General features: G+C 41.7%; 3 protein-coding genes across 3 annotated transcripts; 1 reads left to right on the top strand and 2 right to left on the bottom strand.

The window, feature by feature from the left end:
• Positions 1–15,787: 15,787 nt before the first annotated feature.
• On the top strand, positions 15,788–142,430 carry LOC142935530 (transmembrane protein 132C). The gene is made up of 10 exons (XM_076079939.1): positions 15,788–16,118; positions 16,478–16,717; positions 56,775–57,699; positions 85,181–85,324; positions 109,513–109,702; positions 124,310–124,453; positions 130,232–130,440; positions 133,737–134,040; positions 139,379–139,570; positions 140,073–142,430. The coding sequence occupies exons 2-10, from the start codon at positions 16,651–16,653 to the stop codon at positions 141,153–141,155; spliced, it is 3,258 nt and encodes a 1,085-aa protein (XP_075936054.1). The 5' UTR covers positions 15,788–16,118; positions 16,478–16,650; the 3' UTR covers positions 141,156–142,430.
• Positions 142,431–172,370: 29,940 nt separating this feature from the next.
• LOC142935469 (transmembrane protein 132D-like) lies at positions 172,371–196,583 on the bottom strand. Its single transcript, XM_076079858.1, has 10 exons — positions 196,514–196,583; positions 192,092–193,019; positions 187,345–187,491; positions 183,985–184,156; positions 182,332–182,475; positions 179,150–179,358; positions 175,850–176,030; positions 175,591–175,704; positions 175,260–175,451; positions 172,371–173,870 (listed from the first exon to the last, which is right to left on the bottom strand). The coding sequence occupies exons 1-10, from the start codon at positions 196,581–196,583 to the stop codon at positions 172,371–172,373; spliced, it is 3,657 nt and encodes a 1,218-aa protein (XP_075935973.1).
• A 9,692-nt stretch (positions 196,584–206,275) lies between these two features.
• rimbp2a (RIMS binding protein 2a) lies at positions 206,276–226,477 on the bottom strand. The gene is made up of 19 exons (XM_076079974.1): positions 226,376–226,477; positions 222,461–222,665; positions 221,346–221,503; positions 221,084–221,163; positions 220,831–220,940; positions 218,188–219,003; positions 217,899–217,922; positions 216,590–216,741; positions 215,121–215,915; positions 214,648–214,803; positions 214,227–214,373; positions 213,087–213,189; positions 212,511–212,633; positions 210,837–211,006; positions 210,246–210,414; positions 210,019–210,119; positions 209,774–209,845; positions 208,910–209,074; positions 206,276–206,509 (listed from the first exon to the last, which is right to left on the bottom strand). The coding sequence occupies exons 1-19, from the start codon at positions 226,475–226,477 to the stop codon at positions 206,276–206,278; spliced, it is 3,882 nt and encodes a 1,293-aa protein (XP_075936089.1).
• Between the last annotated feature and the right edge of the window lie 15,298 nt (positions 226,478–241,775).

The raw sequence follows: 241,775 nt of genomic DNA, 5'->3' as shown, positions 1-241,775 counted from the left end.
CTCTTCGCCATGAACTAAACTAAACTGAACAAACCACTTATTATGATAATCTTAGTCTTCCATAAAAACGTTTCTGCTTTACTTTACTAGCACAGGACTCCATTAGATTAGGGGTTGATGATGCACCTTAAGACATTCATACCTTTTCTTCACTTGAGTGGGTTTCATGCATATGGTGACCTTCCATTGGTGGGATATTTGAAGGAAGGGCATCCTTTTGCACAGAAAATGTTGAGTCACAATTCATTTTCAATTTCAATGGGTGTAATATAATTGTATATGTAAATAAAGCACGAGTTTTCTACTGTAGATAAGAGAATTGAACTTTCCAAACAATAGTATTCATTAGTCATTGGTTGTCTTTATCTGAATGTTTCTTTATCTACTGTGTGTCTTGGTATCATTGAGACTAAATTTGGACAAATATATGCATGGTACTATTTTGCCTTGCAACAGATTACAGATCCCTGCAATTCAAAAATCCTTGCGAAAAATATGTTCGGGTTTGAAGTATGCAAACATATATTATTGTATATATATTTCCACAATTTAGAACAAAAATTATACTTTTTATTCAGAAGCCAATTTCAAACCGTCACCCAAGGACAATGTACAAATCATAATTAAAGGTCAACAAATTTATACAAGCAGCGGAAACCATACAAAATTAAAATGAAAAACACAGAAAACAAGACAAGTGGATCAGTCAAGGATAGCCAGCCGCATTTTATGTATGCAGATTAAAAAGCCTGGGGGAGAGCTTATTTAAAAAGATGAGTTTTCAGTTTTGTCTTAAAAAAAGCAACAGATGTGTATTGATGCAAGATGCAGAGCTGATGAAATGCTTGGAGCCCTAAAAGCCGTGTCCCCATACAGGAAAGGCTACACGGAATGTTATGAGGTATTGTCTACAGCCATGCTAGTAACTCTGTGAGCCAGTTCTTAGGCAATGCATTGAGTGAAATGTTAACGTCGGCATGCTAACATGCTCACACAAACAATGCTAACATTCTGATGTCAAGCAGGTATAATGTCCGCCATGTTGGCGTTTTGAATTTAGCATGTTAGCATGCTAACATTTGCACGGAACACAACCGGACAAACACGAAGCACGGCACTGGCATCTATCTCTATTGAGAGGGAGCGGCTCATTCATTTTAAGCAGGAGGCACAACTGGATGATAGAACATTTCATCAGAAAGGATGAATTTCATTTAGAAGTTATGTGTGAGTTCTACTTTGTTTGTACTTTGTGTTTAAAAGATGTAAAGTTAGTGCTGTGGTTTATACACGTTGCTTATTGTTAAGGTTGTGTATATTTAGCATTTCAACTGAACTGGCTTAGTACCACTAGCATGGCTAAAAAAAAAATGCAAAAAGTGCCAGGTTGCACGTGAACAAGACAATTTCTTGCAGGATATAAACCGTCATCAGTCAAGAGTTTATTAGTGTATTAGCTTTAGCGTTGAAGACTCCTGAATTGTAAGGAATTATGCTGACTAATTCTAATTAGCATCAAAAAGCCCTAATCAGCTTAATACTAGTTCACGACATGATACTATTTCAGTGTACGAATATTGTACAATAGTGGTACGTAGTTAATGACATTTGATATGCTTTGTACACCTATAATTAAATGTTTTATCAAGATTGTATAATTGCTTTCTAGAATATTAAATAAAGCAAAAAGGTGGATAAATCCATAAGTTAGTACACAAACTGAAATAATTGAAAAGAGGCAGTGAAAGGTAAAGTGTTGCCAGTAAAGATAATTGCACGGGCTGATGAATAAACTGTCTGATTAAATCTTGCTTTTGTGTTTGTGGCAGTCTAAAGCAGGAAACCTGTTTCATCTTCCTCCCCCAAGAGCCTCTCCTTACTATTCATCAGGATGCTCTTCATAATGAATGAGACTCTTAATTGTACCTGAGTCCTCCAGAGCCAAATTAATCATAAAATACATCCATATGTGATTGTGTCACCATTGTGCTGACTAAACAACAGGCTGGGTTGGCTGCATTTATGTCATGGTGACATGGTGAGTGGTTGTATGGTAACGAAGGTTACAATATTGTAACTCTAGTTTTATAAGCCGCCTTCTGGACTCTATTGGTGAAAAGAAGAAACAAAGAAAGAAAGAAAAGATGTGAAACTCTTTCAATCACAAGCATGCAATAGCCCACTGAAAAATTGCATAAGCGTAGTCTGCCAATCAGGACATGCCTTCGCAAATACGCACTGACCCCAACAGTATATAAGGCATCAGATAACGCTGTATACCATCCTCCACTATCTTAGGAGTGACAGGGCCCCCTTGGTAGGGGTTTTGTCTGTGCTTATAGAACTATGGTTACAATATCGTAACCTTCATTCTAACTCACACAGGCTGTGTAGGTGGAGCCTGACGAATGCATGCCCTGCAAAGACATAACATCGGCCAAGCCATATTGATCCTGACCGGCTAGACGTTAGTAGCTGCAGCCCACCTACTTCTCTACAACCAACCACAACCGACACACACCCCCACCCTTTTTATTAGTCCAGTTCAGTTATCACACATCCTAAAGAGCCCGAAATGTCCAAGAGATAGAATCCTATGAACAAACAAGGCACTGACCGCAAGGTTGGGCTGAGATTGTGTGAGTTAGAATTTCAGTACAGTACTCGTAGACACTGTACATAGATTTATTTATCCCGGTTAAAGTGGAAAAAGGAAGTTTAAGCTGAGTGTGGTATCAGGTGATATTTAGGTTACAAAAGCTTTGATCGATGAGCTAATATGAAATAATATTTCAGTTATTTTACTCAAGAACGACTAGAACTACTTACAGTAAAAGCAGAGAAACTGCCTCTGGCTTCTGTTTTATTATTTCATAGACAATTGACTTGATCTTAAACTTAAACTCTGACAGCTCTACTGCAGTATTTCTTGATGGTGTTGCCTTATTCTAAACTGTGACAAAACTAACCGCCAAAAGCAAAAGCCAATGCATATTTTTCTGCAGATCAAGCATGACTTTATCAAAGTAATTTACATTTGTATCTGGCGAGATGAGAGACGCACTTAAAATCTCTGTTCATCCTCTTTTTCTTCACGCCAGAAAAAGAGGAAAGATATGTATTGTTTATTAAGCTAAACCTGGATGATTGTACATTGGTCTTTGGTTGAAGGATAGTGCGCTCCTGGCGAATGTGATTAGCCGGCGGGCTTTATTACCCTCTGTAAAACACCCCACACTTTAATGTTCTTTCTTTATGTTGCTGCAGTGCTCCCTCTTCTCTTCTCATTACAAACATGCTGCTCCTGCATTTGAACACCTCTTCAACCTCATCTCCAGTAGCCCCACTGCCTCCTTGAGTTTAAGCACTTTCATATGTCACTATGACATATCCATGGGCTGGAGGGTAAGCACTTTGGCAGGCTATTGCTTCCCCCGTTAGACATTTCATCAGATGTCATGTTTAGTGTGGTGGACAGCGGGCATTGTATCAACCTGTCTAGACAAAGTGACACAAACATGGCAACACCGTTTTCCCCAATAACATCTCCTTTTGGGAGTATTTGTGGTTCAGGACACATTTTGTATCTCTGCCCTGTTGTTGCAGCTCCATACGGTTGTTTGAATGTTCTCAGCCAACTGTTATGAGGGTATATGTGAATTTAGAAGCCATTAACATGCATCTCAGGTGACTGGTCTGAAGTCAGCACGTGACCACATCATAAAAAAAAAGAGAAACTGTAAGTCCACCCAGGACACAGATTGTGATCTCACTGCACGAAACAAGCAGATGGTCAGGAACACGCTATGACCACGTTGATCATATGCGCACGTGCAAATGCCAATTCACATGCAAAAGCAATACACACTTAATTAACTGGCCGTCTCTGTTGTCTCCAGCATGTATCTGTGTGGGCCTCTTGCTCTGTTTCAAGATGCAAGTGTAATGCCCACTCAAGGACACCTCCACCAATAGCATAGCTGTCTCGAAATGGTCTCTTTGAGTTGATGTTTTGTAGAGCTACTTGAGTAAACATCACCTGATCGGATTGTGCCAGCTATCTTTCAATGGTGTCGCACAGGGGTCAGAAGAGAACACCAGTGTTGTATGCGGCTGTCGTTGGGATTGGATCAGTGCAATGGTGATGCAAAATGTCAACAGGCATAGGAAGGCCCAGAAAACCTGTTTTGTCTATTAACAACTATGAGCAATATGAACACACCAAAGTTAGAACCGTTTTTGTTATTTCACATTTGTTTAACATTGTACAGAATGTGTTTTTGCTTTTTTCTGTGCTCCTCTCATTGGTTTTGAGTGGGAAGGACTCATTTGGAAAAAAAAGGTGATGTCACATACTTTCATGTGCTTATCAGTGGCCTGTGATCACTATTTACATACACAATATTTGAAGCCATGTTTTAAGGGGCTTTAAAGGGGTCTTAGGGGTGACCTAACGTGACTCTGAGGCTTCAATATGATCTTGGTTTATAAAGAAAAAAATAATAAATCTAAATGAAATTTAAAAAAGCAAACACAATAAAATAAAATGAAATGGAATGAAATGAAATGAAATGAAATGAAATAAAATACTTCTAGTTGTTGTCACAAATAAATCCATTTTGCAGTCCATGCATGCATGGATTTTAATCATGGCTGGCTCAGGAATCAAAGTGCCCCTTGTAATATCAGAGATAATGTTTACCAATTACCCCTGTAGTAATTGAAAAAGTAATTGATACATATTTTGGAAGGTTACAGGCAAAGCTTGTAGCAGTTAGCCTTCTAAACAGCTCTGAGTGGATCACAGAGGCCTTAAGTATAGTAAATGGGCTGCATGGCAATCTGTTGCTGTCTATCCCACTTAGCCAGGGACTGCAATGGGGAGCTAATGTTTGGCGATGCTGCAAAGGGTGGGATTTGCAGACACAATAAAGAGGCTTTAGCCACCTAGGAGAATAACAGTGCTATTCTCTATGTCACAAGGCTGAAAAAGGAAATCTCTTGGCTCTGGGAGAAGCCTCCCACCATGTTGATCTATTACCAGATGTGTCAGCAGGTTCCTTTCCCATTTTCCCATGCTGTGTGATCAGAAAACAATCAGTATTCCTTCCTGTGCAGGGACTAGCACTTCCATATTACTGTCAGGCTGTTGAAACAGTATTACCTTACATTCCAGGTAGCTTACCATCCAATATAGCTGCAGTAACACTGTCAGTGTGTCTGACTGGCCCTGCATACAAATCACATACAGATGATTATCTCCGTCTGTCTGACGTTATAAAGTGTTATGTTTCCTTTTATGACTTTGAATAACTTCATGACAATGATTCATCAAACACTTTTTAATTGACGCCGACAATTGTCTCCGTCTCAAGGTGTATGGAATCAGGAGATGTAATTTACTGGCTGGAAGATTTTATATTAATTCAAAAGATGATGTGTACTTTCTGTCTAAAAATGATACCCTTGCTCATCTATTTAATTAAAGCAGTTTTTCATTCATTTCTTTGCACAAAGCTTGGTGCACCCCCAGTGAATATACATTAATTAAATTGAAATGTGGAGATTTCATTGTGAAGTGACTAAAGGTTCATTATGTTGTTCTTTGCTATTACATTGCTTTATATCAAAGTTCTGCATGAACTTGTGGGAGTCTGTGGAAAAACAATAAAACCAGTATTAATAATGATCACACTCCTATACATTATGTTTCGTTATTTTTAACAACGTGAGAGTGTTGAACTGACCTTTTGATTCTCATTAACCAACAACAGACATAATCATTCTGTAAGCATTCAGCTTTGTGAAAAAAGCTGTCCATGCTTTTCCAAGTAAAGTCAGAAGTACTGTCTTAATGGGCTTCACACCATGACCTGCAACATGAAGACTGTACCATGTTGCATGCATTACGTATGAGACATTGGGATTATACATGCACAGTTGTAACATACAGTAATTGCCAATATGCATGGTCAATCAGAGGTGTAACTCTCTGTTGTACTTTGCATCTGATTGCCTAACAAGAGGCGGCATGCCAGTGGGCCAGTCATTACAAACTCACACTGCGCAGCCAAAAATGGTTCAAACCCATAGCACCCCATCTAAATATCTAGTAGAGATATGTACTATGTCATTTCTGCAGTTTTTTTCTGTGTCTGTGCTCCTCTCACAGGTTTGAAATGGACAGGGCTTAGTTTGAAAAGGGTGATGTCACATAATACCATGCACCAGCTATAGGATTTAGCAACATTTGAGTAACGATTTGGTGGCAGTTGTTTGCTCAAGCAATAATCTTTGCAGATGATGTGGTTCTGTTGGCCAGACCGTGACCTTCAGCACACACAGGGGCGGTTTGCAGTTAAGTGTGAAGCCGTTCAGGGCAAAAAACGTAAATTACAAAATAATAACATATATCAACATTTGAAACTGTATACCTCCAAGTCTGAAGACATGGTTCTCTACCAGAAAACGATGTATTGTGCCCTCTGGGTTGGGAGTGAATCAATGCCCCAAGCGATGGAGTTCAGTTATCTTGGTCTTGTTCCCAAATGAGGGGCAAAATGGAGCGTGAGGACAGGCGGTTCAGTGCGTTGTACTGGGCCATTGTGGTGAAGAGGGAGCATAGCCGGAAGGCAAAGCTCTCGATTTACCACTCCATTAACGTTCAGACCCCCACCTATGGTCATGAGCAATGGGTAGTGAACGAAAGAATGAGATTACGGATTCAAGCGGCCCAGTTTGGAGTAGATCTGCTGTTCTTTCAGGTCGAAAGGGGCCAGCTGAGGTGGTTTGGACATCTAATCAGGATGACTCCTGGATGCCTCCCTTTCGAGGTTTTTCTGGGCACATCCAACTGGTAAGAAACCAAAGGTAGACCCAGAAAAGGCTGGCGGGATTTTATATCTAATCTGGCATGTGAACGACCCTGGGTTCCCCAGGAACAGCTGGAAAACGTTGCTGTGGAGAGGAACGTCTGGAATACCCTGCTAAACCTGCTGCCCCCGCAACCCAGCCCTGGATAAACGGAAAAGATAATGGATTGACTGGTAAACTATTCATAAACAATGACGTAGGGTGTATTGTTCCTTAACTTTGTTGCTTATGTAGTCATGAATGTTTAATGCTCTAGAGAAGTTCTTCAAATTTAAAATCATGTTTTCAGGGGCTTTAAAGCAACTGTATGACCTTTGAGGCCAAATATTGCTTGGTAGAAGTTTGAAGGCTGTGTGGTCTTTGTTGTTGGTTATCGATTCAATTATTTATCGTTATCCTGACTGTACACTAGTGGATTGGCCAATGCGTGTGTGAAGAAGAATGAAAGAGAACAGGAACGGAACAAAGGCAAGTATCATGAGACTGTGGTTACTATTGAAAACAAGGCACGGCCATACCACACCCAATTAGCAGGAAAATATATAGTTCATTATGTTGTAACACTGAATATTTCTACCCACAGTGCACCAAACGTGGTAGACCCATTAACTATACTGATGGCAGTGTGAGCATAAAGTCAGTTATTTTCTTTTTATTCAGGAATGGTAATGATCTTCTTTTCTTTTCTCCAATATATCATTTCTTATGTGGGTGCACATTAGATCTAATGGCTATATCGCTGGTCGTGAACTTTGCAAGTTGAGTCTGCCACATTAAATTGGCTGGTCACTCAGTATTACCAGCTCTACAGCATATAAGGGCAGCTGATGACAGTTCGGCCTTGATCGGAGCTCTTTCCCTGACTGCCTGTTGTTGGTAATGGCTGAGGGAGCCGTGTAGTGGGCAAGTAATGACCATTGCAGGTAACACATCATTATCCCCTTGTTGGGGGAAAGGTCTCTCTTTGAGACTGATAAATGTTAATTACTCCACCCTGACATCAGACGGAGAACGCAGCTGGAGCAGCAAGAAGAGGGCCTCATGATGTAATTACTGTTGAGCATACGCTTGTTTTTGCAGTTGTGACTGTATAGTTTGTACATCAATGTATGTGTATGTTCTTATTTTTATCATTTTCTGGGACTAAAGACACATCAAACGTGCTGGACCAGTAGAGTAAAGCATTTGCTTATATCTTGCTATCTGTTTCACTGCTGATTTCCTTTTATCTCAAAGCTGTGGGGAATATTGATATAACAAACCCAGAAGCTTTCAAAAAATGAATGCTGAAACATGGACAAGACAACACAAGAAGCATCTATTTGGAGTAGCAGCATATCCTCCATACATTTGTCCTCATTAATCAATACAGATCAGCTAGCAGCCTCGCTTCAAGTCTGCCCAATGGCAGCGGCAAGGATGTAATACAGATAATCAATACGTCAGTGATTTTGCCTGGAAGAGAACGCATGCTCTGTGTGTGAACCCGCTGATGCTGATCCTCGAAAAATACTAATAAGAGAAAAGCTGGAATCACAAGAGGAGAAATGTTTTCTTCAAATTATCTCACAGCCAGACTGTGTGTGTGTGTGTGTGTGAGAAAGAAGGTGAGAGAATTATAGTAAATAAACAGAAAGAGAGACAAAGATATGAGCCCTTATTAGAGACATTTATGATTGTTGATATAAAATATATATAATCAGGGCAAAATTGTGTCAAAATGTGTCAATCAGGTTGTCATCAGCACTTTGGGATTTAAATGGTAAGTGGACTGTACTAATGGACTGTACTTGTATAGCGTTTTTCTAGTCTTCCACTCAAAGCACTTTACTCTACATTCACCCATTCACACCCATTCATACACTACCATGCAAGGTGCCACCTGCCCATCAGGACTCTAACGCACATACACCTGCAGGAGAAATTTGGGGTTAAGTGTCTTGCCCAAGAACACATGGACTAGTGGAGCTGGGGGATTGAACCGCCGATCCTCTGATTGAAGGATGACCCTGCTTTACCACTGAGCCACAGTCGCCCCTATCTTTACTATGTGAGTTATAATAAACAACACATTGTTCTGATATATGGAAATAATTGAAGAGGTGGAGGTGAAAAACTCAACAATGCGAAGCAATAAGACTTCAGATATATTAAAGTTTAACCAGAGTTCCTCCAGTGAGAGATACACTACATTCAGTAATATGGCATGAAGCAGATGTGCTGTTGCCATGGTTTCCTGTAGTTTAACATGGGGGTGCATGAGTTAATGGAATATCCTACGGTTCTGAAAGTAAAGGTCCTATTAATTCCCTGCACTGTTGGAGCACTTGAAAGGCTTGAATGGGGAGGAAACTCTCAGCTGAATTATCATTACAAAAGATTTTCAACTGTTCGAAAACTGCTGGTTCTTTGATGAAAAAGACAAAGGTGGAAGCCCGTGTACGTTAAAAATGTGAAGAAAGATGTCAACTATGATGCAGGACTAAAATGAGTGACACTGATGCCGAGCAGAAGCTAAGTTTTACACTGATAATGATATGCTCTGACTCCACTTCTCGCTGGCTTCTTCTCTATGGTAGTGGCTGGCAGCTGAGTGATGGCTAATGTTGTGGTACTCGGAGCCATCCGCTACACCAAACTGACAGAAGAATCAATATTTCTGAAGTGTTAAATTATCCAGAAAGCTCCTGTGTTTCCATGTTGAGGAACATTAAAGCTATAATTGTTAAGAAATCTGAAATCAAACCACATACTTGATACTTTTTATACTCCATTTGCATTCAGTCTGTATCTTCCTCTCTACGTCGTAGATTTAATTGTTAGTGACGGAGTCCACCGTTTTAGCACTGTATTCAAATTGCCCTCACACGCACGCACAAGGGGATATGCAGGAAATGATGCATGAACATAATCGAGCATGACTGTTTTTCCCATTCATATCTGATTTACTTTCCTATAGCAATATCACAGCTGTATTAAGTTACAGCCAATGTAGACCCAAACATTTCCTACTGTTGCTGCTTCCAATGGAAAGCATATAAACCGCCGAAACACAGGGTGGCTTTTTTTTATTGTTGTTTGATGACCACAACCATCATCAAAAATGTGCCCACAAAACAAGACTACGGCCATTTATGATCGGCTTAACGTATTGCACGGGGTAATGGAACTAGAAGGAGCAGCTACAGCGAGCTTTCAGATGAAGAGCAGCAGGCGGCAGGCTGCACACCTCTAACTCCTCAGCAAGGCAACCAGCTCCTTTGGCTGTTCCCGCTGTCGTGTGGAAAACTACTCGCACCATGCTCAACAAGAAATCAGTTTTCAGTTGCTGATGGCATAATGGGAAAAAGCCAATTATAGTTGCTTGGCTGCGCTGTAAATAGATAGACCGATTGCTCTTCTGTCCTATTTCCGACAGAGTATACAACAGACCCAGGATTCTTAGACCTGTATTAAACCACCTGTGTCAACCTGGTCTGACATTTTGAAGGATTAGAACTTCAGGATATAATTAAAAGAAAACTACTTCTGAAACTGAATGTCGTCTACTTCATAACTCTATTCACACAGTGCACACGATTTAGATCAAATGTTGACCAGAACTGTGTTTGAGACGTCCTGTTATGCTACGACATAACATAAACCTGCAGTCCGGATTTTCCATGGTCATGCTGAAAGCAAGCGAGAACCGTATGGCTTCCTTGGACGCACGCAGTCATCATGCCAATGTGCATGTCGGCAAGAAGCACACGATAACTTCCCAGCAGAGTTTTACAGCGGTGCCTTACAGATAGATTGCATGTGCTGTGCTAATAGAAACCTTTGCGATGAGATAAATCAGGGCGCTTGACAACACGTTGACTTCACCAACGGTCCTCTCCAAGTGTTCCCGTTTCTCCGTGAATTTCAGTGACGCTCTTTGTCTCTAACCTCTCTGGTCCTTCGCGTGCGTTGAAGAATATCTAAAAAGGTGCCTCGCATTGAGAAAGATGATCTGCTTCACAGCAGCATCCGATCTTTTATTCATCACATTATCATTGTGCGTCTGCCTCTCTACTCTGATTCATCAGCACATTATGATATTGTTTTTGTTTGTGTCACTCCTAATGTGAGAAGGGCATACAACTATTTTCTTTTTAAATCTTGTTATCAGGTCAGCCTCTGGCAATGACCCCTTAAAAAGCATGAGTGTGTACAGTATGTGTGTGTGTGTGCGCGTTATATCAGTGACGCATCTACTGACTCATTCCTCCGCTCTCTTTTCTACTCTCTACGTAGGTGAGTTCAATATCTACTGCATTATGAAGAAATCAGTGTAACAGCTAACTCTTCTTGTTGTTAAAACTTAACAGTGCAGCCAGGCCTCCAGCTAACCTGCTCAATTAAACATTTATAGAGAGAGGCAGATGTGATTAATACTTCACTCAGCCCTTTAGGATTCCCTGCGTGTTAGCACTTGTGTTGCCGTGTTATGATGTAAGGGTCGCTGGCGGAGGAGATACTGACCGGGCCAGCTCAACTGGCAGCGCTACTTCACCCAAGCAACTACAACATCGGCTGTTTAGCAACAGAGCTCTGTGCACAGGCCCTTTAATGCCAGCAGTACCCGGCAAACAGATCGAACATGACGCGGTATCCAAGGCTCGCAAGCAAACACTCGTGTCCTCACTGTGACTCGAAACAGCACACACAGTCATTTAATCCATTGTTTTAATGAAAGATATTGATCATAGCTGCGTTAAATAGATCCATTTGAAGGAGGCGTGACCCCTTTAAAATAAACTCAGATATTAATGAAGTTTCAAACGTTTAACGTAGATCTAGAGGTGGATGAGACCAAAATGGCAAGATAGCGGATCAGTAAAAGAACCATGTTCGTAAGGTTTCCTGCATATCCACTTCGAATGCAGAGGACATCAACCAGCCTTAACTTGAAGCCTGTTTGAAGAACAAAAACAACCCATGAATCTCAGACCGCGTGTGTGTGAATTAATTGGCATGAACCACAGGCACGGTGTAGTTATGCCACATTTATAACACATATGTAACTCTTGACCTGACCCTAGTTTCCGCACGTGACTACTGTTGGAATTGTCACTGTCCGTGACATCATGTTGTCCAGATCTCCGGTCATGCCTTTTTACAAGACCCCTTATCTAATGAAAGGAATAGGAGATTGGGAGATTTCTTTTATGTGAGAGATTTCTACAAACTCAAGCTCATTCTATAAACCTCTCACCATTTTGCAAACTGAACTGCTGCCATGAAGCTTTCCAGCTTTAACAGCCCGTCCCCGAGCGAAAGGAAGAGACGCTCAGAGCCAACAGAGTGACATCCCATGGGACTCACCTCACCAGGAGGTAGACGCCTGTTAAAATTTCACAGCCCAGGATGTGTGTCTGCGCGAGGTCACGACGAGTCTTTCCCTTCCTCTCACACTTCCATCAGATAATCTGTTTTAAGTCTATTTTTGCCTCTTTCATCAGTAGCTTATTAAACAGTCACTGTGGGAACTAATGCGTGAAACAGGCAGAATTACTTCAGTCCTGTGAAATGAACTGCAGGGCATGTCTTTTACTGTATATTAAATAAGTAAGCTGAATTCAACATATATTTACAGATGAGGAATCAAAAATTATTTAAAATAAATGAATAAAGTTGTGTAAAAAGAGTCTTGGGTATACATATGTCTGTCTGTATTGTATATACAAATTGTAAAATAAAAAAAATGATTCGTAAGGAACAGAAAAGAGAAAGATTTCCTTTACTGTCGCTCAAGACAGAGATTTAACATTTTGTATTTTGGGCACGCAGCTAATGTTCTCAACAGTGAAACTTATACTGACTGCAATAAAGTTAAGTTCTTAGTTGACCAACATTACAAGCAGCTAGGGAGGATGGTAAAGGTCAGAGCCATGGCGTCCTCAGAATATTTATACGATTGTAGAACATAGTTAGAGATAAGCTTTGGGGGGGAAGTCAAAGTGGGCGACACAAAGGGGATATCCTGATGATGTAAAAATTCATTTAAAAAAGAAAAAAAAGCATTTCAACTGGTTACACTGATTTAATAGCTGCTGTTTTAACATGAATATTACAAACGACTTTTAGGTAATAACATGTTGTGGGACACATACTGGGTCCCATGAATAACGTGCAGAAAACAATACAATTCAATGTTTGGATTTTTTTAGGGCCAAGATCCAAGGAAGCAGCTGAAGTCAGATGTTATCATGGAAGTCAGAACTGTAAATAGAACAGCAACAATAACACGCACAGTCCTTATTTCATGTCAACTCATATATACGAATCGGCCATGTGTCATGGGAAGCCTTCCTCGAATGCTGTAATTCGACAATTCAGAATTGTTTCTTCTTTGATATCTCATTCTACTTGAATGGTGCTGGTGCAGCAGAAGGCCGGATGAAGAGGGGAGGATGAAGGAAGGAGCTCTCTCTTTCTTCCAAACCCACAGGGTCCCTCCTCTCCGCCGCCGATGGCCTGTAATTGGTGTTTAGCTCTGTTGTGGAGAGGCCTCAGCTGCCGGGTGGCTCCTCCGGCTGCCTTTTAACGTGTCACTGGTTTGTGTGTCCCATTGTGGCTTGTTCACTCTTCACTCGGGGAATAGCGAGCATGTACACGCGGGAAACTTGGGCTTTTCACCCAGCAGGGTGCAGGGGAAGCGAACCCACCAACAGCTGTGCTCCATCGTTCTTTGACGGAATGGAGGGATAGATGGGTAAAGATAGATTATTTCATCGAGTACACTAACTATTTTTTGAAAACTACTCTTTATACTGTATACCATTATTATCTTTGTTTTTTATTTACTTTCCTTAATGGTTGGTACTAACTGGCAGTGTAACTACATTTACTCAAGTACTGTGTACAATTGTAAAGTTCTTTTTTTAGTTTTTCTATTTTATACTACATTATTTGACCACAGTTACTAGTTTCTTACAGATTATTAATACAAAATCTAAATATACAAATTATTAAAAATATATATAATATAAATCACTAATTATAATCCAGTGACAAAATATATATTATTCTGAAATAAGTCATTCTGTATAATGAGTACTTCTACTTTAGGTACTTTAAGTATATTTTGATGTTAGTTCTGTACCTTTACTTAAAGTAAATTCTGAATGCAGGAGTTTTACTTGTAACAGAGTCATTTTAAACCATATTGCTACATTTACTTAAGTAAAAGGGCACTTCTTTCCCCACTGCTACTCAAAACAGTTGATAGTTTTATCAGAGTTCTCTTAACTTGGGCTAATATACAGTAGGATAACTAAACGGGTCTATCTAATGGGCACAGGCCCAGGGGCCCAACGTGTCAGTGACCCCCCCCCCCCCCCCCCCCCCCCCCCGGCCTTCACCTACAAAATGTCACTCAAAGAGAAAAGTACCAACCTGGAAGAGATCAAAACAAATACAACAAGATGCAAAACAGCTGCAAAGAGACACAAAGAGACATCATAGTGACTTACAACAACTATGAAAAGGGGCAAAACAACCACAAAGAGATAAAAAAATGACTACAAAGAGACATACAATGACCACAAAGACAACACAATAAAACTACAAAGACACGCAAAATTACTACAAAAGGCGCAAAACAACCACAGAGAAAAATGAATAAAAAAAAAGACCAAAACAATCACAAAGTAACACAAACTCACAGAGAGATGTGTAAAGACTACAAAGAGACACAAAACAACAGCAAAAAGAGGCTACGAATACAAAGTCTGTGTGTATTGCTCTGATGTATGAAAATGGATCCTTTTGCATGTCTGTGCCCAGGGGCCCAATGTCTCATAATCCACCCACGCTTAGGCTTGAGACTTCATATGTCGTACTTGAAAGTATTGGGCATGTACAGCGGCAGGGAGGGTTCAATGAAAGACGCCATTGAGCAGCATCAGGAAATTTGCAGGATCCATTGTTTTTGGAGGTTGACAGAGCTAAAAGTCAGGATATCTCGGGCCCTGTTGCATCACCTTTAACCAATTCTTAAAACAATCTGACTCTTGTGAGTCCTTTTGTGCCACTTAAGGAGTGACTGCTCCTTTTGCGTATATCACTATTTTCAGCCCACACTTGTTCTAAAGACGACTCATATGTATGCACCACTTCCACAAGTCTGAGGCATGAAGCTCACTGAGGGCAGCAGCTTGCAGTCAAGAGGTGCCCCATAGGTGGCACTGTTGGCTCTCATGAACGACCCGTGGCACAACAGGTTGCACCACTCCACTGCTCTCCTCACTGAATGGACACTAACGATCCATCCAGCAGGTTATGGGAGAGGTAAAATAAAAATGTAATGTGGGCTGTTTTATGTCATTGATAACCACTTTCCCCTTAGTTTGGAGCAATTTATTGCGTATCACACAAGCTCAGATTTCTGTTATGCATATTGTGGATTACTCTGGAGTATATGCCAAGCCTCTCCTTATTATTTGATGATTTAAAACAGTGTTAAAATAGTCCCGCCTTCATACCATATGAAATAAATACACCCGATGAAGTGTCTGTTTTACTGTGATTATTGTCTACCTCTCCCAGTCTCATGCTCATTTTCACCATTAAACATAGAATATATAGCTAATCAAAAAAAGATGAGGTGCGGAGCCCCTTTCTAATTTGCCAGGAACCTTCCCCCCCCCCCCCCCAACGGTTCGAAACCTTACATAAAAACGCAATTCCCATGTGATGCGAGGCGGGAATTGAATGGCATAATACTTGCTGACGTGACGCCTTCAAACCCTCTAATTTGCCAATCCAGCCCGGAGTGCGCGTCCCCCATACCCCCCCCCCCCCCCCCCCCCCCCCCCCCCACCGCTCCGTTCTGCACCAGCACTCTCTGAGTGCACAGCCACAGGGTGCAGAGCGGCCACGGCTCCTGAACCAGCTCACCTGCACGCCACCAGCACGCTCCTCCATCGCGTGGAAAGTTGGAGGACTAATTCATCAGATATCGCATGTGTTCACGTGCAACTTGCCGGGTGGTTTGTATCGCGGTAAATCCACCACTCTATGAAAAAGAAGAAGAAGAAGAAGAAGAAAACCAGATAGCTGCGCCTGTCATGAGATCTCTTTGAAAAGCAGAGATTGTTGAGGACTTTTTTTTTTTTGTTCGTTGGCTCGTTGGAGAAATGATTCCAGCCTGATAAAGAGGAGACGGTTGTATTTTGATGTCAGCATTGGATGAGACCGCAGCGCATCAGAGAAATATGGTAAGAAGCAAAGCAAAGAAAAACAAGCACTGCATCAATTTCTGAGACTTATTCTTATTTATATTCAATGATGTTTACGTTGCTTTTTTTGTAGCCTAGTGGTTGTTTTTACAAGTGTGCAAACAGACAGAGAGCTGTATAGGGAATCCACGACACGTTCACCACGCATTTGTCAAATATTACACATCCTGGGTGCTGTAGGGTGAGCTTGGTGACAGAAGCACCCCGGGGGGCACCTGTTTCAGCTTCAGAGAAAAACAAACTTATACCGTGGAGAATGAGATCAGTCCATTCATTATGTGTGCCGTGTGACTGTTGGGAGTGTATTCGACAAATGTGGGCTATCACTGTGTTTTCAGGGGACGATGCTGACCGTGCGTTCGTGTCTGTGATGGCAGGTGGTGTCGCACGGAATACAGCTGATTTGTTCTAAATGGAGAACTGCTCAAAGAGGATAAATTGCGTGCAAAGTTGTGCGGCTTTCTGCTGAGGGAGTTATCCAGCGCCCCCTCCCACAACCCCACGAATAAACATGAGTCCACGGCGAGACATGGGGCCGCTCCGCTGCGTGGGATTCACCGCGTTTCTCCTGTGCACAGGTAAGACCCCCAGAGACACCTAAGCTAATGCCAATGAGCACTTGTGTTCATACAGCTGCAACACGAATTATGGAAATGAAAGGTAATCGTCACATAATTAGAGCCACTCTAAATGCATCAACCTTCATCGAGTGGTTTTTATTCAGTTTGGAACATTTAATGAAATGCAAATGATTTCCTTTCTGCCAAGAGGACATATATGATTTATGAGACACATAATTAGCTGTAAGCTGCTGGGGCAGAATGCAAAATGACTTGTGATATTAACATGAATGAACTGTGACAGTTGCCTATGGGAGTGTGTGGGTTTGGGTGTTGTAGTTTGGGGGGTTGTAGCAGCACTTAAATGGGATGCGGTGTGCGAGAGTATGGCACTGCAGAGCACCAGGCACAACAACAGGCTGCAGAGCAGCAGACACAGCCCAGAAAAAGAGGAGTGCATCTTTTCACTAAGTTTAAGCAGTTCTGCACTTGTAAAAAACAACAACAACTTGTGTGTGGGTGAAATCTCTGTATCTATATGTGTTTTTGAGTGTGTGCATCTGCATGTTCTTGGGTGTGCCAGTGCATATATTTGCCTGTGAGAGTGTGGATGTTTGGGTGTTATGTGTGTTTTTTGTAAGACGTGTGGGATTGCGCAGACCTGTGATCACCAAAAAAATGAATATGTAGGAAAAATCATGTGTTTTCATCCTCGCTGTTTAGCTGCCAATCACGAGGCGTATGTAAAAAAGACTCTTTCTCACTCGGCTGTCGCTACGACAGATATCTTTGTCATAGTTAGATGATGGATAAATACTGTATACAGCGTGTATTTATAGGACATTTACTTATTTTATTTGTGTAGTTTTGTTTATCCTTCCATTATGGTCACATTTCATTTTTAAATTTCAATGCGGTAATCTTGGGATGCGGCAGCCTCTCTAAACCTGGGTCCATTAGCAACAAGAGCAGTCAGATTATTTGACGGACTGAAGCATTTATAATAAGTGCTTTAGATGGCTGAACAATTAAGTGACATATTTTGCAGAAGTAGGTAAAGAAGCCAACAACTGTTCTTCAATAAAAGTACAGTTCTTCTATAATAACCAGCGGCGTACAAGATTCTTCACTTTTATCCTGAAAACCTCACGGTGACGACACAATAGTCCTGCATATAATGTATAAACTTCTGTTGTTACACTTCTGTTTTTGTACGGATTAAACAAACAAGATACAATGTCTTAATTAGTGAGCTTTAGTTTAGTTTACAATGTTTATTAACCTTTGGACAGAGACAAGCTACCAGTTTCCTACTCTTTCCCGTCTTTGAGCTAAGCTACGCTAAGCTCTCCTGCCTGTAGATTTGACAGAGAGACGTGAGTCAGTGTTCTAATTAGTTAATTGCAATATTCCTCAAAATATGTATTGGAAAAAAAAAAAATCAGACCAGTTGAAAGCCACTCCACAAACATAAATATAGGTTGGCTGAAGATTCATCCGTATTACGCTGGTTCCCGTCAGCCACTTAATCTTTGCAGGTGAAAGTGGAGAGGAAGGGAAAAAAAAACCCAGACTCCCTCCTGTCAGTCAAACCCCCTGGTGTGCAGAGTCTCAGAGGATATTATAACTCTCCAGCCACCTGATTGCTTTCACCGAGAGGTTCTAGGTTGTCTCTTTAAGACACACGTACTGACAGGCACATACTGAGAAGGATGCCTACACACACTCGCATACTGTCAAACTGGCCATCAGGACATTTGGAAGAACTTCATATATGCCTGGCATGCAATAGGATGTGATGGAGTTGTTTTTTTAAAAAACATGACAGATTGGAGGATTGTCTCTTAGTCATATAGATAAAGTTTCAGGGGTGAAAAATTGCCTTGCTCACACTTAACATTGAGGCTACCACACACAAGTTGCAGGAACAACTTTATGACGTTATTAATCCCACACCTACCACATCGACCATTGTTTGCATACTGTGTAGTTTTCATCACCTGTTCACAAGTATTTGAGGATAAAGGGCGCTGTGCTTAACGAGAGTGGGAGGATTCTCACTCAGAGCTTTGCCTGCTCTTTTGTATATGTGTGGGCCCAGCCACGGTGGATCGGGATGGAAAGTTGAAAAGTTACAAAACCAAAAGCCTTTAGCCTTAATTTAATAATAGCTCTCTTATTCTCTCTCTCTCTCTCTCTCTCTCTCTCTCTCTCTCTCTCGCACACACACACACACACCCAAAGACACATCGAACTCTAACCAAAATAACATTACATATAGCACTCAAGGCACCACTGGTAATTTCAGATGTCTGATCACCACTACCTGTTTTGCTATGTTTGCTGACCAGAGAATGACTGCTGTAGGTAGCCCAGGGTGGTAATATAATCACTATTTATCAAGCCCTGTTGAACGCTCTTATTGTACGATAAGTTGTAAACGTGCAATGCCAACAATTTTCACATGCTGCTTTCCAAAATATCTGTGCATGACAATTATGTATGGCTGAGGTTAGAGGGAAAAAAACTGCCAAATTGTTAAATTAAACGATTAAATGGATAGTTTGGATTGGTCGAAGTGGGCTTGTATGAGTTACTTGTCCTAAGTCTGGGTATTACTTGCAGTAGATAGCGCTCGGCATGCCCCCAGTTTGGAGAAACAGACAGGAGAGCCAGCACAGAAGCAAAGCAATGTGCTGCTGTGGACAGGTGCAGCAGCGAAACACAGTTTAGCCACCTGGAAAAAAAAGCCCACCTAAAAAAAAAATAAGTCAATATCAGTTTAATTAAGTGTAGGCCTGCTCTATATTTAGAATATTTTCACTACTTTACCATGCCGGGGAACTGAAGCTGTGTTGTGTGACTTTGGTGTTTTAAAGGGCAAGTTTGGATTATATTGTGGTAGAACAGCAAATCCTGTGTTCTGCGAGGTAAAATGACCATATTATGGGACCATAATGTACTAAATGAACATCATGCTGTAGTGAAGAACACTTGAAACTAGCGATTGAGACCATAAAGTTGTAGGGTCATTTTCTCATAGATTTCCATACAATCAGACTTCTTTTTGCAAGTTTAAGGCAAATTCTCATTGGCTTCACTTTTCAGAACTGGAGGTTGTCGCCTGGTTAGGATTAGGCAACTAAATCCTCAAGGTTAGGGAAAGATAGCGGTGAGAAATAATAGAAATGATGTGATGGGCTGAACTCTGGTCGCCTGCATGAAAGTCAAACATGCTACACGCTTATCTGGCACCCCAACCTCCACACCCTCACGTTCTGCCTCTTTATATTAAAACACACACTACAACTTCAGCATCAGAAGTGAATGTGGGCAAATCATGAGGTCTAATGTGAAAGTAATTCCTATAGGACACAGGGCTGGGTTTTTTTAATGTTATAATATATACGTTCAACAAATAATGTTGAAAATGCCTCTTTTGCTCTCCACATGGACTGTTTACCTGTATTAAAACAAAGCCTGCTGATACGTGGTTGGTTAATACTGCTTGGACTCCAACGAAAACCAGAACACTTCTGATACCAAAATCCTATCCCGGTGCCTACGGTATCTACGTAGGGAGCAGGTCGTCTTCCACGGAGTCCGCCATCTTGCACCGCCATGTTTTTACAGCAACCCAGAACGGACACTGGCTCTAGCAAGAGCTTTTTGCATTTTAGGGATGCGTTCCAAAACCCGGTATTAAACAGGCCCTGGTGCATAGTAATTAAAGATTGTAGTATTGATAAGCCCCGATGTTACTGGTGCTTTTTATTAGTACTTTTTAATGTTTTGATGTAATTTATTATCATGCTGCTGCAGCATTTTCTCTGCTTTCTCTTTCGGGTTGAGCTCCTTCAACTACAAACACACATAGAAACAAACACACACGAAGTGCGAGCAGATAGGCCGCTGTGGTGAAGTAAACCAGGGGAAGTGAAGGACACCGGAGTTGACGGCAACTACACTTGTTACTGTACGTGCAATTAAATATTATAATATATATATATAATATAAAAGCCAATACTTTATCAATACATCTGTGAACATGTTAAAATGTGTTGAATGCTTTCCTATGTATGTATGTATATGTGTGTATCTACAAATTCATGTGTGTTTGGATGTGTGTATCTACATCTGTCTGTATGTATGCATGTTTATTATGTATGCATTCAGACTGGGAACAGGCCAGACCGATTATTCAAAAGAACAGATTACCAAAGATAATTTTTTTGAATTACCAATGCTGCCGTGACCGGCATCTGTTCACGTTTAGAGGCTGCAGTGGATTTAACACGACTAAGGGTCATTCTGTGGTGTGTTCTACCTAAGTTTCCACAGCAAGTGTTTAACAGTCTACTGACGAAACGGGCAAAAAAAAAAAAGAAAAAAAGGAAGACTTGAAACAGATTATCTCATGTCAATGTTAGGTGAGAGGAAGCTCACACACTGTACACACATTAATTCTGTTAAATCCAAAATGGCTTCTACCACCTGGAGAGCAAAGTCTCGTGGGTTATTACTTGTTGGCTTTGAGCATCTCCTGGTTTCATCGTAGGAGGAGATTGTCAGGGCTGAGAGCTGGTCCACAGTTCTGCTTCAAGAAAAAGAAGAGGCCAACAGAATAAGCTGACTTTGTAGGAACCCCATATGAAAATTGTCTCCCACTCTCTTCTTTTTTTTCACTCTTGGTTCTACTTAAATGCTTCAAAAGGCTTTTCTATGAGCTGTAATGTTCATTACCATAAAGCGAGAACTAGGATACCTCTCACTGGAGGCCTCGACCGGAACGCTAAAATTGAGTCTGTCTCTTGAACATCGTGAGTCTTTCCCGCAGCAGAAGAAAGCGTTTGACTTAGTTTATCACACTGAAAAGAACACATTTTGTCTGTAAAGCAAAAGCCCTATAGATAAATACACATTTAATAATAATTTGCCAAATCCAGTGCAAAAATGTATCGTCACTGAATGAAATGCTGTATTATAAAGTGATAGATGACGACTCGCTTGCCCCGTATGGCACTTACACAAGGCTCTAGAGAGCAGAGGGAAACGCTGCACCAGGGAGCCATATGTCATATTATATGGGTCATAACACACAGACAAAAGTCATGAAGTGAAAGGTCGTGTAAAGAACACTGTTGAGTACAATTTGTAGTACAAACCCAACATTTTGGTATGCTTAAAAAAGCTGGCATGAACTGGGGTCTGTAACAAAGCCAACTGAATCCCACTGAACAAATTTAACTGAGCCACTAGTTCTAAGACAAATGACAGCCGGGTTAGTATGGAAGCAGCTTTATTGTCCGGTTTAAAGGTGAGCTATAGTATAGCCTACTGTTGTTTGTTGTATCTACTTAAACACTGACTAACCTAAGTATTGTTACTTACATGCTCTCTTTAATTTATTATTATCCATATGGATTAAGAATTCCTTCGAAAAAAATCAAACATTAATTACACATATTTCAGCTCACACTTATTGTGTTTAAACTTGTGTTTAAAGCTGCAATCATTTATTTCATGGGCTACTTGGGGGCTCAGGAACAAGTTGTAAAAAACACACTGACATATAAAGTTGTCACAACAGATGTGTTCGGAAGTAACTGCCTAAATACAACACATACAGAGCAATATCAGCAGTCATCGGGAGTCATTTTCCTGTCCACCTGTAAAAGCCAATATTTACTCTCCCTTTAGCTGTTGTGGTCTCCACCAACTCCATGAGAGTAATATGTGAGTTTTTAGCTCGCCAGATGTTCGACTTTTCTCCCAAACGTTTTCTGTCTGCAATGTGGTGTTGAGCGTCTCATACAGTCGGTTTCACAGAGTTTCTTTTCTATGAAAACAAAACGCAGAATTTGAGATTGAAGAGCCGGACATTGCGGACCAGAAAACCCAAACAATGTGTAAAAAGATCGTAAAAAGCTTTTTTTAGTACTAAGAGGTACTGCATATTTGTGTGATAATTGTCAGTTTTTCCCTACGAGCAACACCTTTGCCTACAGTCATGTGATCCAATGTCGATATAAGAATATTGATTAATCAGTGCAGCTTTAAAATCGGCAATGACTCTTAACCAGCCACTGAACTACAATTTGGCAAATATTTTTATTGAGGAAAATAATGAAAGTATACCAAGGAGAGAAATCCCAATATGTATTTTCTAGTCTACAGCTACTGTAATTACGGATTAGCATTTTCCTACCAGCTGTGATACAGCTATTTATCCACTCAACTGCTATTTCTTCAGACGATGAAAGTGGATTTGTTTTCCTCTGAGGTCCACAAGTTTGCTTGTTGTCCCTGCAGACCCTTTTCAGATGGACCTCATGGTGAGAAATGATTGGTTACAGTCACGAGAGCTCAGCACCAGTCATTCCTCCTTGAAGGTTAAACTTGAGTTTCCGTGCATTTGCCGAGCAGCAATAGCTGATTGTCTTAACCTCGGTTTTGTGTAATGTTTTGCTTCCTGAATTATGTCCACGGGCAACATTTTTCCCCGACAGGAGGCAACAAAGTGCAGGACTTACACACCACCAGAGACCGGGTTCACAGTGCTGAGTGTGGTTTGGTTAAGGCAACAACGGGTTGTTTAAGGTGAGGGGAAAATTGTGGTTTTGATTAAATTGATTAAAATATATTTAAATGAATACATATTAAAGCAAATAGGTGATATGTGATACTTCAAGGACGACGGTCTTTCTGCTATGTGTGAGTTAAACATAACCATACCAATCAAGAAATCAATTGGGTTGAAATGCTTTCTCCCCTGACGACAGGAGGCTCATGTAAAGAACCTTACCATGGCAACTGTGGACCTACAGTAGAGGGAGAAAAGCTCAGTATTTGATTTAACATAAGGAATATTCAGTTGTTTATTGCATCCTTAAATCCAAAATGAAATGTTCATCAGAAAAAAAGTTTATTTCAAACACATACTGTAGATGAGCTATGCCTGGATGACCCAGATAAGCAGCTCTTCGTGGGGCTGCTGACACTAAAGGCCCTTTTGGCATTAAACAATTCTTAATTGATTCAGTGGATTTGAGGCAAATCTTGCCCCCTGCTGATACACCCTTTTCATCCACCTGGCAGACCTTATGATTTGTGGAGAAATGCTCAGAGCATCCAGAGTTCAAATACAAGCATATCATACCACCAAGGCATTTTACATTCGATTTAATTTGATACAAACAGAAGGCGGCCTTTGTTGTGTCTTTGTGTGGGTAAAGGTATAATACTGTGGGAAAGACGTCTGTTTCATCAGCAGAGCATGTCATAAACAGAGTCAGGCTTGGTGAGTAAGTGAAATGGATGGTGAAGTTGTTTGCCCCCCCCCTTAGTCAGCTAATGGCATTAGCTGATGTCATTAGCTGTGCAACCTAAGTGATTGACAGGAAACGGCTTTGATCTTGCACACTGATTGTACTGTACAAGGACGGTGCAGCACTCGTCTCTTTGCAGGGAATTCAAATTACAGGCGTAATGGTGGACATAAGTGAGTGTAGTCGCCAGGCAGGTCCTGGGGTTGCTCAGCTCAAATGAAAACACTGAGGCATACATTGAGTTAAATCTGAGAATTCAGAAAGGCGTGGGCTTTAGACAGCATGACAAATGAGGGGATTTTACTCTAACTATTTCCTCAGTCGCAGGACATGGTCATTTGCTTTCCCTGAAATCCACAGGATGTAATCCACTGGGGAGAAAGAAATGCGAAAAGTCTTTCTTTTTCCACAGGATTGGCTTTACTAATAGGATCAAAGATGGCAAAGGATGAGAAGAAGAAGAATCGATATATGACAGCATTAAGATGAAACATCGGCCTGCTTTCCTTCTTCACTCAGTGTTTGGAGAATTGGGAATACAATGCACCCAACCATGGCTGGCGCTTGAAGATCCGTGCTGATGCACCGCGACACACATAATTACACACAAACGCCCGTGTGCAGCATCACTAAAGCTTCTGTGACACATTGTAGCTGCGCACTGTAAACACACACACACACACACACACACACACACACACACACACACAAGACTCTGCTTGGGCAAACAACTTCACAGCCATCCAACTGGGAAGGGATGGCACTCTCTGGGAGGTCTGGAGGCAATTAGCATAACTAACAGAACACTCTGCGCAGTCCCAGCAAATCAGAGGGAAATGATAAAGAACCTAAGCAATCAGAGCGTAGAAAGAATGCTAACAGCATTTTTTTTGTCACTGCCTGTATGAAAGATTGACAGAGAGAGATCACATATCTCGCTTCATCAGCTTTGGTCCCACAAGACAGTGGAGGTACAGTACGTGCTCTCTTTTATTACTAGTCTGTCACCTGGGCTTCAACCCCCTGCTGAGATTGGCCTCGCACTGCCTCACTTTACAGAAGAGTCGTGGGGAAGTTTTTGCAATAAGTTGTCTGAGGAAGCCAATTACATTTTTCTTTCCCCGTGTTACTGAAGAGAATTCCGTCATTTTGTGTGTGAATGCCGCAGGTACCGGGGTAGAGATGATGACAGTGATGATGGGAGAGTTTTCTGGTAGTGCCGTTATCTTGCCAGGTCAGAGCAGGACGCCATCACCCAAGGTTTTTTTTTTTTTTTTTGTCCAAACATGACAAAATTGTTTCAGTTGAAACAAGAAAGGTGCACTCAGCAGAGTGCAGAGCTCCGACAGATGTGTCTGCAACGACCACTGCTGTACTGTGTGATTGAGTAATACAACCAGTGCTGTTTGACTTTATTCGAACTCAAAAACAAGAGACGTTTTTCATAGATGCACTCAGCTGTGTTATCACTAGCAGGTATAAAACAGGTGATAAAAGGTGCTCTGGGAAAGTGTGAGTCACCACGAGAGATCTTTGAGCATGCAGGCATAACTGGTCACCCACAATATTGTGCAGTCTACTGCATCAGAATGCGAGACAAGCCGTGGATAGACACAGAGGTGCACATTCGCTCAGTCACGGCCGGACGTACTTACACAGTCACGCATGCGACCGAACACACCACCTCTACCTCAGGCTTACGCCTGGCGGAGATAATGAACCTGGTGTGCGGCACACTGGCAGAATCAGAATCACCTTTATTGGCCAAGTATGAACTGGATAAATGTAGGTAAAGAATAGACGGGACTTTTATGTAGAAAAGTAAATATATGCATAAAAAGCCATGTGGAAGCTGTTTCTGTAGGTCTCCACAGCCACAGTCTGTCTGCCTCTATCTATCTGTCTCCACTCCGAGTGTCTGATTCCAGTTCAAAGCTGTTCTTCAACTCATTTGAATTCATTAAGAAATGAGAAAATAACCAGCCTCGCACAACAGCAAAAGAAATTGAGAAAAAGAGAAAAAAAACTCCACATGGGTGAATTATAATTTCAAACTTGATAGACATTTCAATATTGAAACCCGACGGGAAACTATTCCACACTTTTAGGAATGTGGTTCCCAAACCAAGACTCAATTCCCTTACCAATTTTCGGCAACACTGCCTCAAGAGAGGTAAACATTGCAGAGAGCTCCAGCCAATAAAACAAAATGTATTAGCAATAAGACTTCCATCTTCCAAAACCTATATCCACATAGGTGTTAAAAATTTGACGCGGGAAGCCAAGTGAGGCTGAGCACGTCAACCATAGTGATAAATAGATTAGAATAGCCTCAGCACTTTTCAAACGGAAATCATTGTGTTGTATTTGCTTCAGATTATCAGAAATGTGCAGTTGTGCATGTAACTTCTGATATACCAACGAAAGAGCTGCCAGTTTGCATGTTAATGTGCCAACTCTGCACAGTACACATGTGCTTCAAAGACATTTTAACAGAATAACAGTATATAACTTTGTGCAGGAACAAGCTATAGGGTCAAGCACAGTTTCGATTGCCTTTCAGTGGCTGTACGTACGTATGCGTGGTTTAGTTGTTCGGCTAATACATTGGGCAGCAGAATGAGACCCAGATATTGATCGATCTGTGGGCGTCAGGCCAGACCTGAGCACAAAACTGTTATTGGTCAATTTCTAGTTCACATTAAATGTGCTGATGGCCAGTGGGTTGGCCCTATTAGCTCGGAAAATTGAAATCTGTGGAGCAGCGGAACAGATGTCATTACAAAATGAGAAAAATATGCTTTTGAGCATCAACAATTGACCGCTGTGTGTGTGTGTGTGGGGCTGTGTAGATGTGTGCGTATTGACATACAAAGTCTCAGGTTCCCAATACAATCTTTCTACATTGTACTCCGCTCATATTCTCCCTCGCTCATCCTGCTCATCGTTCCCCTGCTTCACCCTCCTCTCCCCACTACGATTCTCCCCCTCAGCTTCACATCTCCGTCTCAGTTCTCCCCCCTTTCATCTACACCTCTTGTTTTCCCTCTTCATTTACTGTTTCTCATCTGTTTTAGTCTTTTCCATCAAAGAGCACAGCTAGATATACAAATAGGAACATATCATTGGCAAATCTAAGAGAAAGATTAAGAGCAAATTTTTTTGCCAGCAGCTTTTCTTCAAAACGGTAAATATATGGAAAGCTTGAATATTACCAGAAAAAACAAAGAACAGTTCATATGATCATTTCCTTCCAATAAGTTTAATGTCAGACGGTACAAAGGATTAATACGCTTATTCACTTTTTTTGCATGAATTGAATGAGAAGATCAACACCACTCTCATCCATCACTAGGCCAGAAAAATAATGTCGCAAAATGTCAAATTATTCCTTTAATTGCCAGGGATATGTAACAAGTGTTTATTAATGCATTTGTTATTTAAGTAGATGTAATGATGCTCTGTTTAACACACTGTCGGTGTATCTTGTGCTTGTCGTGTAAAAATTGATTTACTGAGGTATCATTTTTAATAATTTAACAATAAACATAAGATCACATGTAAAATGCTACAAATGTAACACAGACATTCATCCATCCCCTTGCAACTCTATTAAAATCTATTCAAAAGACCTAAAAATTTGGGCCTCTGCTTGTGCCAAAAGCAGTTTCACACTCTTTTGCCCATCACTGTTATGATCCGTCTCAGCTAGATATGCTTGATGCCTCATTTTATTACTCAAAAGTTAACTTGCCATTTCCTGGCGACTAGTGCATCAGGCTGTATTTCTGTAACCCACAAAAAGATCTTTCATCCACATTTCCACTCTGCATCCACAGCTCCGTCTCCATGCATTCATTCATTTTTCTCTCCTGCCACCCGTGGTCTTTACTTCTTAGAATGTAATTACCACGGGTTACAAGACCAACAAACATACATTCTTACCAGAATCAATCTGAATAGAGGAGAAACTGCCAATCAACTGCCTGCTCAGCCTGGTTGCTGCGACTCGACCAACAGAAAAAAAGTGACGAGAGAGCAGAGCTGATTTTCTTTCCCTATGTGCCTCCAGTGAAGGGATACCAAGTTATATGTAAAGAGAACCAAATCTCTGCCTCGATGTTTGGGGCTTTTGACTCATCTGAACACGGTTCCAACATTTGTCAACACAGAGGAGATTGAAAGGCATTGAAGGCAAACTGGTTGACCAGATTACTCTAAATATCAGATCACTTTCAGGCCATAACGTGTATTTTGAGTGCTTCAATCTGCGCTTAGCACGTGCCTGCGCCTTATCCAAAGCTATAAGAGTGATTTTACAATATCTCTTATTTAGTAATCCTGACCCTGTTTCCCTCATGAACAATGTGGTGTGCTGCTCTGAGCATGCCCAAGGCCAGATCTGGGCCTGGTGCCTTAGTAATAGAGGATAAATCAGTTTTTAAAAGGTTCATATAGGGGGAGGTGGGGGGGGGGGGAGCCGAAATGTATCCAAAGCCCAAGGATTTAAACAGAATCATGAAATCCCCTTTGTTTTGCTGTGAGCTTGAAGCTGAGGGAGTGAGCCTTCTGTGGGCTCCTGGTACCAGTCTGGGGCCTGTTGAGTGCCAGCATTTCCCAGCAGGTAATTGGGCCTCTCTGAGCCAGTGTGTGTGTGTGTGTGTGTGTGTGTGTGTGTGTGTGTAATCTCTCCATGAATACAGTGACTTTCACTTTCCAAATTAGGCATTGAGGGACACACAGCACTTTTATTTCAGGTAACTGATGAGGTGAACAGCTGGACTGACGTGGTCCACTCATGTCTTAACACTCCCAGCCTGATGTGTGATTTCTATCCGCACTTTCATTTTCTTCAGCATCTCATCCCCTTGTGGGAGATTCAAAGGCTGTTGTGGATTCTTGCTTTAAATAATATTGTATAAAAATAGGCTGGGGATATATCATCATCTCTATGTAGTCTCTGTGGAGCTCCCACCATGTTTTTTTAATAGAAGAGAATTCAAAAATATGACAAGCTCCAATTCACTTGACAACTTGCCATTTCTCTAATTGCTCAGGTCATGAGATTGCTTTAAACCAAAACAAATCTAATTCCAGGAGCCAGACAATGTTGAAAAAAATCCAGCACTATATTGATGTGCAGTACACAAGAAGCAACAGTACAGTGTGCTGCATGTTTACCCTTGTATTGAATTCCAATCTTTGTTCTACATCTCGCATGCAGGGTGCAGGATCAGGTAGCTTTTATCTATGCAGTGACTGTCTGTCCTGCTCAGTTATCTGCAACAGCAAATGTGCAAACAACAACAGTCTGTTAGAAAAGACAGATATCGCTGACTCAATGTCAGATAAACACAGTACAGGCACATTGCAGTAGTAGAGGTTATTAAAAGGGGCAGGATTGTTAAACGCTATCAAGTAGGGCTGCAGTGGTTAATTGTTAACCCTTTTAGATGTCAGAAATTGCTCATCACAAGCTCCCAGAGGCCCAAGCTAACGCTACAAAAGTATTTGTTTTGTCTGGCCAACAGACCGAAATCCTTAAAATCATTTAATTTATAATGATATAAAAAGGAAAAGCAGCAAAATCTAAATTGTAAGATAAACGCAATGCATTTTTCTTGATAAACGACTTGAAATTAGTTTTCAGATTAACAGCATGGTTCTAGGTACGGCAATGTCTGTCCATCGCTCTGTCTGTCGGTCCAATAGATTGCCACCGGTCAAAATGTTTACATATCCAGCAAAATATTTCAAGCACAAATGTTTTTACGGACATTCATGGTTCCCAGATTGATGTATCGTGATGATTTTTGATCCCTCCGTTAGCATTTAGTTCAAAGCACCAGTGTGCCTTAGTGCAACCTCACAGAGCCGCTATAGGGACTTGTTATTTTCTTCCGAACACCTATTAATTGATGAATCAGCTAAAAGTTCATCACTTATATAATGGTATCAGTATGTACGCACATTGCGAATCACTGGTAAAGAGTTCAAATATCCTGGAGAACAGTGAGAAAGCAAACATTTGCAAATCCTTTAAAGCCTCAATCTATATTGAGGCTGGTGTAAAACTTAAATGTGCAGAATACCCTTCATCATACAGAGGAAACACGCTATTCATAAACTGCAGTACATGAAGCTCTTGCGTCAAACACGTTGCTTTCCTGTAGTATATTCATGTGTCTACTCATCTCAAAAACATGTTAGCTCTGTTCTATTTGTCCATAGTGTATACGCACTGCAAATATGTATCTTGCCCGTCTTTGGTTGGATTTAGTCAAGCCAGGATATACCTTCAATCTGTAAAGCTAATTACTACCACTTCCATCCCGATGTACGGGGCAGAGGTTCTTTCATATGTAGATTTGATTAAATTATGCCATAGTGAGCTCATTAGATTGGATTTACATTTAGATATGTTTTTGTGCTCCGTCCCCTCTGAACCCACTCAACGCGAGCACTGCAATCACAGGATTCTGATGACATGACATTTCCCGGCCAGCTTTTCCACCGCGCGCCCACAAAGTCGTGTCTGCTCATCAAAGCTGGGAAATGGCACCATGCTGCTTTTAAATTCATGCTTCACTTTGCTATATTAAACACTCTCATGGTTTTGTAATGGGTCGAGCTTGTTAACTAAGTCGGTCAGAGAGCAGATCAAAGGCCGGCCTCGGTAGATATACTGTCAGTATTTTGGACCGAATCGGCTGTGAAGAGTCAGGACGCCAAATGTCAGTCAGGGTTGGGACACTTTCACTCTTTCTGTCTGCGGTCAGGCTTACATTTTTTTTCATATGTCCTAAATTTCAACATTAACCAGGAATCTTTACTTTTCCATACAATAGTCATTGCATCACAATTTATAATTATTTAAGTTGCTTTGCTTCAGGGTTTGAGCTGGGCATGAATGACTGTTTTAGGTTAGCTTGCTTAAAGAAAGCAGTGGATCTAATCGTGAGGGGGAAAAAAACAAGAGAGGTAGCCATCAATCATAAACCCCCGTTTTGTCCTGCTGTCAAATTACCTCTGCACCATCACACCACCCCCGACTGCAATTTCATAGCAAAAGAACACTTTATCTTTCCAGCTGTCAGAGGAATGATCAGCCTGTTGATTGTGACGTGAGCGTCGTGGTTCGCCGATTAAGTTTCCCTGTTCAACATTTAGGGATGAATAAGCTACCGCACACCCTGCAGTGCATACGGCATGCAAAACATGCAGGGATAAGGTAAGTGCATGAATATTAACATGATAAATTGACGCTGTATTTCCATTTGCTCGCACCTTTTCTTTCATAATGATTTTTTCTCCCCTTTTTTTTTTTTTTTTTGCTGATGTGATATTACATAGGAGAATAATAGCTGTAGAATAAAAGAGAGGATTGAGGGCTTATCTGGCACTGCAGGTGTGGTATTATACAGGCTTCTCAATGGGAATCAGACTTGTGGTGTGGAGTATAAGCTCCTGCACCGTGCAGAGCATTCTGCACGTAATCCCAGCGCACCTTCCCATAACTGGGAGCTGGGACGAAGGCACACAGTCTGTTGGCGGCGTGACACTGACAAGCGGCCACTGAGAGAGGGGCTCGAGTGCGTGTCGCTCTTTGTTGCGGTTGCGATGCTGCGGCCGCTCAGCGCCGCCACGGAGAAATCCTCTCCCAGCTAATGTAAAGGCCGCCTCTTTCTTCCTTTCAGTGTTAAATAACACACACAAAAGAGACATGATGGGCTGATAATGTTGTTAGAGGAGAAAAGGCAGGAGATGGTTCATTTTACTGTACTGCGGAAAGGGTTTAATGCGGCCAAAACTATTATCCTAGTAAATATAGCATTATCTTCAAACAAGCCAATTATATATTACTAGTGATGCTATACATGTAGATGCCTCATCCTTCAAAGCAGAGCAGGAAAGAGAAATTAATCCATTTTCATTATGTGTGCTAATCTATTTTTGTGCTGCACAGTGTTCGGCTCAGCTAATCAACAATCAGTCCACAAACTTCTGTTATCTATTTCCACTGCACATTGTGGTGAAATGAGACAGTGGATCTGGACCACTGAATATTCAGCGAGTCTTTGTAGACTAATTATAATGTGTGTCTTCATAAACTTGGGGACTGCATGCGGTGACTGAGTAAGGCAGAGCAGAAAATAAATTGATTTCTTGCTTTGATGCAGCTGTGTTGTGTGTGCGCAAGTGTCTGATGAGGGGCCGGGTGGAAGAAAGAAGTCTTAAGTCTTTATTTCTTTTGTATGATAATTTAGGCCAGCTAAAGTGCAATCGCGTCGTGCCGAATCCCTGCCTCAGCACAAGGATTGCAGGAAATCTATTCTGGGCCGTGATGAAATTAATGGAACATTTTATTGGTGCAGGTCATGTTTGTGGTGGTGCGGCATTGTAATGAAGAAGAATGTTGAGGAATGATGTTGAGGGGGTGGAACGTTACAATGCCCCCGGCAGGTTCTGCTCGCTGTTGAAAGGGAAATAAGTCTATCATGGGGAAAGCTCGCTCAAAACATGTAATGATTAATGTGAGTTTGTATGCTTTGTGCACACGTTTGATGATTGACTACATGCAACATGTGCAAACACACACACATCAAGACACATGCATACAAAATACACTCATATGAAAAAAAATGTCTTCACTCTTAGGCACCTCGCCCACATTTATTTACATACCGATAAACATAAAGGTTAGTCACAATAATGGGGGCCAAGGGGGCGTGCTGGATGGAAAACATGCTCTCACATCTCGAACCTGTATGTAAAATGCTTGTTTCTGTGTTTTCTTCCCATCACTTCTAAATTCAACTTTGAAGCCCATTTCCGCTCGCCTCTGAGACAACCAGACAGCCTAATGGATGAAGAAACTGCTCGTGTGTGTCCATCGATGTCAGCGAGCATAAAATTGAAACTTTAAATAGAACCGAGAAACTTTAAAAACCGCTGCATTTAGCAATTTCACAGCGGCAAAACATTGGCACACTCATCTTGAGACATTAGTGTAATTAATGCAAAGAAATGAGACCATTAGATCTCAGCCGCTATTGGCTTCGCTATTGCATTTTAAGATGCGAGTGAAATGCACTGAAGAGGCCGGTTAAGTTCTGTGTCTTAGCAGTTAGTGGAACAAATCAAACTTGCTTACTTAAAAATGAATCTCACAATGATCAAACTCATTTTGTCATTACATCATTGTTGTTATCGTCATGTTTAGAGTCTAGTTTTTCGTGAACCACGTCCACCAGCCAGTCATAATCACTCAGGGTTGCTTTCTTCTGCCAACTAGCTGGAGGCTAGCAAGGCAAACGTCAGCTATGAGTGGATCGTATATATATAAGATGAATAAACACCTGACGAAAACAGGATCCTGCAGGGCCACACGCCCTGTATCCTATGTTGCTTCCCTACAGCAAAAAGCGAGCGAGAGACCAGCTGTACAGCCATCTGCATTCAAGCAACCATTCCTTAGTGAGCCCTGAAGTCACAGTGCCGGCAGACAAAGTAACCGCACCGTCTCCAGGAATATGCGGTGATGAGGCTTCTGGGTTGCAGGACCACTCACACAGCCGCTCCGTACATGTCTGACATGGCCTTGGATGTGTTGTTTCAACTTGGAAAGCAGGGAAGAGCCGGTCCACATTCTGCATTGCAACTAGTCTTTATTTAGCCCTCCCATCCCTCTACAGAGGATGTGCACAGATACCACACACACACACACACACACACACACATCGCTGTCTCTGCCTTTTGTTGTCTCAAACACAGATTGTATGGAAATTCTGAATATTGTTTTTGCCGCTGAAATGTTAGTTGAAGGGATCTTAATTGGAAAAACAATCTGAAAAAAACAAAATCTGAAATGATACGGAAAAGAAGTAATACGGCTTACGGTCAGATTTCTCTTAAAAGATTGTTGAGGACACTGAATTTGAGACAAAAACTACTTACTTTGAACAGTAATACTTGAATCATTCTGATATGATAATAGGAATTGAAGCTATATTTAATGTCAGGGCCAAATGTGTATTATATCAACTGTGTTCTTTTGTTTCTTTACTTGGAGGCATTTCGGGTGTCACCGGCATAAGAACTGCATGTGAACTCCTGAAACAAAAGCTATGGCCCCGGCCAGTGTTAAAGTAAAGTCGTTATTGATTTCAAATCTGGCCAGAAGAGTTCGCTGGCATCCTCTGGATCTCTGCCCTGACTTCACGGCCCACAACAGTATATCACCAAGAGCAAAAATACATCTGAAAGTGCTCCATGTAGCAAGTCTACAATATAAAGAGAAACGTGGTCGTTATCCGAAGAAACAATAACTTTCTTAAATCACTATTTTAAGGATTTAACTGCCTTTTTTTTCTGGGTAAAAGGAAGTAGTGACTATTACAGTAGAATGACTCAGGCTTGAGTGATTGGGCATCACTGTGCACTGTTGCTGAGTCAGGTCAGTGTGAATCGCCAGAGGGCATCCAGTCAGAATATGGAGGCTGTTCTTGTGTTAATGAAGGGATTGTCCACCACCTCTTGTTCGAGCACTTCCTGTCGCTTGTTGAGTTTGCACAGATGGCAACACAATCAAACTACAAGTCAGCACATTACTATTATAACCTGAACTGCTATCACACCTTCTTTACACAGTATTTTAAGAGGAAGGTGTTTTTTTTTAAGAATTTGCTCTTAACTCACTGCTTCTTATACAGAACATGTAAGCCTACTGTAGGTGAGAAACAAGCTTCCCGACGGTTGCTTGAGTCACCTTCTAGCCCGCTCTCATTTGGGTGAGCAAATGCATGTTATTGCATTCTTTTTCTTTGTGATTCTGGGCCACTGGACCAGCTTAACCTATGTTTGTGCTCAGCACTTAAAGCAGCCACACGTTTTTTGCGTATCCTTCTCTGGTAATCCAGTTGAACGCTGTCACGGATTGACAGCATATTATGGACAGTTTAAGGGAGACCAAAAATAAGACATTTGAGCTTTCTTTTATGCCATTAGACAACTTTAAAGTGATGCTTTTCTGGCAGGTGGTGTGGGTTGTACACCAGTATTGATGCAAGGTCAAAATCTGAAGTTGAGTAGCCAGATATCATCCTTGTTTTTTTTTGCTTCCCAGAGGAAAACAAACAGCAGCAAACAAGGCTGTACTAACAGGACCATGTCAATGCACAATGCAAGATGAGCAAGTCAAACCGTCTGGAGTCTTTTGTGTACTCCAAACAATTGATTCTGCTCTCAAACCTCACTCCAGAGCGCGTGGGAGAGGACGTAGCCGAGCCTATTTATTCCACTTCCTGTAGTAACTTATACGCTAGCAGCCGAATTCTGCTGCCTGCTACTCACTTTTATCACAGGTCACTGCTGTCACCAGCTGGGGGGTCAATGAGCAGCATTTGGCTGCTCTGTTTGCTCATTCAGTGCAAACATTAACATCCTAACCTTTAGTGTAAGACAACAAAAACAAAGGCCTACCCCGCATGTTGAAATACGTACACACACACTAAAATACAAAATTGAGCATCCTCTTGACTGATGGTGGACGCGGTGGTCCCAGCTGCTGATAACTGAGAGGATAAAAACCATCTGTGTGTCAGGTGTGAAGCGTCACCTTTACAGGAGTGTGTGTTGCAGCGGCGAAATGACCAGCATGCTGCTAGCAGACAACAGACTAATGGCCAGGAGCGGCTCAGTGACCCGCAACACATACATACTGTAACAGTGTCAGAACAGCCATCTGGTCTGCCTCTATTGGTTCTATTATTACATCTCCTGACTAAGCAGTGGAGGAGATGAGTGGGGCATGCAGAATAGTTACATGTCAAAAGCTTATTTTTCTTACTTTTTCTCCCTATGTCTTCCTCACACACACACACACACACACACACACACTCCCTCTTCCAACAGCTGTGATGTGACACAATCGTCCACAGAGGCACAGATGACTCAGGGTCTCAAGCTGAGGGTGGCTTCCCACAAATATCTGGAATAAAATGTCGTCTGTGTTCCTTCATACTTTTGCCTTGCATCACTTTGATTTTGAGGGCTTGTTTAACTGCCAAGAAGTAAAACTTTGCTAGGACTCTTCAAAACTCTGACAAAGTTCTTCTTATGCAAACAAAAACTAACTTGTCAAAAGCGGGTTTTGAAAAGGGCACTGATTGTGATGGAGGAGTTATCAGCTGTATCTGTAAAAAAAAAAAGATTTTTGTTAAAAAGGGGAGAAAATGCTGGAAGTCACCTCAGGAGAGCCAGTTAGTTACAGATCCAGTTTACGCTCTATACTCGAAGTAATGCAAAAAAAAGAAGAAGCTCTCAATGGCATCGCAGTCGTACTTTTATCTTGATGCACTTGCTGATGAGCCGGTCACCAGAGATTGATTCCAGCAAGAAAACAGGAGAGGGGGGGGATTGTAACAGGAACCACAACAGAACTCTTTTTTTTTTTTTTTGGCACACCATAATTATATTTCAATCATGCAAATGAGCTTGGTTTTGGTAGTTAGAGGGCTGTTGAAGTGTGTAATTGAAAATGCAAAAGATTGTCTCGCATCAAAATGTCGAGGAACGCGCAGGCTGGCTGCTAATCAGAATTGCCCCTCTGTGCCGCGCACAGTGAATCGCTGCCTTGATCTCTCTAGAATTGAATCGTTTTATCTTAATTAACTGTGCAGAATCCATCCAGGTTTGTGAGAGTGCCAATTTCTTTCACCAGCCCTCTCTCTCTTTTTCCAGTGTGCAGTGGCAAAAAAGAATCATCTCTTTCCCCCACTTTAATAAATATTTCTGGGGCCGACTCAGATATCGACAATGGAGCAGTGATCGAAGGATGGGATGCTGTCAGTTTACCGTAACTGCACAGACTGTATCTTAAACAGATTGGCTGCTGGCTGCCTTCAGTGGAGCTGCAGTAACTTTGCTTGGTTGTTGAGCCACCCCTCCTCTCCCTTTATCACCGTGTGAGTGTGTTTTATTTCCTCCAGTGGAAATACCCAACACTTAACGTAAGGTGAAGGAAATTTTCCGTCCAGTTTAAAAGGCGAAGAAACAAAAAGTAAACGTTCCCCAAATCACATCAAAGGGAAATTCTTTACAACAGGTAAGCATCATCTGTTTTCCGGCTGTCCATTTTACTACTACACTCGTCTTTTCTTGTTTTTCTTTTACTAGCAACAGCTCTCCATTGACATCACCCCCATCAGTGTGCTTTTTTGGAGCTGCAGGAGTGTGTGAGATTTGTGTTTTCATTAGTATGTTCACATCCCTTCGCAAGCACAAATCTCCCGCTGTGAACTTCAGCACATTTTACGGCCGGGCACTTAGAATTAGAATAAAAACCTATTAGAGGAGAAATAAAGGAAATCAACATAACATGCAGTTTGTTCTTTAGAGTTGATTTTAAATGTCAATTTTAAACATTTCCCTTACCTACATGTCTTTATTGATTGATAACCCCAAGACACTGCGGAAAATGTCCTCAATAAGGAGCAATTAAATTAAATCATGTTCCCTGTCTGATCCCACCGCCCAACACTATCTGAACATGCAATTTCACAGCTTTAATGGCTTGCAGCAATTAAGTAGCCTTTGCTAATTGCTCCATCATGGACACATTGAACATAATTGATGAGAAATATCATTTCAATCCTGTTTTTGCCTTGCCCATAATCATTTAGAGAGGTCATTTTGTTATAGGAAATTGTGGTCAGCACTTAGCACTTAAAGCAGCCACAAGTTTTTGCGTATCCTTCTCTGGTAATCCAGTTGAACGCTGTCACGGATTGACAGCATATTATGGACAGTTTAAGGGAGACCAAAAATAAGACATTTGAGCTTTCTTTTATGCCATTAGACAACTTTAAAGTGATGCTTTTCTGGCAGGTGGTGTGGGTTGTACACCAGTATTGATGCAAGGTCAAAATCTGAAGTTGAGTAGCCAGATGTCATCCTTGTTTTTTTGTATGTTCTTTAGAAGAAATTGGCCCCAAAGGAAAGATCTAAAAAGCATCTAAAAAAAGGCTACTGCTAGTGCCCACAGCTCTTCCGTCAATTATAAAAGATCTGAATTTGAAATGAGAAAGTAAAAACATTTGGGCTTTAGAGCGTATAGTGTTGGATGTTGAGAAATAACAGAGAGAAAAGAGGTGGAAAATATGGAGGAAGAGACTGCAGCCCCCATAATCTCTGCACGACTATTACACAGCAGAACCCATCCATTTTTGCTCGGGAGCCAAGCTCACACCAGACGATTTTAACAGTAATTCCACACCTGACTTGACCATCGCAGCAACCTGGGCAGATTATCCCGTGGCGTGAACAGGGCGCAGGACCGCAGACTGTGGCGCTGCGGGGCTGACGAGATGTTTTCAAACGTGTCTGATTGTATCTGGTTCACGTAGTGTGAAGTGGTACAAGGCTCACCGAGGCTGAAATCTAAGAGCAGCATCAACAGCAGATAATCAGAGTTTAGGCACCCGGGAAGAGATGAGAAAGAGAATGAACTGGAGGTTTAACAAGAACGTTCACTCAAGCAGACGATTTGCAACACCGAGACTCATAGGTCTCGTGATAAGTTACAAATATATTGAAAAGAACACGGAAATGGCAAAGTCTGCCCACACAGTAATGTTGTGCAGTTCGCAAATACAGGCAAATTACATGTCACACAAAGTTCTTCATCAATGTAAAATCTGCAATAATGTCAGTTGACATTACATTACAATTCATTGGGCAGATGCTTTTGCCCAGTGTGTCTCACATTCGTTTAGTCACAGTGGAGGCAATTTGGGTTTTAGAGTCGTTCTCAAGCACACTTTGATATGGATAGTTTCGATTTTGGATATTCCATGTGACTGTAAAAGCATTATACCAGGGATTCAAGCATGCTATAGTTCATTGAAGTCAAACTGTGTACAATCTTCATAAGTACTACAGACAGTTTTCCATATGTTTGTATATTGATTTCCTCTTTTCCATGGCATATGTCATTTTTACAACCTGAACGTTTACTGTGTGGTTTTACCACTGATATCAACCTTACAGATCTGACAAACCCTATGCAAGCTTCTGTACCTGCCCAGCACCAAACCGCAAACAATGTTATCAACCAGGTGGTGAAGAAGTCGGGTCTTTAGCAGCTAAAGAGACAGATATTTCTCTCAGGAATTGGTGGAGACCAAAACGGAGCTAAAAGTAAAGTGAAATATGGGACTTAGTTTCATTAAATCAATGCCAATGCTGCTCTGTGTTGTGTGAATAGGCCATTGAATGCAAACATGTTGGCATTACCAACTATGTTTATTTGCGTGTTGGGGAGTGTGTATGCCTATAATCAATGCTTATCCATCAATAGAGTTAAAACAATCTTGTCAAAAGGTAAATCATTAAAGTGAACAACTTGACACGTTTTGTTTTTCTCAAATAATTAATAGAATTTATGTTAATGATGGAATCTGATATCCAAGACTTGAAAGTAGACTGCTGAGGAACTTTAACAATGTGCTGTCCGTTTGCCAGAACGCAAACAATGAACAAACCGGGGCATAGCGGGACGGATCATTTGAAAGCTTAATTGTAGCATTAAGACAGGCAAACAACAGCTTGACAACCCATGTAGAAACGTTTCTTAACATCTTCAGATGAAGAAATGGCAAACAAACAAAAGAACAAAACAAAACAGTTTTACTCTTTTTTTGGCACGGGCCCTGAGTGAAACCCAAAATGAAGGATGCTGCATCTGCTTGCATGCCTGTGATGCCTTTCCCACACTTCAAGCATGGCTAAATGAAAGACAAATGTGTCTAATTAGCCAGGCAGCAGGTGCAGTAAAATGGTTGGTTTTGGCGGCGGGGCGCATCTCCTCTGGCGGGCTGTAAATATTGACTGTTGTAGATTGGGTGTAGTGAGCAGAGCGCAGCTGACCGTGACAGTAGCTGTGACAGCCGCTGTACACTTCCTCTCAGCTTACCATACAAAGTCAGCGTTGTGTGTGTTTGGGGACGGATCCACTGTTCCTCTGTGTTTGTGTGTGCACGAGTGTCTGTTTGCCTCGGTCTGTCTCTCTTTGCGGTTGTATTTCGACAAAGTGTTCCCACTCTGTGCATGTGTGTCCACTGAACATACAGCACATGTACGTACATGCATGAGTCTACGTGCATTTTGTTTGTGTGTGTTTGTATACACATGTGACTGACAGGGTGTCAGGCTGTAATGTAAAGGGGTGACGCTGCAACGTCTCTGTGATGCGGTGCTGACAGGGGCCTGGGGGAGTCGAGTTCCTGTTTCTCCAGTGTTTCGCTGCAGGCTGAGTTAGAGAGGGAAGACGAAGAGAAGAAGATGAAGAGGGAAGGTGGAGGAGAGACAGGTGGATGAGGCAAGGTTTAAAAAGATAGATCAATTATATTCATTGGGAGGGATGAACAGAAGACAGAATACAAGATGGATAAAATAAGAAAAAGTTATTTTGCTCATATTTACTCTGCACGAACTCCCAAAATGTTTCAAGATGAGTACAAAATAATGCATTCAATGAAATGAATTGAAATGGATTTAATTATGTGTCAGCTGTAAAACCGGCAGAGTGTAAAGATTTATACATTTGTTTAAAAGTGTAATGCTGCTCACGACCGTGCCCAGCTGTAAATGCCATACCCATCTGAATCTGTCTGCCACATTTCATATATTTCAAGACAAAACAGTCGTACTGGTGTTGCCCATGTATTATTCATGAGTCAGAAGTGAATTCGTATATTAGCTCTGTCAATACAATGGGACAACTGAAAGGCAGAAGAAATGTGTGTGGGACTCGCACGCTGTCATTCGCTTTTAGCTGCTGGTGTACTGCCATAATCAATCACAATGAAGACTAGAATGGGCTTAATCTGATCACCCGTTATATCTTCATCGAGCCTTTGCTCTTTATGAGAAAGTGAACGCTCTCCCTGGAGCACTTTGACTTTAAATATTTATCTGAGGGGGAATAAAAGCTGTGAGACTGTCATCTCAAATATTACATGTTCTATACAAGAATTACTTATTATTACGTGCGATTCATCAATTAGTCAATTGACTAAATCAATGCAGAATTGAGATAATTTCATCCAGTTTAACCCTGGGGATCTTTGGAATCGAAAGCCACGGGTAACTACTCACAGAAATCATAGAAAAGAAGAGAAATCAATGCATGTTACTGAAAGGGGAACTTTCGATTTTACACATCAAAGTCTGTTTACAGGTCTTAAGGTGTATGTGAAAAAAAATAAATAGGTTGAAGGTGCACTGTGTAATGCCTGGCCGCCTGCTCCAAGCAAATAGGGGTCAGCATTTCACCGTTACCGCTGGGTCCTTACAATCTCAATTTACAGTCATCAGTTATAAAAGAAAAAAAGCCAATACACAGCAACAGCAGGTCACGCAAAATCAACCATTCGACCAAACAGTCGAAACTCTGAGAGCCAATCAAAATAACAATGCTATTTTATAATCTTCACGTGTAGCATCAGACTAGTTTACATGGGAGGACTAAACGAAATCCAATAAACAAAGTACGTGGACCCTGTACCTTCACATGCCCTCAGGCAGCTCTACTTCTTCGTCCTCTCATGTAAGACTGAGGGCAGACTGGACGCTGCAGTGACTTACTGTTGTCTCTCGAGGTACAAATGGTATTACAAGACAGGACGGGCCGGGGCTAGCTGTTCAGCATGCTCATTTCATAGATATCTTTGCGTCACATTACATAGACGTCTTTGACATAACGTCAACTCTGTTACCACTTCACATTCTGTCGATATCGTTAGTTCATTTCAATGTTTTTAAACTAAAAATTCTGGCCAGATCTTGCATGTTTCACCTTTAAAGCCTTTTGTGGCTATAGAGGGAGCTGCGTGAAATCTGATAAATCGCCTCAAGTGATGTCACTTAAGTTGAAAGTGAAACCCTAGAGATGTCCACTGTTGATTTGTATCCCACCAGTGAGATCAAGAGAGACACTATAACCACTGGGACTGTGTGTGTGTGTAATTCCAAGACCACCCTTGAGCTGCCGAATATTCTTTTTCATATCCAAGCAACTGAACAGTGTGTCCTGTCAGCTCGGTAGCAGTGTGTACTGGTAGAAACAGGCCCTCCTCTCCATGCCCCACTGATCTCTACAGGCGGCTGAGCACGGATCTGGAACACACACACACACACACACACACACACACACACACACGCAAAATGTTATAGAGTCCGTCCTTGTTATTTGCTGAGGTATTCATCTACGCTCACATTTATACAAAGGCTACAAATCTGGTACGTGCGCTAACACGTGTATGTTCACATACATGCACACACACACACACACACACACACACACACACACACACACACACACACACACACACACACACAGAGCTCCATACAGAAAACACCATACAGTGTGACCTTTGAAGCCATCTCATCTCTGACTGAATGAGGAGCATGAAACATCCTGTGTGGCAGAGAAATGAGTTCAGGGTGATGCAGAGCTGAGAATGAGTGCCCTGGAGAGATTGCCCGGCAATGAACACTGCCCTTGTGGGGATTTTGAGCCAGAGTTCTGTCGCCATTGACAGACCGTAATATGCTGTGATGGATGGGTGGTACGCAAGGTATGCACCGTTTAAAGCAGCCGCCAGTTCTGCCAAAGCATCTGTGTAAAAAGATCTGGCATTGTTCATTTATTTGTTCCTCCTTGTTTTATCTCTGCTTTTCATCTGCTTGAGGACAAATTTAATAAAATTTAATAAAATTTAATAAAATTTGCCATCAAATTGATTTCAGTCATTTATCAAGCAGAAATGCCAAACAATTGTTGGGTTTTAGTGTCTCAAACGTGCGAGAATTAGCTGTTTTTTCATTGTTTTATGGGTCTTTGGGTTACTTGGGTTACAAGCTGGTAGAAAACATTTTCCATCATGCTATAGACTTAATAGATGTCGACAATGCAGGGAATGATAAATCACCTAATTGAAAAAAATAAATGACTGAATAAATGACTAAATGAGATTCATTGAAAATTTAAATTGTTCTTGGTCACAGCCCTATTTCACAAATTGATCCGCATTGTAAGCTAATCCATCAGAATAATCATACTGACAGCTCAATGAGCTTGTGTTGTTGCTTTTTAAAATGAATTTATACAGTCAGTTTATTATATTTAACTTATTCCTGACAAGGATCCTCTTAGTGGTTAAAGCATACATTATTTATACATGGTCATTCAAATTGTTAATGCATTGTATGCATTTTATCACGTCTCATTAAGAGATGCCATAACTAGCCTGACTTCTGCATTTCATTTGCCTGAATCTGTCGCTAAATTTGAGTTCTGCTCAGGGGCTATTTTTGTCTCCAAAGCCCAGATCTGTACTTCTAGCGGTTAAAATTGCATGACTGTTGTCTCTGTGTGACAAAGAGCAACTGTGCTTTTATCTTTGATGGCTCTTTGCTGCTGAAGTGAGAATATAAAAACAACAAGAGCTCACTGGCGGCCAGGGGAGCTATGCCAAGCTGCCAAGAGTTGCGAGGCATGATGCCCAAAATGGCGCTCATGAACCTCTCGACTGGGTTGTTAAAACACAACTAGCCGTTGAATGTGAGCCTTAAATAAAGACGTTGCTCGTAAATCACCTGCAGTTACCGGTGAAAAAAACAATACTGGCTTTGTTTATTTCCTCAGTGGAACTCCTCCTGTCTTGCCTGGCTGGCCATCAGCTCTGGTATATATTTCGTCCTGGGAGCCGTGATCAAAAGTCGGGGAGAGTCTTTGTTTTAACAGGGCCTGTGTGAATACAATGAATTTGTTCAGGGCACACATTCGTGTCAGATCGATGCAAGCTAACATAAACAAGCGAGTTCTCTTGGGCTGGTATTTAGGAAAGGTCATTAACTTTGAATGGAGAATCATTTTGAGTTCCCAGTTTGGTCAGGGATGTTAATAGGTGGCTTAGATATCGATCTGCTCTCATCAACTGAGTGCTATTCTCTGAGAGCCATGCTCTGCTTTCTGGACACCCTGACATGTGATATGAATACCAATGCATGTAAGGACAAATGGGGCTCATGCACATGGCAATAGAGTTATTGGCGATCCACGGGCCATTATAGTGGTGTGGTGCTCTTCTTACTACAGAGTACCGCAAGCTCAACCAAAAATGAAGTGAATTTTTTGGCAGCAGGGCTCAAAACAGATGGTAGTGAAAGAAAAGCAGAAACAAAAACTTCCATTAGTTGTCACCCGCTATCCAGATTAGTCAGCAAATTAGATGTTACATACTAGCAAGGTGTATCAATCAAGCAAGCGCACTACAAAACATATGCCTTTTAAATTAAACTATATATATCTATATTCAAATCCATAAAGAGACACAGGAAGAGGTGAAATGAGTTGAAACTATGATTGAAAAAGAGAAAGAGGCGATGACTAGTGGTTCTATAAGGCTGTACTTGTAGACACAGAGATGCTTTGAGCTAAACGCATAAATATGCATGATAACTAGTTCACAATGACAATGTTAACGTTCTCATGTTTAGCAAGTATAATGTTTCCCATGTTCACCATTTAAGCTTAGAATCATACCCCAAATTAATTAACCACAACGGGCAATGGAACCGTTGGTGCAGAATGAAAAGTTATTACAATTTATCCTCAGGGCTACACGGGATGTCTGTACCAAATTTCATGGCAACCCATCTAATGACTGTTGAGACATTTAATTAACTCAAAACAAAAAGTCAGGGGATCCATCGTCATCTTCACCTGGCAACCATGAATGTTTGTGCAACATTTTGTGGAAATCCATTCAGTGGATGTAGAAATTGTTCTGTGGATAAATGGAAACTTTGACCTGCTGGTGGTGCTAGATGAAAAGTCAGGTGATCATCAAAGTCAATAGGATTCATCTTCTGAGGACCTTGAATGTCGACACAAAATTGAACGACAATCCATCCGATAGTTGTTGAAACATTTCAGTCTGGCTCAAAGTGGTGAACCAACCACCGACCATTTGTTGTACTTCTGCTTTCAATTTCAACTTGGATTTTGTCCGTATGACTTTCACAGGGTGGTCTAGTCGTTGATGATGTCACACTCTTTCATTGTATTGTAGTTCAATAGTTGGCTATATGTTTTGAAAAGAAACCTAAGTTACAACCTTTAAGTAAAGTTTCTCTTGTATAAACATTACAAATGCTGAGCACACATCCGGCAATATGAATTTATAAACAGTTAAACGTTGGAGGTTGTCTTTCATAAGGGTGCAGGTGGTACAAATTGAACAATTCCTTTGCTAGAGTAAAATTTCATTGAAAAAGCTTCCCAAAATTAGCTTATAATTGCATGAATGGGGCAGATAATGAAGGCTCAATTTTGGTCAATGCTGTAATCTGCAGGGATATTTGCAGTGCCACTTAACCACATCCTATCGCTTGGTTCTGGTCACGTTATGTATTCATTTAGCCTGCAGTTCAGCATTTTGTCAAAGTGATTTCATACTTAACTTGATATTGAAAGAACTAACCGAGTTCCCTCAATTTTCATCGTGAAGTGCTCTGAGCAATACGCAAAAAAAGCTTTCAGAAAGACACTCCTTTCCCGAATGCATGAGTCAAAAATGAGTCCATCATTGTGACTGTTTTACTTTCTATTTTAGTTTCAGTATATCTTACATGTACAGCAGACTTGACCGTTTCATTACAATTCTGAATTAACACACACGCACCACTTTTAGATTCAAACAATCTATAAAAACCACATCACCTCTTTTAAAAGGAAAAGCAACTCTCCAGTTGATACTTTTAAACTCCAAATACTTGAAAAACATTAAAACGTATACGAATGTGTTATAACTGGCGCTCAAAGCTACAGTGGCTGTAAAAGATGTGCTGTAGTTTAGTGCTTAAATATCCCGCGATGTGCGGTCGTGTTTCCTTGCTTCACTGTAAGCCGTCTATGTTCCCCATCCAAGCTCGTCTAACGTTCATTTACAAAATGTTTTCAAAAGAAATGACACAATTTGATCAATTTGGCTTTGAAATCAAGAAACAATGCATTTTTGTCACGTTTTGCAGTGATCCTCTCTCGGTGTCTTGGGCTAGACATAGGCTACTGTAGTGTGCCATTGCCCACTCACTTTTATTAGACAGCCCTCATTGAAAAAAACCTGAGTGGATGGTGTTAAAAGGTTACCCTGCTGATGTAATGCATCGTGATGAGACTTATTTAAGAACTTCACCTGGCAGCGGGCTTTCAGCTGTCTTGGAAAAGTTTGAAAGGCTTTGTTTGACTCAGCAAGGAGTCTTAAATTGAGTTTTAGCTTGAGTTATAGTCTAAATGTTGCAAGTGCGAGGGATTTAAACTACCGTTGTCATTCATTGGGTTCAGGTATGATTTAAGGAGAGTTTCGAGTCTTTAACTTCATTTTTTGAAAGGCATAGATTGAGAACATAACCCACAATCATATACACTGGTGCTGAACTACAGGGTGCTCCATATTTGTACAACCCTGTTCTTTTCCTCCAAGGTAATTTACTTTTGTCCGCCTCGCTATGCCATCAGACATCTCATCCTTGTTCAAGGAAAATTAAATTCAACTCAAGAGCGTCACTCTGCCTGAAGATTCTCCAACCTCAACAGCCTCTTCTCTCCCACTGTATGATTTCCACAAGCTGTTATTATGGAGGGTGCATAGAGATGTCCTCTTGCTCGTGTGAAATAGGGACAAAGAGAAAGAAAAAAAAGATAACTCTCTCGTAGTTGGACCATCTAGAAGAAGATGAAATAACAGATTGTCAATCTCTTACGTAGGGATGTATTTAGATTAGATTAGATGTATTCTAGATTTACTCCACTTGTCTATGATGGGTAACCTTGAGCCTTTGTATTAGAATATTTCTACCATGAGTTATGTACCAAAGCTTTCCATCGTGATGTAAAGACATTCCATCATGCACGGCATCTTATTTTATGACCAGCTGTAAAAATATGAAGAAACTCTCAGTAAAGCTTTTCCTCAGCAAAAACCCAAGGCGATCGTGACGTAATTATCTGACTAAACCTTTCACAGCTTCTGTTTGTCACAAAATCTGGCAAGAGAAGGATGAGGCTGACAAATAAAACTAGGTCTGGGCATTGAGTGAAAATGATAGACAGCCTTTCCTCTTGGCATCTTTGCTTCCATTTCCCGCTTATTCCCCCAACCACTAAGCTCACTCAAAGACAAAAATTTCTCTGTGGCACTTATGGGGGAGGATATGGATAAAGAAATGCACGCCGTGAGCGTTGCTTGCTGCAGGGAGAGACCTCTGAGTTCATCTCATTTCAGAGTTTCTGAGCAGCAGCGGAATGACTGTCTGTTCTCTCCCTCTGCTCCTGCTGGAGCGTGCCGTGGACTTCCTCAGGGCCACGGAGACCAGGCTCTTCTCTTCCGTGCTGTTTCCCGCCTCACTGCTGTCAGAGGAGAGCGCAGTGCCACCGATCTACTGTCCACCGTATCTGTGCCAGGGGCATCTCGCTACATGCACCTCTGCACTCAAAACATGCATTTGGGCCATACTTGCAGACGCCACAGTTAGAACTTTCGAGGCTTAACATTTGATCATCTGTAGTTTGACCGGTGGGGTGCATGCTGCTTCAAAAATCAGATTCCCCATTGATGGAGTTTGCCCAAGGCTACACGACAGTCATCTCTAAGGAGTTCCAAGGGTTTGTGCTCACACTCGCTTACACACACACTTAGGCACACATGAATACAGAACAAAGCACCACAGATCCCACATTCATATACATTCACAGCACAAGCAGGCACATTGTGGCAAACATTCACACATGCAAAGAGCTCGTGTCCGTATCTCCTCTCTCCTGTAGCCTTCTTTGCGCCGTAGGTTTGCATTGTGTGGTCTGATCATTGGATTTGGACTCCCAACCACTTAAACCTCAACACACATGCTTTCACACGCAGAACACTCATTATACTGTGGTACACAAACTCCCCCCCCCCCCCCCCCCAGCTCCCCCCTCCACCAGGCAGCAGATCCAGATCCTTGAGCTGTAAAAATTCAGAAGCGATGTGCAATTTCCACCATCTTCAGACCGCATCGCTACCATCCTAATCTACTTTTACCATAACTGTGTTGTGAAGTATCGTTCTTTTACATTAGTGTTCTCCAGTACTGCCATTTAGAGCCAGAGATTTTTTTTTGTCAGCCTCTCACAACCAATTGACACTCTCATCCTTACTCAAGGAAATTTAAACTCAAGAACGTGTGTCTGACTGAAGACGCAGTCACTTACCTTGACGGCTCTTTTTACTTACAATTTCTGCAACCTGTTATTATGGAGGGCCCGACAGAGTTGTCCTTCTGTCAGTGTGATATGAGGATAAGAAAAAAATAATCCTTTTATGTAAGAAGACGCAATAAGGGACTGTCATTCTCTACTATTCTACCTGTCTGTAGGATAAATAAACTTGAGCCTCAGTGCTTTTGGGAAGAGACAGCTGTCGAGTGTCTGGCTATCATCTTTCTCACATTTGAGCATTTCTTTTCAGTCTCAAAGTAGCATCTTCTAGTGAGAAAAAAGTCTATTATAGCGAATATTATAATGTTTGGGAAATCATTTATCCACAACAAACCGATGACCAATGCACTCAAGGACTTTATCAGTTTCGGTTTTTTAGATGCTTGGTAGAAAACAAATCTTAGCAATATATGAAGACATTAAACACCTGTGCATCGCACTGCAGCATTAGTGCTAAACATCTGTGTAATATCCTTGGTATTCTCAGTCTTCTGAATCTTTAGCCTAATGCTTAAAAAAAAAGGTACTATAAACCACAGCAGCTAAAGCACATTTAGTAATCAAACTGATGATAATTGAAATGAATGATTTTGTTTTCTAAATAAAAAATGTGATAATGAGAGACTGTGAAACTAATCCGTGCCATTATTCCTCCATTCGTGCATTTGTATTTAAAGACAATAAGTGATTACACTCTTCCTGCCCATCCCTTCTTCTGAACATAATTAATACGGTGGTTTTGCATTGTTTGAGTTCTTGGAGCAGCTGCAGTGCCTGGTGTCCAAGGCCCGTTGACTTTCTCACAATGTAACCTTGCTGGAAATGCCAGAACATTACTCACCCTGCTCCGTTTTGCCCACTCACTACATTATTCTTACCCACTTAACCGCATCTGATTTCATACATTTGCACACACAAAAAAACATCCCCGGTGTATAATATACCGTATACCTGAAATGGATTCACTTGGATATGATTACCATGTGCTGAGAGCCTTTGTTATTTATGACGCAAGGTCTCCCTCCGTCTATATGCGCACCACCGCATCATCTGTCACTGTCACTACTTTTGTTTGACTCGATTTCAGAGCACGGGGTCTTCACTGAGGGAGAGCTGGTCACATTCATTCACTCACAGGGGCAATCTGTGGTCTTAAATGACAAGAGCAGAGCCCACACGTTTAAGCTGAAGCCTTCGATTACCCCTGTGGGTGCCCTCGTAAGAAGGCTAACTGCTGCTCTGCTCTGCTCAGCACATTTGGCCCCCGTTCCCTTCAAGAGCTCTCGTCCCCCTAGTTCATCTCATCTAAACAACCACCGACTCCTCAGTTGCTCCCTGCTTCGCCATTCACCTCCTCCCTCCCTGACACCTTCCAGCGCACAACACTGGGCCCACAGGCAACGGACAGAATTGAAGTGTCATAAAAAAAAAGCACATTCATGTCCCTAATGTGTCTTTCAAGGCAGAAAGCTTGGAGGTTGTTTTCCTCTCTGCACAACTGGTTGTTCATTGCCGTTGCTCAGTAACCCCACCGGGGAGATGTGATGCCTCGCAGAATGAGTGGGAAAAATGTTCTTTATGCAGACAAAGAAATGTTTGGAAGCCGCAGGAAATTTTCCCCAGTCAGGCATAACTAATGCCCAAACGGGAGGTTTATCTTTTTCATTTCCACTTGTGTTTCTTTAAGATTCCCGTAACGTTGAAATACATTATTTCCAAGCGAGCAGAGAGGGAGGATGGATTTTAAATATCATTCTTAGCAGCAGTTACCTTTCGGATCTAATTGAGGCGGCTTGTGGTGCAAGAAATGACAGCTTACAAACATTTCATTTTCAGCATTGTTTGGACCATGTAATATGTAATTACTCTCTGCACCTCTTTTTCGGCAGAGAAAAAGGAGGATGCTTTTGCGGTCCCTGATGATAGATGTAGAATTTTTCTGAAAGAGCATGCACAAATGGAGAGTTTTCAAATTTGGGGTCTATGAGTTAGAAATAGTCACCTATTGTAGACCCATTGATGGTAGAAGAATATCAAAGATCAAAGAATGACAAACTGTGTCTTCTAAAATCAGTTTAATTCTCTTCTGGCTACTTCATTTATTTTACTAAATTAGATATTGTAGCATGGCAAAGACAGAAAATGTTCATTTAATCAACTATATTCCCATAAAGAGGGGTTTATAACAAAGGCATTCATTTGTCTTTGAAGTATTAAACATTATCCCTAATGAACAGACAGTCTCAGAATATGTTAAAACATCTATTTCTAATATGCAAATGAATAATTAAGCCTTTGTGATGAATCCGTCTTGATTGTTAAGCGATGTGCATTTCCTGCCAGTGCTTATAAGATTTGAAGTTCCTACGTGTAAGAGGGGAATGTCCTTCACTCTCCTCATGCAGACCAACAGTCCCAAAGCAATGCGGCATGTGGCTAATATATCGTTATCGATGTGATTGTGTGCTTTGGAAGGTGAGATGAGAGGCAGGTGCTTGGGAGAAAGAGAGACGACAAGCATACTGTAAATTACTTTTGTGCAGTCTGTGTGTGAATGTATTGACAGAAATGACCCAAAGGCCATTCTTGGAAGTAAAGAAGCTATACGATTTGTCAAAGATGAAAACAACTCAAGTTCTGAAGAAACACACGAGGCCTATGCTTATTGCCGATATCTGAAAGGTATGAAGCCCTGCCCCATCCATCTTGGTTGGGTCACAATACTTCATTTCCCCTCATTTCTCTGAAAGGGGAAAATATGATTCCACCAATCGATCGCTGCATAAATGTGTTGCCTCGTGATGAAAGATGAGGTGTGCTTTGCTTTTATGTGATCAGATTAACCTCCAGCTGGGAGTGGGCTCTCTGCTCTGCCCTGGTTCTCCTGCGGTGTCAGGGTGCATGTGATGGGCACTTAGAAGGATTAGTGTTGCTGTGTGCTTTGTTTGTGTTGAGCTATCACCCGGGACATTTCACTAACCAGGGGATTATATTGTCAGCCACTGAAGACGGTTTTATATCTGGTAGCCCTGCACTGAATTTAAGAGGGCCCAGAGTGTGCTTTTAAGATTGTAAATGGATGAGCCTAATGAATATTTTGCAGAATGGATATTCTTCTTCTTGGTTCATATAAATTCCGTCCAGAAAGGATGTAAATGAATGACTTTTTTCTCGCTTTTGAGTAAGATTATTATACAATAATGTTTGATTAAATTTGTTAAGACCTGTTCTCAGTCAGTGCAGCAATTAAAATAGTTTTGAGGGTTTTCAATAGCTCAGCTAATTGCCGTGCTGCTCGGAGGTTTTGGAGACATTCAGCCTCCTCTCCCCTTTGTGCGCACACAAGACTAGATCAGAAACTGTCTCTGATAAGGGTTTTAAACTTCTTGACTTTGCCAATGGCATTTTCTCCATCAGAGCGGCAGTTGACATTTATATCCAGCCCTCCAAGTGCCCCAAATACCCTTTACATTCCATTGTTCTGTGGCTGGAAATAAAGACGTTATGTCTCATACTGACCGACGGTAGGTCCATTGATGGTGACTTCAAGGTCCCCTCAGCAGTCCCTCTACAAAGAAAGCTTCCAAATAGAGCAAATGTTTAACAAAAGTAAATGCTACATAAATATCACGTCTTAATGTTTTACCTTGTGGACTTATGAAAATTTGGGATTTCACAAAGCTTTGGAAATGTCAGTATTAGAAGACAAAACAAGATGCGCCTCCCTCTTTCAAACACACAATCAGTAAAGAAAAAAAGTGTTGTCACTTCCTGATACAAAAAAATGGATTAGAGAGGAACAGATAACAGCATCACACAGCATGGAAATGGCATGTTATGGTCGGTTTAACACGTGTCTTGAGGTGATTTTCTGAGCCTCTATTTGATATTTTACAATAACTGTGAATTGCTACTTAGGTCCGTCGGCGTTCTTTTTGTAAGATGTTGAAAAGATGAGCATGAAAGAAAGAACTTTTTACAGTCACAATCAAACTGTAAAATGATGAATGAAAGTTTACAGGCATCTTGATTTAAAGAGTTTATTACCGTCAACAAATCCAAAGAAAAATAAAAACCCAACTCTCACTGCCAAGCCCACGCTGTGTTCTTAAAACACAAATCTTCCAAAAATGAATCACAAATGTACTTGAGACATTTCACTCAAAGCTACAAACGTTAACATCATAAAAGTTTAGGGAGTTGGTAAAACGCTTGTGGCTGTTGTTAAATAGTACATTTGTTGAGGACTAATTCCAGCCGTGGATTATCACCCATTGCAAAAGTGTGTGATGTGTTTTTGAACTCAGTGGAATAACATATAGCAAGTTTTGATTGTTAGCAGGATAAATTAATTGCGGTTTTGGTCTTTGCATAGGATTTGTCAACAATAAGAAACATGAGGAACAGTGCCAGACTTTTCCTTTGAGACAGTCACGGACCGAAACAGAACTGTAAGCACACAATAAAAAAATGGATGCACAGACAAATGGACCAGATTTAGATTTCCCATGCCAGGCTTGTCAGTGACCACTTTTTTGGGTTGTTTTTATTCGCAGTGAGAAATGAGACAGTAAGAGTTGCATCAGCAGGCTGGAAAGCAGTGAACTCTTACAGGTGTTTCTAAAGCAGGCGAGTGCAATGCTGTGCTCCTGATGGCTCTACAACAAAAAGGTCTAACTTTAAACTGAATGTCGGCCATGCTCATCATCTCTTGCTGTGCTGTGATCTTTTGACTTTTTCTGAACACTTACAAAAAGTCAATCCACCACCACCACCACCTCCCACTTCCCAACTCCATCCCCCATTGCTGTTCGTTTTCCCAACACTTACGTACCTCGGACACCTCCCCCCTACAGATTTCATATAAGATAATCTGTTTGATGAATGTATTACTGAAGTCAGGCCAACTTAATATGTTTGATCAGGGACTGGTTGCAATATTCACACGTGGTGGAGGATAAAGATAGGATGAGAAGAGGAGGGGGGAGGCAAGATGAAGGGATTATATTTCTTGGGTGAAGTTTTACTTTGGTCGCCAGGGACAAGAACAGGTGATTATGAGAAGCGCTTTGAATCTAAGCCACACATGGCTGTCTTGGGGACGTGGATGCCTTAATACCATTTTGAGAGCGTAGTTTAGAAGTCGGTTGCTGCATATTGTAGGAATTCCATGGAAAATACTTTAAATGCATTTTAATTTGGAGTCCCATGCTCCTGTGCCCCCCCCCCCCCCCCCCCCCCCCCGGCTCACACTACATGAATAGAACATCAAGACATTAAATCCTGAGCATCCGTGTGATGAGGAGACCAGTCCGGTTCAGCCGCATTTGTGTGATATTCGCTCAGACTCCTCGGCCCGCGTCCTGAGGGGTTGGCAGTGCCCAAGAAATCCTGCACAAGAGTTTACAGCCATGATTTACCACAGGGGTTAAGTTATCAGCACAAATCATCCCCTTTTTCATTTGCAGAAACAGTCCTGCAGACATGATTTACAAGTACAGTAGCTGCAGACATGAAATCCAAGGGCGACTCAGAGCTGCAAATCACACCGGCTTTGCCTCTCTATTCAAGGCGTCCTATTGGTGTCAAGGAAATGGACATATTCTAAATCTGAAGTTGCAAATTACAACATTTTTTTCAGCTGTAATGAGTATTATACTCGTTATAGTGTTACAGTGTCATCTGTAAGTGGGAACTAGGACAGTGTGTCACATCTCCCAGAGAAAAAGAAAGACGGGAAAATCCTCTCACCGTACTGTAAGCATGATCGAGCACCAGCTAAGCGACTGCTCCCCTCTTGACATTGCTCTCTATCTTGTCATTTTCAAGTATAAACATCATTCTGCAGTCAAAACTGTGTAGCAGCAGTAGACACTCACTGTGAGCTGCCTCAGTGGATGTCTTTACATCTTTCTGTATTCCTCCCCATCAGGAAGGCAGTGGTTTATAAAAATACAGGTTGACTCTGGAGTCGGAGCAGAGAAGGCTGGCAAAACACAAAAACACACAAAAAAGCAACTGCTTACAGAATAGCGCAACGGATTTATATGTATGAGTCATTTTTATTATTTCCATGGCTTTGTTACCTATATCAGTGTCAGCCTTTTTACTATTAACTATTACTATTATATAGAGCTCTGTAATTAGGTTCAGCTGTGTGGTTGTTTTTTTTCATTCGGCAACACAATTTCCCCTGCTGCCGTAGGGACAAAAAAAAAAAAACATTGTGTTTATTTGAGAATCTAATGGACTTGTGTAGCGAAATAGAACCAGCTGCTTATGCCTGGACATGAAAGTCATAACGGATAAAGAAGGATCAGATATGAACTCACCGATCGATTCATTAGGGACCCCATGAGGCTGGGTTACAGTCAGACGAAGCGCCTTATGATAAAAGGTAAATAATGAAAATGGCCTTTTAGCACCAGGAACTCGCCATAGCTTGCCCTATTACTGTAAACCAGACATGATATCCTTTTTCACTACTCTCTCCTTATTGGAGATGATTAGTAGATGAATACATGAGGTAATTTGCATCAGTGGTATATATATATATATATATATATCTCCTCCAGTCTGCATGTCAAAGTTCAGATTTAATGTTATTTAAAGACCAGATTTTAAATTTGTATCCTAAGCATTAAGTTAAAACAGGTTTTTGAGAGCAGAGTTGTTTCTTTTTGAAGTGCTGCTCCTGCTGTCTGATGCTGGTTCCGTCCATCTGGCCACAGCCGGTCATTCCTGCGTTGCCATGGGTCATCACAAATCACTGCCACGCCACATCCACAACAGCACGGAGACCTCGGGACAGAAAATCAATGGGCTCTCATGGGCTACTCCATCAGTTCAAATATCTGGAACTTGATGGTGCAGAGTAACTGGGGGAGGGGGGAAATTTGCTGGATGGAGGGCGGGATGGAAGCAGGCTTGAGGGCCATATACAGTATGTGAGGTTGGATGGACATACCGGATAGTTAAAGATGGGAGTGTGCCGTGGCTGTGAGCAAAACTGGTACGAAAGACGGAGAGAGAGACTACAAATGCTGGGTATCATTTGACTTTTTTTGGTAATACCAGTGCCACAATCACACCTGAGTAATGTTACCAATACAAAACAGATCTTTTAAAAAAAACAAACACTTTAGCACAGAGAGTTGAAATGGAGGTGGTGTCCGAGGTGGTGTCCGAGGTGAAAGGGACAGGTGCATGCTGGTGTTCTAAAAAACAATGGGAAGTGAGACATTGTAGTTTGGACCTCTGATTTGCCTTTTTGTTTTCACTAAACAAAGTAGGCCAACTTTCTCAGTGGATCAATGTCAATTTAATGGTGTCTTAATAGAAACAGATAAATGTGGTAGAAGGTTGTAAATTAGATCAGGAAATATTTGATCAAATGATAAGTAAAGAAAAGTTCTATTTTCCAACTCCATACAGCATATGCCTCCCACTAATTGCCTTAGTATACCGTTTTTTGCAGCAGTAACATTTTGTACTAACAGGAACTTATGCATTATGTGCACACAGAGGATATCAATCAAACTGCAGTGTTGAAATGCCACTGCCAATTACACTTCACACTTCAAAGAGAAAGCAATATCGTTTTCAAGATCTTCCTCAAGCTGTGTCTCCACCATCCACAATTAGTTTTAATGTTTTGCAGCAGGGAGTAGGTCCTACTTTTCCTTTGTGCATTGCATCGAAGGATTAAAGTGCATATTAACAGCCCTCAATGTCTGTGATTCTATCACTTTTCCACTGTGATATACTCAAAACCGGATTAGAATTACTGTTTGGAGCATGAAATTGGGCCTGACCTGGCATTTGATGCAAACTTTTCATACCTGACAGTATTGAAGCATATAAGGCGATTGGAATGAAGCAGAAAGGGATGCGGGAAGGAGACGGGAGATTGAGTCATAAGAGGAAAAAACTAAATCAAAAGACGTACAAATTGAGGGAAAGAGGAAAACAGATTGAAAAGGCACATTGAAAAGGCTCGAAGGCTGGAGGGAATGCGGACAAGACTGATAAGCAAGTGACTCAGAAAGATGCAAGTGTTTTGAATTGGGTCTAACGAATTCTTTCATATAAGAGCAGCGGCTCATGAAGGTGATATCATTTGGAAATGTCTCCAACAAACCATTTAACATTCACTGCAAAAAGTGACTGTAGATATGATTGCCTCAGGTTGCAGGCAATGCATGCAAATGTTATGTTAAATGTGCTCGTGAGTTATTTCCTCCAATTTTTCCTCATTCTGCTCTTTGATTTCACGCCTGGCTCAGGTTTTGTTGATAGGGTTTTGACAATGAATCTTCATCATGCAGCCATAAGTACCATGATGCATGACCAGAAGTGGATTACTCCAGGTGTTTTCACCTCTGTTGTTGAAACTGAGTCCTTTTTGTGTCTTTTGTTTCAGTGGTGGATAGCAAGGTGATCCTGGAGGGCCTGCAGAGGTATGGCCCCACGCCAATCTATCTGCCTGTCAGCTACCGGATCCTCAATGCTGAGTCAGTGTTCTTCCTACAGGAGGCAAACCAGGACTTAATGAGGAACTCCAGCCTGCAGGCTCGCACTGAGTCCTTCTTCATCCACCAGGCCCGGCAGATGCCCTTCATCAATGCTAGCTACGGGCCGCTGTCTGTCCAGCAGCCCGTCCCTCTGGAGCTCCTACAGACCGTCCCGGGGCCATTTAACACCCCCCCCTTCACGACGTCATCAGTGGCGACGTCGGCATTATCATCGCCTCTCTTCACATTCAACTGGAAGGTCCACACCTATATTATCAGTGAGAGGATTCACCCCAGCTGGCCAAAGGTTCAGGTGTTGTTCTACATTGCAGGGAGGGACTGGGATGACTACAGCGCCATCCACAAGCTGCCCTGCGTCCGGATGTTCGCCTTCCACGAGACTCAAGAAGTGCGCGGAACATGCAGGCTAAAAGGCGAGCTGGGGATATGTGTTGCCGAGCTGGAGCCCCTCGCCAGCTGGTTCAGCCTGCCCACTGTCAGACCGGGAAGGCAGAGGGTCTCTGAGCAGGCCCAGGGCACTCCTGTGGAGCTCTACTACATGGTTCAAACCACGGAGAGCGGAGACTGCAGCTCGGAGGATTCAAGAAAGGGCAGCTCCGGTCACGCAGACCAGCAGAGGCCGATGGGCTACTTCGCAGGGCACACACCTATGCAGCGCATTGGGAGCGTCAGGCTGTTTCAGCCGCTGGCGGAGCTAAAGCTGGACAATAACTTTGTGGTGATGGCGCCCTCCAAACCCATCCGGCAGAGAGAGACAGTCACCACTTTTCTGGCTCTGTCCACGCTTTCTTCAGTGCCAATCTTCACCCTCAGGTGAGTCAGCCTCCTCCTGGGAGAACACAGTTCACTCTGCCGCTCTACTGATTATCTCTCACTCTCTAAACTCAGTTAAACAGACAACATTGGGCATAAAAGAAGTTTAAAAAAGGCATTGGCTGACTGTTAGAGAAAGCAGCAGGGATAGATAACACTTCACAACCACACATTTGACAATGCATGTTTGTGTAAAATTGTGCCAAGGCATGCAACAGGAGGAAATTATTCATCATTGTTTCCCTGAGTCACACACTGAAATGAATTTGTCGACAACACAGTTACAGCACTACCATGTATTTACTACACTACACTGTTGTGGTTTGGAAACATTACTTTTACAGCTTGTTTAATCAAAATACTCTGCAGTTGGCAAAATCAGGGATTATTTTCTGGCGTTAGAGATTTTTAAATGTGTGTATGATAAGCCTTTGATTTGCCACACCAGACTCCAGTGCACAGACAATGTTGCCATGACACTGCTAGTCAACTGCCCAGCATCAGTTACGTCATTAATCCTGTTTATTTAGGTAATTTGTCTACCCATTAGAAGAACATGATATCGCAAATGAAAAACATAATATCACAAATGAAAAGAAGCGCTGACAAGTGGTGAGCAAGCCTTCCCTCGTGTGATCAATTGCCTTGCCTTATTGTGGGAAACAACACAGACAGACAACACTATTTTTTCCTGCTTTGCTTTTGCAGAGTAAATTTTCATTTCAGCTGGCAGGCGTTTTTTGTGAAGTCACATTGTTTCAGTGACAAAGAAAGAGCTCGCCGCATGAAAGTGGAAGCACAAGCTGTTTCACGATGTTCAACTTAAGTAAAAAGCAAAAAAAAAATGAAAGCAAAAGATAGTTCATTTATGGTACTATTTTGTCTGTTTACAGTTAAGGTCTCATGTTTATCGTTTGGTACCACCCTGGCTTACACAAAATTATAATCTTCTATAATCTGAATACCGCTAAAGATTAAATATATATATATATATATATTTTAATTGCAATGGTTAAGTGCTTTACAGAGAAGGTTTGTTTGTGTTTATTGTAACCTTCCAAGTCATTTTGGATAAACATTACAGATATTTTGTTGTGGTTAACACCTTCCAAGCTGCCTCTTTGACACACCGGAGGGGATTGTTTTGACTGGATAACACCTTAATTATACCCCTGTGCGTAGTATAAAGATTGTTTTCATGTACTCACCTTCAAAATTGCCTGTCTGAGGAAAATGTGATTCTGAGGTGTTTCCACCTAACAACAACAAGGTATAATATTTGATTCATTGAGCTTTGTCTCACACAAATTACCGTTCAAAGTGACTACAATTGCTCCTTGTTGTGTGATGCAAATTAAGGTGTAAGGAATATGCATTCCACGGGTTGCTTTAATGCCGGAGATCTAAATCATGGCAGATGAAGCAGTTAGCAGCCTCAAAGTGGAGCTGTGACAGAGAGCCCTGGCAATTTGTCAACCCTGGGTGAGCAGGAAATCTGCCAAAAAGCCTCATTGCTTTTCCTCATGCTCAAGTGATGATGAACTCCCATGAAGTATTAGCGCTCGCAGTGTGTGTTTATCACATTTGTCAGCATGTGTGTAAATGGGAACTTTAAAGGCGGTATTTTTCTCTCAGTGGCATTTTGCAGCAGTGTTGCACCCCGATCCTTCAGAAGTTCGTCTTTTTTATGTTTTCCGTTGGGATGGGACTTCAAATTCAACCAAAAAAATACCTCATTAGCAACCAAAAGATTAAACCTCAAAGTGATGGAAAATCACATGCTACTCTACAGCACTTGACTGCCAGTTTACCAGGCTCTGTAATTGAACACACGGACGCTGATGATTAATCTCGCCTCCACTTTGTTGTACATTGCTTTTATGTTACTGGTGTGGTGCTATTCAATGCGTTTTTCTCTTAGATGTTGGATTTCCTAATGATAAAGAAAGAAAAACTTTACTTAAAGCACTTGATATTCCCATGATGGCGGTGTGAATTCACATTCTGATCACAGGAGGTGGGGGCTGGAGGATGTGCGAGAGTGTGTGGATCTTTGTTCAAGACAGCCGTTCGGACTTGGTGTGTGGAACGCTGTACGTGTTTGCATACTGTCGCCCAGTGATTGCCTATTCACTGAGTGTGGGTGTGTGTTTATGGACAGTTTACTTTACAAGTCGCTCTTGCGAGTTTCTCCTAGTGGCAAAGGCATCATTAACTATTTATGTTCCCTGGAGTTACTCTCTTCTCCTCCCCATTATCTTTTATCCCCCCCCCCCGATCCATCTCCTCCCCTCTCCTCCAACACAGTCTAACTCGTGACAAAACAATACTGAGAATCTCCCTGGACGTCCTTTCTTCCAACATGTGCTGTCAGCTGGAATAAGTAGATTCTCTTCACTCTAGATTTGACTCCTTTTACTTTTTTCGGCACTTTTTTGATAGGACTGTAAAACTCTTCAGGACATTGTGAGAATAATCGTGTGCCACCTTTGACCTCACCATATACGATCAGCAGCAGCTTACACGCACCATTAAATTCAGTTGGATTACCCATCCATCTTTTGGGTCACAGTGGTTAGAGAACATCTTGCGATGGGATCACACCAGCAGTGGCGCCAAATTGAGCCAGGGGTGAAAAGTGGGGGGTGCTATCCAGTGTGCAGTGGCAAAAAAGTCGACTTTCATTTTGATTCAAACTGCACACCTGTAAAGTTTCACGACTGTATCTTATGCAACTGCAAAGCTATCGCGCTGACAAAAATCTGTCCACAGACAGACAGAAATAGAAACAGCTGGCAAAGTACTCAAAAGTTCCTGCTACAGAGGGTGTCTCCGGGATCACATTTTTGCCACGATGACTCACACACAGACCTACAAGGGGAATAACTATCGCGGCTGGTAGATACACCAGTAGATCTCAGTCTGCTATATTAAATCCTGTGCAGAAAGGTGATATATTATAGTCATATTATACACAAAAGTGGAGGTGAACAAACTGTTTGGTAAGAGTAAAGCTACTTTTATTTTTCAGTTAATAAAAACATATGTTTTGTGCTCCAATGTTGTTGAGGACTTTAACCTGTTGATCAAACTGATCGCAAAATACTCAGCTTTTAATTTTATTTCGAGAAATCAGGTTGCTGCAAAACATGTACATTAAACCTCCAATATGACAAATAACCGACTGCCAATGCGAATGTTATGTTGGCCGTTTGTCCATCATGATTCCATACTATACTGACAAATAGAGAGAAGTCATGCCAACATATTCAGTAAATGTGTCCTTTAATCTTTAAATCTAGATTATGAAATTACCTGCCATCACATCACTTCCAACCAATTACAAATGAAGTAGGAATAATTTATGTGAGTGATAGCATTTAAAATATGTCCTTTAGTTGTCATACATTCCCATGCCCAGTCAGCGTCTGTACCTTAGTTGCACAGCACAATCAGCACACTTAAGCAAAGGGCTCTTTTATTGGCTATTTTCTCTCTCGCCTTAATCGGCTGTATTTGATCTAATCCAAACGAATCAAATTATTTTGCATGTAATTGCAGGCTGTTAACCCTAGCCGCTGGAAAAACACACAGACATTTGTGCGCACACAGAGTCATGAATATTCACGTATACAATCACACGTGCGCACACAGATACACAGACGCTCACACACGTACATTGCATTGGACCTGCCCTGAGCCAACTGTAAAGTCATGGCGTGTTTGTCATGCGATGGGCTCCCAGTGGAATCAGTAATTCCCTGCCTCATTAGCGGTGGAGAGAGTGGTGTAACAGGTCGGAAAAGGGTTCTCAGCTACTCCTTATTCAACATGCAAATGAAAACACCGTTTCCTCCTGAACAAATTAACAGGCTTTTCAAAAGATAAACTGCCCCAGCTGTATTGTAATTTTAACTAAACCCCCCCCCGAGGGCAGTGTAGCTGATGAATGCAAATTCATTTCTAATATCTGAGAGTGCGAAGGTATGAGTACGAGGTTCTTCGTACCGTGCCAGCGCAAACAGTCAGCAAGAGTGGTGTGTTTATTCAGAGGTTTAGCATGTTCAGTGTTGGGGCTATAAATAAAGAAGGACATTCAAGATGAGGCCGGTTTGGAGTTCCTCAGACATGATGCAGTGCTTCGTGTCAGCTTAGTCCGATCCTTAACAGAGTTCAGGATCACAGGTGGTGGGCTTTGCCTGTTTGTTACTGCCCGTTGTTTGGCGAAATATCAGCAGGAGAAAAGGTTGGAATAAAGATGTTCTCCTCAGTGTATTAGCCTTATCTCAACCTCACCCCTCTGTGAATTCGTTCTTGCTAAAAAGGTCACCCAAGATTTCTTTTCCATTTCTATTTCTGTTCTTATCTGTACTTTTCCTTGCTCTCTCTCTCTCTCTCTCTCTCTCTCTCTCTCTCTCTCTCTCTCTCTCTCTCTCTCTCTCTCTCTCTCTAATACTCTTGCTTTGACATGTTTTTCCTCTTTGTGCTGAAACATTAGCAAAGAAATCCCTTTGTTTTTCTAGATTTAAATATCAGGAAGACTCTTGCCCTAAATTCAAAGTAAATACTGACTCAATGTACCCGGCCCTTCTGTAACCATATCCACCTTTCAGTTGTTGTTGTTTTTTTATTTTTTTTAAGTTAGCCTGCTCACCAGTGTTTACTTTGAAAACCCAGCTTTTCCTCATCCATTTATAATAAGTAATTAGTCATTTGAGGCCTGGGGAGACGGTTCACTATTTAGATATTACTCTCTATCTCTTCTACCATAATGATTTCCCATCACTTTCCTCCACTTGAAACTGATGAATTTATTGGACACTGAAAGCCCAGAATGTTGGCTGTCTTCCGTTTTTCGTTGCTCTGTCCATCTGCCTTTGGAAAAGGCTACAAGTCCCCGAGGGAATTTCGTGATCCCACAGCCTGGAAAAGGGCTGCACGAACGCCATTCCGACTGACACATGCCTCTGAGACTTTGACTATCGACAGGGTCAGAGGTCGCTTCGGGTTTTCTCTCTGGTCGCTTTGAACTTGTGAAAGTCTTGCAGGCCTTTTATAAGGGCAGCAGAGGGAATGAAGGGAGCTGGAGTGGGGTCTGCCCAAGAGAGTGGTGCTCCATATCTGGGCTAGTGATAGGAGTATAGAAAATGTGTGGTAGGTACTGTAGGGAAGTGTATCAGATGTTTCAACATGTATCAAGACACATAGTCCAACATCTGACATGAAAACAACACAGACCATGTTGTAATGATTTGATACACTGAATCAAAGCTGAATTTACACCACAGACTGTATATAAGAAGTGCACGTAGTTACCCTGATGTCCCCCGTTGGTTTGTGTACTACGGTTTTGAAGCCTCGAGTTCCTCTGTGGTAATAGATGAAGTAGGAGAAGTAGGGTCATTTTCTCAATCAGACAAATTGTTGCAACCAGAGGAGTCTTCCTTGATTGCCATTGGAGAGAATGCAAGTTTAAGGCGCTTCCAGCATTGGCTTCACTTGTTAGGAGGTTTCTGACACAATTTCACACAAAATGTTGTTCTAATCTGTGATTGTGCATCGATGTGGCCACATTTCTGGCTCTGTTATTGGCATTTGGATATGTGTTGTTTAATAGATAATACTATAGCTGTACAGTTAAGTTATTCTCGCAAAAATGTGTCTCACATTTCTCAAAATATATTAGATTTAAATATGCATAGTTTTCTACACATAAAAATAAATAATGTGTTTTGCACCAAGAATTGTTCTAACTTCGTCATTAATCTGCTGCATTCTGAATCAGCTGCAGATGGGGAAAACAACTTCATCGCTGTGACAAAAGGGAGTATTAGAAAAAGCAAGAAAATACCCCAAATCAATCAGAGATGTTTCTCAGATATATAAGCAAGACCGAATAACTCTTCACTTTATTCAGGCTAGACATAACCCAGAATAGAATATCAAAAAAGTCCCAAAGATCTTAAACCTCTTTCATATTGGTTGTGAGATCCTCACTGTTTTCATGAACTCTCCACATTACTTTTGGAAGCCAAAATGCCGACTCTGGGCCATTAGATAATTGCGCATGATGGTTCCTGACTAGTTAAATTTGAGCTCCTCATCATTGAACCCAAGATAGAATATCAATGACTTTGGTGCCTAAACTGCAGCCTGGTAGCTACGACTCATCGTCTTAAAAATAATGAGGTGCTCACATTTAGTTGTCCGTCAGAATAGACACACTTTTAACTTCAGATATGCACATGGAAGCAAATAATCATGCTTGAAGCTGTAACTTAAGAGCAGACGAAAACTAAAGTAGAGACAAGTGAACCTGGAAGTTGGTTGATACTTTGGTTGTCAACACATGAACAAAACTCACAACAGTAGATGTTGAGAAAGTGACTCTTCAGCCCCGATGCTAGTTTGTTATTCCAGCCATAATCGAGTGTGTATTTCAGCAAGTCATTACACATTAAACTGAAGCAGAGTTGACAGTGACCACTTTGATTGATCGATAAATCGAGACACTGCCAATGTGCTTAACACTCATAAAACAACCACAAATAATGAACGCTTGCTCTCAGGCCACAACCATTACCAATAGTTTGTGGCGTATACTGTGCAGATTGGATTGACATCCAGTGTTTGATGCACAGTCCATTACGTTCTGAATGGACTGTGCAGCTTATATGACCGCACAGCAACGTTGGCATCTAAAAACCTTGACCCCGACGATCTGGATTGCAGTTGAGAATTTTCTCACAGTTTTGTTGAAGCCAAAAGGAAAACTGCTCTCTACAATAAAACAGAAATCTACTGGGGCACCAACGAGAGGAGATTGTCGTGAGGGATTTTTCTTCTTTTTTGTAACAGCTGCTGCAAATCCTCTACTTATCCTGCTGTTGTTAACATCTCCAGGCAACACTTCTACTCCAACTTCTGGATCATTCTGAACTCCAGCTCCTGCAATCTGAGTTGAAGATGATATATGTAGGGCTGGAGGGGTTGACAAACAGGGTGGGATTAGGTAGTGAAGCAGTCCTGGCAGAATAAGCTCTGCTGGCTAACTGTGGGTTGGTCGCTCTCTCTCTCTCTCACAGTCACAAGCTTGGCCTTCTAATCACTTGTTTATCCTGCATGTTTCTCATAAGGATTTACTTTGATTAGTTTGATCCCACAGACTTGACAGCTATAACACAAACTCAAAGGCATGCAAATTTGAATGTGGACTTGAGGCAAAGAAATAAAGAGAGAGGGAGAAATGATTCAATGCTGTGGTTGTCATATGTCGGGGAGCCTGGTTAAGAAACTGCCACCAAGACAAACCAAATGCTCCTACTCCACAAAGATTGAAACAGTCAAAAAAACAATAAAGAAGGGTTCAGAGAGTAAGTGCAACCTGACCCGCCAGATGCTGCTTTTCCATCAAGAAAATCCTTCAGTGCCGTTCATTGCTCTTCTTTCAATGAAGAGATACTATCCAGTTGTGATACAACAGATGCTACTGCAGCACCTACGCTAACCTCTTTAGTGGCGGCCATTGTTGTTTTAAACAAACAGTTATCTCTCTGCGTCGTATCACACACACCTAAGCCCTGTCCGTAGCTGCCAGTAGCTCCTAACAGGACGCTGATTGGTCCGTGCTCTAGCATTCCGAACGCAAATACGCATTACTTGAAGCCTGACGTGATGGATTTTCATGTGATTTTAGTCATATTTCCAGCGTGATCTCGTGACCGACCAGAATCCAGCTACCGTGCACGGTAAGACAAAGTGTAGAGGACAAAAAATAAGGGATGAAAACAGCATTATGTTGCTATGACTCAAAATACTCAAAGTAAAAACATGTTTTTTGTTATTAATGATGACTGACCACATGTGAACTATACCCCAGCTTCACTGCATTCACAAAATAAAAAATTTGGACCATACTACAGAATCTCTGTGGAAACCACAGAGGGGAGCTTTTCAGTGACTGCCATTAAAAGACAGGCGGTGTCCTAGATTACACAAAAACACAAGCTCTTTTACCCACAATCGATGCCTCGCTTTTGCTGAAAAAAAAATCAAAAGAGCTGCGTCTCTAAATTTGCAAGGATCTGTTTGTGCAGTTGGCCTGGTGTTATCTGTGCAAGCCTGCTACCTCTGTGCCTGTTGACTGAGAGTTATTTTTTTCCCTAGTGCTTGTTCTGATTTCTCCCTTCTTGCTCTCTCAAAATAGTCGGTCACTGTAATTGTGTAGATTAAATGTCTTTTAAAGGTGAATAACAAAATACACATGGTCATGGTCACATAATCATACGAGAGACAATATTGCAATGGGATCACAACAGCCGTGACACCAAATCGGACCAGTTAGGGGCCAATGGCCCCCTTCTCCATGAATTACCCCCTAAACCGATCTTCAAAATCAGCCTTCGTTTTGATCTCAACTACACACATGTAAAGTTTTGTGACAGCATCTTGCACGGTTTCGACATTATTGCAGTGAAGACATCTGTCCACAAACAGACAAATCACAACATCCGGCAAAGTACTCAAAACCGCCTCTGTGGTAGTTCCTGCTGTGTCTCCAATACCATGATGCGTCTGGTAGGCACAGTGGCGTTTTGAGTAACGTGCTAATATCAGCGTGCTAACCGGCTCACGATTACAACGCTAACATACTGATGTTTAGAAGGTATAATATTTAGCTTGTTCACCGTCTTTTTAGTTTGAAAGTGTCTTAAAGTGTCTCAGTGTGTGACTGTGTGGGTCCTTGACAGTTTTTTCTGTCAGGAGCCACATCCCCCTTATCCATGCATTAGGACAAACATTTAAAAAAATACAGCTAGCAGACAAACACAGGCAGAAAAAGTCTCAATCTACGTTGGCTAATAATAATCTGCTTTTTCAAATGATTAAACATGGGTTTTCACTCATATGTGATAACCGGTGTGCTTAATTTTATCTGCTTTTTCTGGAGCCAGTCAGATTGTGAGATTGTATATGCAGTTCATGCTTGGCTGACCAAGAGCAATGCCTTCGGCCAAAGTGGTTTAAAGTGTCTCGATGCCTGAAGGAAACTTTGGTTTCTTACAGCGGCAGTCTCATTCCTGGTTTCATACATTTCAAAGCACTTTCTTGGCTTTGGAAATGATAGTTACAGAATGTTAAAATTCACCTTCTGCACCTCCAAAAAACATTGCTCTTTTATGTGTTTTTCTGACATTCCCAGAAAAGGTCTCCTTCCCAGACACAAGCACAAATACAGACTTCGAGGCAGTGACAACAAAAGCAAAAGGCAGTGACAAAGACCTAGAAAGACGAACAGAGAAAAAATGAACTGACAAACTGACAAGAGTCTGGGATCCTGGGGAGAATCATTAGACTGATATAATATTGAGCATGCAGCTTGGAGCAGTGCCTTTGGCTGGGCTTTAAGCTGTGTGGTGTTGGTCAGTCGGGCTGTGGCTGGTTGGGAGGTCAGCCATTGATCTGCAGATATAAGCTGGTACTTTGGGCGCAAGCCTTCATCATCCCGTGGCGCTATCACCACTGTGGGTGGATAAGCCTTGATCTGCTCAGGGGTTCGCATGGGTGTGTGTGTGTGTTTGTACACTGATTAGCAGAAAGATGCAAGCGACTGTGTGTCCACATATGTCTACAGATGTGGTTCTGTTTGTGTGTGTGATGCATGAGATCTGTAAGATTCTTATTTTTCTGTCACTGGACTGAAATAATAAAACCATCAGTCACCATCAGTATTTTGCATCCATTATTTACTGGTTAATTGGTGTTTGCGTGTTCTCTAAATATTATTATTAGCTTAGAGAGAGCAACATTAAATCATATCTAAAAGACAACTGAAACATGAGAATAAACCTCACTAGATATAAATATTTGAACAGAGATGGTGATTAACTGACAGGGGGAAGCTGAGTTTACAGTACCGCAGTTCATGTCTTTTAATCCTGGTGTTGAACTGACACTAATTAGTCTGGGACATTTTGACTGGAATTTATGGTCTCTTATTTGAAAAACTTGAATTGTCTGGTTTCTTTTTGAGTAATGCTAACGTCTGGTGTCCTCGAAAAGTGACATAGAGTTTCTCCTGTTCACTGCCATTCAACTTAATGACTCCGCTGCATAGCTGCCTCTTTAAATTTGATTTAGTGACTCTAACAATGAGCGTCAATCCATCACTTTGTTCAATCCACATTAGCCTTAAACACCTAAATAAAAATAAAAAATGTGTCCACTAATATGATAGAGTGGATATTTAAGCACCGGCTAAGTTACTTTTGTAAGTATGATGCAAGTTTTTCATTGGCGAAAAGGTTAAAGATCTTGGGTAGGGTAAAGGTACTGTACCTGGTGCAGTAAATAAACAAAGTTTATCGACTGCATGCTCTCAGATGTGCATTCCACTGCACATGGACTAGCTCAATTAAACATTGCACCATAGTGCTACCAGTGCTCAAAAACTCCACTGATAACCTTTAAATAGGCAGTGCTATTGCAATAATTGGTGAATTTGGAAAATTGTGTCCTGTGTATAAATACTGTATGTGAGGAAAATGACCCACAGGAGACAAAACAATAATAATAATAATAATCAGTGTCAGATAAGAGTAAATGTTGATGTTAAAAATATCGAAGACCGAAGGCTTTCTTCCCTCTATTATCCACTTTAGATTAGTTACAGAGGATAATTTCCAGTGGAGACTGAAATACTCATTAACAAGGCCCAGAAGGTGATGCAACTATCCCTTGTATCGTGGATAAGATCAAGTTGGGAACTAATTTAACAAGAGATTTCTTAGAATCACTCTGGTTTCCTGTAAATTAGGATTAATCACTGCTTTATATGCCGGTGATTTGATAAATGTAGGTCAGACTTTATTTGCTATAGATGAACTGATCTCCGTATATGTTGTGCTCCTGGATTTGTCATCATTGTATGCAGAACTTCCCTATTCAGTAGGTGGATCTAACCTCATTAAAGACAGCCTGTTGTTCGTGTAATATCAAGGGGCCTTCAGTATGATTCATCTTCATACAAATAGATAAGCCAGCAAACAAACAATCAAATTCAATAATGGAAGCTTAAGATTGTCTTGTTCTTTTTTTAATTAACTAGACATTGAACTGTTTTATAATCATTGGGATTTACTGCATTTAAACATATACTCTATACAGTGATGTTGTATTAGACAATAAGAAATACATAAGCTGTTCCTCTTAATGGTGATCGGTGACAGTTTCTGTGTATGTAACTAAGGTAAATCTTGTAAAATCAGATAGATGAGGGAGGAAATGATTCCCTTGTTTTCCCTATTTGACATCATTAGCATTTTGAATTGGTAAATACGTCTTTTTTGATTTGAAGAGATAGAGACCATGAATACATTACTTAGACAACAATTCGACTGATAATGCTGCCCGCTTCAGAGATGAACAAGTACAGGATGTAAATAGTAAAGAAAATCCACTATTTGTTCTATCGTATTACAGTGATTTCTGCTTTTATGCAGATAATAGTTAAGTTTTCTGTATACTGTATGGATGACAACACTTTTATGTCTCCTCATTTTCAAGTCTAATGAAACAGAAACGGGGCCTCAACTCTGGAGTGTGTTTTGCACAACAGTCTTTCAGCCCCCCACTGTCATCTGTGTCAGGCACTTTGGCTTCAAATGTAGCTGCACAAACCTGCATTGTGCAGATGTACATTTTCAGTTTGCTCTTCTTTTGTTTCACCACTTATGTAAAGATTTGCAAAGTCCTGGATGACCATTTCACCCTGTTCCCTCTCAAGTTGGCCATTTTCTGGCCCACAACATTGGTGACTGGAGGAGATCTGGCAGCGTCACTCCACTTTTCTCAGTACAGACGAGCTGTGTTTTGGCCCAGAGGACTCACTCTCATTCCCTTTGTCTCGCTCTCTTGACATACAAACTGACACAAAACACATCAAATCCCTTCTATTTCCACTTGCTTTTTGCTTTAAAAAATAACATTCCTGGCTAAAGATGGCATGAAAAGAGTGAAAGCGTGTATTCATTTAATATTCCGTGCAGAGCCACAGCTCCGCTGCAGTTAACCTCGTGCTTACAAAGTTCACTCGCCTTCAACTATTTTGTTGGCCTTCGTCTCCTCACCCACCATCTCATCCAAATTGTAAGTTATTCTCCTTTTTTATCCTCACAAGTTGAGCGAGACTAACTCGTTATTTTTTAGGTGTGTTTGCAGGTTTCAATAATCTTAAGATTGTTTCCACGGAATAGATCAATGAGTGAAAAAAGGCATGGTGAAAGTTGCAGATGTGTTTGACTGTATATGTATGCAAGTACACACCTACACCATGTGTCAGAGAAGAAAATTACAGGCCTGTCTCGGCCACTTCCTACTGGTTAGTGTCAAGGCTTGAAAGAGAGTGAAATGAGCAACAGGAAGCAGAAATGCGCCCTTATTGACAGAGCGGCCATCTGAGGCTTCAATTTGCTGCTTGTGTTCTTTTCTTCTGCTGGATGACTAATGAAAGACTTTTTCAAGCATGGACGTTTTCAACATTGGCTGCAGGGTATTTGACTGCTCGGTGCTTAGCTAAGTGCTACTTACAAGACTCAAGGGCATGTTTCAGTGTATATAAGAGAAAAACACGACTCAAAATCTGACGATATGTTTAGCATGACTTCCTGGATGATGCTGAAAGATGACCTCATATCATCAGTGATTCCCATTTCGGCACAAATTGCCTTTTTAGAAGTCATTTAGATGTCCTTTCTTTATATCTTTGATACATTGCATTATGTGCTTTTCTGCTTTGACATTCCTGAAAACATAGAGCAGGCCTGCTAACAGGATTTGTGTAGCCACCCGTGCGTTTACGGCTGTAATTCTTACAGCTGTGGAATTTGTAACGCGAATGTTCTGCAGTTTAAGCTCTCTAAATGAAGCTGTGCTTTTTATTTGCGTTTCTTTATCTCACTTTAACACTTGAACTTACATTTGGTTCATATCAAAAAAAACAGTTGACAGGGACAGGGCGAAATAACATTACAAGTTATTTTTAGTACGTGTGTAACCCATTCAGAACATTAAGATGGCAGCAAACAACTATTTACAATGTAAAGATATAGTGGATTCATGTCTACCGTAGCAGAGAATGAAGTCACTCTCCCTCTGTGTGTGTTGTTATTCGGGCCTTGTTTACATAGCCGCTCTGCAATGCGCTCCATACGGTTGTAACAGCTGACAACACCATTTTGAACCGTTAGGTTACCACTGTTTGCTCTGTCAGCACCGTTAGCACTGGAAGCACTGTTAGCCCTGGGCTCAGCTGTCGCCATGTTGAGAGCCGTGTGGAGGCAAAAGAAATGCTCTGAATTCCGTATTTAGCACCTTTAAAGCGCGATACAGCCAGACCGTGTATAATATGTGTCAGACTTCCCTAAAGGAACACAACCAAACGTGAAAACACAGCAGAGTTTGTTTGAATCACTACAAACAGGCTATGCATGAAAGCAACCATGATTCTACGCATTCATGTACTATGACAATCCTACAGTGTGACAGTCCTACGTTTCTGAAATCATGCAGCCATTATATTTGACCCATTGCTTTATAGTTTTTGTTCACATCAAGGTGGCTCAGGACTGAATGAGCACTTGTCCTTGTCCACTCTTTCATCGCTCGTCCCCTGGCACGCAGTGTTCGAATGTGGTTCGGGAGGAACAGACCCGGCATTGTCAGTCCACGAGGCTCAATGCAGACAAGCTGAGTTGTGGCCCAAGGGAGTCGTGCGCACACGCACACACACACACACACACACACACACACACAAACAGAGACAGCAGCCCAAGGGAGTCCTCTATGAAGGGATCAGTGTAAACATCTAGTGGCAGTCGAGGTGTTGGTGGCCTTGTGAAGTGGAAGCGGTGCTCAGGACATGGTGCTGGCTGATAAGCGCTACCAGCAGAGAGGAGAGAAGTGAATTGGTCATCCCTGTTAAAACACCAGCAACCACCCATTCCCCCGGTGCCATATTACTGCAGCAGCACACTAGGGAGAAGCTTACTCCTGCAGGGAAAGTAAAAAGTGCACGTATGGTGCAACTTGAGCTTGTGTTTTTATATGTGTACACATAGGACTATAAAGTCAATCGCAGAGTATCAAACTGCTCTGTAGGTCAGGGGTTGGTGGGTCAAATAAAATGAGCATGTCTCCACCAGAAAAGCAAAAGCATTGGTCGTTTTTGTCAATCTCTTAAGAATAGCTACGTGTACATTTTCTTGAGAATTGGCTTCTTGTGGTCGGGCAAATAATGACTGCTGAGGCGAAAGTAGCGAGATGCCACGAAAAAAGATCTGCGTGGATGTTACCAAATGTCTCTCTTTGACACACTTTTGTCTCCTACCATGAGTCTTCTTTATTTTTTTTTGGGGGGGTTATTAGATCGCGATAGTGAAAAGAATACAGGAAATGAAGGAGACAGCATGCCACTAAGGTCCCTGCCCAGACTTCAGCTATGGGACCTTGCAATTCATGGTCAGCATCTTAATCCGTACGCCACTTGGTTGTCCCAGTCTCTCACTAACATTAATGAAGTTGTCTAAATCTAACCAATCCTCAACCATAGAGGTGGCATATCAGGAAAATAGTCGCATGCATTTTGAACGGAACAGACAAACGATGTTCTCCTGATGATGGAACAGATCTAGGGGGGGTTACGATTTCGATTCTAAATAAAAAATCGATCTAAATGAGCTTTAGAATTCAACCTTCTAAGTCGAAAAGCAGGGTCGGCGATTCTTCCAGCAAACAATAGTTGTTTGCTGGTATATTAATGCTCTGAATGGTAAATACAGCTCCTTCATTATAGGATAGCAGGCAACACAGGCCTGGTCCGCAGCCAGAGAAAATGTCAATGACATGTCAAAAGTTGAAAAAAGGTTAACTTTATGCAAATAAGAGCAAACTTTGCATGATTTATAACGGTGATTCACCAAAAAAAACCTGACAGGAATTCATGAAATATTGTCTTACCATCTGTGCTACGAAAATCTCCGTGAATAATGAGGGATTCTTTTGTATTTCTCAAAGATGGAGGGCTGCTGGGCACAAAGTCTCAGATTGTTAGAGAAAGTGGTTGGTTGCTTGTTTACACAATGCAAGAATACTTTTTATGCTTGTAAGCATAGAAACTAATAGCAATAGTCCTATTGTGAACAAATATTTGTTCTCTAGGATTGAAATTAAATTCTAAAATGATGAATAAAGCTGCACAAAGGTCTGTGTTTATGTTTTGATGAAAAGAAAGAAAGAAACCATGTTTTCTCACCATATCAATTGATAGAGTTTTCCTGTGTGTATGCAACGGCCAGAAGTCCACGGTCAGCCTGTATATAAGCCCTTAACTCTCCAGTGAGTGCAAAGTAAGCCACTGCGGCCTCTCTGAAACGCACACCATGAACAGGGCATGATGAAACCATTTTGTAAGGATAGAGTTGTCTTGCAAGGTTGTTAACAGAGTAAAAAATATGTTATTGAGTTTAGTTTATCGCAGTTTGCCATCTGCGATGCGGTGGGGTCAGACTTGTCTCCACAGTTATTTTTCTGTTCAGTTGATTTAAACTCTTACATTTGGCATTTCTTTCTACACGATGCAAATCCACAGCTACAGGATGTGCCAAAGAAATCCACAAAGTTACTGGTGATAGCCTCCCTTCACGCTGGTAATTCTTTTTATATCAGTACTTCCACAGTATGTTAGGTTTAGAAATTAGGCATTGCACTGACTCCAAGACTTTTGACAAGCTCCAAAAACAGATGTGTGCTGTGTAGTTGGACTTATAGCCTTGCTCCTGAGGGGGGATAAAACACCTAGTCTACTTTTACACAAACACATAGTGATGAGAAAGCTATGTTTTCCTTTATAGAGCCACCGAGTCTCAGATCTCTGATCAGGGCCCTGAGAGGGAGAACAATACACCAAGTTAGAGAGGACGGGGTGATGAGGGACAGACAGTCTCAGAGAGGGGGGAGGAAGATCTTTAGAATGTATACCTTTCGTGCTACTAAAATACAAAATAAATCAAATTTAAATATCTGTATCTGTAAATTCCCATATGATTTTTTTAGATTTAGCCTGTGAGAAGAGCAATAGGGTTGCATTTTACTCAAACACAAACCCTCAAACCAACACCCCCCCCCCCTTTTTTTTTTTTGCGTTTTTTTTTTTGTTGTATCCTTTTGTGACAAAAGAAAAGCGCAGCAGCCAGCAGAGATTATCTGTTGTGTTTCTATCCAAGCCTACATCAAAGTCAATTATTCTACCCCTAAATCATCCCTCTATCTTCTCTTTGATTACCCCTCTTTTTCTCTGTTGCCATCACATCCTTCGCTTTCCTCATTTTCTTTCACATACTTGCGCGCGCGCACACACACACACACACACACACACACACACAAACACATTTCAAACCCTGCCAGATGTAGTGGCTTTTCCCCGTCTCCGGTATGTAGTGGAGCCTGCTGTGCCCACTGGTCCACATAATGAAGTGCAAATGGGGCTAATGTACTGGTTGGCATGGCAGTTTTTACAGATCAGGCCTGAATTGATTCACCTGCGATGGCAGCTCTGTATTTTCCAATAATTCTGAGGAGGGTGCAGACATTTCAGACAGATGCTTTATTTTGTCCCTTCATGATGGCCAAGATGTATGTCAACATAACCTTGAGACAGTGAAAGAAACTGAGATGGAATTATGCAATTCTCTGACACTTTGCAAACATTTTGTGGTACAATTGTGACAGTTTTTAGACAGACATTGTCTGAAATGTTGGGTTACCGGGATGGCTGACATCTTTCTTGTCACATTGCCGAAACTCCCGTGGCTCTGCACAAACGTCACAACACTGACAAATACAACAACACATGACATCTAGACCAAGAATATGTGTCAGCCGCTGCCACGGCCCACTCAGCTCACTCACACCAGCGGGAAGCATTTAATCAATTACATCAGGACTATCGATTGTCCCTAACGTCAGGAAGGCTGAATGATATACTGTAACATTTGACCCCTGATCGTGATCACCTGCATCACCTGACCACACATCTGCAGGCTCAAACCGACAGTCATTTAGTCAATAAATCACTCACAGATGAAGTCCGGAGAGAACCGGAATTTAGTACCTTCTCAGCAACCCTGGGTCCCAGTGCACATTAATGCAGCACACTTCATCAGTCCGAGCTGGCTTTTGTGTTTGTCCCCAGCATGTCACATCCTTCAAAACCTTCCACAACAGTGTATTCATACAATTTATGATCTAATTAGAGAGCATAATGAATAGTCAACCATTTGTAACGATCGTGATTAAAATGTTTCAGTGATTGCCAAAGATTAATTGTTTCAGTAATGACTTCAGATTGATGTAATTTGCATACATATGGCAATTATGAATTTTTGTTCTTCATCTCCTTGATGCGCACGCTGCAAACGCTGTTTTCTGACAGTACTGTATATGTGTCTCAAAGTTATTTCCAACTAAAACTTTCAGCGAAAAATATCCAAACTATAAGATGAATTAAGTTCAAAGCACCTCATTCTTTCATAGTGTCAATAATATGGACATACAGAATAATTTCATCATGCTGACAGACACTGATATGTCTTTATGTCAACAATTGTCAACATGTGTGACAGATGAGTGTAGAGCCATGGCTGTAATTCAGCACAGCATTGCTTTTAGCTAAGTACTAACATCAGCCTGCTAACAAGCTTACACAGAGAATGCTAGCATGTTGATGTTTAGAAAACACAATGTCGACCATGTTCACCATCTTGGTGTAGCACGTCAACATGCTACATGTCTGGAAACTATAAATGTTTAAAATGGGCCAATTGATCCTTTGAGATATTCACAGAATGAATAACGATGATTGTCTGTAGTAAGTTTCATGGCAATCCATCCAACAGTAGTCAGGATATTTGACTCATAAGATGTCAAGTATATGGTGGTGCAGGTTAAGTCAGAGAATCACCAAAGTCATGAAGCTTCATCCTCTATGGACCGTGAAAGTCTGTACAAAATGTATTGTGCAGACAAAATTGTGGATCGACCAACTGATGGACAGACAGACCAACGATGCCAGTGCTGGCCTTGTACCCTGAATAAGCAACTGTGTAGGGCCCCGCAAATCTGTTTTTTATATATTTTTTAATAAAATCTTATAAAGAAGAAGTTGCATGGAGACAAAAATCCAATCAATGGCAGTGGAAATCAATATTTGATATAAATTAGCTGATAGGAAATAAGCAGCATATGCAAGGGAGAGAGAGAAATATAAAGGATAGCTAATAATTTATCAGTAACGCTTGCCTAAGCTCGCGACAGCTGCAGGTGGATTCAAGATCGATATTCCTGCGGGCGCCCTGCAGCGATGCGGCCACTGGTGCTGATTGCACCCCCTCTAGACAGCTGGTTTCAGAAGCGTCCCCGAGGCGGCTCTCTGTGCAGTCTGTTGTTGACGGAGCGTGTTGCACAGAGCCGATTGAGTTGGCCAATATAACTAGCAGACACTTTATGTGAATTATAGATATGACATAATTATGTGGGTTCATTTATTATAACAGCTAAAACACAGCCAAACATATTTGATCCATGTAGCTGGACAGGAAAGTAGGAGATAACATCAAATACCTGTTGTCCATATACATTTCGATGTTTCCCTGATTCCATGTTATGCTACTTTGCGTAAAACACAGCAATTCCATACTATAAAAATCACTCTCTATTTATCGATTGTAATAATATCTGGTTGGCAAGTTGGAGTTTTTATTAGGTTTTGTAGCATTGTTCAGGCTCAATTCATGCAGTCAATAATTAATGACAATTACTTTTTTGTTCATTTTTAGGAAAAGTGAATGAATGGTTGTCTTCTGCTTTATGTGATCGCAATAATCTTGAAACAAAAATATAATACGATCCTACCGCATTCTCATAACTGTTTTATGGATTTACAATGACACAGTTCAGCAGTTTTAATGGTTTCTTGTCTGTGTATGTGTACAAGCAAAAACACACGCAAAGCAAAGAGGCCCCCCCCAAAGAAAGTCTTGCCTAGGCCCCCCTGTTGTCTAACGCCAGACCTAAATATTGCCATCTATTGCCATGTCGCTAATATGTCTGAAAAGCAAATGTGTGCCATTAAAATATTTGCCTTGTCACGAGTTGATTTGAAAGCATCCCCCTCTATACCATCCTTTATCTGTTGCTCTTCCTCAGGTGTTCCCTTATTGGAACCAAGGGTCTGCTCAGGTTGCCATTTTTAACGTTGGGCTGTGTAAATGAAACTGACTTCACTGCTCACTGCAGTGCTACTATATGTGGATTTTTGGCACAAGCTCAACTACTTCCAAGTTGGATGGAGAAATGGAAAAAGTCTCAAGTTGTTCTTTACACTTCGAGCAACATCGGAAGTGCAAAGAACAACTTTATTGCCAGACCAGCGTGTTTCAACTTGTGGCCCTCATCAGGGTGACTACTGTATGTGCCCAGTCACATCAGTGTTAATCTGTGTAACCCTTTCTTCAGCAGGTTTACCAACTTGCCATAATCTGTCTCACTACATCCTCAGATTATACTGCTTGGCCCCCTTCTGCGTCCATCCAAATATTGGATCAGTCCTGGATCATCCGTCCGGCCCAACAAATCCAATGCAAAGTCTAATTTTTATCCCCCGCATGCAGCCTTGTGTCAAATAGGTTTTACTGGAAGCAGTGTCTGCATGTGTTTGCCCTATCCCCTATTTAACTGGCACGGCTTCCATTCAAATGGCAGCCACAGGGATCAAGTCTCTGTCTGCTACAACATGACCTCATTTCTTCAGCTAATCTACAGCAGCAGTAGTAGTGAGTTCCTGAAATCCAGCATTAAAGCGACTGAAACGTTGGCATTTTTTTGTACACTGCTTGGCGTACATTTTGGCAATTATGAAAAATAAAAAAAGGAAACCCATGACACATATTTCATATTCGTGTTAATCCTGAAATCCTGTGCTTGCGCTGCAAATCCAGCAACTCAAATGAGGGTTGAAATGTCCTACATGTAGGACGGCAGATTGGTGATGTTCTTGAATTTCACATCTTGAGTCTTGCGTGGTGACGAGTGGCGGGCTGAAATTTACTGGAGGTGACTTGCTCTTGGCCATAGTGGGTGTTGCGCTTTCACACCCCTCAATGTCATCATCCCGTCGGCCTGCTTTGTACACAGTCGCTGCACACTCACACACACACACACACACACACACACACACACACACACACACAGAGCTCTTTATCATTTCAGTCAATACTCGCCCACATCCAGCCTGTTTCTTTAATTAGAATAGCAGCATGTACCATTTGTTGCCATTTTCTTTGACATTTTTTTTTTTTTTTTAATAATTGTTGAAAAAAGCTTGTATATGACGTGACATGAGGAGATAAAGAAATGACCAATGACTGCTCTAAGCTATTGGCTTTGGTAAATTTCACTTTTTATGAGTCACCATTTCCTTTCCTTTTCTCATCAGCTTCCCCTGCTTCCAGTTTTTAAGTAAATAATGCCTTAATTACATCTCACCCTTTCCATGATAACTTATGCATGTGTTGCATTCTGCTCCAAACCAGCAGCCATGCATTATGCCGAACTGGGCACCACATTAGTGCTATCTCATCATAGTATGATTATTACAGCACTCTTGAGGCTGTTGCTTACAAAATGATGTTTTAAGGATTCCATTAGCCTCGTTTGTATGTGTTCAATAAAATGTGGTTGATGTTAAATCCATTTGTTCTTTTTTTAATGTGATGACACTTCTCTGAAACCCACGAATGAAGTAGGAATTTGTTTTGCAGCCATGACAAGGAGTGTTTTTATTCATTTCCTCAAAGTCATATATTGCACTATTCATGATGTTCACTGTTCAGCTCGTGCACAACAGTTCTCATCAGTGTGACTGTACAGTATATTATACTGATGCCTCTGCTCAAAACACCAAGAGTCCAAATTATGCTTTTTTAAATTTTTTTTATTGACAGCAAAATAGTGATTTCCTCAGAGATGTATTCAAGATGCACTTTCTGAAACCTTGCCCACTTTTTGAAATGGAATGTTCCTTTCCTCACACAATCTCAGGGGCTTCTTTGAATTCGACTCAAATTCATTTCTCAGTGCTCCTGCCCATGTGATTGCTCTTGATCTGTCATGGATTCGTTCATGTCATGAGGCTGTGGCCAGCTCGCATTTTGAACCTCTTCTCATTTGAAGTCAACTGCTCTCCTCTGACAGTTATTTCTTCTTCTTTTTTTTAAAGGGCGGGAGTTTGTTCCCAGACCTCAGGTCCAAGCTCCATATGTCAGCCATCTGTCTGCTTTTCCCTTTAATTAAAAAAAAAAAAAAGACGCCGAAAGATATGTTAGACGAGGCATCGCCATGCCTGGTGTGTTCTTCAGGCATTCAGAAATGGATGAAGAGAGGATTTGGCTGATGGCAATCAGCTCCTCTACTCTGTCCTCTGAGTGAAAAGCAAAGCAAAGGCTGTGCTTTTCTCGGACAGTACAGAGAGCTTCTTGCATAGCTGATTATAAACGTGTCTAGTGTTTGGTGACAGTCAGCATCTCCTCAATTAAGTAGCACTCAATATAATCAACTGGAGGTTCAAATGACTAAGAGGCACTTCAAGTAGTACTCCCTTTGATCCTCTTTGTCCCTTGATAGATGGGTAGCTTTTAACCCTTCACAGCTCCGAAAGCCCAGTCTGGTTTGGATCACACAGATATTGATCTGTAAATGATGGTGAGATGATAGGCGGTCATTGGCACAAAGACAGAAAATTGACATTTCACAAGGGTAAAGTGAAGGAGCGGATAAGCCTCACGCAAGGCAACGGCCCTTTACCAGCAACATCCTGAGGAAATTAGAGGGTGTGGGTGAAATTTAGGTGATGATAGCCTGCTTGAGTATGTCACAATATGCTCCCTCAATCCTCCTTTTTCCTGAGTAAAAAGTGAGAAGATGTTTTCAACTCAGATTCCATTTTGAACAAGTTGAGAAAAGTACCACGGACTGTATTTATGGCTTGGAGACAATGCAGTATTTTTTGCATAGATATACTAGATTGCAGTACAGGTGTAAATGGTGGGTCCATACCCTGTATTTCCAGCTCGGTCTGAAGTTTAAATAATCATAGATTTATTTATTGATTAAGTTTCAAGCATGTTAGTGAGTAATGCTCTTTGTAAAGAAAATCTAAACGGTTTGGACAAATTGAAAATTTGATATGATCATGGCACAAAATGAAAAGTCAGAGTCAGAGTCAGATACTTGAATGAAAAAAACATGAATGTCAGCACCAATTTCCATGATAATCCAGCCGTCGAGACTTTTCACCGTGCACTGCCAATGCCAACCTGCGGGGTGGCGGTAGAGGAATAGTAAGGGGATCACCAAAATCAGTAGACTTCATCCTCTGGGGACCGTGAATGTCAGTAAAAAATGTAATTGTCAACATTCTTGTTGGACCGACTGACTGACCCTTTAGCCTATAGCTGCTAGCGTGGCTAAAAGCTTTGAACAGAGTTCACGTACACCATGAAGTCTTAATTACAGGGGTGTTGGGCCAAAAACTGTAAAGTGAGAAGGATTCAGAATTTCTGCACACTAGCGATCACTTGGACTCACTTTACTCAATTAAGACGTTTAGGTCTGTCAACCCTCAAATTACCCAACGAAGCTTTACCGACTGCAATGAGATAATTAAATGAAGTGACTTAAAGTGACCAGCAGTGTGCAGCATCTCTTGTTTCCTAATTAAAAATGATATAAAAGAAGCTTTATTTCAGAGCTCCAAAGCTAGACGGGGAGCTCTGGTGGAGGATACAGAGAGCGATGGGAGGAAGGCGGAGGGAAGCGGGGAGTGTTTCAGAGAAAACAGACAGAGGGAGATATGATAAGAGACATGGTGAAAGTGAGACAAAAGGGTGACACAGAGAGCGATGCAGCAGAACGCACGGGTGGAGATGAGCTTTGTCTGGCGAGCCCTCTTTATCTGATCGTGTTCTTCTTGTCCTATAGGTTTGCAGCGTTGCCACGCACCAGCACTTTTAACGAGCTCTGATAATGGGAAGAACAGCATCATACTCATTAATTGAATTAGCTCTCTTTTTTTATCTCCGCATCTGGCTGTGTCTGCTCACCCTTAAAAACACTCCACCGACAGCTATTCCTCAGCTAATTGACTCAGAGCATCTCCCTGTTTCGCATTACTAATTTATTGAACCAGCTCCCAGCCTAGTTCACCTGTCACTGGCGACTATCTAATTTAATTTTACCGCGGAGGTGATGGAGATTACTTAGTTTCTGAGCAAGAGAGATAGAGAGGGAGGAAGGGCGCATGAATAAAGCCAGGGTTCTAAACAGCTTGTGTGTTTATTTCATAACTGGATTTAGTTGCAGGTGTTTGAGAATTTAGGGACGCGGGCCAACTTAACTAGCTCAATGTGATTTGGCCAATTTTGCCTGCTGTCTGTAAATTGAATTCAGATAATACATTTGAAAATACATTTGGAAAATATGCCCAGCCACAAGTTAGCGTGTGTTTTAGATTCACCATCTGACCAATTTGTCATGCAGGACTTTTTCTTTCAAAAGTTTCAATGGGGTTAGTTAATGATACCTCAGAACCTGGCTGCAGGTTGTATATGAATGTGCTGCGACTCATCTGTATTAAAGCGTTTCTCCATCTGGCTCCTCCTCTGCAGGAGGAACCAAGAGTGGCTTTTCTTTGTGGCTGAGCAGATATCAGAGCTATTGTTCTCGTATTCATCTCCACTAAAGGTTAGCTTTGTCCAACAACCCACTCTCTGCCAACGTATATATAGACACAGACCAAGGTGTGTCTGTGTGTGTGTGTACTAACTACATGTATGTCCTTGTGAATTTATCGGGTTCTCTTTGTCTCCATCTTTGCAATAATAATGATCTGTTATAACCTAATACAGGGAATAGTTTTCATCCTGTTTCTTCTCATGAATTGTAAATTTAACTTTAAGTTTAGTGGGTGACATAACCTTTGAAATGGCTTCTATAGGACGACATTAATATATTTCTTTGCTATTGTTGGAAATACAAGACCAGAACAGACAGCAAATAACTAAAACTACAAGTTCTTACTCTAGCCTATTGAGCATAAAGCCCTCTCTTTGACTCCTCTCCTCTCCGAAATGTTTTCATCCTCTGTCCTTTTTCATTCACACTGATGCAACGCTCGTCTTTTCTAATTTGCCTGGCTGGTCTCTGTAAACCACTATCCCCTCTCTCTGCTCAAACACCTTAAACACCAAACTATCCTTCCATCCCTGTGCACACCACAAAGACTTTTACACCAGCTCACCCCCCCCACACACACACTCTTTGTTTTTTTCTCCCTTTTCTTCAATCTTAATGTGCCCTTCCCCCCCGAATGGCGAATCTGCTCAAAAACACACACACACACACACACACACACACACACACACACACACACGCACACAACTGCGTGAACATATCGCCAATCGCCGGTTGTTGAGGTGATGGTGGCCGGTTGGACATATTGCTCGACCCTAACAGGTCTAACATCAAATGACTGCCTGCACATCAATGCAGTAGAGACTATTTAATATGTCGATGTTGCGTTCGCAGCTCGTTTCTGCTGCAACCAAGTGGCCCACATTTTATGTGCATTATGCTGTTCTGAACCATTGCTTATGTAACATTTTGAATACAGGACTTTTACTTGTGATGCAGTAGTTTAATCGTGTGCTATTGTTACTTTTATTTCAGTAACAAATATGCATACTTCTTCCACCACTGTCAATGGAGGAATTCTAGATGTATTTTTCAGCCACTGCTCAGGTCATTCATCTGCAGTTGCCTATATTTGACGTGTCAAACTTACATTTTGTAGAAATTGGGTTTCATTTGATTGGTAATGCATTGCTACTTTTTCTATTGTTATCTTGATACATTGATTGCTTATCATCTGTAAAACATGGTGTCTAAATGTCATATTCAGAATTGTTTGTATTCCATTTAATTCCCCGCTGTGCATAGTAACATTAATGTACATTAGTATTTCATGCAGCATACGAGAGGCATGCCAGAATGCGAGGTGTGGTGACATGCCATCCGGGGGGTGTCATTTCTGAGCATCAATCAGGGGAGAGCTGAAAACTTTTCTGACAACCTCATCTCATCTGTAAATACTCATCCCACTGATGCAGGTTTTCACGGAATTAATGAGGCAGCTTCATGTGCTGATGCATGTGAAAGGGGCCTCCTTTCGAATCACTTTCCTTTATTGCCCCCCCCCCTCCCTCCTCCTCCTCCTCTCTCAACAGAAATCATATTAGCCAAAGCAATCTCATTTACAACATGCCATTTGGTAATTCAGCATGCTTACTTGTTGGCTATAGTTCATGCTTGGGTTTGTCTGTCATGCGTGTGAGAGAACTAGAGTGAGTGTGAGGAAAGAGAGAAAGAAAGAAAGGGTTAGTCATTAAGAACACAGAGTATCAGGACCATGGACAGCGTACTTACACTGTAGCTCAGGAGTGAGTCGTTCTTTATCAGTACTCATCAACCAGTTTTTTGACTCTATGAAATGCCAAATACAGTTACTAAACACAATAGAAGCCCAATATATTTTTTATAAAAAGACTAAACAAGCACGTTTATGCATGTGTTAATTAGTACTGACTATTTTAAAAAAAATTACTGAAACCATCAGTTCAAAATCAAAATTGAGCACTGATGCAAGCACAATACATTAATGGCATCCGTCATACGTTAGCAGAAAAAGAAAAGGAGAGGAAGAAGGTGCTGCTGGACATCATCCTGGGACCTAAAGCATGTCCCCGCTCTAATTGGGCTTCTATATTTCATCAACACAACAACGTAAGACTCAAGTTCATATTAGTTGATTATCGCCTGTCCCGTTAGTCCACCGTCAGTGCTGAATCTGCTTGTCAGTTTGTAGTAATTACTGTGGCTGCCGCAACGACTGGAAGACAGGAGGGCAGACGACAATGACTCGTCTCCTCCTAGTTATTGTCTGTGTGTTCCACACCGGCGGCCTTTATCTTTGCTCGTCAGAAGCCTGCGACCAACACGAGGCCAGTTATCACCGCCTCGGCGGCCTGGATAGGATCAAAGAAGATCGGTTGAACACTGAAGATGTAATGGCTGCGCTCTTCTAAGGACTGCTGCATGGTTTGTCATGTCATTATCCCACCGTTAACGCTCAGTTTTTTTCTCTTCATCTTTTACAAGTTTTTCGCAGTTCCTGAATGAGGACAGTCTCCAATTAGATTGATGCCGGGGAAAAATTACCCTGCGTTCATGTTTCACTGAATAGAAATGCTTCTTTCTCCTCACCTTTCTTTGTGCCGTTGGTGTTGTACTTCAGATCCAGCTTTTCCTGCCATCATTTTCCCCGCATAAAACACGTATTCTGCGGCGTTTGTGGCAGCGGTTCGAACAGGAGCAATTTGTAATGTTGGAAAAGAAGGCACTGAAAGCTGCTCACGTTCTTCATGGTAATTGCATGTGACAGAGGAGGAAAAGGAGGAAGAGAGCAACAGCGTGGCAGGACACTGGAAGAGGAGGAGGTCATGGTTCTTCGCCACCTGTATAGCCTCCCCCACAGACTGTGACCAGGAGTAATGGAAGTGATAGAGGGACAATAGGGTGGGGCAGAGGTGGCATGAAGGCTGCAGGGATCTGAGGTCTGGCAAACGCCCAGGTGTGTGTGTGTGTGTGTGTGTGTGATGTTCTGAAGAGTCCTGCATATGTACTCTCATGGTGGTTCAACACATCTTCACAGGGGTTCATTTGAACTCGCTAACCCTGACTCGGGATTATTTCAGGTTCTAATGAAATGATTTGCTTGACTTGTACCTGCCAGATTCACGTCCCCAAAGCAATATTCACCCGAAATAAAACGTAAAAAGTTTGAAAGCATTTGAGTTGTTTTTCACTGATGATTATCCAAAATGGATAATGGAGTTCCTTTGTCCACACAATTTTGTTGGAAGTGTAATTATTGTGTTTTCATCATCTAGCAACCACCAAAATACTTAAAAAATAAATAAACTGTTTTTTTATATTAGTAAAGCATATTTTTGTTACTATCGTCCCAAACTTTTTTTTTTCAGTAGATGATTTAATGTCCTTCTTACGTGTGTGATAGAGAGAAAACATGAGTGTTTGGAGTTTGTTTTGACACCTTGAGAAAATGAAAGCCAACCTCATTTAATTTCTGTCTTTCAAACATGTGTGTTTGTGTCAGGGAAGAGAGAGAGAATAAAAGAGGCCGGGCGAGTTTCTGAAGCTGTGACACTTCATTTGTGAGCCGTTCTGGTGACAGTTCCAGTAATGGACTGGACAGTTCTAAAGTCATGTTTTTCTTTTAACCTGTGTGTTTCAGGGTCAAGCTGAAGGACGGGGTGGCGTTTCTGGGAGCTAGAGCCAGTAACCCTGTTGTGTGGACGGTGAGTCAGGATGTCAGAAGCGAAGGTCACAGGGTTGTGACCCTCCACTGTCGGAGGAAGGAGAACAGTTTCAGTCAAAGGTACGTCCGACTCCCTCCTTCTACGGAATTAATCAATGTGTGAATGAAATATGACGTGGACACCCTGATGAACAACCAGAAAGCAGCAGCGCACTTGTTCATTTCTCTGACAGGTGTCGGTAGAGAGTGATTGCAAAGAGGGAGGATGAAAGAGATGACTCAGCATCTGAAGCATTCAATCCTTGGCACTGCCAGGCACAAAGGTCCCCAGCGACTCCCAAGTGTAGACACTAAAATGTATTGTTTGAGGAACACTGCGTTGCCTCTTGCTTGCACTTAAAGGTGCAGTTTGTAGGATTTAGATGGATCTATTGGCAGAAATGTAATACAATACCTAGCCTAATATCTAGTTTATGGGCCAAATATACCAAACTACTTGCACAATCCTTTAAGTATGACTCTAGTATCAAAGGAAGGAAGCAATTCATAATGTTTTACAAGTTTGAGAATACTTGACTTACCAGTTTGTGTAAAATTTGACAGTTTCCAGCTTTCAGTTGATCACAACTTTCTGATCATGACAGTATGAGCTGAAGTATGCATGTGTGCTGGTGTGTGTTGATGAATAATAACTATGTTTTTGAGTGTGCGAGCCATTGTACAGTATTTGACATTCAACTCGACAGCTAAACGGTTTTAGGCAGAGACAAAGTAGCTGCACACAGGAAGTGACCCACCCTGGCTGGGCTGTTATTTCCTTCTGAGTGCCAAGGTGACGACAGTGATAAATGACAAGTCATCTATCATTTAGATGCATCTCTCTCACAGACCCGCTGAGGTGCAGAGACGTTGAATTATACAGTACTGCTCAAATCAAGGTCATACATGTTGAAGCTGGTATTATGTCCTGCAATTCTGTGCTCGACAAAAGACTACCTTGAAGCATTGAAATGATAAGGACACACCGCTGTGACCCTGTTTTAGGTTTCTTTAGCTTACACGAAATGGAATAACTGCAGCACATCAGCGGATAAAAGCATCGCTCTATAGTCTTTCAAAATGTGAAGAATATCAAAACACTGAACTTTGATTTAGAAAATCTCTTTGAGGAGGTTAAATGGTTACAGAGAGAGTAATAGTCACGCTCTCTTCCATTTTACTAAACTATTAAAAACATGCTCACAATGTACGAAACAATGAAAGAGCGCTCTTTGCAGTTTGAGTTTTATCTCCTGAGAATCCTTGTGAAGCTCAGAAAATGATTCTTTGCTTTTTGTGGTCTTTTCCACTGGACAAACACACTTTCAAAACTGGAACAAAATGAACAGTCTGGACTCGTACATTGGTCCACTGACATTGTTTTTTTTATACATTACTTTTAGAAGAGAAATAGGCCTTGCTTCGTTTATTAGCCCAAAACAAGGATTAGGAGTTGAGGTGCCCAGTCACCTATCATCTATAGCTCTCTGATTGGTCAAGCTTACACTTGGATGGCTCTGTCGATTCTCTGTAGATCTTTTCCAGACTACAATAGAAAAATAAATACATCTTGTGAGATTCAGGCTGGCTTGGAGGCTACAGCGGAGCAAGATTTGTTAAATTACGTCTGAAAGCCTTAAAAGTGATTTCCTAAATGAATCTAATCTTTTGGCTCCCCGGAATCTGCACGGATTTCCTTTTGCACATACTTCCTCCACCTCCCCAGTAACGGGTTCATACTCATTTTATTCTACTGCTGTCCTGTGGGTAGGAGAATTCCCATCAGTCAGGTTAAGTGCAAAAAGATCTTCATTAGCCAGAATATGAATGGGGTAATGGAAATACGTGGAGATGAAAGCCAAGGAGTTTAAAAAGACAAGTGCCCTTGAACATTAAATTTCTCCTAATGTCAATTGAAGCTCGCTTTGCCGACCATTAAAACGGCATCACTGCCAGAAGCTGCAAGATAAACACCGGGAGCAGAATGGGTCTCCCCTGGCTCGTGGTAGAAAGTGCGACATTACAGCCAATAGTGTGAGCGCCGTGTGAGAGGCTCCAACAGGCTTGATGACTAAACTCCCAGCAGCCAAATCAAAGAGGTGAGATGTAACAGGCAACTGTGGACTTACAGACAGCGTATCTTGCTGTTATAATGTAATGTAGTGACCACTTTGGGGAGGTGTGCACGATGTGTCTGCCTTCTTCAGAACACCAGTCCAGGTACTTTAACAGCCACATGTTCGCTGTACTGATTGTCTGTGCTCTGCAGAGGCAGCTGAGAGTTGAGGTGTGACACAATACATGTCAGGAGTGTTAGTAGGAAAACCAGGTATAGGGGCACACAGAGAATGTGAAATGATAACAAATTTCATTTGATCATTCCTCCTACAGTACGACACATGCTGGACACTAAAAGCTATTACCAAGTGCATCCTGCTGCAGCCTGTGGTATCCTTTTTTTATTCACATTCATTTCCGGTTTTGCTTTATCCTAAAGACGTCAAACTGAGGCAGACAGACCAGCAGATTGCTGTTTGGTGTGATAGAGTCTCTGAATGCTTCAATTAGACTGACATGAACAACGTAAACACAATTATATACATGGTTGTGTTTATAAATGTGTGTGTTCATTGTGTGAACCCTTTTCTCTCCCTCTGCAGCTGCAGCTCTTTATGCAAACTACAGAGACCACACTCAATATTATGACGAATTGATATAGCTACAGTATGTGTGAAAGCCTGAGTGGGAATGGATTATTGTAGACCCTTAGGTGTTTGGGTTTCATTGTCAGGCTGATATTAATTGTCTATATAAGAGTAAAAACAACACGTCTTAAGGTCTCGAAATGTTTTTGGATTTCTTTAGCATCAGTCTGGCAAAAAAAAGAACTTTAGAAACCAATCCTGCAGTTCTATATTTTTTCTTTTATGATGATCTGTGTCACAGGCTGCTGTATGAAGCACCTGTATGAAGACAGCAAAGGTTGCAGAGTGAGATAAGGAAATCCTATAGCCAGACCTCATCCAAACTTTGCTGAAAATGTCTCAGCAACACAGATGCCCATACAGTATTATTCTTCTCTGTATACAAAATATAATACTTGTTTGCTAGACTGTGCATTATAGAGAGGGTATACATAAAATGCAGTCTGACAGAATGCATGTAGCCAATATGGCTGGGGAAATATAAACTTCTATAAAGTGATTGTTGGTAGGGGAGAGGCATTATAGAGAGTACACTTCTTTCAAGCAGATATACAAAATGACTCAAGTGTATCCAAATGAAGGCAGCATGTCTCGTGCACGAAGCTGTCATGACTCGTCAGAGCCCCTCTCAACGGCTTGTGAACAATATACTCAACGCAGGACCCCGATGTGGTTTCTGTGCCTCTCTTTACTCAAGATGGGCCGCTACGTACACTGACTGTGCAGGTCTCCAGGCTGTAATAAAGCTGACTGATGCAATCTCAAAGTGGCCCAATGGTCATCGGACAACACTGCCCGCTCTGTTATGAAGACGTAGTAGAACACTTAAATGCTACGAGTTGTCCTTCACCAGACAGTTCTCCGTGTCCTCACAGTGACCATGGAATGAGACTGCTTCTCCCTAACGTCAAGCTAATTCAAGTACTATTGAACACAAAATCCTCTTCAGCTGTTGGCATAATTACGCATGGGAATGCACACACACTCGGGATTCATGTACGCATTGCCTTTGTGTCTGCACATGTTGATGTGAGTGAAGTGGGTGGGTCCATTCTCTACGGCAGTGGTTCTCAAACTGTGGGGCGCGGTGGTATTACAGGTGGGGCGCAGGGGGAAATGCAGAATTAATTTTTTAATTTTATTTTTTTTAATTAATTAATAAATACATGGCGAAATGCCTGTACTTTCGTGTAAATGTTTACGTTACGCCGTTAACAGGTTACGCATGCGCGAAGGCCATGATCCTTGGCGACTCACATGTGTGGCTTAGTGTTCAAAATGAAGAGACATTTGGCAGGCGGGAACAGAAAAGCAACCGCAAGCGATGCATCCGAGACGAACAGCAAGCAGCCAAGAAGAAAATATGATGACGCCTATCTTGCTCTGGGTTTCACAGTGAATGCGGTAGGAGATGAGGAGAGACCAGTCTGTGTTTTATGTCTGAAAACTTTAGCTGCGGATAGTATGAAACCCAACAAATTAAAAAGACACTTGGAGACATTACACCCCACTCACGTCAATAAGCCACTGGAGTTCTTTCAGAGGAAACTTGATGAACACCGCAAGCAAAATGCAGTGTAAAACTCTTTATAGCCAAATATTTGAACTTGTTTTGTTTAGTTTTTCACAGGTTGCACTTTATTGTTATCTTGAAAAGATGTTTAGTGCAAAACAGGTTAATTGCAGCCAATTGCAATAAGCTATTTTTTTTTGCCAAATTGTAGTTATTTTTTGCACAGATATAACTTTATTTGCATTGTTCTAACAAAGTGATTGCACATTTTATTAGTTTTTGTCTGATGGAGCAATCTGGTTTACTTGAAAGTGATTGCAAGTTTCTTTATTCTATTATTTGAAAAAGCACAGACGGAGGAGTCACAAAATGTTATTTCAATAAAAATTCAACATAGACCATTTTGTTACAATTTTGTTGGGGCGGTGGGGCATGAACATTTTTCTTCCTCCAAAGTGGGGCGCGACAGAAAAAGTTTGAGAACCACTGCTCTACGGGATAGTCACGCTGTGTAGGGATGTAACAGTACACAGAAGTCTCGGTTCAATGCGAGTTGGGTACAGCAGGGGGGAGAAAACAAAAGCATTAGGATACGTTTCTTTTCATTTTAACCTCCTGACCCCTGACCTGACTGTACCTCCCTGGACTCGTACAGTATTCCTGTTAGGATCGCGTCTAGAATTGATACCAGTACCAGCATTCTGTGTCTTCAACTGCTACGGTAATTTCATTATAGTCTGCTGTAGTATTTCCAGTTCAGCTAAGCCCCTTACTCCAGGTGTCTTTGCTCTTTTAAACTCTCACTCCATGTCTAATAAATCTTTAATCCTTAATGATCGAATTACATCCCTTAACCTAAGATCTAGCTTAAACCTGTGGAGTGCTCCCCTCTAGTGGAGCTCTGCCAACGCCGTTACGATTTTCTGAACGCATCAATGTTAACAGTCCGTGGATTGGTTATTAAAGCTGGTTTTAAGAATCATCTCACATTTATTTCATTCAGGTTTGGACAGTTTTGAAGTCTTAACTTTTTAAATTCTGAGTGATAACCCGCTTTTGGTGATAAACGAATTATGGCATTCCTCTATGAATTCTCTTACAGTCCTCTCTTGTGCTTACAGCTAGTGACTTTAACGCTCACGGACAATCCTAGCTCATGTGCCACCAATGTTTCAAACATTATTTGATCTTTTAAACTATTTATGATTGCATGTCTCTTGCCACACAAATAAACCGTGGGCACACCCTTGACGTGTACAGTAAGTACAGTAAGTGTTAAAGACAGAGAGAATCCTCTTGTTGGGGACTGAGGTAGCATTTTGCCCACTGGCAACGTTTGTGAACTATTTTCAAAATTAAAATAAGACACCAAATAATTCTGCATTACACTTTATGAACAGTGACAAAACACCAGAAGGCCACAGGTCACAATAGGTTATAAAACTGAAAATAACCAAATACATGGAATATAAAAAAATAAAAATTATACACAACACCCAAACATTTATCCCGGTGATTGGCACATCTGGGTGATGCCGTCGAAACGTGCATAGTGCGTACCCACAAACCCGACAACGGTGGAGCCGACAATCCTTGTCTTAACCCTGTGCCTTGACACAAATCTTTCACCGATGCTGTTGTAGCTGACCAGGAACCCGCAGAAGGGGATTCCAGCTCTGGCGTTTCACGTGCGTTCGACTCGCCTGCCAATCCGCTTGTTGTGCTAACCTCAGCATATGTTGCTAACGGCGTACAGCTAAAAGTTTGCGGGCGAATGTTGCACTTGTAAACTTTGATTCCACATTACAAGGAAAAATCTACATTCCACGTGGTCTGCGTGCGGCAGCATGCACCAGACCATGCCCCCCCCCACACACACACACAGTGCGGTATGAGTGCACAAACCGTTACAGCCCTATCACATAGCATATTTAAAAAGAGTCATCAGCCATGCATGTCAGGTACACAAGCTGCCTCTGGCTCCTTTGTTTCTTTTTAATAAAAGCTAACACAATTTGGAGTTCCTGTTTGATTGAGGGGAAGAGTTGAGAAAAAGACACAAATGAAGGTTTTAGAACCACAATGGCAGTTCTGTGGCCCAATAATCAGCGTGGCAATCAGTGGCTTGTTCAAGCAGCAAAGGGAGTTCGATTTGTAATTGCAGGAGGCGAGGCGTGGCATCTAACAACTAATCGAAATAAACCGACTCTAATGGCCGACATTTCTCAATCTAGCCAGTCCCTCAAATTAACACGTGCACAGAGAGACGGGGCCGACTTCAACAGCAGTCAAGCGTTTGACAAACGTAAGCCCTTTTTCAGACACGGAACCTAACATCGTTCGTGCTTTGGCTCTGTTTAAACACGATGGGACTATCATGGCTAGAGCTGCAATGCTCGTGCAATATTCAGCATCTGGAAAAGGGAGCAGTGACACTGCTGAGTAGAAAAATAAAAAAATGAAGAGAGACAAGTGTTCTCTCACAGGCTTGGTCAGGGATGGCATTTAAAACTTATTTTGTATTTAGAAGCATCTAATTAATACGCTAATTATTTTCTCAATCGTTTAAGCGTTTTGTCTATAACATGTCACAAAATCACACCAATACTCAAAGGCATTATGTTTACTATGGTATATGACAAAGACAAGCAGCAGATGCTCACATTGGAGAAGTTTGGATGTTTTTGGCATATTTGCTGCGGGCAAAAAAAAGAATCCTGATCAATTATCACAATTGTAACTGATTAAATTTCCATCAAGCATCCAAAAAATTCTACTTCAATCAATGACCATTGTGAGTGTGAGGGACACTTACCCATGCTTCTTCCTAGTGATTTTCACATCAATTTAGTCATTTATTAGATATAAGGACCAGATTGTAAAAACGTAAGGCAATAACTCACATGTATCCTCCTTCCTCGCATGCCGAATTTGCTGGATAATCATACTGTAAGCATTTGGCATTGTTGAGAGTTTAACATTTTGTGATGGAGATTCACATTAAAATAGAATACAAATCAATGAAAGAACAATTGCATTGACTGTTCTGAAATAAGACATTTTCCTCAGCACCTTAAATGTGGTCACTCACAGTAGGTCGTGGTTCATTCAAATGATTCGATTTTATTTAAGGGACGAATGTATTGCAGCGGTCTTGTGAAGGCAGAAGAAGACACATTTAGTGTATTGCGTTGTCTCCTTGTGCTAGCGTTTCTGTTAATAAAACGGCATTCAACTCAGACTCGTACTGAGCTGTAAGTGGACCAAAATGTTCTTAAGTACAACCTACTATTGCTTTTGTTACTTCTACAGAAAAGGGGAGAGGGTTGACTGAGGCCATAATGCTGTGAAGATTCTAATACTCAAATGTGTTATTACTAATGTAAATATTAACTGAGTCCCGTCTGTGTGCGTACACACGTACTCTATGACACACACAAACAAAGAAACAAGTGAACAAATACAATCCTCCAGCATCTTTTCACCCATCAGAGTCTACGTGATCATGGAACATGCCACCGCATTCCATTTGTCTGCTGTTGCCAGAGAGGTCTCCCACTGTGAGAGAGTGGGAGTAAGCCTTACTCTAAAAGACTGACAAGACAGCCTTACAACACCTTCAATGATGCAAGCCTGTAAACCAAAGCTCTTCGTGGCGCTATCTAAAAACAACACCGTAGTCTTGCCTCTGAGTGACAACGCCAGAATAAATGGCATTATATTCCGGCCAACAATTTATGCTTTACAGTGTGTGTTTCATCATGTTTCCACTTATTGCAGTTGTACGGACTATTGTATTATAGGGTTAGGATTTAAAAAAAAAAAAAATCTTGCACGGAAGTTGCACGAAAAGTCCGTAAAAAGAGCTGTGCCGAGCCTTTGATGAGGAAAGTCTTCCCAGTGCGCAAGCCCCGGTGTGAAAATAGGTTAAAGATTCAAATTGTTCTACAACAGTTGGTGAATTCATATTTTAAGCATCAGTGAAATCAAGGCCTGTCATTCTGCGTTTGCCCCAGCCATCTGCTGAGGGAGGTGACATGAGCCTCTGAGGGTTTTTTCTGTGAAACAGAGGAAGCGAGCATCAGTGACGGGAATGGAAACCCCAAGCTTGTTTTAGACTGAAGTGATTAGCATACTCTGCAGTGTGCCAGGGAAAGACAAAAGCCACAATTCCCATATAAATAAAGTCCATAAAGATTCTTGTTCGGTAAAATTTCCTCCCAGTACAGCATATATCCTTTTTTCATCGTGATGCGAGTTAGCTGTGGTCTTTAGGGTTGCGATGAGTCAACATGATTGATTATGAATGGCTGGATTACCGTGAACATTTATACAGATGTTCATGTGTTCCTCATAACTTTCTTGATCACTTCTCCGCTGAAGTAAATTGAGGTCCATTGTCTGTCACTACCGCTTTGTGCAATCTGCATGATGCAAATAGGTTTCTCAAAACCTCAATAGTTTTGCCGGCTGTGGTGGTCTTCAAAATGATTACCTGCAGATAAGCGAGCATATGCATCCATAACAAAACCACAAAACATTTGCTTTTTATCCTCTGCAAAATCAAGGTGTATTCTCTCCCAAGGACCTGTAGCCCGTATGCAAGGTGCTGTGGCAGGCATGCTACGCTTCTGCTTTAAAAGATATCCCCACAGATTCTCCTCACTTTCACTGTAAAATTCACTGTAATTATCAGGCGAAATAACACCATCAGCCCCCCCCCCCCCTAAGTGCATAAGGCGGTTTGCAAAACTTGTGAATAGCCCCTGGTACTACATGGAGTTTGGCTTTGATCCCCATCACCTTCCCTAGACTGGGCTGTGCACCTCGGGGTATCTCTCACATAACTCCTCCACACTCTCAAATGTTGCTCTGTTTACAGAAGACCAATCCAGTTCTAACTTCTTGATCCAGTCTCTTCAAAGGAATGCTGGACAATTATGCAAGCAACTGTTTACTGTAGACTCTCAACAGACATCTGCTTTACCTTCTTAAACTGCTACTGCTACTCCTGTGTCTACTTACAATTTTAGCCTTTTTTCATTTACCCTTACTTACACAAAGTGTCCTCAACCTCAGCCTCAAAAGACTTGACTAGACTGGACTTTTTTTTCACTTGGTGTGCATATCCCATCGCATTTAGTGTGGGCTGCATTTAGCATTCGATGGCGCTGCTCTTTTCACCCTGTGCTCAAATCTATCTCTGAATGCATTATCTAGGAATATCCTAAACTTGCAAGAATATAAAGTTCCCTCAACTTGTACTCATTTAAAGACTCGTCCTCCCTCTGGTTTCTGGAGTTTAACTTGTATCTTTTTGCAATTAAATTTGTCCGACATCTTCAATGGTGCACTAAAGTCCATCAGCAGCGTGTGGTAATTTCTGCCCACAATACTGCCTTTGAATTTTCATCGCCATATTTCAGCCAGTTTGCTAAGAGGAGCGGTTCTAACCTTTCCAAATAGGCTTTGAATGTTTCTTCGTTTTTCGTTTAAAGGGAAAAGTCTTCACTTTGCCCGAATGCCGCCGCCATCTTCGCTGTGCTTTCTCTCGTCTTAAAAACTCTCATCACCCTGAGGAAATCCCATCCTCGTTGGCAAAATCTGCTGTGTATCACCGAATTTTGTGGGAAAATAAATCTCCGGTGAAAGAACTGCAAAGAGAAGGAGGCAAACTACGATGGATGATTTATTAGGAGCCACATGAAAACATGTCTGCCCTTGAGCAGCTCCTCACATCCACTGGCTCACCCAAAGCCCCAAAGCGGCCCCTTTAGGCAATAACAGAAAACAACCTAGTGCACTAAAACAGCACTGGTGTTAGATTATTCTAAATGTTTTGCACTTTTACTTCCTTTTTTTAAGCACGTGTAATGTCCTTAGACTGTAGTAAGACATATTGCCTAAGAGACAAAACCCAAAGCACAATTGAAAGATATTCTGTCTTTGACCGGGGCGGTCATTGGCGCTACAGCAGGTCAACTTTTAAGTCCTCCATGTTCACGTAAAGAATTGCAGCAGGTAAACAACGCTGCAGGAGAACAATGCTGCTCATCTTGCACCTGCTTGTTTACACATACACACTGGTAACATTTAGTTGAGCCAATATCTCACCATATTAGGTCATATTTAGGTAAATGCAAATGTACACACACACACACACACACACACACACACACACACACACACAGACACTCACAAAGGTTATAAGAGTATCGATGGGCACCATAGCAGCAGTCTTTCGATGCATATAAACGCTCAGTAAGTGCATACGTCTCCTCTCGATTTCATTTCTTGTCGACTCCTGAATTTGCATTAACTTCTGCCACTAGAAAAACAAGCATACGCATGAGCATACAGCTCATTTGTTTGTCAACATTTGCCATATTGCAATATATGCAAGTGTCAGAGCATATTCTTATTAATATAGGGCTTATTTCAACCCTATTACCCAGTTAGAATGGAAAACAGCGACACAAAAAAACATCTTTTTATCAAACCAGATGGGGTTTGCAACCCACCAGAATGTGAACATGGATGAACAAATACATGGAGGGGTGTTGGTCCCTGCATCTCATTCTGTATTCAATTACACATAAGGTTACCTGGGGCCCCAGGAGTGTGAACAATCCACTTTGTGCTGCATATGGAAGCTGTGCTGTATTCATGATCCCATTATACATATCTGAGTGGCTCTGAAACAGCATGTACATTTTAACCCAATATGATTGATTGTTCTCATGATATGGTAATAATAGCTTGAGGCGTTATATGGGGTGCAATATTCCCCTGCTCTCATCACGTCTTCGCCCCATCACAATGAATGGTTGCTCTCACTTTCTCCAGCCTTCATATGAAATGCAAGACAGTTATTATGTGGCTTCTCTTATGGAAAACCTGTCATTAGAAAATAGTAGAAATGAGTCATTCAGATATGCATTTTTTTTTTTTTATGATGAGTAATAGTGTCATCCTACATTGGATTTGGTGAATGTATTCCATATGATAGCTTTGACTATACCCCGTGAACCGTGAGCCCATGGAAATGTACATTGTTTGGGTGAATATGTGTCTATAAGGGAAGCCTAACTCCGCGGCGGAGAGTCGTTAGGGGCCGGAATAATTGACAGAACAATGATGAGTGAAGATTGAACGGGAAAGGAGTTCGATCTTCCGTCCTCTTCAGTTCACAGGGTGAGGTCAGAGGGCCTCGTGCTGTTCTTTCTGATTGCGCCGAGCTTAACTCAGATGGCGAATGAACACATACAATCAATGGCCAGACCGAGCAGGACCAGTGGGACTGCATTTCAAACCTGAGTTAAATCAAAGGTCCCTTCAGTGCAATCTAATTCCAATGGAGTAACTCTCCATGCATCAGCACAGAAGCACAGATGTTAATGACCTGCCTGCTGGGGCAATCTGTGTGCGCGCACACATGCACCTATTTATATGTATTTGATTAAGTGGGAAATTAAAGAATAGACTACCATTAGCTTGGGCCTTGAAGAGCGTGGCAGTTTTGATTAGGTCTGTGTTGTAATCTGTTTAATTAACACTAGTTCAAAAGCTCTGGCAGACAAAATGCAGATATTTAGAATGTGTGTGTGTGTGTGTGTGTGTGTGCGTGCGTGCATGCATGTTTTTTCCAGTGTGTCCTTGAACGTGTGAATGGTCTTTTGAAAGTACAATGTTGTAGATGAGGGATAGGGGAGATGAAGCAATCACCCTCCCAGGTGGTCTAATTAGTATGTTTGTGAACTGCTGTTTTCTTCAATTTATTTGTTTGTTATCACAACAGGTAGAGGTGGTAGCATACAATTTGGTATGAAAAATATTTAAATGCGTTTCGTAATCCCTTTAAGCAATCATCCAGACATCTTATTTCCCTGTGTTTACCCGGAGGGCCACTAATGCATCGCTGGAATGCTCCCTCCTCACTGTCCCTTAAATTAAAAAAGACTTCCAAGTGATCGCTAGATGGATCGGCAACATTGATCGTGTCTAATTTAATTTGCATGAGTGGCATGTGAGTCCAATGTGTTGCTGGGCCCTCTCAATTTGTTATGCAATCATAAAGGCTCCATAAAAAGAAACAGCTCTCTTAGTCTAGACTCCAACATGATCAAAATAAAAACACAAAGTTGTATTTATTCCCTCAAGCCTGTCGTCATTAATGGATATCAAAATGCACCCGATGCCACTAATGAAATATAACTAATTTAATCTCGGAGAGAATGATTTATACTCGGAGATACACACTGCCTTCTCCTCCATCCAGCCTTCCCTCTTTACAGCATGAATTTGGATTCTGCATATCCTTGACCTGCATGAAGTAAAGCATGCTTGATTGGTCCCTCTGGGGCTATGATAAGGCCTCTGCTCTCTGGCTAATCCAAGGGATGAAGTCTGCTGGAAACCAAGCGGAGGTTAACTTCACTGGTTATCTATTATGTCAGTCTGTTGTGTGGTTTTTTCTGTGGTGTTCAGAGGCCACATTTATAAAATAGTCTTTCCGAGGTAATGAGTCCAATATCAGACGGGGAAGCCCCAACACAATTGTTTCTGTCTTAGCAGTCCAAACTCTCCTCACATGTTAAATTGTGAACTACAAATACAGATAAGAGAGTAAAGTGTTCTTGTATACATTTAGGAATCGAGCATATTCATATTTTTTTTAAGCAAAAGTAAATCAAAGTCTCTTCGCCTCCTAACAAAGCTTTGTAGTTCCTCTCTCTGACTTTTATCAGCAACCAGGGCCAGCACTGGTCGAGTTGCCCACAGTTGGAGATTGGCCATGGAGCCTGGTGGTGTTTGATAAGGCGGGCCTATTGGCCTTGGGACCCTCGGCTCAAACCCTCTGATCCACTTCATCTTCTAATAAATCAGCCGCTGAATCCCTGCCTCCTGTCAATGCTTTAGAGCTCTCTTCGAGGTGCATTTCATATTTGAGGTGTACTGCAAGAGCTTGTCAAAGGATTTCCAGCACACAGACATTCACAGACATTTTTTAAACACGCTGCTCAGAGTGTAGAGCTGCACAGATTAGTCGATTAATTGGTGGGTCAATCGGAAAAAATGAATCTTCAACCATTTTAATAATCCTTCAATCACTAATTGCAAAAATATCAATATTCTCGAGTGTGAGCATTTGTCACTGTTCTTTGTCATATTGTAAATTAAACAACTTTGGGTTTTTGGATCAAGGTCGGATAAATCAGTCAATTCAAAGGCGTCACTCCGTTTCATAGACTATAAAATTGTTTAATTGTTTGTTGCAGCTCTAATAGAGTGAGGCTAATGCTAAAACTCACACTAAATTGGAAAAATATATATATATATTGATAGGCCAAATAGGCTTTTTTATCATAAGGGCTAAATGCAATTTGGCTCAGATTTATTCAGTTTGTTTGGGAAATAATCATTCTAACCTCAGAGTTCTATTATTTGTGTATATTTGTCTGTGTGTAGGTGAGAAGTGGAGAGACATCCTCAGGCTATCACCTTGGAGAGTTGTTTTCTCTCTAACTTTTGTGTTTAACACCAAATGGAGAGAAAAGTAGGGGACAGCACAATAAGAAACTGCGTGCCCCTCCCTTTCTCATCAATTCCCTCGTCCAGAGGAGGAGGAGGAGAAGGCTCTGTTTACTTGACAGAGTAATGAGGCAAGCGAGCAGAGGTAAGGGTCCAGGTCAGCAAGGGGGTCACAGAAGGGCCAGAATTTTTATTAACCCTGTCCAGATACATGAATCTAATAAACTGAACCAGGGAGCAGTTTGTTTATTTAGGTTTGTGTTGGGGTGTGCACATGCTTGCATGTTTCTTGCCTGTTTTGATTTTTATTTGTACCTTCGAGTGTGTGAGATAGAAGCAGAGAGGGAGATTTGCAAACACAAATTAGGCCGGTGTTACTTATGAAACTGGTTCGGTTCAAGGTAACGTACCTTGGTGAAGACTGCACCGTTGCACCAGATGATGTAAAACCCTGTAAATATAAACAAGATGCTGGTACATTTAAATCAGCCAGTAAAAAGAAACATAAAATGCCAAACCTTCCACTGTGGTACGTTAATGCTACTGTCATGGATTTACACTGTCAGAAACAAGTGAAACAAAGTGTGAGATTATAAAAGTCTAACCAACAACACAACAATATGAATCAGCCTAACTCTGATGAAAGAGAAGTGGAGACCTCATTAGAACTGGAGAGGCAAAGAAAAGCTGGACAAAGAGGCAGCTAAAAAAACCTCTGAGTACTGCAGCGAGGGCACAACTATACTACACTTTGTAATGTGAACATAGAAAATCAGGCTAACCTAAAAAAAAGACACATTTCAATACAATCTTTTGAATTTTCAAATACAAAAAGCAATTTTTAGCCAGAACTCTCTTGTGGCTCAAGATTACTAACACCTTTTTTTATTTTGACATTCAATTATTTTTTCAGGGCTCCAGACTGCTAACAAAAATGGACGCTTATTTCATGGACTTGCACCTGCAAGTCCCAAAGAAGCCGTGGAGGAACAACCTTAAAAACAGGGTTTTTACACAAGAGTTTCATTTCACTGTCTATAGCTGATTATTTAAAAAAAAACACGCATTGCAAATGAATGCATTATTGATCATTTTAACCTTAATTCATCCGGGTTAGATCTTGCCATGGACAGAATTTTCCATTTAATCTCTTCTCAGATTTTTGCCAAGCAGGGTTACACTTAAAGTAAAAACCAGTCCCAAAGTGACTTATTTACATATAAATAGCCATGTTTCAGTAACTGTGTGCCACAAAACCTAGTAAGTACCCCGCCACTTTATTTACATGATAGCCAGAGGGCTTATTACATAACCATGTAACGAGCAATGATTTAGTAACACTCATCATTGTGTTGTCATATTGCCTATGTGCACTCCAGTGTAGGGGAACTTTTATTGTGATTGTGTATGTTGAACACACGTGTCCATGGACTGTAGAAAAACACGGTGTCTGTGCACAATATGCACACTTTGGAGCAATCATTTTCACAACAATTTGAACACTATCATTGTCACACTTTGAGGCCCACAGCTGGAGGCAACAAGAGGATCTGCATCTCGTTAGCTCAAGCATCAGTCATGGTTGTTGCCGCTTGTCAGCCTGCATACACAAAATTTGACCTGCTCCTCTATTAGTCATTGTTTCACCATTACACCCCCTGAGGATTAACCTGAAACCTGGAAAATCCTGAATTTGTAATGAAGGGTAAATGCAGAGTGGCACCGCCATCTACAAAAGTAAACAGTGTAGCCTCTAATTTGGTTATTTTTTTCCAAAAGGAGTCAGAGGTTTTATTTACAGACGATCAAAATAGAGAAGAGGGATTCTTACAGGAAGGTATAAAACACGTCATACTTCTTGTGGCTAGCACTTAGTTGACAGACCAATGCTGTACACCGTACCGTCATTTAAGTGCTCTGTTGGGCCTTCTCCGTGTAGATGCTGTGAATAAAGCCAAAAGCAAAAAGAGAGAGGAATAGACAGAAATATAAAAGAAAAACTCCAAGTGCGATCAGGCCGCAATACACAAAGCCTAAAATTGTGCTCATCATGAGATTCAACAGTAGCAGCCAGCAACTGAGAGGCAAATAACGAAAAAGAGAAACTTGATCTCATCCTTTTGTCATCTTTGTGCAGATATGTGAGTAACAAGGAGAGGAATAAGTGTCATCTCTGGTGGAGAGTTAAAGCTCCAAGGGGGAAGATGAGCCAGTCACACTGAGTTGATCTTATTGTCCAGGATAAGAGGATGAGCCCCATAGCTCTCTGGAGATTTTTACTAACACTCCTACAGCTCACAGAAATCAATAGGGGGATAGAAAACGCTGTTTATACACTGATGGATTGTGTTGTATTGTAATCACTGTCTGGAGCGTGCATGGCTCGTAACCACCAACTGGCCCTTAAAAACAGTTTAGAGCAGTTTAGAGCACACAAGTTAAAAGGTGATGGTGGTACTGAGTGGCGATCGAGCAGCCGTTGTGTGTGCTCTCAATGCCTTGATTGTCAAGGAATCCACTCATTTGTGATATTAAACATCCAGAGGGACTGGAAGAAAAACAAGTTTCCCCTCACCTCTGCAAATTCTTTAATCTCGCACTTCAGTGTCGCTGACTCAGAGGTAAAAGTAAACACTTATGTTCAAAGGGGTTTTTTAGGCTGCATTTATTTCTCTTTTCAGAGGTTAAAAGCATTTTTTTTTATATACAAACTAGCTTTGTTATTCCCGGATTGCAATTTATAATCAGTGTTATTTCAAATGTATGCATACCTTAACAGAACATCAGTGAGACCATATGAGGGATGTTTTTTTTTTTTTTTTTTACCACTGAATCTGTGAACATTTTGTGAACATCCCCGTCTCAATCTGTTCAGAATTTGCTTTGGCCTAGTTTCAGAGAAAACCTAACTGCCACCTGGATTACATTCTCTGGCAACATGTGTCCTTATTTTTGGCAACTGTAGATCTAAAACCATCGTACAGGATGGTTGGTTACGCCCCCCCATTTCGAATGTTATCAGCCGATTGAATGGGCGTTACCACTGGTCATCACTACCATTCGAATGCTTCAGAGGGGCCAACCTGGGTGAAAATAAGTACTCAAGTAACGTAATTTACAGTCAAATAAATCAACGTTGAGGTGCGGTTTAACATGAGACACGAACAGCAAGTCCTGTGTTTGTTTGTCCCCATTCATCACTCTTGACCGCCACCCCGAACAGACCATGTCGCTCTTTATACTACTTCACCCGACTTCCTGTATGCTCCCGTCATAATTGTTACGTCCACTCGTCTTTTTGTACCCACGATCAACCATATTAAAGGATGTGAACCGGCCCACTGAACCCGTTAGTAGATGTAGCAGGCCCCTTCTAACCCATTTCTACCAGGCTGATAACCGCTGATACAAAGTACAAAGGAGATTTTGTATCCTGTGAACCTGTGTGTTACGTCTAGGCTACTAAAACACTTTGCTAAGAATTTTGTTTTTCAAGATTTGACCTGCTGGTGGTGATAGAGGAAGAGTCAGGGGTCACCAGAGTCAGTAAGATTAATCCTCTTGGCACCAAGAATACCCTATCGGTACAAAATGTCAAAGCAATCCATCAAATAGTTGTTCAGGCATTTCAGTCTGGACAAAAGTGATGGATGGACTACCGAAATGTAATTTCTTGACAGTGAAAGTCTTGCAGGTGTGTTCAGTATTAACTATTCAATATTTTCAATATAAACTCTGTTATGTTGAAAACAATATATAATGTGGGCTTATGTTTAGTTGCATTTGAACTGAATATTTATGAGACAGGATTGTTGGTGAAAAGTGTTGGATGGTGAAGGTTTTGATGCATCTGAACTGATGATTTTGGTCATATGGGTATGACTAAAGAGCTCACGCGCTGCTATGACATCGCCTTTTCTGGTCTGACTTGGATTCAACTCTTAGAAGATGATTGCACCGTGTTAACACCTCCAATTTTTCGGGAAATGTCTGTTATGTCGTCCACTTTTTTAAGGATTGGCTTGTGCTTCGATACGGTGCAGAGTGGCGACACTGCCTTCTGATTGGGCGATGCACGGGGCCGCATCTGTTTCACGCAGGATGCCCGAATCCTCTCATTTCACACACCGTTTGAGAGGAATAAAGGGAAAATATGGCACAAAGAAAGAAAGAAAATGGACCAGTAGGCAGTTGAAGGGGTAATGTGCAGCAGCAACAGACAAAAAAACAGAGGGGGGTTATTTCAGAAAATATTGAAGAAGAGACAGACCAAAAAGGCAATTTAGTAGAAGAATTGCACTATTTCTCTTTCAGTTTTTTTTCACCCTCCGCACCCCCGACCCTTTTGCACTCAGGCCCTTTTGCAGGCCTACTGTGAAAGCAAACTAATCTGTACTGACAGGGCCAGTGCTGACGTCGCAGGTTTGATAGATCCTGGGGGAAATCTCCAGCATACATAAATTGGTTATTTTACGTTTGATCTGCCTCTTGTCATGGTTTCATTTTATGATCTCTTTCATTATCAGTCTGTCATATGTCAATGTTTATCGCTCCATAAACGCATCCAGTCCACACAGATGAAACAGGCTTCTCTGGATTGAGAGCCACCAGTCCACCCCCGACAGCACAAGGTTTGGAAGTTAGTGCAAGTGATTCATGAGCGCCATACATGTATTACTAACAACTGTGATGCAGCTCACTGAGCTGTCTTTGGGGACGAATTTTCCTCGTCGCAGTCGTTTCACGATGAATAACTTATGATTATTCACACGATTTTGAAGTTTTTTTTGCACATTTAGTTTTGTTCTGCGGTCTGTGTCTCTCTCTCTGCCACTCCTTCCTGCTTCATCAAGCCTCCCAAGCCCCAGAGGGTCTTCAACGGCCCTGAATAACTCGCCTGTAACAACCTTCTCCAAACTATCACATTCAGTTGCATCTCAGGTCTGCTGTTCATTGGTGCGATAGAGAAGGGAGTACTGCCGGTTTCAATAGGATCTCATTAGCATCATCGGGGAGAGATATTAGACCTGAGATAGTGAAACTCATTAGAGAGGAGCCTGGACTCCCTTGAGATGCACACACATAAAATATGGTTTCTGCTACACCAGATCCTAATTTATTAATCGTTATATTCCAATGACCCCCAACTAGCCTACATCAGGCTAAATGTCCTCATTACGTACACACCGCGGATGAACTTCAGTAGTCACAGGTAGTCTCCACTGTTAATGTGCAGTGACCTTTATAACTGCACTGTCGTAAGCAGAGGGTGGAGATCCTGCTGACAAAATGTTTCATTCATTGGAGATATCATCCGCTTTCCCGTGAGGTCTTCGAACCAATTAGAATCAAATTGTATTTGTTTGAGAGACATCGGACTCCAAATACAGAAACTACTCAGCACAGCTGGAGGGTAAGTGAACTACAAATAATTAAAACAGCTGCAAAAGCAAATCATCTGTGTCACCACATACAGGGCACTCAGAGAGCAAGGAAGAGCAGTAAGTACATCTCACCAAAACATCTTCTCTGCACAGTGAGAATGTCGCTAAAGGAATTGTTCAACACGTTTTGGAAGTGTTTTCAGTCATTTTCGTGCCGAGATAAGATCAATGACCCGCTCATATGGCGCAAAAACCCCAGTCAATCAGCTAAGTATAGCATAAGGACTGGCAGCAGGGGAAACAGCTAAAGTTAGAAGAGATATAAAATCATCAAGCTGTGGTTTTATGGGAAGTTTCACACTTGAACTATCTCTTTCCTGGCCCGGTGACTTCCTTATCATCACTATGAGGCTGTGGAAACTCCAGGAAGTTACTGCAGAAGTAAAACTTGTCATTTTCACATTTCTGTTCGAGTATACGGATTACCCAACGTTTGCCAAGTGTTCTTAAATGTTACCGTTAATGAAATAACTATGAGCAAGGCTGTGAGCTGTTTCCCTTCCTTAAGAAAAGCTTGTAAGAACCCTTAATACTCACCAGTTTAATTTTTCAAATAAGACATGACGAAATAACCAGCATAAAGTAGCGGTCAGAGATTCAGATCTTTCGACCCTTTAACATCACTTCTCCATATATATTCTGAAAGAATTGCTAATTAAGATTGTACACTTTTTTTTAGATTGGAAAATTAAGATTTAGCTAACAGCGGCGAGATCAAAGCATGGAGTTGGATCTTTATGTGAAGGCAGATGGCCCGCAGGAGTCGCTCATCCCGCTCACCTACTTAATTCCTGCTAATCTCGCATGTCAGGATTCACTTACTGTCAAGGCAACTCTGCATACGGTTGTCCATACAATTTCTTCCATTTTCATTTTGCCAACCGGTCCGCACCAAAAAGTCTACTTAAAAAAGTGCTAAAACAGTGCAATCACCAGAAAATGACAACTTTATGTTCATTTTTTAAGCTTAAATGCCCCAAAAAAATGACACATCCCAGCCTTTGAGGAATGTCAATAATTGCTTTCTCTGTTTTGTATCATTGTAGATTGAATATCTGTACATTTTGGATAAGCGAAGCACTTCGAAGAAGACACCTTGAGTTCCAGGAAACTGTGGTGAACATTGTTTGCTGACATTTGAAACCATCTTACAGTCAACAAATATAATTAGTGTAAAATGTCAAGATTGCCAAAGGCAGACATTAACTGGCTACGGCAAACATACCATCTGCGGATAGATTAACAGCAACAAGAAGCGAGGAATATAGAATGAGAAAAATGTCTTCAGTCACTGAACGTTGGCAGCAGTCGCTGGTATGCATCATAACACATCTTTCTTGGAAGGCACTTTCTCGCAGATGTCCTCCTCTCTTGTTTGTCTGACCCCGAGTCAAAACAAACACTGAAAACTGTGTGTGTGCGCGCGCAAGGTCACAAACACAAACATACCGTTGTCAGCGAATAAATCAAAACTAATTCTCATTGGCAGGAAAATACACCACAGAAACCTGACCGCACAAAAGCGCTGTCACAGGCAGTTTATGAACAGCATGTCCTCACATTGGTTGCTGGCTGTGAAGCGAATCCCGTCGTCTTCTGGCTCCCGATATTAGACAAAAATATAACCACTTTTACCTGAATTGAGCTGTTTGAGGTTTTAGTGAATATAAACACCTACTGTACAGACACACAAACCATAAAACGGTCTCCCCCTCTATTGTCGGACTCGCTGTCGATTCGCTGTGTTGAAATAGACTCGTGCCTTTGATGTATCATTGTTGTCAGTGCTAACCAAATCACTGCTATGCATGACAGGAACCCCCTCAGGTCTCCGAAAGAGACAGCAGACTCTTTCCTTGTCTCCCTTTTCTCAGAGCCAGATACCCACAGAGGTGTTAAGAGTGAAAAGAGGAAAACATGGCTGCATGTTTAACTGGGCTTTTGTGTTGCTTAGTCCCACTTTCACTTCCCTGTTTCTGAACAAAAGGAATTTCATTCTTGTCACTTTTCTTACGGTTACTCCGCTTCTTACCGCTCAGAGCCCCTTTGTTACTTCAAGGGCGGGTTTGAAATGTATCTTACAGAATTGAAAGTGTGTGCCCATTTTCCTCTGAGTGGATTATTGTACCTTCTTCTGTTCGTGCTTTCACACACAACAATAAGACTGACAAATGGAGATACCTCAAAGGCCTCCTCAAAATGACATGACCGATTTTCCACCTCATTTCACCACAACAAACCTGCTGCGATACCGCGGCATTGTCACTGTCCGCTTTTGTGCAGCGGTGGCAGAGTCAGTTCTCTGATCCCAGGAGGCATTTTGCTTTTATTGTCGCTCCTTTAACCCTGTTTCCGCTCGGCGTTTTTCGTCTCCGTCTCTGTGAGTCCACCTCGGGGCAGAAGTGATAGTTGCCACGGGGTGTATTGAATTGTATGGTAATCTCGTTGAGAAAAGGGCCCACGCTGCAGTTATGTTTCTAATGAGACATGGAGGAAGAAGGCCGACCTCTCCGACCAGTGGGTTGCGGACATTCATCATCCCAAACACACGCCGGTTTAAAGTGTGAGGGTGAGAGAGAGAGAACTGCCCTCTATTGGGAGCAACATTGCACTGCAGGCGAGCCAGAGGGGGGTGGAGAGGAGATGAAAAAGAGTAAAGACAAGAAAAGACAATAATAAAGACAACAGAAAAAAAGACAGATTAAATAGGGAGTCAAGGGGAGTTGTATTGTAGTATGCAGCACTAAAGATCTGATTATTTGCAGCTTCACTGTATAGCAATTGATTTGGCTGTAATAGTACACCATAAGCGTAAACCACATAATCACTGCAGTCACTACTCCTGAGCCCAGCATAATGTCAGGCAGCAGAGAATATCCCACTATGGCTCCTTAGTACTCTGAATTTCTTTCTCAGAAAGAAATTGAAAAGGAAAAGAGTGAAGTATGGCGACAAGTGACTGATACTCAAGGTCCACAGCAATCAACCTAAAAGTAACATACAGTATAACATTATAAGTAACATATAGGACTACATTCTAGGATCTAGAGTATGGGTTGTGTGGAGATGTTTCTGGAGTACAAAACAATGTCAATATAGAACTGTTTATAATTCTAAACTTATTCATACATAAAGGCGATTGTTGGCGGACAGTGGGATAGAGAGGGAGGGTAATGAGAGTGTGGGAGAAATTATTCATATACATCACAAATATACATAGTCATTGATCTCTTGCAACATTGGCCAATAAACATAAAGGGATAAGGCTGGCATTATCTTATATTTGTATTACAATCAACACATTCCATTGAGTGTGTGCCCCGGTGAATTCGGGGTTAAGACATGGACCATGAACCGCAATCCAACTGGGGAACCATTAAAGATTCTGCCTGTTGCTCAGCCCCATGCCCACTTGTTCCCACTGAAGAGGTAAATCGTTAAAAACAGGTCACAAATATATAGTTTATTTTGACTAATATGGCTTAGTAATATCCTTAAATACCTGGGCACTCTAGTTTTTAAACATTGTTCAAACAGGAGAAAATAATATTGCATTTCTTGGGGACTATTTTCAGCTGCGGACTAATACGCATTTGGTGCTCAACTGAGTATTTGAGGCAGCAGGACGGTGTATGTGACATCTGAAAATCAGCTGCAGTGCCCATGTTTATCAGAATGAATGAACATGTTGCACTGTGTGGGGTGGTGTTGTTGTTTTTTGACAAAGAACCACCACCAACTGTGATGTACCCCAGTATACCTCTATTGTTGTTCTGTGTTCAAACAGCAATTATATCTCAACAGCACTCACCGTGTGGCCAGATTCATACCGATATTTATCTCTGATCGCCCCGTGCCCAAGCTTCTCAGTGGCATTTGGAAACATATTTAGTATAATTCACAACATTACCCACTAAAACAGACAAGCTTTTTTCTTTCTTTTTTGCCTGACCCAGAATTGCTATAAAAGCTGTTTTCATCCACACTGATTTTCAGCTTCCCAAACACTTTTTTCTCATACTTTTCTACCAGAGTGGGTCCTTAAATCTGCACTTTGAAGTGAGGCTAGCGTCTGAAGTGCGAACACATAAGGGGGAGTTTTAAATAGAGGCTTGGCCAAAATATGTTCAAGGAAAACCTTGGATCTCACCCCCGACACCCCCCTTCCTCACGCTCAGTTTGGACTCTCTCCAGGCTTGTTTTAATTGTGTGACAACCAAACAACAAACATTCTGCTCAGGACAGAAATAAAAAAAGTCTACAGTATACATTAAACATAACTTTATACTAAAGCCCAAAACACATACCCATAATCCCTCTTCAATTTCCATTTATTTTCCAAACTTCTGTTTTTACTACCATCTAAAGAAGTAACGTTACACAACATGAATGTTTACCTATGTGAGTAACTTCCAGATCACCAAGTGCAAATTGTATTTTCCAAGACAGCATGCATATCTGTGCGCGGATGTTGGAAAAGGTGTTGCATCGGGTTTTGACTGTGACAAAGAACACCTAAGGGAGAGGCACCAGCTCGATCAAACCTAGAGCTCAGCAAATCAAACAAGTTTAGAGGATTTTTTATTTGGCATTCATTGTTTTTTCTGCTTTGTTTGCATCTCCATCAGCTGCAAGAAAATGATTTGCTTGGTCCTGACAATCTCTGCAAAACAAGCTCCATATTGCAAGAGGAAGAAATAAATTGCTTTTTCTTTTCTTTTTTCTTTTTTTTTGCCACATCATGGTTCTGTGTGGATGTGAGAATGAATCTCAATAGCGATTAGTTTCATATCAGACTGTGAGATGAGGGACACGATGCATAAAAAGTAGCATATCCCTCTGCAACATCTTCATGTAAAACAGCAGAACCGCCCTCTACATGAAAGGCTTACAATATTTGTGTTGGATGTTTTCTTAAACCTGATTAAAAGGTACAGCTGATTTGTCAGCTGCTGTTTCTTCAGTCCTTTTCCTTAATGGACGTTGAAGACCATTTCCCTTCCGTTAACCTCAATCTTTCCTGTTTCTACACTATTTTTTCATCATCCTCTTTCTCTCCCTATCTTCCCCTTGCAGAGTCGAGGCACCAGGCTACCAGCGAGTGCTGCAGGTGGACCTGGAGGTGAACGGGCTGATGATGACTCAGGGCGGGAGGGAGGTGACGTGGCAGGTGGAGTATCCGCTCACCCGTACTCTGACCAGTGAGGTGCCGACTCTCATCCGTCTGGCACCGCAGGACCTGGGTGGCATCGTGCCACTAGCCATGGTGAGCAGTGGGTGGTTGAGCCGTGGAAGTGTGTACGCAGACATTTGTGCGTATATGTGTTGAAATCATTCATTGTGGTACAGTAAAGTCTGCATTGATGCAGGTTAAGGCAGGATTACACCATGACCAGGGAGAACACTTGATTTTTATCGGCTAGGAGGCGTGTGTTATTTTCAAAATGTCAAGCTGGTCGTACGTCATCCTTCAAAATCATAATGCAGACGCAATATGAATATTGCACTGATGGTCCATCTGTTAAAATTCTAACAACATGCATTTTAACATGCACAACACAACTTCTACCTTTTTGGGGTCTACCAGAGACCAATCCAAAATGGACAAATGGAAAACCTACTTGAACAAAACAAAAAAGTATTTATTTTGTTGAAAAAAGGAGACATGATCCAAAGAGGACCTGAGGAAAGTCAGATAGAAGAGAAAATAATTAGACCGTAGTTGTCACATTTCATTTTCCCCACACTTCAGTTCACACTCTCCACCTCGCCCCATAATCACATTTTCCCCCTGATGAAAATGACTCACCCGCGCAGACCACTTAGGTGTTACACATCACACAGATCTGTGACCTGCACAGTGGTGGAGGAAGTATTCAGATTGTTTACTTAAGAAAAGTATTAATACGACACTGTAAAAATACTCCTAGTACAATAAATAATTATGCTTTGAAAATGTTATTAACTAAAAGTATGTGCATTATCAGGTAAATCTCTTTTCAGTCATGTGGCTACTAAAAAAATCTAATATATTCTAATCTAACTAATCTAATCTGACTAGAATTCGAGAGGACCTGTAGAGATCTATAAAAGAAAAAAAGTACTGCAGCCAGAAAGTATTTGGTGCCCTTCATTCATTTGACTCCCTTCAAGGACAATGGTTACGAAATGTAATAACGACTATTAGATTTAAGTGCTGGGTTCCATGTTACAGAGCTTTAGAAGGTGTTCACGCAGTTATTGTGTTGTAGCCCCTTTAAAATCATCCTAAGCATACAGACAAGGCAGCCAAGGATCATTTCATGACCAAACACTGGAATGATTTTGAGTGTCTTGAGTGAGTCAGCTGTCCTAAATCCAACTGAGCATGTTTTTCACGAGACGAGACTGCATGAGGTCAAAAAGCAACAACAAAAAAACATCTTGAGCGAATATACCAATGTCTTCCGACATCTAGCACTTTTTTTTTTTACTGAACATTAAATAAAATAGTTTTCAAATTACCATCTCTCTATATAACCAGATCTCTTAAAACGCATCTAATCCCAATGCCGTTCACCTGACCTGTATATAAACACCCTCAATTCAAAGCTGAAAATCCACATCATACTCATTGTTTCATGTCAAATCCAGTGTGCTGGAGTACAGAGCATGTGTCACTGTCCTAATACTTTCCAACTTCCCAACTGTAGAAACAATAGAAAGTGGGGGAAAAAGCATTGTGACATAATTTGCTAATCATCTAAACAAAGTAAACGTTAAACACCCACATCACATGCTATATTTCCAAGGATGACAGGCAACGGCTACTTTCACTTGGAGAGCAAATACTGTGACATTTATCCAAGGAGGAACAGAGATTGTGAACAAACACATTGGGTCTCATGAAAGAACCACAGATTTCCTCTGAAGGGGTTTGTGCGAGTGATTTAGGAGAACTGGCCGCATGCAGTCATTCTCTTGTATTTTGAATTTGTTCTTACTAAAAACACAATTCACGAGTGGTCCAGAGCAGTCGTAGGGGTCAGGTGCGATTGGTCTTTTGTTTTCAAAGCTTAAGTTTATCACTATTTATTTATGAGAAATGACACTCCATAATAATGTTGACATTATCCTGTTTTACTACGTAATTTGCCTTATAGGCAAATTTAATTCTAAATGTTTTCATATAGCCTAACAATATCACCATTCATATTAATTGGCTATTGATGTGATTGTATAACACTACAATATGAATATCAACCACTCAAATTGCAAAATGACTGAAATGATTTGACCCCCTACCGTTGCAGCCATCGAACGTTTTTCATATGGAACCATTTCTTCTTTATTTCAGTGACAGTATGACCCTCAGGTAACACGGCATTAAAAGCAGGCCTTAACTTTCCCCGTTCTTTGGCTTACGCATGCCCCTTAATTCTGCTGCCGACACTGTTAAGACTTTTCTCTATGGGGCTCCAATAAAAGCAGGACATATCGAGCAGGACGCATAGCCCTATATGCTATCACTGGGTTGTTAATTATGCTAATGTTCAATTATCATGAACTTAGAAGCTGCTAAGTCATTGTTTTTACAGAGCCACACGACACGCGAATTGTCCCTTATTGTGAGCCTTTGATGTCTGCATTGCACAGTAAGAAGGGTTTAGACTCTGTATTGATAGTGTCAGAAGAAAATTTGTCAAAAATACCATTATCCAAATTGGTCCCTTAAAAAGCCAGGGCCAAGTGTTTTCACACACAGCTTGCTCTTTTTAATTGTCAGTAATCTGGCTAATACAGCGCTAAGAGTTTGCTGACTGAGAAGTTAATTGAGTTTGGATTTAGACAGTCCAAACATGGCTGAATTGGCAAGTGGCTTAAGATTGCTAATTGTATTATGATAATGACAATGTAAATTATTTTTCTAAAATGAAAGGAAAACCATTCAGTATGCTGCAGAGATAAAAAATAGTTTTAATTTCCTTCGCTGATAATGACCACGTAAAAATCAAATGCCCTTGAGCACTTCATAAACTTTTATTATGACAATTTGATGAGGACGACGTTCACCGCTGATTGATGGCTTCTGGCCAGTAGAGTAGCCTTTGGACTTTTCAAACTTTTCTACTTTTAATGCCTTTTTAAAAGTGAGCAGTTTTCTATGTCAATGTTGGAATGACATTTTTTTTTGAATTGAATATATAGACAGACAAAGTGTTCAGTGAATCAGAAATGCAACATGCTGAAAGGATGGACTTTGAATAAAGTTAGTGGCGACAGAGTGCAGGAATTCCACAAGGACAACCTGATTTTATGAATAGAAAATTACAAAACAAAAACTATATATTAATAATGATAATCACCGTTACATATACTTAAAATGATAGTTACAGTGGAGCAATATCCAGGCACAATGATATTAGCATAACATAAATTACCATAATAACAATACAGTCTAAAAAAATAGATAAAATCATCTTGATGGTTAAAAGACACCAAACGCTCAATTATCTTTAGTCTTTTTGTGATATGAATATTGATTTGAACATATAGTCAACAACTTTATTGCTGAAATTTGTGGCCTTGTCGAGTAAGGGTCTTACATAGAAATTTTAAAGGCTTACTCGCTGGCCAGCATATTTGGTTTATTGATAACTTAATAGAACATACACTAGCTAAATGTGTATCTGGTGTATCGAGAGCAGGAACGAGGAACACGGCTTAGCTGCAAACAAAGCTCCAAACAAAACTGAAGTTCATCCAATTAAGACTTCTCTGTTAACTAAGTAATTCTGTAATTGAGAAATGTTGATCAATCATGATTGATGACTTCAGTAAATGAAGAAAAAAAATGTTTGTATCCAGATCATATTTGCTGATGACGCTATCACTGCAGCGCACCTCAACAGGGTAAAACTACTTTACACAACAACACAGATTGAAGCCTTAAATCGACATAAACCAGAGCGAAGCCTAATATCTTCAAGACCAAAACGTTGCTGTGACCTGAGAAGTCCATAAACACCTTCTGAAAACACATTTGCACAAACTGCTTGGTGTAGGATATGATTTGTTGGTGGCATTTTAATCTTAGGATGCTAACTGTGCTACATTCCTCTATAGCCGTATTAATTTTGCCCGTTTACACAATGTTTTTTTTTATCATTCATCGAGTACCTCTGAATAGCACACATGTTTTAAAGGCAGGTGAGTCAGGGTCAACAAATAGTTTGATTAAACTGGGTGTTAGTGGTTGACATCAATCTCCACCTCTGCGGCAGAACTCGTAGGTAGACACCAATCATTGCTGGCACTCAACGGTGCTCGTCTGTGTTTAGAATGCCAGACACCTCTGTTCAATAAAACTCTCATTTCTCTGTGATGGCTTCTGGCCTTCACTCCCACAGAGAAGCACAGGCAATGCACACACTCTTACAGTATTTGTCTGCCAAAAAATGAAATGCAGGACTCGCTGCTGTCTTGACTTGACAGCTGCTGTAAACTGTCCTTTAGGATGACTGACTGAAATTGTGACGAGTATGCTAATAGCTGCAAACCGCGAAAGTTAGGAGGTAGAAAGAGAGGAGAGGAGAGATGGAAGGAAGAAAAAAAGTGGTTTGGCCAGTCTAGGGAATAACCTGCTGAATAATTTGCTACCTGAGGGTTATTTCTTAAACTGCAGGCTCCTAGTGACTGGGATCACTGCATACAGTACGAGCAAAAAAAGATCAGCACTGGATATTCATCCTGCAGCCATGGACAGAGCCCGTCACTTCAGAGCAAGTGCTTTTCCAGGCTAATTAAGTCCAATCGATGAGGCCAGACTGGATATTTTAGAATGCTAGTTGAATGCTGAATATGTCGCACGAAAAATTCATCCTGACAAGGAATTTAACATTCTGAAAATGAAAAGAACAATCGGGGGGCATTGTAACGAGACGATCAAACTTGTTTCGGGACGATTTAATGTGTCATTATCTTCAAACAGAACAGAGTAAGAGAGATTGCGGCGCTTATAACAGAAATTACAGTTTATATTGGAACGTTCTTCAGTCGATTTTCATTCGAAATTGAACGCATTTTGAAGATTCAATAACAGATTCAATGGTTTGTTCAGGTGAATAATTGTTGTGCTGTAGTGTATCTTTTATAGACTCCTGTTACCTGCGGTGGTTCTCTGGTTCAGATTATAGCATACCCTTTGACATTCTTCAAATCAATAGATTTAATAGCCCTAAAACAAAACTCTCAAATGATCAAAAGTGTAAACTGAGGAAGAAGCTTAGAGAAAGTTCTTACAGAGATACTTCCCCCGCTTTACTTTTCCCCCCCAGACACCTTGTACATTACTGAGATATTTTGAACTCACTGAACTCCAGTTGTGAATGCTCGCAGAGGCAAATGCCTGTATATATTTTTCACTTGACTAATACGATATTCTACCGAATAAGCAACCTGGAACCAACTGGGCAGACTGAGGGGAGAGAAAGTGAAAGTGTTTCATTAACAAGCTTGAAAGACAGCACACGTAGAGAACATGCCAACCGAGAGACTTTTACTGCATCCTCCCATGAATTTTTGATCTCCCTCTCTTGCCATGCTGTGTCTCTCCTTGTTGCTCATTAGAAGAGACAGTGTGGGCCCCCATAGCTCTTTACAGTACATCCCAAATGCTATCATTAGCATTTTATTCATAGCCTCTGAATCAACTCACTCTATTTCAAACTCAATAACATTAGCTTTATTCTCACAGTCCCAAAACATTACAATCAGAGCCATTAGCAGGGAGTTAAACTTTTTTTGGGGGGGGGTGGGCGCCTATGTCCGGAATAATTAGGGTTCAGCCAAGTTGCAGCTTTCTTAATACCAGGGGAGGACAGATAGCGATAGGCCGAGGCAGAAAGGACAACAGAATTAAGAAGAAGTTGTGTCCTCAGCTGGCACCGAGAAACAAATAAGTCAAAACGAATGCAGTCCTCATATATAAAAGTCACACACACACACACACACACACACACACTGCTATCACAGCATCAGGGCCAGTCAGCGGTATTCAAGCAGGCTGCCATCAGTCACACTGTCACGCTGTCAGGAACTGTATTTGGAAATGGCCCGGCAGAGCACTAATAGGCTGTGCAGTGAGGCTATCCACCGGCATGCTAAGTGTCTTCAAGGCAGCATTAGCCATCTGCATGCGGCCATAATGCCCCCGTATAGCTTAATTAAGTCCTCTTGTGTATATACGGGCCTCTGATTCACTGCTCTATTGTTCTCCTGTGCATTTTGACAGCATTAATTCTCCCTTTTCGCTCTTACCCCTGGTGGTATCCTATTCTGCACGTCTGAGGGGGAGACAGAAAGATTGACAGAGACACTTTTAGGGTGATTTGTTTTACACTAGAATGCTGTGTTTTTCCTATGTCTCTCAGTTATAAACGTACCTGCATTGGAGGCAGACTGATACCTGAGTTTTAAAGCCGATAGCGCCGATATTAATCTAACAGAAACAAATACAATTGTTGATAAAGATCTGATTATGGCAACACTATTTTCTATTGTCCTGCTTTACTTACTTCACTTCATCAACATCACTTATTGACCCCTTCACTGCATGTGCCTTAGGGCTGTAACTAACAATTATTTTCATTATTGATTAATCTGCTGATTGTTTTCTACAGCAATCAATTAGTGGTTTGGTCTATAAATTGTGAATAAAACCCTTAAAAAAGGCAGCAAATCCTCACATTGGAAAAGCTGGAAAGCTCAACTGAAAAAAAACGACTTCAGCAAATAATCGACTTGCAAAATAGCTTTTCTGTCAATTGACTAATCAATAATGCAACAAAAGTGTTGAAGCTCTTATCAATATAAACAAAAAAATCGATGAGAGATTTTCAGAGGCACTAACTGTGATAAGGTACATATATTCAAACATGCTTTTACTCTTGTTTTTGGCCACTTGGGGGCAACGGAAACAAGCTGTGAACACAACGCGGACATACACAATCAAGTTGATAGTGGGAACCTGTTAGCGAACAGCTGCTTATTTGCATAACCAGCAAATACAGAGATACATAATCATACATTTTGAGTCACGTATCTGGCCACCTGACGAATGTAGGTTCATTTATTTTGAGAAAATGTGCAGATGAACGTGAATATCCTACACACATCCGAAACAAGAAACTTGCCCCTCTTGTTTAATAAAAATTGGCCAAGCTTGAGTGATTTAGATAAGCCTCATTTGCCCCTCTGCAGTGGCTCTGTGGCCGGAGTGGGAGCCATGGCATCTTTTGAAGTGTGCGTGTTTGTACCTGTGAATACGAGGCAGTGTTGCAGAGGAAGAGCAACACTCCCTGAAAGAATCACACACACACACACACACACACACACACACACACACACACACAGACACACACACACACACTACAGTGTGTGTCATCTGCACTGCACACACAAACTTCATTTCATTCCTGCCACCCAACATCTCTCTCTTTCCTCTCTGGCCCAGGATGCAGCTTCTATGTATGTCAGTCAGGCTTTACTTTGAAGCTAAGTCTGTCCATTCTGTAATTTGTTGTTGTGTGTTTGTTTATTTGTTGCTGGCTTGCCTTCACCCTTTCCCCCTGCTCTGTCAGTCTGGCTTGAGAGTCTTCTGTTCGGCCTGCTGGGGCCAGGGTTCAGCCGCAGCGCAGCTCTGCTGGGTTATTCTAATCAAGTGGCCCCCAGAAACAGGAGAGGAGCCCTCGGAATATGGACGGGCTTTATCAGGAGAAGCCGGTTTACTGCTGCTGACTTCCACGTTTCCTCGCCGAATGTTAAAGGGTGAGAAAGTACGAGGAGGGAAAAACAACAAAGGCTTAATATTTAATCTCACTAAAAGTATTCAGAGCTCACAGCACACAATACAAAAAAATCCAACAGATTGTCAGGCCAACAGGTTACACAATAAATCAATATCTAATTAATGAGGAGAGTATAAATCACTGCAGGTCCCGATTTAACAATCAATAATGGTATTTCTTACTTCTGGTCATAGCAAAATGCCCCCACACTGTCCCCCATCTCTTTATTTGCTAATTCTGCAATCATGGCTGCTTTGCGTTTATTAACCAGTGGAGACACAGGAGTAGATTATTCACCTTATTTCATCCTAACATCAGATTCAAATAAGATGCCTTTGTATTGAGTTTGCAGTATACGTGAGACAACATGATGGTAGGAAATGATTCTGCGAATAAACACTCAACACTAAACTTGAAAGTCCTCTCGAACCTGATAATTAAAAAAGTTCAACAGTTGCACCCCAATTGACTGACATCTTCCTCACTCCTGGGGGGGGGGGAAAGTAATTTTCTATCTCTTTTTCCCCGTTTCTATCACATCCCTCGTCACTGCAGTTATCAGCACCTTGGCTTCTCTCTGACTTCAACATCGCAGTGCAGAATAACTTGGCTTCTGTGCCTTTTTTCCCCCGAGCCATAACCATAAAAAGATTACAAAGTACGAACACCGCTCTCCCCTGCTGTCGTATCACTATTTCTCCAAAAAAAAAAAAAAAAAAGACTTCAGTGTTGATTCTCCAGGCCCTTGCCTTCATTTTATCTCCAGCTATAGGCTGGGAGATGTCCGGGTGTATGTGAGTGGTAGGGGGACACTATATAGCTGCTGGAGGGAATAGACCTTTTTATTTATAATTGTTATGAACTGAATAGATGAGAGTGCTGCACTGGCAAAATAAATCCTTCTCACAAGTGCTGTAGGCCAACACAACGCAGGACCTGTGAGCTTATTGTCAACCACGGCCGGTTAGGGAATGGTTGAGCTGAGGTCCTGTGGAATCTGTTCAGTCAATGAATAATAAATGTGTGGCCAGTGTTAAGCAGCAGTGCGGGCCCTGATCTAAGCTAAACATATCTCAGTTGTCACCTTCCCCATCTCCTCTTTTACTTTTGCAACCTCTTGAGCTTATAGTCCACCCTCTCTGGTACAAGGTGTACCGGGACTGCTTCATTTTTTATATATAACAACATTAATGGACTTGCTGTAGCCTTCTAGTTTTGGCTTTTTGTAAAAGAAACCAGAGCTGAAGGCTGTATAAGTCATATGGACTGTCAGGTAACGTTGATTGGACAGTAATGGCAACGGGGGAAATCCGATTTCAGTCACTGACAGCAAAGTATGCAGACCTTTGATTCTTATATGCATATTCATCTTCTCTGGTATCACAAAGAGCTCACAAAGAAACGAATTAGTAATTAATGAACCGAATAATTATGAGCATCATTAGCGGAGATTGCAACTGGACCTCATATATCATAAATAGTGACTAAATGGCAACAAAAATGTGATATTTTGTTGCTATTGTTAATGCACAACACTCTTAACTTGTTAATCAGGGGAAGCCCCCGTACTCACATGGTCACATGCATACATGTGACCATGGTTACCAAATGAGACTGTACCTCGTGGCAGGCGAAATAAATTCACAGATGCTGTCAGAAAGACTTGGAAACTGTCACAGTCATTTAAAACATGTGAATGGGCAAACAGAATTGACTGCAAGTTGAAGCTGACTGACAGGGATATAGTGCAGCTGTTCTAGTAAACTGCTTGTATCCGAGACCAGTGCAGAAAGATACTAGATATGACTCAAAGAGCCTGGGGCCTTAAGCATTTTAGACAGTTGATATTACCAGATGAGTCGTCCGTACTCATTTTCTTTTATGCGCTTCTGGTGTTGGAAATAGATGCCTAATGCCTTCAAACAACAACATCCAAAAAAAGGGATTTCAAACATCCTCCATGGTCACCCAGTCACCAGATCTCAGGAACATATTGCTGAGAGTTTTGTTGCTGTGATTTCCCCAACACCAGTGTCTGTCGTGTCCTTGGGCTGGCTGACGTTCACATGCAGCGGCTTTTCTCTAAAAAAGGTCCTTCTGCAGGTTGTCTGCTCCCTTTGCACATCATTTATCCACAACCATATCAGCCCCCACACACTCCACCCTTCCACCCCGGCTGCACAGAAGCGTAATGGCCTTTTATCGATTCTTCCCTCTCTCGCCGTCTTTCTTCTCTCTTCTTGCTGTCTTCTCTGCACTGCAATGAGAGGTTGTTAAGATAAGCTGCATGCGTTCGGAGGGAGCCATGCCTCTTCTCCTGTAAGCGGCGCAGAAAGGCTGTATTTGTGCTTGTGTATCATGTGTGAGCATGTATATGTATGAATGTGCGGGTTTGTGTATAAGCAGAGCCCAACTGGTACAGGATTTTTGGAACAGATGTCTATTCCGATATTAGGGACACTGTTCAACAACAGACTTCAATGGTACCCCTGCCATTGCCTGAAATAATTTGAGTTAGCTGTAGCACCTGTTGCCTAGTGCTGGACTTGTGTGTTAGTGTAATGTGTTGAGAACACGGTGGCAGATAGCGGTGTCTTGCATCTCATACCTGACTGCATGTCACTGTGTTTAAATAGTCCACTCTGCACTTTCCTCTGAGTGTACGTAAGCCAATAACACAGCCATTTGGAGACATGGGTGTTTATCTGCATTGTGTACAAATAGGCTGCATCAATAGGACGTGCATCTCCATTATGACTCCAGGAGTATATTAGTCAGCCAGGAGATGCCCAGTGAGAGATGAGCGAATTTCATGGAAAAAAGAAAATACAGCCATTTGTGCCTCATGCGTCACTCCAGCTGTCTCGCTAAATCGCACTTAATTCCAGCCAAGAAAACGCGTGTTTGTGATGGTGTGTATTATATCTGAGCTCACTCAATATTCTATTCTTTGTGGCACAAACCAACAGTCCCCATAAAACATGTTTGAAGCTCATTAGGACCTCTCTTTTCCTCGAGTTGTTCCAGTGTTAATGGCTCGCGTTAATGGCACTTCCCATCACATGTAGATGGACGGAACCCATACAACACTTTTCATAAGAGCTTATTTGCCTCAAGAGACTGTACATTCTGTCTTATCAAATATGAGTAAAGACGTTCATTGTTCACAGAGGAGCAGATATGAAAGTTGATGGAATGTCTCAGATGGTAAGTGTTGGCTTTATAGCATACAATAAGCATAAATGCCATTTGAATATAGTTTGAAGAGAGACGGAGATGGTGTAATTTTTTTTCACTTTTTCTCAACTCCCTGCATACATATTAACTTGAACACATCTTGCATACACCCACATCGTCATGACCTGAAATGCATTAGTTTCCGAATAATTTTGCATCAACGAACAGACCTACCTAATATACTTCGTTTCTTCCCTGCTAAGACATTACATACAATACATGTCATTTGTCACCTTTGGCCTGTTGTTGACTGATTGTCAAATCACGTTTTTTTTTTTTTTTGCTCATTGATCATCCTCTGTTTAAGCTTTAAAAAAAATTGTAAAAACAACCAAATGACTGGCAGAGATACATGTGAGTATCACTCAGCTGTTCAAAAATAATGGACTGAGCTGTGTGTGTGTGTGTGTGTGTGTGTGTGTGTGTGTGTGTGTGTGTGTGTGCGTGTGTGTGTGTGTGTGTATAAAGTATTGAAATGGAGCGACACACACGGTTTCTTAGTCTTCCGGCTTTTCAGAGTTATAAATAAGACTTTCAGTCCTAATTCTATTTTCCCCATTGTAGCAATCCACAGACAGAAGGGAAGCGACAGAGAGAGGGAGAGAGAGAGAGAGAGAGAGAGGGGGAGGGAGAGAGAGAGAGAGACACAAGCCACGAACAGCTGTTTCTACGTGTCTCCGTGCTGATTTGACAGAGAATTGTTCATAAATTCCAAATATATTTATCGTTTCGATAGTGCTACATTCATATGTGAGTGCTCTGATTAATAAGTGTATTAGGTTTGTTTGAGTCCCATGGGAAAAGCAGCAGCAGCCCTACCCCAAGCACCTTATCTCTAAGGCTGAGCCCAGCCAGCCTATGAAGGAGGCTCATTTTTCCCGCTTGTGATCACAATCTCATTCTTTCGGTCACAGGCAGAGTCCTGCTTTCCCTTTGTGAAGCTTTTTTTTTTATACCAACCTAAATTACTCTTCCATAGTCTCCCCGAAACACCCGGGTTTTGGCGTTGGCAACCGCTGAAGCTGCAGCCCTTCTGGCCTGTCTGCTGTTTCCGGAGACCCCTGGGTCACAAAGCCCGAAAGGCCTCCTTCTTCAGCTTAACAGCCTCCACCAGGCTGCCACCATGACAGGCACCGATGGCCTTCTGACCACAACTCCCAAGAAGCCACAATGGAGGCTTTTAACATGGGATTATATTATCCCAGTCTCCCCCAGGAGGTGGGAGTCAAAGACTTTGTGGACAGGGGCCTCAGCCAGAATTTCCCGGTTCAGAATCAGAATCAGCTTTATTGGCACGCATACATGGAATTTGACTCCGGTTACATATTGCTCTCATCGTACATACATACATAGAATATACAATAAACAAGAGAAATATAAAAACAAGGACATTAAAGACAACAAAGTAGAACAGAGAAACTAAGCATAAACATTTAACATTTAACTACTAGTTCACCCTCAATACTTGGTTTACCAGGGCTGCCCCGGCTGGAATTTTATCTATAGTGGAGCTTAAATGATAGTATTTTCCTGAATAGGAGTATGCGGTTTGAAGAAACAAAGCAAACAGTGAAGCACCAGTTTTGATGAACAAAGAGCTGTCTGGAGACCAGTTTACCTTTGCCTTTCAAAGGTTTGGGCCTCTTGGTCGTCTTTTAATGAAACTAAGCTGTGATGAGCGGTTTACACTGTCAGAGCATATCCTATGTACAAACAACACACTCGGAGCTCAAGGATTACCAGATGTTGTCTTAATTGATCTCATTATCTTCTTCCCTCTCCTCTATAAGGCCTTCAATTCTCAAGTGCATCTTGTGATATCTCTTAAACGCCTGCAATTTGACATTAAGCATTATTGTCAAAGTTGTTTTTTTTCCCACTAAAGTGGAGTTCCGGGGATTAGCTGTTAAAGATTAAAATAATAATAGTAATATTTTTTGATAATGATTTATATAGAACCTTTATAAAACAAGTAACAAAGTGTTTTACAAAAGACGTAAAAAACTTTTGTCATATTCATGTTGATTTTTTTCTGTTTATATAAAGCACTTAGTGTTTTTAAGTGCTACAATAAGTCAATATTTTACCTGTTTACGGCAGAACAAACACATATACAAGTGTGTTTAAATCTCAATCATCATTACACTTAACATGTCTCAGTTAGAGACACTTAGTGCGTCGAGGAATTGACCTCATGGTCACACAGTTAAATTCACTGGAAATGAGCTGCACTTTGAGATCTCAATGACTGATGAATGAGACGCTGATGGTGAAACATGAATGAAACAGCTGATGGTAGCTGATTAAAACGAATGCAATGTTCAATTTATGTATTCGGAATTATTCGGAACTACGGTAATTAGAAATGAAAAATCTAAAGTATTTCTCACACTCTTACTTACAGGTTGTCTTAGCTTAGCACAAGCACAGAGAGCAGAGGGTAAACAGCTAACATAGGTCCATCAATTGGTTAAAAACAACTCCACAGCTGTCTAAATCACATGTTGTGGGTGTGTATTTAACACATGCAGAGACTGAAAACAGGACATTGTGAAGTTGGAGTAGCTGAAAAGCAAATTGTTCCTCTTTTGGTGGAGGCTATCTATTTTTCCTAAGTTCTAGAAACTGCTCTAAGCTAGACTAAAGAAAGCCTAGAGAAGTCTGATTTCACTAACATGACACTGTCTCTTAGTCCTCACAAGGCAGCATACAATCATATTTCCCATAATAATGGAGTATTACTTTGAGAATTATTATCAACGTCAGCTTATTGCAAATACATTGGTGTCAATATATATGTCCACCAATAAGTAAATTGCAGTACAGACATGCCAAATGTATGGCTGAGGTAGAAACAGTGTCTTGATGAGAGACCGTCTTCCCCAACTCAGTAAATTAAGCGAATGTCCAAAAACAATGTATGTCGTAGTAAACCATGTAGCAGTCATATTAGTTATGACTCTTGTCCCTCGGGAGCAAAGGAGGACTACTTGGTGACATTATTATAGCGCCACAAAGTAGGCACAGGGAGGAGATCAGGGTGGATGAATGGCTGAACAAAACCTTTTGAGTTTGACACATGAGACCGCTGGCCATCGCCTATTTTCTACCAACAGTCAACTTTGGTATCTTTTAACCTTGACCACAATCTTTACCTGACCTTAACCAAGTGGTTATCATTCTAACCATGACAACAATGGTCTCCTAACCTAAACAAGGACGTCATTTTAGCCCAAATCATGATCATTCCAGGGCTCAACAATAAGGAATGCCCGCGAGTAAATCTAGCAACATGCCCAATCGGCAAGTGAAATTAAGGAATTAAACACCTTACCTTTTTCCGGTGCTAATGACGGAAATAACTAAGGAGTGGGCCATCTCACTTCTTTCTCATCGCTATTGAGGTTTGTACGTGCAGAACCAATTAGGCAAATCATTTGTATCGGGAAAAAAAAAAAACACTGACATTGAACCCTACTTTCCACAACCAAGTCATGTTTGCGCCGAAATCTAACCATTGTGTTGTCTGATCATGAAACTGAGTCATTTTTTTTCCAACAGGGATTTGTAACGGTTTTGGAGGGCACAGTCAAATGATGTCATCCTGCTGATGGTCAGATGACAGAAAAGCCTTTTTATGCGTCTTTCTGGTTGGCAGTGACAAACGTTTTGATCAAATTGCAGGGACATTGCCCTAAATATAATAACATTGAATACAATTCTTAAATATTGATATTGGTCACGCTGTAGTTTGAGTCCCAGCTGTCAGTGTGTTGTACTGATTTGTGTGTTTCTATTTTCCCTTGCAGGACACGGAGATCCTCAACACAGCTGTCCTCAACGGGCGAACAGTTGCCGTGCCAGTAAAGGTAGTCACCATAGGAACAGACGGAGCGGTCTCTGATGTAACAGAGTCAGTGGAATGCAAATCAACAGACGAACAGGTTATCAAGGTGTGTGGGGGATGGGTTTTGAGCAGCTGCTTTGTGTTTTACCTTTTTCCAATTTGCCTTTATTGTCTTCTGCCTCGTGTTCAGCTGTGTACTGGTAGGTGGCTGAGTGAGCAGAATGAATAAAAAGGTATTTTTAGTGTAGAAGTGGTTTGTGCACATTAGTTTAGGAAGCAGGTGCTGAATTTCCTCCAGCAATATAGGGCCTGGCTTTTTCCTCTTTCTTTGTCAAATGGTGTGCCAGGAAGTGAGAGCTTCTCCTCAGGTCACAGAGTGATACCAGCGAAATTAAAAAAAAAATAAAAAATTGAGTGAGAAAGATTTGAGCAACAATTATCTGTCTTCATTGCACAAGCTGCTGAAAGAAAAACATTCTGCCTGTAGCTGTATGCAGTCCCAGAATGTACAAAATGTCAGCACAGTAGCTGCAAGAATACAAAAATAAACTACGAGTCTGCTTGTTTTTGCTCATCTTGTAAAACAATACCTGTACTTACTCAAATGAAGGAGCTCAGAGTCTTATTAGACTCGACAAAATTGCAACTCCACTCCCCCTCTGCTCGTTATACTTGCCTCCAGATAATGTTAAAACAATGTCATTGCATCACATATGCAGTAGAAACATAGTATCAATTAGGTTACTTCTTGCATAAAAGAGGTTGTTGTTTGTAAGTTGACTGTATGCACATATGAGACAGCCCCTGTTTGCAACTTCATTGCCACTTGCTAATAACATGGCTTTGACAAACCATAAAAGGTGACACAATGTTCACCCTGATTGATTTCCTATCTTGAGCAAGTTCAAAATGGGGCTCTGTAAATTGATTTTCATCGGCTTTCTGAAAGCTTAAGTAATCAATCTCAAACCTGATTGAACTATTTGGGAAATGTTACACAGGATTTGTTGTCTGATATGAAAAAAAAAAAATGCAAAACCGGTAAGTAAAAGACGGAGCCCTTTCCTTTGGCAATTTTGGATTAAATATCTGCCCTTCAACATGTCCCCATTGTATTATCCGAAAGGAGAAATGAGAGAAAACGAAGTGAGAGAATGAACTGTTTGATGTGCGCGAGAAAAAGAATAGTGTTGCAAGTGTGTCTGTGTTATATTGAGGAGCTGATTTGTGTTTCTGTGTACCGTACATGCATATCAGAGAAGAAGCGGATCTCTCAAAGGGTTTAATTATCCACTGAAAAAGTGCCACACATTGTGACGCTGACCTCGGTAGCGTACTCCCATGCCCAACCGTCTAGATTGGGAACAGTAAGCGGTGCCCCTCCTCTCTCCACCCTATTTTCAAAGGAAACTCAAAATAAAACATTTTTTTTCGATCGGAAGGCATCTCCATCCTCTCTAACTGTTTCACCGAAACTTTGAGGACAACGTGGTTGTCCCTATTCCCCTCCTTTCTGAAATTTTATGGACCCGAATGATTAATCGCTTAATTGAGAAGATAATCAGAAGACTAATCACTGCCATAATGGCCTCGCTTGTAAAAAGAGATAGTGTTTGATATCATGGGCTCTAATTGATTGCTTAACAAGCTGATTCTTACAGCACAGTGGTATTGAACATCATTTTGTGACGTAAAAAGCTGTTTGTTTTTTTCTTCTTCTGCGATCGTTTGCAATAATTTTTCATTCCCACTGATCCATAGTGAGAGTTAGTCTGTTGGACTTGTTCAGGGAAACACTCTGCAGATACTACAGAAAGGATAGATGTTGTGACACTTTACATTGTGCATTTATTGCTCATTACTGCATTTATTGCTCATTACTGTCAAACTGACAGTACACAGCCACTGGCTGCGAGCACAGCTGCAGCTGCTCCGCCTGGCTGTGGATGTGATGATTGATCCGACTATGGCCGTAGCGTCTACGGTTCTACGATATGGCTACCGTAGCTGTACTGTGGCTACTCTTTGCCGCTCCTATTGACCTTAGCAAAGACAGCGTTGTTAAGCCACGCAGGATTTGAAGTGGGAATGCAAGACAAATTACTAGATATGGCAAAATATTACGGGGGAATGCTAAATTCATGGCGAGGGGTTTAGGGTAGTTCAGGAGAAGAAAAAAAATCCACCTTGAGTCTTCAGGGGGCTCTTTGCTATCACAGTGAGCACTCTTCCTTTCACTTATTTTTAGTGACACTATCGCCTATCAGGCTGTGGTGAGCAGTAATAGAGCTTACTTGACTTCCTGTTGTGGCATTGAAGTATGCTCTTTGCAGTCAAGAGCAATTTTATCAGAAAGTAAAACACTGAAAATATGTTTAGGATAAGAATACTTCTGTCGTATCTCTCATTGAAAAGGCTGCTACTGGGCCATCATCCTTACACACAAAGACAACAACAGGTTTTTAAAATACTTCCTATTTACAAATGCAGAACAATGCCGATGATAAGTTACAGCCAACCTGACAGAAAGTACATGTTGTTGTGGATTTACCAAGCATAAACCTCCGGTGCTGAGAAACGAAGCCAAAACGGAAGTGCCAAAAACTGCAGTAGCTCAAATCATTTGAGGCTTGAAGGCAAAAGCGAGTCACCCTCCATAGACCCCCCCATGTGACAACGCCCAACCTGTTTACAGCCTGGTACAAAAACGGTTTTGGTCTCTATCGCTAACCCGTTTAATTTATAATAAGGTTTAAAGTTATGCATACTTGAGGTGGATGCTAGCTGCTGACTGTCTGTGTCGGCGCTGCCAAGACGGGGTCTGCCGGAGCTACCCATATCGAGCTTCACAATGGCTCTTCAGAGAGGCCCGGGTGACATCACAGAGACAACGTCCATATCTTATTCAGTCTATGTGATTTACCCACCCTCTATTGTAAAAATGCCCTCCTCTTTAGACCTGATGTCAATGCCAGTCGCCTACTCTAACATTATCATAAGTAGCACAGTGCTCTACAGTAACAAGTGAGGCCAGGGATTAGCATGACTCAGTGGGCTCTTGCTGCTTTTAACTGGCTTCCAAGTTTGTGACTGGGCAAAACAAATATTGATTGAATATTTTCTCCTAAAATAAAGAGTGAAAAAGAATGAACAGCGGGGTATTATAATTATGTTTATCAGATATAAAAACTATCTTGAATGTAATAGATTACAATATATCCTCCCCTGGGGTTTTTTTTTCTAAAAAAGGCAGATTGATTTTAATACGAAGTGAGACAAAACAAAACAAGGACGTGTTTTAATATTCTGTTTTAACGTGAGATGTACTAGATGTTTCTCCTTTTATCACAGTGATGTAGAGCCCTGAGGTGTATTCAATAAACCTCACTGTATAGTTCCATTCAAATGATGGAAATTGCACTTAATTGCTGCTCTAAGCAAGAATCAAAGAAAAATATCACTTCAGCTCAGTGCCCTACATTTCAGTTAAGTATTAAGGCAATTATACATTTTAAGGAATTAAATCAAATCTTAACATCCTTTGGAAAATGGCCACAGCAGAAGTAGAAGTACAATGCAATGTAAGTGACAAATCGTATCTGTGTGCGTCGCTCTGGATACATTTCAAGCCTGCATGATTAGCGACACAATGGATTGTTTCCATGGAGAGGTGACATGGAGAGGTGACATGGACATGTGCGTGGTTTCGTGACACATTCGCGGTGATACATTCTTCACGCAGTGCACAAGATGCCACCTTCAGCAGATCTCAATTAAATCTTTATGGTTATCAACTTCCATACCCTTCAAAAAGGAAAGATGAAGATGGATCTAGTACTGGGAAACAAAGTGGAACAAAACTACAAAGGTAGAGATGGGTTGACAACTTGACATAAACTGATTGCAGCATCGAGGTGACACAGGGGGGTGAGGCAGACAGAGAAGAGGGGGAGGGAGAGAGAGGAAATTAACAGCGAAAAAGGAACAGAAATTGAGGTGAGGCTTAAGAGACTCAATGAGGAGTCAAGTGGATTTTTTATGCTCACTTTCTGGATGGTTGCCTCTAGAAACCCTGCGCATTAGTGCATGTTCTGTGTGTGTGTTCCTGGGACTTCAACGTGCACACACCTCCCAAAAAGAGTCATTTCCGTACCGTACACAATCCATTGTCATCAACTCGCATCAACTGTTCAATGCCAGCGAGGGCAGAAAGCTGTAATTCCTCAAATGAAGAAGCAGCCTGTATTTTTATTAAATGTATACCAGTTTACAGCGAGCATACTCCTGCATTGCTCCTCTGTTAACTGACTGTTTATATGCTATCAAGACTACAAGTGAAGCCACAGTTTGGATGTCCTTAAAGGCACTACGCTCTAGATTTAAAACTAGATTTCATTCCAGTTGGGCTGCTTCACTCTTTTTTGAAGAATAAAACAATCAAAAATTGCTGAGTTTTTCTGATGCCAAGCACTAAGAATATTGAATATTGAATATTGTTTACACTTCTCAACGGGACCCCGTTTTCTTTTACCATTCTTTGTGGATGTGACTTTTGTGTTCATGATTATGTTGTTTACAAGAGCACAACGTTTTATAACATTTTATATAAAATGGAGAAAGCCAGCAATTCCTCATATTTTGAGGGGGAAACAGTCAATGTTTAGCATTTTTGTTTGTTTGATCTTTTAAAATCATTTATCAAAATTGTTGGTTGATCCATTAATTGAATAGTGTCAGCCCTACTTGCATGCAGAATGCACTGTTGATCCTATCAAATAAGGCTACATCATTTTGATATTAAAGTTACACACTTCATCATGTGACATTTGGGTGGATATTCCTTTAACATCATTTGCTAAATGTCACAGGTGGCTTGATTATGAACCTAAACTGATGATTTGACCAAAACTTCCGGTGACTTCTTGAACCTTTCAACAAGTAGATTCCAGCCTGAGAATCGTCCTTCCTGACGCACACAACCTGTTCTCATTCCAGCAAGACTGAACATATAGAAGTCACAGTAATAGTTTAGTAGGACAAGGGTAAGAGTGAGAGAGTGGGAGAGAAAGAGGAAACGAATGGGAGGAGGAGGAGGAGAGAATTGACAGACACCAAGCTGTCAGTTTAGTTCCCCAGAGATAGGGGGCTGGCCTGACATCATTTGAGAGCAGAGCCAAGTTTTATGCAAAGACGTGGAGACAGATGACAGTCTTCTTGTGAGTGGTTTGTTACAAAGACGCAATTGTCAGTAATGGGGACATGTGCTGAAATTACCAGTTGTGCCAATCAAGCTTATGATGGTATTTGAGATTGAAATGCAAGGGATTGGAAACAAAACATTTGAAGGTTCTGGTGCTTTGAAGATAATAGACATTTAAGACATTTTCTGCGATATCATTTCTCTATGTTGGAGACGCATCAACAGAACCTCAATAACTGATTGGAGCTGTATTTTACGCAGCCAATCATAATTCGGTTTGAGGTTCCGTTCTCTGGTTGGCTGAAGAAAGTTTGCGTCTTTTATTAATTTCCATCTGTTCAGTTGGAAGCAAAGTCACACTACTTTGCACACATATTATCCTGCATGCACACGCATTAACGACTTATCCGCACACAGAAGAAACTCAGCAGACCGGACTCTTGAGATTTGACTGAAGCAATGCCAAATCTTTCCACGCGCCAGCATCTCAGAAGAGGCTGCTGACAAACAGAGGATCTTTCTCAAGATGACGCATTTTAGAAGCATTTCGTTTATATGACTCCTTATTAGAATTTAAATACTTTTGTCCAAGTTTTCCATCTCAAATAGATTGCCCTTCTTTCTTTATCTCTTTAGTCCGTCTCTCATCCGGCTGCTTCCCTCATTTTCCCCTTTTGTCTGCAGGTGTCAGAGCGATGCGACTACGTGTATGTCAACGGGAAGGAGACAAGAGGGAAGAGCAGGGTGATGCTCAACTTCACCTACAGTTTCCTGAGTGCCCAGCTGGAGATGAGCGTGTGGATGCCCCACCTGCCCTTGCTCATCGATGTGGCCGACCCCGAGCTTAGCCAGATAAAGGGCTGGAGGGTCCCCGTTAGTACGGGGAACAGGAGGTAAGGCCCGATCGTCTATTGCATCTGTTGCATGTCATGCCATGCATCATTGTAATATCCACGCCTATTTTGAATTGAATTGCAGCGCCACATCAGCAGCTGTAAGGGAACTACTTCCAGCACATTAATCCTTGCATCTTAAAACAAACACCAAACTCTTGCACAAGCTAAATGCAAAATAGATGTTGGGCTTCATCTAGTGACTGCCCATGTATCACAGCACAAGTTGGCCATACAAGACAAGTCTAAACTTCTTTATTTAGGTCATTAACCTGAGAGGTTTTCAACAGCTCCTGCATGAGAATCCGATCACATTCTTCACTTGGTAAAATAAATGGAGGCCACAATAAATTGTCTTGGTAATGTTGGCGCAGACATATGAGCCATAAAATGCAGGTGCAGCTGCAGAGTCGCTATAATGAGTGTCTCGTAATTCATTGGATCCACTGGTCTCCCAAAAGGTATTTATGCTGAATAAGAAATAAGTAATAATTTTGAGCATTACAGAGCGTGGCAAAAATTCCTGGGGCTGAAAAATGGCACAGTGCGCATGATCTGTGCGCTGCTTCGTGAGTTGTATGATGCGGTTACAATAAGGATATTATTATCTTTAGCTATATTATATTAGTTTTTCCTTCAAATATGAATCTGGCTGATTCAAAAAAGAAATAACCCTACTGAAATTAAAATAAATGATCATTGAGGCACACTGAATAATTTACATTTAATAATAGCTAGTATTATTACTAATAACTTTGATCATACAGTAAGGTTTTACTATGTTTGTACTGGAAAAGGGAATTCGATTGTTCCATATGCCCCAGTGTTTAGCCTCTGACAAGAGCGAGGATATTACATTCATGCACAATTCATACTGCGAGATGAAAACAGTAATTACATGTAAATGATGTAGCCGTTAACATATAGGTTGTCTTTATTGTTAGTAATGTGATGGAGAATCTTCCCTGTGCTAGTACATTTCTACTGTGTTTCTACTGTGCACTTCCTCAATGTTTCTTGTTTCAGTATTCAGTATTATAGGACTCACTATTGAATAGTTTTTTCCACCACAGTAATTAATTCAAAAAAATAATAATGGGTGAGAAGGTCAAATCACAATTTTAAGTTGATATACTTTAAATGGAAACATTGCTGGTATTGACGGTTTAGGTTGTGTGAATCAGATTTTGAGTAAACTAGACCCCAATTAACACCAAAAGTGAATTTGTTTTAATAGAACCTCTATATTAACTTTCATATGATATGAAAGATCTGTATGGAAAACATATTGTTTAAAGTACATTCCTGCCAAAAAGTCACTTCTGTGCCATTTCCCATTGGCCTACACCCTACAGGGTGGCACTCTAACGCCCTGCTATCCACGCCTGATCCCATCAGTCATGTCTGTCAAGTGCATCACTGCATGAAGAACGCAGGATATGCCAAGTTTGTGTGCATACTTGTACGAGAAGAGAGAGAATATCAAAAACTAAATTACATTTTTAAGAAAATGTGCCATAGTGTGTCAGTGTGCGCGTGCTCTCTGACACCTTGACTGACCTGTCACTCACTGCTACAAACATGACCTGACCTCATGTTTCTGTTGCCAGCCAGAAATGTCACCTTGGTTTAACTGCTGTCCCCTTTACTGATGTGGAATAAGGGAAAGGGGGAGGGCATGGTGAATGGAGGCTAGGAACTAAGCCAAGCCATTGGGCCACAGCATGTTAACCTGTCAGCCCGTTTTTCTGCCTGACCGCCCATGCCTCATTAAACCTAATGGAAACTGTCACTGTCACTGTCACACTCCCCCCCCCCCCCCCCCCCCCCCGGCCAGCTGACTGTTAGAGACAGAGATGCAGGCAGAGCTGGAAAGTGAAAGAGAATAAAAGGTGAGACTGAGTGAGAGAGAAAAGCAGAGTGAGTGAGTTGAAAAATGGATTAAAGTCAAGTCAAGTTAGAAACTGATGTACAAAATATAGAATGAGATTCAGTCTTGCAGAGAGAGAAAGAGATATGACAATGGTAATGCACAGGACAACAAAATAGACCTAGTGGTAAAGAGCGATGGAAGATGAAGGATGGGGATGGATACGAGTGATGTATGCACCCATCTGGAGCAATGTTTCTCTTCAGAGTCAACACGGTTGACTCTTAGGAGAGGATCTGTGTCCCAAGGCCACATATCACACGTCACTGCAGCTCCCACAGCCCAGCATGGAGACCAAAAAATACAATATGTTGTTATAATATGATGTATTGTAGTAGCTGAGGGAGCAGTTTGTGTCTACAAGCAGTTTTAATCTTTGTTTTTTTGGGGGGGAGGGAGCAGAATATGAACCTTTGGGAGGTACATTAAATTCCAGTTAATCATGACGTAAGACAACCTGCTGAGAATATATGATATATTAGAGCATAATATAATCAAATGGACCCTTAAAGCAGCCAAGTATAAAGATGTTTTATTAATTTTGTATTTCAGATATGTATTGACTTTTGTAATCTTATAAGTAAACCTCATATCAAACATCTAGCTGCCTAATGGCTTCGACCATAATATATTTTTGAGTTGTCTGTTTGTATGAATTGGTGGGATGTTTTATTAGATCCACAGTGGCGCCTATAAGACCTCTTTTGTAATTCTTCACAGGATTTCTCCAATTGCCAACCCTCGTCCTTCCTGTCCGACCTTCCCCACTCTAATGTGGGCCTGTTAATGTGATGAAGGGCCTTATAAACTTCACTTAACTAGGAGGAAAAGTGCGGAACAAATGTGTAAAGAATTCCCCTACTGGGTTTTGCAAACGTTCATTTGTAACAAAACGTATATCTTTCTGAGATGGCTCTATCTGCAAAGTGTTTGCCGTGGGCCAAATAAATGGCAGACATACAGCAAAATATCAGTTGCCCTTTTAAAGAAAATGAGAAAGCAAGCAAGGCAGCAGTTTGTCTCTGCAAGCTGTTTTTAATGGATTTTTTTGAAAACACTGGGAGCCTATGACTTTCGGGAGGTCGAGAAAACCGGCAGCACAACAGACAGTAGAGGCTCTGACTGCACTGCAGTAAATACATCAGAGGGTTTAGACTGTATGTGCATTAATGGTGATAAGGAAAATATGAATTACATTGAATTGTGAGAGGAAATAGAATTATTCTGGTGATAACCTTCAAAGTATCTTTGCCACCTGAGGACTTCTCGAAACACAAAGTGCTTTCAGTGCTTTTTACTTCACAAACAGAAGTATGCTTGTGCTATCTGCCTTGTGCTATTTGCCTTCCTTTTCTCATTCGCGCAGGTATGAGAGGGTCACTGACGACAAGGATGAAGACGATGCAGCAGACGAGAGGAAGGAGAGCGGCTGTGTTGCCCAGTATCAGAGCACCACCCTCCGTGTGCTCACACACTTTGTGGCAGATACGGGAGAAGTTAGAGGAGACCAGGATGGCCTGGGCCAGCAGAACTTCCTGCTGGGTAGTGACTGGCAGGTGGAGGTGACACAACTGGTCAAGGACTTTCTGAGGGTGGAGGTCCCGAAGGTTGCACAACTGCTGGAGGGCCAAGTTCTCATAGGAGTGGGCGCTGGAATCACCAATCTACAGGTTGGATGGGTGTATGTGTATGTGTGTGTGTGTGTGTGTGTAGTATGACATCATGGTCATGTTCATGTTTAGGTGGGGGAGTGACTTTACCCCAACCAATCAGTAGTGACTGACACATCTGTCACGTTAACAGAATTTTTAGTCGACACAGAATAAAACTAAACAACCTGCCATTTTAGTGGCAATTCATCTGTCGCCTACAACGCTCTGATTGGCTGGGCTGTGTTTCCAACTAAGGAAACAGTCAGCAAACTCAAAAAATCTAATATATGGGAGGTATTGCAGACGTCTGGAACTAGGCAAATATTTTGGGAAAGTCACACAGATAATTCTTACAGGAAAAAAAAATCTATCTCAATATAGTGTTTTTGATGGGGAGTGTACTTTTTTCAGTTCACAACACAATGTAAAATGAAGAAAGAGGAGAAGCTCCACTAATCAATAGTTTAGCTCTGTGTGTAATGTAAAAGTAGTCGCTTGTAGTGACAAAGCTCTACGAGGTTTTAGCCACTTTCTGCTCATTGTTGTGGTCAAACTCTCATCAACCCTGTTTCCTGCAGCATCAAGCAGCAAAAAACAGGCGGACAAAGCTAGCTGGTGAACCTATTGGAGCATCTAGGAGCTAAAACGCAGACATTTTTCATCTGGGTTGGTGGAGACAGAAACATGTCTAAAAGTAAAGTGAATGTTGGACTTCCATTCATCAGATAGCCAGAAACATGTCTCTGAATAAGTGCCGATGCTGTCCCACGTATGCTGAAGGCATAAAAACAGGCGGGTTGTTTGCATGTTTTGGCTACAACTACAAAAATTTCCAAGAAAGAGGTTGCGAGTAAGCTACACATGTAGAGAATGTGGAGTAAGACACAACAGGTTTGGCTGTGGAAAGAGAAAAAGGTTACAAAAACAACTACATTGATTGCAGCATAGCACAAATACTTAAGCCTATCATGAGCTAACAGAGAAACGTGGTGTCATGGCACGTCTACTACAAGCTTGCACCTCTGCAGGAAGAGAAAGAGTGATATATCTCTCTCACTCTTTCTCTCCCTCCCTCCTTCATACACAACACTCAGAATCCTATTTACATTATACTACAACCAGGTGCTCGCTTAGGATGACACATGTGTCCGCCATCACCGTAAACCAACATCAATCTGGCGTTTACAAGATAGCACAACACAGAACAACACATTGTTGAAGCAGTGGACTGGAACCCTAATCGCCTTCTCTTTATTAATCAATAGAACAGCTGTGTGCACTGCAGGAGTGGCTACGTGTGTGTGAGATAGAGTGGTGTTTCCCTGTTGGCCTGGGCACGCTTTAAATGGAAGGAAAAGTGACTCGAAAGATATGTGAGATCGACTTGTTCTAAGCCGATCTGATCTGGGACTGATGAAATGGGAAACTGAAAATGTGTGCAATTTTTGATTGCTCGTTTTACTTCAAAGCTATCATGTGGTAGATTTACATCTTACTGATCTGTGCAGATGTTATACAGTGGAATGAAAGGGGGAATGGCACTATGGACCATTTAACAAACTGTATTTCAACACTTGGTAAAGCCTTAAATTCTCCATTTTCAGCAGCGAATATTAATCCAGCCCTGATTGTGACACAGTCAGCTCCGATCGATTCACTAGTGTACTGTGTGCATCATTGCACTAGTTCGGGGGGTGGGTTAAAAAGCTTCTAAAGACGTCATAAAGACTGGGTCAGAAAGGTTTGAAGATCATGTTTAGGCTGAAACTCCAGGTAAATTTGAGGCTATAGTTTGCATTTGAAATAAATGTGGGCACTTTTACAATGCTGTGGCATTAAAGCCTGGGATTTCTTTCTTTTTGGATAAAGTATCTATCAAAAGCGGTGCCAATTCTTTTTGTTTTCCTTCATTCCTTCATTTTGGCCATTGTGATTTCAACCCATTAGAAGTATATCATAGTGATGAAGGAGTAATGTCCTGTCATTTGTTTTATGTGAAGAGCAGCTTGATCTAGCTCTTACACAGGGAGTTATAATTGCTGGTACCTATAATATGTGGGGCTGAACGATTTTGAAAACATATCTAATTGCGCTTATTTCGAGTGATATTGCAATGAAGGTAGGATTTGGGATATTAGAGAAGTTTGCATATGATGTGTAGGCCAGGACATCTCTGCTGCACGGCAATATTTAATTGAAATTGGTATTTTGATACCCATTTCTCCTTTAATAAATATTTTGGAAAAGTCCATTTGCAATTTTAATACAATTTTGAATATTTGTGCAGTCTAACAATCCCCTGAAATGAAAATGATGTAATAAACATAAAGGTTAATGATTTGATATTTAATGCATCTTCTATGTAATCAACAGTCTGTAAGTGTCAGCCATGTTTTCAAACAAGTCTTTGGTATGCTGGTCAGGTGGTCGATGGAAAGGTTAAATCATACTGAATAAAAACATGGTCTTGATCTTGCACAAAGCTTTTGGTTTAATCCAGAGAAATCATGTAAACACTTAGACAAAGCAAAGCATGGATTCAGCTCCATGAACCACTCGGGTTACTTATTCCGAAGGTTTCCTTATTTTCCTAAAAACAACAAAAACCTTATTCAATATCTCCATTTCCTGTGACCTTTGTTTCTCCATATTTTTTTGTGAATGACAGCTGCACGCCTCCCTTGATTGGCTCCTTCTAGGCAGGATATTAGAAATACTGCAACATCCACGCAAGCATTGGCCTTTTAGCAACGTACAGAATGGGCTGGGGCTGTTCCATGATCTGACCATCACAAATCACAAATGATTTGTAAAAAGAACAAATATTTGTTTTGCATTTTCCGATATTTGGTCCTAAACTATCTTTTTATTCAAACATTGCATAAGAGGAAATATGGAAAGAACAAAAACTGTTTTTTATTTGTTTTTCCTTAAATTGATTTAGCATTATTTGCATTTGTAAATCCATTAATAAATAGCTCAAAGGTCTTATAAGACCAAGCTGTTGTGTAACATTTTCCAGTACATTGTTGAGTATCTTTAATATAGTCTTTAGTATAGTTTCCAATCATTTAAGTCCAGTCAAGATAATATTGTGAGTATACCTTCTCTCTATTAATGTAACCTCATTGTTGAGTGGTAATGCAGCTGCAAGTGGGGACTTATTGCAACAATAGTTACGCTGTTTGTATGTTCAGATGCAGGTTGAGAGACACACAAATAGCAGATATGGACATTGTGAAAAGCATCATGTGAACTTGAGAGCTCCTTCGTTTAAAACAAATGGAAGGATTTCTGCCTCAATCATCCGAGTACCAGTAATACAGCACCGATTCCCAAAGGCTTTGAATACATAAAATATTAGGAGTTTTATTTTTGATCAAACTGTTCAGAATTACAATGAAGGACTTGGATTTGACAATTAAATGAAAGCCAAGGATTTCAAAAGGCCACTGAGGTATTAGATGATTCCATAGTGGCCATATAATTGGTAATGTGATCATTAGTATACTGGGCTGCAAGTTGTACCGGAAGAAAAGGAATGAATCAATTTATTTCTCACATGTTATGGATAGACTACTTGCATGCAATACACATTTTGCCAGTAACCTTTGCAGACGTGTCAGTATGATAAGTCGGATGGACACGGTATGGCCGACGCCGGGTCGTTTGTAACGTTGTTGGTTGCAGTAGGCTGGATCCTGATGCACACAGGATTTTGTGGGGTCAGGTAGTGAAAGCCCTCTGAGATTTGGAGGGAAATAATACAAGAGAAGACAGCTTTGAATAAAAAGAGGGAAGCCTTGTAGGGGTCTTTAATTGCTCTCTGGTGGTGGAATGATGCAAACCTGTAAACTCGGGGACTGGTGTGAGGAAGGGTTGTGTCTGGGCATTACTGGTGAGGGTATCTCACGACTATGGATGTAGGCCAAAGGCAGACCCTGCAGTCTCTCTAATGGGTTTGAGAAGGGAGACGACATCTCTGAATAATGAACAAAGGACTCTGGTGAAGGGGCGGAGAAGGGGTCTGACCACTTCCACAGAATCAAGGAAAGGAGCCTTGACATCTCTGAGAGGAGAGCAGCACAAAGCCTGGACATTTGTTAGTGTATAGTCTTGGTTAGGTTTAAGAGGATGCGCTGGGTACTGGCTTCTTGTGGAGAGTTCTGTAGGGGTTATAGGATGTGCTTCCCGGCATCTTTAGAGGGGAAAGATTATTTATGCAGTTGGGAAGCGTCTCCTGATAAGAGCAGATGATACACAACCTCTTGACACTTTCAGGCAATCAGTGTGCTCGCTTATTAATTCGAGTGAAAGCCACCACCAGTCTGCCTGTTTAACCTTTACACTCATCTCAGAGGTGAGGTTAAACATTATGCCCATGTTTTGAGAGTAGGATGATTTTAGCTGTGCTTAACGTTCAAGGATATGTGTGGGAGGCAACAGGGAAAATGAAAACAGGGAAAAGGGTCTGTACAAATGAGGCAGTGATAGGTGCTGACAGTTCATTATGGCTGGTAAATGCGGCCATGAGGGGGCGGTTGGAGGAGAGACTGAAGCCCTAATTGGAGCGGATGGGAGGGATACTCATCTCATAACAATAATCACAACTATTTACACGCTTACGCCTCTGGCACCTCAGGGAGGCGGAGAATGTGTTAGTGGGGTGGGGTTTATATGTTTGCATGTGAGGTTAGAGGCGTTTTTATGTTCGTGTGCGTTTGTTTACAGTGTATCCCAATATTCTTAGCTACGCAGTGTTCATGTGCATGTGGTCTCTGTCGCTAATTAGAGTTTATAATACAAAGGATGTGCCATTTTTTTGTTCCATTTGCATGTTTTTATTGACCCAGTACACAAACAAGTACAGGAAAAGTAAAAGAAGGAAGTTGGTTGAGTGACCACTTCATTGTACCCATTTTATCACATTACCCTTACCAAGTCATTCTACTGTCTGAATAACTGTAACAACTACCAGGATTTGGTTTTTGAAGACTCAGACAAATGATGTCATCCTGGCGATAGCAGCCTTTTTCTTGAGCATTGGTATAAATATATGTATTTTTGTGTTATGTTTGCGTTTTTCTTCAAGACTTAATTTATAGTACTGGACTAAGGTTACATTTCATTAGTTGTGGACCACTGGAAGAAGGAACTACAAAGGCACTTCTTGATAAAACTCAAATTAGAGTGCATGCTTTGGCTCTCAGGGCTCAGACATCTTATCATCTTTAGAGACATCAGTGTCAACAACAGTGGCTACTAGCAAATTGGCTCCTCCTCTTCATTCACAGCAACAGTCATTTTGGATCTTAATAGACCCACGTGAGTAGCAAATGTTTCTGTGTGTTGACAGGTGCTCTCCCCTCTGACATCATCGGTCCTGGCTGAGAGGAGCATCAGGGTTCTAGATGATAAAGTGAGCGTGACAGAGCTGGGGGTGCAGTTGGTCTCTGGACTCTCTCTGTCCCTGCAGCTCAGCCCGGGCAGCAACAGGGCCATCGTCGCCACTGCAACCACACAGGAAGCCATTGAATCACTCAATCAGGTACTAATCCACGGCATCCAAATATTTTGCTGTTTTTTTACAAAATGAATCATCCTTTAACATTGCCACAAGAGGATGGTCTTTATTAGCGCTCCACATTGTATATGGCTTACAAGTTCAGGGCTGAATCAGAGTTAATATGAAGTCTATGATATGTGTTGCAATTTTCCTTTTATAATGAATTCACTCTCGATATAGTGAAGCCATCTCTTTGATTTGCATATACAACCACTGAACAGCGCTGTTATTCTCGTAATTAGAATTTCAAATGGAAACGGCTTCTGTCTCTTCCCTTGGAGAGAAAAGAATATTTGGCTTTCAGGATAATAGTTTCATTTCCAATTTGCGCTTTTCTACTGTAATTAAGGCTCACTTTTGCTTTCACCATGTTCCTTTGTTTTATTCTACAGTCTTGTGCATCAATTGAACGTGTGCAGATCACTGAGGCACAGTTATTTTTGCTATTGTAATAATAACAACTTCTGTTTGTCAATTTCCTTAGGAGTCGCTTATCAGCGCTTGGCTCCAGTTCAGTGATGGATCCATGACTGCTCTAGACAACTACAACCCTGCCCATTTTACCCTGACAGCCACCTCTTTGGATGAACAGGTGGTGGCGGTGCAGCGAAGTGCAGCATGGAAATGGCCAATCATTGTTGCCAAGGGGGAGGGTCAGGGTTTGCTTGTGCGTGTTGAAATGAGCCCATCGGAGGTGTGCCAGAAGGGAAAACGGCGCACTATCTTAGCCACTGGAATGGCAAACATACAGACAAGGTTTGGTCAGCCAGGGGAGCAATACAGACAACCAGGAGACCGGCGAACACGTCCTGATCCTCCATATTATGGCGGTTCTATCGCTGACGTGGAAACTGGGTTAATCAACCGTGGAGCCACTACAATCAGGGGCCATGTCCCAGTGAGACCTAATGGAGGCCGTCTATCAGCCGACAGCGGGGCCAGGGTCCCGAATGAATTCTCTGAATATCCAGACCAGGCAGAGCTGCCTCGTAGCCGCAGCACTGATGACGACCTGTTACCATCCCGACGAGGCCTGACAGACCTGGAGATTGGTATGTACGCCCTGCTGGGAGTCTTCTGCCTGGCCATCCTGGTTTTTCTCATTAACTGCATCTCTTATGCATACAAGTACCGTAGCAAGCAGCTGTCCCTGGAGGCCCCAGAGGCAATGCCCCATGCCCACGACTGGGTTTGGCTGGGCCAAGACGAGGGGCTATGTCTGCAGCAACAGCAGCAGGAAGAGCTGAGCGGTGCCCTAGAGGAGGGTAGTCAGTTACTGAACGGGGGCATTCAGCGTGGAAATATTGGTGTTGGAGGCTGTAGTTCTAGTGGGAGGGATCACAGGAACGAGTCCCTTAACTCACCCACCACCAAGAGAAAGAGGGTGAAGTTCACCACCTTTTCCAACATCAAGTCCAGTAATGGATGCCCTGTGCTCAGCCCATTAGCACTTGTGCAGACCAGTGAGATAAAATGGGTATGTCCGGACATCGAGCTTGGGGACTCACAGGATCTTCGGAACTACATGGAAAAGCTTAATGAGAATGCAATTAAGAACACTGCGTAGGAGGTGCTGGGTGTTTTCAATGAACTAAAGAGAAACTCACCTGAATGCCTTCAGAATAAGGAGGGAATGAGGGTTGGAGGGTGAAAGGAAAAAAGGGGTGCAGAAAAGAGACTGGGACTGCTGATGAACTGCTTCTAGTCATAGCAACAGGAATAGTCCGTTCAGCTTCTGTTATGTCCATTACTCAGAGAGTGTTAGGCAACGGACCACAATAAGACGTGATTTGCCACGACACCACAGCAGAGTAATGAGGGGGAAAATGTGATCTTGATATTGTTGCTTAACTTCAATGTATGTTGTTTGTCTTTACTTGAGGTTCTGTTTCCTTTTCAATGCGCCATCTACTTTGTTTTACGTTTTCTTTATTAATTCATCCATTTTTGTTGTTGTATTTGTTGTACTTTTTTGCGCTTTGTTGCTTTTTATAAGAGTTGCCGTATGCTCTGTACCACATGTCAGCAAAAATAGATTCTAGGGGAGAAGAGTTAAAAGCAATTTTGTATTGTTGTATAGTTTGATTTGGAGGTATTATATGTATAGTAACATTTTGTAAAGTGCTGTTTGGTTTCGGTTTAGTTTAGTTTGTAGCTTAGTTTTCGTTTTGTCTTCAGAAACCAGATCCAAGCATGATGTTATTAAGAGGAGGCATGTGTGTCTGATCTGGTACCTGAAATGACAGTATGTAGATAACTAATACCAATACCTCTGGAGACATGTCTGTTTAATATTATTGCATTCATTCATCCTGGACCAGAGTTGGTTTCAGTATGTTGATATTGATTTAAGAATTTCCGTTAGCCCGTACACCTTAACCCTGCTTATGTTATTGTTATTTTTCATGGAGCGCCCTTTTATTCAGTCGCGTACTTCACATGACGCAGACTTTTTACACTACTTCAAATCCTAATATTGCAAATCAAAAAAAGGCAGTAGTCACATTCAACAGAAAAACACTGATCACCATCAACAGACAATCACATGAACAATGTATGGGTCAATCCCCTTCATTTATAATGTTCCATAAAATCAGTCCACTTTACAGTTCGTAAGGTCTAGGTGGAGATCTGTACACATAGTTAATTTCTTAAACTTCTGTATATGACATTTTGGATACCAGTAAAAGCGCCATGACAGTGAGTGACAAACTGTGAAGTGAAAGTCTGACCTCTTCACTCTTTTGACTTAATATGTCGGTATTGGTCAAGTCCATCCTTTTCTATCTCTGTTTTAAAATTGGCTGCTGGACTAATTAAAACTGGAGGTGACTCTTCTCCATCATGCTGCTGTGTGAGTCATTGGTCTGGCTGTTGAATTCTTCTCTTGGTCGCCTTCAAATGTCTTATGCGGCGTTCAGTCGTACTCCGCCCTCTTGTGTCACTTCTGTTTGCAAAAAAATATGACAATTATGACAATTTCACAAAAAATGTCTAGCTAGGTAAAATTGTGAAGTGATGACACTTTGGACAGACATGGATGTAAACATGTCTGCTTGGCAGAGGCATACAACCGCAAGGCGGTAATGCCAGTTTTAAAAATGATGGATTCTGGGAATGACTCATTGGGTTGTTGCACCCCACACTGTGATTAGATAATAAGCAAAAGGCGAAAGAAACTGTCATAATACGAAAGTTCAACGAAGTGTGTATTTAATTACGAGAAACTATTAAAAGCACAAACAACCTTAAAGGTTGTCATCTCAGATTCCATCAGTGGAGGCAAAGAGGCAGTGCATGGCTGATATGTGTAAGAAGTCAAAATGATAGCCGTTCAAAACGAAATGCTGTTTTCAGAAGAGGAAAGAACAAAGTATAATAAATGTCATCGCCATCATTTAGCGCTATATAATAATACATGAGTCACAGTTTTGTATCATAAGCAGCTGTTAAAAAGGTTCCAGGCATGTTCTCCAGAGCCCTAAAAAGTCGTTTTTCCACAGGATCACAGACGCGCTCCCCTTTCTAAAAGGGCAATCTAATTAGAGATTACTTAGTTCAGTCTTATTACATGTTAATGTGGCATTTCCTGTGCAATTTGTCTTGCACACTTACGGTAGCTCACCTATGAATCTACTCAGATATAATTTGCACCCTAATTAAAGCAAAGCCAGCGACTGCATTGGAGATGTGCCCAGGTTACCGGGAAAGTCTAACGCCCACACTGCCTACCTCTACCTTTGCGAGACAGCTGGAAAGTTGTTGTTTTTTCCACTCGATCCAAGTTATTTAATATGGAGTACCTGCCCACACAGGGTTCCGATCCAATACTTCTATTGTCCTGGATAATACAGCTGTACACACTTCAGGTACATTTAAAGTTATTTAAACCAATCCAATGTATATGCTTGGCAATAGTTCTGCATTGCATGAAGAAAAAATTGTCTGTCTGTGCTGGATACGTGGAAACACCACGCACCATGGTTGACAGCCAAACAATATAGATGCCGAGATTTAAAGCAGGAGATTTCACGACACACGCACTGCTCTGGTAGGCGGTGTGCAGAAGGAGCACCAGCGATGGTGAGGCTTTTGTCTTTTTAAAAACCTGCCTCGGGAGAGTGCTATATTTTTGGATTTAGTCAACAAATCTCAGTAGATGTACAAAATAAAAGCCTTCGCAACATCTATATTAACATACATCTCTACAAAGTACTGGTGATGATGTGATGGTCAGACAATAAATCAAACATATTTTGATGTTTTAGCTATGATCAAAAAACGGAGAAGGTGCGTATACTATTTCCAGCTCTGCTACAGTGCAGACACTCTTTTCTCTTGCTCTCTGCTTTGCTTATATTGTTTGTTTTAAGCTTTACAGAGCTTATAATGTAAGGTGGTTTCCTGTCACAACTAAAGCATTGATAGGATGGAATGCTAATATATGACTGAAACTCCTGGTTGCAATCATTGACTATCAACTGCCTTTAGTTCCCAAAAAAGCGACTTACTGGACTTCTGACAGCAGTGTCTCAGACAACACAATGCCTCTGTGCTCATCCGCATCAATGAAGAACACAGGACTGCCATACGTTTCTACAGAAGATTGCCATACTCAAAACACTGCAAAAGAGTTGTTAACTCTGTCAGCTAAGCAGAACTCAACTTGACACGATTTAAAGGAACAGCCAACTCTCAATGACACCATTACTTTTCCCAGACTCACTGAAGCTCAGTCAAGACATGTGTGGTGACTGGGATTTCTACCTGCTGGGATGATATTAAATCTAAAGACAAATGCAAGCCTGTACTGTACTCCTAAGGAGGGCCATTTAGGTCCTCCGCTCAGCCAACTTTGTCCCGGGACATCCGGCGGACGGCCAGAGGCAGATATAAACACAGTCAACTAGAAAAGATGGCTAGCTAAACCTCCATGAATGATAATGAATCTCCATGAGAGGAAGGGAGATGGGTGCTGATAAGAATGGGCAAGGCGAGAATTATGAAGAATTTGAGCCAAAAGAAAAAGGTAAGACAGGCATGAGAAATGAAGCAAAAGGGGGAAAAAACCTCTAAAGAGACATTTCAACCTTTGGTTGTTAGAGCAGCGGCTATCAGATATATTAGCATTAAGTCAAAACATACTAATTCCAAGGTGCTATGGTCTGTGACCTATGGGGAAAAAATGATATCTCAACACCCCAAAATGAATCCAATTATTCTACATGTGGAAGTCAGTGCTGTTTGCAAAGGTCAATCATTTCATTGAACAGCTTTTAATGGCCTTGGCAAACTGGAAGCCCAGTTGTTTAATAGTGGACCACTGCCAATGGTCAAAAGAGGGATAACAGGTTTGGCAGACTTATCATGGAGCACTTGGCTCAGCCAAACCTGTGGTCTGAAAGGGATCTACTACGTTGATGGCTTTGATCTGTTCTGGGGGTGTAGGTAGCTGGTCAGGACAGCTGGCCTTCACCCAAAACTATGGAGTTAAAGTACTGATGGATCAATATTGGTTTGGCCTGCGACACCCATCAAGGTGAAGCAACCTCACTCACAGCAGCCTCATTGCCACGAAGACAAAACATCACAGCCACGACGTCAACATGCTGAAAACCAACCCCTCCTCCCGTCCCTTTTCCCTGCCTCACTCGATAAAATAGAGCTCTGCCATGTCGCTTGCCTCCGCCCCAAACAACCACGTTCTGTGACACCGACCTAGACGATAATGAAGACGGCAGAACGAGAAAACAGCTCTCTCCTGTCTGTGCTGGTTAGACTGATGAGGCCAGCGAGGTCACCAGATGTTTGCCTCATCTCCCCTTCCTCCCCTCTTCGGGTTCTCCCTGACAAGCTGAGATCGCAGATAAAGGAGCTGGATGTGTTGCAATTGGATACCACTGAGTTGCAGTGCCGGATCTCTAAACACTGCCAGTCATATCAACACAAAGCAAATCTGCCAGGCGCAGACAAGAGAGAGGATGCCTAGGACATACAGGGTCCATGCCCCACCTCTACTCCCCCCAGTATCCCCCATTTCTCCTCTGCTGGGCATGGACTTACCTCATCCTTAACCCCATCACTGCCAAGGAGTAAAGTGAACTAGATGCAACCAACTCACCCGGCAAATTCATCAACCATGATATCCTCGTCAGGTACAATCTGCCCTCAGCCCTGTCAGAAATAATCTGAAACTGGCCCTGCTTAATGTTAGGTCTTCAACAAACATCATTTTAAATTAACGAACTTATCATTGCTTTTAAACTTGATTGTATCTGTTTAACAGAAACCTGGTTCATTGAAAGTGGCAGTGCAACTGCACTTATTAAATCAAGCCCTCCTAATTTCAATTTAACAGATGTAATCAGAGGGGAAAGAAGAGTAGGAGGAGTTGCAGCCTTATTTAATGATGCTTTCTTGTGCATTTGTATTGAGCACAAAGACGGGCCCACCAACAAGCCTCTCTAATGTCGTCGCAACTGATCTTATTATCAATTCTGTGTTTTACCTGATTTGTCTATTACTCCTAAAGTCCACACAAGGTCAACTGTTGAAAAGTGTTACCTCAGTGAGGATACTGGTGCACTCTTCATGGAAGCTTTCTCTGCATACACTCGCCTTGCCCTCAGTGAATTACCTTCTAAACAATTTAAATTACAAAATTGAGAATGGCATTAATGGCATTGTATTTGCTGGGGTTAAATCATCAACCCGAAAACAATTTAGAACTGAGAGGGACTTCCTTGCATCTGAACACCTTATCACTGACAAATGCAATGAATTTGTTGACTTCTTCAGTAACAAAATTCAGCAATTAAAATATCAATGTCCTGCCAAAAGATCACAGGGAAGGAAGATGGCAAAATGGACAAGATTTGATGCTATCGACTGCAGCACTCTGGAGGAAATTGAACAGCATCTCACATCGTCTACAGTACGAGCTGTCTTGATCCTGTATTTATTTCTCTATTCTTAACGTATTCATTTCCTTTAAAAAGTTGTATATTCTATAAACTTTTATGTTTTTCCTTCTTTTTTTAAATTTCCTTTGTTTATGAAGTGTGCTATACAAATAAACTCTCCTTGCCGATATAAACTCACAATATCCATATGTTTTACACATTTTCTAATATGTTCTGAGGCCTGGTATTCATTATTCATTTCAACTGGAATTTCTGCAGCATTCGAAAGACTTGGTTGAAGCTGAGAGTGTGAGTGACTCAAATCCACTGTGTCAGATTCTGTCAACTACTATTATTGAGCCGCTGGCCCTATTATCATTTCCCTAACTATCGTGTATCTCCCTGTTACCGCTGTTGCTCTGATTTTTTTCTCTCCCGTCTCCAGCTTGTCTTCCACCAACAGGGTCAACACTTGCCCCCTGACCTTCCTTCAACCCCTCTTTACTCCTCCGGGCCATCACTAACTGTCCCATTTTCTGCCAACTTCTGTCAACTCCTTCCTGTAATCAAGGCTCCAACCGATTCATCTGTAATCATTCACTTAGTGACCGTGGCAAGAAATTGTGTTTTTTCTGAAACTGCACTTTCATTCCTTTCCAAATCTCCTAACCTCTAAGTAACGACTCAGTGGACGTCTTTATCGCACCGGACCACAAACAGCCCACTCTGCCCCACTGAGATTTTTCTCCCTGCCACTGAGGCTCTCCAAACTGCTCCACTTGCCTTTCACTCCTCAGTCTAAACCCTCTTAGTCTTGTGCCTGTGTCTTCGGCAATGAACTGCCAGGTATTCTCCTTGCAGACATGAGGATCTCTGGATTTGCACTCGCACTAACTAACTATGTGACAGCTGCTGTCATGTATAATGGAACGGAGCCCTGTAGCCATTACAAACCATCTCCACTGACATCCCCTATGCCAATACATTACTGGTTATCCTATTTCACAACTTCTCCATACCGTTGCTGTGCCAACAATCCTCCACACGACCTTTACTCCTTTTCTTCTCTTCTCCGTTTCTTTTCTCGCAGGTTGAGGCGAGCATCGCCAATTACACTCCTGATGTCACCTATCAACCCTCAATCTGACAGTTGCCCTTCATCTAGGGTTTACACTCATTACCTTATCCAGACAGTGGTGGAAAGGGTTCGGAAAGACACAAGACTAAAATCAGGTTGTGGTTTTAATCCTGCAAATGAAGCCTTTTGGAGAGTTTTGAGATAAGAACACAACAAGAAATCAACATGCAACCTCTCTCTCTCTATATATATATATATATATATATATATATATATATATATAACCCCTATTTGTTTGGAAGATGAGGCCATATCTTACAAATTGCAACTTTAGAGGGTAAATAATTATAATAAACATGATGAAAAAAGTGCATTTCATTGATGTACATAGCACATTTCATATCACAAAGGGATTCAGGTATTTGTCCTACCAGGCTGGACATGCAGTATGCCCGTACGGTGGAGCCGCAAACAAACGTCACGCTGAATCTGCAAAGCAAAGAATCTGGGTTTGAAATAAGATGTCTTCAGTTAGATGCTGCACACTTCCATGCTTGATGAGGGGGGAATCACGTGTCCTCAAAAGGTAGCTGAAACTGTCGAATGTGGGAGGGGGATGGGCCTAATTTTACTGGCAGACTACAAATTGGCCAGCAACAATGTGTCTCCGCCGTTTAAGTCTTGCTAGGAAAGTAATCATTTTGCCAAGATCATTTGGCATGGTCTAAAGAATACACTAAACAAAATATGAAATAGCATAGAATCATGTGTTCATTATTATGAAGTGCTTGAGGTGGAAAGAAATAAGTGCCGGTACTGCCCTTATTCACATGTTAAAGCCTACTGTATATCACAGCCTTTGTCTAAACATTTGATTGTTTGGTACAAAGTCCTACTATATCCAACTGAGGGTCCATGGTCTTATGCTGGTCTATTCAAGGAAAGAAAGAAACCCCCAGGTTTTTAATATGCTTGTATTCTTTATCTCACAGCTTTATGTTAAATATTAACAAAGACAGTTGTCAGAAATGTCCCTCCTCTTCAAATTCACAGAACCAATTTATTTTCTGCTGTCTGTTTCCATGACACGTCACAATGAAGCATTGTTGCTCTGTTCATTAATTTAAGCCAGTTTTTATTTTTGGCAGTAATCTGTGTCCAGTCTACAAGGTACAAAAGGTAAAAGGGTTTGCAAGACCTCTAAGTCTCTATTGTTCACGTATGTCCACTGGCCAGTCCGATTCCCATTGGCATACTGCATGCTTGTTTGTCGGGTGGGTGTAGATAAACTGAGAAAAATGATCCTGTGTGTGTGTGTCTGTTTGTCTGTGTGTGTGTGTGTTTGTGCATGTGTGTGTGTTTGTGTGTCAAATGTGAGTTATGGGTTAGACCGGTGCAATTAAAATAGGTTTGAATGTGGTATTGTTTACTTTATTCTGCTGACATTGACAGCAAATGGTAAATGGACTGTACTAGCGTTTTTTCTGGTCTCCCGACCACTCAAAGCGCTCATACACTATGTCATCATTCACCTATTCATACACTGATTGCAGGGGCTACCATGCAAGGTGCCACCTGCACCATCGGGACTCTAACTAATCATTCATACGCTGCAGGAGCAATTTGGAGTCAAGTGTCTTGCCCAAGGACTAGCGGAGCCGGGGATCAAACCGACGTTCCTCTGATTGAAGGACGACCCTGCTCTACCGCTGAGCCACAGTTGCCCTCCAAATGAAACTCTCTTTTATTTATTTATTTATATGTTGAAGACGCCTTTGACCCGGCTCCGACTACAACTGTAAAAACAATTCAGCGAAACGGATCAGGCCTCAGAGAATGTGACAATGAGAGACTTGATGCAGCCTGGAAAACAACGAATAGTTCATTAAGGGATACAGATCATGGCATTTTCAGCTACGTGCCGTTGATCATTGGAAATCCCTATGGTGATGGCTTTATTGAGCTCCAAGAGATGGTGCTGCAGCTGTTAATAGACCCCTTCCGCTGAATATAAAGCATCACTTCTACCCTCTGGGATGTATTTTTCGCTTATTTCATCTCTGATGGTATTTTTGTTTTTAAATCTGTGTTTTCCAGCGTCTTTGGGGGGGGGGGGGGGGGGATGTGTATTCTGGGTCCCTGAAGTGATAATGATGGCTTGCTTGCTGGTTTATTTGTTCCGCAGCACAATGCCAATCTGACAGACCAGGCTTGTAGAAAGGGCAGGTTCAGGAATCAAGAAAACCAAAAACAGCAGTGGCTTGCTCAACACCATACTTGAGTGGATAGCATTGTTGCTGATGTTTTAATAAGTTACTTTTAATATTGATATACTTGAACAGCTGCTCTGTTAAAGGAACAGTTTATTGAAAGAAATGTTAATGTCCCTATCAACTTTAGCCCTAGCCCTGATCCTGATCCTAGGACTTTAATATCCTGATCTGATCTGTACTCATGCTCACTTAAATGTTGAATAATATATATCGGGCACAATGAAATAGCAGCTGTAGCCTATTCATCTCATACCCCTTATTTTTCACAAGCTACTTGAACCAAATACTGAAGGTGTCATGATTAGGCTTTGCCTCATGTGTGTGTGTGTGTGTGTGTGTGTGTGTGTGTGTGTCTCCTGAGTGTGTCTACTGATTGTTCTCATTGACTTCACCTGTGCTCAATCACCTGCCCCTGGCTTTTTCCTCTGCCAACCCCACACTGCACTCATTCAACTCACCTGCCTGCAATCCACTCATCACCCCACACACATATACTCTCCTGTTTTCCCTGTTCCGGTTGTCAGATCGTCATTGTTCATCCCTTTGTGCTCTTCGTGTCTCCCGTGCTGATCCCTCGTGGTTTGTTCAATGGTTTTTGACTTTGCCTTTTCTTGGTTTTTGCTCGCTCCCTGTTGGAGTCGCTTTAAGTTGTTGTTTATTACTTTTTGTTGACCAGTAAAATACCTTGTTTTCAACTTCACCTCGTCTCTGCTCTTGAGTCTTTGCTCTGCCCCAGAACCGTGACAGAAGGCCCTGGTTCAAAGCTATTACGTTTATAAGCTTAAATCATTGATATGATATCAGCAGGGAGAATGATACTCCCGAAGTTGACGTGACCAGATCCGCTAGAGAGAAGTTACTTCACTCTGTTGGACGGTGAGCGATGATTAGTGACAGAAATGCCGCCTAAAATGAGAAGCTGCTTCCAGAATGTTTTGTACACTGCCCTAAACTAATGATAATTAGTGTCGTAGCTTAGTGCATTTTGACAACCTCATTGTGAAGACTTTCAATCATTCGCTGGTGCGCATTAACACACAACACACTACTCTATACTCTACAAATCTCACTGATCTCCAGTCAGTAAGAATATTGTAACAAATTACACAAACCAAACCTCTCTAAAAACATGTTTACTACTCAAAGCCTGATTCAAAAACATGTTGACGGGGTTTGGAAGCAGAGGGGAGACTTTGTTTTGCCTCCAGGGCCGAGGTTGGAGCTCACTTCGGGACTAACCCCCTTTACTTTACCCAGGAGTTAAGAAGCAAGACACAGGAACTTTACTTGGGTTTAGAGGAGCTGCAGGGCAGCATGTGCATGTGAAGCCCAGGGGTGTTTTCAACCCTCTGGTTGGTTATTGTGTAGCATTTAAAAAACCTAACTTTTTCAGCCCTATACCTCAGGGCGGATTTTGGGTCCAATCAGCACTGTAAAGATTTACTTTCTTAACACACAGAGAGAGAGAGCAAGGAGGGCTTTGTGCTCATCTTGAGTTTCATATTTCCTACTCTTGGCATTATTTTAGAGCCCTGGCATTTGGCTCACTTAATCCTACAGCCACTATTTTTAGCAAATTACTGTGGAGCTAACTTGATAAATAATAGTATGCTGTAGTCAAGCACAACTAATTATATTTTTCACTAACATACATTAGAAGCCTTAAGAAAAGCTATGTAAAGCTTTTTCTATACTGTAAATACAAATAGCTGACAATAAATTAAAGCCGCCTGCTGAATTGCTGGCGACATGTATTTTCGGAGCGCACCCCACTGCCACACTCACATTTCTTATTATTTCTGCTCGCTGTCAAACAAAAGAAATGAGAGGAGAAGACTCTTGGGTCTTCTGTCAGAGTGTAGCTGTGGAGGCACTTGTGTAGTAAGGCCATCTACTGCAGTCATCAGAGCTAGTCTACCCAGTGCCTAGCACCTACTAAATAGTGAATATACTTGAATTGATATAGCGCCTTTCTAATCTTCCGACCACTCAAAGCGCTTCATATTCCATGTCAACATTCACACACACACACACACACACACTGATGGCAGAAGCTCGTTCTGAATGACATGAGCTGGTGACGTTTCTACGACGGATGCTCCGCGCTGCAAAAACATCGACAGTTTCTGCTAACTAGTGTCTCGATGCATTGATGTGAAGAAAATGCCTCTTTTGTATTTGTTCAATTTATTTTCATTTGTTTTTAGAAAATAAGTTTATTTACTAATAGAAAACAATTCGGACACCGGAGATAAGAGCTATTTTGCTAATAGGCCTCCCTTCAGTCCTGTGAAAAGAAGTCACCAGAGAGGCTGCATTACAGCGTCAATCCTGCGCTTTATTAACAGGCAGCAGACAAATTGTTTAGACTTGAAGTGTTTTCTACTTTATGGCCTTAAAACTTGTCAGTTTCATATATTTGTTTGCTCTCTGTCGTGTTTCTTTGTCTCTGGCACCATTGCTAGTTATCTTTACAGAAATTGAAGATTCTCAAGTACACCCGGTGGTTCATGGTAATCTATCATACACTGCAAAATCATTTTATAATTTATAACTTCCAAATGGTCCCAAAGATAACAGTGTTTCAGCCTCACTTGGCACCTGCTACCAAATGTGATTAGTGCTGCTGTTCCCCGGCCTCTCCTGAAAGAATGGCTCACTTTTCACTACCTGTCAAACATACAGGTATATTAGTTTAAGTTTTAAGGTTTTTTTTAAACTGTTTCATATATTTAACAGTAAGATGCTAAGACATGCAGGGTTGTTGGGATTGTTGGCTGGTATTCAGCATGTCATGGGTGTGTTATTTGGGCAAAGCAGCACCTTAGGTAAAAAAGAACGCCCACAGAAAATAGATTGCATAACAGTATTTGCCATTTAAATGTGGACGCACGAATATTTCTAAAGCTGCTACTAATTTAACTACAGTTAAATAAACCCTATGCAGTGCATTTTTAGTCAGGTTTCCCTAGATAATACATGTTCAAACCGTTAGATAGAAATTGCCAGCAGGAGCTCCGAATATAATGAGACAACGCTGCTTACACCAAATGCGTGCTATGTTTTCTGTGTCTGTTGTGGCTCATGTGGTAAGTAGGCGGATCTGTAAATGTGTATGTTTATTTTTGTGTCGAGATGGAAAAATATTGGCCGGTGCATTCCCTGTAAAAGATCTACTGAATAAACTATGCCAGAAGGAGAACATACACACGGGTGTTTGAGGTTCTGTATCATTGCTCTTGGGGAGAGCATATGTTTAAGCTTTTCTAACAAGAGGCTTCAGTGGTAAACAAATATCTTTATTCTGACTACAGAAAATGTAAATGTGCTTTGTCTTCATACTTTAATATTTCAACTTAGGACTTCTGTGAGTAAACGTGAGTAAAAGCAATGGGGACACCAGTTGTTTTTATTTGAGCTAGTTTCATATTTGAGCTACATGCAACAAGGGTGATTCACAAACAACATACGCTGTGCTGAAGATTGTATTTGAATATTAACACACTGTCACAGAATATACCTTCTGTCAGGACTACATTTTCTTCTCCTTTCACAAATGAGTTTTGATTGTGCAAACTGGAAACACATTTCTATTTACCACATGCACATATGTTCACATTTTGGTAGTTTGGCAGAGCAGCAACAGTTCCTGTGAGATTCAAACTAGACAGTGACCATACATTTCAACTGGCATTTCTTTAAAAGGGAAAGCTATTGTTTGTGTGCAAATACACACAGCCCCTCAGATACTGTTGTGTTTAGAAAAGAACACACCATGGCCCCTACCATAGTGTGCTGACAATGATAAAGATGCTGCAGGTAGATGCAATTGTTACTGGAAAACCTGTACGATACAATGCAATCCGATGCAATACCTTTGCAACAGTGCTGCCTTTTTAAAGCTTTTGAAGTTTATTTTTTCCCCCTAAAACTTTCAGTGCTGACTCCCACTTGTCACTTTTGAGGATGCGGTTTGTGTGGTGTTGCATCTTACTGCGCTGTAGATAGTTAAGGGCAGCAACTAACAATTATTTGAATTTTACAGTTTGTGCAACAAATCAAAACCCAGAGATATTCAATTTGCAATTATATAAAGATATAGAAAAACAGCAACACCTCCCCTTTCAGAGAACAGAATGTAAGTGGCTTCAATGACCAATTATCAAAACTGTTGTAATGTTGATTGACCGGAATTGATTCATCAACTCATCATTCAAGCACTACATCGTATATAAGCATGGGCAATATAATGATACATGCTGCAAGACGATAAGACAGCAAGCTGAGAGTTTTTCAGCTTGCTGCGTGGCTCTCGGGACGTCGATGCGTGTTTGCTGATTAGTTAGTCCACTAATTTAGTCCAGACTGGAATATCCTAACCAACTATTGGAAGGACTGCAATGCAACTTGAATGACTTGAATGAACCAATCACTTGCAGATCACCGCTCTGAACGGTGTCAGACCAATTTAACCTCTGCCTAAAGGCCTGCACTTTTGCTATCATTCTGTAGTGACAACCGCACAGCCTCTTTCTTTTAAATCCCATTCTTTTCCTGGCAACACAAATCGTTAGTGTGTCTCCTAACGTGAAACCGTGGAAGAAAGGGGTTCTATATTTAATGTGCCGTAAAAAGGGATCAGATGATCGGTGTCAAAGGACGGGAGGCCCCCCCGCACTGTCAAGCCTATTCTCACTTCATCTCAGCCCAGCGATTTATCAAATTACAGCCTGTTCGTCAGAGCTGGCACGGGAGATTACCACGACATGGCGAAGGAGTTTTTTCAGCACAGCCCTGTGCTTTAGCCTCTAATCAATGAAGCATCCTCTCCCCACACCTATCCAAGCCCTGTCTTACTCTGAGACACCCATTTCGTAAAGAGTTCAACACAAATCTTGAGTGTATTATCTGTGGCGCACCTGTGTACAGGAGCGTGTCTGCGTGTGCATGTGGAAGTATTTTCTTGTGATTGTGTTTTGGTGAGGTGAGATGTAATATGGGAGAGGCTCTGGCAGCTCCATTATCTGGGTGGTGTTAGCCTGTCTGCCAGTGCATGCTTATTTTTCTTTGGGCCCACTCTCCCATTCAAACATTTATTTGCTGCCCTGACATAGCCTGTCAAGGCCCCCTCTGCCTCCCTGTCAGGGAGCTGGGCTTACTGTACTGCCAACTCTGCAGCTTCAAGGTGGTCTGCACTGAGATGTGACTCCTTTTCTTATAGCACCATAAAGGTTTCCAAAACTTTTCTTTTTGTTTCCCAACATGTAACACGTTCACAAACATGACAAGTTAATATGGAAGTAATGACACTTTCAAATGCAGTCATTGTGTTTTTTGTAGTGCGTCTTATGTTGGTATTTGAATGCGAGTGGTTTTGGTTTGAATGCAATAAGTGCTAGCTTTCTGTCTGAGGGCTACCTGACTTCCACAGTCACTCAGCATTTGATTAAGTGTGTAATTGAGGGCAAAGTGTAAATTGATTACTGATTCAATTAACCCCATTACAGAAACACAATTCAGATCCCGGGCAGAAGTTTAGCTTTCCCACTGAAAGCTTCACAGACCTGACGGCAGCCTTGGATTACAAATGGATGACCAAATAGGAGCTTCCGCAGCGGACGGGGGGGAAATGCTTCCTGGAGCACATGGCAGCTCAATTAAAAGTGTTAAATGTGGAAAGAATTCTGGGTGCTATTTTGCCAACCGCCTGGGAGGAAGCAGCAGCAGAGAAATGTCATTTTTACTTCTGCAGTGAATGAGCGCATGATTAAGAGGCTCTGGAGGCCGAAACAACCTGCTGCGTAGCTTGCAAAATGAATCAGGAGCCCAACAGTTGCCAGTTGTGGCTTTTAGATAAAGCACTTTTTCAACTTGGCAACATTCAGCCCCTTTCTCTTGAAAACTGGTATTATGGATGGCCAGTAGGGTCTGGATACTAATGCCAGGAAAGGTCTTGCAGGCAATTGCTGTACTTCCAACTTAAAATTCATATCGAGGCCACTGTGTTTGAGGGAAGTGCTCCAGCACAAAATCAAACTGTGCCACATGTGGCCTTTACTAAATCGCTTATCTGAATGTATAAATGAGCTCTCGGTATAGCAATAATGTCGGTCGGTCGTTCAGTGCACCACCACCAGACAGCTCTGCATTAGCAGATCAAAGTTTTCATTTACACAGTGAAATATTTTGACATCCACTGTATGGACTGGCACATCATTTGTTAGAGAAAATAAATATGAATATGAAAATATACCAGAATGACTTCATTCCTCTGAGATTCTCAGATTGAAATTTTCTGACGTGTGTGTAGAGCTATTGACTTTTCTCGACTTCTGACTGACTGGTCCAGTAGCTACTTTGGTTTATGATCAATGACCTGCACAGCTAATGACAATAGTTCCCATCATGCTAACATGCTAAACTAAGATGGAAAACATGTTAAACAATTCATACTTCAGATCAGCATGTTAGCATTAGCATTAGCATTTAGCTCAAAGCACCAGACAGAGCAGCTATTATGACTGTGGACTCTTGTCTTGTTGACTGTTAGTTCAGCTCCAACATTTTTCAATTAGATAGATAGATACTTTATTCATCCCCAGGGGGAAATGTGTCTGTAGCATGAGCAAACGAAGTTACACAGTAAAATAAAATATTAAGTATGGTTATTACTTATTTGATCATATTTGTCCACGGTAAACTATATGGAAGTCAGACATGCTATATGCCTACCCACCACCCTAACCTCCACACCTTTATTTGCAGCCATCCTACACACAGTGCACTGCTACTTCCTGCTTTTGCACTGAACTTTAGCACTGCACATCAATTATGTAGGGTGGGATGCTCCGATGTGAACGTAATTCCTAACTGATAGTGAATGATAGGGAATAAAAGTGTTGTTTCTTGTTCCTTCATTCTGTCTAAAATGCAAAAGATTTACCAAAACGGCTGTGTGCTCTTTAAATCAAAGGATTTCTAACAGTGAGCTCTGGCTTCAGAGAATAATCTCTTCACTACATTTCTATTTCTCTCCCACCGCCCTCCCACTTTCTTTTTCATTCATTTCCCGTTACCTCCCCCCGTCTCTCTCCTGGCTCTAAAAGAAATCTGCTTTAAACCATCTGTCTCCCGGCGCAACACATGCCTCCTCTAGTCACAAGAGAGAAGGAAAAGAGCATGTGGGGAGACAATAGACCCATAACAGGAGCAAATTGTCTCCCTTCTTCCTCTCCTTCTCCCCCTCCCTTCATCCATCCAGATGCCCAAGCTCCGCAAGTCGGGTCCTGTCGGTGTGAGCGGGATAAAAAGAACCAGCTGGTGGCTACTGAGAAGACATAATTGAAGTGGTACACAAGGAAACTAAATACTAACATACAACCATTAACAAACATAAGCGCTGGTATTGTAAACTAAATTCATAAATGTGAAACGCAAAATACGATACTTATAAGCAACTTCAGGTCTAGAATAGTCATTTTAACTTTTACTCCCCACTTCTTCTGTAGTGTTTGTGTGAACAGCAGTATGTGTGTGTGTGTGTGTGTGTGTGTGTGTGTGTGTGTGTGTGTGTGTGGGCGTGTGGGCCCTCATTTCAAATTGCAGCAGTGTCTGCTCTCTCACCACGGCTCCTCTGCTTGGCTGGTAGATTTCAGAGCCCTAGACGAGCTGGTCGGAGATCTCAGCAGGATGTTTGGAGGCTGTGATGGAGGATGAAGCCTGCGTGGTACAGACAATGAGGCCTGCATGCATGAATACAAACTCTGCAGACAGACTGGGTGTGCTTGTGTGTGTTTATTTTGACTTTGTGATTTTTCTTGTGTAGGGGGTCCTCCTTTTTTTCATATACAAATTGTAATACTCTGGTGGCTCCGATCACCCTGCTGAGGGTCTGGGGACATCTCAGCAGAGGTCACTTTTTACAACGCTTCTTTATAACATTGATAAAAGAAAAATATGTATGAATGAGTGATTTACTCTTGGTGGGTGCTTCATGTGGGCTAAAGTTTAAACAAATTATTCAAACTGAACTGAACAGCTTTCAATCTTATTATCGTACAACTTAACAGGACTGTGCCAATGGTCCTGGATTGAAATAACACACAATGAATAAGTGTGGTGTTTATAGGAGTCTTTTCCTACACACCTTGTGTCAAAGTGCAAGGACAACAGCCGTCTTCTGTCGAGATGCGTCGATCGATCGCCCGGTGACCGGATGCAGTCGATTTTCTGCTTGATCCGCCAGGACTGGTCTCAGATACAGACGATTCTGTGCTGGTCAAATTTGCATGTTTGCGTTGCACAATGGTTCATGTCACGCGCACATTGGCACAGACAGTAACCGACTATTGTCACAGCCGCACACAGGGATGCCAACTTGGCAACTCTCTCGCTGGATTTAGCACATTTCCAGACCCTCTTAGCAACTTTATTTATAAAACTAGCGACATATTTAGCGACTCACTCAGACCGTCAGGGGAAAAAGCAAGAAATATATTCAAATATAATACAACATATTGTAATTTATTCCAATGCATGCTGCTAGGAGTAATCGCAGTGACCGGCTCTACTGCCAAAAGCGCAGTGTGTCTCCTTTTCCGTGCGCAGTCAGTAGGTGTGAGGCTGGCAGGAGGAGGCCTCTTGCTGAGTGGGAGATAATATATGATATAATACACAAACCTTTACATTCTTGTGAATAGATACTGATCCTTAAATAGTTTTGTATGAATAAAAACATAGTTTTAGATACATTGTTGACGCTCTATAATAGGTCTACACACACAGTGTCAAATAATATTTTCTCCGTTTCATATCATGTTCATTATTTATGAACATACACTTGAATTTTCCACCAAAGACAAGTTACAAAAATGGCCGTCTGTCATAGTCTTCTGTTCCGTCATAGGATTATGACTCAGAGGATATGAGTCTGCTACAGAATGGCAATCATCCTGCAGTATTGCAAATCACTGAAAACAAAAGGTAGGAGTCTTTGCTGAATCTCTCCCTGAATCACTCATTCTGAAATATAAAGCCATTGTGCAGACAATGATCATACGAAAGCCCTTTAACCAAAGCCATTAAGAAACAAGTTAGATGGAGTATCGAATAAATAATGTTGATAATGTGGAGGACTTAAAGTAACAGGCCACAAGAGTAACAAAACCAATTTCATATGGTCACATTAAGGCTCTTTCACCATGTTGAATATAACGGCAACAAAGCTGACCGATCAAAGCAAAGGTTTAAGCAGCGTACTGTAAAATACTAGCTAGGAAATAAGAGTTCAAAATAGAGAAAGTTGAATGGAGGTAGCTGATGTCTGAAAAGGTCATCGTGACATTTATTGCAGAAAAAGCAAAGGTGTAACTAATCACAAGAGTAATTACTGCACTCAGGTTAATGCTGCAGCTCCAGCGTCCTGCTACAGTATGTGCATGCTAACTCACTCACGTAAGGCCATGTTCACATCATCACATGAGGGATCCATTTTTCATTTAGTTTTCAGGCAATATTGTACTATCAAGCCAAGTTGGCCATGTTTTGTTTCTCAATTTAGAATTACACCTTGGATGTTGCCATGAGAGCTAATTAGTTGGAAACCGGTATAACGGTATATATGTCATTTAGACACTTAAATCTAAGAGAACAATTATGGAGGTTACTCGGTATGCCTGTGCTTTCCTGGTATTATAAGTCAAATTGCCAAACCTTTAAAAAAAAAAAAAAAAACATTCCCTCACAAACACGGGAGCTGTCCAAGGTACCAACTCCTGTCACCAGCAGTAATGGCTATCACAAGCCAATTGGTTACCGATGCTTTGTTGCATTACAGTTATTTGTTAGGTCATTTGATGACAAGACTTGGTTTGCACAAGTTCACAGCCTGCCAGCCTGCCACTGACACAGCTAAACGAAAGTGATGCCAGCCGACTCCGGCCCTTCACTACTGATGATTCAAATCATCAACATTTAGGAGGCAGTCCAATTGTTTTGCCTCGTGTCCTCCAAGTGTCCGGTCTTTATCTGCAGTTGTGTTCTTATCGGAGGACTGTTGACAGAAATAAAAAATGGGTACCATGCTTTTATCAAAAAGCGATTAAAAAAATAAATAAAAATACTTTCACAAGATGGTTTAATGGTGGGATTTCATAAATACAGCTTACCATGGAGAAATTAAACTACATCTGGCAGTTATTTGTCAAAAGCCTATCTTGATATATAGAAGACCTGACATTAAACCAACTACATCACACATTATTTGTGCCGGTAGATAAACAGCTGCTACTTTGTAAATATTGTTAAACTTATCAAAACTATCTACAACTGAGCACTTGACAAATCCCAAACAGCGCGATTAAGCATTTCATCACGTATTAACCTCAGGCATCATAAAGTCCTCCTAATGACGGGTCCAGCCTGTGGATAACACCCCAATTAATTTAATCGATGGAAACTTTGAATAATTTATAAACAAATTAAGAAAAAAAACATACTTTCTTATATTTCCGATCGGAAGTTACAACTACTTATTGCTCCACATTCAATCCCATTTGTCCAATTTTGCCATGTATAACTTCATGATAATGGAGAGTGGTTTTACTGCTGCAAAGAAGGTGAGCTTAAAACGACCCTGGACTATAATAAAGTAAATGGTAATGAACATAATTCCGCTACTGCTGTGTTGCAGAATTGACTTTTCTCAAGTGAAAAGTCATCTGAGCACAGTGATTTATTTAACTTAGATAACTTAGCTCAAAACTTTTTTTTGTATACTTCAGATTCAGAATGAGCTTTTGTTTTCATGAAAACCCTGCTGAGTAATCTTATTCACATGTTTATAATATAGGCCCTGCACACCCACACTGGTGTGTTCATTCTGGTAGAAAAGAGGCAAATTGCTGTATAAAGCATTTGAAGTTACAGAAAACATGAAAATGGCACGGACAATTAGATGCAAGAAAAATCAAGAGAGGCAAAAACAAAGCCACGTGGTATAGGTTGCTACGAACACACATCCATGGCAGACACAATGTAACAGAGAAATAACACAACCACAAATTGTGTTTGACCAAGATGAGCACCCAACCAGAACTGAAAATACAACACAGACAAGAGAGACAAGAAATGGAAGGTTTGTCTGAGCTGAACACGGACAGAGAATCTCGATCAATACACAGACTGACTCCACAACTCGAAAAGTGACGAAACAAGCTTTGTATTTCAATCCCTGTGCACCGCATATGTATGCAATACAAAAAAGTACAAAAGATGTTCACTTTGAATAGGCCAAGTGGAAGTTTTGTGGTATGAATTCAGCTAAATGTGTTTTACCTGTGGCAGTCCTTACAATGTTCAACACTGGCAAGTGTACTGTGTGATGCAGCAGCTCGGAGCCCAAGACAAATGTCCCCTGCGGGACAATAAAGTATATCTTATCTATCTCATCTTATCTTCTTAGAAGTCGGGATTTACCAACAGTATTTAGACCTAATCTATGTTCCCTTGTGGGATTATTATTTCTTTTTGTTCATGTGATGAAACACTGCCAAACTATTTGAAAGGCCAGCGTCTAAACTAGGAAATAAAGATAATACAATTTAGGTAATGAAACAAAGGATGTGTTCCTTTTTAAAGAGCTCGACAGTGACATTTTGGTCTTCATGAAGATGGTGACTGAATGCGCTGATTTGGGTCTGTACATTGTACCGTCAAAACTCTAGATTTGTGCCGATGAGTTCACACCAATGGAGCCATGCAAACAACGGACGCCAGTAAGATGTTTGTTTCGCGCAGGAAGTGATTCAGCACTTATGAGTCATTCGCCACTGCAAAATAATATTGCAGACAAATATGTGAGTGTTTTCAGAAGGTTTGTTCCACATGAGGTACAACTGTGTCTCGTCAGACAAATCAGCTCTCGTCACAGATTGAGAACAGTGGACACGTGGAAAGAGATTTCACAAAGCAGAGGCACACAGTTACCTTTTAGGCATTTGGCTGACATTTTTTTTGATCCACGGCGAACGACTTGGACAAACCCGGCTGGCTGGTGTGAAATCAAGACCACTGCTGGTTGTGACATGAAGCCCACCTCGTCCTTTGAAAATCTGCATCAAATGTGCGTTCGGCTTGACTCAATTATCACACAGCCATGGTGAATCAGAAGGAGTCTTTGCTGCAGAGACTATAAAGAGGAACAGCAATTAAAAACAAGCATTTTCTCAACTGTTTCATCTCGCTATGTGAGCCTCGTATTTCCTCAGCGAGAGAAAAAGCCTGCGTTGCCCACTGGAACAGGCAGAGCAGTTACATGACTAAAGTCAGCATGATTTTGAACATCCATCACAGAGACAAGCTGCTCCCCCACTTGTCATGTTTCATTATGAATCCCAGAGGATTAAAGAACACATACTGACACATCATGTAGGCTGGGCCTGTTAACTTCCAGGCTGTTTCATAGAAGAAGACTTGTATATTCTGGATACAACTTGTTTTTCTCTAATTATGTGCCAAACAAGGTCTGCAGCTACAGACCTTACTTCTGTTTCAGTCAAGTCCAAACTTCGCTTCACACATGTCCAGCAAACGTAATGGAATGCCGGTTCAGCGGAAAACACGTTTTGAGCTTGAATCAATTTGTCAATTATAGACGAAAAGTTTGTGATATGTTATTCCTGTACGAGCCATTAGACATCAGACTCGATTTCAAGTCAGGAAGTTTCAAAACATTTCCGTGGCTGGTCTTGCTACCAAGTCAATTAGCTGAATAAACTGAACTCTTCGCGAGTAGACGTGAGCAGATGGGGGAACTCAAACATATTCATGAATGACTTTACGTATAATAACACCTGACAAGTACATTCATGCGCTTCTGATCAACAAACAGAACTGCGAGCGCTTAGAATGCCTGCTATGTTTACAATATTGTTTCCGAAGAGAAAGTTAAAAGTGACAGCTGATGTTGTAGAGAAGCAATTTATACTTGTTTTGCTAATCAGAATGAATATATGATGAGCACGCTTTAGAGAGGCCTAATCTGCGATTCACATGTAAATAAAAGCAGAGACGGAGAAAAGAGGGAGCAAATTAATGTGATGACTTCTTCCTCTGTAGCCAAATGAACCTGAAACAATGGCGGATAAAGGAAATTATTCTGGAGCAATTTAACCACTATTCAGGCCTGAGGCGAGCAATACAAACAACTTAGCAAACCAGCGAGCATTAGAGATGTAGACTCATGAATAAATGATCCTCAGATCTCCAATTTGACATCACAAAGATACACACTGGGCCCACCATCAAAGACCCACCGTCTCTGCCAGTGAGTCGTCACTGCAAAGGTAATAACTCTCGATTTCTCTCTCCGCCTCCCTCCCTCCCTCTCTCTTTCTGTCTCCCCTTTCATTTCTCATGCAACACAATGTAATTGCATCTCTCTGCCACCCAATCCAGGGTGGCAACGTTTGATACTGACACACCAGCCCCGCAGACGTCCCGTGGGTGTCAAGACATCAGACGGCTGTGGGAGCAAACCACCTGCTGGGTGCACCCCCGCACGTCGCTGCTGGATCAGCAAAACCAATCCTGCACGATTTCAGACGTGCAGCAATACTGACAATCAAAGTCCCCACCGCTCGAAATGACACCGTCTTTGTCGTGATCCAAAAGCTGCCGCGGACAGCGCAGCCATCACTTCTGGCGACGAGTGCACTGATGCAGATACTGCCAGACGGGGGGGGGGGTGTATATGTTAGCTTCTAAATAAAATATTGAGCATTTTTCTTTGTTCTACCAACAAAGCCACTGATTTTTTTTACGACTTTGTTATTTAAGTAACTGCCATAAATGAATGCATGAAATAGCATTAAAAGGGGTGATAGCTTTTCATGACTTCTTGAATTAATGTTAAGAATCTCTTGATACTCTTTTAACATTTGTCATATAAACACACGGAACCGGTAACAAGATAATTAAAAAGCTGTTTTTTAAGGCATTTTTATAGCATTTTACAGGTGTTTCGGTATTAAAATGTTACCAAACATGATGCTGATTGGATCCCGTGGGGAAAGGGAAATTGGTGAAATTCCTTTCATTAGACCCCAAACGTTCCTGTATTGTTTTGTGCAAATATTGATATTTGAGTGTTAAAGAAATCTTATATATTTTGTAATAAACCACTTACAACAATAAAACATATTTGATAATGATCTTTTAAATTGTTAAATGTACTAACGGTAAATTTATGATATTGAAAAATATGGGATTAATGTGGTCAAGGCCCATTCAACAGGTGTCCGCCACTGTGGCTGCTTTACCACATGCAGCGCAGAACGATTATCAGAATCCAGGTCAATCAGCATTGTGAGCGAGTTTCGACCTGTACAACTCGCCCACTTTGAAAACAGGACCCACGCGTGTTACACTGGTCCCTATATCCAAAGGGTCACTAAGCCATGAGTAATTAACCGACTGCATTACCACAAACCTGACAAGAGCATGATGTGGTGCCCGACTCTCAGCTCGGGTCCACATGGTGTGTAAATGGTTTGACACAGGGATACTCCGGGTCACTGGCTTTAGCGTACAATAGACCCACATAGATCAGGCCTCTGATGGGAAATGAAACACACGCCCTGACTGTCAGCGAGTATTAGTCTCTCCTATCGCTGAATGCCTGCCATACCCTCAAGCCTGAGGAAAGATTATTCAGCGAGTGAACAAGTTTTCTGAGTCTGAGAGACAGATTTCCTTCATCGTTTCCTATGCGGGTACAGTATGTGTGTCTTTCAGTCTGTGTTCTTTTACATTTACACATGTCATTTTGAATAGACTATCCATACAATGTGTGTCAGTCACAACAGGACTAGTGATGTACTATTTGCTATAAAACTGGATAAAAAAACAAGTTGTCAACATCACTTCAAAGTCTTTTCTTCTCCCTACAGCAAATAATTTGCATGAATTTAACTGATGGAGTTGCAAACCACAGGTGTGGTCTGACACACAGGGCTGCGCTGCCAACCTCAAAGCAGCAGAAAAATGGATCGTGACAACTGCTGCGGCAAACAGACCACCGCTGAAGTAGTATTATCTAAATAGAATCGCCTTCTCTTTTTGGCACGGACAAGGCAAGTTTAGCACCATGGCACAATTAACACAGTGGCCTGCAGCTAAATGTGGGAGAAAGTACGAGACGGAGATAAAGCAAGAGAGAGACAGAGCAGCAATAAACCTACAAATCAACTTTATGCATTCATGCCTCCTGGATAGTAGCACACAACAAGTTCGGATGCATAACGCTTATATATGAAGAGAATAAATTACTAGCATTCTTTTGGCAAAATAGTTCATTCCAGTCAGCCAACCTACAAGGAGCAGATGCATTATGTGGAAACGCAGTATAATAAACAAAAGTGTAGGGGTGATTTGGCATTTAGGCTGAGGCTCTATCCACGAGCACACAACAAGCTCAGGACAACAGCAAACACATGAGTTACAGAGCCCATTACAAACTTTCATACCACAGTGTTTGAGACCGACCACTGTGTGCAAAGTCACCCGCTGAGCACCTCACACCACAAGGGGAGCACACTTTCAACGACCCGACATGGAGAAATCTTAACTCAGCAACGCACCGGCACTGCAGCAGGCTGAACCCCATCAGCTATGCAGCAGATCTTTATTAACAGCACATATGTATAATATATGTATAATGAGCAGCAGGTGAAAACAGCATACGTATAGCAGAACAGGATATCAGCAGTTTATATCTAAACATGACAAACAAAAGCTATTGTTTTGAGTACTGGATAGTACTTCACTATATCAAGTGTGTGAAGACACTGTGAATGTGATGATCTATCTATTTGATAAACATGTTGAGATCAACATGAAGCTATTACATGGAAACTAATGTGCTATGTGAATGGACTGCAGTCATGTTCACATCCCTGTAGCAAATATACAAACAACACGCACAGTAAAAGCAACAACCAAAGGGGGAAGTCTGCCATAAACAAATGCAACACAAACCACAACACACATGGGCAACCATCGTAAGAGATTTTGTAACTGTGCACCATTTCCTCTGAAATCTAATCTGAAATTAGACAAATTGTCTCATGAATGAGATTTGAAGGGCTTTAATTTTGAAATGCTACATCAGTCATTGTATGGAAATTGACAAGAATATTTCCATAGCACCTTTAAACATTTCAGAAGTTAACAATTTGAAGGTGCAATTTCAGTTCACAGTTTGTACTTCATAAAATATCTTAATTGGTACAGTTAACATCTTTGATTTTTGTTTGGATGTGGTCAGAAATGTCCTGAACACATACAGTGCATATCAGTCAGTCAGATATTATTCATTTCATTATCTTTCCAGCAACCTCTCAAATCAATGCGTTTACCGTGAATTTCAGCATATAGGCGCACTAATATTTAAGTCTCTGCTGGGTTGACCGCAGTGATTGACAGCAGCACAAGAGCAGAAATTAGCAGCCAGCAAGCACAAAGCATCACAAAACAAGCACAGATGGTAACTTAGAGCAATGCCAGCCAGCACTGAAGCAACAGCAAACACAAACAACGGAACAGAGCCAAGACATGTTCGCAGATATTAGTTAAAGCAGCAAGTCCCTACCCCGGTGAAGTTAGCTGTCATCCCCCGGCCTGTCATCTTAACTCATGCATCTCTCTCACTCATGCAACTCTCACACTCAACCACTTAGTTGGTGACGTCAGTAAGTCCTTGAGGGTTCAGGGTTTGAGGCTTTAGGGGGGGACATTGGGACTGGGCCCAAATATGAGTATTACCCAACGAAGACGACCGGAAGTGACGGAGCACGGGAGTGACCATACAGAGAATAAATAATATCAAGGCCTCGATGAAGGCCTTTCCTTTACTGCAGGGGTATTCAATAAATGTTCAACAAGTTATGCAAAAAATCAATTCAAAAAAATCAACTGCAATTGTAGTTCCCATAAAGACTCCAATTGGAATGGATCCTAAATCCTGTAGTTCCTGTAGTTTCACCTTTCGTCCAACACAGATATCCCGGAGACCGAGGAAAACGTAGTGTCAGCAAAAAAACTTGAGGGGGGAAAACAAATATCAAGAGAATACAGTGAGAGTGGCAGGTGTGAGGGAAGTCGAGTAAAAATAGCAAGACAGGCAGTCTTTGTTTAAGGGCTGTAGGCAAGATGAATGCAGCATGTGTATAAAGTGTGAAGCAAGCGGGGAATCGAGTCGAGGAGACGAAGGGAGAGAGACAGAGAGGCAAAAAACGAATGGAGCGGGGGGGGATAATGGTCTAAATGGATATAGAGAACTGTCTGCCGTATACAAGACAAGACCACATTTCCAAAACAAATGTAGATGAAACATTGACATGTACGGTTGCTTCAAAATGTCTGTCAGCTAAAAAGAAGAAATATTTCAAATATCTGTCTGAGCTTCAAGAAACTCTGCCGCATCGAACGTGGCTCTCTGTCATGTGTTTTCCTTATTTTTGCTGCGCGTGAAAGACCAGCTCTGTCTCCTTTACCTCCATCCTAAACCCAGTCAGACACCGGCACACTCTCTGTGTGCGAGCATGAGTGTATGAATGTTTCTCACACACACACACACACACACACACACACACACACACACCCTGCTCTTCAGATCTAAAATGAGGCAGAAAAAGTAACTGCGAAGCCAAACGGGAGCCTGCAGCTATCTCAGGGACGAATACAACTATTCCATTACAAACACCTTTAATGTCGCCACGGTGCGTCTGACTTGCTATGCAGTCACATAATTTCATTTTTCTCGAAGGTACCAACACTATTATTACTGGTTACAACTTTGCAGCATGCGACTCATAAAAAGGGGCCAATCAACCAATGTCTTTTTTTAATGAGAAAAGTCCTTCACCACTTTTCCAAACAGAGTTTAGTGGTAAGCAATACATTAACGGCCTAAGAAAAATAATTCAGTTTACAGAAGCAAGGTGCTTGAGGTGAAAGAAACCAACTCTGCTGGGATGTGTGAAAGACTTGTGACAGCTGTGGAGGCAGGATTAGTATAAATGCAACAATCCTCGTTCCCGCAGACTATTTAAATCTGCCCGTCACAGCTGTGTAATCTAAGGTCAGGTTTCTGGTAGATTTTATCCTTTTTTGTTGTTGTTATTTTTGCAATTGATATTCCCTTTTTAAGACTCAGATTTCCTTATACTTTGCTGCATGTGAGATTTGCACACAGATGATGATTATATAACTTTTTTCATTTCTTCTCAATCAACCTGTTTCAAATTATACCCACAGAGACAGGAGTGTCCATACAAAATAAGCAGAAGGTCACTGTGCAAGTTTCTTTTCTATTTTTTTTTCTGGTTATTTAATGTAGGCCCAACCTGCGCACCAATTGGCCTTGTGGCATGTTTGGTGTTTGTTTGGACTCAAACCCATCGAACTCTTTCTTTTGAAAATATAAACCATTCATACGCTGTCAGAGGCTCCCTTTTCTATAAACCTTTTTATCTCTCTTTTGCACTTAGCTTGTTTGTGCCACAATGCCTGGTGTTGAAAAGAACTGCACACGTACGCTACCATTTTGACCAATGTTATTTTTAGAGTACTTTGCACTTTTCTATCATATGTCCGTGATCTATGAGTAAACTAGCTATGTGGCTTGCACATATGTTTTCCATTTATGGACATTTATTGCCTTTGACATTGTTGTTTCAGTTACAGGGCTCCTTTCTTTCACCAATAATTCAAATTCATTCATGTAAAATGTTTTTTTTTACCATTCTGTGCTGAGGATGTGTATATTTGTTTGGTAATATATATATATTAGTGATCTTTTTAGTGGTATATGTTGGCGGTCAGTCCACCGTGTTGGTCCAGAAAAAAAGTACCTCGATAACTATGATGGATTGCCATGAAATCTTTAGTCCCCCTAAGGCTAATATTGGCAAAAACCCGACAAGGGATCTGACTCGACATCTGTAGGGAATCACAAAGTGCATTAGCTCAATACGTACCAAAGAAAGCATTGTTTTCTGTACAAGTCCTGCACCGAGCAGGAAAATCTCTTTCTTAGGAGCATGCACTCATGCCTGTCGTTCTGTGTCCCAGTCTGTCTCGTGAGCTCTCTCTTTTCCTCCCACCCTCATCCTCTCCTCCCATTTTGCAGATTAATTATACTTGCACACCTAAAATGTGTTGTATATTGTCTCCTCACTCAAATAAATGAACTAAAAAACATAACTGTGACCACGCTCATTTACCTGTTGCCAGCACTGTGCTTCATCTGAGATTCCTCTTTTGTCAGTTAAGGCTGTTCCCTCTCCTGCTCCTACAACGCTGTGTTCTTCAATCTGTCTCATTAACGCAAAGAACCTCTCCTCTGCTTTTTGTCCTCTTTCTTTGTAATGTTGGTGACATTATCTTCCCATGCACACTGAGCAATGACACTGTGCTGACAAGCAATGACAGCGACAAGCGCAGCGGGGAGGCAAGAGCTACTTTGTCTTAATGAGCTGCCAGCCTGAGTTCCCCTCCACCTGTGATATGAGAGTTCTACCTCTGTCATCTCCCAATTCATCTTCGGACTGACTTCTGTGTGTGCCCGTCTTCTTCCATCTGTCTTTGTTGCCGTAATGTATTGAGACATGTATTATGTTGCGGACACATCGACTGAAAATGAGCATGCTAACCAGCTAGCCCCGGCCCGTCGTGTCCCTTGAGAGGAAACAGTGAGTCACTGCAACGTCCAGTCTGCCCTCATGAGAGGACAAAGATGTAGATCTTCCCCAAAGGCAAAATGTACGTATTTTTGCCCCGCTGTTTGTTAGTAGCTGGCTTTTTTTTATGGTTGTAACTGTAAATTTAGATCGTCTGGCCCCAGAAGTAGAGGTGAAAGGCTGACCCCTATTTCTTTGGAACATGTGGCCAAGAATTACACATTGCCCCTTTAAGCGGACCACATAATAGATGTGTACAGCATCTCAGCTACAGTACATTTTCACAGGTGAGTTTTTCCATTTGCAGCTACACCTTCCCACAAACACCTGCCCCCATCTTTGATCATTTGTGTGCAACGTGTGTGAAAGCAGCCCTGTGGAAAAAAAGCGACCTTGTCTCTTTTGGCCTACATTATCAGGATTGTGTCATGGAGAGGGTCCACTAATGCACACTAATCCTCCTACACAATGACCCCAATCCCTTAAATCTGTCAATAGGGAAGCTGATGCTCCAGATTAGAGATCCTGCTGTAATGATACTGAGGGACTCTGCTCCCGTCTTGTTGTTCGCAAGACAAACACACATAGTTTGTGATTTGCATAATTCATTATATGCAAAACAGCCCTGACTGCTATATCTGTGGACCTGGATCTCAATGCATTATTGCTGAAACAATGTAACTGGAATTATAATTAATTATGCTGTGTCTCAACCATTCCAGATAAACTCTTATTGCAGCTTGCATGATGAGTATGATTAACTGAAGTGCCCTTCAAGTAATATGATGAAGCCAAGTACTTCCAATACAAAGCTTAGACTATTTCAATGGTGTTCAGTTTACACGTGGGAGACCGAGGAATGGACCTGAGCTACAGAAATTGTAAGCATTTCAGTGGAAAAGCACAAGGAGAGTTATTTTGAGGCGCCATTGTTGTTGTACAAACTGTTCAGCTTTTATATCTTCACCATCACGGTGCCTGAACATTTAAGTTCTGAATCCTGCGTTGATGATACGGCAGGTCCGCAATCAAAGATGTCGGGCCACGATGCACCGCAGAGACAGCTTTGAATCACTGCTTATCTCCGAGGCGAGTTTGTTTACGTTTCCTGGTGGACAGATAAAGCGACTGGAAAGCATTGAGAGCTTATACACATACAAAAAACGCTGGGCCCCATGGTAGAGAATTTGGAAGCAGGCTATTAAAATTGCTTTTATCAACACTTTAAATCCACCCGATGCTGTTGTGCGGCAGGGAGTGACGACGCTCGCCGTCATATCCGCAGCTGCCAATTCCTGAGGTGCAGGGCATCAGATTATCTGGGCTTTCTTTAAACTGGGGACGCTGTTTATTTATCACAGCTCCTAGAATATCATTTTGAGAGGTGTAGCTGTGGTCACCTCAGAGACACCACAAGGAGGATGGAAGAAAAAAGAGACAAATGAGCCGTGAGTTATCGTGCGAGAGCCTCCACCATTGATAAGATAGCTGTAATTCTTTGGGGACACTGTCACAATACACAAAATGAGAATCACTTTCTCTTTTCCCGTCTTTCTCTTGCTCTCTACGTGACAGTTTTCTTTTGTACAACAGCATTATTGGCAGACACATCAAATAGGTTGCTGTCAGTATGACATTTCGCTGAATGATGACATCAGCCTTAAAAGACTTTCAATAGTGATTAAACATAGTCAAATCCCACTGATTCATAGAAGAGCTTGAGCCTTTAATCCAACCCATTCACTGCGCTTTCCCATGAATGACACCATAACATTTTAAAGGCTTTAAAAACAATGATTGAATTCAATTCAATTTCAATACAACAATGTATCCATTTGTTCTTTATTGATAGGGTCTCGTAGGAAATACACATCACATTTTGGTTTAAAAATAAGAGGCTCTTACATAAAAAAGGCATTGTCATTTTTCATTCACACATGAAAAATCTTACAGTTGAATATGTATTGCTCTGTATCAGGAGAGCAAGATTATACTTTTTTTTTTTTTACAGATTGTAGAAGCAGGCCCCCAGGAGGAGCCTGAAGACCAAGGTGAATTTGTTAAAAAATTCCGAAACAATGTCCGCTTCCAACGCGGCACAGACTATATTTGCATTTGATTTGAATAAATATCCGGTGACGACTGCAGTGACAGAGTGCTCCAAATAACCTGATAAATGTTGCATATTCTCTGACAAATTGCACAGACTCTTCAGGTATTCTCCAGAGGAATCTGGGAAAAAAGTACAAAAGGCTGGAAAGGAATAGAATTACGAGAAATAATCCCTACTGAACTGCATTTAGCCCGACAACTAGCAATATCTGGAGCGGTTTCTACAGGGCAACAGCATTGCACACAGGAGATGAAAATCCATTTGTCTTGAGTTGGAAATGTAGAAAAAGGTAATAGTATAGATCTATTTATATTTACAACAGCTGATCTGGAGAGCACATATTTTTCAAATACAAGAATCTTTCATTTTGAGGATAAAATCCATTAAATCTTTTTTTTTTTTTAAAGGAACACAGTATCTCTTATGTAGCTCTTCATGGGTACATGGTTACGTAATGTATTTACAGGCTTTTTCTGAGCACATAGTTTAATATAAAAAGTCCTTTATCTAGTCTCAATAAATTCAGCCTCTAAAGTGATTTATCTTTTATGAAAAAACAAAAGCCAGCTTCTTTTCTTTTAGACGATCTACACCAGAACTTGCTGTGTATGTCACTCTTTTATTCTCTCTCACTCATACACATACAGACACACATATATAGAAACACCCCTACACACTCACTGGGGCTCTCCTAGAGGTTTGACTACAGGCCACGGCATGTCAGGTAAAGCTGACTGGGGCTCGGCAGGGACCTGGTGTTGCAGAGTCTGCTGGTTGGCCCAGTTTAAGTCCACGCCGTTCTTCTTCAGCGCAGCCAAGTGCTTGATGTCCAGCGTGGTAAAGGTGGTGAACTGGACCTGGTTCCGCTTGCTGGTGGGGGAATGAAGCGGCTCGCTGCGATGTGGCCTGGCCAGCAAGGTGGCTGAGCGGTTCGCCATGGGGTCCATCGCCTTTCCCTGAAACTGCTGCTGCTGCTGCAGGGAGCTGTTCCTGCTGCGGCCCAGGGTGGCGGTTCTTTCGGGGACAGTGGGGGCGCTCACTGTGGGCAGGGTGCCCTCCATGCTGCGGTGGCCGATCGAGTCCATGGAATGATGGGACTCCAGAGAGCGGTGAGCCTCGCGTTTGAGTGTGGACACTTGAGCCGGGGCACCTGGGTCAGGAGTGCTATCACTGCTGCTTCCCAGCCACACCCAGTCGTGCTTGTGGTCCTTCGGGTCCCCCATGGGTAACGGGCCTGCCTGTATGGGCGTCTTTTTATTCCGGAAACAGAGTTTATACGATGCACAGTTGAGCAAAAAAGCAAAGATAGCTATACAGGAGACCCCAACCAAGGCATATATGCCGATTTCCATCTCCGACATGGCTCTGAATGTCCTAACGAGGTCACTCTCAATTACTTTCGGAGTTTTAGATTTAGGAGGCTCCTTCTTGGGTGTCACTTCTGCTTTAGGAATGTCTTTGTTCGAGGGTGAATTGGGGCTGTCAAGCATGTTTCCATAGCTCCTCTTCTGCCCCTCTCCTTCAATAACTAAACCCACTGTGGAATCTTTAGGTATGGCAGTGCTCAGTGGTGTATTTAAGCTCGTTTTGCTCATAGTTGTTGTGGCAGTTGTGGGGATGGCAGTATACGTGTTACTTCTTGTAGCTCTGGTTGTGGTTCCAATCCTCACAACGTACGGCTGCTTAGGTTTCGTTGAAAAGGCGGTAGTTTCTGGCGGGGCGGACTCTCCCTGGTCGGGTACTGTGCTTCTGAACAACCATTTATCCACATCTGTGACTTCACGCTGTGTCGTTTTGATCTCTCCTACTAATTCTAATGCACCGCCATCAAAATCTTTACTTCCGTCAGCGCCAACCTCATTACCGCCACCCCCTCCTGCTACGACTCTTCTGCTACTCTGGAAGTTGATCCTGAGGAGCCCCGTGCCCACCGCCAACTTGCTCTTCCTCTTGGACTTCTGGCATTCCTCACAGATCCTCAGCTCCACTCTCACTAGCGCCCCCTGGCCTCCACCTTCCCCTTGCGCCACTAAAAATGTGAACTGCGGGGTGCGGCGTACCGTGGCCAACCCCTCGTCTGGGGTAGAGACTGTCAGAGAGTAGACGCTGCGGTCGAACAGCTCCAGTGGAACGACTGCACCATCGCTGAACTGAACCCAACAGCTGACCACTGCTTCCTGAAAGTAAGAAAGAAAGAACCTGGCAATCATGTAGAAAAGCAGTTCAGAACACAGCAAATCAGTATTCTCCCTCTGCCTTCAGTGAGAGCTCTATTCCCATGATTGTTAATAGCACTAAATTGCCTATGCTAATCTCTTTATGATTACACTCAGTAAGGGTGCTATTGTTACATAGATTATAGTCCTATGAAGTCAGGGTATGAACTATAATTTAACCAAACTGAATAAAGAGAGCATAATGGAAGTCCAAAAAAGAAGTCCAAAAAAAGTGCAGCGACAAGGGTCAAGTTCAGAGCCAATCCAATCACATTAATACACAATGACCCATTTCCTGTTGCTCATGTGAGCCGCAGACCTAACCTATTTTTTGGGGTTTGAACACATTATGAATCGCCCTGAGCAGATCATTAACAGCTTGTCATCACAGACACAATTGGCTGGTCTTCTGCCCTGGCATGGTTCCAATAGTTTGTTATTGACAGGCGCAGACCAGCCACAGCGACAGTGTACTGTGGGTAAAGTGAGCTGTCTGCCTCTGGCACTCTCTCACACGGCATGGTAACCACAGATGATGGTCAGGGCTGCGAACATATTGAGTTCACATTTTTAGACGCAAAGAGAAAACCCAAATATGATTACACCCTTGAGGTGATTGTTGTGTTATTCTGCTCTGTGGTGGCAGTTTTTGTAACTCAAATCCTCTCTTGACAAATATTTGACGTGGTTATAGCTCAACTACCAAATCTAAATCGATTAATCAGAGTTAACCACACCTGCAATGTAGGCAATTCCTTTGCCTTCAGCCAGACTATGATTAAGTGGTAAATCCTAAATCTAAACACTAAGATCGATACTTAAGGTGTATGTACAAGGTTTGATTTGCATGCAGGAAAATCAAACCGCAGCAACACAAATCTTGTTTCTTTTTTTAAATCTGCTAACAGTGCAAGAAGCATGTTGGTCTTACAACGCAGGTCTGTGGGGGTGTTGATGTTTATGCTTTATTTTACATGCATCTGTGACCGTCTCCATGCTGGTAATGAAAGGAGGAAGATTGTCAGTGGAAGACACTCGTCGAATGCCAATTGGGCTTGCTTGTTAAATGTGTTGTTCTGCATCACATGACAAATCTACAGATCTATTGTCACTGTTTCAACATCTGAATTAAAGGGAAGATTTACTCTTAATCACAAATACCCTCAATATGCTAACACACTTTTATAATCGCACAGTTTATCGTCACATACATGACTCACTGCTGTTGTTTACTTCCTGTGGCGAGGCTAAAAACGAGTAAAACTGAAACGAGACGAGCACCATCGCAAAACAGCTGAGCTCTGCCCCACAGCTTTATGCTTTGTGTGTTACAATTTTCCAGTCACTTACCTGTTTGAGCTGCGTGATCGTCTCCCGGGTGGTTGCCGTGGCAACGATGGCCCTGTTGCTCCCCGGGCCGAGCCGCAGGGACAGAGAGAGTCCAGAAACCAACTGCACGCCCAGCTCCGTCACGCTCACTTTATCATCCACCACCCTGATGCTCCTCTCAGCCAGGACCGATGATGTCAGAGGGGAGAGCACCTGCAACGAGGAAAAACTCGTCCAAACTGCAGATGGATATACATGACCATCAGGCACTGCACCTGCGAGATGCACTGCACCCCCCCCCCCCCCCCCCCCCCACACACACACACACACACACACACGAGCCATGGCTCACCTGTACGGTAGTGGTGCCCACAGCCCGTCCCTGCAGCACCATCCCATCCTGCACTCTGGCTACATCAGGATCTGCCACTTTTAGAGAAGACCGAACAAGACTGGTCACATCCACCTGTCAGTCAAAAGAGAGAGACACGTTGATCGTATTAAATGTGTATGAGAATTATTGTCTAGCTAGCTGTTGTAATTTTTTCAAATTTAATCAAACTTCTATATATTGTCTGACGGTAAGGACTCGGACTGTTGAATGTTTTTACCTGCCAGTCAGGACCCAGAAAGTACTCAACAGGCTCCACCCCGGTAAGCGGGTCAGGCGGCACCTCAGCGTCAGCCTGGGCTATGAATGCTGTTAGCACCCTGAGTGTAGAGTGCTGGTACTGCAGCATGCAGCCCCTGCCCTTCCTCATCTCCTCCTCTTCCTCGATGTCCCATGTCGACCTGACACACAAAGGTAATCAGACACATGACATATGTGAAGCCACAGTCAGGTGGTTAGCTTAGCATGGCATTGCATAAAGACTTGAAGCAGGGGGCAACAGCTAGCCTGGCTCTGTCCCAAGGCTACAACATTTGCCGTCCAGCACCTCTAAAGCTCACAAATTAACATGTTATATATTCATATTCTAACACAAGAACCAAAGTGCATTAATGAAAGCGCTAACCCCCTGCTGACTGTAGTTTCATATGTAGTGGCATGAAAGTGGTATCGATTTTCTTCAAGAAGGCAAATAAGTGTTTTTTCCAAACTGCTGAGCTATACCTTTCATAACAAAACTATTAATAACTGAATTATTGACTAAAATATACTGAGACTAAAAATATGCAAACTACGAATGTTGATCTCTCCTCATTTAAATAATAAATGACTACAAAATCATGCAGTTAATCTGTAATGTGAACTCCTAAATGGTGTTTCTAGTTGCCAGCAGAGAGAATTCAGGAACAATACTAGAGACCAGCAGCGTGGTTGTTGACGCCTTTGAGGGACAAAACATTTGCAGAGTGACCTTTACTTCTAAATGAATATATGTCTAATTGACCAGGACCCCACCGCCGACTGGTTTGTTTGTGGGTGGTGGAGGTTAAGCTGTGAACCATCCTCAAACCCCTCAGCAATGATCATTCTGTATAATTATCGTAAGCACAGCTGGCCTGCCACGCACTACACCACAGGTGTGCTGGAGGGCTGGTGGGTGTGCTTTCATACTGCAGGCAGGAAGCTACTGTCAGGCACTACAGTCCAAATAAACATCATTATTATATAGCCTAAGGTCAGAGCTTTACATGTGATGGAGATGCTGCCTGAAAGTAAGTGGGACTCAACACAAGCCAGCTAACTAAGTCTTTCCTCCATCCTTCTTCCAACTCATGCAGGTTATTAATATACGTTACCAGGCTTCCACCTGCAGGAATAAACCTATTTCAAGTAAACCCTCTCTCTTTATATTTTATTCGTCTTCAATTCCAAGTACAAGTCTTTGAAATATCAGCATTCATAGTACCAACAATTTACTCAATTGCATTTTTTTACTGACTAACTGATTTCCAAAAACACACAAAAGGTTTATGTTTTTATCTTGAGTCTCTTTGCCATGGTTACTCAACTTCTATATTGGTTCGTTGATGACCCTTGAGTCATTATATTGGGTTGCCAGGCAGCTCAAATGCTGTTATTAGTTTTAATCAAACTCGTTTTGTGTTAACTGATTACAAGTGTTTATTTCAATCAATCTTGAAGCCAACAGAGATGAAATAAAAGTGAAAACTTTCCTGCAAATCATGGGTTTTACAACCTGATGGTACCCACACAGAAAAGAAAAGAAAAAGAAAGCAAAGCCAGAGTGAGGATGTTTCATGAATCCACAGTTTCAAAGCAAACGGAAGTTTGCAGAAGCCCAAAGTGTATTACCAGTCTATTATGTCGCTATTAATAACACAGAAATCCCAGTTGCTTCTCTGCCACAAAGAATGCACATGTCCGACACTGTAGCGTGCAGTAACACAGCGAGCATCGCACAGAAACGTCAGCACCCGCATGAGCCGAGACTGGCCGTTACAATATCCATAGAAACATCACATTTCTGACCTATTCCCAGAATGTGTTTGTCGGTATTGAATGTTATGGGAAATGGAAGCCTCAAAGAGTTTTTACCCTGCAGAAAAAAAACAGTCCATCAGTCGACCATCAACATTAGTATTGAGTGAAAAATAACGACTTTACTGTAAGTATTGAGTGTAATTCCACTAACCTTTGTCTCGAGGGCAACTGCGTTGCCTCTACAGTGTCCTACCCACTAATGCACCAAACACAAATGGGAGGTTTTTATGACTGACTGCATTTACATTAGACAGACTAGTATTAGAAACACACCTCTCTATTTGCTGTTTTCCAATTCGATATCACCACTAACTACAGATTCAGAAATGACCAATCTCTCTGAAACTGTGTCAACAAAAACTGATTATTTAAACTTCACAAAGACGCAATGAGGCTTATGTATGGCTAACTCAGTATATAACACCGCAGCTGATGCCGTCTCCTTTTAAATATCAACTGCATCACCAAACTTTTCTATGAAGACGGCACAATGGAATGCGTCCAAAATACACTGAGACGCTTCAGGTGAATCAGTCAATCAGAGTGCAGCCTGAGGTGAAGGAGAGAGGGAGGGGGGAGGATTGGATCGAGTGTGGAACTGTCAAACCGAGATGGGAATACAGTACAACATTTACAAGAGACGGGTCTGATAAGATGCATAACAGATTGTTTCAGTTCTAGTTATGACATTTCCTGTCATAACTAAAGATGGTCTCTAGCAACCCTTTCCTGGGTGCGGTTCCATCTGCACAATATCCATTGCTTACATGAAAATGCCACATAAAACACATTTAAGTTGACCAAACATACAAAAATGTATTTATTACTGCTGCAAGTTCTTACATTTAGCCCTTTTGGTGTGGATTTACGTCAGACGACTGAAGTAATTAGTCAGGGGGGGCAGCAAAATTGTTTTATAGATTTAGTAGCCTTGTTATTGTGTTTTAAAATCAATAAACAGGCGATTCAAATCAATTAACAGGACATGTCTAACGTTAGCTATCCGTCATTGATCTGATCTGTATCCTCATACAAAGGTTTGCATCATATCAAGTAATTCCTCATTTTTGAGCGTTCACGGGTTGTCCAGCCAACACGTTTGCATACAGTCTTTTCAAAATAAACTTCCGTCTTCACAGGAAACAACTTGGTTATGTTTACGCAACAAAACTGCTTGGTATGATTCAGGAAAAGATCGTGGTTTGGGATAAAATAACTATGGAAGTAGCATTACTTAAGTACGCAAAACAAATATATTGAAAAGGTCTTTAAACCTGCCCCCCTACTATACCTGTTTCTAGAGTATGATACATAGCACTGTGCTGTGTCTTTGTTCTCAAGTAATAGTTTGAAATGATTCTTTTTCCACATGGCACCCTCACAATCATGCTAAAAGGAGCTCTAGGAATAACAAGATGTATAGCAATGCATCTTTGACACTCAACTGGCCCAGCCTTACCTCCTGCTGCCTGTAATAACAGGGACTCGCCAGCCTTTGATCTGGCTGAGCTCGGGGTCGGCCACATCAATTAGCAAAGGCAGACGGGGCATCCATACACTCATCTCCAGCTGGGCGCTCAGGAAACCGTAAGTGAAGTTGAGCATCACCCTGCTCCTCCCTATTGTCTCCTTCCCGTTTACGTACACATATTCACATCGCTCTGACACCTGGACAAGGCAGAGGAGAAAAAAAGGAGAAAGAGGAAAGGTGAATGAGGCAATGTCCCAGGTTTGAATCTGGTCCGAGAACTTCGACTGGCAGAAGGAAATGAACGCCACCTGACTGTCTGTCATCAACAAACATCAACATATAAGGCAAGAAAATGATTTCAAAAAGCTCAGAGTCATTTTAGAATCACTGGACTAGAGTTGGGACTGAACTGTCGTGTTGTGATTTCACTGGATTCAACTTTCTCCAGACAAACACCAGAGGAGGTGTTTCCATGTAAAGCCCTGTGGAAAATTAATGAGAAAGTTTTACTGACAAGGAGAGGAGAGGCTGAACAGAGGCACCAATGCAAATGAGCTAAAACCTCACAAACACACACATTTTATACATTTTGTACAACTTCCAAAGTCTGGCCAGTGTTTCTGTATGTCATGTAATTTCACAACCAAGGTTCTCTATGAAACCTCCACGGAATATAAACTACATCTGCCTTATGACTGTTGCTGTAGAGCTGTGCGGTAGGCGGGAGCGTTGCAGTTCCCCCACCAGTGAGAGCAATGAGGTGAGACACAGCAGTTGGTGTGTTTTATTTAAGATTGGAGGCCTATCTCTATTGCCGCCTCACTTATCTTAACAAACCAGTGGCTCCACAGCGGTAATTGGAGAGCGCTAGACTGGAGAGTGGAATGCAGCACAGGAGAGAGGGAGGTGAGTAGGGGGAGGCGGGAAAAGGGAGGAAAAAAGCAGAGGGAGGAATGACTTTCGAGGGAAGTCAACATGAACTCCTGTGGAAATCTTAAGGGGGAACAGTCTGTGAAGCCTTTTTCCCATCATGCCAAAAAAAATCTCTAATGTCTCCAGTGCCACCACATATAGTGTAGATGGGTCGACGATACAGAAAATAAATTCTATAAGCACTTAAATCATGGGGTTTTTTTCAGCTCAGTAATGAGAGATGTTGATGAAAAGCAACACCTTTAAAACTTTGTTTTAGCAATTCCTTTTTTACTATTTGGTGGTCAGCCTCCTGTCTACATGCACTGTTGTGGGCCTACTGTAGATTGAGAATATAGCATTTTAAAATAGCAGTACCTGTGGTTTTGCATGTTTCAGCCCATCACCTATTCATACAGCTACCCATTTTGTAATTCATCCTGCTGTGCTTTAGAAATCTAAATGTTTAATCCACCATTCCATTGCCATTGTTTTCCATTCATCTCTGTCCATTATGAAAATCTATAAGCAGAGTCGTGAAACTTCGATTGTGATTCCATTACAGTAGGATATTAGGAGATATTAGGAGTTCATAATTGTCAAATTAAAAAAATCATGAGAAAATAGAGTGAAGACTTTTCAAATCAATCTGCATTTAACGTGACATGCAAATGCATTCATCTAATCCCTTATTTAAACAATTAATCTCATTGAGATCAAGTTATCTTTTTCAAGAAAGACCTGCACACATGATGATATACACAGTATAGGAACTTACAACATACAAACATAAATAGATGCACTAAACAGTGGGTTACACATTAAGAAAAACAATCACAAGTAGCATTCAAAGGAGAATAGCATCTAAAAAACTGTTTTCCCAAGTTGTGTTTGAACGTTTTTTATAGGCGGTATTGTATGTATTCTAAATAGTCAACACAAGTGGAAAGTATACATGCTTTGCAGTTAAAGCTGCACCAATCAATATATTGAATTATGGGTCGAATTAGGAACTTCTGGCTCATTGTTTTGGTTTGTTTTAACAGCCGTCTTCAGCAGAAACAATTTGCTGATAACTGACAAAGTTACAGATTCAGGGGTTGGTGGAGCACAAATCAGAGATAAAAGCAGAGTGGGTATTGAACTTACATTTAACAGATGGCCGTCTGCTAAATATGCAAACAGGCAGCTGTTTGATTGATCCACATAACAATTTCATAATGTCATAATATGTTAATATGTTAGCTTGTTTGTTGGCCCCGAGTGGGCAAGAAAAATCAATATATGTTTCTGTAAAGAGGTCAAACACGCAACCGCACAACGATTTTGCTCTTTCCACTACACACAACTAATCCTATAGCTAAACGTAAGAGTTCAATCTTTACCGAATTCATCTGGCTTGTGGCTTTGCTCTAAGAGGGGTCAAAGACAGGAAGAGTAAGAGACTATTCAGAGATACAATAATAACTGGATTAAGTTCCTCTACTGATACAGAAAATCATTATAAACACAGTCTCCCTATTTTGGCTCTTTCTCACTCTCTTAAGCTCACACACTTAAGCACACTGCCTCCGCTGCTGTGTCGTCTAATGGAAAACCATATCATTATTTTTCTTCTTCTCTGGTATTCTCGTCTCCGTGTCCCTCTCTTTGCTCCTACTGTCCCAGTAACATACAGTAGATCCATTACATAAAGGTCAAACCACTGTGCTTGTGGACTGAGTGCTGGGATCATGGGCTCAGTCTCCAGTGCCATATGGAAGAGGCTGCTTTTATCCACAATGCTTTGACACACTCTCTCACACACACACACACACACACACACACACACACACACACACACACAGAGAGACCTGGTGAGTATGATGGCACGGTGAAATCAAATGTCTTGGGAGTTATACATAATTATTTTGACTGTTTTCATCATAAAAAAGTTACATTTTGTATTATCTGTGCATACTGTAGAGTGTGCATAAAAAGAATTAAGATGAACTGATGCACTAAAGTGAAACTCTGTTGAAAAGTCTTGTACTAAATATCTCTCGTTGAACATGCATATGCATGCGTTTCCATAATTCTGGCAGTGCAATTGCTCTAAAGCAAAAACAAGGAATATTCTGAGCCTGATGGCAAACGCTAAATCACTGTATTTTTCCATTGGTGCAGACATGAAGCAAATACATTCACAAGCAACACAGAAGTGATTACAGTGAGTATTTCAATCCCGGTTGATTAAGCGCGTGGGTGAAATGGTTTACCTTGAGTACATCCTCCTCCGTAGACCTACAGCTGGTGTAGTTGGTCACGTCGGTGACTGAGCCATCGGCCTCAACAGCCAGAGTTCTCACAGGTACCGACACCGTTTCACCCGTCAGCACAGCGGTGTTCAAGATATCAGTGTTCTGTGCAGAAAGGAGGGCAACATTAATGAGAATAGGACAAACTTGTGGATGCATTGTTATATGTGTTAGTGTAGCTTGAAGGTTAAAGGCTGATATTAATTCCTCCACATCTTCTTAATCTTGGATGTAATTATACATAAGCCACTGCATCATGGGCAGCACAAAATCAGAAGGCAATATCAGCGCTCTGCGGTGCTGGCAGCGTCTAACTGTGAGAGATCTCGACTTCCGATGTTTCCGCTAGCTCCGCGGTAATCTGCCTCAGAGTGATCGAGTAGTTCCGCTCTGTTTTAAATCTGTTTCTTCTCTGAAAACAGTGTTATCGTTACACTCAGCAGTAAGCCTTGGTATTGTGAATCCTTTATAGGGTTATATAAATGGGATAAACAGTTCATTGACATGGGAAGAACATGCAAACACTACAAAGAAAGGTCAGAAAGTCAAACACACAGCCTGCTTTGCTGTGAGGCAAAATCCACCATGCACTTCCTTCACTTTCCTTCAATACTGATTGCAATAAATGTAAATAAATTAGTTTACATCTGAGGTGGTGGAGTGGATGACATGTGGTTGTAACAGTAATTTGTTCTGCTATAAACATAAAGCCACAACAACTTTACTTTCAAGGAAAAGAGCCACAGACCACATATGAAATAAGTCTATTCGCTCCACAGTTAGGGGAGAAAAATGCTGTAAGTGACAGAGATGAAATATATTTGCCAATGCATGTTTGATTCGTGTTGATTATTGCACCATGAAATAGCTTACTGAATCTCCTGTCAAAGACAGACATGCACGTATACTGTAGCGTGTCATTTCTGATGGTTGCATTCAAATGTAGCAGCAGGGAATCAGTCTGAGGCATCAAAAGAAATGTTTGTGCATCATTGATAATAAAATGTCTTTGCAAACGGGCAGAGGTGATTTGAAAGCAAACTCTGCAGTGCAGACCTATGGAGTACAAGTAATTGGTAACAAGACTAGCTAATAACGGGGTATTATTTGTATTCTCTTTAAAAACAACAATTAACTGTCTGACCAGAATGTGCTCGAGTTTAATCAGATAGAACCATGCAAATGAGGGGACATGTCTTTAAGGAGGCCAATGATGTCTCATCCAGATGGACAAAGACTGAAATATCTGTACAACCAACGGATGTAACACTTTTCTCTACATCCAGGAGACCATTATTGACCCTTTCTTGCAGAATAAACTGACTTAAAACTGTGAATTTATGATTGTCTCATCTTGTTTTACGCGTCGAGGGAGTCATCAGGAAGTTTAGTGCATGAAATTCAACCTGTGGCAAAGCCAAGTGACCTGGGGTCTATAACTAACAGATTCTCTCCATCCTTTGTACACTTTATATAGGGCCTCCTTCTTCCTCGAACATCAGGATCAATGAGATTGCAATAGATTGTTTACTGCACACCCTACGGGTACTGCAGTGTTTCTATGTAAGTCAGTATTTTTAACAACACAGAAATGAATACAGATATTGTCCTCACCATGACCAGAGGTGCCAGCCCCACATAATCCCTCTGAGTTGTGTAGATCCGCATTATGCCCACATCTTTGACGTTCCCTGGCAACTCCAGACGCCAGGAGATCGTCTGACTCTCAGCCTGCTCTGAAACATCTTTTGGCACAAAGTCCAGTTGTAAAACTTCCAGAAGACCCCTGTTTAGAGATAGCATTTTAAAATACAAGTTAAAGCAAGCCATGGTATATGGTAACCTTTGCAGAAAGACGGAAAATACAGCCACAAGTGGCTCATTAAGGGGAACATGGCAAATGCTAAAACATAGTATAAAAGTAGCAGAAGTAAATAACAAGTTCATGAGTCAGTGAACTGTAATCTCAGCGACACCACAAACTCTAGCTAGCTAGCATTAGCCACCATAAGCTACTGGTCATACCTGACCAAGTAAAGCTGTCGGGACAAAACCTGTGAGCGTGTGAAGTTGAGCAAGGGTGGTTTTAATGCTTATGAATTCAGTGTTTAATATATAGGATGAAAATTGTGTTGTTTTTCACATTTACCATTAATTCAGACGTATATGTAGAAAAATCATGGCTATGTATTTCAGGAAGATACTATATGAAAAATTAACCCAAATGGAATTTCATGGGTTTTCATGGGTTTGATTGTGGAGTGATGAAACATGAACTACAACTTTTGCTTTATTTTGAGGATTATTTTGTTAAATTACGAGAAGCGATGCAGTTAAATAACCAAGACAAGCAGGTGACATTTGAATCAGTTAGAAATCCAACTGAAACCTAATGTCGTCCTGCCTAGTATTTGTTATCAAACCTGGAAGCTGTCATATTTTACTTCTTTTTTTTTTATAGAATACTTGTGTCAAGAAACAAAGATGCTTCAATGCAGAAGGATCTGAGATGAGCTGTGAACTCTCTCGTGTGCCATGGGAAAGAAATGTGGATATTTGTAAAGAGAAAAATGTAAAAGAATTATTGTGAAAAACAAACTGTAGAGTTTAAACCGACAGCGAGTGCAAAACACAAGGGATCTCATTCTTCCATCAGCTGATGGAAGAATGAGGTGAGAGTGTGGAAGGAAGATTAAGTGAGCCGGCAGAGACTTGAGCCATTTGAGTATTCTGGTCAAAGGATTGCCAAAGAAAAGGCATGTGATGGTATTTGATGCTGGAGAGAGCACCTGCCAGTAGGAACAGATCAAAGGGAAGAAAGCGCAGAATGTGAATGGAGCTGCGGCACCTTGAAGTGGAACAAAACTTTGCATAAAGCAAAACAATGAACCTCTACAGTACATGGTTAAAACTCACATTTTAAAAAAAAGTCGTGAATATTGAAAAGCCTATACATGTATAAAACATGCAGAAATACTGACGCTCTATCTAAAAGAACTCAAGGAGTTTGCTCGTGTGCATCACTGCGTGGTTAGAGATTAAAAGTACTGGCCGCAGATATTATAAAATCATCTATTATGAGTGTGAAACTCTAGCTGATGCTGCAGGCAGTAGACTCGCAATTCAAGCTGAGTTCAATTAGGATTTGCCATGTTTCTCTTGTCTTGATGAAGACATTCTGCTGAAACTTCGAGAAACTTCTGCCGAGTCATTTCACTAACAACCAAACAAACCTCTCACTTTTAAAAAGGAGAAGTTTGGGAAATGTGCTTATTCGCTTCACAAGAGAAACAAGAGTTTGATAAGAAACTCATCTAACTCTCGCCGAGAAAGCAAATAACCTTATTTCCCAAAATGTCTTTAACAACCAGCAACAGAGTCTTAATGATCAAGAGACTAACTTCATATGAAGTCATGTGTGACTGGGGCAAATATACCTGAGAGCTTGCCAAATTAAAGTGTTCCACACTAAGTCCAATTATACTGTCTACTAAATGTGTCGTCTTCTTGTTTTTTCTTCAATAAAATGGACTGATTTTAAAATGATTGAAATGATTCACACAGAAAATACTGCGAGAGAGTGCATGAGAGCCAGACCGAGAAACACAGAATGGGTTAATGTCCTTATTTCCTGGAAATCCATCTATCAGGGGAGATTTTAAACCCCTGGACGTATCATCACTTCAAAGCACAGTGGAGGGAGTGTGTGTGTGTGTGTGTGTGTGTGTGTGTGTGTGTGTGTGTGTGTGTGTGTGTGTGTGTGTGTGTGTGTGTGTGTGTGTTTCCTGGTGGGGGCTCAGCAGAAGGGACACACAACTTGGAATATCTCTCCTTTCTAATCTCCCCTTCTGAACGTGCAAGCGCTTAAGCCTGGATAACGTAGCCGTGATTATGAATGATGGCGCATAAGTGGGTCGGGCGGACGGCGGCCTGTGTGGGCGGGAGGTTGCTGGGCAGAGGTGGCTGTCGGTGTGTGCCGCCACCACCACCAGCGTCAGGCAAAACTGTTGAGAATAACTGGTGTGTATCAGTTAAATCATGCAGGGGAAGTGCTATATTCATTTACAATAAAGTCAATAGAGCTAGAAGAACTCAATTACATTTTATTTTAGTGATCATCCCCATTCTGGTGATCCTACAGAATTAGGATGATCACTAATGGGAACAGGAATTTAGCATATATATGACGTTTCCCAAATAACCAACTCATTTAATAATATCAGATAGGATGAGACATATAGATCTTATCCAATAACAACTGAGGCTATAGATTGAAATGCTGTATTTAGGAAGTATTTTCGGAAAATATAATGAAAATCAAAAGGAACTCAGTAAACTGAGTTTTTCCAGATTTGCGAACATGGAAGCCCCAATTATCCATCTTTTATTTTTGAACATCGCTGTGTCTCATTAACCTCTTCAGTGCATCCTAATGAAAACTGAACACAGCTGGGGACTGACTATTCAAACAACACAAATAACTACTCTGAACTGTTTATATGTTGCTTTGGATTTATTCCTTCCGATGTTTTTACAGTGTTCTTGTTCCTGCAGGTTCACTGTAATATTCTGCGGATTTAAAAAATACGTAGACTGTCAGTCCTGACGGAAGAACTCCTTCGCAGAAAAGGGTCAGCAATAAGCAGAGAGGGTTCTTCTAATGCTGATTTCTGGAGAGGTGCATGTACTCTTACCTCTACCGACAAAAGTCGTCTACATGAAAACTGATGCAGCAACACTTTTACACAGACAAAAACTAAATTGTGTTTAATTGGCTGCTTACAGTCTTTACATCGTTGTGTCCAAGACCAGAAATTATTACTTTTCCTGTAAAATGTAACATTGAAGATCTGTTTTTCATGATAACTGATTGATTTTCTTTACGGTAGCAGCATTGATATCTCAGAAAATAAAGAGAATGAGAGATAATAACAAGTTTTTTTTTGTCATGGGTGGAGAAAGTACAAGACTGACCTCTTTGGGGTGACAGCAACCTTCCTCTGGCAGACAACGGAGACGGTGTTGGGAGTCGCTTCTCTGCCAGGCTTCACTACGATGTCCCACAGCGCTGAGTCACTGGGCCGCGCCGCACTGAATGACAGGCCCGCTTTTACTGTCGCCCTGCAGTGAACACATAAATAAATAAACAAATAAACAAATAAAGACATGATCCAGTTAGTGCAAAGCGTGAATGTTACTCACGAGATGTCTCATTAACTCACTCAGGTTTGATGTGAGTTGTGTAAAGTAAAACACTAAAGTTAGCTTCATGTGGTGTAGCTACTTAGTTTCTGTGTAGTTTCTGATTATTTTAATACAAGCAAAGATTTCTATACCGCAAGCACATATTGTGCAATATGAGCTGTACAGCACACGGTACAACACAGTACACAACAATGCTCCAACATTGAACAGAAATACTTGAATTATTGCCTTTTGTATCTTTTGTAAAAGATGTTTACCATGTTTTTGCATCTGTTGTATGAATGTATATTATACTCGTATACATAAAAATGATTATACCTGTATACGTATGCGTGTGTGTTTTGTATGCGCTCATGTGCCTAACGAGGTGAGTCACCGACAGACTGATGTGTCGGAGGCTGCCGTCAGACTGAGTATTCGGGGTATTTATTCCCATTAGCCCTGGGGACAACTGGGAATCAGTTAATCAGATGTCTGATTCAGACACAAACATCACTCTGCTAGGAGAGATAGAGGGCTTATTGTAAATAATGTGAATGGACCAGACAGTCCTGGAGGTCCAACAATCACCAAGCCTTTGTTTTTGTTATTTAAAGCAGATGTCTCTCCACTAAATTGCTGAGTCAAATATCATTGGACAGGGTCATAGAGCAGTTATCTAAGTATTAGGCTCAAAAGGGAATAGAGGGACACGAAACGCGTCTGTTCCAAGTTTAAAATGCAATGAATCACTAATCTGCACTCACACAGACACCCGGCTACAGGGGGGGGCCTTGTGTGTTTCCAAAACAGGCCAATTTCCTCATGGCTGGGATTCAACGAGGTGCTGGAAATGTTCCAGAGGGAATTCAGCTCATGCTCACTCATGAGCATCACTCGGCACCCGCGGTTCTGTCGGCAGGATATTGACGCTGAGAACAATTTGAAAAACCCTTAAACTCGATAACGTGGTGTATTAGAGAAGATGTGTGGCATCGATGTGACAACGGGTAGACTGTGGCCATGAGAGGGTGCATATTGTGAGAATAAGACCAAAAACAAAAAGTGAACACATTCAAGATACCATTAAAACTTAGCCACTTTTCCCAAATATTGATACCGGGAAGGACGGATTTAAACTTTTATTGTGTCTACCACAAATTGTGTTCCTGCCATCAGCATGTTCAGGCACAAATATAGGATTTATTAGAAGTCTCATTTTTCTACTTTTTAGCAGCGGCCCTCTAGCCCATCCACTTCATGGTGATGTATTAAATAAATATACCACAAACAAAAACCCCAAAACAAAGACAATTTACCAGGAAATTATTGTAGAAACGCTTCTTTTTTTTCACACAATTTGCTGCGCAGTAATGGTCTACCTGCTATTTTACAGCAATCCATCTGTCTCTGCGTCTGTTTCAACAACCTGTAGCCCGTCATTTCAGCAGCAAAACAGTATCTAAATAGCTGAATCACATTAAATCTGACGGACGGAGAGACACTTCTGCTCCAATAAGGGTCAGTATGCATGCCCTCATGTTCAGCACACACTTACAAATACTGATTTGTAATCAAACAGCAACCAGACTGATCAATAACCATTGAGACAGGGTCAAGGTCAGAGTGGTTTGACAGACAAAACACAGGATGCGAGCACACACACACACACACACACACACACACACACAGAAATGGTCCTTGAAGCAAATTGACACGCTCACGTTTCAACAAATGCTGGACCTACTTGTGCAGAGATAATTTTCAAGATCGAAAATCTTGTAGCCCAGGGCCAAATTTCCACACTACATTTTCATTTACAATTTGAATGGATGTAGATTTGATGGCGTAGATCAAGCCGGCAGATCAAGAAAACAAATCTAATTGAAAAAACCTCGATTTGGAAAATGTTTGAACTGTTGTTTTGTTCATTCTTAATTTTTACGTATTTTTCTATGAAAAAAAGAGATGATAATTTGTCATTCTGATCAGAGATTGTGTTTCAACTATGAACAGTTGTCACGTACAATAAATATTTTTAGTTTTAAATGTATTTTTTTCATATCACGATCTTACCGAACGACCTTCATCCATTGACTCTTTTTCTTGCTGCTTGTCCAGCTCAGCGTCACAGTGACTACAGCACCTGATGACCATCCTTCCCTGGGGGCACAAACCCCTTCAACATGTTCCTGTAGAGTGTGGAGGAGCAGTAACTCAATGCCAGAATCTTCCTGGATCACTGAGTTTCTCGCCCTCAAGGAGACAAGATACTCCCCGCGGAGAAACCTCATTTCGGCCACTTCTGTCCTCGCTCTTTGTCTTTGTCAGTCAGTACCCAGAGTTCACGGCCACAGGTGCGGGGGAGGAGGGGAGCAGAATGGATATCGACCAGTAAAGATAACGACTCTTCAGTGCTGTTTTTACCAAACTCTGTCAATCTCTCTTTCTTTTGAGAAGGTGAAAGCTGGAGCAACTCTGTTGTTGCAGGAACGGATAAACGGACAAACGGCTTTTCTCTTTTTGTAAATGTGTTGCATTTTGTTTTCCTCTCAGATATTCTGCTGATACTTCAACGCTGTATATTTTCAGTATCTGATGTCACTCCCGCTGTTCTTTTTTTTACCTGAACGTGAGGACCACGCAATGTTTGCTATTCAATCTGATGACATTTTTCATAATCCCATTCCATTGCTTTTATCAACAAATGTTGTGTTTACAAGCTGCCTGTGTGCTTAACAGGTGCGTATGATGGCCTTGCAAACCAAACACACGCACATATCTACATGGTTAATCCTGGCAGTCGGCCCAGATCATCTCAACCCCTAAAGGGTTAACCTCTTGATTCATTTTCAATCAGGGCCGCAGATTATCTGGCCTAACCCTGCTGGAGTGGACTCAATCTTGGGCCAAAGAGTGAAGTAGAGCAGGGATTTCTCCCAGGAGGAATCAATCACTTTGCCAAGCTCCTGCTAGCCTTCACTCGGACTTAACCGCTGGACTCAGTCCCCTCTTCTTGTCCAATCTCATTCTGGATGTGGCAGTAGGTCAGAAATTCACGGACTCAAATCACTGACCTGACAGGAGGGACTTCTTGGTGTGGTCAGTGAGTCAGAGTTTGGGGAATCAGGTGGAGGGGCTGTAAATCCTTCCAAATAGTCATCAAAACAACGGCAGATGTTGAAGAGTCAGCGTCTCTTTACCAAATCTTTATTCACGTACAGCTTCAACAATGGCTGCAGAGCCACATTCAGGTCACTGGGTTTTGCGTGTGCAGGCATGTTTGTGTCTGTGGATGGCTAGTCTGATACACGAGAAGGGGTTGACTGACACACAGCCACAGGTTTAACTACGTGCCACTATGGATTAATACACATATCTTCACATTTCTCTCCATTTGCCTGCATCCCGCCCGCAGATTACTGCAGGGGTTGGTGTGTTGTTTGCAGCATGATATCACTAAATCATGAGATTAAGAGAAAAATGTTTCTTGCGTTTAAAAAAACCCATTAAGCTGAGTAAAGACTGGAAACGCAAACCTCACTGCGATGGCTTTACACTTTACTGATCTGAAGCATTCTGATAAAAACTATTTTTGCTCTACTTAGTGATGTGCATCAAAATGCAGCAAGTAGAAACTTTGAGACAGATTGAACTGCTGGCGTCGGTGCGTCAGGGCTGCTTTTATATTGACTTCACTTTTACCCACAGGAGTGAGGGAGATGTTAGTTATTTGTTTTCCTGCACCATTAAATAGATGCATTATTTATGAAGTCAAATACCCAGAGAACCTTGTTGAAACGTTAGTGGGATGTTGAGATATGGAAACCGGTGAATCATTTGCCAATTATTTCCCTGTTTATGGAAGAGTGCTCTCCATAACTCCCCCACTAACTGAGAGGTTGAAGTAGACAGGATAGAACATGTCAGTAATTTATGAAGCCAGTGAAACTGGCAAACAACACAAGTCATGTTGGCGCTGAAGCATTTTCGTGAATGGCCTTGATGGCGAGCCCCCATCAGTATGCAAGTGCCTTAAGTAACCATTTAAATGCATGGAGCTTATCATTCATGAAGATACTCAAATATACTGTTCATCATGGTGATTCAACTTGGTTTCTGTCTCTTTTTCTGCTTCATATGTTTCAATTAAATTTTATGTGACTCCTCCTAAACTCTTGGCCTCTGCAGACTCAGCAACATAGTTGATTAATTTTAATGTTTTCTGGGAATGACATCTTAAGCTAAACCCTCTCTAGCTTTATGTACTGTAGGGCCGAAATGTGACAGCGTGTAATGCGGATACCCTGGTTCAGCAGGTACAGGCTTTAGCACTCTGTGGCTTACTGACTAGCTAGCTATCCAAATCTGGCAACATTATCACCACAATGCATGCAAAACAACCGGCAGAATTCATTTTAAGTGGGAACATACCCCCCTGTAAAATCGCAACTGCTCAGTAAACAAGCATATTTACCACAGTGTCAAACAATTCCTTTAATTAAGGCCTGATAAAGAAAAAGTGAAGATCTCTCACCTGAGAGTAAAAGTTTCCAGGGTAGATGTGCTCGCCAGGAAGACATAGAAAGTTGCAACGTCTGTGGCCTTCAGGGGCTTGGAAGAGGTCTGGATCACCAAGGCGCCTCCCAGCCTCAGGCGAAAATAGGTGGGGTTCCCTGGCAGGGTTTTGAGCAGATTGACACTTCCTATTCGCCTCATCGGTGTCCCTGATCCCCCAGAGTCTCTTCCTCTTCCTACTCCTACACGTTGCAGGCTGTCCTGCGGGTTACACTGGCCAGTCCGATCCCTCCGACTCTGGAAGTAGACCTCCACTAGATTCCCCTGAAGCCCCTTAATTCCTTCGGTTCTTCCTGCTTCACTGCTAGAGCTGCCTGATCGGCTGCCTGAGCTGAACCAGGCCGGTTCTGGCCGAAGCTGTGCCACACAGAATCCACCCGGAAACACCAGGCACGCCCCACGAACTTCCCTCGTCTCCCAGAAGGCGTAAGCAGTCACACAGTGAGCTCTGTCCTTTGCCTTGGCTCCCGCGCTTTTCCTGCCATTATCGTCTTCAGACCCCATCCTCTCTTGCCCAACAGTGATGTCATTTTCCGTGGGCATGTGAAAGAGAATCTTGACAACAGGGGATGAGGAACGAACCTTGCCGACCAGAATGACTGGCAGGATCCTGCGCCCACTGAGGAGGAGGTCTGGAGGAATCGGGGCATCCACACTCAGGGGGCGGTATGAAGCGTTGACAGCTGGCTGGAGGAGCCCAGCGCCTTTACCAGTAATGAGAAAAGTCTGAGTCTGAGCCTTCATGCTGGAGTTCCTGGATGACTCTGGACTTTCCTGCCTCAGTAACACATGATCCACATTGACGACCTGAAAGTTGACGGTGGGATAAACTGGCGATGGGTTGGAGGATATCCCAATGTCCACAGCAACTTTTGGACTTTCAGCAACTGGGAGGGGAGAATTTGGAAAGAGAGATTAGCACATTAACTACTCTACTACTGCTTAAACTCAACATTTCAGTGTTCGGCTTTGAAATCTGCTTTTAATATACATACAGTTGCCACTTACAGAATCAGCCAGTTACTTTAAATAAGAGCATGTGATGAGGACGGCAGGAAGACGAAGGGTTGACAAAAGGATAACAGCTGGAGAAACACAGCAAAGGGTCAAGGGTGGGGGGGGTTGGGTGCAACAGGGATCAAGAAAAGTTGGTAAGGGCAGGTAGGTCATCTCGAGGATACTAGGGGCGGTGAAACCAAGTAGAGTGGGCATGACTCATTTTCCCCACGTAGTTGCTGGACTGAAAAAAAGGAGAGAAAGGGAAAACACACAAAGAGTTTATGGTGGAGGAACGTAAGAATTGAGACAAACAAGAGAGTGAGGGGTTTGTCATGAAAAGGAGTGGCCTTTGATAGTAAGAGTGCATCCTAGAACAGGGCTAGGAGATGGAAATGTGTGTATAAAAATAACTCTAAAAGTAATTACTGCAACATTTAGATCATTAATTCATGGGTCCATCATAACCGCTGCGTAAACGAAGAACATGAAGGGATTTTCTTTTTAACAGTTTTGTGCTGAGCACATTTTTGATCACACTATTCCCGTCTCTTAAAGTTAAAGAGACTATTTAAATGGACCTAAGCAAAGCAGTGCGAAAACCAACACTCCTCCAAAGCGATTCGCTTCTATGAAGTGCAGATGGGACAGTCTAATGATGGCGCTCAATGTAGTTGGACTGATGGAAAAAGACACGGTGTTTCCTACAGCATACAAAATAACCAGATGGTAACAACTATAGTAAATCCACAGGTCACACATTAAATATTCAGCCAAATGACACACTGCTGCTAAATGGCTCAATTTCAGGGACTTAATTCTCCATTGTAGTTATCATTGTAGCACAAAAACACTGAGGTACTATGTGTTTAACTCTTATGTGGTATTATGTGTACCAAAGTTACACCCATGCTTCAACAGAAATTAAATGTATCCGCTCTCAACAAACTGCTTCTACGCGATGCAACGGAATGTCAAATGCGGTGTCTGAGTGGTAAAAAGCCTCGCTTGTAACTTCCATGAGATGACTGTTTGTCCCAACAGGATGCTGCATGTGACAGCTTCCACCCCCTCCTGCCAAAGACCCTCGGTAATTTGTCATCCTCCGTGTTCAAGTGCTTCAGAATTAATGTGCAAATTTCACTTTCTCCACCTCGTAAAAAATAATTTGTAGGCAAATGTAAGGCGAGGCAGAACCTCCCCTCCACCCCCAAAATGTTTCACAAGTGATGAATCATTATTTTTCTAACCATATTTCATGAATACATCTATACGTAAATCAATGTTCTTTCTGAAGGTAAAGGAAAATCTATGAAAAAATACACATGTCAGAGTTGATATTAAAAATGCAGTATTCATAAACGCACACAGGAAACTGTTCTTTGGATGCCAGCTATCAAGACTGATGCCTAAAGGAGTTTTGCGTTGAAAGGCCAAAGAAGATATTGGCAGGCAAACATCACATTTACATGATATCTGCAGAACGAAGGCAAACCAAAAGTAAAATGAAATGCCATACCGAGGTGATCCAATTGTATATCTATGGTTTATGTCCTATCTGCTGCTGGCGCTATGAGAACAAAAAATGTAATCGTCTAATTTGTAAACTGCCATTTTATGAGACACTACTAAGGACATGACGTTTTTTAGACCCTTTAAAATAGGCCCCAGGCCAATGTTCAACTAATTAGATTTGTGTGATGATCCAGATCTGATATTTCCACTTTTAGACGACTACTGGCTTTTAGCCATAAACAGGAAATAAAAATAAAAACAACATAATCAAAAGGACTTGATTCCAAATCCTAGACAGTTTTATACAGTAATCCATTTAAATTGGGTTTTTTTTAAATGCTGGCTCTGGATTTAAATTGGAGAATTAATGTTTGGAAGAGATTTGTGCTTCCTAGTTCATTTTATTGTCAGTATTCTACTCTAACAAGCAGGAAATGGATGTCTGTATACTTTCAGTTCACGTGTAAAAATTGGACATTAACTGAATGTTATAAAGAGCCCCCCTGCACAGTTATAGATTGGCCGATACTGTCTCAAGGTTGTACATCCATCTTGTTAAGATATATCCTCATGAAGCGGGCCAGGTCACGTCTTAAGTGTATACTGCAGGTCAGAGCAACAAAAAGAGGGAAATAATCTGTTATGTTGCAGACTGGTTCAAAACAAGTCTGCAACATGTCTGCCTATAAAGTGAAAAAACATGGTTCATAATTACATTGAAAGTAATCTGCACACACTTACATTGCCAGTAAAGAGTAAGATCACAGTATTTTTAGTGGCAGCCTCTGATCTGAGATCCATAATTAGTCCATCGCTGATATGCTGTGCATCAGTGAACTCTGTATTGATCAGATATCAATTTGGCGAGTCCTGACCGGATCCCCTGAAGTATCATGTGACATCAGAAGAACCAGTTGAAATAATTTAACTGCTTTTGCAAATGTTCGTTCAACCTCAGACGGGTCCCGTTGACACAACAGGCGCCACATCTTTGACTGGACTGAGCGATAAGGCTGCAATTAATATTCATGGGTCCCATGCAGAGAGGATATCAAAGGCTGAACTCTTTCACTTAGACACGAATTAAGAGCACAGCTGCGCTGCAGAGTCCTGCACTAAAAGAAATACAGCAGCCCCAGACATAAGGTATGGATGATGAAGCATGTACACAGAGATATCATGTGCAGATATAAACGCAGGAAATCTCAGAAAGTACGCATGATATCTGTATCACAGAGAGACAGAGAGCTTATACTGTGTCTTCGTAGCTCCCAATGCAGGTTATCTTTAAACAACCAGAGAAACAGCTGTGCAGCCACAGCTCCAGGCCTCTTTAATCCCACAGATGAGGCTTCCTGACGCACACTGGAGAGCATGCTGTCACTTTCATTTACACAGAGGGACGATGAAATGGACAGAGGTAGTAACCAAAAAATCCTCAAACATAGGAAAACTCAACCCTCCGTCCTCGTAAAGCCTGTCACCTGAACACATTGCTACTGAATAGTTTTAAAATCCCGATGTGAACCTTTTTTCTAAACCGGTTCTATATTTTTGAGGCACTTCTCCTCCTCCAAGTCATAGTCTTTTGGTGGGCCTACTTAAAGTTTGTGCTAAAAGAAACCTAGTTTGTGCACATGTGAGATTGTACCAAAACAATAAAGGACAATAAAGAAAAACTTGTAAAACATGCGCGGGAGCATATTTGCTTATTTCATCTCCATTAACGTTCCCATTGTCAATACAGCTGGAGCCTTAGGCTACTTCCAACCCAGTTATTTCTATATATTTGCTGAAACGTTCCTCGGGTCCGCTCCAACACACATGAGCATTAGATGAATGAAATCAAAGAGTCCATCATAGATCTCACCTTTAACAACAGTAAGAACCGCCACTGCGACGACTGGGAACAATGAGCGGAGGGGAAAGTTGAGCATCATTTCAGCAGAGTTGCAGGTTCTGCTGCGTTCCCTCCGGTGCGCACCCAGTTGCGCTTTGGGGACGCTGGAAGCAAACCACTAGATTGCCCGATGTCCGGTAGAGCTACTTCCTCTGACTGTAGAGGATTAAGGCAAAACAAAAGTCCTGGTTTACTTCCTTATCCACATGGAGCTTCGTCTTGTTGCATCTGGAGTCGTTTTGGGATGTGTTTGTGTCTTCTTTCCTCTGTATGATGAGAGGGACGATTTCCTCCGGGAGCACACGGCTCGAGCTGGCACGGCTGGACAGCAACAGGCACGGCTATTCCCATGATAGAAATGAGTAAACATGTGCCCTCTCTCAGATTAACGGGACCACGTGGGTAATCGCCGGGGAAGAGCTGCGAGCAAATTAAATTCACATGAGGTCAAGGGGATCAGTGGTTTCTCCACGACTCATTTTAATGAAGGGCGAAAAACACATTCGATTCTTTCTTTTCTTCCATTTTTTAACTGTATTTAAAGTTATTTTTGGAATTCACAGTTGTTCATATTACACTAAGTAGGCCATTGTATTGATTGCGATGTGCCAGTTATTGTGGGGGGGAAAAGTTAAGTGCAGGTTTTGCCAGCTGCCAGCTGCATATTCCCAGTCCACAGCATCAGATGGCATCATATTGCGTAGGATGGAGCAGATGGATGCAGGCACTATAGCTCAAATCTTTGTGGTGTCACAGCACACTATACATTTGGCAACATGGTGCAAAGGATCAGCAAACACTCACGTTTACTCCACTTCAGTCTTGTGTGTCCTGAGCAACATAAAGTTGTTTATTGGCGATTTGAGACAACCTCCCATATGTGCCCAGTCCACAATTCAAACAAAGAAAAGTTGAATTATATATCATTTTTTTTCTGAGCTACATCAGGCCTTCAGGCCACATTTAACATCTTAACAATTTGGTTAATTTTTTTTCTCTCTCTTTTTATGTGTATCACTTCATCTGCCTTGACCTAAAATCTCTTACACTCATTATAACGAGGTGCGTTGAGCATCAGCGTGAGTACCAAGCCTGAACTCAAACAGCATGGTGTCTCGTTGGATGTGCCCTACAACAAGGGGAAACAATAATGTGGGGCTATGCAGTTTAAGCACCATGGCATCCATCCACATCGGACCAAGTGCTGACATCAGATTTATGGTATAACACCAGTGTTTAATGAGCTTGGTCGGACTAGGATTCACTCCTCCACTCTCTAACATCTCACTGAATACCTGTTCACTGAAACAAATGTGCTTTACTGGCAGAATACGCCTGCCAGCGAAACAAACTGTGCCCACTGCCTCAATGCCTGTTTTATTGCAAGGTGGCACCAGTGCCAAGGTGACAGCAATATGCATGCAGGCATCATTTGGCAAATAAACATTTTCTCCGCTGCCAGTAGAGGCTGATTAGAATAAATATGTGCCTTAGGGAGACATTTAGGGATCTCTAAATGCCAATAAAACTTTGAGGAACTACTGGAGTGTGTATTATGTCAGGGGAGGAACTTGATTTTTCTGTACACATTGCTCTCGTGTTTACAGTGCAGGGTGAGCACATGCGTAGCATTTGGAAGCCACTGAGCTTTAATTTGAGCAGGTTGTCTGTGGTTTTGGCTGGATGAGGTTATTAAAGCCGACAGTGGCAGAGGCCACCGACTATTGAGTCTGGGAACGTCTCCAAATCTCAGTTGTTGTTCCAGACATGCAACCTGCTGCTGGTGCTATTAGACATGACGGAGAGATGGTCCGATGCACTGCGTGTGACTCCAACATTCCATATAAAGTTTCTGGTGGTCATTTGATGTGGAGCCACATGGGTAAAGGCCTAAATCCCTGTAGAATTGTTTCTTCTATAACAAGCTTCATTGAGCTTTTGAAACTGAGAGACTGCAGGAGAAAAGACCTCAGTGACAACTGGTCAGAGCGAAAGCTTAGTCAAGAATTCAGGAAATAGACCATTGCCTCTTTTCAGCCACGAGCACTCTGTCTGACTCCAGGGATGGCAATGTCGGCCAGACGGTCGGTTGATCCTCCACTTTGTTCCAGACTGAAATATCTCCACAGCTATTGGATGGACTGCCATGGAATTTGGTGCAGATGTTCATGCCGCCCTCAGGGTGAATTGTAATCACTCTATAGTGCCATTATCAGGTCAAAATTTCAATTTGTCTAATACTTTGGTTTATGACCAAACACCTGCAAAGCTAATGACATTCCCATCGTCCACAGCTGTACTTGTGCTTAGCTCTAATTAGCCGATTTTAGCACGCTAATACGCTAAACAGAGCTGCTGGCATTGGTGTAGACTCTCAGTCTTTGATCTGCTGGTTGCTTTTTAAATATGTATCCAGATGTTGGCTGATGTAACAAGGCTGCATAAAATAAATTGTGTGGTTAGAAGTACTGCGTCTGCCCATTATCTTTTTGACCCTCAACACTGAATCACACTTTGTGTTCCATCTGTCATCAGCCTCAGTGTGGTGTTCACATCTCTGATACCTCTTTATGAAATTGTGTTAAAACTTGAAATAATGTACATCACTGGTACTTGCATTTTCAATTGTGTACCTCTCGCCATTAAACATCAGAACATGGTGACACAGATGATTCAACTTGGAAGTTTGAATTTACAAAAACATTGTACATACAATTTAAACAGCAAAGAAAAAATAGTGTTCAAATAATATCTCAATGCAATTCAGAAGAATTTGACTTCCAAAAGAACAATGTACAGTAATATTAACAAATACAGAAAATACAACTGACACAAGAGGCATTGCATATGAACTGTGTATGAACAACCGGGACATGTTATATCAAAGCTTTAATCTGGAAGTTGACATCCAGTTGATCTCAACTCCTCGGTGCACACTGGGGTCATCCAATGATTACTAGATCTATTAACCTTTACTGACACTCATCCAGCTTAGATGGATATTGAACAACAGACATATACCATTTTAATAATCCTTTTGTCTTAACTTTCATCAATCAAACAAAGATTAGATCAACTCATCTATCTGGTTGCCAGGGGAGCACATGAATAGAATATTAACAGAAGAGGTGGCTCAAAAATACCCAAGACAATTGGAGCCATTAGCATTTATACAAACCATCTGAGCGTAAATCATTGCAAACTGCTTCTGTACGCTCTGATCTCCGGGGAGTGCCGGAGTCCATCTTCTGAACATAAAGCGGCCGGTATACCTGTGTAATAACACTTAGCACCACAGTCTGCCAGGGGGTGCGGACGGTTTTTTCAACACTCGCGGTTCTCCAGCCAAGTTGTGCCCAGCGAGCGTCTCCCGCCTTCCAGCAGTCTCAGCCGAAGATGAATCACCGAGACCAGGCCCTTGCCCTGGCTTCCTCCCCTTCGCTGACGTCAGCCGACATTCGTCCTCTGATGACGAATGAATGCTCTTCCCTGAGCAGAGCCAGCGTGAACATCAGTTCTCCACCCCGGCAGGAGGCCTCGGATGAGTTACAGGCCAGGTGGTACGTCCTCCCACCGACAGCCTTCCCCTCAGAGCGCCGCCGTGATGGACAGGGAAGAGGCTCGCCTCAAACCACCTGCTGGGAAACGCATTCATTTTGGAATGGATGGATGGGCACACATGAACTATTCAGTGTGATCTAGCGTTTTTGTGTTGGGTAAAATTCACTGTACACAACTCCGGGTCATATATCACAGCATCAGGTCATGGGCTCTCATACATGTTTGACTTGTATAAGTGTGCCTCATAACAGAATGCAGAAGAAATTGAAGAATGCAGAAGGACTAATAAAGGATTATCTTATCTTATCTTATCTTAAATTCTCTCTCTTTTGTTCAGTAGTGACCAGGCAAATCAGGCAACAGCTTCCCCATGGGCCCCAGACCCTCAGGGGCCCCAAAGGCTGCAGATTCCTACATTATTTTAATATATTATTTATGAAATGTCCGAAAACTACATGTACGTAAAATGTTACCATGTGAAATGGTGTTTGAAGATGTTTTGGCAACTAAATGAACCTGTGTTTAATCATATTGCCACACACTAACTGGCACAACATGAACCTGCGGACTGACTGGTAATCCCATGGGAGCACTGGTTGGTGTATGGCATAATGAAGCTCACATGCTTACTGTGAACATTGTGATTAAAAGCAAGAGGATACAAACTCTTCTCAGGGCCCTCGAGCTGGTTGATCTATAACAAAACGGCCTGTAGTAAAAGCACACAAGTTACTTCATATGCAAAGCAACTTGTAGTATCATTCACAGCCCCTCTAAACCTCTGTACCACACATTTACTGCATGAGCTTCAGGAAGTTTTTCAAAACTGTTCCCAGAGACTTCAAAAGAAGCCTCCAACTCGTGTCTGGGTATATCAAAGTCAAATTAAAATATTTTACCTGGGAGATCCCTGCTGGGATTTTGGGGGAACGCGGGTCAAATGGACGCGGAGTGTTTAACTGGCACTCTGAGGTTTTGTGAAACATTCAGAGATGCCAGCAGAAGATGGATGATGGATGTCTCCTCATGCCCATGCCCCCCCCCCTCTGGTGGCGTGGCAGGCAGGACGAAAGCGAGTGATAGAGAGGTTACAACTGGCAAGAATTTTAAACATCCATTGGCCCTCGGGAACTCCACAGACTCACAGCTCAATAAAGATCTGTTGGATAGCGAGGGGAAATAAGCGCAAGAGAGAGCTGAAGGGGGGTGGGAGGTGGGGGAGGAAGAAAAAGAAAGGGAGGGGAGTGAGAGGAGAGGAGAGGAGAGGAAGGACAGGGAGAGATGAGAGTATAGGGCAAATATATAAGAAGCAACAAAACAAATATTCATTGATTTACACATTCCATCTTTGTTTCTCGCCACCCGGAGAGCACAATGGGTGTTCCAGTACTGAAACGCTGCAGTATTCGCTCAGTCTTTGAGGTTCTCTCCTGTTTAAATCAACATTGAAATTAAGCCAATGGTAAAAACAAATATGCATGTAAAGCAGGGTATTAAAGGAAGAAGAGGAGGAGGAGGAGGAGGAGGACTATTTCTCAAGTTCAGCCACGATGTGAATTTTGTGTTTGTGGTAACTGTGTTGACATCAGAAAATTAAATACATCATTGAAGAGTGAGAGTTTGTCGCTGTCTGTCTCGCATCCCTCATTGTGAAACTGCAGTCTTCCCAGTCACGGCTGTCTACGCCCAACTGCAAAGCACTGCTGCCCTCCAGAGGACTGAGATGTAACAGCATGAACAAGTGGGCCGGTTATTTTTATGAATTTCTTTTTTTTTTGATTGAAAGATGAATTCACCCACAACGCTGATTTCAATCTGCTCCCTGCCTCTGATTGGATTGTTCCCTGCTTTCATGTAAATGTGGTCGACACAGTGAGGCGTGTTACTTGTAAAATGGAGATATAAAACTGGAGGAAAGGAGAAAGAAGAAGCGTGCTTACAAAAAAATGATATCCTTTATGGACGTTATGAATTTGTCGGATGTGCTATTTCTCATTTCAGACTTCTGAAATGACACAAATGAATCACGTCCAAAGCATCTTTGTTGGATCGCAGTCTTTGAAAGCTTCGAGACTAATTGTTAAAATATCATTCAAGGCTCATCACGGTCTCCTTTCACTCAGAGAGTTTGAAGTCATGGATGACAGTCAACATCTGTTATACTTCAGATCCCATTGAACAGCACTTCACTTATTACTCGTTGTTGCATCGAAGCCAAGTCTCTCCAACGTCTCGTTAATTAGGAATCTAACTTTTACTGACAGTCAGTCTTGTTGTTTATGAACTGCCAAGCAGGCTTGTGTGAACTCAGCATTGTCACCATCCCTTCAGCCTTTTGTCCCTGATGTGATGACAGGCAGGATATGATTTGTTGTGATGTTCTGGGCTGAAATGACAGCCTACACCTTTAGACTGATGGCAGAGAGAGACTGATGGCAGAGAGAATATTGAATTCAGATGAAAAATGTTAATAAATGTTGCATAAATCAGTTCATCAAATCATTATAATTTGTCATGTCTTGACGGAAATGGTCACAAAAGATAACCGTCATCCCATTGTTGCCGTTCATTAATGAGCGTGAGGCCTCACAGATCATCTTTCTGAAGCTGATTTGGGGATTTTCTATCCAAACAACCACTTGTTGCAGCCGATTACAACCTGGGGTTAATGATTCAATCAGACCAACAGTGGATGTGCCATTAAGCGAGCTGTGACAAAACAACCGATATTCTTTCCGGAGAGAAACCCCAGGAATACATTTGACTGCACTGATTAGGACACAGTTTCTATTGACAAGCATTTTACCTCCACTGGGACCACGGCTGTGAGAAGCTTTGTTTGTTGCAGGCAAATAAATAAGCCATGAAACCCTGTCTGATATTGATTCCCCCCCCCCCCCCCCCCCCCCCCCCCCCCACATACAAACCCAGGCACTGTGCTAATGTCAGATGCTACATGTCTTGCCTGCATACATTTCGGGGCTTTTCTTTTTGAATGTCACGTCTCATTAATTTGTGTGACACTGTGATGATTAAAGATAGCTCAAATCTCCTGCTGTATATGCAACATCTGACCTGCCCCCCCCCCCCCCCCCCCCCCTCTCAGTGAGAACACATTTACACACAAATCAACGCAAACTGTCATTTCCTAAAAAATATCAAATTTAATTTGGTTATAAAAGTTGTATTTTTTCACATGCACACCCATACATAATGATCACCATAAATACTGTCCAATGATTTCTCTTTTTCTTTTTTTCTTTTTTTAAACCTTGATTCACAAAGCAAGCACATACGGTGGACCGATACATCTGATTTCAAAGGACACTATGGAGAATGCTCGCAGTCGGTTACAGGTGGAAGGAATCTCAGTGCACGAACAAACAAAAAAAGCTGTCGAAAAATCAAGTAGAAACATTTATAAATTATCTACAAATGGATCAAAGTACAAAAGAACTACGGCGTTTAGAGACACTACACCCATTCACAGGTCAATGATTTGGTACCGGGACACCATGTTACAGTTATTCAACTTTGTGACTTTGTGAATGAGAAACTATACATGAATAGCTTCGGAACAAAAATCATGTAAGCCTATTACCAGCTGAACTTTTCTTACATTCCATTTTGGCAAAACACTCTCTTGTCATTGCATTTAATCAATAATATTAACAAATAATGAGGAGAGAGAACCCTTAAGTGCAAGTTGAAACAAGGGACAACTATAGCGATAAACAGGACAGAATGGTAATTTCAAAATAAACAGAGCGAGTAGAAGTTTTTTAAATTATTAAAGCTATGAGACGTTCTTTTCCTTTCAGTTAGTAATTCATTAGTAAGTTCTTGAGCACTTTTAGCCAACTTCCCGGCACACAACATGTTGGTAGAGTATTCCTTTTACGAATCCAAGTTATCATATTTGCTTTCAAATCTGAAATTGCAACTTATTATTTCTATAATCTCATATAATTAACACACATAACGGCTGTCTCCTCGAGAGTCAAAAACTGAGGTAGGACAGTAAGGTTGAGTTGTGTTCGGGCCACCAGATGAAATACATTTGAATTATGTGCTGTGACTTTATGTGATCAGTGAGATGAGAGTTTAGCATTGCCATTTGAATTTTCATTCATCTATTTCTTTCTTTTAAATTTGGTTGCGTTTTAGAATTTGATTTGCTCTCCAACCTACAGGTTTTCCAATTTAACCTATATGGGAAAAACATTCCAAAGATGTAATTTAAAATGATGTCATCAAAGTTTAAAATATATGATTTTTAATTTTTTTAAATAAGTAAAAAATCATTGTAAGAAAAAATGAAACGCTGTCGTCCAAAATCAATGATCACATTAAACACTTAATTCAGTATTTTCTCGCTCCATGCAGCGTCATCTATCTTGCAATAAAGACACATTTTGGAGATTTTTACATTGACCATGAATGAGAAACTGAATTAATAGACAGCCTGCAGGATGTTAAGTAGTTCCCACTGATATGATCACATTTTGTGTTGCAGAATCGTTTAGTGGCATTATGCAAATAGGTTTTTTGATTCTGAAGACTTGATTGCAACATATGAAACATTCAGTGAGTCAACAAACCCAATGGACCAAACTGAACATCGACATTACTGATTAGTGTCTCCAGACTCCGGCTTTGAGTACATGTGCTTAATTCATAAATTGTTAAATTATCCAAGATCATAGGAATAAAGTAAAAGTCAGATCTGTACCAGATTCCCTTTTAAATAAATATATATATATATATATATATAGGCTGTGTAACATGTTAACTTGTTATGGTATAGTCCTTATGTACTGTAAGTACAAGTACAAGTCATGTAGAGCATAAAAGGACATATTAAATATGTTAGTGATGTCTCTCCACAGACCTCAGGTCGATGAAACAGAACCAGTGAACAATGCACACCTTGACATTTTGATTTGGGATTTCTCCGAGGCTTTAACGTGGCCCCCTAAATCAACATGACACAGCAGAACTGAACGGTGCACGGGCCACGGAGGTAGCAGCACATCACTTAATCACAGGACCAAGAACTACATGGCCTCTCCTTCAGAAAGCAAAAACATATAAGTGAAAGACAAACATGAAAGGTGAAAAAACATGAACGCATCACATACTGCCTCACACACACACACACAGGCACACAAAACATGTCTTTTACCAATCAAAACACCCACCTTTGTGCAATAGGAAGACAGACACAAAATGTAGTCTTGAACTAGGCGTTTCATGACAGTTTGACAGCAAGGACAACAAACACTTCTGCTCTTATTTAATTTCCCAAAAATGACAAAGCACAAGCGACCCGTCATGAAACAAAAAGCCTCGTGTAAATCAACTGAGGAACGTCAGGCTCATATTGTTCTCATAAAGGCCACTGAGACAGCTACGCTCGCCTCTGAAGTTAATGCCCTGTTGCCAATCTTCTATTTTTTTTAATTCCTTTCATCACATAAGAACTCCACTCTGATGAAATCACAGGTACAAGTGGAAATGTTTCTTTTCTTCCCACGTATGCTACCGCCTCTCCATGGTATTGCACTGAATAAAGGCTTTGAGTTAGCAGCCAGCATTACTTCACAGAATGCCTTGATAACAGTGTTGTCTATTTGAGATGTTCTTAGAGGACCGTGGTCTCTTGTTTCCTCGCTGTGACATAAATACTCCGCAAAAATTGATGTTTTTTTTCTTTTGTTGCTGAGAAAAAAAGCCCGCTAGAAACAGAGATGTACCCAGATGCTTTGTTTTCACAGCTACCCTGCTTGAAACAAATGTATAGTTTCTTCAACTAATGATAAAGAAAAGAAAAAATGTACATGTCATGAAAATCCTAGTTGTTTTTTTTTTTTTTTTTAATTATCGGTTGATTTAAAATACATCACAGTAATATGTTTTTGTGTCGGCAGGTGACCTCTCTCTCTCTTTGATTTTGGCACTGCACTATACATAATTTAGTTGATTTGTATCCATCACCACACATGAATAAATGTATCACTGGTTATATTAAAATAGGCTCACACAGTCCGAGAGACAAAGCTCACATCCTCTCTGTCATGTGTTGTTGGATCAGAGTTGATTGTGTGGATGCAATATACAGAGCCTGTGCACGTATTGTACATGTATGCTTTTTTTTTTTTCTTTCTTCTTTTATTTCACAGGGGAGAGTCTCTTCAGGAGCTTCTTCCCTTTGGAAAGTAGTCCTTTCTTCTTCTTGTTTGCCAGATCTTGGTCCCGGGGGTCCCGGGGCTCCAGCGGGAGGCGGGGGACCCTCGTAGGGCTGAGGGGTCTCATGGTGCCTGGGAGGAGGGGCCGAACAATCGGGGACGGCGCTCGGACGGGTGCGGCGTCGTTGTCGACCGTGTCGGTGGTTTCCGGGGTCACCTGAGGAGAGAAGCGATGGGGAGGAGTGGAGGCATGGGGCAGCATATTACAAAAGAAGCAACACTTTTACACTGCAGACGTAGGCCTGAGTCTGTCTGAGCGCTTCATCAAAATGTTCTCTGAATGCAGACGCTTTTCAAACTGTATTGCTTGTTTTGTACAACAAGCAGTGTGCTGTCCTTTTGAGTGCCCTGTGCATCTAAAACCTGCACTCACTAATAATAATAATAATGAACAAATTGCCCACTGACTCATTGACGTCTTACATGCTTGTTTGTGGCCTGATGGTACTTGTTGAGTACTTTGTTGTTTAGCAGAAAAACTCAAATGTCTTTCTTTTAAATTTCATTTGATGGAAATTTAAGTCACGGGTGAAGAAATAACTTATTATTGTCAAATGGAACACGTATCGTATGGCTGTCCAATATGATGCAGATGTTAAAATGCTAAAACTTTTCTACTATTAAAAGAAGTTAGAAGAAGAAAGAGGATTATGCAGAATTGTCTATTTGCATTGTCTAACTTTACTATCCATGTACAGAATATTATCAGGCACCTTCATTATAAACATGTCGATTTGTTTGTATTAATCTCCTTTTTTTTAGCAAATATATTTGAGTTATTTATGTTTATGTTATGTATTATCTACTCCAGTGTCTTTCTGTGGTTTGGTGATTGTTAAGTGGCTGCTCTAACTACCGCAATTTCTTAGGATTAATAAAGTTATCCATCTATCTATCATAGTTTCATATTTACATTTGTGAAATTAATTCACACACACACACAAACACACACACACACACACACACACACACACACACACACACACACACACATAGAACATATGTAGAAAAAAAACACTGAGGAGGAAGCCATCAAATGTTGAGTACGACATCAGCACAACACAGAGTCCACCATCAGTAGGCCATCAGTAGGGAACATACAGTACAGTATTATACAACACCGAGGGACACAACTGTAGATACCAGGCTTCTCAACTAATGCAGCAGCTGGATACGCAGCGATGCTTTTGAGAGCATCATCATTAAGATAGATAGTTTGTATTTAGAATTTCAGTTTTAAAGAGTCTAAATTTCTCAGACTCAAATTGTCAGTGATGTATCATAATATACGGCTTTTGGGTGACAACAATTATGCTATTCAGTATTGTGAGGCCAATATTATGAACATTTTAACATTTCGAAATAAACCTGTATATATTTGAAAATGTAACAAAACATTTGGGTGACACTCAAACCAGGAAAAACTGCACATTTTAACTGATCCGATACATCACCGTGAAAAACAAAAGAGCCCTCTGCTGCGACCACAAGCTGTGTGCATTAGAGTTTGGTATCTCAAGTTGCCGACTTACTGTACAAGGCAGACAGAGCCATTTATGGTGTGAAATGAACAATCTTCTTCTGTTTGTTTGTTTTGTTTTGCCAAGCGGGTGAGGAAAAACAAAAAAGAAATCAGATGTGGCAGCAAAGTCACCGTCGCTTAAAAAACCCACACCACTATGAAAACTGAAAACAACAACAACAACAACAACAACAACAACGTCAACAACAACAACACACCGAACACAGAGCGCCAAAAAAAAAGAATGTTTTTAATATCCAATTTTTTTCTTCTTTTATTGTTCCATTGTAACAATACAGTATGGATGTATCAGTGCTGCGATTAGTTTTGTCTCTCGAGCTCAGAGCAAACATGGCATATCCACTGTCAACAGGGCTGAAAAATAGATTTGATGTGTGTGCAATATACATAAAGAAACAAAGCCTCTTTAAGGAAATACAGCAGTCGAATCAAGAAAGTTATTATAAAATGTATCAAGTATGAAAAAGGCATGCTTCTCTCTCTTTTTCATCTTAAAAGTTTTCCCTCAGATACTTGATTTCAGTGTCCTTGGGTAGCCATTGTTATGTGTTAATAAAGCACTTATTATTATACACAACAACCACATTTTGATTTTGTGTTTCAGTGCAAAGAGGTACCAAATTATGTTGCGTAAGGAATGAGTTGAGTCTTTTTCAAGTCCTCCTTAACCAGTGCTACATGCATAAATCACCCACAGCGCTCCCACAGTCTATCCCCTCTCTGTCCATGTCAGGCTTTGCTTCTTCCTTTCTCTGAGACTCAGAAAGGTGTTAACACTGGATTTTTTTTTGTCGTGGGTGAGGGGGCGGGGGGGGGGGGGGGGGGGGGGGGGGAGAGAAGGGGGAGGGAGGTTTGTTAGTTTGTATAGAGTCACCACTGTCACCACATGGACAAACACACACAATGAACAGCACACAGACGGCAAGTGGAGGAAGCGAGAGACGGAAATCAAGAGAGAGGACGGAGGATGGATGAACACAGGGCCTAGCGCTGAGAGCGGCGATGATGGTGTACCCGTTTGCCCTCTGAGACGGTGGAGGCAGAATTGGCAGGGGGCCGGTTGGCAGGCTCTTCCTGGGGGTAGTGGGACGGAGTATCGGTCAGATACACCTCCACGTCATCAGGCACTTCTTCCAGGAAGTTAGAGGGAACCAGACCGCGGTGGCCGTTGATCTCGCCCTGTCGACAGTAATGAGGAGTTCTGTCAGGGTGGCTGGACATGATGCATTTAATACGGTCGACACAGCATGTCGTATACTACTGTATAGGCTGGAATTTGAGGTAATCCCCTCAGGCATGTATCGGGACACTTTCCATCATTTTTTAATTTATTTTTTACCAAAATCAGCATGTGAACCTAATTTACACTGCCAATCCCCTGGACTCATTTAATTCATGTTTCAAAATGATCAATTTGCATATTCATCATTTTTCCCAACCTTGTGATTTGTTAAATTAAAGATTGTTTGACACCGACCACCCTGCCTGCAATCAATCACTGTGCCAGAATCGGAACTCTACAGTAAAACACATTGCTGTTAATACCCAGGAAAGGCCTGTATGTTAAACGTTCCACATTTCGCTAATTTTTATGAGAGTTTCAGCAGAAGACTGATGCCATTTTCTAATGTCTGCACGGTAAATACAAAGCTTCAACCAGCAGCCGGTTATCTTAGCATTGGATAAAGATTGGAATAAGGGAAAACAGCTAGCCTGGCTCTGCCTTTAGGCAAAGAAATATTCATAATTTGCATACCAGCGCTTCAGAAAATGAACTTCTGTCTAAAAACCAAAGGGAAACAAAAATGACAGTTCAGTTTCTGTACAAAAAAATATAAAGTGTTGTTACAAATGCAAACATGGCCAAGTGGCACTCACATAATAGAATCCGTCTTCATCAATATCTCCAAACACAGCCATGATGTCACCAGCACAGAAGGTCAACTCGGCCTATCAGAAGGCAGAGATACAGAAAGGGATATACAAGGAATGCGATCCTGGGGAAGTCGACTATGCCTTAATCTGTTATACTGGTTTATGTGGGGTCATGGTCTGATACAGCCCTTCCTTGGATCTGTAAATACATGTGTGTTCAGTAATGAGCCCTTAGCAGTTACTGGTACCTCGACATCAACATTAGGGGAGCTCTCTCGGGGGTCGTAGTCGTACAGGGCCACCATCCTCCTCGAGGCCTGATCTCGACGCAGGCCTCTTCTGTGCTGCTCTGGAAGCAACAACGGATTTCATTTTAATATGTGTTTTGAGTCACAATTAAACTTTGCAACCCCACTGACAGCGAGCAGCAGCGATCATCTGTACTTGCTCAGGAGTGAGTCAGCCTGCGTAGTACCTAATCTGTCCACAGGGGTGCTGAGTGGCAGGAAGCCCTGTTTGATGAGCTGGTCCATGGTCTCCTCGTCCTCCGCTCTGATCTCCGACACCATGTTACAGGGGATCAGCCCCATCCTGCCCCTCACCTCTGCTCTGTAAAACCCATCTGTGTCTTTATCACCGTACACCTGTCAGAGAAGAGAGTGAACGAGTGACGTTTAGATCTCCCAAAACATATGTAGCACTTCTGTTATGGTGATTGAGGCACAGTCAAGCCATGTTGACATGTTGTTTTTTTTCAAATATGCTCTAGTTTAAGTAGAAGGATTATACATAAAAGATAAAGATATTTCGATTTCAATTGAAAATAGCTCATTCATGGTTAATTTTAAAAGGTCTTTAATTTTTTATGAATTTTTTAATTATACATTTCTTTATGACTATGGTGCAACACTGACCAACATTTGTCAGCTGCTACAAATTATACAAATTTGCACACTGAAATAACTATTTATTTATTATATTTCAGGATTATAGTGTTTGTGTTTCATGGCCAAAATACAGCAAACAACCAGCGCCTTATGAAATGTACATAAACATAAACTCCCACCCTAATGATCTGCCCCTCTTTGAAGGGCAGCTCCTCATCAGCTGCATCTGGGTTGGGGGACATGGACAGAGGATCATAGTCAAAGAGGGCCACAAAGATCCGGAAGGACTCCTCAGGCTCGGACTCGTCGTAGTACGTGGGAGAGCGGCGGTCCCGGTCCCTGTAGCCATCTTAAACACATCGAAGACAAAATAATTCCATCATCCTGCATCACTACAAAGAGCAACCTATTAATGTGGTCCAACACACAGAACAGGAACTTTGGAGGCTTTGTTTCTTTATGGAAATATTTAATATTTGCAAACATCATTTTTATGTTTGTCTTCAGTCAAATATGAGCCTGTGTTTGTGATGTTTGGTCACAGATTTCAGGGCTCAGCAACAAAACTTTAAAGTAATTTGGTGACGAAACCTACGGTTTCATACAGTATACACCACTTATAGTCCATACAGTATGTTACAGTTACAGCACATATTGATGTGTCTTAACCATGCTTTAAAGGAAATCAATGAGGATTTTTTTCCCTAATATGTCTCATTGATTTGCTGTATTGCATGACAGATTTGATTTTCCAGTCTAGCCATAATTGTGCCTGTCAGCATGCAGGAAAAAATCAGTGGTCAGTCAACTATTTAAATCCTTTACTGAAGCACACGCATGCACCAACAACAAAAACACACACATTACATGTACTTTCATGTTTCATTTTCTCTATTTTTACATATAAATATGCAGTGAGAGACAGACGAGGAGCAATACAAACCATGGTGCAATACACAGAGAACGTGATTCATGGACATGACACAACACCAGAAACACACAAGACTCAGACAAGCATGCAACAAGAAGCCTAAATTTAAAAAAAATGTAAGAGACAAAGATACAACTCCATGTGTCTATTTTCACTTCAAATAAAAACACAAATGAAATTCTGAGATCTAAAGCAAAATCCAAAACTTTGCCACACATTGCCAACAATTGTAGCAGCAAGAGGTCTAAAGCAGAGATGGCAGAGTTGTTGTGGAAGTCATTTATTTGTATTTGCTAGCAAAGTGTGATACTGCTAGGCCAAAGCTTCATTTTGGTGCTTGGAAATACAAGCATGATGTGAAATGCACTGCTCCCGGCTGAGCATAGGCCGACCTACGGAAGGTTCGGTAATTGTATTTATGTGGCACGACCAAAGGACAACTGCATTTCCAACAGCTGATATTTCAAACTCAAGAAACTCAAACGTCTAAAGAAAGCAGTGAACGTGTGTCGTCATTATTTAATGTCTGCCACTAATATTTCTTCTACATGTCATGCAAGGATGCTCTCGTTAAAGGTGTCGTGGGTGTGGTTGTACTACAAGGGGAAGGGGGTTTAGCAGGCATCTGGAGTTCAGTGCAGTGAGTGAGGCATTCTCCGAGCAGTCAATCAATCATTTATCATCTGCAACTGTGGGAAGGTTCATCCTGGACCCCAGGTATGGCTTGCCAGTGGGTCCACCATTTCAGTGCAGTGCAGTCATGCTGTTCAACTGTAAGCATAATAATATCTAGTATTATTTGAGGCGGAGAAACAGGCACTTGCAGGTGTCCACAGCTACTTCTTGCTGTTTGCCAGTTGCTGGTGGCATTTTTTTTTTGTCGCCATGCTGTGGTGGTAGAAACAGGACTGCAGGCACATACCATGGGGTGACCTGGTGCCGCCCATGTGCCTGCGGGAAGACCACGTCCTGTGCCGAGCTACTCTGCCATAGTAAACATCCTCGGTGCTGGGGTTTGCCTCACTGCTATTCTCAAAGGTTACCTCTACAGGAAACACCAATTAGAGGGTGATGGGGTTACAATGCAAAGCTCAACATTCCCTTCCCAAAAAGGTTAACTGAAGATTTGTGTTGCCACCGAAAGCGTCTTACTGCTTAGACACAAGGTAAATACAAATACACACAGGAAAAAAAACGACTATAGCAAAACTATCATGATTGTCAGAGTTTATCAGAGTAGATTAGCACGTCAGTGTGTAGTGCAACTGTTTGCAAGGCAATTTAAGAAAAGTGTCAGTTTGTGGCATCATTATAATCTCTGCAAGATGTTCAGGTAGTGAAGGGCATGAGCATGGTTCATAGACACAGAGAAGCTCATGATGGTGTTAACAGAGCAACAAACATGTCTGTGCTAGGGCACAAAAAAACACAAAAATGATTTAAAAAAAATAAACGACACCCTCCCCTCCGCTCTCTCTATCCACCCGCCCATACTGACCAATGGAGGGGACCATTAGAGGTCTTCTCTGAGGCTGGGGACCGCTGCGATGGTTTCTTCTGCCGGTCTCCCGGTCATGACGGCCTCCAGCCGGAGTGTTGCCCTGAAATGCACATAAAGCACAGAAAACATTCGCAAACATTAAACATTCACGAGCTGCTCGCGGACACGTGACTCGCAAACGGTGTGTGTGGAAAAAAACAAGAAACGCATGTCGACGTACTCGTACAAATTGTATGTAAACAAAATCATGCAGCACTCACAGGCAGGCACACTGAAACACAGACGCATAGACACGCACTCAGACACACACAAGCCCACGGGAAATTTCAACATTCCAATATTAAGCAAATACTGATAAAAAAAAAACTACTGATTTAAAATATGTAAAAGGAAATTTATTGTGTCAAAGATATCAGTAAGCACTTGTCCACCGTATATTACTGTGCACAACGCAAAACTGTCCACGCCCAGTCTCTTCCTGTGTCTCTCTCCAAGGACCTGAACACATTCACACCCAGTGTATCTTAGCTTCTCTCCATGAAGCTGAAACATTCAAACCCAGCTTCTTTCTCTCTGTTGCTCTCAGACTGCAGCCTCGCGGCGTCAGTGTTCTGTATTTTGAAATTGGTGGCAGCAGGCTGCAGTCGCCGCAGCTCCACGTCACCTCCGATCCTACTAATATCCAGTTCTATACACCACGGGCTGCTTCTATCTACCTTGCGCAATCTCATAGCGAAATGGAGAGGATTTACAGTTTAGATGAGAGGATATTGTTAGCAATATAGCGAATTTTGCTGACTAATATCACACACATTGGGCCAGACTTGATAGTCAAACTCTGAAGATGTTGCTTCAGAACCGTTTCTCTTCACTGGTATGTGGAAATGCTGCCTGAAAGCATTAAACCCCAGTCTGTCTGTCTCCGTTTCTCTCCATAGTGCTGAAACCCAGTTTCTTTCTCTCTGTTTTTATTTTTTATTTTTACCTAAACTCAGCACACACACTAACAACACTTAATTAAATGCATGTCAAGGCAGCAGTCTCAATTGAAGTATCTGTGCCCGTGCAGTTCACTAACTAATATTAAATTTGGGTGGTTATGACTTTTGGGTTTAGAATAAGTGCAAAGAACTGCACCTTGGGTGTGTTGTGCGAGTTGCGTCGACGTCCCTCTTCCAGCTGCATCTCAGAGTACAGCTCCTCCTCATCCTCTTCCATGATGTCAGACAGGTCAGAGCCCCGGCTGCTTTCGCTGTGATAATCTTCATTGTGACTATAGTGAGGCTTTTGGCAGTCACGCACACACACAAACAAACACACAGACGCAATTGTTTAAGTCCACATACATCCGTACGTACATGCGCACACCAAACACACATGGATGGGCAGACACACGCATGTGAGCACACACAGGGACACGGGCACGGGAGTGTATGCATGCAACCACCCAGACATGCATGCACACACACATCCAAACATACACGCACACGTAAGAGGTTGTCCATTGAAAAACACATTGGGACAAAAAGTAAGGTAAAAGATTCATCGCTGTTCTTACCGGCCTCCCGAGCTCAGAGCCTCTGAGGAACTCATCCACTGAGGGTCCTCTCCGACGGCCGCGCGCAAACCCTTCTTCATCTTCCTCTTCCTCGTCAGAATGATGCTGGTGAAATGACTGACCCTGCTCTCCATATCTGCCCTGCCTCCTGTCCACCTGAAAACATGCACGAAAAGTGAGGTAAGTAAGTAACAGAGACGGAGGCATACCAGTGGTACTTGATCTTTACTTGTTTGACAGTTTAATACGCTCTTATTTTATGGTGTGTATATACTGACAGTCATAGAAAGCCAAATATGATTTTGTACATAACCAATAGATCGCTGTATTCTCTTCATTTCAAGCTAATTTACAGGTGTTTTTAAATTGTAATTAAATTCACTGTTTATTGTCATGCTGCAAGTTTCCTTTTCTTTCTTGACTGTGTAATTCCATTCATGTGAATGGATTATGCATTGCCATTTTCATCAGACCTTGCCACTTTCTGCTGCCACCCTCTGCGCTGCTTCTCGGGCGATTGCTTTGGCGACAGTGTCTGGGATGAGCGTGCCTCTGGGCTGAGGAAGAATCCTCTGGGGGGAGGGGGAACGTGGATTGGGAGGGGGAGGGGCCTCGAGGGTGTGGCCTTGCATGGGCACAGGAGGCTGGGAAGTGGGAGAGCGTGTTAGGTCCCAGCCAGGCTGGCCAGGTGGAAAAGCTCCCCCGTGGTGGGCTGCGTGCTCTTTGGCATCCAGGTCTCTGGCACATACTGGTCTCTGAGGTATAGGGTGGTGATGGGGGTGGGGTAGCAGAGGCAGTTGGTGCTGGGGCCTGGGACCTTGGTGCGGATGGCGAGGCGGAAGGTGTAGGGGCTGGGGCTGAGGATGTGGGAGTAGGTGCTGGGGTTGTGGGGGTCCACCTGGGTGGGGGAGTCTGGGATGGGGTTGAGGGTGAGGAGGATGGGGTGGGGGTGGTTGTCCGTGGGCCTGGGGTGGAGCAGGAAGTTGGGCCTCTGGGGGGAGGGGGAACGGATGAGGAAGGTGAGGGGATTGGAGGTGGAGCTGAGCATGGGGGTGTGGAGGGGGGCCTGCGTGGGGGTGCATTGGCGGTGGCAGGGGGATTGCAGGTAGAGGCACGAGGAGGTTGTTTGGAATGACGGCGACAAGGGAGTCCTGGGATTCTCCCTGCACTGACAGCGTCCTCACGATGACTTCCCTGGCCTCCAGGCACTGAATCCTTGTCAGCTCGACAGTAACATAGTCTGCCATTGGGAACAACACTTCAGCTATCTGGATTTAAAAAGAGAAAATGAAATGTCAACATACACAGAAGCGGCATAATCATTTCTAACAACTGAAACAACTTTTTTTATTTTGTGGCATCCCAAGACTCTAAGACGAAGATGCGAAAATAGTTAATATTCTCTTTGTTCTGAGCCAAACCTCCTTCACAATTTATCAATGTTAATATTAGTATGTGAAGCAAATAATAAAGCAGGAAACACCATGTTGTCAAAGTTTCAACATAGTGTGTTTTACTTTGGCAGTCACCAGAGGGAGTGAGAGACCTTTTCCAGGATGTTCACAGGAACCCAGATTGAGAGGCTTGCTCTGACCATGAATCACAAGTAGGTGGCACTGCTGTGTATGCGCTCAGGCCACTGATGACATAATGATCAACTCAACATCAGATTCTTTTACCACCCCATCTGTGATGCATGTTCTCATGTTTCAACTGGATTAAATATGATTAAAACAACTCAATCAGTGTTTTGCTGTATCTGTGTAGGCCTTTGAAATATGGATCCCATATGCTTGGGAATTCTCCACAAACCGGTCCCTCGGTACTATTCATGCTGCTGCACGAAGTCACTTGTTTTCTTTGTTACTATTATTGATGCCTTTAGCTCAAGATGCCTTTTAACAGAGGATGTAGGCTTGGTGGGTAACACTTGCTAACTCACCCTCTGTCCTTTAGTGCAGACTGCGTAGCCAACGACATTTGCCCCATTAGATGTGCCTGTGGGAGAGAGGATGGGGGGCTTCCAGCGGACCTGTAGGACCCCTGGAGCCTGCCCACAGAGCACCTGTACATCTTGGGGAGGCTGGGGAGGGCCTGGGAGGTGAGGGGGGGAAAAAAAGTTTAAAAGTTGTGTAATCATTTACTGTTTTATTATCACAAAGATATAAACAAGAGGAAAGGGTGTGAAGCATTCATCAAATGCACAAATTGGTGCACACACAACCATGCACAGAAATGAGAGGGAGTGAGGTGGGGGTGAGGATTCAAGACACAACAAACTGGGTTCATTTATAATTTCACTTATCATATTTATATTTGTGAAAGAATTACACAACACTATATTTATACTTTGTAGATATGCACAGTTCATGCGGATACTTGTGATAGTATGACATTGCTGTTGTGTGCTGTGTTTATAAAATGCCAATTATTAATATGACTATAATGAAGTTATAATGGCAGTACATTAACATTATCTAATGTAATATACTCCAAAATCAAACTGTGATGTGAAATGCAATCCTCTTTGTGTAGCAGTATTTCTTGCAGTGTGTATTCCTCTGTCCTAGTGCTGTATCATAACCTCATACTACTCTTTATGTGAGGGGAAACAATGTAAGGTAAAATAAAACAATGTGGGCCTCTGGGCCTCCAGAGAGAAGCGCTGTTGTCTCCGCATGCAGGACACAATCCGGAGAGACTACAGCTCATTCTTAGTCTTCCACTCTCCTGGATCACTGGATAAAACATGCACAACTGCAGTCAAGCAGAGGCAAATGCACACTCATACAAAATGGTCATTTCAGTGAGCAGTGGAGAGGCACTGCTTTATATAGTGCTGGTCACTACAGGCTAGGCTATAGGCTGAGGAAATGACTCATCAGAAGAATAACTGATCATATTGTGTGATGCGTGGCTGCTCTCTAATCAGTGATATACTCAGTGCAGTGAGCAAACCTGGGCAAAAATGTAATTAGAATTTGGTTTCCAAAAATAAATGATTTATAAAGATGTTTAATGTGTTTCCATTTAAATAGATACATAAATGATACATTGTTTGTAGATGACAAATCTTTTTCAATAAATGCCATTTTGCCCAAATTGAACAATACGTCATAATTATTCTCAGTTCCATGACCACAAGCCTCTTCCGAAAGTATCATATCACTAATGTCATCTCTGTCCATTGGTTTGCAATAGAAGAAAATGATTTGGGGAAACCCAGCCCACGACTGATGTTTCATTCTGACCTGTTCTGCAATATGGTGTTGGACCTAGACAGAATACAATACACAACAACGGCAAAGGTAAGGCAATTATGTACCGTACTCTTCTACAGCACAGTACAATAACCTTAACACTGATATGGCATTATGTCACATATTTGAGCCGGCATTACAGTTAACTGACACAAACAGAGCAGTAGCAGTCTGTCGTCTCCATCTGTCTCCAAGATCGTTTAAAAACAAGCAATCGTGTGCTTTGGCGCTATGCATATATTATTGGTATCTGTATGTATAGCAATGAGCTTTTGCTGACCTGCAGCCTGAGTGCAGAACTCCACGCCGGCTTCTTTCCTCTCTCTCTGCTCCAGTGGCAGTTGCCATGGCACCTGGTGCGGCTGTGCCACCACCGTCACTTTATAAACTGTCAGGGGCTTCAGGTTGACGAAGCGTAGTCTGTACCGTCCCGGCTTTACCGCCGCGTGCTCCGCCCCGTCCAGGAACACGTTGTGACCGTAGTTGCTGTTGCTAGGCAACCAGGAGAGCTCGGCAGTGTCGCGCTGGATGTCGTCCACCCGGAGGCCGCACGGCGCCACCACCACATTGGCCCCCACCAGCAAGGTGCAGCGCAGCTCGTCCGACAAGCCCCGGTCCGTGGCGCTCTGCACCGACACGCGATGAACGCAGCCGTCCAGGTCCAGCTTCTCCAGCAAACACTTGGCCCGGCCGCCATACATTACACTGGCGCGAAGCTCCCCGTCTACTAACACGTTGTAGCCAGAGATGTTCCCCCAGCCCAAAGGCACTAGTGGAGGCTCCCAGGCCACGATGACACTCCGTGCCAGCTGCTTGATCAAGTTGATCTTTCGGGGATAAGGCACAACGTCTTCAGCCAGGTCGTCAGGGTCCAGGGGCCCCCCTGTCCCATTGCTACAGGGAACCAAGGCGTTAGATATGCCCAGGAGGCCGTCCTGGGCACCTCCATCCACTGCCATCAAGGCCAGGGGCATATGGTCCAGAGAGCCCAGGTCGTCTCCTCCCTCCCCCGACTCAATCGCTAGTTTTTCCTTGTCTTGGACAAATTCCACGAAGTTGGAGGGAACAAGTCCTCGCTGGCCGTCAAGCAGCTCCCCTGTGACACAAAAAGACATAGATTGGAAGTTGTAGGAGATGAATAACTCTACAAAGTGCATTTATTCTTCCTGTTCATGTTGATGAAAATGCTACCCTTGTCTTGTCTCTATAGGAAAGCAAGACGGTCCCTCCGCAATGCCTCACGCAAATGTTAAAATTAGGCTCACTGATGGCTCCTTACAAGAAAAAGAGACAAGGAAAGCTGTAACTTGAATACACCTAATCATCAGTGAGATCTATTTTCCTTGTGTGGTGGGAAAGAGTCAGATATGTAAACATACAGTACATGCTATTCCCTAAGACGTAAGATTAACTGCTGCTCTGATGCTATCTCTTCTACTCTCTCCAGTAAACACAGAACTCAGAAAACATTTCAACATTTTGAAGAACGTGAACTTTAGTTCATCGCTTTTGAACATTTCCAGGAACACCCCTGAGCATTTAGATGCTGCGGTCAATGCAGGAAAAAAAACCAGCTTAGATTTGCACTGTACTTTTTTCCCAAAGGGAAGAAGTTTGTCTTCAAAAAAGCTCCTTATCATCTTGTCCTTCAATCCCTTTCTCCACAGAGGCCTGGGAGACCTTAAGAACATCTGTGTGTGTTTGTGTATTCATGTGCGAATGAGCGTGTGTTTTGTTTGTGTGCGCTGATGATTAAACTGAGCCCTGCTGGATTAGTCATCGAGCTAAAAGGGACCAAGGTCCCATCTTGACAACAGCTTGGTCTGAGGCATGAATCTCCCTCCTGCGTGGTAAATACAAGGCTCTTCCACGATGCCATGCAATTTCACCGCCCACAGCTAATGAATCACTACAGCCGAGTACAACTGTGTCTGCAGCGGGCTGCGCTGTCGGCAGGATTTCTAGTCAGGGGGATTAGGATTGCCTCTGATGGAGAAGCCTTCATAATTCTAGACAGAGAATCACGCCAATCACCAGTTACAAAAAAGGGTACAGGGTGTGTTCTTGGTGACACTGACACAGAGCATACTTACATACAGGTGTAGGCAAATTAACTTAATCACCTAGTGGGTAAATGACTAACTTCAAAGTAACAGGTTGAATGTCAGCTGGATTTTGATTGCTTTAAAAGAGGTTTAATAGTGAGCTTTCAAAGCAATATGCAGCTCAGCAACAGCTCTAACATCAGAGACCAAAGTGAAGGTGGATCAGTCTAAAGAAAACTGCTAAAATATTTGATACCTCTATGAAAACCACAGTGACATGAGCCAAATACAGTTTGACTGCACTGACAAAGAGTTCAGGTCGCAAGGTTAAAATAACCAGTATGACATAAGTATCAGGGTGACGGATACTGCTACTGTCATGATGCCCAAGAAGAGCAGCAGTGTTTACAGTGATGATTGCGTCAGCATTGCAGTCTCTTTACATTAAGGTTTGATCATGATGTTATGTCATGTCTCGCACATCGAGGACAAAGTCAACAAGATATACTGTGGAGTGACAAGTAGGAGGACAAAATATCTCACGGATGTATATATATACCCACAATGCACAGCACCAGTATATGACATGGTAATTTTAAAAGGATGTTGACTGTAACAAATTCACTGTGAGCTGACACACACAGATCTTGGCATGTTGTCTCATTGCGAGATTAATCAATATGCGATGATGCACACGCTTGTTGTGACTGTCAAGCATTCTCTGCTACAGCAGCAGACAGGGACTCGGGCAAAACCACAGACTTGAAAAGCAACAAAGGACACCTCCTGCTGTAATCTTTGATATATAAAGTGCAATTTTGACTATTTTTTGAACCATTATTTCCCATGTAATCTCTGCGTCTTGTTTTACTTCTCACCTTGATAGAAGCCGTCATCGTCCATGTTTCCATACACGTACAGATACTTCCCAGCCACAAGGGGGAGTTCTGCTTCAGGGTGCTCGTTTGGTCCATCGTAAGGGTTATAACTGAAAGGAGGAGTTCCCTTTTTTTTTTAGTTTTCATGACAGTAGCTTTTTTCACATTTACATTTTTAAATAAAGAAGCAGTTCATTAGTAAACTCAAAAAAGATTATGTGCAATAAAATCAACAGATTCCTGAAGCAGTCACCTGTATCGGGCAGTGCAAAGGCGGACCTGGCCTGTGTAGCGAGGCTTGGACCTGGGTGACGGGCTGGCCTCATCCTCCATCTATAGATTGACAACGTAACCGACATTAATGTCATATACTACATGCATGCTATTCATAATTAGGATTCAACCCAAAGCAAAGTAAGCCATTGAAAACATGACAAACTTAAAACTATCTTGAAGACATGATAAGTTATACAAGCATAGATGCGATAGTGGTCACATCAATGCATCAGACCCACCTCTGAGGGGGTCCGCTGTCGAGGGTTGCTGGGGCGGTCCGTCGTCACGGTGCTGGACTTGACAGACAGCGGTTCTGGTCTTTTTCTGTCTCCAGTCTGTGGTGTGCAGGGCGAGAACTGGGAGATCAGTAGAGGCGTGTTTGCCGCGCTCTCATCGCCTGGGAGACATCGATATCCATAGCAAATAAAGAGCAACTGTCATTCCTTCTGCACCCATTTGCTGCTCACTGTACAGCTATTGATCTCCTGTTGAAGCGGGTGTACAGCAAACACTCTTCATGGCAAAGGCTATTCCACCCCGATCAACAGCTCACATCTGCAATACATTTGTCCTTAAATACAACTGAGGTCCTCATGTGGAGGGGGGGGGGGGACACAAACACTTGAAAAACTCAACTCAAAATAGAAAACTGCAGTCTAAGAGTGTGAACAGCTGAATTCCTTGAGGAAATTAAAGTCAGTCAACAACATGGGTCCACGGCATCAGTGGGTTCTTGCGGTTTGTGAGTGAGTAATATTATGCATTAGCCCGAAAGCATCAGTGAGTGCCCCCTCTGTTTCAAGTGGAGAGAAAGATAAAAAAGGATTTCCAGCACTTCAAAGACCTCTGGTCTGTGCCAGACTGTATAAATCTACATCGTTGATATGGCTCTATCTGCTGGCTCTGCAGGTTGCACTATGTGTCGTTAGAATACTAATGTGTTAAACCACATTCATGTCATACATCAGGCCTATGATCAATTAGGGTGGATATTGATCAGAAATAAGCAGTGCTGCCATTAATGGTTGTCCACCTCTGGTCAGGAGCGAGCTGATCCAGCTGTTATGTGAGCCGTCTGGGGACGAGATCACTCCGACTCTCATTTCATTCTGATCAGAGGCCTTTTGATCACATGTAATTTGGTGAATGCTTTTATCCAGAGTGCAGTCATTATTTTTTAGAACGGGTGGACCTCACTGGTAGTGGACCATTGATGACTCACGATGGACAGGTTAAAAAAAATAAAGTCTCAAAATTATTGCAGTGTTGATTTTTCTTCCTTTTCAAAACCTGGCGTCTCAAACATGTACATATATATGTGAAGTTTGGCTGTGAGTCGAGTGCCCTGACCCACCGTTCTCCGTCTGGGCTTCAAATCCAACGATGACGTGGGAGAGTGTCTTCTCTGATGAGAGAGGGATCTGGGATGTGGAGGCAGGATTATTTGTAAGGATGCCCACAGTATCTGATTGCAAACGAAAATTCAGCAGCTCGTTGGACAGCTGGTGGAAGTGTTCACTCTGTGACCTGCATTTCTGCTCCAGGTCACGAACCTTGACCTTTGAAAAAGACAACAAAGAGAGGGGGTGTGATGGCCGAGAGGAGCAAGAGAAACAAAAGAGAGAAAGAGAGAGAGAGAGCAGGAGGTAAAGAGTGAAACATGAGGGGAAAATACACACACAAAAATACACACACAAAGCACGGAGAGTACTTCATCACATGTAATGTTCAGATAGGAATTCTCTGAAGAACAGCCAACGTTTCATCTATTACTGCTGATCAAACAAAGACCCAATTAGAAAGGGATCCCTAAAGAGCCACGTTTCAGCATTGAGCAGCATGTTATATTGGAACCACTGCAGTCGAATCAAAGCACATGGAAGTGTAGACGCATCTGCACTGCTGCAGCTGCTGATACTGTTAAACTCTGATAAGGAAGCCTAAGTACTGCAAGTAGTTAAGAGGATTATAACACTTACAGTATAGACATTAAAGATGGCATATCATAAATATATCGGAGGAAGTCGAGGAAGATGGATGGGGTGTACGGCGAGTATAGTAATACTCGATATCATTCAGGGCACAAATGGATTCTCGATTTGCCCCCCAAAATAAGGTTTTGAAAGTGTTAATGATTTGCTGAATATTCACACATGAAACTAATCAGGGAGGAAAGTAAATACCTGAAACATTCTGTCCTTATTGTTCTGTTCTGACAAAAAAAGGAGGAGAAAGAAAAAAGTAAAGAAAGAAGAAAATTTAAAAGAAAAAACATAATGAAGAACCAAACACGAATAGATGGCATTGGAATCGATGCAAAGACTAAAAGTGAAATGCAATAATATATTTATCGGTGCAGATAAATATACAAAAGCAACATGAAGTTAAAGTAAAAGGAACCAAAAAGAAACATAACTTTATGTTTGTCAACCTGTAAAAGCCTTCCGAGCACAGGACTGTGGAATCAGGGGTTTGTTTCTGAGTTTGACCCTAAAGACAGTGAGGCTATGTTTTTCTTCCTGCTGAAGTGTGTGTTTGCTCACTAGTGTAGAGAAACAGGCATGTGACAGAGACTAGCAATTGATTCAAGGGATTTGCAAGAAGAGAAGTAACTCATCGACTGTGGAGCTTCCATTTCTCAGACCAAACTCCTGATGTTTGTCTCAGCCTAACTCAGGCTGCTTGCTCAGTAAAATCGTATTAAAGTGCTTCAGCTGGATAATAACATCACCTGACTTGAACTACACGCAAAGGAGTCTGCACCCTATTGTCGTGACAAAAGGATTTAGAGTGAAATGAGAAAATAATTTTGAGTAGATGAGCCAGTGACAAGCTTCTTAAGAGACTGATGAAACACAGCAGGTCAGTGATTTGATCATAGGGACATTTAGTAATCAATGTCAGCCTGGTTGCAGGATTAATGGGAATCTGCAACTATTGTTAAAGTTTGGAGGAATATTTCACAATGCAAAAGTACAGAAAACCTACAGGAAGACAAAGGACAATATAGGAATATAGCTGCAAACACAGAAGCTGAGCTACGGATTGTTTTAGACTCTCTGGGGTATGAGTCAGAAACTGGTGTGGAGTATTGAATAACCTGCACGGTATCACAGTATTTGTTCACAAGCACTTCTGGGTGGGAAAAGACCAGTTTATCGTCGGTGGATTTCAAATTTTAAAACACAATTTATGCCAAAACCACCTGATTCAGGGCAGAGGGCATCGGCCAGCCCCCTGACGGTGCCCCTACTCTTCCACTTCTCGAAGAAATTGTATTAAAAGAGGATCCAGAAACATGACAGAGTTATCCACAAACCTAGGCCTGGTTTTCCTCATCGTGCTTAACATCAAAGACCCTACTCATGTATTGTCCACACACACACACACACACACACACACACAGGTGTTTTCACTTCACTGGCCTGATTAGACCTCTTCTCTAGGCTGTGTGGCCGTGTGCAGATTGACGTCTCGTTAACGTCTTGCTGATGCACCTGTTCAGACCTTTATCGTTCTTAGAGATACCAGGTATGTCTAAAACTACGCTCTACGCAAGGAACACTTAATTGTGAGTAGAAAATTGAGATTTTAGACACTTCTACATCATCATCATGATCTTGCCTTCACCTACAGGTGTAGTGTCCCTTGACGGTTGCTGACTAGAAATCTATCTGAAATCAAGCAAACATTTCAAAAATCCTGGGGAAAAAAACAGAAAGCTTGACAGTAATGTTAACAAAGAGGGACAGGGCTAAACAAACACTGAATTCCTAGCAGAGGTGCAATCAGCCAGTGTAATTTAAAACACCTGTGTGAGTGGTGCACAGACTTTACAACAGATTTTTCTACAGATAAAGTGATTTTTAGATGTTTATATGTAGCACTTGTTCCACATCTGTCTAATACTATGTGAAACATCTGGCGGATTTTTGGCGGTCTCATTTCATCAGCTTAAAACAGATCTAAACCATATCTCAGAAAGGTAACACTTGAGGTAAAGCTGTACCTCTAACAGGTGCACTGCTTCCTCATGCTGTTGGTCAGCGTGAAACCATAGCTTGCAGTGAACACATAGAGACACACAGTGGCAGCTGACACGGTGATCACAGCCCATGAGGTAGAATAGACCGCACACAGCTGACATACTGTCAACCCAATACAGAGGTTGATCCCAGCACTGGTAATTGACGAGATGCCTACTCCTGATGGCTCTGATGAGCAGTAACAGATTTATTTTAGTGTGCAAGAAGTGGCTGGTAGCAGAAGTAAAAGCACAGTTTTCAACATTAAAAAACCTCTTTGCTTAGTTTTACAAATTACTTAGCATCTGCTTAGTGTCTGTTTGTTTCTCTTTGAAAAGACGCCAGTGCAATAAGTGGGTACATGGAGACAACTGACGGAAAGACCTGACAGATATCTGAGGAAGCAGTCACTATTCCGCTGTTTTAAGGTATATAAAAGCTGGCATGCTCTAATCCAGCAGGTATTTTGAGTATATTTACATATCAGTCAATAGAATAAGAATGGGCTTTTTGTTTTATCTTTGTATGGCGTGTAAACAATTAATTGTAAATAATGCTGCAACAGGACAAAGATGCAACAAATTAATTCTTTAAAGTTACATATTTGTTCATTTAACAATTGAAAATGTAGGCTCCACAACGTTGAACATCAGGGTGATTGAATGTATTGAAGGCATGATTAGGTCAAAATTCAAGACGGTAAGACAGATAATTAAACATCAACAGTTTCTGTTGTATCAAAAGCACTTGTAATTTAAATCCATGTGTCCCTTGTGATATTTGCAGTTCTATCTAACCAGTTTCCAAGCAGAGTAAGAATATATCCCAATAATAAAAAAGGTACCAGACACGATACGAGGCCTCGAAAAAAAAAAGTCGACACGGTGTTTAAATTTATCAACTAGATAGGCAACATTTTTAGCAAAGCGCTCTTCATCACGCTATCAAACAATATCAAAAGGTGTTGTCAGCTGAGACTGCATTTCGGACAAAATCTGCTGATTTTTACTTCATTTGACAGGTTTCTAAGGTCTTCATATTTTCTGATACAGTAGCAGCGATTCAATGACAGTGATTCAGCAGAAAGTGACTACTGACACATCAGTTACTGAACAAGCAGCTTCAGTTCGTCACTGCTCTTATCACAAAATCAATTACAAGGGAGCATTGTGTCAAAAGTATATAAAAAAAGTAAACTTTCAATGACAGATTTTGTATTTTTGCAGTTATCCATAAGTCCATACCTTTTGCAGTTGATTGATCTCCTTCTGCTTGGTGTGGAGGGCCACCAACGCCTGCTCATGCTCTATCTGCAGCTGCTGCTTCAGCTCTACAGCCTCGTGCATATGCTGGAGAAACAGAGAGAGAGAGAGAGGATGCGGTTACGTTGACGGATGTTCTTTAGAGATGATTTTTGACAGTATACCGTTTCAGCTAGAAAGTTGAACTATTTCTTTAAAAGGCAGATTTTGCAATCTAAGGCACTCAAGTGTTGAAGTTCACTGCGGAAGTAAAGAGTGCTATACAGTATGAGCTTTTCATATAATGCGTATCAGATGCAACCCACTGTATACTGACTCGAACTGACTCAGACAAAAGCTGTCACGCATGGTCACCCACGCTGATCCTAAATCTACCCTTTCCCAAATTAGCCGAGTCATAACCATACAGTATCTATCCGCGGAGTCACGACCGGCTGCCACATCTTACAGAAACGGAGTTAAGGCCATAAGATGTTTCCACGGGCTTAAGAAGAAAAGACAGCTTAAAAAGCTCTGACATTCATCATTTTCTCTCTGTGTTCTCTCTCCCTTGGAAAAAGAAAAAAGAAAAGCCTCTTTACCTCCCGGAGTGGCTTCGAGGTGTCCTGAGCAGGCAGCTACTGCTTTGCATAATCAGGGAGAAGTTCTAAGCTGCAGAGGACTGGGCTGGCTGAGAGGCTGTCACCGGAGCCTTAGTGAAAAACTACTTTTTATAACTCTTGGATATTCTCGGTAGGCTTGATGAACTCACCTACATTTTAAGCAAACACTCTGTGATGTCACGTTAAACCAGAGACGGACGTTGATTTTAAACCAACAACCTGCCGTACACAAGTCTGCATCTCAAGACCACTGCCAACCTTTCTTATTCTGGTTTGTGGCCTTTATGATGACTGATGAAACACGTTGGTCTATAAAGTTGTTCTATATACTATAAATATATATAAAATATTATACTATATATACGTTTTGACACTTTTTCCCTTCTCCGTGCACCTTATAAGTAGGCGAAGCTGTGCCAGGAACCCCCACTCTGCTACAACACTACAGACAAATATCTTTGAGACGAGGGATGTTTACTGCTTAGCAGAACTGTAGACCTGCAACCTGGGATTTGGACTTGAATCAAACTTAAAGGGGAACTCTTAAGTAATTGCAACATCAGTTATGTCTGAAGACTACAGTTGGGGGGGCGTGGAGTTAAAAAGAAGTGAGCTTACCAACCAGACCGCTGTGGCCCACTCCTCCTCTCTGCTTGTGGCTCGAAGCTACATTAGCCGCTACTAGCACTGCTTAATCATATGGACTGTCCTCTTCAGTGACAATTGTAACAGGCCACTTTACATTTGTCTTGCATCTTGCCCTTTAGACATTCTGTATGACAGAGAAGTGTCTTAAATTCCCACATATAAAATAAGTCTTTTGTTACCACATAACATCATTTTAAAGGCAAGATTGACAGTGCTGTATCTCATTAGCTTTGACTGAAGAAGTCCGTGTTTTGGCAATTTGTTTTCCCCATGTTGCATCTCCTCCATCTCTGCTCTCTTCGCCCACATTGCCCCGTGTAATTTTCTCTAAATAGTCTCTTTGTCTGCTTAATCAATACACAATGAGAAAGTGACAAACCTTTCTTTGCTGTATTAGGGAGCAGGTCAGTTTTTCTCAGATGGGTACATTTCTCTCTCAAATATCCTGACAAACAGACAATCGATAGGAGATGCAGGGAGGCGAGGATTTGTAATGAGAGCGCCTCTCACGGCGCAGGGAGATTGTGTCTGATTACTATTGGCAGACTAGAAGACGGTGAAAAAAAGAGCCCCTCCATGAATCCGATGACACTTCACCTCATGAGTTGCATCGCTTTCCTTCTGAAGTTTTCTTAGAAAACGTACACATGGGAGATTTGGATATTTCCAAAAGAGGCAGCAGAAACAGGGCCGGAAAAAGCTCCCAATCTGATGAACGGTGTGAGCTCGAACAGAACCGCTGAAGTGAACGAGGGATGAATGAGTGCAGATAGGAATGCTGGAGAAATGTGGTGAGATATACAGTATGTCAGATGAAAAAGTGGACGGATAGAATCAGTGGTGATAAAGGAGGATAAACGGGGTCTCCTAATTCTTTTGCTATGCCTACTTAGCAGTAAGACATGTGCAGGGTTTGCCTTAGAGACGCATTGCTCAGTAGTCTTCTCCACAAGAACGGGAGAGACGAAGAAGAAACTATTGCAGGTTTATGATATCAATCCCTGGACTAATTTTTAATTGATTTACATCATTTAATCCATAACTGCAGGCAATTAAATGTGGGAGTGAAAGGAAATGTTTTCCTTGGGGGGCATATGTGAAAATGGCAAATCAGAATCCTTTAATCAAGTAATCCAAAGGTTCATTACTGACACTTACTGGTCATAAAATGAATTAACAATATAAAACATGTAGTATCATGCCACACATTATGAGTGCACCGAAGAATACCAGTGGAGCGAGCACACATTGAAATAGAGGGATGAATAGAGAGATGAAGAGCTGGAGTTATTAAAAGAAGACTACTGATATTTGTATTGAGGGGTATATAGGATGAAAGTAAACATAAATTCAACAACGTCTGACCTTTAGAACCTGTTCCAGGTTCTCCACTTTGTCTTGGAGTTGGCTCCTCTGCTGCTGGGCCACGTCTCTCTCCTGGCTCACTACAGCAAAGGTCTGTCTCAGCTGCTCATAGTCTGATCGCACCTACATGAAGAGAACGAGTCCAGATGCAAGGGAGGGAGGACCAAGAAAGAGACAAAAAGAGCAAGAGGAGATTAAGAGGATTATAAAAACAACATGGATACAAACAGCCACAAAAAAAAGGTTAGCAGAGAAACAGTAAACAGAAAAACCAACAAAGCGAGGGGAAACACTTTCATTCCCTCCCTGTTTTTTACTTGAGAGTAAATGCAGCATTTATTCTGTTTTGGGTTTTTTTCAAAGAGGAAAAGAAACATGCAATTTGTATGAGGTTTGTTCTTGCAGTAGACCTACTTTTTACATTTATGAATAGAGGCTGTTCTTTTTTGTGCTGGAGGGTTGATTGGGAGTTCACAGTCTGAAGAGAAATTAATCAGCGCATTTCAATTTAGCCTTGATGAGACAGAGCTGCTGACTTAAGCGTTCTGCCTCTCGCTCCTTCATCAGTCAGAGGCCTTGAGTCAAGCTGGTTCCTCTCAAGGTGGCCTCATAGGACCGAGCAGAACCATCTCTCAGCCGTACACCAATCATCTCATTAACGAGCAAAAGAGATGAGGGTACAATAGATAAGCGTGCTTACCCGACTGCACAAAACTACACCGCTCCAAAGGCAACGAGTTCATTCGTACCGTGGAATTTATGACAGGAGCTCTATTAATCTGAGCTCTGTCACGTCGGACAAGTAGCATAGCAATCATTTTCAAGCATTTATTTAGATACCCAAAGATGGTTTACATAATAAAATAAAATTAGGTGAGTAAAAACAACCTTTAAAACTAAAAGCTAATATAAGCGCAGAACAGAGCAAGATAAAAAATGTAACTTTAAAAACCGGGGTCTGGTAATAAAACCTTGTGTTGTGTATCTCCCGTAAATAAACATTCTAATCTAATATATATTCGATGAATATTCTGTCCTTAGCTGTGCTATTTAATCAGCAACATTCAAATATTTCTTCAAAACTGAAATTAGTAACTGTCAAGGTGAACACACAGGACCCTGACTCAGCGAGTCCAGTACAAGATTTTGAGTCAATATGTTTCCTTTTGAAACTGTCAGTTAATTCTCTTGAACTCTCCACAGAAAGTAGAATGTCTTTTCTGTGATTGCTTTCTCTAATAACATCACCACTTTCTTTCTGTTCTCTGCCTCTTCTCCCTCTTTCATCCCTTCATTTCCTCCCTATGCTCCGACCACCACACGCTGCCAGGATTGCTCTTACAAACCAGTGGCGGGACTGGACACGCTTCCTTTTTCATCTCCGTGCCCACCTTGTCCGTGCACAGATGGCATCTTTTTTTGTGTGGCACGCTGGAGCAACAGCTCCGAGCTGAGTCCCTGGACACGTGTCAAATCTGCCCCCTCTGTGAAAGTCACTATTAGTGCCAGAGTAGCTAATCGCCTTCCATCACAGACTGTCTCCATCTGTGTGTGTGTGTGTGTGTGTGTGTGTGTGTGTGTGTGTGTGTGTGTGTATGCATGTGTGTATGCATGTGTGAAGTGGGAGACTCTGGCTGACTGTGCCAGTGAGGACGCAACGATGGGAAAGGAAACGCAGCAATGATGTGTGTGTTAAAGATGGAAGACGTGACATTAACAGCACATGTGGGTGAAGAAGCAATATAAAGACCATGAAGAGGCAACACACGATAACATGTATGATGATGATAAAAAGGCTGCAGGGGTATTGATCTGCAGAGACGGTTTCACAGACAGCAACTTAAGACTGATGTTGCAGCTATTTATAAGACCTTGTGCTTGTGATACGTAGCACCTATATCACTGGTAGTGTAATAAACAATAGATTTTACCATTGATCATGGCTTGGTTGGTCATTGATTATCATTCTGTGCGAGTGTGTGTGTGCAGTGCATGTGCGATGCCATACCTGGTCATAGTCGGACGTCTTCAGGTGGTGGTTGATCAGCTCAAGGTTCAGACGATTTTTCTCCTGCAAGGCAGCATGGAGCTTTGCCCTCTAAATAAACAAGAGACACAAAAGAGAGTTTAGTGTGTTGTTACATTATGATGCATCTTCTTCCTCATGTCTGACTGCATCACGTATGCAAGCCAACCAGCGCAACTCCATCTTAAAACTATTATATAAACGACAGAGGAAACACTCAGGTTAGTGCCGATCCCTCCCCTCCGTCTGCATGCATGTGTGTGTGTGGGGGGGGGGGGGGGGCTAAGCTTTTCTCTAAGATGCTGTCTGGAGGACAAAACCCACAGCTGCACACTGTCACCCTCCATTTGGTATATGGCATTAGGAACGGACGGGGAGAGCTGAAAAAAAGAGGGCGGCGGCGGGGGGGGGCACAGGAAGTAAGAGATGGGGAGAGAGAGGGATGGATAAGAGGAATAGGAAGTGGGAAAAGGTTTGAGGAGATATATTCAGGACAAACCTAACAGACTGAGAATGGAATGAGGGAGTGCTGAATATGTCAGTTGAATGCTAAATAAGCAAATGAGTGCATAATTTGAGTCAAAACGTAGCGAGCTCAAGATGATATTCAGTTGCACGACACGTAAAAAGGATTGAAAAGAGGTGTGCAGTTCCTGTCTGCACTCTCTGCTGCACAGATCCACATTCAGAAGTTGTCATGCCACTGGTGCTGCAGGTACTCAAGCATTACATAATTACGGCAGACTCAAACTAGGGCATCGCTCTCCTCCTATCACAGCGCTGAGCATTTAAGAGACTGCGACTGGTCATAGCCTGGCCCATAATACCACTTCATGCTAGTGCACTGAGCTCATACTGTTGATTGTGCATTCTCAGCATCGCCATCATAAAATGTGAATAAGTCATTATTAATAGCAGTCAAGCCGTTTCTCTGTTCAGCTTTGTCTTTATACAAAAAGCATAAGATCACAGCTTTTACGTCTAGCATGTTAAAATGGTGGCTTAAAGACCAGTGGGGGGGAGGTTTCAACATGTTTTATAAATCTAAAAATATTGCCCCCAAAAAAAACAAGAAGATGTATCGTCTCTAAAACAGGGTTTAATCCAGTTGCCACCTATGTGTCATAAACTGATGAACAACATCTGACTGGCAAGATGCATTCTAGCTCCATAAAGCACAGCTGACTGTGCTGTTTTTATTCCACGCCGATGAGCAGCACCATGTAAACACTGTGACACACCTCACATACAGTACATGCAATACGCTCTCTTGAGCCTGATTGCTATGATATACTCAAGCAAAAGAGGAGTTCGGGCATTGTACGTCGGCTGCTGCACAAGAGAAGATTGTGCAGCTCAGAGGTTTGTGATCAAATTTATCAGGACAAATCGAGAAACTCAATAAACCCGAGCCAAGAGGAGAAGAGAGGGGTCAGCCAGGTTCATCCTTCTCTTTGTGTGCAGGCAGAGAGACAGGGCTGTCGGAGGAAGACACAATCAAACCGAGACGCAGATCGAGAACAGACAAGGACGGGAAGACACAGAGACTGGTGAGTGAGTTCACACGCTGCTCTTATTGTGTAACGCTACCTCCGCATCACGTCACCGCAAGACTACAGAGCAGCAGCAGCAACTGTACTGAACCACACCGAGCTACAGTAGAGCGGCCACAAATGATCTTGTTCTTCCGCCTTTGACTGGTAATTATGGAAGACGTGACACATCATGAGGTGCCAGCTGCAGTCGTCCTCTGCAGGCCGACGCTCCAGGACGTGGCCTTGTTGTTGACACCGAGGGGAAGCGTGGTGGGGGTCCGGAAGGGATGTAAAGATAACTGGAAGGAAGTGATGGACAGGTCGAGTAAAGACATTTCAAGCAAAAAGGAAGTTCAGGGTTCATTTGAGGTTGCTATGATAACAAAAAGAAAGAAAGGAAGACACATAGAAAAAAAAAAAAGAAGAGTGACCTTTTAAGGCTTCTTTTTATGGGCCTCAGGAATGATGTCTGCTTCTCCACTTCCTCCCACTTCCAGTGAATCACACGTTCACAGCTCTGCTTAACACTTCGCAACATCTTGTAAACACATTGCTATACTGCTAAGCCAAGGGACACGCGCACACATTCCTGCGACAATTCCAACCTTCAATATGTACAAATCAACAGAGAAATATGGTTAGAATGTATAAATGATTTGATAATTATCCCTTCTCTTTAGGAAGAACACTTTAAAAGGGGATTAACAGCACTCCGAGGACATCTACGCAGATCCATGTTTGAGTGGAAAAGTGTGGCGTGCGTGTGAATCTGTGTGTGGTTGTGAAATTTGAGATCTATATGTGTGTGTATGTAGAAAGAGTGGACAAGCTAGGGGGAGAGACCTCAACACCACTAACGACTAATTCACTTCGACAACTTCTTTCTTCCTTCCTCTTCTGTCTTTTCTCTCCATCTATCTCCGTCTCCCACACACTCATGCATGCACTTCCCCTTCCATCACCACCATGATTATCATTCTGTCCCCAAACCCACTAATTTAGTTGCTGGCCCTAAATCTGCTCTGCTCACTGTGGCCTCTCACCGAACTTCTAAAGAACCAGAATCTACTCTGCATCCGTACAAGCGACTCCCAAATTGTAGGAGCAAATAATAATAATAACCTTACAATAGCAGCATTTTCCACTATGCTTCAGAAAGAAATATAAGTAACTTTTCCACAACTGGCTGGACTTTAGAAAGCTTTAAAGGAATAGTTTCACATTTTGGGAAATCCACTTATTATCTCCACTTTTGTGACGAGAGTTAGATAAGCAGATTGATACCACTCACTCTGTATGTAAAGCTACGGCCAGGAGTTAGCTTAGCTTAGCATAATATAAAGACTGGAAACGGGCAGAAATAGCTAGCCAACCCAGCTACACAAAATGTATTGTTCTTTACACTTAAACCAACAAGACGTAATGTATTGAATTATGAGTTTAGAGGTGCAGATAGGCTTATTCTGCTACCTTTGGTTAGGCTGGCTGCCACATTTTACACCTGAGTGTCAGATACATTTGGGTGGAGCATGGCTGTAGTTTTGACAATCCTCATCACTTTTTTTCAACCAAAACAGTATTGTGATATGGCCATGTTGAAGGGAAAGGGGCCGAGCTGCAGCATATAACGATATACACAATTAAGACACATTAGTTCCTCTGGTTTTTGTAATAATCAAAAAATGCAGTGTCATGTTTTCTGTCATATGAACTCTGTTTGCTCTGGTTCAAACCAGACCAGGAAGTTACTTTGATTTGCCAACAAGCTGTCTGAATATAAAATGTTTTTGTTTGTTCCAGGTGTTTCCCACTGGGTTCTGATTACTCGATGACAAGGAGTTGAGCAGAAGGACATGTACTGTATTCATACTGATCCCAATTGGATGGGAAAAATTCCTCTCTTTAATAGAGCACATCCAGCTTTGTTTAACCAAATTTACACTGATCCTTATAGCTGTTTTAGCATCTTGAACACACTGTATTTTTCCATGCAGGCTTAAAATGTATTTAAGGAAGTGTTAGTGCTTTTGAATTGCTGATGTGCCACTTAAGAATAAAACATACATTAATGGGAATAAATCGCAACATTCAAATATCGCCTCTTGCAAGCCCACAGAAAATGACACGGACAGGATGGCGGATTTGCTTAATTTAGAAAAAAAACGTTTTTGGTTCATATTGGTAATATTAAATGTTGCAGGATCGTATTTGAGTAAGCATTAGCTAGTAGCTGCTGCACTTATAGAGGAGAACAGATGAAGGATTAAGTAATTGATGCAGATTGAGATTTCTACGATGGCTACTGCTGACTCTAAATGGGATTTTTTTTTTTGTGGGTAGAGGATTGCTGCTGCTCTCCCTCAACTCCCAGGGGGATTGTCATTAATCAGATGTCACGGTGAAACACTTTGTTCCACTTAACCGTGGGCGGAAAGACACCGACGACATCAGCTGTCCTCAGTGGGAGCATCAGCGAAGTCACAGACAAGCAGAGATGTCCTAACAAATCTAATAAGTGAAGATATAACCTTCATGTACAATATATATAGAATTGCTTCTGCAACATGCTGAGTTTCGTTGCATTTGATCATCAAAATAATACTGTAGTCTTTTTTTTCCCACAGCAACTCCATGTGAACTGGAGTTCATGACTTAAGTGTGGCGATCATAATAGGAAAGAGCTCACCTCACTCTCAACCCAAAGATAAAGCATAATCTCTTCTTTGTCTTCCTTCTGTAAGTTATATTAGGTACAGCGCAGACTGGTCGTTTAAACTGATCCTCAAATAAAAGGCTTCACGCTTCTGTATCAGAGGATGTCCATCTTATTTGAAGTATTGTGGTATTATAAATTCATATCATAAACGTCCTCTAATACTATCCTCTAAACTTTGTGCAGAGTGTTAAACAGGACGACTACAAGTTGGCATGTGTGTGTGTGTGCGTGTGTGTGTGTGTGTGTGTGTGTGTGTGTGTGTGTGTGTGTGTGTATCCGCTTCATACATTGTTCTGCAGTTGGAGAATGGGCAAATGGAGTCAGAGCCCATGACTGTTGTCCCACCAATTATAGCTGCTGCAACATCAGCTGCCTGCTCAGCACTGTCCAATATCTGAAGCAATCAGCACCATGGACAGTTCCCTCAGCTGTGGAGCCTTCTACACTACTGTGGATCAGTGTTGAAACACTGGATAAGGACTGTAGAATCTGCTTCAACTGCTGTGCGTGTTTCAACTGTCAATTTGGCATGTTGTGTCACATTAAAGCCTGAAATATCAAAAGCTAGGGTGTATACATTCACATATACTTAAACATTTGAAGTATATTTACATACATAATTAAGGAATCGACTTTTCAAACTGCTTTTTTTTAAAAGAAGCCAAATAGCATCCGACACCTTAGGCCAACTGACCCTTTAAAAACTGATTCAGTTGCTTTAACTTTAACTAGAAATTGCTTTATGCTACAGTATTGCCCATTTTTTAGGGCGTGCCAAAAAAATCTTTCTCAACTTCTATTGGAAGCAATTAGTTTCTGTTCATTTCAGTGAACTATGAAAATAAAAAGGTACCCTGTGGAGTCCTTCAACACTAGTAACACTGTGGTGCAATGTTGTTAAGAATGGACCACATTTTGTTTATCACACACCAATGAAGGCTGGGACACGGTCTTTGTGAAAGATCTTTCTAATAATTGCAGAATTGTCATTCTCACCCATAAAGTAGGCTACCGTCCTCATGTTCTACGATCGTACTGCAGCTAGTGAGCCGTTTGGCAAGTGCAGACTAGAGTTCACTGCGCATGTTTTGTACTCCAATTACATGACGCAATATGAAAATGTGACATCTCTTATTTGAATCCCTCATTGATGTACATATGAACAAGTTATTGGGTGACATGATACACAGCCATGTTTCACCAGTTTCCCGCTATTCTGCTGATCAACAGTTGGTACTGGTAACGAAGCGTCGCAACAGACCAGCAAAGGTAGCAAAGAAGAAGACTTCCAGGCTGGCAAACACGGATGTAAACAATCTAAAATAGCCACAAAATCAGCTCTGCAGATTTGTTATGTTGACGAAGGAAAATACATCAACACATTTGTTAGACCTCAAGGATACATACAAATACATTTAGGTGAGAACAGAGCATCTTAACTTGTAGAGAATTTAGCTTCTGTTACACTATCATGTGGTGATAGTGTAACAGAACTCAGCACACAACTCAGCTGATTCAAGGAGCATTTATACAATGATTGCAACTGTGGTACCATGTAGCTGTAGTATCACAAGTATTATTTCACAATGATGGATCACCCACCTGAAGCGTAGTTCAAGATGCCATACTGAAATGAAAAGAAAAGAAACTTTGAAATTGTACCGTAGACTGTTAATATAATATATCCAAAAGAGGACGTACTGTCGAGGTTGATGATAACTTTAAAGCAGTTGAGCATTAGCACTGTACATCCCCACTTAAGGAATTGGTTATGAAAACAAGGGACATTTCGGAGATTTATTGTGTAGCATTAGCAAGGTCTTCACTGCAGCACAAAAGATGATATATAACACAGAGTTCGTCCTCTGAAGGGCTTAGTAGGTGTTTGCCTTTTCATAAGAGACTTCTATCCCACTTAATATTCAGGTGAAAATCAGCTTCTTTGGCAGACTATAGCAAGTCTCAAGATGATCGTGATATCAATCGTTACAATGCAAAATACTGTGCATTACTGCTGGTTTGCAACATGCGCATGGCACCTGGACAACTACTTGCTAATAGCTGCAGAGTACATTCACATTTCCTTTAACCTTTAAGTCATGTAGTGTTCATGCGTGCCATCTTATTTGGAACGCAACCTTTTGCATTACTCATCCGCTTATAATGAAGTGCGGTGAATCTTACAGTAATGTCACCAATAGATTTTTCATCAACATGCTATAAAATCTTATCTTTTGTGTCCTTTTCCAACTTCTGTACTAATGTGTCTCTACAGGTGCCTCATTCATAAAACATAAATGTGTGACTAATCTGCATGTGTCTGTGTGTACACACAAACAAATGTCACAGCCAGAAGACCTACAAGGCCATTTTGAATAAGTGTAGCCTAAACCACAGAAATTAAATAGTAGTAGAACAGACGTTCCCATTCAAATCTGCAGGATGGTAAGAGCAGCGCCCTGTTTTATGAGTACCGTTGACATTGCGACTGCTGTAGCGGGTGTGGTATATTTTCAGGTCTTGTACAATACAGCGAAGACCCCAAGTGTATTTGTCTTAGATGAAAACCAGATGTGCAGGAGACCAGGGGCAGAAGGGTGGATGTGTAGAATGAGGAGGCCACATACATTCTCTTACGTTCCGCCCAGATGTTGCATGACATGTACCCTATATAAAGATGAAGCGAGAGCCCTAAAGGGAGGGGACTTTCAGATTCGACTTGAGACCTCCGGACGATCTAGACGCCCGTAATGGCATGTGTTGCTTGTTTGTAATAAACTTTATTATACCAGCAAGAACAGTGTCCACGGAGCATCCTTCCTCATCACTTCAACAGAACTGTCGCATGAAAGAGACGACACGGGCTAACTTCCCTTTTAACTAAACACACTTACGGCAAGTGGAGTAGTAAAGTTATGAAGCACAGAGAGCCAGAGTAAATGAGTAAAATGTAACAACTTAATGCTTCTTCCACTCACTCTTGTCAAAGTGTAAGACAGCACATTGCTTTTCCCAGATGAGTGACAACTTTGTTCGGCTTAATTTATGTCACTAGTGTAGCATTAAAGCATGGTAGCATTAACAAGCTAGCTAGCTAACTGAGGGACAGCTGGCTAGATAGCTAGCTTGCTAATTCTGCTATGCTTTCATGCTACAGTGGTTACAGAAAATTAGCCGAACAGCGGGCTTAACGCTCTCTTTCCGGCGAACACTTTATGAACCCACTGACCTGTTGTCATCACAGCAACTAACAATCATCTGCATTTTCTTTTGTACTCGTCAAATGTCCATTCTACTGCTATTCTATTTCTGTGGTGTAAAGTGTGGACGCAGAGGGCAGTGGGTAACATCAATATAGTGAAGTGTGTGTGTGTGTGTGTGTGAGAGAGAGCGTGTGTGTGTGTGCATGCAAGCATGAATGAGTTGCATAACTAGCATCTCCAGGCATACATCAGCCTTAAGCTCTTGTGCATCCACAGTGTTCCAAACCTCTCATTCGAATCCTAAGGATTCAAAATCTCTAAAAATGATTCATGTGGCAAGAACCACCTCTCATAATAAACAAATACACACTCTATTAAGTTAAAACTGTAAGTTCTCACGATGTATAACACCCTAATAATTTGAGGAAACCCCCTGTTGTTGGTGGATATGTAAATAAAGGTTTGAAAAAAACGACTTAGTATGAAATATGTGACTCACTCCTGCAGATTTAATAATGTGGATCAACTGGCGCTTGAATGGAAACCCAGCCTACGCAATCACAGACGTTTAATATTAATGTCTCAAGCCCAAAAGACTCTACATCAGGTCAATGTGGCAGCAAAGATTTTATGCACATATAACATCTTCTTACTGGGAAGGAATCCCTGCGCAGACTGTACGGTCTCTAAGTGAAACCACATACTCAAGATTTCACCAAGAAGGATAAGAGTTCAAAGACTCATATCTGAGCACAAATAAAGAGCCTTGTGGGATATGTAGTTTAAACTTTTGCTCACTTTTTCTCTCGAGCAAAAATCAAACAGCTTGTGTTTTGTTTAAACGCCCTGGTTTCTCCACATCCCGCCGTGTGTGTTTTAGTGTGTGGGTGTGCCGAGCGGGAGACAATCCAGAGTTTTATGGAGGTGAGAAGACAGAGGAGAGGCAGGGAGAGGCCGGCGCTATCGTCAGGAGAGATTAACTTCTCCTCCACGTAACGCACATCCTCATTCACCTCACTCTTCGACCTCATCTGTCGCTTCTCCTGGTACTCATCTGAACTCTGCTAAGATTCTGTAATGCTTGTGCATGTGTTGTGAACATATATAGAGTTCATACAGTGTTTGCTTTTGAGTCTCCGCAGATGCTCAGGGACGCATGTGACCATATTGCAACAAAAGCAGAGCTGATTTTCACATGTTAAACAACTCAAAGTTTTAGGCCCACATCCGGGGCAAGTTACCGAATAGCTATGGTTTCCATATTCACACGTAGGGGCCCAGTTTCACCAAATTGACTGTGTACTATATGTGATATGTAGAGTTGTTCCAGCTGTACTGTATATGGAGGGCCCTCCAGGGGAAACACTGGCCTCTCTTGAGAATATACATGCCCCACGGGGAACATTAGGGCAAGGGAACGTGCACATTGATGTGTGTGCACGCGCTGTATGTACACACTGAGGGAGCAGGCAGTGAGAGTGAAATAGGGCTCCCATGACGTGAGAAGCAAAGCTTCCAGTCACATTGATGACATAACACATTTGATGTGAACAGGACCTATTGTTCCCTCAGGCCACAGAGAATATCAGAGGCCTGGAAAATAAGTTCTGCGGAAGATCAGTGTAATGCTAATGAGAAGCCCAAGAGCTGGTTAGGGATTACATGTGCTTCGATGGACCTTCATGCTCACATAATGCTTGGATGGAACTCCATGCTCAGAATACACATGTGCACACACAAAACACACACAAGCTGGCGTACAAATGCTCAAGCACAAGCAAATCCATAAAACTCTCTCACACACACACAAACCACACCCGGCCAGGGATGCACACACTTTCCCCACACACATTTCTATATGTGCATACACACAGACCCACACACAATACCCACAAATACACACACACACACGTGACCCCAATCTGCAGCAAAACATACTGCACAAGGTGCTAAATAATTTAGATCTGACCCCATTGCACAGTTGCTAAAATGTACAGTCCGCTAGAAATACACTGACAGAGCCTTAGCAGAGGTTTCCTCGCCACTGGTTTCTAGACCAATGCCTGCTGTACGTGTATCCTGTTACAAAAACAGCAAACTAAAGTACCCGTTGCAATGGTTAGCAGTACAAAATTAGCATTTTATACTCATCAGCAGATGCTTCAAAATGCAGCAAGCAGTCTTCTAACAGAGACAAAGCGCTGGGAGAAGGTTATGCAGCGTCAGCTGCCAATAGATTTTAGAATTCATCATATTAGTTTTTGTTTACATTCATCAGGCAGTAACATTTCTTAATTGACTCATTTTCAGGTTCGTACCTGTGTTTTGGGTTTCTACTGGGACATCTTCACATGCTTTACTGTTTTCTCATACTGCCGGTCTGAATATACCTGTATTCACCCTCTGGCTGAAAAGCTCCGTTTTAGCGGCTGTCTCTCTGATTGGCTTGCGAGGAGGGGGGGGGGGGGGGGGGGGGGGTATATTCTAATATCTTATTTCACAGTTTGTGGGTTGGTAGGCACTCCAGATACCCATATGCATGTGCATACGTCCTCTTTAAGTCACTCAGGTCGACTAACCAGAGGCCGCTGTATGTTTTGTCTCTACTTTGCATAAAATAAAGAACGAGCATTTGCTAAATTTTGGAATAGTTTGTGCTCTCAATATCAAAGTAGATCAGAAACCCTCCTTAACGGATATATTGTTCTTTTGTTGAGGTCATTTCAGTTTTATTAATTCTGTTTTGTTGCTCTTGCATTTGTTGCTATCCTGCCCGTTTGACATTTTGCACTAAATACTTCTATTGTGAGGCACTTACATAAATAAACCATTGCTGACTTTACATATATACCTACTTTTTATTAGTATTGCACAATCTACCAAATGGTTCAATGGAGCAAAAATGAATTGGGACTGCTACCATGACTACATTGCTAGCCTTTGAACAATACCTGCAATCACCTTTAATCCCTCACAGACCTCTGTCTCATTAAGGTCACAGATGTCGCAGAAATGTTCCTTAAAAAAAAGAAAATATGGATAATGAGACCAGACGACAAACAGTTCCCATCATCTGGGGTCAAAACAAGTATTACTGTAGAAAACAACAGATCAGTCTGTCTCTGCTATTTTTAACTTACATCTGTGCTCAAAATACTGCTCAGGATTTAATGACAAACATAGAGAGAGAATTCTATAATGGTTCCTGGAACAGTGCATGCAAGTGCATGTGACCGAGTTGTAGGTCTCAAGTGAGCAGGACTCTGTGGCACAGAGCAATAGGTGAC

Source organism: Anarhichas minor, unplaced genomic scaffold, assembly GCF_050575085.1.
Source record: "Anarhichas minor isolate MPS153535 unplaced genomic scaffold, ASM5057508v1 ptg000073l, whole genome shotgun sequence".
In the NCBI taxonomy this organism is placed as follows: domain Eukaryota; kingdom Metazoa; phylum Chordata; class Actinopteri; order Perciformes; family Anarhichadidae; genus Anarhichas; species Anarhichas minor.
Note: the sequence above shows the minus strand (reverse complement) of the source record. Positions and strands in the feature narration are given on the sequence as shown.

Bases quoted from the DNA above. Each gene is read 5' to 3' on its own strand.
- LOC142935530 (XM_076079939.1), top strand. From the start codon at position 16,651: ATGAGTCCACGGCGAGACATGGGGCCGCTCCGCTGCGTGGGATTCACC. The intron at 109,703-124,309 runs GTGAGCAGTGGG...TTTCCCTTGCAG, and splicing joins GCATCGTGCCACTAGCCATG to GACACGGAGATCCTCAACAC. The intron at 124,454-130,231 runs GTGTGTGGGGGA...TTTTGTCTGCAG, and splicing joins CAGACGAACAGGTTATCAAG to GTGTCAGAGCGATGCGACTA.
- LOC142935469 (XM_076079858.1), bottom strand. From the start codon at position 196,583: ATGATGCTCAACTTTCCCCTCCGCTCATTGTTCCCAGTCGTCGCAGTG. The intron at 176,031-179,149 runs GTAAGGCTGGGC...TTTGTGTGTCAG, and splicing joins GTTATTACAGGCAGCAGGAG to GTCGACATGGGACATCGAGG. The intron at 175,705-175,849 runs GTAAAAACATTC...TTTGACTGACAG, and splicing joins TTCTGGGTCCTGACTGGCAG to GTGGATGTGACCAGTCTTGT.
- rimbp2a (XM_076079974.1), bottom strand. From the start codon at position 226,477: ATGCACGAGGCTGTAGAGCTGAAGCAGCAGCTGCAGATAGAGCATGAG. The intron at 214,374-214,647 runs GTAAGAACAGCG...GACTGCCAAAAG, and splicing joins GCTCTGAGCTCGGGAGGCCG to CCTCACTATAGTCACAATGA. The intron at 211,007-212,510 runs GTATGTGCCTGC...GATGTGTTTAAG, and splicing joins CGGCACCAGGTCACCCCATG to ATGGCTACAGGGACCGGGAC.